Below are 278011 nucleotides of genomic sequence, written 5' to 3' on the forward strand. Positions count from 1 at the left end.
TAGATCAAGTTGAACAGTTCAGAGCGGGAAGAATGTGTGAGTCTGGTTTTGAAAGAAATCTTATAGCTATATATGCCTTTTTCCTTGCCTTTGGGTAAGGGAATTCGTTCCCCTATGCAGAAAGATACCATTCCTATTTTGTATGTGGTTATATTTTTTCTCACAGTATTACTGTTAATTCAGAAACATCTTTTCTCAAAATTCACCTCCAAATACCTTCTACTAGTGCTTCTCTTTGTATAAATTGTGGCTGATTTAGATGTCAGCCCACAGTGATCCTCTCAGTTACAGGAACCCCCTGATGCCAGGAAGTTGTCAAAGCCTTTGGTCAGGTCATTGGAACCTGAAGACTTGTTTTACTTTGTCTCACGATCCACAGACTGAGGGGGGCCCTGCCGTCGGTGCTCAGGTCTCTGAGGACTCATGGGTTAGAATTGTCCCTTGGCTTCAGCTGAGGCCACAGAAGACTGGACCACCCAAGTCCCCGTGAGTGTGACTTTTGTGAAAAACACAGGAGGCTCGTTAGGGATGCGGGTGAGATATTCAGCCAGAGCTACACGTGTCGGATGCCTCCAGGGCCACAGGGAACTGTCCTGTCTCCATTCAGAAGGCGTTGCACCCACCAAATGGGAGAATATAATTGAATTCTAAATGTGCTCATGTGCCAAGCTCATAGCTGCTCATAATCCCTACAAGCCGCTGTTTCTTCTGTAGGGTACATCTCAGCGTGAGGTGTCCCTATTTCTGCGGCTGCACAGCTTGATGTCATCTCGATGGGCAACTATCATATCGAAACAGGGAGGAGGACAGGGAGCCAGATATCAGAGGCCAGGAGGAGCTGGTGCGCCATCCCCTGGAAAGGCAGTGGCCTGGGGCCTGGCCAGCCCAGGAAAGGCCCCTCCGTCTATGCCCAGGACTCCTGGGCCCCAGGCGACCAAGAGCCACCTGGCAAAGGAGCCCGCTTCCTGAGACCGGGTCAGTGCAGGACAGAGGCGTTTTTCAACTAGGACTCACTCCCTGTGGGTTAGAGGACACGCAATCCCAGGGTCTAAGGCCTGTTCTAATAATAAGGTAAAGCTATCCATAATGTTAGCGTTCTCAATGACACCCTAATTGTTTTAGGGAAATAAGCATTTATCAGGACTATTTCACTTTTTATTTATTTTTTAATTGATTATAACCACAAAGTTGATGTTAAAGAAAACATGCACCTCAAGTCAATTCAGTTTTGGGGGGTTTGTTTTTGTTTTTCGCACTTGTATCTCCCCAAACACCTGGGGCAGCACCTGTACATGGTAAGTGGTGAAGGCTGGGTTGGCCATGCAGACAATGAAGGATCATTTCAGGGCTTCTCATCGCACAGGACCTTTCCAAGATTTCTAAACACTTTTTATTCCCGTTTTCAAAAGGCACCCTAACTTTTCATAAGCTTTCGTCCCCACAGAGCCCAGACTACTCTGAACCTGTGTTCAGCTAGTGCTCGTAGAATGACTGACTAGAATGGATGGGTGTCGGAGTCCAGGCTGACTCCTCTTCTGCAAACAGAACCCGGTCTAGTCAGTTCCAAATAGCTTCAGAGCCTGATGGGAGCAGAGACTCATGCGAGTCTGTTGGGAATTTAAATAAACCAAAATGAACTGGGAGAAGATTCATTCATACGTATTTTTATTAGGCTTTTTTATAGGACTCTTTGAATGAATGGATAGCAGAGTGAATGAAATAAAAATGGGGCTCTCTTCCAAATGAAAGGGTCCTTTGAAGGTCACACCCTTCCGTCACTCTAGCAGTTTAAGCTGCCCCTGGGAGCACAGTCTGAGATGGGGACTTAGGAGCAAGCAGTTTAATTGGGAAATGATCTGAGGTGCGGGAGTAAGACAGCAGGGAGGAAAAAATAAGGGAAAGCCGGGATAAGGCCCAGTATTGTGGTTGTGCTGGGACATCAGCGATGGGCTTTGTTGGAACCTGCTGAGGAGCACACAGATGCCTCCTGAACTGTCCCCCTGAATACAGAAGCTGGGGTTTCACCCCCTGGCTCCTGTCCCTCCAGGAGCCTTAGCCCTTCTGCAGCCCTGGCTGCCTGGTGTGCAGGCCCCGGGGGCTCCTGTGCTAGAGAGGAGGCCCCAAGGAGAAAGCAGAGGGGCTCCCCACCTGCAGGTGAGGAGGGTGCTTTGAGTTCCAGGGAAATGCACAGACTTGCACGCAATTGTCCCCTGCAGCTGAGGCTGAAACCAGAGGTGGGCCGGGATGGATGGACAGCACTAGAGGCTCCACTGTGATGGTGCCTGGTCACATGACATGTTCCCTTCTATCGGCTCTTTTGTGTGATCGCCAATCGCTCTGAAGCCACCCCTTTCTGGGTTCTCCACACCTCCCTGCACAGGAGACCTAACATCAAACAGAAAGTGCTGCCCGGAGTCCCACTTTCATTTTCCCTAAACAGGCAACTTTTTGTAGTGAATTTCTCCGAAAAAATTACCAGGCAACAGTATTTGAATTTCAGAAGATTGTGTCTGGAGCATAGTTGACTCAGGCAAAAGTGATCCGTACAGCCTTCGAACCCAGAATTGCACACAGTAAATCACTGTGCTCGACTAGATATTTGTCACACAGTTTATGGGAAACTAAGATTAACTGAATCTGAATTTTTTAGTAAGCAAATTGTTTTATTTGCTTGTGTAATATCTCAGCAAGTCATGCATATTGGCCCCAGTTTACAAATGCAAAAATTCAGACAAATCTTTTTTGAGTCCCCACCCCAAGGCAGGTCAGAATACGAACACACAGGTCCCCAACAGCTGGATGTCCTTCCTGGGCCAAGGTCACCTCCCAGGTGAAAGCAGTTATGCAAATGATTTGTGTCAGAGCCAGCATTTCTGAAAGGGACCTCTGCCTCAATGCTCCCATTCGGAAGACGCCTCGGTCAACCCAATGCACAGGCTGGAAGCATTGAAGCCTGGGTGGAGTCAGTGTGGCCCATGATCGAGTCTAGTTCCCGTATTTCTCAGTTATGCCACTTTTGGCAATTTCTCCAAACTTTCTGAAGATCAGTGTTTCCCCCTGTAAGGTTGGCGACTATAAATAAGGTGACTTAATTAAATGCACAAAATGAGTAGATTTTAAGTCCCCCGTGTTCATCAGTAAACTAGTGCCCAGTCGGTAAATGTCATTTAACAGCTGTGACCCTCAGCTGTTTCCTGCAACTCCTGACCTGGGCACAGTAGCAGTTTCCGATGTTCTGATGGCAAGTGGTGAGTGAGGGACCCTCTCTCTTCAAGCCTTCCAGTGGATTAGAAGCACTCATGCTCTGTACTGACTCCAGGAACCCTGCCTCAAATTCCTAAGGGCCTTCGGTTTTCTAGGCTGAATCCTCTGCTAGACTTGAAATCCCCCGGCCACTTACCTCCTCTATTAGGGGGACATCATGGCCTCCCTCTACCTGAACTAGGACAGGACAGACATACGTTTCCTGGCTTGAAGTTGTATGTCTTAGAAGGTGGCGGGCAGTCAGCTGTGTAACCTCACACATGATGTGTGACCTTCCCATCCCCGCTCAGATGCTCTTGGAACAGGAGAGCCAGGGCTCTGTTACATCCTATGGGCCAGGCCCTGGAGGCACCGTGGGATTTCGGTGGAATGTTCACATCAGAGGCCTGGACATGCAGGGCTGACATGTATGAAATATTTGGGAAGTGCAGGAGCTACAACTTCCTCTCTAGAAAACAGTTTACTGAGCTCTTCCTCCTTTATAAGGTGGACACACTATGTCCAACGTGCACTAAGACACACAGTGTGGCCCCCCCTCCATCACAGAGCAGGAGATCCTGCCATGGCCAGGAGTTGCAAGGGGCTGGCAGAGCTGGGAGAGCACTCAGGGGGCTCTGCCTGAGCTGGGCAGGGAGGGAGGGGGTTAGAAAGAACTAGAAGCCTCCCTGGAGCTTGGCTGAGGCCCCTCCGTCTCCTGGGGCTCTCTCAGCTGGGACAGGAGGTTTGAGTACAGAGAGCCACGGGCCCTGCAGGGCTGTGTCTAAGCTGCTGGCACAGAGGTACACGGCCGAGTCTGCCAGCTGCAGGGCGCTGATGGCCAGCTCAGAGCTGTAGTCACCCGACACTTTGACTGAGAAGTGCTCAGGGAGGTTTTCTCTCTCGCTCTCCCCCTTTTCATAAAAGGAAATGAGGAACTGGGGGCCCTGCCCCTGAGCCTGCTGGTACCAGGACAGACTTTTGTGTCCAGACATGGGGTGACATTCCAGAACCGCCTTCTCCCCAAGGACTTGGATTAAGTGTCTTGGGGACTGGGTGACTCCAGCAGCCGCCGAACCTGTGGAGGAAGGAGACAGAAGCTGGAGACCAGCGCAGGAAGGAGATGGACACTCCAGCCACGGTCAAGAAGGGATGTCCCCCCTGCTCTCAGGACTCACCTGCCCCCAGGAAAGAGAGGGCCATGCAGCAGAGGAGCCAGGTGCCCCTGGGAGATTCAGGTGGGACAAGCCTGGCCATCTCCCTGCTCAGGGCTCTGGACTTCGTGGTGAGAGAGCAGAGATCTTGCCCCTCCCTTTGCTCTCTTTGGAGGGCTTGCCTGTGACGTCACAGCTCTGATGTCACTGTCCTTGTCGGCTCCCGCAGGTGCCCTTCAGCCCCTGGACAGGCTCAGCTGGTCCAGGCGGTCCCCACTCCGTCCAGCTTCCTAGGAGCAGGCGCAGCTGGCGGTGCTGGGCTGGGCCGGGCGGGGTTGGGGGCGAGTGGCCATCACCGCAGACTCTCTGTTCTCCTTCCTGGAGCACGTGCCCCTTCCTCTGCACCTGCCTTGGTTTCCCCGGCTGCCCACTGAAGCCCCGACACACTGTCCGCCAGACACAGGCCCCCAGAGAGGCCTTCACTCCGGGGAGGCCAAGTTCACGCTCCCTGCTGAGGCCAACACACCTGCACAGCAGCTCATGGGAGAAGATCCCATCAGCAAACCTCTGCTCCCCAGATAATCTCCAGGATGCAGGGCCCAGCCAAGACTCTCCCCCTCCCCCTCCCTTCCCTCAGGGCACCAGCTCCCCATCAGAGGCTCACTGGGTGGGTGCACAACGCCCCCAAGGGGCCCCCTGTGCAGTAGCGCTGTTGGCTGGGGCCTGCCTGGCTGCCTTCTGCCTAAATGAGGAGTCAGGTGTCCCCAGGACCCTGCACAGCTCCTGCTGCCATCATGTTTCCCTGTCTCAGCTCACCCTTTGCATGTGGCAGTGAGGGAGGCTGGATGCATTTTCCCAAAATGGAATAAAAATTTAAATCTCACGAGTGCGGAGTTAGTGGGAGTATTTTAGGTGGGAAATGATCTGCGGCGGAGAGTAAGAGAACAGGGAGGGAGACGCAAAGACGGGAAAGCCGGGATAAGGCCCAGTATTGTGGTTGTGCTGGGACATCAGGGATGGACTTTGTTGGAACCTGCTGAGAAGCACACAGATGCCTCCTGAACTGTCCCCCTGAATACAGAAGCTGGGGTTTCATTCCCTGGCTCCTGTTCCTCCAGGAGCCTTAGCCCTTCTGCAGCCCTGGCTGCCTGGTGTGCAGGCCCCGGGGCTCCTATGCTAGAGAGGAGGCCCCAAGGAGAAAGCAGAGGGGCTCCCCGCCTGCAGGTGAGGAGGGTGCTGTTTAGCACTGCACACAGTAAATCACTGTGCTAGACTAGACATTTGTCTCAGAGCTTAGGTGAAACTCAAATTACTTGAGCCTATATTTCTATTAAATAATTTATTTGCTTGTTTTAAATCTCTGCAAGACACCCATATTGGCCCCAGTTTACAAATAGAAAAATTCAGACAAATATTTCTGAGTCCCCAGCCCAAGGCAGGTGAGAGTGTGAGCAGATAGGTCCCTACAGCTGGATGTCCTTCCTCATTAGCAGGTCACCTCCCAGGTGGAAGCTGTTATGCAAATGAGGAGTGTCAGCCAGGAATCCTGACAGGGACCTCGGGGTCAATGCTCCCATTTGGAAGATGCCTCCCTCTACCCAGTGCAGAGGCTGGAGGGACTGAAGCCTGGGTGGAGTCAGTGTGGCCCGGGTTTGAGTCCCTGTTGGGTTGTCTGTTAGCTGTGCCCCGTGTTGGAAATTATCTAACTCTTTAACAATCAGTGTTTTCACCTGTAACGTTGGTGACTCGAGCTACCTCCCGAGAATGTGCAATAAGTAAGGCAACTGAATGAAAAGCACAAAATGAGTAGAATTTAAGTCCCCCGAGATCATCAGCAAAGTAGTGCCCAGTCTGTAATAGTCCACACCCTTCATGTGACCGCTGTGCCGCTCAGCTGTTTCCTGCAGCTCCTGACCTGGGTTCAAGTAGCAGGTTGGGATGTTCTGATGGAAAGTGGTGAGTGAGGGCCACCTGGGCCCCTTCCTCCCCCAACCTTATAGGGCTTAGAAGCACTCATGCCCCGTACTGACTCCCAAGATCCTGCCTGAGACTCCTAGAGGCCTTCTGTTTCCTTGGGGGAATCCTCTGCTAGGCTGGAAATCCCCCAAGTCACTTAACCCCCCTATTAGGGGGACATCTTGACTTCCATCTATGAGTCTCCATGAACTAACACAGGACAGATGCACTTCCTTCGGCTTGAAGTTCTATGTCCTAGAAGGTGGGGGAGAGTCAGCTCTGTAACCTCACATATGATGTGTGACCTTCCCATCCCCGCTCAGATGCTCTTGGAACAGGAGAGCCAGGGCTCTGTTACATCCTATGGACCAGGCCCTGGAAGCACCGTGGGATTGTCGCTGAATGTTTAATTCAGAGGCCTGGACATGCAGGGCTGACATGTATGAAATATTTGGGAAGTGCAGGAGCTACAACTTCCTCTCTAGAAAACAGTTTACTGAGCTCTTCCTCCTTTATAAGGTGGACACACTATGTCGAACGTGCACTAAGACACACAGTGTGGCCGCCCCTCCATCACAGAGCAGGAGGTCCCGCCATGGCCAGGAGTTGCAAGGGGCTGGCAGAGCTGGGAGAGCACTCAGGGGGCTCTGCCTGAGCTGGGCAGGGAGGGAGGGGGTTAGAAAGAACTAGAAGCCTCCCTGGAGCTTGGCTGAGGCCCCTCCCTCTCCTGGGGCTCTCTCAGCTGGGACAGGGAGGTTTGAGTACAGAGAGCCACGGGCCCTGCAGGGCTGTGTCTAAGCTGCTGGCACAGAGGTACACGGCCGAGTCTGCCAGCTGCAGGGCGCTGATGGCCAGCTCAGAGCTGTAGTCACCCGACTGGTTGGCTGAGAAGTGCTCAGGGAAGTTTCCTCTCTGGCTCTCCCCCTTTTCATAAAAGGAAATGAGGAACTGGGGGCCCTGCCCCTGAGCCTGCTGGTACCAGTACAGTGTATCGTTTCCAGGTTTGGGCTGACATTCCAGAACCGCCTTCTCCCCAAGGACTTGGATTAGGTGTCTTGGGGACTGGGTGACTCCAGCAGCCGCCGAACCTGTGGAGGAAGGAGACAGAAGCTGGAGACCAGCGCAGGAAGGAGATGGCAACTCCAGCCACGGTCAAGAAGGGATGTCCCCCCTGATCTCAGGACTCACCTGCCCCCAGGAAAGAGAGGGCCATGCAGCAGAGCAGCCAGGAGCCCCTGGATGATTCCAGAAGGACAAGGCTGGCCATCTCCCTGCTCAGGGCTCTGGACTTCGTGGTGAGAGAGCAGAGATCTTGCCCCTCCCTTTGCTCTGTTTGGAGGGCTTGCCTGTGACGTCACAGCTCTGATGTCACTGTCCTTGTCGGCTCCCGCAGGCGCCCTGCAGCCCCTGGACAGGCTCAGCTGGTCCAGGCGGTCCCCACTCCGTCCAGCTTCCTAGGAGCAGGCGCAGCTGGCGGTGCTGGGCTGGGCCGGGCGGGGTTGGGGGCGAGTGGCCATCACCGCAGACTCTCTGTTCTCCTTCCTGGAGCACGTGCCCCTTCCTCTGCACCTGCCTTGGTTTCCCCGGCTGCCCACTGAAGCCCCGACACACTGTCCGCCAGACACAGGCCCCCAGAGAGGCCTTCACTCCGGGGAGGCCAAGTTCACGCTCCCTGCTGAGGCCAACACACCTGCACAGCAGCTCATGGGAGAAGATCCCATCAGCAAACCTCTGCTCCCCCAGGTAATCTCCAGGATGCAGGGGCCCAGCCAAGGCTCTCCCCCTCCCCCTCCCTTCCCTCAGGGCACCAGCTCCCCATCAGAGGCTCACTGGGTGGGTGCACAGCGCCCCCAGGCGGCCCCTTGTGCAGCAGCGCTGTTGGCTGGGGCCTGCCTGGCTGCCTTCTGCCTAAATGAGGAGTCAGGTGTCCCCAGGACCCTGCACAGCTCCTGTTGCCGTCATGTTTCCCTGTCTCGGCTCACCCTTTGCATGTGGCAGTGAGGGAGGCTGGATGCATTTTCCCAAAATGGAATAAAAATTTAATCTCATCAGTGGGTGATCTGGGAAAAAGTACACCAGGCATCTAGCTGCCCTGGGAAGGGGCGCAGGGACCTTGGGTGAAGCGGTGACTGTTTTAACCAAAGTAATTCCTGGGGAGGGCTGACCATGGGGTTCTAGGAGCCAAAAAGTGCCCTAAACAGCAGGAAATAAGTGTGCCTTCTATGAAGAGAGAAGTTTATATATATATAAATGGGACCACCCTGTTAAACTCTTTTGATTCCTTTAAAAAAGAATTTTATTGCCTATTCTTTTAAATTACTTATTTGTAGGAAATTTTTATATTTTGGATATATGCCCTTTCCCAGATACTTAAATATTATATATTTTCTTTCCTAATATCTTTTGATGAACAGATTTTAAAATTTTGATAAAGAAAAATGTGCATTTTGAAGATGAGAATATTTTGGCCCAAGAATCTTCACTGCTCCAAGGTCATGGAGAGAATCTGCTCTGCTCTTTCAGAGATTTATAGACGCTTGAGAAGGTTGGCCCATCTCATACTCAGATTTGCGAGATCAGCAAACGTTTTCTGTAAAGGGTCAGATGACGAACATTTTGGGGTTTCTGTCCCAGCTCCTCAGCTCTGCCTCTGCCTTGTCAAAGCAGCAGAGACACTGCGGGGCGAGTGAGGGTGGCTCTGGTCCCATGAACTTCATGTATGGACACTGAAATCTGAATTTCATTTCATTTTCATATGTCAGAAAATAGTGTGTGTTTTTCCCCCCACCATGTATATAAAAAGCATTGGTTAGCTTCGGGGCCATGTAAGAACAAGCAGAGGCCAGATTTTGCCCACTTCTGGTTTATGGAGTGAGTTAAGGACTGAGATTCATTTTTTTTTCCTATGGATACAATTTTTTCAGCACCATGGTTGAAATGATTATTTCCCCACTTTTGTGCTACTTTTAGTGTTTGATCCAAGGATTACAATATGCTTAAGATGGAATTATAAAAGCTTAAGATAGAATTAAATAATTTTATTTATTCACACCTGCTACATACGGTGCAGCTTATCCTCTTTAGATGTTATTGTCCTTCACACACTGGAACTCGAAAAGGATTATTAATCTGTGTTCACGAGGGATATTGGTGTGTAGGGTTTCCTGTGTTTGTGTGTTCTTTTGTAATATCTTTGTCTCATTTGGGCATCTTTAGTAATGTTAGCCTCAGGATGAGTAGGGTATATAATTCCTTATTTTTCAGATTTCTCTCTAAATGCTTCTTTAGTGGCATCCTACCAATTTTGATAAGTTACATTCTCATTTTCATTCAGCTAAAAATCCCTTTATAGTTTCCCTTTTGGTTTGTTCTTTGCCCCGTGGGTTATTTAAAAGATTTTTATATCGTTTCCAAATATTTGCGATTTTTCCAGAGCTCTTTCTGTTATTGATCTCTAATTTAGTTCCTCTGTGGCCAGAGAATGTTTTGCGTGACTTGAATTCTTAAAGATGTATTGACACTTCTTTTATGTCCAAAGTCTATAGCTCCCTGGTCCATGGTCCATGTGCACTAGACAAGATCGTCTATTCTGCTGTTGTTGGGTCAACTATTGTTCTGTAATTGTCACTTAGGTAGAGGTGATCAATAATATGGTCTATGTCTCCTATATCCTTGTGGATTTTATTGGAAGGGGTCAAGGTATTCCATCAATTACTGGTGTTGGAATGTCTGGCTATAATTGTGAATTTGTCTGTTTCCTAATTTTTTGTTGGTTCATTAGGATAACTCTTTTTAGTGTTATTTTAGTGGTGGCTCTAGGGTTTGTCATTCACATCTCTGCTTTAACGCATTCTGCCTTCAAGTGTTGTACCAGCTGAGGGAGATTAGAAAAATCTCAAATTGCTAAGATGTTTATCCATTCAACTTCTCCCTAACTTGCTATTGTTGTTCCAAATTTTATCTTTATATAGAGTAATCCCCCCTTATCTACAGTTTCTCTTTCCACGGTGCAAAATTATTAAATGGTAAATTCCAGAAATAAGCAATGGTAAGAGATGAAAACCTGGGAAACACAGGGTGACTGAGAAGCAGCGTTTGAAAGGGGGGTGTAACTGTACCCTGATGCTTAGGTCTTTGCTATTGCCGTCTCTCCAAGCCCGGTGCCCCATGCCCAGCCCTCTCCCTGCTTGGCCAGTCCTCTCACGTCTCGTTCCCTTCACGTTGTCACCTGGATGTTGCCCCCTGGATTCAGCAGCATGTCACAGCTGAGGCCTAAAATACTGACTTTGTCAGCTTCCCTCTGAGCTCCCCTATTTCTAACTTCATCCTGCTTTGCTGGGCCCTTTCCCTGGTTTGGGCGGCGGAGGAGGCGTGATGAATTGTCACGTTTTCGGTCTTTGCCCCCAAAGCAGTTTGAATGCCCAGTTCAGAGCCGCGGGGGATGAACAGATGCAGTGATCTAAGTTGCTGGGGTTCTTCTATTAACTTTGGAAGTAAACAAATAAATCTCCCTGTGTGATTTTATTCACCTCCACCCTGTCTTTTGTCCCCAGGTCCTCATCATGATGGCTCCTGTGTTTCTAAGTCACGTCTAAAATAAATAAATGTCCCCAGCCTACAAGAGAGTGGGGTCTGGCCCCGCTGGCTCGGGCTGTGAATAGGCCTCCCTGTGGAAAGGAAGGGGAACGAGCGCCCTCGATGCCAGCATTTCCACACGCAGGGGACACAAGTTCCACTTCCACAGGCTCCGAACACGCTCAGCTTGTGGTTCTAATTCCAGCAGCAGCAGCATCCGTGTGGATTTGCTGTGGCCCGAGGGTTGGGAGCGGGTCACAGCTCTCTCAGTAAAGGTTTTCACAAACGAACGGGAAGAGATGCTGCCGTCCCTGGGGAAGATGTTGTCACTCCAGACTTTTTAGGGTTCCACTCTTTGAAATAAGGAGCCCTTTTGGGGTCTTTGTTGCCTAAGGAGAGGAAACGACAGTATTTTCTAAAACACTGATGTGACTCATTCAGGGAAAACTGGGGCTTTGGTCTGCTTTGGGCCATCCTAGATGATTCTATTGTTCCTGCCCAGAAAGAGGCTCACAGTTCTTCAAGGACTAATCCATGGCTTCTCTCCATAAACGGAGCCTCTGCCGTCACCAACAGCTTTTCCAAGTGGCCGTGAAATAGAAATTTCATGTTGAATGTGACTGTTCCTCTGCTTTACTCAACCACCAGGCTACTTGAGACCCAGTGAGCAGCACTGAGCTGTGTTTGCACATGTTCACAGGCGCGCAGGCGCATCCCACCGCATGCACCTCGGTTCACCTACAGGCCGCCCTACTGAGGATCACACTGGGGGCCCCCAGACTGGCAGCCTATTGTTGGGGACCAGGTGACCGCTTCAGGAGGGGCAGTTTTTCTCCTGTGAGACAGGGGTCTCGGGAACGACTGTCCCCCACGCTGTGGCTGCCCTTTTTGTGCACAGAAGAGCTGACTACTTGCACAGATGTACAAAGAGGTCTTGTTGGTGCTGGCCAACTCCAGGGTCAAGGGGAAATGCTCATTCCGGTTTCGGGAGATGCTGTACCCTTCTGTGACATCCCCTGTGGCAGTGCTGCCGAAACTACGAGAATAATGGATAGCCTCAGCCCCTGCCCCGGGCCTTGTCTATACCAGTACATTGCAAAGTGGTCATGTCCTGGGAACACTCCAGGGTCATGTCCTGGGAACACTCCAGGGTCATCTCCTTTCCTGTTTGTATAAAGTGGTATCTTGGCGTCTGAGTGACAGCAGCATCCACGGGGCCTGTTGGAGAGGCAGACACAGGGAAAACAAGGCTGAAAGGACAGGGAAAGGCTTGGAGCTGGGACTTTGCAAACCCCTGGCAGAGGTTTCCAGCTGAATGCAGAGCTCACCTGCCACAAGGAGACAGAGCTTCACACAGAAGAGATTGGGGCTCATGGCTGAGTCAGAGAGAGATCGGACTGTCCCAGCTAAACGCTCAAACATGGCTCAGCATGGCCTGCCTGGGAGATGGGGTGTGGCTGTGATGCACTGAGCTGAGGGTGCACCCCACCCCTTGGTTTCCCACCTTCCTCTGAGACAGTCGCCTCTCTCTCTGCACCTGTCCCTGCCATCAAGGCTGCCTTGCCCAGCCTGACCAGCATGGCTCAGTGGCTGAGCATCGACCTAGGATCCAGGAGATTGCGGTTCGATTCCCGGTCAGGGCACAGGCCTGGGTTGTGGGCTCGATCCCCAGCAGGGGGCATGCAGGAGGCAGCCAATCAATGACTCTCTCATCATTGATGTTTCTATCATCTCCCCCCCTCTCTGAAATCAATAAAGATATATAATTGTTTATTTTTTAATTCCTCACCCGAGGATATTTTTTCCATTGCTTTTTAGAGAGAGTGGAAGGGAGAGAGAGAGAGAGAGAGAATCATCAATGTGAGAGAGACACGACTGGTTGCCTCCCTCACATGCCCCAACCAGAGCTGGGGATCGAGCCTGCAACCAAGGTAGGTGCCCTTGGCTGGAATCAAACCCAGGACCCTTCAGTATGCAGGCCGACACACCAACCACTGAGCCAAACCGGCCAGGGCTAAAGATATATTTTTTTTAAAAAAAAAAAGAAAAAAAAAGGGCTGCCTTGCCCAGATCCTTCAACTGTGGTTCCCATTCATGTTTAGAGGGACCTCCCGCTTCTTCCACAGCTGTGGGTAGCCTGCCAGTAACCGACAGTTTCTCCCACATCTGCCCAATGTTGGATCCAGCCCAAGTTTTCTTAACTCTTTGCTGCTCTCCCAGACTCTCCCCAGAGCCCCTTAGATGTCAAAGGTGTCACAGCGTCATCTGGTGGCCAACAATTAAAGTTTCATCATTGTTTCTTCTGCAATGGCTCAAGGGATGCTGGGAAGTGTCTGCATGGTCAGCAGGGAGAATATTCCAGAAGCAGTATTTTCTAAGTTGTATGCTCAACGTCCTCACCCTATTCCCAGCATGAGTTCTCACCCTGACTCCATTCCTTTTACTGACCATGCTTAATGTCTCACCCTCATTCTACTTACCTGTTATCACAGAATCTGGCAGCTGCAGTCTGAGTGAGATCTGCTTCCTTAAAACCATCTTCTGAAAGGGAGAGGGAGAGAAGGGGGCCGGGGAGGAAATCATATTTAGTCTCAAATAGGGAGAAAAAACACACAAGTTGAAGTGTGAGGAGGTTCTTTTATTTACATTACTAAAAATAAACAAAATGCCAAAAAAAAACCCCAAAAGATAATTAATGTTATCTCCAAAGTACAGACCATCTAAGGACTGGGCAGTTCAGATGATTACCTTCAAGATGGGTCAAAAGTGTCTGAATAAAAAATAAAATTGAAATATAAGAGAAATATGGGACATCTTATAATGTTTATTAGCAATCATGGAGGAAATAGAATCTAATGCAAAAAAATAAAGATGGAAGAACTGAAACAGCAAAGGAGGGTCTACACTAATGAATATCTGGTACATTGTGCACCTGCTGATATGAGCAGTAGGGACAGGAAAGATGATTCTGGAAAAAACAGAGGACTCCTGGGAGATAAGCAAACACTGGTGCAAAACAGTATTATAGGGAAGCTGGATCAGCCAGGGTCATGCGCTGGAAGGTGGCAAAATGGGAGAGCAGGCCTGGGAGGGAAGTCCCTGGGATGGCATTCCAAGGACAGGGAATTCCCACCTGTGCCCTGGCCTCCCTCACTCCCAGGAGATGCAGGGAACAGAGCAAGGACTGCTTTGCTGATGCCACAATTAAAACAAGCCCAGGAAACTCCCTTCCAAGGACACTCATTCTTGTGAGGAACAAATGTGGTGTCTTGGGCCACCACAATTTTAAGTGTATTTGGAGGGGCTGTCACTCCCCTCGCGGGCTCTACAAGGCTCAGGGTCCCTCTATCATGGCTGAGTCTGTGACATTCAATCCCAGTCTTGGAGCTCTGGGCTATCCCAGAAACCCATGGGCCATAATGTGATCCTCTCTGAACAAGGCTTTAGATTTCAGAGTTCTCTGCAGCTGTACCCGCAGACAGGTTTTAGCTACTGATATTTATAACAAATAATACATAACAACATATAATATAGCAAATAAAAAGAAATAAGGCATTATTATTAAGAAAATATCTCATCAACTTGAGTTAAACAATTCAAGGAAATTATTTCAAGTAAAAGGCTAGAAAATCAGAGTCTCTAGAAATCAGACTTACTCATGGAGTCAAGATGAAACCAGAGATGTTGGGAAAGGATGTTTTAGTCTGACACTCAGCACGGAGCAGTGGGAAAATGAAAGCAAAGTAAAGAAAGAGGGTTCATTAGGGTGAGTTAATGAAATGTTTGACCAAATACAGCAAGCTAATTTTTAAATTGATAATTTCATATGGCCTGGAAATGATGTTATAAATATCCAAATGGCCCAGTCCTGGCAGAACCTACCCTGCAGGTGCACACTCTGAGGTTCACCCTGCAGGCACCAGCCACTGGGGGCTCCCCGTGTAGGAGTTTGCATAGGGCTCCCCTGAGGCCAGGGTGCAGGGCCTCCCCCTGCCTTTTTGTGCCGAGAGGAGGTGGCCCTGCAGCGCTGTGCATCACTGCTGGCGCAGAAGTACACAGATGTCTGGGAGGGGGTGGCCGCCTCCAGCGTGAGGGGGAAGTCCTCTGTGTTTGATCTATTGACACTGTACCCGTCGGGGATCTCTCCTTTGGCCTTATTCCCAGGGCCGACTGAGTAGTGGAGCAGCCGCAGCCCAAGGCCCAGGTCTTGTCGATACCAGTACATACGATTGTGGTTCATATCCTGCGTACATCTCAAGATCATTTTCTGTCCTGTTTTCAGGACCTGGAATTTTGGGGCCTGAGTGACACTCGCATTCACCAGAGCTGTGGAGAAGAAAATGAAACTGATGTTGCAGCCACCAAGGAAAGGCTTAGTGCTGGGATCTTGACATTGTCACCCATGGAAGGGACCCAACCAGGACTAACCTGCCCGCAGGAGACAAAAGGCCACACAGCACAGGAGGCCAACACGCATGGCAGGGTGGGGCAGACGGAAGGTTCCTCTGGGCCTGCGTGCTGGTGAAAGGGAGCAGAGCTCTCTAGTGGGTCATTCTGAGATGTCACTCACTGCCTGGAGCCCAGAGCTCACTTGTCCCCGGGGCCACGCCCCTTCCCCCAGAGCATCAAATCAAAAATAAATGTACAAGTGAACAGCTTACGATGAGAAGAACGTTTTCGGGCTGACCTGACACGGGTCTTCCATGCTGTTCTTCACCTTTTTACCGACAGTGTGGAAGCTCAGGCCTATTTTATTCCTGTGATTAACTCTTCATTAATACTCTGCTTTTGTGTGTCTACCTACTTCTGTACTTTTGAATCTGTGGGATACTCCTGATGGCTTTCCAATGTCTTTTATGACTCACGAGTCCCCAAAGAGTCCTCCAAGCACCGTTTGCTCCTTTGCTTAACTGGCCACCATCGGTCGACGACCTTTGCGCACAATGGCCCTCCTGCTCTCTGGTTGCCAAGCCTCAGGGGCAGGCCCGTCCGCATGTGAGGGGTCCTTTCGCTCTGTGTCCCACCGAGCCACTGACAGGTGGGCACCTGCCCGATGCAGCCAGAACACCTTCGTGTTCCCAGAGCACTTGCTTCCCGTGCCCCGGGGGCGACAGATGCCGCGCAGCTCGGCAGAGGGCCTGGCCCACGGATTACAGATGTGAGAGGGACGGGGGAGGGGTGGCGGCTCCAGGGCGAGTGAGTGAAAAGTGCTCTTTTAAGAAAAGGTGATGTTTTATTGATTTTTAGAGGGAGAGGAGAGGAGAGAGATAGAGAGAAATATTGATGAGATACAAGCATCACTGACCGGCTCCCTCCCACATGCCCCCGACTGGGGATCAAGCCCGGACCTGGGCATGTGCCCTGACCGGGAATCGAACCAGTGACCTCCTGGTTCCTGGGTCAGTGCTCAACCACTGAGCCACACCAGCCTGGCAAAAATGCTCTTTTTTTATTTGAGACATCCATTCCACAGGGAATATCTCCTTGTGAAGACACTGACATTAATTAAGTAATAAATATAATGGCCCTTAAAAAGCCTGGAGCTGCTCTACCCACAGCCCCACGCTTAGAAGGACCCCACTCACGGTAGCGTCAATGACCCGCTGTCATTATCTTTAAACTCTTACTCTCTGAACCATGGACTCTGCCAGGTATGTAGCAGGTCTCACGGCCATGACTTTTAGTTTCAAATCTGTGGTCGCCTCCCGAGGGGCTGGTTTCCCTTAGGGTCCCCGGGCCTGGGAGAGAAGGGTGCAGAGCCTAAAGCCAGAACCGGAGGACAAGCCTAAAGTTGGAACCATGGTGACAAGGCTTGGATCGGGGCCTGGCCAGCGCAGGGGTGGGCTCCATGTTTGTGCCCAGGTCTTCTCTGGTCCCAGACACAGAAGGACACATAGCACAGGATGCTGGCGCCCAGGCAAGGCCAGAAACAGGGAGATTTTTCACCTCAAGGGTCTTGTTTGGAGGGAGAGACATGGAAGTCAAGGTCAAGAGAACCCTCTTCCCAAAGTAAAATGATCCCTGCAGGAAGCCACACTCAGCCCCATTCATCGTGTGTGGACACAAAGCCCAGCTATGTGTGCACCTGATGGAAACCCAAACTCATCTCCAGGAGATGATGAATTTTTGTCAAAATATCACTACAAAGTAATTGCAATGAAAATGGGTGCATGAGAAAAGACATGAGTGAAAATAAATAAGCGCATTTTATAAAAATAGCTTTACCAGCTGGAAAGACCTTTGCACAGTCATTTTATCAAACCACTGGCTCCAGGTAGAATTGCTGCTGACGTGGATCAGGCGTCAAGCACGTCTTTAACCATAAAGCCCTCCAGGATCACCCCACTCTCTTCAATATTTAGCTATGCACCGATGAGGAACTGTTTTAATGGGTAGAGAGTATAAATTTTCTATTTCAAAGGTGCTTGAGCAAAACGAATCTTTAGAGACAGAAATCATATTATCAGTGATGGGTTGAGGCATTGCAAAGGGGCATGAGGGAACTTTCTGAGTAATGAGAATGTTCCATAGCCACATGGGGCTCATGTTACAAGCATTTATATTTATATATATTGCTCAAAAGTCATTTCTCTGTTCACTTAGTCTGTATTGTTTATTGTATATAATTCACATGTCAGTAATATTTATTTAAAAATGCCTAAGGAGGGATGTATGTTATAGGCTCTAGTTAATTGCATGTAATGAATCATCAGGTGTAAATATTTCTATTTCTGTGACTTCTAAAGTGCTGAACTACGGGGTGTCTAGGCAAAGTATGTCCGCATCTACCTTCACACAGAGGAAATGGTAGAAAAGGCTGTCAGAGATTATCAGAGGACTCAGCTCTCCAGAGTCCTATTGTATCCTGTTTTAACCTTACTGCAACTTTATGTAACCCTGGGAGATGCTGTGGTGGTTCATTACTGTGTCAGCTGGGCTGGGCCGTGGGGTGCACAGATATTTGGCTAAACATTGTTCGGGGTGTTCCTGGGTATTTTTTGGAAGGGATTAATGTTTAAATCAGTAGGCTTTACAACTTAGGCCTTAAAACTCTCAAAGGCAAAAAGCAAACTTATTTTTATTTTCTGTTTTATGTGATCCAATTCCGTGTGCGAAATGTGAAAACAGAAATTACTGAACAAAAGGAACATGAGAAGGTTTTTATGTTCCTGTCCCTCGTGGCAATTGTGTCTGGTGCAGGAAGACTGCCCTTCTCCTGGCAGACACCCCATTCCCTTTGTTCAGCAGCTGGGAAAACACATCTGGAAAGCTTTCTGCTCACACAGCTCCATAAAAGATGTCACGTGGCCTAGGTCTGGACGACGGCGACAGTGCAGAAAATTGTGCCTTTCTTGGTTGTCACAATGAAGGATAAATAGGTATTCGTTGCCTTGAAGCTGTCAGGGGAGAGGTTATGACAATCACAGATGATGCATGATGTTGTCAGACCTGCTAACCTAGACCTGGAAAAGGGAAGCCAGACGTGGGGACAGTGCTGGGGTTTGGGGGACAACCACAGGAGGTGAGGCGCACACTTGAGTTTGAGTTCTTGCTCTGCCAGTTATGAACTATGTGACCCTGGAACATCACTTCCCATCAGACGTAAAATCTTTACGTTGCATTATTTCCATGAGCATTAAAACCCATCACACCTGTCAGCAGCAGCCGGGTGCCTGGGAAAGGCAGTCTGCTGGGGCCTGAGCCTGCCTGGCTGCGCCTGCCACCTTTGCGGTCACTTCCTGAGCTGGGACAGGAGTGTTTCATGTTTTTGTACAGCAGGCTGCCGAGCGTGCAGGGCTGTGTCAGCGCTGCTGGCGCAGAAATACACGGCCGAGTCCGTCAGCTCCAGCAAGCTCATGGTCAGCTCGGAGGTGTGGGCGTCGGCCGGCCGCACTGAGAATCGCCCGGGGATGTTGCCTTTTGCTCTCTCCCGCCCGTCGTAATACTCGATGAGGAACTGGAGACCCTGGCCCTGGGCCTGTTGGTACCAGTAGACAGAGTAGTGTCCCGAGATAAAGGAACATCTCACCGTCACTTGCTGCTTTCTAGCTTTGATCGAGTATGTTGGGGTCTGTGTGACTCCAGATTCCACTGGGTCTGCTGGGAGGAGACAGAGGGAAGGTCAGGGCAGAGCACAGAGAAGCCTCCCGCTGAGCCTTACCGGCAGGCTAGTATTTAAGGGAAGGCAAACGCGTATCGGAGGCTCACACACAGTGGCCAGGGCTCACCTGCGCCCAGGAGACAAAGGACCACACAGCAGAGGAGCCCGAGGCCCATGGCAGCATCTCAAGGTATGTCCTAGCTCAGGGCAGGGCCTCCTCCAGTGAACAGTCCAGGGTATGTATCTCCCAGGTCCCCGATAGGTGCATCTGCCTGTGACATCACTGCCCTGATGTCAGTCCTGCTCTGACGTGACTGCCCAGGCGGGCTGCCTCCGGCCCACCGTCCCTATGCCCCAGCAGGTCCCAGTGTCAGCCATGCTGTGTGCCATGCCCTGTCCTGCACAGCCCCTCTGCAGAGGGTGGCTGCAGGTTTAGCGCTGTCTCCACATGCCCCCAGCTTACCTTATTCCCTCTGCCTGCCCCTGCCTGGCACGAATACCCCTACACCACCCCCACCCCTGGGGCTCAGGGAGATGGCCTCCTTGGTGCACACCGAGGCCCGAGGCGCCTCTGCTCTTCCTGGGCAGCGAGGAGTCTGCACGAGCTCCACGGGCTCCAGGACCCACTCAGTGAGCTCACACTGCTCCCCTCATGCAGGCCTGTAGCCCAGAGTCCCCTTCAACTGCCCTCCCCCGGGCCACTCCCTCAGCCCCTCCCCGGGCAGCTTGCAGAGCTGAAGGTCCGCAGAGCCTCCTCCTGGAGGCTGTCCAGTCTCACGGATTCACGTCTGTCTATGTTAAGAGCAGAGATGCCCCCCACTTCTCTCCCCGACTGTCCCCCCTGACCCTCCCACTCCGATTCCACTGTTTTCCCTGCCTAGCTGATTTAGGGCTGATCTTTAGATCCACCCTTCATTTTGGAGGCAGAGATGGTCTGAACGAATATTTTGATTAAGAAGGAAATAATTGTTGTACGGTTGCAACCATTGCCATGGAAGAGACAGCCAGAATCATACCGGGCGTGAAGATAAACAGCTGCGGGTGCCAGCGGGTCCAGCTGGAAACCCTGTGCTCCATATCTCCTCCTATCAGTCAGGCCCCTATATTTCCATAGGGAACGTTTTCAAAGTATTCGAAGTCATTATTGCCACACTTTAGAGAGCGCATATTTTAAAAAAAGGTTTGTATATTTTACCTATTTATTTCTGAGACTAAAAAATCCTTCAACAAACAGCCATGGGAGCTCTCGGTAAGGTCAACCCAGTAGACCAAGCTGGACTGACACGTGCTGTGTTACCCAGAATCCCCTGCAAGCCCTGCTCAGTGACAGGAGGGCTCTCATAGATGCCCACCAGGGAGAAACCATCTCCATTAGGCATGTCTCCACAGGAGAACACACACACACACACGCACACAAATCCTTTAAGTGACAAGGATGCCAAGGTCCTATTACTGAGCTCAGACATTCTTAAGTCAGTTTTTCAGGCTCATTTAGGAGAAACACCTTTGCTGATGGCAAGAGATGTCTCGCAAGAGGCGGTGGGCTGTGAGGGAAGTTTTTAAGAAGTCACGATGCCGCATAAATATCACTCTAATATGATTTTCTCTGTTCCACACAACAGTGGCCGATTCAGCTGTAGTCAGTCGGGGCTCTTACAGCACGGCCATCGGTCCCAATCCCGGCTGCGGGAACACAGTTGCACAGAGCATCCCACAGGCGTGGGGAAAGCCACGCGTGTCCCGAAAGACTGGCCACGACATTGCAGGCGGGGGGAGGCCCATGGGAAGGAAGATGCTCACTAACAACATTTCACGGCTCTACACAAGTGCGCAGGAATTTCATTTAGAATTCATTTCCAAAGTATCAAAGAGAATTAACTATAACTTAGTTTTTCCTATGAAAGTAAAGGGAAGAGAGAATGGAGCTGTGATTAGTGGAACTGTGCCCCAAATTCATATGATGAGTCCTAACCCCCCGTGTCAGTGTACCTGGGGATAGAGCCTTCAGGGAGGGAGTTAGGGTAAGTGAGGCAATAAGGTTGGGACCCTAATCCCTTAGGACTGGTGGCCTGATCAGGGAGGAGGAGATCCCGGAGAGCTCTTTCTGTCGCTCTGTACAAGCACAGAGGAGAGACCATGTGAGGACACAGGGGGAAGCCGGCTGCCTGCAAACCAGGCCCAGAGCCCTCCCCAGAAGCCAACCCTAGCACATTAATCCTGGATTTCCAGCCTCCAGAACTGTGGGGAAATGAATGTCTGTTGCGGGAGCCACCGCATCTGTGGCATTTTGTTAGAGCGGCTGGAGCAGACTCATCAATAGTAGAGCACCGTGAAAAGTCAGGGTAAGAAGCAAAGAGGGAGGCCCTGCTGAGCCCATCCTCCAAAGATGAGTAGTAAGCGGCAGTGTGTGGAGAAGGGAAGGGGCTTCAAGGCCATGGAAACAGCAAGAGCAGATGCAGAGGATTTAAAAGCCATCCAGGCCTGGCTGGTGTGGCTCAGTTGGCTGGGTGTCGTCACATGCATGGGAGGGTTGCTGGTTCAATTCCCAATCGGAGCACATGCCAGGTTTAGGGCTCAGTCCCTGCCGGGGGACATGCAAGAGGCAGTCAGTCAATGCTCTGCTCTCACATTCATGTTGTTGTTTTCTCTCTCTCTCTCTAAAAAGCAATAAAAAATATTAAAAATAAAAGTAAATAAAAATTTTAAAAAGCCATCCAGCCATCCAGCCATCCATGTTTAGGAAATGTTGTGAAAAGCTGATTGGTCACAGAGGACCCACCCTGAGACTGCCAAGTAGGGATGCTCTGAAGGTCATTTGAATCTAACTGGTGACATATTAGAAAGCTTTTCCAGGGAAGCAGAACTTATTTGGGGGAATTGGGGCCCTTTTGCTTTATAGTCAGGGGAGGCATGGCCTTATCTGTGTTTTAAGGGGAACTTGACTGTACCCCCAGGAGGCAAGATTGGGACAGGAAGTGAAGAAGGAAGACTTGGGGATAAACCCTGGGGGCCTCACAATGTCACCTGTGTGGTGCTGGCCCCTCCTGGGACCAGCCGCTGGGGTGCCAGTTGCTATAGGCATTGCTTTATATATTCTGGGCATTGAAGATTTGAGGAGCAGAGAGAAAAGTGATTATGTTACAAATAACAGTTTTAAAAAACAATTGTTAGCTCTATGTCTATTTTCAACCATCTTTGGCCATATTTTCTCTCCTAGACTTTCCCCAAATCTCAATTTCTTTTCCCTAAATTATGTTAAACAAATTCCTGTGATTCTACCTTCTAGACTACACATTTCATCAACCATTTTTATCCTCAAACTCTCCCTCAAAAAAGAGGGTGTCAGCTATTAAATTACAAACCCTCCTCTACCCTCGTCGCATGGAGTGCCAGGCAGGGAAGGTACTTGGGAGTGAACGTGTTGATGTAGCATCTGAACAGATCTTCTTATCCTCTGTTGAACCGAGACTGCACTTCCCAGGGCCCCAAGTCACTCTGCATTGTCGCTGTACCCTAGATTCCCACAGACCTGTCAGCACTGAGGTTGCTCCAGGCTGGGCCAGGGAGGTTTGTGCACAGGACGCAGGTGACTCTGCAGGGCTCTGCTAAGCTGCTGGCACAGAGCTACAGGGCAGAGTCCTTCAGCTCCAGGGAGTTCATGGTCAGCTCAGAGCGATAGTCACTAAACTGTTGCCCTGAGAATCGATTAGGGATGTTTCCTTTTCCTCTCTCCCCCCCATTGTAATACCCAATGAGGAACTGGGGGCCCTGGGCCTGGGCCTGTTGATACCAAGACACAGCGAGGTGCCCAGACATAGGGGAACATCTCAGTGTCACTGTCTGTCCTCTGGCTTTTATCAGATGTCTTAGAGTTTGGGTGACTCCAGAATCCACTGGACCTGTGAGGGGAGGAGACAGGAGCTGGAGAAAGAACAGGAGAGGGACGCTGATGGTGCCGTGGCTTCAGACGCTGTCGGGCTTAGAACAGATGTCCCACCTGTGCCAAGAACATACCTGCTCCCAGGAGACAAAGGGCCACACAGCAGAGGAGCCTGGAGCCCATGGCAGGGTGGGGCAGGACTGGGCAGGAGTCTCCCTGCTCAGAGTTCTGATCGTCTAAGAGCTGAAGTTCTGGAAAACCTTCTGATTGGAGCTTAGAAAGTGATGTCACTGCTCTGATGTCATTGTCTTTGCCGGTTCCCATGAGACCGGCCTCCCTGCTTAGCTGATCCAGGCACCCTGCTCTTCCTGCAAAGCCTCGTGCATGCCCTGTGGGGCTGCACTGGGCTGGTGGAGGCTGGGCCTGCTTAGGGCAGCATGTCCATGCCACAGCTCCTCTGCTTTCCTTGAGGCAGCTGTTCCCCTCCCTGTCCCCTCTCCCAGGGTGTGCAGGCTGCCCCCTCCCAGCTCTGCACCCTTCACTCTGCCCTGCAAGCTCCGAAAGCCTTCCTAACCACTGCACAGCAGAAATTCTTGGCTCTGGGCTGGGACAGCACCTGCGAATGAATTAGTGTTTATGCTATTAAGCCTCCTAGTGGATAAAAGCACCAAACAAGCCTATTCCTTAACCCTCCTGGTCCCAGGCAGCTGGCTCTGATCCCTCGCTCTGCACCAGAACTTTTTGGAGCTCAGCAGTCCCACAGTGCCCCCGTGTGCCATGTTTCGGCAGAAACCAAGATTTTGCCTTGGCCATAATGCAAGAGGACAAGAGCCCTGGGATGTGTTTAAATTAGGATGACTTTACTATTTGCTTATTGCTCTGTTTTCCTTTTTTTAAATAAAAGGTACAAAAACCCCCAGTTCTAGCTGATTTTGTATTTTGTATTATAGGAGATAAAAAAAAGGTGGCCGTGGCGATGGGCTGCAGATGGGCTCCCAAGGATTTTTTGATGATTAATAATTAACAGAAGTTGCTTTATCTTTGATGACCCCAGCAGATAGCTCAAGGCAGACAACGTAGACTCACCTCTTCGCAAGGAGCCCACTAGTCTGCTTAGCCCAAAATTTAAAAAATAGTAAAACTCACTGTTCGCATACTGCTGGAGAATTTATTTCTTTTCTACCCTCTTTTTAAAAGAATCCTCTCTTGCCTCTGCTCATTGATAACAATATAATGTCCATTTCCCCATAGGTGTATGTGATTAATTTTCTCTAAGTCTTTCTCTGATGCCCACGTAGGAAATAAACTATTCGAACCCTCTACACTTAGTATGCTAGGAGGGAGAGGCCAGTCTGAATGAACAGTGAATTAAACGAAACAGAGGGGCTTGGGAAAACAGAACCTGATACGGGTTCAGTTCCAGAACCAGGACCCACAGTGACTCTGAGGGCCTGGAGTCGGCAATGGGAGGCAGCCTGTGTGTGCACAGGGGTGACTGTCGCCGTGTGTCCCTGCTACTGCATGAAAGTAGAGGGAAAATAACGCAGTCCAAGGTGGGGGGTCAATCTAGGTTGCTTAGGATCTCTTAGAGGGCAGTTTTTACAGTAACTTTGTATTTCTTGAGACGGGTAGCCTTCGAGCACATGTCCTTTGACTATAAATTCATCACTGGCCGACGGGTCAGTCTTCATCCTGGTCCTGGGTTTTGTTGACACCAGCACATTGGCAAATGGTTCATGTTCTAAGAACATTCAAAGACCAGCTTCTTTTTTTTTTCCCTTTACAATAGGGATCTTGGCATGTTTGACTGGTGCCTCCATGGCTTCTGTTTGAGGAGGGTGCAGAAGCCAAAGTAGAGACAAGGAAGCCAACAGTTGTCCAAACGAAGGAAATACTGAGGATCCAGAATTGAAAAACCCTCATCTAAAGTCTCCTTCTGTTTCTTGGACCCACCAGCTCCCAAGACCAAAAAACAGAGAAGCCTGGTACACACGGCATGTCAGGGAGTGGGGGTGTCCCCCCGCTCAATGCTTTGGTGTTCTTAGGTCAGGGCTGGCACCCTGAGCCTCAGTGCCTGCGTAGACACGTGATGCCCATGGCTCAGCCCCATGTCCTGGAGCGTGCAGGCCCACAGGCTCTCAGTGAAATATTGTAGCTGCACAAGGGTCCTTGGAGAATGTGGGCTTCAGGGCAGCTTGGCCGGGTATGAAGGTCTGAACACAGGGGGAAACCACTGTCCTCTCCAATGGCCAGTTCAGAGCCACAGTCCAGAGGCGTGGACTCTGTGACTCTCAGTTCCCATCAAGAGACCAAAGCAGCCCTGGCTGGTGCGGCTCAGTTGGTCGGGCATCATCCTGCGCACCGAAAGGTTGCTGGTCCGACTCCTGGTCAGGGCACATGCTGGGTTTGCAGCTCGGTCCTCCATAGGGGGTGCGCAGGAGGCAGCGGATTGGTGTTTTACTCTCGTGTCGATGTTTCTCTCTCTCGCATCCTTCCCCTCTCTCTAAAACACAACAACAACAAAAACCTTTTAAAATAAGTAACCAAAGGAGAAAATGACCAAAGTGGATTGTCCCCGGGGTTAGAAACTGACAAAGGCACCTGGTGAGGGAAGGAGGTGTTTGGGGAAAGGTCTGAGAGTATTTGGAGCTGGGATCAGGGCTCCAATCCAGGTCTAACTCGGATGGGAAGAGAAGGCAGGGACAGGTGCTTGTTCGAAGGAGGCTCGGTGGGGCTGCTATGGCCCGAGTGTAACGTGTCTCATGGAAGAGTCCCCAGGGGCCCCAGCTGATAGGAAGACATGGGAAGAGCTTGAACGTTTCTGTCCAGGCACAGCCTTGCTCAAGGCGGGGCCAGGCCATCGGGGTTGGTCTGTGCATGGGATTTGGCAGGACCACCGCCAGTGCTGCGCTCTGAGGGGCCTGCCTGGGCTCTCACGGGAAATGCTGAGCGAGCCTTGGTTGCCCACAGCTTCCTGGCTGCACCCAGGTTTCTGCACAGGGAGCAGGTACTTCTGCAGGGCTGTGTCTCTGCTGCTGGCACAGAGGTACACGGCCGAGTCGTCCGGCTCCAGGGCATCCAGGTGAAGGTATGACTTAGAGTTGTCTGGTCTTTCGGGCCTGAAGCGTCTCGAGTCAGTCCTGTTTTCAGTGAGCTTCTGATAGTTGTAGACGAACATGAGCTCTGGTGGCTTCTGAGCGCTCTGTTTATACCAATACATAGCGTTATGTCCCAGGCGCTGTTGGCATTCCAAAAACTTCTTACTTTCCATTCCCATGACTAGGTGTCTTGGTATCTGAGTAATTCCAGGGTCCATGCGGACTGTTGGGGGAAAGGGGAAAAATTCAGACAAAGCCCAGCAGGAAGGGCGTTTGCTGCAGCCACAGGGGAACGGCTTGGAGGCCAAGGGCAGCCTGTGTGAGCCCAAGACTCACCTGCTCCCAGGAGACAGAGGGCCACCCAGTAGAGCATCCTGCAGCCCATAGTGGAGTGAGGCCCAAGTGGCATCGGCTAGCTGGAATGTCCTGGCAGGGGGCCTGGGCTCCGGGCTCCCTGTCCCTGGTTGGTAGTTCTGCCTATGATGTCACTGCCCCTGACAGTTTCCCTGCCCCAGGGGATTGTTCTTCCTCCCCCTTTCATGCTGCATATAGATTCTAATCAAAGGTGGATTTCAAAGGACCAGGGTAGGCTATTCCTCTGACAGTTGCTGTTTTGCTATTAGCTGCCTTCCTCATTATGAAGATTCTCTATCTATCCCACTCCCCCCAGGACCCAGTCTCAGCCACAGACCATCCATCTCCCCTTCAAGGGACCTCCTTCCTTCCTTCCGTGCTCAGCCAGGCAGGACATCACTCAAAACACCGTTTCCCTCAGTGTCTAAGCTCATTGGGGCCCCTTTGCCCAACAGCATGGAGGGAGAAAGATCGGATGGGATAGTGCCCATCATTTTAAATGCACAACTGTGATGCCAGCCCGGAACCTAACACTGGGAAGGGGGCTGAGGGAACCATCCAAGGGACAACCAGCCTCTGCCCCTGTATTGAGGAGGCAGGGCTTGGCTGGGCTTAGAGCAAACAGGTTGCTGACAGAGAACACAAGGCATTGGCGCAAGGCAAAGGGAAATCAATTTGAAATTGGTTTTAGTTGAATATCTTTGAGATGTCTACAGCTGATGCTCCCAACTGACATAAGGATAGCACCCCAAGGCCCTAGCTTCCCCCTCACCCCACCCTTCCACTGAATCCCAGCCCCCTCCTCTCCCTCAGCTCAGGGGTTTCAAAGAGCCACAGCTCCTCCTTGTGGCCAAAGCAGCACATTTCCCAGATCTCAGGCCTCTTACCAGCCTACTGTCCCAGTCCAGGCCTATCCCTCATTCCACAGGCTGGGAGCAGCTGCGATGGGTATGAAAACTTAGGGAAGTGTGAAGAGGAAAGAAGCATCCAAAATAACAAAAATAGTTGGCAACAGTACCGCTCATCCACATGCCTAGGAAGGTTGGCTCTGTCTGGGTTCTTGGCAATGAACAAAACAGCCCTGCAGATGCTATCCCAGCGCACGCGGAGCTTGTAGGCCAGCTGAACTGGTTCAACAAACGCTCGCCGTGCAACAGCTATGGGCAAGCATAAAGCGTCATGCTCACCCCCAGAATTGTATTGTGGGGTCACCAAACACAGTCAAGATGACGACCAGGGAATAAAATGCATCATATAATGTTTGAGAAATGTACTCAGTATTACAGTGATTAAATCACATCATGTATGTGACACTATATTCAACTATTCCACGAGAGGGGGACCAGGCCTATTATTTCTCCAGATGGCTTTCCATTGGGACTAGTTAGGATGACCTACCTTGAGCCACTTCTGCTTCACCATATAAACTACCTGTTTGTGCTTTTTATATGCTTAGTTATTGGAATATCATCTATTTTTCTGAATGTGCCATTTTGCCAGGATTGAATTGTCATTTTAGAAAATTTATATGTATGAACAAATACAAAAATGAAATGATCCATAACTGCTAAATGGTTTTTACTATTTATTTATTATGTTAGGTATTTATTACCAAACTGGAATAATAAGAATTTATATCAATCTATATTGGGGGTAATTACACATGCTCTGAGTCAAGAGTAGATAATAAAATTTCTTTCAGCCCAGGGATGTGATGGGTCAGAAGGAAAATACTAGCATTTTTTATAATGTGATCATTTTTATCAGATTTTTAATGTGGCCCATAAAAATTGTAATGGCATATGGGTTAGAATTTAAGAAAAACAGGTTGGGTATTCTCTGCCTGAACAGGTTACATATATGATGGACCTCCAATCCACTACAGCTGGACATATTTGATTCTCAGATAAGAACCTAAAATTAACCCCCATTAAAAAGCTAGCATTATTACTATTAAAACCATTATGATGGACATCCACTGGAACAAGAAGACACTCTGATCAGCCCTTCTACATGAAACTGCAAAAGTCTGAATAAATAGAATTTTATTGTATTGTTTGGTTCTCAATAAGTAAGAAAAATACCAAGGATTACAAAAAAAACAAATCACAGAGTTTAAACTAAAACCTCAAATGATGAGTAAAAGTGAAAGGCTTGGTTACCCTCAAACAATAGCCAAAATAAGTATTTTCCAAAGCAAAGGCTGGGTGAAAGGGGAGTTTTAAGTTATATGAATTAGGGAATGTGCCTGAAGAAAGAAAATAATCTAAGAATGGTCTAAATTGCAAGAAGGAATTGTGAAGAAGTGAATGATAAATGTGTAAGCAAATTCAAGTAAACATTCTGTATATAAAATAGTAATGGCGTATGTTGCCTGAAGATAAATAGGACAGACATAACTGATTCCAAGACAGCTGGGATTTGGGGTATAGGCTACTGAGAAGGAGCCCCAAGAATACCTGTAAGAAAATATCTTTTCTTGGCCCATTTCTAATGCGTATGCACAGGGTGGGTTCTAGAAAGCTGAGCAGAGATCAAGTGGTGGAAGGCTGGAGAGCTGAGATTTCAGAAAACAATCACATTGGCAAATATTCTGTGATTCCCCCTGAGACACCAAAAAGGCCATGCACTAGTAATAAGGACACATGCTAGGGCTCCCTAATAAAAAGGGGCCAACTGAGATAAATCTTAGCAAATCCTACCTTCAAACCTGCCAGAATAAAACCTAGCACTCTTTAGCAGAACATAACATAATCCAGACTCTCTATTCTATACCATCCACATTACCCCACATAAATCCCTTTATCATCTTTCATGTAGACTGTTTTAATAATCTCCTAATTGTTCATTCCACCCCAAATCTATTCCCCTTTTGATCCACACTGCTACCACTGTTATTGTGCCAAAAATACAAATTTGATCGTGTTATCTCACTTAAGATAGGATCCCAAACTAGCATAGCTGCTGCCCAGAGATGTGTGTCCAAAGTCCTCGCTTTCCATGTCTTGTGACAATATCCTCCATCATTTGGCTACTGCCCTCTCTGGAGGACACCTCTAAGATGACACTCAATCAGAATTGGGAAGAATCATACCGGTTGTCCCCCTGAAAGAGAGTCTGTGGTGCACAAGCCTATCTCTATTGGCTCTCCTACCTCACTCTTTCTTTCTGCTTTATCTATTGCCATGGACTTTCATGATCATCCATATTTCTTTCTGGTCTTAGGAACTTTTACCTTCACCTCTCCTTTTGGTTTTCACTCATCAAATGTTGTTAGCGAATAGTGTGTTTTTAATAATATTGTTATGTATAATATGCATATTATGTGTAATATGTACAGCAGAGAAAGGAAAGGAATGGCTTCTTCCATCAGTTAAGATCTTCAGTGCCTGGGACGGTGTCCTTTCTTGTCTGTGGAGTCCTTAATACTTTGGTGAATTTATTGGAAACCCCTGCTCTAGCTGATGAGTAGAATTCTGGAAGACTTCTGAGCATATAAACTATAGAACGACCCTCTTGGGTACTGTGGTCTGTACTACAGATGAAACTGCAGTTAGGGAGTGAAGTCAGCGGGGTGAAGGAGCCTGAGGGTTGGGTGAACGTGTTCCCACAGCTTCCTGGCTGGGCCAGTGGGTTTGTGCACAGGGAGACAGTGACTTTGCAGGGCTGTGTCTTGGCTGCTAGCACAGAGATATACAGCAGAGTCACCTGGCTCCAAGAAGCTGACATCAAGTTTCAAATGAGCTTTGTCAGAAGATCGAGGTAAGAAACGACTTGGAACTGTCTCATTTAGAAAGAGATTCTTATTATTGTAGGCAAACAAAATCTTCAGCAATTTCTTGGAGTCCTGCTTATACCAGTACATAGCATTATGGCCCAGTTTTTGTTCACAACTTAAGGACAGGTTATTTCCCACCTGTGTGATGAGGTATTTTGGAGTCTGGAAAACTGCTGTGTCCAAGGGACCTGAGAAGAAGAGAGGCAGAATTCAAGCAAGTCCCAAGAGGCAGGCTGTTGCTGGAGATGCGAACAGGCTTAGAGATTCAGAGTGGATCGCGCCACAAGGGCCCCTCACTCACCTGCTCCCAGGAGGCAGAGGGCCACACAGCAAAGAAGCCTGGAGCCCATGGTGGATTCAGGACCAACAGGCAAGGCCCTAGCCCGGGATTCTGGTCTCAGGTGGAAAGAAGACCAGGCTGCCGTGCTCCACAGCCCTGTCATGTGTTCTGCTGTGACATCACAGCCTAGAAAGGTTTCCCCATTCTCAGGCTCTCCTCAAATGAGTTCTTTTCCATTTTCACATCCTACACTTGCTCTTTTCAAAGACGTTTTAACTTCTACTCCTTTCAAAGGAATTTGGGATTTCTAGGGACCGTTGGGGTGGGGTGGGTGTGTTGTCTCAAGGATGTTTCTCTAATGTCATCCTTGTGCCAGCAGCTGCCTCCCTCCCCTGTCCCCCCCACCCCCAGCATCTGGCCACCTCCTCCCTTCCTCCCCATCTCAGGACCCCTCTCAGAGTCAGCCTGGTCTCTTTCACAATAATGCAAGACGATATCACCCACACCTTGGCTCCCTTGAGTGTCTGATTGATGTTCAGACATTGTTTCAGGTGTGATCAAGAGCTTGACTGTGAGGTGTCCCCTGAGAACCAGCTACAGACCATTTTCAATTGCACGAATTGATGCTACTTAGGAGCAAACCCTGCTGATGAGTCCTTGAGGGGAATAAACTGTAGCTCTGCTCCCTGCAATGTCTTTATCTGTCCAGGGGCCAGAGCCATATGGGGAATAGAGGGCTGCTGGGAATTAGAAGTCACATGTGATAGGAATAAGGAGGTTGCAGAGATGAATAACAGCGTGGAAATTAAATTGGGAAAATTTAACTGGGTGATTTGATTGTCCTTGGATTGTCTACAGGCCACCTTCTCTTTTGGTACAGTTTACAACTCAATGCTTAGCTTGTTGACTCAGGCCTCCGCACTACTGACATATTGCACAGGGTTATTATTCCTTGTGGGGGCTGTTCTGTGCAGACAGGATGTTTGGCGGCAGCCCTGGTCTCCACTCACTACACGTCAGTAGCACTGCCCACCCCCAGCTATGACAACTAAAAACGCCTGCAGATACGGCCAAATCACCGTCCTTGAGAACCAGCTTCCCCTTTATTCCTTTTTTCTTTTCTTTTTTTTTTTTTAATTTTATTTTTGTTTAAAATATTACAGATGTCCCTTTTTCTCCCCAATGACCCTTTCCACTAGTCCCATCCCCCTCCCCAGTCCCTCTCCCCACCATTGTCCATGTCCTTGGGTTGTGCATATATGCTTATAAATTCTTTGGTTACTCTCTCCCCCTCCACCCACCCATCCTCCTCCATCCCTCTGACATTCGTCAGTCTGATCCATGCTTCCATGTCATTGACTCTATTCCGTTCATTAGTTTATTAAGTTCTTTAGATTCCACATATAAGTCAGATCATGTGATGTTTGTCTTTCTCTGCCTGGCTTATTTCACTCAGCATAATACTCTCCAGGTCCATCTATACTGTCCCAAAGGGTACAAGAACCTTCTTTACAGCTGCGTAGTATTCCATGGTGTGACTGTCCCACAGCTTTTTATCCACTCATCTCCTGATGGGCACTTGGGCTGTTTCCAGATCTTAGCTATTGTAAACTGTGCTGCTATGAACATAGGGGTGCATATATTCTTCCTGATGAGTGTTTCAGGATTCTTAGGGTATATTCCTAGAAGTGGGATCACTGGGTCAAAAGGCAGCTACATCAAACTAAAAAGTTTCTGCACAGCAAAAGAAAACAGCCTCAGAATACAAAGGAACCCCACAGCCTGGGAAAACATATTTGCCAAGGATACATCTTCTAAGGGGCTAATTTCCAAAGTGTACAAAGAACTCACACTACTCAGCAAGAGGAAGACAAGCAACCCAATTAAGAAATGGGCAAAGGGCCCAAATAGACACTTCTCCAAAGAGGACATGCAGATGGCCAAGAGACATATGAGAAAATGCTCATGTCACTATTCATCAGAGATGCAAATTAAAACCACAATGAGGTGTCACTTCACACCTGTCAGAATGGCTCCATCAACTAATCAACAAACAACACGTGCTGGCGAGGGTGTGGAGAAAGGAGAACCCTTGTGCACTGCTGGTGGGCATGCAGATGGGTGCGGCCACTGTGGAAAGCAGTGGAGGGTCCTCCAAAAATTAAATAAAAAATAGTATTCCTTTCTTCCGTCCCCCACCAACCTCTGGGGTTTTGGTGGGGCCACAGCGCCTCCTAGTGGTCATCAAGGCACAGTTCTCAGATCTCAGTGCCCAGTGGGCCAGGCTCAAGCCCTTACTAAACCCAAGTTATCAAGGACCAGGGGTAAGGCCAGAGAACCAGGACTGCCATGGAGGTGTCTCACATACACACACACCACATAAGCACACACACTGTTTGGCAACACGAACTGTTAATTCCTGGTGAAACCCCTTCAAAGACAGCCCCCAGTGGTTCATTTTTTTAAACTAACCCAGAAAAAGCACTAGATATACAGTAGTGAACACATCAGAAACCACCACCATCCTCCCTGGAACTTCCAGCATGCTGGGTTTGTGGGCAGTCATCGAATGGCTACTTGGTGCAAACCATGCTTAAGACAATAACCCCATTCTCATGATGCTCAGATTCTGAGAGAAACTCAGATTTCCCTAGACTAGAAATATAAATAGATGCTCTGTGGAGGTTAAGAGTATAATCCGTATTAACACAGTTAAATACTGTCCTTCACGTGGTGTCCAGTTTCCTCATCTATAAAACAATGGGCTGACATACATAATGTCCAAGTCTCTGTCCACTTTTTAAAGTTTTATGACCCTAACCGGGGATGCCCTTAGAAGTTTCCTGGGCTAGAAAACTGGGCATCCCGTGTCCCAAGTACCTCAGTGTACCACACAGCTTATTTGTGAAGCTTTTCAAAGAAAAAGAGAAAGGAGAGAAGGAAGGAAGTGAGGGAGGGAACAGGATGAAATAAAGACATAGATGCTCTGCCCCATCTGTGTTGAACTGTGAAGGGGAAGCCTCCACGGAAAGAATGAAGGGCTGGCGCTGGGGAGCCTGGGAAATGCCAGGGTTTGATCACAGCAACAAAGTAAAGGAGGGAAGAAAAATGCAATAAATTTAGCATGAAGATGGCTTCACCCACAAAGAGGTGGGGAGTCCTAGGACCGGTGGGGATGTGGCTCAAGAGCTGGAACAAAGGAAAGTGGGCTGGATGAGAGCAGGAGGCATGTTTTGGACATTGGTCCTATCTGGGGTTGTCCAATATTTAAACTCATGCATATCTTTGGACAACTCCCATGGGTATTCATGGGAAAAGGCATGTGTGATGTTTAAAAGTCAAGCCTTCTTTCTATTCTAGAAACAAGACCTCCATCATTGCCTCTGCTTTTTGTGACTTCAACAAGGACACAACTCTGCCTGGAAGAGCTGTCTCCTTCCACCTGCTCCCCTGGAGACTCGGCCGGGAGAAGGGCACAGAAGGAAAAGCTCTTGTGCCCAATTCTGTCAAATTTAGTGACCTGGGCACAGAGTCCCACGAAGACTTCAGTTTCTTTGGACCCTGTCTCTCTCTGCACTGGTGCTCAAAACTGGTTTCTAGGGTCTACAAGGGGACAAGGGCCATGATCCCCCTTCCATTCTGCTCAGCCTGCTGCTAGATACTGGTAGCGTTGACCTTGAACAAAATCCCTTCTTTCTGATAAAAATACAGAAGTCAACATGCACATCAACTCTTGAGATCACATGCCTGCAGGCAGACGAATGGCATCGGTTTGCCAAATGAAAACCCAGATCAAAACCAGATGGGACAGCCTGCTGCTCCAGGTCACCCATCTGCGTAAATCATCATCAGTTCATGTTATTGGTCTTTGTAGCTATTGACATATCATTTAGCCACTCAAATACGTATGCTATTTCTAGTATATGGATTACAAATGTTTAATCTTTAAGTCAATAGAAAATAATATGAATGACAATTAACAAAAATTAAATGTAATACTGTGATGTGCAGGTATTACTTATAAACTTTCAAATGTGATGATAAGGCACCTTATTTTTGTTATTTGGAAAAAGCTGCAGATGTCTTGGAGAGTGAGGGAGGTCCAGGGGGACCCTGAATTCTCAAGCCTTAAGATAAAGTCACATAAAATATTCAATATTGAGTTTAGAAGGTTGAAGTGTGTGTTCCTGCACTGGCTAATGTTTACAACTTTCAATAGCTTTTGAAAGTGGCTCATAATAAGGAAAGTTAAGAAACCTGGATTCCCAGTAAGGCAAATGAGTTGTCTGTCTTTGGCAGATTCCCGTGGACCATTCTAAGATGAACAGCAGCATTAACCTTCACATAGGGGCTAACAGTTTTCCTGTTAAACAGCTTGGGGAGCTAGGCTTTCACTTCTGGCAGGTGGGTAGAATAGATATTCTGAAGCTTCCTCTTTCTACACACAGCTAGAGTTGACATACGATGGAATTTTGTGGACTTCTGGGGCTTTTAAGAAGCAAGGGAAATACCAAAAGTTTAAAAGCAAACAATACAGGAGCCTTGAGTGGCAACAAGGTGAGCAGCCCTGCCTCGGACCTGGGTTGTGGATGCCTGTCTTCCCTTTCTGCAAGCGTTTCGGTACCAAGCGTTCTCGTGTCTGGCCGATTCTAGCTTCTGCGGGTCATTGCCTTGGAGAAAGTGTCTAGAAGGAAGCCTGTTGCTGGTATTTTGATAGAACTATTTTATCAGACCCCGAAGGGTTTCCTATCATTGCTCAGAACTCTCCTGCTCCAAGAACTCAGAGGACCGTCACCCAGCAGAGGGGCAGGAATAAAACTCTTCCTATACTCTGGAGCGAGGGACATCGGGCTTTAGGTCTCCTTTGGCCTGGCAAGTAGATGTCCCCAGGTTATTGCCATCTCTGCAAGATCCCCAAGAAGCCTATGGCCTGGCAGGCTCACTGCGTGAACACACCTCCCCCAGCCCTCAGCTCCCATCCCAGCGGGGCTCCCCTGGATGGGCTGAGTGGAGGTGGGAGCCCAGGCCCAGGCCCAGGCCCAGCCCCAGCCCCAGCCTTCCTGTTGTCCCAGGAATGTCCTCCACCTGCACCTGCCTGCGGGCTCCACTGTCCCCACCTCAAACTCCCCTTCCTCCGAACGCCACGCAGGCTCCCATGCCACTAGCCTGGCCGTGCGGGCTGTTTGCTGGGACACTGACACCTGCAGATCAACACAGAGCAGAGCACTGTATTTAACCCCTCACATTCCAGCCTTGATTTCCAGCCTCGGCCGGCCCCATACTCCTGTGCTGTAAACAAAACCAGATTCCCCCTTACCCCCTCCCATCTGGGGGGTTCTCTCCACCCTCCCTCAGAGCTCCCCCCATCTCAGAAGAGTCAGCTCCTCCTCGTGGCCAAAGGGAAGCGGGGAGCCAGCCGAGGGCCAGGCCTCAGTGCTGGTGGGGACAGGAAGGCGGGAGGGGTCTCAGAGAGAATAAATGGTCAGAGGGTTGTAATTAGGCCCCAGCCGCCCACCTCAGAGTGAAGTCTCAATCAGGACGGGGCTTATTGTTGAAGCAAAACATGAGCTCCAGCGATTTCTCAGTATTTTGTTCATGCCAATGCACAATATTTTGTCCCAAATGTCTGCGCTTCAATTTTATGACCCTCACACTCGGATACAATTTTCTGCCTGTCGGTCTCTCCGTTTCCCGGCACCATTTCCTGCGACTCCAGTATTCCAGCCCTGAATTCCCCATGGCCCTCTCTTCTTTCCCTTTCTCTAAAACATGATTTGAAGTAAAGGCAACTCTGAGATATTTGTTCGAAGATTGCTAATTTCCTTTCAAGCCAGGCCTGATTATTGAAGCCGACCCACCATTCAATGTCAAGTCCGGATATGGGGCATTTAAATGGTTTCTCTTTGGCCTGGCTGGTTTGGCTCAGTGGTTCGAGTGTTAGCCCACTGACTGAAGGGCCCGGGGTTCGATTCCAGCCAAGGGCAGGTACCTCAGTTGCAGGCTCCATCCCCAGCCCCAGTTGGGGCTCATGCAGGAGGCAACCAATCGATGCGTCTCACATCGATGTTTCTCTCTCTCTCTCTTCCACTCTCTCCGAAATGCAATGGAAAAAATATCTTCAGGGGAGGATAAATAAATAAATGAAATGGTTCCTCCTCTATCTTCTAGAGCAGGGTGACAAAGAGTAGCCCAAAGAGAAGTCTGGTCTGTTTCAGTGAATGAAGTTTCATGGGGACCCAGCTGCACTCACTCATTTACATGGTGTCCTCAGCTGCTTTCATGCCAGGACACCAGAGTAGCTGTGACAGGGACCGTGCTGCCTGCTAAGCCTCAATTATTTACTCTCTGGCCCTCTCCAGAAAGTTTGCTGACCCCTGCAAACAATCTCATGGAGAGGACTGCATGCAGCTAGAGTAGGATCGACCCCCAAACTAATGCCCTCTTGAGCAGGATCCTCAGGGAAACCCAGGCCTGGTTCCAGCGTTCACTTTTCCCAGAAAGAACATTCTAGTTGCTGATTTTTCTATATATGGCAAAGATTACAAATTCACCATCAACGCCCAGGTTGGCCTCAAGGTTATTACACAAGCAGATACTCTGTACCTTGGGTTTTTTGTGGCCTTTTTTTTCCTGCCCTGTTCAGGTTTTTTTAGTAGGTTTCTTAGTACATCTTTTGTCAAGGAGCAGAATTCTTATTTTAAAAATTTCCCTGCTAGCAGGGCCTCAGAGCTAGCAGGGCCTCAGAGAACAGGAATGCATGAACCAGGACCGCGGCTGGAGAAGCTAAGGCGAGAGAAAAACACATTCCCTGGAGGAAAAGAGCATAAAACTTGCCTTTGAGGCTGGTGACTCACTCCTGCCAATACGAAAGTCAATATATTTGCAGGAGCCCAATCAGACCGCAGGTCAGGCAGGAGTTTACATAGTCCTCCAAGGCCACTGAGCAAAGTGCCTGGGAAAGAGAGGTGACAAATACAGATTAATTAAATACAGACACATGGCCCCGGGCCACCATGTGCTTCAAGCTAGGACAAGAAGTGTAGGTACCGATGTATTCTGCATCGGTGGGACAGGGACGTTCCCCACACACAGCCGATGGCCCTGTTTGCCCGCGGGCTAAGGAAGGGGCCCACCTGCAACGCGGTGTGTTCAGCGTCGACTGGACATGAGGATTCCATGATGCATCGAGCATGGAAGTTTCCACATGTCAAGTACAAGCAAGAGTATTTTTTGAGTCTGGGAACTTGCAACCCAATTCTGCAGGGTTCCGTGTCACAGAACGATTCACGGCCTTGCAGAAGGAAAAGGTATCTTGTAGGCCGCCCCAGCTCCTTTACAATCATGCAAGGACATCTTCAGATTTGTTCACCCAGGCGACAGCGATGACAAACCTGCATTTGTATGTACGCAGACTCTCATGCTGACTCAGCATTTGCCCGGCCCCTTCAGCAGGGAGCTTTGTCCTAGTCACTTGCACTTCGAATATTAACCGCTTTCCCCTAATATGCAGACCTACCCTGCCCCAAGCCCCTTCCACGCACAGGCGACCGCCACAGCCACCGCCAGCGATTTTCATTTTCTCCCACTCTCATTCGGTCCAGCCGCCTGCTTAATGCCTGGTGTGCGCACCACTAGTAGCTTCAACATGACTTTAGATGGTGCACAAATGACCAGTTTTATTTAAAGAGCTATTTTATTAAATTGCCTATGTTTATGTTCATGTGCGTTAGATAAAAATCACCAATACACGAAATATCAATGTCTTTGCTTAAAAAGAGACTCGGGGGAAAGAGTCTATTTAAACATCAAAATGTCACTGGCATCCCTGGCACTGTGCTGAGTGGCTTCGGTGCTCCGCGCGTGAGAGCCGTGTGGGGAGAGCTGCTGCCTGGAGCCCACCTCTTGGCATCGCCCCACATCCCCACTGCTGCTTCAGGGGGCTGAGTCACCCCACTGCGGCCCACAGGCCAGGTGTTGACTTGGGAGTTTCTAATCAACCCCAGTAACTCCCCTTACCTGGCAACCCCCATTCTTTCCCTTTCTGGAAGAAGGGGCCCAAGTAAGAAAGCCCGGGACACGCAGGAGAGAACTTTCTAACACACAACAGCACATGCACCAACCACTGTGACAGCTCTGCTCTGACGTGTTTCCACGTGGGCCAAGGCGTCTGATGAGGCTCAGGAGACATTTTTAGGGGTGATGTAGAATCGCACAACTCCCAGTACTGCATCGTGGAGGTGCCAGCAACGGGAGGTAATTGAACAGGACGGGGAGACTCTCTCTTCCTGGCCCTGGCCCTTCTCTTACTCCTTAGTATTCCCTGATTTTGGGGACCGATGGAAAGCAACTGGCTGCCTTGTGAACCATTCATTCATTCAGCAGTTCCTGAGTGCCTACATTGTCCTGAAGCTAAAGGCACTTTCCCATATAGCCTGGAAAGCTACTTTGCCCCTGTTTTCTCCTTAGATCAGTCATTCTCAGCTCCAGGGATGATTTGGAGTCCTAGGGGACATTTAGGAGTCTCTGGAGACATATCTGATTGTCACACTTGGGAGGAGGGGCTAACGCGACTTGTAGCCGGAGGCCAGGGATGCTGATAAATATACTATAGTATGCAGGGCAGTTCCCCACAGCAAAGAATTATCTGGCCCAAAATGTCAATAGAGTTGAGAAACTCTTCTAGTAAATCACCTTCATATTAGCAGAATTTCAAATGTAAGAGAAACAGAAACTACTTCTGGGGGGGTGATTTGCTAACGCAGAAATAGCACCAGTAGGCCATTCGGGTGCATCGCGTGGATGTAGAATCTGGCTGTGTGGGGGTAGAAGCTGGAGGTTAGTTCTCACTGAGATTCATATGTTCTGGATACTTCTTCTGTGCCCCATTATTATGATTCCTGATCCAGGAACCCATTTCTTGGATTTTTTCAGACCTCTTTTTGTTCCCTAGAGTCACCCTTTAATTTGATGGAGTTCAGATTGTTCTCTGTGCTCATGTGTATGGTATTACAGTAGAAGACATGAACCCTAAAATGAGGCTGCTGGAGTTTGAACTTTGTGCTGACCACTTAACAGCTATAAAACTTTCAGCCAAACACAAGACTTCTCTAAGCCTCCCCCTCCTCATCTACAAAATTATAAAAGTTATAGCAATAGTAGTAAAGTTGTTGGTAAGGGTTGGACAAGTTGATGTATGTAGATCCTGTTTACAGTGCTCCCCAAATTTCAATCGTCTTATCTTTGGCCAAGAATTCTGTATTATCTTGGTCTCCAGAGTTTGGTGAACTTATTGGGAAAGTGGTTAAGAGCATAAATTCTGAAAGCAGGTTCCCGGGTTGGAATCTTGACTCTACCATGTACTTGTGGGGTGGTTTTGGTCAAGCTCCCTATACTTTTGTGTGTCTCTGTTTACTCATCTGTAAAGTGGGGATAATAATAGGTATCTTGCAGGGTTCTTATGAGAATTACTAAATTAATATAGGCAAAGTATTTAGAAAAGTCCTAATATAATTTCTAGATAAATATAAGTCATCATTCTTTCACCCTCCTGTTTTGATCTATTGTAATTTAAATAAGAATACTTTATTCTCAGGGGAATAAGCTGTTTCTATTCATAATGAAAAGTTAGCATGGATATACAAGACCAGCGTTACCACAAGAAAAATTATATAATTGAGAAAGAGTCAGCGTTCATTAAACATCAAGTGTGTAGCATTCAAGGTCGTCTTCAAGGTAAAAGTTCCCAGTTGGAACAACCAAGCACCTAAGACTTTTGTTTGGGAATCAGGACACCTGTAGCCCTGTTCTGTGACCTTACTCCAACTTACTTTTCTATTATGGGGAACAGTGCCCACCAGGTGGGGTCATTACTTTCATTCCCATAACCTTCTGGAAAAGTGGTTGATGCTGAGTTATCTTCAGTTTGGCACAGAATTGAATTCTAAATTTGGATTTGTGAGTTTCCAGTGAAATCACTTTTCTGGCACCTGTAGCCATGGGAGTCAATGACAACCTGGAGGTATAAATAGCAGTGGATGGGAACCCTTCACACCATTGTTCACCCAGATCCAGCAAGCAACCATGAAGGCCTTCATCTTCCTTGCTCTCCTCGGAGCTGCTGGTGAGTCTCTTTCTAAACGAATCAGTAGGCGTCTAGCATGTATTTAAACTTGCACCCTGTACTCCAGAAGACAACGATGAATGCTGATTATATCTCTGTACTCAAGAAGTTTAGGACGTTGAGGCAACAGTGCATAGTACCTGTGTCTACAGATAAATAAATCTCACTTGTTGGGAAGAGATCACTGAACAGGAGTAGATTAGGTATAAAGAGGCAGAACCTGCCCTAAAATTCAAGGTAAAATCTATGAAGAAGAGAGAAAAGGAAAGGATAGTCAGCAGTAAGGAGATGTTGTTTTGATCTTTCTAAGGATTTGGGAGTTAATAACTAGGACAGATGACTTGTGCTCCTTGCGGAGACTGTGAGGGTCAGAGCCTGAGTCTCCACTGTACTAAAGGGCATCTCAGCAGGGATCATAGCAGGCAAAGATATTTTATTTCTCATGAATAAAAGCTATGGGCTGGGTTTTACAACATCTTTGCTAATGAAATCTCTCCAGTGTGAAATAAAACATCAGTCAACCATCAAAAGAGAGGGAGAAATGACTACTTTTAGACTACTGAAGCTTACTACTAAATTTCCCTAAATTGGGCAGGTGTAAATTCAGTCCAGCTGTCTGTATACCTGGAAATGTCTTTCCCAAAATTACTTTAAAATACTTGAACAATAGGACACATATAATAAAATGGAAGACTTCTGGAGCCATGAGAAATCTTAGTAGATGTGAATAAATTGAAAAATGTTGGGGAGATAATTGGAATAAGGGGAAAGGTTGGAGGCAGAAACCTCATAATGTTCTATGAAAGCATTTTGTGAAACTTTTAGGTGAGGACCGAGAAGAGAAATAGTGTGTGCATTTGTGGGGGAGAGAGTACAACATTTCTGTTTTCTTCCAAGCCAGAACATTCTCAGGTGGCTTCTAAAAGTTTCCTTTCTGTTACTTCCTGGGCATATCTATCCTATACCAACCACCACAAATAAACATAAGCCTGGGTATTGTAAAGCTCTACTGAACACCTATTCGCATGGCTGCTGAGCACAGTTTTATGTAAAAAATATTCTTTATATTCTTAGGTAGTGGTGTTCAGGACATTTATTATGTAAAGCCTCTTATCTGTGTGTATGTGGGGGGCATCACATATGTAAAAACCAGTATATTTATCAAACGTAAAGCATACATTAAAAATTAGACACTTACCATGGTATAAGTAGGGTATGTGTCAAAGGTATAGAAAAATTATGTTTAAAAAATTACATTTGCCCTAGCTGGTTTGGCTCAGTGGTTAGAGCATTGGCCCACAGAGTGAAGGATCCTGGGTTCGATTCCAGCCAAGGGCACTTACCTCAGTTGCAGGCTCGATCCCCGGCCCCACTAGGGAGGCAACCAATCGATGTGTCTCACTCACATAGATGTTTCTCTCTCTCCCCCTTCCACTCTCTCTGAAAAGCAATGGAAAAAAATATCCTCAGATGAGAATTAAAAAAAAAAAAAAAAATTACATTAAATATCACCATTTTCTGATTATGTGGGACAGGAAACCATTATCTGAGCTTTTCTGGTTAATCTGCAAAAACTTGGTGGTGAGTCAAAATTCCAAGATGGATCTGTTTAACTGACAGTTTCCAACTTTTCTCCATCAGTTGCTTTCCCCGCTGATGACGACGACAAGATCGTCGGGGGCTACACCTGCCGAAAGAATTCCGTCCCCTACCAGGTGTCCCTGAACGCTGGTTACCACTTCTGCGGTGGCTCCCTCATCAATGACCAGTGGGTGGTGTCCGCTGCTCACTGCTACAAGTCGTAAGTAACCAATACTCACACCCCTGTTCTCTAAGATCAACTCATCCCCCAGCCCTGCCAAAGCACGAGCAGGGCAAACTATGGAGCTACGACCGAGGGGTGAGCATTCAGGCCCTAAGAGCCTCACTAGTCCCCAAATACTGAATGATGCCTTGGGGGACTCTCACGTGGAAGTCCTCAGGCTTCCCTGATATCCTTCCCAATAGAGACATGGAGGGGAAATAGTGAGTGATGAAGTATACTTAGAACTAGCTTCAGAGAATTCATCATTAAATAGTCCTAATCATTATAGCTCAACCAGAAAAAAAAAATGCCATATGGAGGTAATAAAATTCATGAAATTTCCAGTACATTGAAAATAAGCACAACTCATTCTGCTCCCTCAATAGCCTGTCATATCTTATTGCTGCCCCATGTCTCTACAATAGTTGGTCATCCAAGCCAGAGGAGAAACGGCAGGTGCTGATTTAATTGCCACCAATTCGCTTTTCATCTCCCACTGTTTCATTGGTGTCATTTGGTTCCCATTTCTGTGCCGTATCTCGCCAAGTTGGCGGGCTGTCGGCCCGTGGCTGTAGCGACACCTACTGGAGGACTCCTGAACTGCACCCTATCTGGTGGCCCGGCCTTGCGTGTACTATTAACTGTGTGCAGATGCCTGAAGGGGATGGTGTCTGCTTACACTCATGACTGGGGAGCTGGTAAGGGGAGAAGCCAAGTTAAACACTTAGAGAACTTTGAATCCTTTAATCCAGCCGAATCCAGGTGCGTCTGGGAGAATACAACATTGAAGTCGTTGAGGGCAACGAGCAATTCATTAACGCCGCCAAGATCATCCGCCACCCCAAGTACAATCCCAACACCATCGACAATGACATCATGCTGATTAAACTGCGCTCACCCGCCACCATCAGCTCTCGAGTGTCCACCGTCTCTCTGCCAAGAACTTGCGCTGATGTTGGTACCCAGTGTCTCATCTCTGGCTGGGGCAACACCCAGAGCGTTGGCAGTAAGTGTCACCTGAAACACAGGCACCAAGTCTGAGAATCCTAGAGGCAAAAGGCATGTGGAGGGTCAGTTAGTTTAGCTGTCACTCAAGACAAGGTTCAGGGAGGGGAGTCTGTGGACATATGGAGTCTTAGATTATATTCATGGAAATGAGGAAGATTCCTTTGTTGGAAAACACAGCAGAAATGAACTATGAGGAAGATGCCAGGTGTTCCACTGAAGTGAGTAGTGATTTGCAGAAAACTAGGAACTAAGAGGTGAAAAGTACCGAGACTAAGGGATGTGGGACTGCCTCAAGTATAAACTGGTTTGGGAAATAAAGTCTCTACATTCGAGATCTGTGGTCACTGGTGCCAGTCCCAGAGAGAACTTGTTGATTGAAACTCTTTGGAAGGCCTTCCAGATGAAAGCTATTCTTCCAAAGTAGAAGTTTCTGGCAATCTGAATGAAAGAGTGGGAGTACAGGGAAGGTGCGGGGAATCGTGAAATAGAAATTTTTAATAATCCTGTGGGTAACCTTCTTCCATTTTCACTCCTGCACCCAACAGCCAACTACCCTGAGCTCCTGCAGTGCCTGGACGCCCCCATCCTCTCCGACAGCGCTTGCCGCAAAGCCTACCCAGGCCAGATCACCAACAACATGATGTGTCTGGGCTTCCTGGAGGGCGGAAAGGACTCTTGCCAGGTTAGTTTCTTTGCATCTCTTTTCTTTCCAGCTCTGCCTCGTGCATCTCCGCCAAATTTCCACCCTTCCTGAAACACAGAGGATGAAAGGGCTTTCTCTGGGACCGATCGATCATGAGGTGTGAGGGACAGACTGGGGACAGATGGTCATTCTTCTTTTTGTCATATGAATGGTTAGAATTAAGGGTAAAAAGATACACAGAAGATGGTGGCAGACAGCACATCTAAGGTGCCCTTCTGAGGAGGTGCCCTGTAGAAGAAGGCTCCTAGAAAGGAGCAGGGCTAGCTGGGCAGCCTCCCCCCCCCCCCAGCCTCACCTCTTCTTGGCCCTACAGGCCTGCAGCTAAGGACAGAGGAGGGGGAGGAAGAGGAGGGATGCAGTCTGGAGAAAGAGGGTTGGATTTCCAGGCGAAGAGAAGGGGCTTCATGGGCGATCAGCAGCGCCTGGGAAGATGGCCTCAGGATAACAGAGGGACACCTTGGAGCCTGTATCCCCTCTGGGTGCCGCTAAGAGTTCTAACTGGCTTTTCCCTCTTGCTCAGGGTGACTCTGGTGGCCCCGTGGTGTGCAACGGACAGCTCCAGGGCATTGTCTCCTGGGGCTATGGCTGTGCTATGAAGGGCAAACCTGGTGTCTACACCAAGGTCTGCAACTACGTGAAATGGATTCAGGAGACCATTGCTGCCAACTAAGCAAGAGATGGGTCACCTCTTCCTGACCCATCCCCGTTAGACGACTTCACCTTCCTCCTCTGCCTCAAAACAGTACCTAAATAAAAACATTGTGTCCTGCACCAACCATGTCCAAAAACTGTCTGTCTTTGGTATTCAGAAACTTTCTCTTGGAACTGGCTGCTGAGGAAGAGGGCGGACGTCCGATTGAACTGTTCTAGGGGGGTGGGATTTGAAAGGTTATTTGGTTATTTATTCACCTAATCAAAATAAATCCACCGATCACCCACTATACACCAGACCGTGTAGGACACTGAGGATACAAAGATGAACAACGTTAGGGGTCACTGTTACCACCACATTTCAAACAGTGACACTAAAATGCAGAAAGCTGAAATCGACTTCCGAAGTCACTCGACTAGCTCACAGGAAAGCTGGGGTGACACCCTGGCGGTCCTTACTCCCCAAGCCCCGCTATTGCTTCTACACTGTGCTCTCCCTTTTCTCTCTGATCTCTCTGAAACTGTGAGGCTAGAAAACCAACATCTCTAGAAGGAGGACGTTTTAAAAGTCAAGGATGTCCTGCACTATTCAAGGTTTCACCTGCCCATGCGCCAGTTGTCCAAGGTCTCACTTATTTTCCAACTGGGATTTTATTGCCAGGGCAGCCGTGAGGCCTACAGACAATCTGCTGGCCCTCTCCCACCACCGGGCCCCCCAAGCCCCAGCCCAAATTATGTACTGTTTTGAACTGTAAGCAAAAAGAACTGCAAATGCAGATACATTTGCAGAAAATAGATCCATTACTTAGAGGTCATGAAGTGTTGGCCACAGAGGAGTGTAGTTCTCTTTGGGCCTGTCTGAAAACGCAGCTCGGCCACCTGCTTTAGCTCTTCAACACCCTCCTCCAGCTCTAGGTTGTTCTGTGGGTCATCAGAGGGTGGTTTGGACTACAAGTCCCCACACGTGATTTCTGTGCACATCTGGTATGGCTCAAGGAAAAAGGCCCAAGTGGGCCTGAGCATGGAAATACTGGAGTAGGACACTGGGGCTTCAAAGAGGAAAATGTCTGTGGTCCAAGCGAGGAGCTGAAGGAGAAGCTCTTAATGGGCCTGGGCTGCTATCACCAAAGAACTAGACACACGGTGGCTCGGACAGCAAACAATTTCTCACCGTTCTGGAGGCTGGGAGGCCCAAGATCTAGTGCCAGCTGGAAATGGTAAGAGCCCGCGTCCTCATAGACAGGTGCCCCCTCATTTACCCTCACATGGCTCGGGGAGCTAGTTCTCGTGTCATCTTATAGGGACACTGTCCTGATTATGGGGATTCCACCCTCATGACCTCATCTAAACCTAATTACCTCCCAAAGGCCCCAGCTCCTAATACCATCCCTTTGGGGTTAGGGCTTGAACATATGAATTTTGGGGGGACACAACATGCAGTCCATAGCAGGAATCTTGGGGGAGGAGAGCATAGGAAGATACATCCCCCAGTTAAAATTTCCTATCCCTCTGTAACTCTGGATGGTGTACTTGCAGGGAGCAGCCCTGAGCCCCTAATGTCACCTATTGCTGCCATTAGGATAAAGTCCAAATTCCTGAGGTTTGCACTCAAGGCTCTTAAAAGCTACCCCACCTCATCCCCAGCATCAACACGCACCTACTCGCCTACCCGCCTCAGGGAGAGGGAAGATTCAGAGCCTTGACCAAATAAGTGAGATATACGAGAGATGGAAGGTCAGAGAGAGAACGAAAAATAGCGAGAAAAGCACGAATCCTTTTTCAGGCCATCCACAAGTCTCTTTTCAGCACTTCTTGTCACTTTCTACCTCTTGTTTAAAAACTATTCACAATTTGTGAATTTCTATTTCAATATAAAGTCTGGCCCTGGCCAGTGCAGCTCAGTTGGTTAGGGCATTGTCTCATACACAAAAAGGTGGCAGATCCGATTCCCGGTCAGGACACACCAGGTTGCAGGTTTGATTCCCAGTTAGGGCATGTGTGGGAGGCAACCAGTCAGTGTTTCTCTCTGTCTGTCTGTCTCTCTGTGTCTCTGTCTGTCTCTTTCTCTCCCTCCCTTCTATTCTCTGTCTCTGTCTCTTTCTCTCCCTCCTATTCTCTAAGACTATATATATGTATATATATATATGTATATGTGTGTGTGTATATATATATATTTTTTTAAAAATATAAAGTCTGTATGCTCTTTACCCTAGCAACTTAACTTCTAGAAATTTATCCAATTAACATACGCATATAAAGACAAAAAGATGTATAAGTATGAGTGTATCTCTCAGGAGGCACAGCTCCCTCATCTCTAAAATGAGGGGGGAAATGATCTATTCAATATGTTCCTTACCCCAAAATGTGATTAGTCTATGAGAATGGCTCTATGGGGGACTCTGGAAAAGGGGAGGTGACAAGTGAGGGCGGGGAGAGAGGTTGGCAGTCACAAAGAGAGGAGGGGCCAACAGAGAAGGGTTATGTCACAGAGGGGTAGGTAAATGTCAGCAGACACCTCAGGACTCCTGAGACTTCTAGGGTCAGAGAAGAGGCTCCAAAGGCCTGACTGGGTTGGATCCTTTCTCTCTTACCTGCAGCAGAGACAGCTCTAGCTTTCCTCCTCTAAAACGGGTTTTGATAAGGAAGAGTTAAGACTACTATCAGATCCTTGCTTTCCCCCCAGCCCCAATTAATGTTCCTCCCCAGCTGTTCCGGACAGGGACACTTGGACTGAAGATCGGGTTACTTCCAGTTCGATCCAACTTGTCTTCTCCCGGGGAGACCGCCGGCCACCATGAGGCACTGGCTCACCGTCACTCTCCTCAGTGCCGCTGGTGAGAGTCTAGGCCCCTGTTGCCCTCGGGAGAGCTGGGGTGGGCCGGGGGAGGGTCCGAAAGGGAAGTGGCTAGCCACGACTGGAGAGATGGGAAGTCGGGGGCATTTCCTTCAATTAATCGTTGAAAGAAACGAAAAGAACCACTCTTTTTTTTTTTTTTTTTTTTTTTTTCTTTTTTTTTTAGGGTTATGTTGAGGGCTAGGGTTAGGAGGATGGTTAGGGTAAGGATTAGACCTAGGGTTAGGGTTATGTTGAGGGCTAGGGTTAGGGGGATGGTTAGGGTTAGGGTTAGACCTAGGGTTAGGGTTATGTTGAGGGCTAGGGTTAGGCGGATGGTGAGGGTTAGGGTTAGACCTAGGGTTAGGGTTATGTTGAGGGCTAGGCTTAGGGAGATGGTGAGGGTTAGGGTTAGACCTAGGGTTAGGGTTATGTTGAGGGCTAGGCTTAGGGAGATGGTGAGGGTTAGGGTTAGACCTAGGGTTAGGGTTATGTTGAGGGCTAGGGTTAGGGGGATGGTGAGGGTTAGGGTTAGACCTAGGGTTAGGGTTATGTTGAGGGCTAGGCTTAGGGAGATGGTGAGGGTTAGGGTTAGACCTAGGGTTAGGGTTATGTTGAGGGCTAGGGTTAGGGGGATGGTGAGGGTTAGGGTTAGACCTAGGGTTAGGGTTATGTTGAGGGCTAGGGTTAGGGGGATGGTGAGGGTTAGGGTTAGACCTAGGGTTAGGGTTATGTTGAGGGCTAGGGTTAGGGGGATGGTGAGGGTTAGGGTTAGACCTAGGGTTAGGGTTATGTTGAGGGCTAGGCTTAGGGAGATGGTTAGGGTTAGGGTTAGACCTAGGGTTAGGAACCACTCTTGATGCACAGCCCAGCCCATCAGCGCTCTCCTCAAGCCCTCTGAGGCCTGGGGGCATGTTAGGGCAGGTCACTAATAAGTGCCCTGCTCCTGAGTGTGGGATTACCTAGACTGCCTGCTTCCTGGACAGCCACAGGAAAAGCATGTCTTCCCTTCATGCGGGCGGATGGACTTCAGAGGCGTGAGCACAGGAAAGGAGGGTGGGCCGGGCAGGGGCTCTGGAAGCCTCATGGCCCTGCCCCAAGCTTTCCCACTCCTTTCACCTGCAAAGTCAGGGAATGTTGATTTTTTTTTTTTACTTCCATGCCTGGCAAGGACATGTGTCAGTTTCTTTAAGGTGTATAGCTTGAGTGACATGCCTGATTCCCCCCCATTTAAAAAAAAAATATTTAACATAATATGAAGACTTTGATATTATCTTTGAAAACCTTAGGCTGGGAAAAACTGCCCTAGCCAACCAGCGCCTCTCAACTTCTTTGTCTCTCTTTCCACCTATGACCCCATCGATTCTTTAGGGGTCATTCTGGCCAAAGATCCCACAGTTACAAAGGTGGACTTACCAGAAGATTTTACTGTTCCCTACCTGGCCTATCTGAAGTCCGATCGAGAACCCTGTGTGGGGTCCCTCATTCACCCTGAGTGGGTCTTGACTGCTGCTCACTGCCCCTTACCGTAAGTATCCCTATGCTCTTGGAAGTAGGGAGGGATATATTTCAACAAAAACAGGTCTGGTGAGGCATCCCAGCCAGTTTTAATGGCATCCTGAGGAAATTAGAGGCACCCAGGAAGAGAGAGGATCATCTTGCCAACGGGCAACATCATACACATTTGTTGGTTTAAGAGGAGGTTGATAGAAAGATGTCAGAAGACTCCTCCCCAAGGAGACTAAATAATATTCTTTTATTTAGTGGATTTATTGGACATTTACTATATGCCAGGGACTGCTTAATGCACTGAGAAAACTGTGAGGGAACAGGATGCAAATAAATTTTCCCTCGCGGAGCTTACATCCTGGTGGAGCAGGTGAGCCAAAAGAAACAAAGGGCCCAAAAGAAAACATAAAAAGAGTGGCAAACTGCGCTACACAAGAGTGTACCGAGAGATCTGCTTTAGTTAGGTGGTCCGGCGAGGCCCCTTTGAAGAGATGAGACCCCAGAATGAGGAGGAGGCGGTCAAGTAAATAAAGCCCTGGGAGTAGAGCCCCTGACGTAGTAAAGATACTGGGGAGACCAGAGTTGGCTCAGTGTGATGAGGAGGGGGGATGTTCACAGGAGGAGGGTCAGGAGCTAGGCAGGCCAGGTGGTGCAGGAGCAGGGCAAGAGGGCACCGCACAAGCATGCCGTCCCCTGTCAATCCCAGAATCTCTGTTGTGATTGGGACCTAGAGTTTCAGGGGTATAGGAGGGTCATTTCAAAGTCAGAGCTCTCAGCCGCCTGCTTAAGACAATTTACTCAAACATATATTAAACCCCTGCTCTGCACATTGAGAAATACAAAGGAAATAAAGACAGTTCATCCCCTCTGAGAATTGGACTTGGCAACTCTGGGATTCTTTTCTCAGCCACCTCTAATGCATGAAGTGTCTTTAGAAGGGATTGGCTCTTGTATATGGTGCATGACTGGATTTCTGGTGATGTGAGTGGGTTTGAGTCTGTCTAGGAAGTAAGATGGGAAAATGGGAAATGGGGGTGCTCACAGACTAAGAGTCTTGTGAACCTATGATCAATGTAGGCAGCACATGGTAAATGCAATGATATGGGCCCAAGAAGAGCTGGGAAGGGCCTAAGAATATCTAGAAATGAAGGGTGCAATATGCTTCTTCAAGAGTTGCTTGAGACAGTGTAGTAGAGGCCAAATGCTGTGCAATCCTGCACTGTGGTGTCGTCTTTATCACCTGATCACTCAGATGGTCCAGATCATCACCATCATCACAACGAGGCTGTACAGGTATGTTCTAGGTGGCAGATACCATGTCAGTTTTTATATATATACAGCTTATATATATATGTATACTTTTATATACATTGACTCTAAAACAATAATCCTGCAAACTATTGTTATTACTACTTTACAGACCAAGGCAGGTCACTTTAGTTCTCAGGTCTAAGAGGTAAAGTTAAGGTTGTAGAAAGTCACCTCTGATGCTCTTTGCAGTCCTGACATTCCGTCACCCTGTTCTTCTCCATCTCCCTGCCCTCTTTCTTCCAAAGCACTGAAATTCGGCTGGGAGTTAATCAACCCACCATCAAAAATAAGAAAGAGCAGACCCGGAATAACTCACTGGCGCTGCCCTACCCTGAATTCAATGCGCACACTCTGGAACATGACCTGATGATGGTGAAACTGTCCAAGGCTGCGGCGCTCCACACCCACGTGGGGACCATAGCCATAGCGATGGAGCCCATAGCGTTTAACGATTCCTGCTTTATCCCAACCTGGATGTGGAGTGACTATAAAAACCGTAAGTGTCCCACTGTGTCTTTCAAGCTGGGAAAAACATGGAGGAATATAGTTGAAGGAAATAGGAGATATGAGGTCATGTTCTTGACCCTAGAGTGATTGCCTTCAGGACCTCATAATACCAGGATTAGAGGCCAAAAGAAAAAATTCAAAGAGATTGATATAGGGCAGCCAATGGGAAACCAACAAATGAAGCAGGCAGTTATTGTTCCATGTCTAGAACCAAGGTCAGAGTACCAGGAACAGAATTTAAATAAAGGTGGGTGATTATCTCACTCTAAAGACAATACCAAGGCACCTCTTGAGAGGGTGGCTTTCTGCCTCATGGACAGCTACAGAAGGTCCACCAAGCAATTAATGGACAGCAGCGGGGAAACCAAAAGAAAATGTGATATAGGGAAGCAAGGGAGGATGCTTCCCACCCCAGACCACAGACACCCAACCTATGCTGATGGTGATTCACTCAAGTGGGACCCCAAGAGATAAGAAGGTGGCTGGGGGAGCCATCTCTCCCGTCACCAGAGCTGTTTCCAGAAAGAGAGGGCTGCTCTTACACCTACTGCTCTATCCAATAGTTCCCACTTAGGGCGGAGACTAGAAGAGGTCATAGGAGCTGATTATCATGACATGCTCTGGGTGTGTCTCTGGCCTGACACGCGTTGAAAACATGGCCACAACCCATGTTGCAGGCACACACCCCTTGACCCTCTGAGCTCTAATTGGGATGAGCAGAGAAGATCTGGTCTCTGCAAGATCACGTCTTACCAAGGGCATTTTATGAAAATAGTTGCTTTCTTACACATTCGTTGGTCTTTGGTGGCCTTCACATCAGGTGGCTGCTAATAACCATTAGGTTCTCTTTGGGTATTGTCAAAGGATGATGGAACCAACATTCGAGATCTAAAATGAAATGATAAAGCTGAATTCATGGCTTATTATAATAAGGAAGAGCGATGCTGAGCAGGGCAGAGTACTGGGCTTTATGGGGTTTGTGGGAAGCTTTGTGAATGGACTGGAGGACTTTCAGAGGCTAAAGAAAGTTGACATCATCTGTAGAGGCGTGGTTACTTGGGTGAGGTTGTTGATTGGTTGGCACTCAGGCATGTTGTTTGGAGGGGAGTCTGATTGGCTGATTTTAAGAAGTGGCATTGAATGATTCACTTGCCAAAGCTGTGTCCACTGAGGCAAGTTGTCATGGATATTAATCAGGTTTAAACCCCAGTGGTGGCTACAGAACAGTCCATCTGTTTTGTAAAAAAAAAAAAAAAAAATGGAAACTTCTATATTTTTTGTATTTGGCAACTTCATTTTCAATTCAGAAGCAACATTCCTGGGAATCTAAGTGCATATAATTTCTGAACAAATCAAAGATTTGTGATTTTTCTCTTTGATCGATAAGTCCTATTCAAAGTAATTGCCTGACAGTTTACAAAACTAATTCATTACATACCATTTGAAAACAAAACAAAACTATACAAGGGTTTTATCACATAGGCTCTGCAGGTCAGGATCTCAGTGACAAACTAATTCTATAAGCTCTCTGGTGCAAAGCTCCCAAGAGCTATTAGGAATTCCTTATTTCAAGCAACAAGATTACTTTAGCTTGTTCTATGTATTGCAATTCAAGTCCCATAAAAAGTTAAAACTGAACACAACTCCTCTTTTCTGACCTGACGCTTTCTGATCTAATCTGCTTTAGGACATTAGATTGGATACACTCCATGAGAAAAATCCTGCTGTATAAGTAATTCTAAGCTTAGCTTGAACAGTCTCTGGTCAGGTTCTTGTTTTCTCCTTGCTTTTCACTACCAAAGATTAAAATTATACAATATCTTGGCTAGAATCCTTATATCCTGAGGGTAACAGGATAGTAACAATTGCTATAATGGAAATGAATATAGCTACTTAGGGGGAAATATGCATGTATATTTATGCATATACACACACACAAATAATCCATTTATAAGTAAACATTAAAAAAACAGTTTTAAACATATTAAAAGTAGTTTTCTTCTTTTATGACTAAATTTAAAGAAGATGAAGTAGGTGCCAAAAAGAAAGAATTCTTGGAGACAAAGGCTTTACATCTGTCTCTTCTCATGGTCATTCGTAATTTTCAAAGGTTTTCAAAGGTTTCTAACTTACACACGGTAGAGAGAGAACCACAGATCTGATGTCTGATGTCTGATGTCTCATGTAAGGAGGGCTTAATGCCCTGAATCCACAGAGCATTAAACAAGGAATACTCTGACACAGACACTGAATGAGGAATCCAGAGAAAGATGGAATGCTCACTGCCGGCAATGAATATTCTCAGGGATTAATGCATTTACAAAATTGGGGCTGATCACAAGAGTATATGTGATAAGGCGAGTAACCCTGGTCTTCATGTCTCTTCTCTTTCCCACAGTGAGTGATGCTGACATCCTGACTTGGACAAATCAACACGCCCTTCCCTCCCTTAAGTGCATGTCTATACTAAACAAAAAAACCAAAGTCAACATCATGTGTATGGGGCAACCTCTGAGCACCCTAACTGAAGTTAAGGTATCTTTCCTTTCCCCAGACAGGAAGATAGCAAGGGGTCCATGACAAGGAGAGGTGATTGTGAGAAGTCAAATGGTACTCATCCAAAAGGCCTGAAGTCCCCCTCCTCTCCCCACTCAGTCTCTGGGTTTGTCATGAGTTCCCCCCTCCCCCCTACTCAGTCTTGGGTTTGCCATGAATTCCCCTTCCCCTCTTTTAGAGTGGAAGAGATTCTGGGTAGAACCATTGGTCTCCCTTCTTCACCTGCTTGCTCTCAGGTTGGGCCAAGCTTGACCCAAGAGAGGTGAGACCTATGTGGATGTTACGAGAGGGTTGCTACCTCTCAAGAAAACTGAGTCTAGTCCCCCTAAATGGCCCTGCTACTATAATGTGCAACTTCTTGGGATTTATTCTTCTTCCATCGGGACAAAGTAACATTGACTTCCCATCTCTCTCCCTGGCAGGAAGTTTCAGCTGCTCCAGCCATCTGTGGTGGGAGGTTGCATGGAATCTTGTCCTGGGCAAAAGGAAGTGTCACCCTGGGCAGTCAAGGATTCTTCACAGAAATTCATCCCTATGCAAGATGGATCCTAAAAACCATGAACAGGCAATGAGGCTCCTCTGTTCCTCCATCCCCTCAGTGCAACATCTTTATGACTTCTACACTAGATCCCCAACTCTCTTGACCTTTCTTGTTCTTGAACAGAATCCAAATTTTTAAAAATTCAATTAAAAATGGCATTAAGAACTCATGCTGTGGTCCCTGACCTCTTGTGAAAACAATGAGAAATTTAGCAACACCCCCATCGTTTGTTCATTCATTCAAAAATTATGGAATCGTCTGCTACTCAGCAGGCACTACATATGCTAGGGGTACCTGAGTGAATATGACAGTCTTTGCCATCAATCGGCCAATTAAAATACTTTGTGACAATTGCCATAATGGAGATAAGCAATAAAGTTTTGTGAGAGCATAGAATAAAAACCATGTCAGGGGAGGTGTCACCAAAGAGACAGATACATTAGGAGACAACATTGGAAAACTGAGGGTGTCGTTAAATAAAAGTCAGCAAAGCATAAAAATGTGGCATGTATTGGAAAATGTATGTGAATAAGGAATACCAGAGACAAAATGGAGAGAGAACGTGATAAAAGATTGTTTTTTGTAGGTGAGAAAATGTTTGTGAAAGGCCGGACCTCTTGGGTAAAATGATTCAGATTTTTATCTTGTAGGTATCAGAGGGGGTGCCATTAATGCCTCCAAATTAGAGAGAATATCATCAAGTTTCTGAATTGGGGGAGACTAAGGAAGCTGCATCTGTACAATACATCTGTAGATGTATTGACTGTGAGTAGAAAAAAGAAGAAAGAAGGGCATGTATGGGTTAACGCCCAAGTTTCTGACTTCGGCAACTGGGTAGGTGGTGGTTCTCAAAGATAATATAAACAGAGCCAATTCTTTCATCTATAAAGGATCAGGAGCATGGTCATGAATTAGAGATGGGGCATGATATTTTTGGCATTCCTGAAGGACATGGATGCCGTCATTTCTAGAGGACATCTCAAGACAAAGCTCTGGATCTCAGATGATGCCAGGGAGGCCTATATTTGTGGGTATCAGCCTCAGGCTTCGGTCGAGTTTAGTTCTATTAGGAAGAGTTCTGATGGGTGCTTAATCTTTCTCTCACACTGGCATATGGTGGGGAGATGGACAGCGTCCCAGACCCATTGACCAACATACCTAAAAACGCAGAATTCTGAGTAACACAAGAGTGATCTATGAGAGGCCATGGAGTTCCATGTAGGGGAGGGCCAGGTGACATGGGCAAGGAGAGACAGAGACCAGTGAGGTGGGGAGGTAGGGAAGAATGCCATTGGAGAAAGACACTGCAAAGAATGAAGAGGTCTGGAGACCCATCCTATGAGGGTGACACACATATATATAAATATAACCATGGGGCTGACATCCCATCATTTCCATCATAGTCTAGTAGTTCGAAGTAAGCCACAGGTTCCACCCAAGGGGAAGCAGCTGAGGATTATGCAGGGCGTAAACATGGGCCTTCAATAGAATTCTGTTAAATAATGAATTTATTGGCTCCTTATTTCCTAAATAGTAAAGACTTCTCAAGTCTAAAATATGCAAGGCCTACATGATAAGGCTTTTCAGGCTTGAATCCCTGCTTGTCTCTCCACCCAGCTCCTAACACATCCCCTATATAATACTCATAGTCCCACAAACACGCCATGTTATTTCACATGTTCGTGCCTTTCAAAAGCCTTTCTTTTTAAATTCTTTTTTCCTTTCTTTTTATGCCAGACAGGCTCCTTCCCTTTCTCTAAGCCCCAGGTAAAGCGTAACTTCTGGGTACTCCTTTCTTAGACACACTGTAGACTAAAGAAGTGTCCTTAGCTCTGTGCACCAAGGTGTCTATTACCTCCATTTAAAATTCTTTTTTCTCCCAAATTTTATTATGAAAAATTTTACACATACGACAAAGCTGAAAGAATTTTACAGTGTTTACCTGTATACCTACCACCTGAATTCTACCATTGAGCAACCTATATTTTTATTAACATCTTGCATTGGTGCAAAACAACTGATAAATCAATATTGATACATTATTATTAGCTGAAGTCCATAGTTTACATTAGGGTTTGCTCTTTATGTTATATATTGCTATGGGTTTTGATAAAAGCATAGTGTCATAATCCACAATTAGAGTATCATACAGAATAACTTTCTCCTCAAACTCTGACAATCATTGATATTTATACTGTCTCTCTATTTGGCCTTTCCAAAATGTCATAAATTGGAATCACACAAGATATATTTTCAGACTGGTTTCTATCACTTAGTAATATGCATTTATGTCTTTCAGCACTTGATAGCTCATTTTCTAAAGAATCACTAAATAAATATTCCATTGTACGAACATACCACACATTGTTCATTCATTTACTTATTTAAGGACCTCTTGGTGGCTTCCAAGGTTTGAAGCTGCCAAGCTGTCACCTAAAGTGTCTGCACCATTTTGCACTCCCCGCAGCAATGAATGAGGGTTCCTCCTGCTCCACATTCTTGCCAACATTTGGCGTTTTCAGTATTTTGAATTTCAGCCCTTCTACTAGGTATGTGGTAGTAACTTGTAATTCCCTAACGACATGTTGAGAATCTTTTCATTGCTGTTTGCCATCTGTATATCTTCTTTTTCATTATGGACTGAACTGTGCCTTCCCAAATTTTGTTAAATAATGAATTTATTGGCTCTTTGTCTCCTAAACAGTAAGACTTCTGCACATTTATTGCTGAAACCCCAAACCCTGTCTGTGACTGTTTTGGGAGATAGGGGCTACAGGAACTAATTAAGGTGAAATGATGTCATAAGGGTGGGGCGCTGATCTGATAGGATTAGTGTCCTTATAAAAAGAAACAACAGAGAGATGATTCTTTCTCCCTCTGAGCTTACATACAGAAGAAAGGTCATGAGAGGACACATCGAAAAGGCTTCTGTCCACAAGCCAGGAAGAGAGCTCTCACCAGACACTGAATTTGCTGGCAACTTAGTCATGTACCTCTAGTCTCCAGAACTGTGAGAAAAGAAATGTCTGTTGTTTAAGTCACCCGGTTGTGGTATTTTGTTATGGCAACCTGAGCAGACATTTGGTTAGGTGTCTGTTCAGGTCTTTGGCCCACTTTTTAACTGGGTTGTTTGTTTCCTTCCTGTTGAGTTCCAAGATTTCCTTGTATGTCTTGAACACAAATGATTTGATGGACATGTGTTTTGCAAATAACCCCACCTAGACAGTGGTATACTAGATTTTTAGCTCTGAATACTTTGTAATTGCCTGTTACTGTCCGTATCACTCCTCTAGGCTATACGCCCTTTGAAAGGAGAAAGTATCTTCACATTTAGGCAAACTCAACAGCAAGCACAGAGCCTAGCACCAGTCAGAAGCATAATATAAATCATGGGCTAGCTGGTTGAATAAATAAATGGGCGAGCAGTGACATGAAGGAAAGTGCTAACACACCTTGAGGAGGTGCTTAGTGTCAGGCAGAGGGGTGGAGGTCAGCACAAGAGCGCTGGGTTGTAGCCACTGGAGATGAACGTCAACGGCACATAAACAGGGGCCAGCATCACATAGATGGGTGGGGCCCTTACCTGCCTGTAGCTCAGGAAGGGACATGATCGCAGAGTTTCACTAACGGGCCCCGGAGAGAAGCATGCTATGAGCTTCAACAGCTCTCAGATCAGGTACTTTTTAATCTGATCGAGAGCAAAACACTGGCCTGGTGCCTACCCGATCCCGTTCCTTGTCCTTGTGACACTTGGTACGGCCACCTGCTCTGGCTGATAAAACACCTCTTCTGGAACGAAATCCTGCCACTGGAAGAATTCAGATGATCATTTTTTCCAAGCCTAGAGCCCCTTCCTGCCTTATCTAATGTAGTCTTTCACTCTCTCTCGCCTCTTCTTCCTCTCCAGAGACTCTGAGCTAAACCTCACTTTGAAAAGGCTTTTGGCATCATTATGAAGTTCATTCTCTCCTGGGTGATCTTGAACCTGCCTTGTGAGTGTCTGCGTGTTTTTATTTATTTGCCAAAGATAAATCCTGGGGGGTGGGGGGAGACGTGAAATGTGGATAAAGACAGGAACAACGTTCCAGACTACAAGCGTAGGCTGGATTCTCTCCCTCAGCGCGGCCACCGTCCCCACCAGGTTCCCTCCTGGGGCACTGTCTGTCTGCCTCGCCTCAGGTTGACCGGGGTATGCTTTTGGGAGGAGGCACGGACATTGGAACCCTAATACCAGACCTGCTCCTGAGGAAGACTGAGAGCTGGCCTTGGGCCTGTATAAAACAGGATTGATTTTGGTCTGAGACAATGGGAAGTGGAGGCAGAGGTTGAAAGCAGGGGTCCAAGAGCATTCAAGGGTTTGGGTCCTGTCTGGGCATGGTTCCAGCTGTTCAGGCAAAAACCTTGAAGGCAATCAGGAATTCCCTTCCTCTCACACACCACATTCAATCGTTTGGAAAATTGTGGTGACTCCGTCTTCTAAACAAATCCCGGATCCAGTCTCATCTCACCACCTCCACTGCTCACCATGGTCCAAGCCACCATCTCTTGCCTGGATTATCAAATGATTCGCCCAACAGGCCTCTCTGCTTTATACTCCTACACTAAATACTTCTCCGTAAGGGAATCATCATCACTCCCTTATCACCCATCACACACCCAGTTTCACTCAGAGGCCCGTCCACACCCTTACGACACCCTACCAAGCTCTGCCTCGCCTCTGCGGCCTCTCTCCCCCTGCTCTCCTCCTCACTCACCATGCCAGCGCATCGGCCTCTCTGATGTTTCTCAGGCAGGCACTAGAACTTTTCCCCAGCTGTTTCCTCTGCCTGAAATCCCCTCCCTCAGCTTCACTTCACTGTTCATCTCTCACACCCAGGAGATCTACCCTGATACTGGTGCAATGCTGCACAGTGCCCCCAACACACACACACACACACACACACACGCCTCTGCTACTTCCTTCCTTCCCCTTTCCCTGTTCTACTTTTTTTTTTTCCCAAAGCACTAATCACCATCTAACTTGCTGTCTCATTTACTTCTGTATTGTGTTTGTTATTATTGACTGTCTCCACTCATCAGAATGTCTGAGAGAAAGGATATTTCTCTGTTTTGTTCACTCTATGACCCAAGCACCTCAAAGAGCCTGGCACTCAATGTTTGCTTGTTGAATGAATGGATGATTTCCCCTCCTTCGACTCTGTTAGCGCTTGGTCTGCTCCTTAAATAGACTTAGATCACTCTGCCTTGCATTGTTGTTAGAAGGATGGGAGGAAGTTGGTCAAAACGTTCTAAAAATGATGAAATAGTTAAGTTCTTCATGAGTTTATTTAACTGAATTGTGGACGGTCTTTGAGAAAGTTTGTGTTTTCACTAGAAGAACATCTGTTGACAACTAAAAAGAAAAAACACCTTTTATCTTTCGAAATAAATATGTTCCTATTATTTTACAACAAAATTCAGCTCATAGTTAAAGGTGCTGGAGAGAAGGGATGGGGAAACTTGGGTCTATTAAATAATTTTCCTTTGTTTTTTCAAGTGAGCCCTGAAAAAAATCTCAGAATTTGCTTTCTATGTTTCTCTTTCCAGGTGTTTTGGCCTATGACCCAGATTACCCACATGGCACTAGTCCCCCATACCTGGTCTACCTGAAATCTGATTACTTCCCCTGCACTGGAGTCCTGATCCACCCCCTGTGGGTGATTACAGCTGCGAGCTGCAACTTACTGTGAGTAATAAGCCCCCAATGCCCAATCTATGTTTGGGGTTCTCAGGTTGGGCACAGACCCAGACTCCCGCCTGGGACCACCGCTCATTAATCACATGGGATTAGGGAGGCCCTCTGGGATGCTCAGTAGTAGAGAAATAAGTCTGTGGGAGGAGCTAACAAAGGCCCAGAAGGATGGATAGGCCATCTCTGTTGAGTCCTCTCAAGAACACCCATATTGTTCCAGGAATGTCAAGGTGATGCTGGGAATTACAAACCCATCAAAAGTCACTGAACAAAATGTAGAAGTTGTTGGCTTGGTGAAGATGATTAATCATCCCGACTTCTTGATCACTTCTATTGAGAACAACCTAATGTTGATCAAGTTGAAAAAATACATTTTTGTCAAAGACTATGTGAAAGTGGTCAGCTTACCCGAAGCACCTGCCACTGAAGACACCATGTGCACCGTCTCCACCTGGGCCTACAACCTGTGTGACATCTGTGAGTGACTCCAATATCATCTCTCAGAATGGGACATGCTTCTATCCCTTCTCTGCTCTTGGCTTCTGCGATCTCCCCAGTTCTTTCTTCTGACGTCTTTATTCACCTCTTTCACCCCCTTTCCCTATAGCTCTCTGAGGGAGTCCTTCAAGCCTTTCCCCCCACTATCTTTCAATTACTTCTCCTTTCACATACGATAGAAGTGGTGTTAGTGGAAAGAAGACGTGTATTCTGCTAATATGCTACATGACAATGGGCCACTTCACCGTGGACCCTCAATTTTCTTAACTCCAAAATGTGGCACAAACTATGTCAGATGTTTTCAGACTATTCCAGGCAATCAAGAAACTTAAAGCCTTGAACTACCGTGAAATAATATTCATGTATTAAACGTAAGGTGTATTCATGATATTGCCCTTACCAGGCAGACTTTCCTTACGCAAGATTGCGATACAGGTAAGTAATGAAACTTTCAGAAAAATGTTTCTGAAACATTTTGAAATGATAACATTCTGAACATTCTCCCATTTATTCAGAAAACTCTCATGATTTTTATGAGTAGAAGTCTCCTATATGTAATTTGAAACCGCCAAACTACATGTTCTAACTAAGCTTTCTTCTATGTCCACATTTTTCAGATTCCATTAAAAAAAAAAAAAATCTTTGAGTAAATTAAGACAGCTTTCTCTTGTCTAAGTTTTGTGCCTGTCTGCCCCCATCCCATTCCAAAATGTCCATGAAAATTCTAATCAATCGTCTGTAGCTATGAATCAAGATAGTTGAATACTGGGGGGGGGGGGGGGGGGGGGGGGCTGATTAACTATAAGGAAAACCAATCTACAATATTGTCCCTTAGGATAAACTATTGATAGAATTTTACTCATGAGTAACTTATTTGAGTATATTTAATATACATTGTACGCTAAATACCCTAGACACCATAGTATGGAAGAAGAGTCATTTTCAACAAACCTGTCAGATTATATCCATCCACCCACTTCTACTCTTTTGTCTTAGAAGCCAAGAGGTGGCTTTACACTTATTCTAATAATGCTTCCATCACAGAAACCTTATTAACTGCTCTTCAGTCAACACCTTCAGGCCCTGGGACACATTTTCTTAAATATATCAAAAAGTAGAAATTCTTATTCCCTCAGCTTTACTGAGATGTAATAGGCAAATAAGCACTGCATATATTTAAGGTGTATAACACGATGTTTTGATATTCTATACATTGTGAAAAGATGCCCCAATCAAGTTAATTATGCATCATCTCATATATTTACTGTGCGTGTGTGTGTGTGTGTGTGTGTGTGTGTGTGGTGAGAGCATTCAAGATCTATGCTCTTTGAAAATTCCAAATACACAATATGATATTATACACTTCAGCCACCATGGTGTGCATGAAACCTCCAGAACTTCCTCGACTTGTTACTGTAAGTTTATACCCTTTTAGATCCTTGGTCTACACACCTCCATATGCCCCCCACAGCCCCAGCAACTGCTGTTCTAGTCTCTGTTCCCATGTTTAGATTCTGCACTTAGGTGAGATCATACAGTATTTGGCTTTCTGGGTCTAACTTATTTCACTTATCATAATGTCCTCTAGATAAGTAGAAATTCTTGCCCTTTGAGAGTCAATTTGAGTTTCAAAAATAGGCAAACATCTCTTTGGTGAGCAGTATGTTGGATTCATTGTGTTTTCCAAAGAGCAATGACTTACTAAAAAAATGCAGTGTTGTTTTTTTTAATCTGGTTCATGAAGTAGCAAAGTAAGTATTTTTTTTTTAAATATGATGGACCCCTGAAACTAGTACAAAATAATATTTATTGTCAACTAATTGAAAATTTTTTTTTAAATTAAAGAAAAATGCATTCTCTGCCCTGGCTGGTGTGGCTCAGTTGGTTGAGCATCGGCCCAGGCACTGAAAGGGCGCTGGTTCGATTCCTGGTCACGGCACATGCCCAGGTTGCAGGCTGGATCCCCAGTCAGGGTGCATGCAGGGGGCAACCAATCAATGTTTCTCTCTCTCTACCTCTCCCTAAAAAATAAATCGATAAAAACATATTTTTAAAAAATGTATTCCCAGAAGAAATGCTGAACTAACAATTATTGCTGGACTGGAAAATAAAACAAAGAATCTCAAACATTTTCTTTTCAAGAACGAATATATCATTTCCAAATAAAGACGCTCAAATAAACACACTCCCACAAAATAAAATAAAAACAAAATCTCAAAGTGAATTACCTATTTCCAACGAGGGATCCTTGGCAAGGACACCTAACAAACATATGTATTAACATTACTTTGTTCTTGTTTTTCTCATTTTGTTGCGTTGAAAACAACTTTGTGATGGCTCTGCGCAGTCCATAGTATTTGTGAACCACTGATATGAAGGGAAGAACTTTACTTAAAAATCAAGAGACCCACTTTTAAATTATCATTTTATGGGTTGAAGGAAATCACTTTTTGAGTAATTTTTTAAATAACAGATAGTAGATTTTTTTATCTGACAAATGAACAAGTAGTCTTAGAGCTCTCTAAATTCCTTTAAACTAAAAGTAGACCTGTAGTTGAAGGGTACGAACTTGCAACTAGTAGATAAATAAGTCTTGGAGCTCCAAAGCACAGAGCAGTGAATATAAACAACTATTGTATTATAATCCAACTTGCTAAGAGACTAGACTTAATTATTCCCTCGCCACACGAAAGAAATGCTAATTATGCGACTATCGATGCCGACTGCTGCAACATGGCCATCCTATTACACTATATAAAGGTATCCATCAAATCAATCAACATGTTGGACACACTGAAGGCATCCAACGTTGCAAGTCAAATATATTTCAATAGATAAATGAAAACGGAGTCGGCGATGACTTTCAAATCCGAGACAAAAAATAAACACGAAAGCTAAATAAAGAAATAAAATTCCATCTCCACGCAGGCCCTTTGCATGTTTCGCTTCCCAGGACACTTCAGCTTGCCCCGTTTCGTTGCAGACTCTCTCGTGCTTACAGGTCACCCCGGCGGGTCTAAGCTGTTTTGGAAGGAGGGAGGCACTTGTGTCGTGTGACATCGCCGACCTGCTCCTTTCCTGTCGCCCTGGCCGCCCAGCTCTGATTCCTCGCAGTGTTTGGCCTCGTTTCCCTTCCGCTGGGAGGGGAAGAAATACGTCGAGGCAGAGGGAAAGGAGAAGAGAGGGGTGCCTGACAGTGTTAAGGGGCTTTTCTTCCCTCTCCTGCAGCCTCGGACCCCGACTCCCCGCAGAGCGTGAACGTCTCTGTCATCTCCGCGGCCGCGTGCAGCAAGGCCTACAGGACCCGCAGCGTCACGGGCCACATGCTCTGCCTGGGCATCGTGCCCGGCCGACGGCAGCCCTGCAAGGTAAGGTGGCTCCTCCCCCCCCGCCCCCTGTCCCTGGGCCTTGCCCAGAGCCATGAGCCGCCCCCCCTCCCCGCAGGAAGTCAGAGCTGCCCCCGCCGTCTGCGACGGGGTGCTCCAGGGCATCGTCACCTTTGCCGACGGGTGCATCCTGAGAGCTGACGTGGGCATCTACACCAAAATCTACGACTACGTGCCCTGGATCCAAGACACAATCCTGCAAAACTGAGCTCCCTCGGGAGGAACTCTGGACCGCTGGACACACCCCGGCCCCGTGTCCGGCCTCGCAATTAAATCTAAATCCACTCCTTGCGCCGCACCCCACACACCTGTGTCACTTCTGCCCGGCAGAGAAGGTGACTTCTCCATACCTGTCCTGGGACTTTATGTGACAACCCTTCTTCTTCCCGTCAGTGAAGGTGGCAAACTCAATACCCCTTAGGCAGTTAAAGTCTATGAAGTGGGGGTGAAGTTCTCTCTCACAAATGGATCATTGACTTATTGGAAAAAAAGGCCACCTGATAACCATTTAGGGTGACAAAAACCCTACCACTTGCATTGACTTAAACATGTGCTACTTACACATGCCCGCTGGAGAAAGGAAGCCTGGCAGGGAGCGAGCTCTGGAAGCATAGGGGAGGGGGCAGGGTTCAAGGGGGAGACCGTGGGAGGGAGGGCCCCTTGTTCCTCCTTGGCCATGCAGCCCGCGACACCAGGCACAGACTCCGGTCGTTCACTTTGCAGGACTCCCTGTAGGGACTTGACCCCATGAGAGGTTAACACAACAGTTCACCGGGGTTTATGATACAAGAAATCGTAGCAGTAAATTTGGTCTCCTCTAGGGTTCTAGAACCCCTAAATCAATGAAGCTAGCTTGTTGAAAAGCTATGTTTTGTATACAGATTTAGGGCAGTTATGAGAGCTTCACCGTAAGGTAAGTTATTAACTGAAATTTAGCTTCAGGGGGAGCAGATGGTTTTTGTAGGTGAGCACCTCAGGCTCCGGAGATGCTTCCAGCCTGAAATGGTGCTAAGATTTCAATATGTTGTACTGATGTCTTCTTTAAGTTCAGATGAGCCTAGGTGATGAAGCATGTGTTTAGGGCACTGAATTCCATGGGCCTCGGCTTGCTGTATGACCACTATCATTGTAAGGTGACTTCCTTGGTTGAAAAATACATTACTCTTTTGTGTATGTGGAATACATAAGGCACTCAGTTAATTCAAGGATGGTGGGGCTTGGAGTGGTAACGGGAAGGCAGAGAAAACCCGAATCTAGAATATGTCATTTCCAGTGTGGACAAAGCTACCCCCTGCATAATTCAAGGGGCCCACCTCCCACCCCCTGGCTGGTGAATACCTGCGGTACCTAACAGGTCAGGGCTGAGGCTGGTCCCTGACGCCGGCAAATGGGGTCTTCGGCAGTGGTGATAGCCAGGTGAGAGTGGCAAGAAGTTCCAGCACATGTTCTTTTTGGTCCCATTGTTTTGTTTATTTAAAAGCCATTGAAAAAAACCAAACACTTGGAAGAATGAAAAAGAACTTTAGAGCTGGCCAGCTTGTCTATCTGATTATTAAAGTCTTCTTAAGTGAGAGCATTTTGGTGAGAATTCTCACCAGATACAATTATTCTCCTTCTCAAGCTGACCCTGAGAATCCATACTACATAATTCTTTCCCAAAGGGCATGCCCTCATTCTCTCCATCACGCTTCCTTCTGAGCACTAGCCACTCCCAAAAAATTCATATACATTTTGACCTCAAGAAAGAGAATAAGTAGATATATTGATTGAATTTCTGTCTCCTGAGAAAATTTCTTTTGTCTTTCCTTCAGGGCATCCCTCGGAGGGGTTTTAATATCACAGAAGTACAATACAGTTGGTACCAATATGTTAAACAGAACCACGCATAAACGGGGTGAAGTCTTTTCTCCCTCAGTGAACTATAAATGGAGAAACCTCTGAGGTCATAAGTGTGGAGTGAGAAAAGATGGGCCCAGAGCAGTTGCTTATGCAACTTATTTGGAGTTTCAGGGCCTAATTTGCCTCTGTTCTAATTTATGCTTCTAGTGGAAGATGGAATACTGCAGAGCATCTCCAAGTTAATGACAGAGTCAGATAGCCGCACCTAGGGCAAGTTTCATGGCCAACTGGTGATGGGGAGTTAGGCATTTAGTCTCCACCAGACCATAGCAGCAAACCAGAGGCTATTTCCCAAAAAGGAGAAGGGAGCATAACTTTGCTACCACGTTTAAGGATTTCTGTTTTGATGTTCTTTCTTTTTTTAATTTTTTAATATGTTTTTTAATTGATTTCAGAGTGAAGGAGAGGGAGAGATAGAAACATCAATCAGCTGCCTCCTGCACGCCCCCTACTGGGATCAAGCCTGCAACTCAGGCATGTGCCCTGACCAGGAACAGAACCGGCGACCTCCTGGTACATGGGATGACACTCAACCAACTGAGCCATACTGGCCAGGCTGGTTTGATTTTCTTATTAGACTTTGCCATAAGCTTCATTTAGTATGCTTCTAGCACCATTGGATCTGCAGAGTTTAAACCCAAGAAACAGCCAATTGCACTTCAACCTGTGCTGGCCAGATAGACTTTTCTGACTTACTCTCATCATAAACTAGCAATTTTCTAGATCATTCATTAAATAGCTCAGAGCACGATATCCTAATAAGATATCTTATAAAATATCTTATAAGATATCTCTATAAAATTTAGAGGCCTTCAGGCATTGTTCTTAATAGCAGAGAGCACAAGGTACAACATGTTCGTTTCAGTGGCAGAACCGACACAAGTTTCACTGTAGAAGCAGGTGACAGTATTTTCACTGGTCACATCGCCTACTGACCAGCACGTATCTGTCTTTCCAAGTCATCCAGGAAACCTGCTACTTCCTGTCACCTAGTCCTATCAACATAATACCATCAGTTTAACAGACCAGTATGGAGCCCTTTGAGGTCGTCAAGTTCAAGGCCAGAGCAATGGTGATTGCCTGAGCATGGAGGTAAAAACCTACGGCTGTCCCTGCCGAATGAAAGCTATTTAATCCTGAGTTTCTCAAAGACAATGTACAAAATACACTTGCTAGATGAGCAGTTGTATACAAGTGTGAATGGTTGCATTTGCTCTAGTAAGGAGGCTACATATGGAACAGGAACTATAATTGTTACTATCTAATTACACTATCATCAACCACTATCATTCCTCATTCCTCTTTTGGCTTGGCCATGCTGAAGAACTGAATGGGATTATAATAGAAATTGTCAGCCAGCATACTTCAAGTCTGTGTCACTAGTTCCGATCTTCTCAATGCGCTAATGTTTCAGATTTATAATGGGAAATCCCACCAATTTTCTCTTAGCCCTTCCTCCGGCAAAACCGCTCACTTCACAGGCCAGGCAGGGCCTGTAATAGTTGTAGAGTTTCTACCAGTTATAGAAAAAATTATACCCCTTCCCCCAGCCAAACACACACACAGCGTACACAAGAAATAGGGGGAAAATTCTAGGAAGACTTAGGTTAAAAATCTATTTATTCCCTAATTTCTATAAACCCCACTCTGATCAAAGTATAGCATGGGTGAGTCTCCCCAAGACCACTACCACCACCACCACCACCACCACCACCACCAATTAGTACTAATTCCAATCCAGGATCTCTCAAAAAAATTAGCTATGTTCTTGTTCCTAAAGCACAAGTCACCAAGTTAAAACCCAGATCACTTTTGTATAGGCCAGAAGGAAGACTCTCAATGTTAGAACATGGTCCATTCTCTAGGGCACCCCAGCAGGCTCCCCTTTGTTCAAGGGGCAAAGAATCAGTTCATATAACAACAGGTTTGTTGACTCACATCAGTCCACTATTTTCAAATATGTCAGGTTATATAAATATGATGGAATCCACTACTCAATATTCTGAATGGTGGGATAAGTCTTTCTAATTTTAACATGTAGCATTGGGAATCTGGATGTTGCCACATATCTAAGTCATATTCTCTACCAGCTCTTTCAGTAACTTTGCTAGAAATTTCCCTCTCCACCTGCCATACTTCTTTATCTCTCTCAATTTATCTGTTCAGAATTTATGTGAGAAAATAGGTGTATCATTCATTAGCCTCCTCAAATCCTAACGACATTAGGTTAGGACTTGGAGAGCATGTTGTCCCATTGGGTAAGGGGATACCCCCTACCTAGAACCACCATTCTCAAGGCCAAAAAGCTAGGATCCTGAAACTTTATCAGTTTGTACTTAACAGGCCCCCATCAGGGCACTGTGGATGTTTACATAAGTTCAAGAGACTTGCGTGGATCCTGAAGCCCTAATAATTATTAACCCATTATGAACTGGCCTTTCCCCGGGTCCACCTGTATCTAAGCCCTTATGTTGACATTAGACCCACTGCTGCTCTCCTGCTCAGGGGCCCAGAAATGATGGTGTGCAGGCCATAAATACAGGCTGCGCTTCTGCTCTGGGCTCAAGAATCTGAATTATAATAAAGATGTTTGTCCACTTTTCTCTGCCTCTCAGAACTGCAAGTGAAAATCTGAGCTTATGCCTTCTGCTCTCCAAGCACCTTCAAAATGAAAGAATAAGAAAGGAAAGAAGAGGGGTAAAATTTGGAGGAAGTAAAGGGGAAGAAGCATGTCTTATATGTCTTGAAAGTCACACCATATCTAGCAAAGTGCTGAAAATTGAGTAGATAGTCTATAATCCAAACTCTGGGATAACTATGGAGCAGAATCGTATTTACACAATCAGATAATATATTACTTTTCCCTCCAAACAATTAGATTCAATTAGCATAATTCTGTCTGTTGCCATCTGGTCCTGTTGAATCCCAGGTATTTGAAAGTATTGAATGAGAAACTAAAGTTGAACATACTTTGTAATGACATGGGCGAATCACTCTTGTCAACCTGAAGACAGGAGCCTCCCTTCACACAGACAGATATTTCCTATCTGAGTATGATGGGATAACATTGTCCACTCATTCATAAAGCATTGTTTGTTAATTATTATATTGAATGCTAACTGTAATTGAAAAAACAAAATAAAATTTAAAAAGCAAAGCATTCTCAGATTGGATCGCAAAGCAAAATCCAACTATAAGCAATGAATTAAAAGATAGGTCGGTCACAACAACAAAAAGCAATGTTTGAACCCTAGCCTTTGTCAGTCTAGGGGGGCTAGTTTAAGTACCATGGAACCAAGGGCCTGGGCAATGGCATTCAGGCACAGTTCATGGCACAAGTGAGCGGAATTGCATCCGGGAAGTCTCCCTGTAGGTCTGAGGGACTGAGGTAAAAGGGACCTCGTCAGAGCAATGGTGTTTTTCCACCATTCCATCCCGAGAGGCTCAGATTTCATTGTTTCGAGAGCTACCAGCAGAGAGCCTCAACTTACCTTTAAAAGCAGTTGCCCAGGGCCTCTCTGGCCTGCCTCTTGGTGGCCAAGGACCTCCCGGTGACTGTGTTCTCAAACAGAGGTCCCTTTCCCGAGGAATGAGAGGACCCAGGTGTCAAAATGTCCCCAGGGCTCTGGCTGGAGTCTAGACGCCCTACCCCCCCCCCCCCCCCCCCCCCCCCCCCCCCCCCGCCGCCTTCCTCTAGAGCTGGGCAGGCAGATGTTCCCCACAGCGCCTGAGACGGGGCTGGGAGAGGACCAGCGCCTGTGGCTGACCGCAGGCCCTGCCTGGGCAGAGAACTGTGGGCAGATGGCGCCCCCTGATGGAGAAAACTCCCCTCTACACAAGCGCTGAGGAAAGAGCCTGCCCGCCCCTGGGCACCACGACCACCCACCCCACCCTCAGAGGCTGAGCTGCCCCTGAAATGCCTGCTCTTCACTCCCACCTGGCACCCCAGTTGCCTGCTCACCTGGGGTGGCGAAGGTCCGAGCTGGAAGCAGGGCTCGGCCACCGCAGCCTGGCTGCCTCCTGTGTGCGGAGCCTGGGAAGCTGGGCCTCTTGGAGGCCGCATTTCTCAGCCGGGGTTCCTGGGTGTTGGCCGGGGTCTGGCCTCCCAGCCCCGCCGGCGCTCTGCTCCACGTGCAGACCGGCTCTGAGCCCTGACTTCTGGAAAGGTGAGTGTTGGGTTAGCCCTCCACGGTGGATGGCAGATCCGGGTCCTTGCCAGGTCAGGCCCTCTCTGAGGATCTCTCTTAAAAAGATCAACCTGAGATGGGCGTGTGAGAAGCCGAGGTGGTGGTGAGCACTGAGAGTGGGGATCTACTGGGAAAAGCTGGTGTTTGCTTACTCCAGGCCTTGGGGGGTGGGGCACAGATGAGACAATTATTCTGAGCGCCCAGAATTCCTCCAGGTTTCTTTCCAGCACCCTTGGGGGCGTGCAGACTGCTATTAAAAGGCAATGTGCCTTTTCTGGATGCAGACTGTGTGCACGGGAGCTAATGCTAATTAAGTGCTTCCTGTGTACCTACGTCTTCCACTAAAGGCTTCACCCGACCTGGGATGTTTAATCCTCGGGGGCCCTCTGAGCTGGGGAGAGTGTCTGCACTTTACAGACACAGAAACTACATTCCAGGCAGATGCAGTCTCCCCGCAGCTCGCAGCTCCCAGGTGGCGGAGTCAAGGTCTGCAGGTGGCCCCAGGCCCCTGGCCCCTCACTGCGCTATGCAGGCAGAGTCCACTAGAAGGGAGGATGTGGGGCGGGGATCTGCAGGCTCGGGGGACTGCCAGGCAGAGGAGGAGCTTGTTCCGTGGGTGGGAACCGGGCGCAGTTTTTATACACTGGGCCAAGGAGGCTTTCTCACTGTGTCTTTGCTGCAGGTGCAGTACAGCGTTCTGCCCTGGGTCACATTGGCCACCTGCAGCTTCAGCTCTGTGTCATTGACCCGCGTGGCCTGGTAATCCGCTCCAGGAAGGGATATGACCTCCTTGTCCCCAGAAAACCGCAGAGTGGCCAGGATCTGGAGCTGCCCTTGGAGATCCTGTTGGTACCAGCTCATCCAGGGGTACTGGGTGTCCCTCAGGAAGCATTGCAGGGTCTCAGCCTGTCCACGACGTATAAGGGCCCACCTGGGACTCTGATCCACTAAGTTCGAAGTGGCACCTGAAACACATGGGCAGGGCAGGCTGGAGGTACTGGCGGTGGAGGTCACCCCAGAAATAACTAGGACAGCCAAATCCTGAAGAGGGGGTCCCACGAGCAGTGCCCATAGGAGACAGCTGGGAACAGAAAGGGTATTTTCTCGGGGCAAGAGGCTACGCCCGGGAGGATCTGGGCAAGGCTGGGATGGGGGAACAAAATTTTCTGTGCCTCCTGGTGCCCCAGTACCCCATCCCTCCTGCCCCCCTTCAACCCACTGAGCGGCTTTCTCTGCCTGGCATCTGACCTGTCCTCACGGCAGCCATGAGCACCCAGCCCCACAGAAGGCAAAGAGGTGCCATTCCCCGGCCCCCCAGCTCCTCTCCAGCAGGGCAGTGGGACGGGCGAGAGAGAAGGGCCCTGGCCTGCAAGGCAGCAATTCGTGGCTGACACTCTCCGGGCCTGACACTCAGAAGGGAGTGAGTGGCTTTTCCGGGGAACACCACCTTGTCTCATCTTCTCACGGAGGCTCAAACCTCACCCCGGAGAGCGTTTCCTGTTTCCTGGGTGCGAACCCCACTCCCACGCATACATGCACAGTCCCCAGTCACGGGGAGCCTTCACCGACTGGCCCCGCACCCTCCCGTGTCCCAGAGTGGCCTAGAACTTGCTTCCCAATTGTGCCTCAACTCTTTCCAAGGGATTAAACTATCTCCATGCAACCAGAGGATCCTTGTAGATGGCACTGGGACCTCTCTCCTCCCCCACGTGCTTCCCATATGGGCAGAAACTGCTGCAAGACCACACTGGGCCGCAGACAAGGGAAGCTCATCTCCAATTCCTTGTTTCCCTCAGTAAGGGCTAATATACACTCAACATCAGAGCTCAATTCTCCTGGTTAGCCCTGGCCAGTTTGGCTCAGCGGCTAGAGTGCCGGCCCTTGGACTGAGGGTCCTGGGTTCTAATCGAGCCAAGGGCATGTACCTCTGTTGCAGGTTCAATCTCCAGCCCCTGTCAGGGTGACTGCAGGAGGTAGCCAACCCTGATGTGTGTCTCTCACATTGATATTTTCTCTCTCTCTCTCTCCCTTCCACTCTCTCTGAAAAGCAATGGAAAAATATCCCAGGGGGGGGAATAAAAAAAAAAAAATTCTCCCAGTTAAAAATAAGGAAAGAAACTTCGCTCCCCTTCATTTTCTGAGAGCATTTACTTTAGAAAAACATATAAATTCTTTCTCTCTCTTTGAAATGTATGTAAATCTTTTGAAAAGTTAAGCAGGTCTTGCCAGGGTTAAGACCTACAGGCATCCCTTTGAAATAGAAACTATCCAGGAAGATGAGCCTAAACTTAATTCAGAGAAGATGCCTCACACCCAGCTGCAAATGACTCCCTGTCAGAGAGATTTGCAAGTTTATTTTTCCTTTGGCTAAAGCCAATTAGCAAACACAGAGGGACACCACAGTTACCATAAACCAGCTGCTTATATTGGGTAGAAGGACAAAGATTACATGGGAAAGTAGGAATTATAGGCATGGGGAAGTAGGCAAGGTGGGCTGGGGGTTGAAAAGGGCTCTACGGGACAGTGACTCCTCAGGGACCAGATTACAGGCAAGGTAGGCTGGGGCTACAACGGGCAGGTGCTCCGGGATTCCATTGTTTCAGTGCTTTTTCTAATTAGAACAGAATAATCACAGTTAACAGAACATGATTAATATTTCTTATAATTATAGCTAACAATCACAGTTAACAGAGCATGATCAGCATCTCTCCCCTAACAATTTCCCAGATCATTGGTTTCCAAACTTTCTGAAAAACATGGCCTCTTAATGTCAAAAAGTTAGGAGAACTTGCGATTTTAATCTCTGTGGATGACTAAGTGACAGATGGTTAGAGAAAGAAAAACTATTATTAATTCTATCTTATTTTAATTGAATTTGAAATTTGCCATTGAATAAAAGTCCGCTTTACAAAGTGCTTACTCTGTACCAAGTTTACTCTAAGAACTTTTCATGTATGAATCCATTTATTCCTAGGAAATAGCTTTCATTATTATCTCCATCTTACAGATGGAGAAACTGAGGCCCAAGCTCACGCCGCTAGGTAATATTGGAATAAATGCTCATATACCATTCAACCCTGTCTCTGCTTAATTGACTCAAGTGGTGACAGGCAGCCCGGACCCATTGCCCAGTTTCAAAATTAGATTTAAAATAAGTCCCCATATCTACCATCTCTCCAACCTCAGCATTTTACAGACAGTGGGATGGCAGAGACACAGGGGTTTAGCTTTGCTATTTCAAGACTTGAAACTGCGCGATATTCAAGTCTGTGTTCCATGGAGTGTGGGTCTGTCCATCACAGACACCCGATAAATGAAGAAGGAAATCAGAGCAGGGCAAGTCTGCAGGCCTACGTCCCTGGAGAGTCCCTGTATCAGGGCCCAGCAGTGGCTGGCATCTGGGATTTGCACCTCCCAGATTGGCTATTTTTTTTTTTTAATCTTCTGGAGTTTTAATCCCAAAGACAACAATAGGGTTTCCCTTGATTTCAACAAAGAATCCATTTGGTGGCAGCATAATACTGTTTATAATTCCCTTGGCTTGCTAACTTCCAAGCTGTGTTTGGTTCTAAAAAAAAAAAAAAATACAGATTTTCATTCTGTACAATTTTCTGTACAAAGCGACTTCACTGATGTTTTTTGTTATCACATTTCAAAATTGCACAATCTGTGCACAAGATGTCACTTGCACTACCCACTAAGTACTAATGCGCTGATTCACATTTGCCTTTTGTTCTGTTACCTGCTCCCACCTCCTTACCCCAGAGAGGGGGAGGGATGAAGCTCCAGGAGCAGGGCCCAAATCACACGTTCTGAATGCCAGGAAAATGCACCCGAGAGAGGTGTCCTCGCTCCAGCAAGCCCTGGGCATTGAGTTCTGAGCTTTGCCTGTGGAGGGAGTCACTCTGGGGATGAGCTGGTAAAAGGACAGGGGGCTGGCAGGAGAGTGTAGCTGGGGACAAAGGAAGAAAGGAAGATAAAGGCCCCCTGGGAAGCCGGCCGGGCCAGGAGCCGGCCCCCTGGGTCACAGCGGCTGACTCCAGCTCCTTCCCTGACCGGCCTCCTCGCTGCCCAGATCGCAGGATAAGGGCCCCTGGGCACGTCTCGGTTTACAGAGCTTCTGTCCTACGTCCCTGCCGCCTCCGCCCTTTGCCTAATCCCAGAGTGTGATAGGGATCGGAGTGTCTCTGACACTCCTGTTATCTCCTCCCTGAATTCCTGCTCCTCAAGGTCGTTACCTCCCCAGGCTCCTCCTCTGGTCTTGGCCTGGCTCCCGTCCTGGGCCAAGGTAAGCCTCTTCCTTCCAGATGGCTGCCTAGCTCCCTACCTTCTCCCACGCTCAGAGTCGGGCATTATGGTTGCCCCCCCAGGAAATGTGTTTTTTCTCCCCCACCACACACCAACTACTACTCAGGTGCTCATTGCAGCTGCAAACAACCTCAGCATCTCTGAAGAACTCAGAAGGCACTGAGGAGAATATGCAGGCTCTGAGCGGAGGCCTAAACAGGTGCTCCGGGTCCTGCCCGCCCCGTCTGGGAAGACATGTGGTCCAGTTTCTGTGCTGGGAGAGGATCTCTGGATCCATGTCTTTGTTAATTTTTATGAGCCTCTCTTTGTCTAATGGAGGAAGGACACGAGGGGAGGGGGGAGTTCATGAAGTAGTTTCCAACTTCAGATTAGCTGTGTCCAACCCTGGGAGGAAAGAGCTTTGGAGTTAGGGTGCGACTTTGGTCCCCTCCCAAGCAGCTGTCAGCGATGACACCAACTCCATCCAGGAATGAGCGATGGTGGAAATACCTGGAGGGGGCTTGTGCCCTGTGGGTGCCTGTGACTTAAGGGGGTGTGGGAGAGAGCACTGGCCTGGAGGCAGGGCCCGCGTCCTGGGTTAGCTCCGCCTGGCAGTGACCAGGCGCAGGCACTACTCTTGCTACCCTTGGTGTTCCTGTATTCTCATCTAAAAATTACATGGATTGGAAATTTTGGAAAGTTTAGTGGACCTAATATCCCTTTTCACTCTTGTATTCTAATATTCTAACATCCCTTCTGGCATTTTACCATTTGCACAGTACCCATGGGGACAGATGCAAGCTTCCAGTGAAAGTCCCCAAAGGTGACTTCTCTGAAAGCAGTTCCTGGGAGGAAAGATAGAGCCAAAACCTCTCAAAGGCGAGTTCCAGTTTATCCCCCCCCCCCCGTGTCCCCCCCCCCCGCGCCCCGCTCCTGCCCAGGAATGCCAGAAACTCAAAGCTGCCCGACTCGCCCACCCGAAAGCTGATTATGGCTCCTCCACATCTCCCTGTCCTTCCTGGGATTAGCGCTAAGACTCCCCCGGAGACGGGAATCACGGCCTCCCCCTGACCCCCCAACAACGTCTGTCTCTCCTTCCTGCTGGACCCAGACCAGAGGCTGACAGGCAGGCTCACAGGCACCCCCACCACACCCTTGCTCGTGCCCAGTTCTAAATGCAGAGAAAATAGAAAATACCCATGAGCCCGGCCGGCGTGGCTCAGCGGTTGAGCGTCAACCTAGCATCCAGGAGACCGGGGTTCGATTCCTGGTCAGGGCACAGGTCCGGGTTGCGGGCTCAGTCCCCAGTCGGGGGCGAGCAGGAGGCAGCCGATCGATGACTCTCATCATTGATGTTTCTCTCTTTCACTCTCTCCTCCTCTCTCTGAAATAAAAAAAAAACGTATATGAGAAATGGGGTTGGGGACACGTGCCAGAGGATGGAGGGCTCAGTAAGGACATCCAAGGGTCCAGGAATGGGGGTGAGGGGGGAATAAGGGAGGGGAAGAGAAGGGAGAGGAGAGGAAAGGAGAGGGAAAAACTAACCCCCCTTGGTTCTGCGAGGCCCCCATTGGCAGGGCACCGGCACGGGGTTGGGGTACTAGAGTCTAAAAGATTTACGCCTGAGAATTTCATGCCAGGTCCCAAGTCCAGGGCAAGAGCATCTTTTCTGCACCCTCTCTGGACACCTCACCCCTCCAGGGTTACGTAAGTGGCACCACTCTGAGCCCAGGGCATGATCAGATTAGAAGAGCCCCGGTCTGTCCCTCCCCTATGGCACGGTGCCTGGCACGGGGAGAGCACATATAAGTCCATCCTTGCTGAGTGCTCCCCTGCAGGAGAGGCACCCCGGCCCCAGGAGCCATGGCCTGTGCCCTTCTCCTCGGGCTCCTTCTATTTACGGTCCTGGCAGCCCCCTCCCAAGGCAACCGCCCCAGCCCCACATCTCGCTTACGTTATTCCAGGTTCCTAGATCCTTCCAATGTCGTTTTCCTGCGCTGGGACTTTGACCTTGAGGCCGAGATGATTACTTTTGAGCTCCAGGTCCGAACAGCTGGCTGGGTGGGCTTGGGGGTCACAAATCGCTACACCGTCGTGGGAAGCGATCTGGTGGTTGGAGGTGTCTTGCCTAATGGCAATGTCTATTTCTCGGTAAGTCGGGGGGTGGCTTTCTTCCACGGATGAGGGTCTCTTGCTGGGGTTCTGGTTGGCTCTGAGTCCAGGAAGGATCCACATTTTCCAAACATAAGCAGGCACGTGCCCCGAACACCAGCTGGCAGAAGTGGTCCATTGGAGGGACTCAGTCCACATCTTCCAGGCTGTATGTCCCTGGGTACTAAGGAAGGGACCCACTGGACTGAGAGGGTCCTGTCCCACATACCTGCTAATAGCCCACTCAGTGCAGGTCACTGAGGGGGGAGTCACAGCTCTTCATCCTGAGACACAGTCTTCACCTTCCATTTCCTTTAAGCTCCGTCAGATAGATCACAGCAGCCAGAGAAGCATCCATAGCTTAAAATTGTTACATGTTTTTTTTATTTTTGTTTTTTAAATATATCTTTATTGATTTCAGAGAGAGGAAAGGAGAGGGAGAGAGAGAGATAGAAACATCAATGATGAGAGAGTCATTGATCGAGCCCGCAACCCGGGCATGTGCCCTGACCGGGAATCGAACCCCGATCGCCTGGATCCTAGGCCGACGCTCAGCCGCTGAGCCCCGCCCGGCCGGGCTACAAGTTTTTGAGTAACCGGGCATTGCTCCAAGTCTCTTGCACGTTAAACCTCACAGCATCACTAGGAGGCGGATGATTATGACCCCAATTTACGGATGAAGAAGCGGCTCACCCGTCTCAGCCTCACCCCTCTGCGCTGCACTGACATAGGGAAGTGCCCGTGTTAAGAGCCGCAGGACAGGATGAGTGGCGTGGGGAGCTCAGAGAGAAAGTGAGCTCCCGAGGGTTAGGGATACAGGAATATTAGGGCTGGTGAAGGTGAGATTTGAAACTGAAGTCAACAAAAGTCAGGTGGTACAATTCCCCTCAGACGCTGGCTGTCCCTCTGCCCCAAGGATCCGCCCTCGGTGCCCTGCTCGGCCCTAAGAACAAAGCACATAATAAAGAAGCCCTGGGTTCTGCTAATCTAGCATCTTAGGGGAGCTAAAGGGACACCGGCTGCTCCTAAGTCATGACCACTTGGGGCTCCTGGGTCTTACTCCTTGACATTCATCGGGCCCCAGGACCAGCACCTGGTGGATGAAGACACCCTGGAGGAGGACGGGAGTCAGGATGCTGAGCTGCTGGGGCTGACAGAAGACGACGTCTATACCACCATGCGCTTCTCCAGGCCCTTCCGCTCCTGTGACCCTCACGACCGAGACATTACGGTAAATTAGGGAGGGGAGGAAAGCATTTGAGCACAAACAGCTTTTTCTTCTGGGGAGATATCGTCACCCCCATCCTGGGGTGTCCATGCATCTCAGGTAGCTGGTCACAGTTCCTAGGACCTCTCTCCACCCCAACTGTGCCCCCTCTTAAAAACCACCAGCCCTCTGCAGGGTGACTTCCCACTAATTCAGCGCCCACCCCACTCTCCCCGCCTTCCCCTCTTGAAGCACCCTGTCCGGTTTCACTGAACTTTATAGAGTGTCGTCTACCAGAGGTGGACACAGGCATAGAGACGGCATTAGAGAGGGGATGTGACTTGCTCAACATTTCCAGCAAGTTGGCCTTGGAGGCAGAACTAGGACCTGACTGGCCCTGAGCCCCTAGTCTGAAGCCCTTCCCATCCCACTGTGTAGATGTGAGCAAGGAGCTTGTGTCGGGTTCTGGGTGTGGGTGTGTGCGAAGTGCTGCTCATGGGCACAGCCCCTCAATGCCTGTGGCTCCCCCAGAGTGACACCATGAGGGTGCTGGCCGCCTACGGCCTGGATGACACCCTGAAGCTGGATCGGGAGCGTACTTTTGTCAAGTCCATCTTCCTGCTACAAATAGTCCACCCAGACGATCTTGACGTCCCTGAGGACACCATCATCCATGACTTGGAGATCACTGACGTAAGACCCCTCTATCCTCACCCCCATACTCCTCCAGCCCCCTTCCCATGGTCCTGCTCAATCTACACCCTCTTCTTGTTCCCAGTGCTCACTATGTTCCTAGAATTGAGGTGTCTGTGATTTCCCTCAGTCCCTAGAGGATGGCCTTGAAGTGAACACCCTTCCCCCGCCTGTCCCTTCCCTTGCTTCTCTGGGAGCCTCACTCCCACCCCAGCCCAGCCTCTGTGTGTCTCTCTCCAGTTCCTCATCCCAGAGGATGACACCACATATGCCTGCACCTTCCTCCCTCTCCCCATCGTCAGTAAGAAGCATCACATATACAAGGTACAGTGGCCCAGACGACAGGACACTGTCAAGGAGGTGGAGCAGCTCAGGGGGCACAGCGGACTCAGAGGGGATGGCGTCAGTCAGACAGTTGCTGGGAGGCAGCAGGAGGGAAGAAGCGGGGCTAACGTGGGGCCAGGCCAGGTTTGGTGGACGCGGTGGTTTCGTGAGTTCCTGAGCCCACAGTTATAGCTCCCGGCACTGTTTTATTTGAGCCTCACAATGCAGCCAAGATTTTGACGAAGGCCGTGAACTAAGAAGTGCAAAGAACAAAGTATTAGCCCCAGAATTGCGTTCTTAGCCCAGGAGGAGGTGCTGGCTGGGAGGGACATGGCCAAGGGCTAGAGGGAACTCAAACTTGGTCACCTGATTTTATATTTGGGTGATTCCAATTTTGATCAAATAAATAAAAGCATGATCTTATAATAAGTGGGAAATGTGCGGGAGCCATATTTTCTTTAGAGAAAGAAGCCAACAAGGAGTGGTTACATGCTCAGATATCACGGACTGGCGAGGTTATTGTTCAGGGAAGGGCTGGAGTCCTGGGATGAGCATGCTGTGCCCTCAGGGAGGGGTTTAAAAGGGTGGCGGGTGAGAGGAGTCAGACAGAGTTGAAGGGGAAATAGCAGGTTGGGGAAGAAAAACAGAAGAAGTGGAAGAGCAGGGAATGGGTGTAGTTTTACTTGGGGGAGGGAAATGGGGGGAATAGGGCTTGACATAGACCATCGTGACTGCGCTCTGCCCTCCCCGCACCAGTTTGAGCCCAAGATGGTCCATCGCAACGAGACGATGGTGCATCACATCCTCGTGTACGCCTGTGGCAATGCCAGTGCCCTGCCCACGGGCATCAGCGACTGCTACGGGGCCGACCCCGCCTTCTCGCTCTGCTCCCAGGTCATCGTGGGCTGGGCTGTCGGGGGCACAGTGAGTCCTGTGATGAGAAGATAGGTGGCTCAGGGGTGCATGCTGCCGGGAGCTGAGGTTGCTGGGCCGATGGGAGGCTGGGACACCGAGGAGGTCTGGGATGGGTCCCTGCACTAGCTCCCCGCCCTCCTTGCTGCCCGGCTCCCTCCATCCAACAGAGCTACCAGTTCCCAGATGACGTGGGCATCTCCATTGGGACGCCCCTGGACCCACAGTGGATCCGACTGGAGGTTCATTACAGCAACTTTCACAACCTTCCTGGTGAGCGCCTAGAGCGCTTGGGGAAGAACAGCTGGGCAGGCTGCCTGATGCCTTTAGGGACTGGGAGGGTGTCGGGGAGGCATGCAGGCTTTCCTGGGCCTCTTCCTCCCCATGTCGTGACCGTCCCCTGCCTCCTGTGACTGTCCCTTTCCGCACCAGGTGTGCACGACTCCACGGGGATGCGAATGTACTACACCGCACGGGTGCGCAAGTACGACATGGGGGTCCTGCAGCTGGGCTTCTTCACCTTCCCCATCCACTTCATCCCCCCGGGCGCCGAGTCCTTCCTGTCCTACGGGCTGTGCAAGACGGAGAAGTTTGAAGAGGTGAGGCTGGGAGGGGGACCCTCCCTGAGGGTCCCGGTTCCCCATCACGGGCCTGGGCTGCTCCACAGCACACACAGCCTGAGCCCCATGCTGGGACAATGGCTACAGCCTGGCGCTCAGGAAAGCCGCTAACCTGAGTTATGGAAGGGATGGCAGGCGTCGGGGGGACGGGGCAGGGATTGGACCCAGGGGGGCCCTGTAAAAACTAACGGGGTTCGGATCAGTTATGAGACAAGGTGTCAGGTATTAAGGGCCGAGAATCTAGGGGCGGGCAGGGCAAGATGCGAGCTCCTCACTGACCACAGGCCTCCCGCCCCTGCCACAGGTGAATGGGGCCCCGGTGCCTGGCATCCAGGTGTATGGCTACCTGCTCCACACCCACCTGGCCGGGCGGGCCCTGCAGGCCGTGCAGTACAGGTAGGGGGGCTGGATTCACGGCTTTCCCTTGTGCGGGTGGGAATAAATCTTAGAAACAGGTACTGATTCTGCAGCAGAAGGTTGGGAGTTGAGGAGGAGCCAGAATTATCCCCAGAGCAGAGATGCCTGGAGGAAGACTGTGGAAAGAGGAGCTTTCTTGTTTTATGGACAATCTGTACCCACAGAGAGGCCCCCACGCATGGCTTCTTTATTGATAGACACCCTCCCCACTTCATCTCTCTCCTTCTCTCTCCTTCTAGAAATGGAACACAACTCCGAACAATCTGTAAAGATGACTCCTACGACTTCAATCTGCAGGAGACGCGAGATTTACCTCATCGCGTGGAGATCAAGCCGGTGGGAGCCTGGGGGAGGCACAGCTGGAGTCGGGGACAGGCAGGCTCATTGCTGTTGGCCAGGAGAGTTCTCAGGCTGGTCTAGTCCCTCTGTGTCTTACTTTTGGCCTTTGTGTTTCACTCTAAATAGGGAGATGAACTGCTGATAGAGTGTCACTACCAGACACTGGACCGAGACTCCTTGACTTTTGTAAGTAGCTCTCTCTGGACCAGAGTCACCATGACAGTAGCCTTGGAATACAGCCCCATCCTTGGCCTTGGTTATTAAGTGACTGATTATTTCAGCTGAATCCCCCACATTCTGCAATGGTATTGCCCATTCACTTGGGGCTCTTCATGTTCTCACACCCCAGTGATTGCAGGATGAGGACAAGGATTCCCTACTTTCTTTGGCAGTGACCCACTAAGACCAACCATGGAGAGTTAGCCTGTTATCACGACTAAGATCATGGACTCCGGGGCCTCATTGCCTGGGTTTGAATGCCAACACAATCATTAGTACCTCTCTAACCTTAGACAAGTTACTCAAGCTTTTCGTGTCTCAGTTTTCTAATTCATAAAAGAATCAATGATACTATCTATTGCATAAGTGTTGTGAGAGTTGATTAATAGATGTAAGACATCTAGGTCATTGTCCGACTTGTAGCAGATGCTCAATTAGAGTCAGCTATTGTTATTGTGGTCACAAGGAACCCCACCCATATTGTGTGTCAGGAATTGTTCCACGCTTGTCAGATTCAAAAGGAGATGCTTGCTAAGGAGGAAGAAAACACAGCCTTTGAAAGGATTCTAATACAAGGTACAAAGTGCTGTGCATCAGTAAAGTAGAATGGAGATAATGCGCTAGGGGGATTCACAGGGAAAACCATGAGGTCTTCCTACAGTGAAGAGGACATGTGACATATTTGTGTGGGTCTTTTAGATGTACAATGGGGAATTCTGGAGAAGCTTCCAAGGAAGTGGCCTCTTTTTTATTAAAAAAAATTAATATCTTGTCTTATCTTCTCAAACCAAGACAATGGCAGTGGAAATATAGAAGATGGGGAAGATATGTGGGATAATTCTTTGGCATCAATAACTGTCCACCAATTGGAAATAGAGGAAGAGGAAGGAAGAGGGGCGATGAGGTGTGGTAAGCAAGGATCAGCAAGCTGGCTGGAGGTTAAGGGGAAAGGAAAACAGCTTCATTGGTAGAATGACCGCCTAAACCAGTTCTGTCTGCCTCGTTCTCTCTGCATGCCTTTTATCTCTGACCCTTCATCTGTCCCCTCTTCTCTAGGGGGGTCCCAGCACCATTAATGAGATGTGCCTCATCTTCCTCTTCTACTATCCCCGGAACAACATCTCCAGCTGCATGGGGTACCCTGACATCATCTATGTGGCCCATGAGCTGGGGGAGGAGGCATCAGAGTGAGTCATCCTGGACCATAAGACCCTCAAGTGTGACCTCTAGAAGCATGGTTACTTGTGCCCAAATTCTCTGTCTGCCCTTTTCTCCTGCACTACCTCATTCAGTCAGACTGTGTTTACTTGCAGGTAGTGGCCCTTCATTAGTTGGGGGTAAGGGTCCCCTCTGAGATTCCTTTCCAAGAATGCACATCTGTGCAGACGCATCCCATTTCACAAACAATTTTAGGGCACTTACAGGTTCCCTGGAGTCACTGCAGCAACATCTTTGGACTTCCTTGCCTCAGATTAAGAATCACTTCTTTACAGAGTACGAACTTTCCCTTTGGCACTCTTAAAAAATTCTCACCTCTGGGTTCTGCTATTTCTCCTGCCATACTCATGATCGTCTCACTGATTTGTAAGACATTCCTTACAGTTTATGTCAACATGTAACTGATGCTCACAAAAGTGAGGGTATTTCAAACATGTTTTGTCAAAGCTTTAAGTCAACCCTGAACTCTTGTCTGCCCCCCAACTTGCCCCCACCTCCTCAGTTCCATGGAGGGCATTATGGCCATGAACAATGTTGAGTGGACCCCAGAGAGCATTAAGAAGGCTGAGAAAGCCTGCAAGGAGGCCCAGCAGACTGTGATCATAAAGACCATTGACGTGAGTGTCCCAGGAGACACCACCCTCTCAGGGTTAAGGATGGAGGGGTATGGGTGGTGTTGGGGGAAGCCAGGAACAGAGAAGAATGAAGGAGGTGAATGACAATGGTAGGAACACTGGGTCAGGGAAAGAGAGGCTGGGGAAGCAGAAAGTTGGGCTGAGGCAGCTCCGGGTTGGGGGCGGGACTGGGGTCTCCCAGTTAGCCTGTGAGGCTGCAAGGGCTGGAGATAAGCAAGTAAGGACTGAAGGAAGGAAAAAAGGTAAAGAGGCTTCCACCTTCCCCCATTTTATTCCCTCTCCTGTAGGAGATAGTGGAAAACACAACAGGCTGGATTCCGGAAATCAACCCTACGCCTCGGCAGCCCTGCTTGGAGTCATGGGGAGGCAAAGTGGAGCCCCAGGACCAGGCCCCTGCAGGCTTCAGGGCCGCACCAATGGCTCTCTCAGCCTCAGGCACTGCTACCCCAAGGTGCTTCTCCCTGGCTGCTTTCTTGCTTGGGCAGGGGGCCATCTGTTGGCTCCTTGCCACCCTGCAGGCTGGAATCTGACATCATCTCCTCACATCAGATACCCAAGCCCCTCTCTGCTCAGTCCCCTGGTCATCAAATGCAGATACTCCCCTCTGCTTTGGGTCCCAGAAAGTCCCCCAGCTGTGTCCCTTCCCATGGCCCAGGCCTGGGCTCTGCAATACTCCATAAAGGCTCTTCCATGACCAGCTATGCAATTCATCCTTGAAAGCTTCAGAATCACCAGTGGGACCACAGGTTTTCTGACAAAATCTGGATCCAAGGTTGGGTGTAAGATAGTGGATCACTGAGAAGTCTGATGGTCCAGCTCACTCAAGGGGATGCCGCGTAGGGAGGAGGGGGCTTGAATGCAGACGGAGAGCCCTGGGAATCCTCCTCCTCCCATGCAGGCCCCGGAGGGGGTTCCTGTTTCTTCTGAGATTTTTGTTCAACCCTCCCCATGGGGGAGAGGCAGAAAGCCACATGTGTGATATATGATAGAGAGGCTGTGTTTATAAGGGACAAAGCTTAAAGCATCAGATTAAATAGAACTAAACCTGCTTCCTAGTAACATCTCTTTCCTTTGAGCCTTGGTCCAGAAGAGGCAGCTGGGAGGTCTCTTGAATTGCTCAGTAAAAGGCATCCAGAGGGCATTAGAGGACCTGGTTGCCCCAAATGCCACATATAATGCGATCCTTGCTCTCCTCACAGTGCTTCTACTGCTGGATAATCTTTATTTATCCCATCAAATGTCACATTCTCAACACTCAAATCACCAGGTGTGAAGAGTCTTAGCTGGCCAAGACTGGGCACTGAGAAAAGGTCAAGCGCAAGGTGGAGAGAGGTAGTCCTTTGCTCTGGAGCCCAGGACATGTCGAGGAGGTTCATAGGGACAGAGCCTGCACTTTGCAACCACAGTTGACAGGCCTGTGGTGGTGGCTGCTCTGAGAGCTTCCTGGGACATTCTGTCTTCTAAGTTTGAGAAGCTCTATGCCGCCCTATGTTCTAGCTTTAACGCTGCTGCGCTACTCTGTGAATTCCTTGCTCACTGTTCATGTCCTCTGGAAGGGACCCCTACTCTGGCTATGCCGAGGTGTTGAGAGGGGTCTTAATTCCTTGGAGACCGCTGCTTGAGGTGCGGAGCCTTGGTCTAGCGTCACAGCCCTGCTTCCTGGCAGAGTAACAGCCCTCCTCTGGGACTGGTGAGGTTCACGGAAGGTACCAAGCCCATGACCTTCCCTGTCATTTATTCTGGAAAATTCTGGATGCTCTCATCTGAGATTCTGCAAAATCTTCAGTGTTCACTTTTAGCTCCTTCCATGCCAGCTGGACAGTTGCAATACTTGGGGTCACTTTGGGGTCTCAAATCTGCCGTCCCCCATCCCCTACACTAGCAGGACTGAAAGCAAAAAAACCATCTCCTCCTTGGCTGGAGGGGGATGAGCTGTTTTAATGGCCTTATGAGAGCGGTTGGTACAGAAGCCGAAACAAGCATTAGTCAATTTATCTTGGGCACCATCTTAAGTTTTCGTTCCCGGAACCGAGGGCAATTGAAAAACATTCCCTTGTGTAAAGGTCAGAGCTGAATCCCAGAGTTTCAGTTGATTTCTTTACCCGAGCTTGTGAGTCCAGGTGGGGCCTTGGGCCATAAGCCCAGATTACTATGAGCTCAGATCAGTATAATGTATTTCTTAGAGCTTCGAATCACTAGATTTTTATAGACAATTATTTAAATAGCAATTTTACTTAAATAGATACATTGCTAGAAGTCAACAGCCCCCACCCCCCTTTTTTTTAAACGAGGGGCCATGAGAGGGATGTTTGAGAAACAGGAAGCTTTAACCAAGATGATTAGTAGGAAAATAGTAGCCACCATGGAAAAGATGGGAGGCTAAGCAGACAGAAGGCTTAAGATGAAAAATCTAAGCTATGAGTAGACTTCTGAGAAGCTCCTTATCAGAAAAAAAGGTTTTTAAGATTAATATTACCCAACGATTCAACGGGCAAACTTCTGGGGAAGCGTGTGGGTATTGGTGAGGATTAGAAAGACATGGTTTCAAGGAAACTTTTTCATGAGTTGGAAATTTTAAGCTACATAAGCTTAAAGTCTGTTGCAATTCTGGTGCACTCTTACCCGGGGGTATATTGGAAAGCAAGCTTGTGCTGCGTCCATAACACAGTCTGTCATCTATATTACCAACGTTGTCTCTGATTAATCATCTATTTAAATAATTCAACACAAGACTGAATTTTCCCCTAGCTGGAATCAGAAATATAAATCTTCATGAAGGTCATAGGAATTGTTATGATCATAAGTTATATCTTGCCAGGAAGAATACTATAACCTCCAGTCTAATTTGAAATTAGCATGCCTTGATTTCCTCTTGTAATTATTATATGATACAACTTCTAGCCTCGGGTAGCTTCCCGAAGATCTTTAGGCATCTTGTGCTCCAATGAGCAATCTTGCCTGGGCTGAGGTCAACTTCTCTGAGGTTTTCTCATCATAGACTGTCATCAAAAAACCTCCAGCCACAAAACACCCGCTTCTTGCTCCTCCCAGCACAGTACCAAGTCATCGCACCTCACACCCCCTTCACCATGATGTGACTGTAACGTGTGTGTGCGTATTTCAATATTCATACCCTGTTTAGACAAAATCAAAGTGAACAGAAGCATAACCATAGGCAGATAAACTGAGGAACAGCTCTCATCCCGTGCACGCCTCAGAGCAGAGTCTGGACACAAGTCACCTTTGGGGGACACCATGAAACTCTATGTCTCACTCTAGGGTGGGGCTAAGCCAAGGCCTCACTGAGCAATGATGCTCACATTCACTCAGCAAGTCGCCATCAGATAATAGTGCTCCTCGAAGAAAGTGATGAAACGCTGATAAGTTTAATTTCATCACACACACCAAAGAAAATTTCACTGGCAGAAAATATGATATTTCAAATATAAAATAATGTATTCTCATGCATGCACGCGCACACACACACGCGTGCACGCAAACACACACAAAGTCCATATGAACTCTATCGGCTATTTCAAAGTTTTTCTTCTCTGTTATGTGTTTATACATTTTGTTCTTGGCCAGAGCTCTCTAGAAGGCAACATGTGACTAGCAGCGAGTATAAAAAGCTTCAAAAATAACATAAAATCCCACTAACTTAATTGTTACGTAAAGTGAGGAAAGACGGGCACTGTTTAATTTAGCGGTGAAACATTTTGTTTCAGCTCAAAACAGAGCCAGAAACCCTTTCCCCAGAAGCACAGTTTGAGACATGCTACTGGAGGACAGGCTTTCTTTCCAAAACTTCAGTTAGAAAAGCAGGGACTCAGAGCAGCCTTCCAATAAAGGACCAGTGCCGGGGACATCTGCCCTGCTGTCAGGAGGGCCGCGGGGAAGGAGGGAAAGGTTCCGATAGACACGCGGACACTCGGGGGACCGCGTGAGAGTCATGACCAACCTCGCGCGGACGGCGGGTGCACGTCTATGAACACTGCAGCCCCCGTTTCCTCCATCCCCAGGCGAGCAAACTGAGGCAGGGAAGGAAAGCGAAGGAGTGTCCAGCTGAAGCGAGGCTCCGAGAACCGGGCCCGGCGTCAGCTGCGAGGGCCGGCCGGCGGCCCAGGCGACACTGGGCTCCACCGCCCCCCGCGCTTGTTTGCTGCCGGCTCCGGGACCGCATCTGGTGCAAGCCTTCAGTTTCGACCCTTCAGTCCAGCTTTTCTTTGTTCTGTTCTGCTGCTCTTTTCGTTTGTTTGTTTTTTCGGGAGTACTCACCTTTCAAAATCCCATGCTTCAGTTACGAGGATTTCTACACACAAAGGATTGAGTTTCGGTAATGACAGAACGGTGGTTGTTCGGACAAGTTCATCCTCAGTTTTCCAAACCCGAGTGTTTTAAGTGAAGCCTTTGGCCGACTAGTCTGCCCTGGCGTGGAGCAGGCTGCCGGATCCCAGGTCAGGGTTTGCGGCGCCAAGACAAGTGAACGGGGGCCCCCTCAGGAAAGGTCCCAGCGAGGGAGTCTGTGGCCAGGTCCACTGGGACAGATGAGTATGAGGAGCTTTGTTTTGTTTCAAGGCGGAAGGTCAAGTTAAGAGGCATATGTACTCCGGTGTAAGGTCTATCAGCGTTGTTCAGAGGACTGTCTTTTGCGGGTAGCTTCCAAAAGGCAAAAGCAACTAACCGGCAATCTGTGGCCCTCACGTGGAACACCACCAAGCCACCCGGACAATAGCACAGGCCTGGAAGCAGGTCAGAAAGTCGTGCAAAGGTGTTCACAGTAGGTGTTAGACATTCGTGTGTCATAAGAACCTTAAGCACAGGTGCTGGAGTCCCCACCTGGTGGGAAAGTTCATGGTGTGTGTGACCAGGCCCTGAGAGTGAAGCTAGGATATTGCTGCCTTAGGGAGGTGGTTCCCAAACCCTCTGGTCTCAGGAGCCCTCTGCATTCGAGTTTAATGAAGACCCCATGCTTTGTTTAGGTGGGTTATATCTACTCATATTTACTGCATAAGAAATGAAAATTTACTCATGTGTACAATATTTTGTAAAATATTTATTTTTCACTTGTTAAAAATAACAACGTACTTATGTTAACATAAATATTTTATGAAAAACAACTATATTCTCCAAAGGAAAAAAAACGATATTTTCCAAAGCAAGAAAAAAAATGAATGAAAAGAATGACATGATTTTATATTTCGTAACTCTGCTTAGTGTCGGGTTTAATAGACGACAGCTAGATTCTCGTATCTGTCTCTGTACTCATGTGTGGTGACAGCACATAGCAAAGAGTCTCTAGAAAATGCCACTGTTTACTAAAGAGAGAACGAGAGTGAAAAAGACAAATAATATTATGAAGACAGATTTGACCTTGTAAACCCCAGGAAGAGTTTTAGGGCCTCCCATGGGTCCCCAAACTACATTTTGGAAATGTTGCACTAGAGTTAAGCTTTCAACCGCGTTCAACCATGAGTCTATTCATGGGAGTCTGGGTGAGAGAAGAAAGTAATAGATCGAAGAAAAATAATAGTGAATGTGAATGTGAATGTGAATGTGAATGTGAATGTGAATGTGAATGTGAATGTGAATGTGAACATGAAAGACCAAAGAACATGCTAGAAGTCCTAACCCCTTGAAGGAGAGTCTGGACAGTCAAATAATGAAAGAAAAACTAGTGAACAAAAGACAAAGCGAATGAGATTATGAATTCTGACCCCAGGGCAGAGGCTGTCTCTCCTGTGCTGTATCTTAATACACTCATCTCTTCCTGGGTGATTTCTGGTCAATAGAAGAGTTAGATCCGTGTCAGTGAATCCAGCCATTAGTGGTAACAGCAAGGCTCTAAGATTATCTCATAAGTAAGATTAATTGTAATTTCCTGGAAGTACTTTTAATGCCTATAAATACAAGTACTTATCAAATCTGTAGTAAGAGTATCGGTAGTACCTATGGAAGTAATGGTTGCAACGTTTGGGAAGTTAAGTTTTTAACATCAATCATCTCATTTTTATTTTTCTATTATAGTAAAAGTGACCTATAATATTTCTAATTTAATTATTTTTGTTCCTGGAGTCAAAGTGTATAGGAGAACTACAATGGTAGCATTTTTCATATTTACAGTGATAGATAGGGTCCCTTTAGAGGCAATAATACCCCAGTTTGTACGATAGCAAATTCCTACATTCATAGCCATGGTATTTGGGAAAGTCTATAGGAAAATAAAGTGTGGTTTTTGCATTACTAATTAAATAATGTGCTATGATATTAATAACTATTGCTATAGCAGTTATTTGAGTGACAGGTATCACCAGCACTCTCAGTTATTGTATTATGTCCTGTACGTAGCCCAATGAACACATGTAAAGCAATAGTATTTATAGAGCCTAATGTGGTGTTATCCAAAGACACCAGAATCACCTGTGAAGTCTGTAGCAAGGTATATAAAATATCTATACTTTAATTGATGGGGCTATACAAGTTATAATTTTAAAAATAGCTGTTATATATTTTAGTTCCAGAACAAGTAGCTACAAAGCTAGTACTGGATACATCTTGAGATATATCTTAAATGTCTACGGTGCTGGGGGCAGCTATATCTATAAAAGCTAATGCTAATATTTGTGAAAATGTATGTAGCATAAGACCATGTATCTGTTCGTTGATTCTCCATATCTGTAATAGTTGTGTTAAAGAGATGCCTGCAGTAGTTATCCTATCTTGAGCAGTAATCAGGGAACTAGAGTAGTGTTTGTGGTATTTGTAGCATAAGTCAATGCAGTAGTAGAAGCATCCGTTGGTGTCGTATCAGGAGTGATAGTATTTGAAGCATATATGGTAACATTTGTTGTAGCTGTGGTAGCATTAGCTGCAATCGGTAGAAAACTGGCTGTAGAATTTGTTGTTACAAGATAGTGAGCTGCTGTATCTGGAAGAGCAGGTGTTAACGTGTCTGAGGCTGCTGTGGTATCTGGAACAGGAACAGGTGCAGCATCACCTGGAACACTCCTGGAGCTCTTTGCGTCAGCGTGATTTACCGAATGCTCTGGACTCTTCACAGCATTGGTGCTGGGAAGAGCTGTCCCCGGAATGTGAGTGTTTGTAAGGACTGGATCAGAAGTAGTCGTTGAATTTGGAGTTTTTGTGCGGAAAATATCTGTAGTGATGGTGGTAGGATATGCCGTGGTGGCATTTCCAGTAGCTTTGGTAGTGGATTCAGTATCTATAGTGTTCATGTGTGAGGGAGTGGTGAAATCTTGAGGAGTAGTGACTATTGTATCCACAGTAGCTGGGCTGTGTGTAGTGGGAGTACTTATAATGTCAGTAACACTGGTTATTATATTGGTAATATGTGCATTGGTGGTGCTCGTGGATGTGGTATTTAAAGTATGAGTAGGGGTATCTGGTGGATAAGTAGTGGTGCTGATTCTGGTCAGTGCATTATCTGTGGTGCTGGTACCAGGGGTGCCTGCAGGAGGTGACGTTAACATGATCTGAGTGGTAGTTTGTTCAGAACTAGCATTTGTAGTCAAAGTAACTGTGGTGATGCCTGTGGTTGCTGTTGTGTTTCCTGCAGTGGTAATATTTAAGATATTTGTAGTAACTGAATCCATGCTAGTATTATCAGCCCCAGTATTTGTCAGAGAAGGAATAGCTGTAATTGGCACAGTAGTGCTAGGGCTAGTAGCATCAGTATCTGTTGGAGAAAGAGCAGTGGTATTAAGACCAGTAGTACCAGTGGTAGTATCAGTAGTACTTGTTGGGAAATAAGTGGTTATATTAGGAAAGGCAGCACTAGTGCTGGCAGTGGTAGTATTTGTAGGAAAATCAATAGTAGTATTAGGAAGAGTAGTACTAGTTGTAACTTCAAGAGTACTTGGTGGGAAATAAGTGGTTGTGCCAGGAAAGGCAATACTAGTGCTAGCAGTGGTAGTATTTGTAGGAAAATCTATAGTAGTATTAGGAACAGTAGTACTAGTTGTAACTTCAAGAGTACTTGTTGGGAAATAAGCGGTGGTATTAGGAAAGGCAATACTAGTGCTAGCAGTGGTAGTATTTGTAGGAAAATCTATAGTAGTATTAGGAACAGTAGTACTAGTTGTAACTTCAAGAGTACTTGGTGGGAAATAAGTGGTTGTGCCAGGAAAGGCAATACTAGTGCTGGCAGTGGTAGTATTTGTAGGAAAATCAGTAGTATTAGGAAGAGTAGTACCAGGTGTAACTTCAAGAGTACTTGTTGGGAAATAAGCGGTGGTATTAGGAAAGGCAATACTAGTGCTAGCAGTGGTAGTATTTGTAGGAAAATCTATAGTAGTATTAGGAACAGTAGTACTAGTTGTAACTTCAAGAGTACTTGGTGGGAAATAAGTGGTTGTGCCAGGAAAGGCAATACTAGTGCTGGCAGTGGTAGTATTTGTAGGAAAATCAGTAGTATTAGGAAGAGTAGTACCAGGTGTAACTTCAAGAGTACTTGTTGGGAAATAAGCGGTTGTATTAGGAAAGGCATTACTAGTGCTAGCAGTGGTAGTACTTGTGGGAAAATCTATAGTAGTATTAGGAACAGTAGTACTAGTTGTAACTTCAAGAGTACTTGGTGGGAAATAAGTGGTTGTGCCAGGAAAGGCAATACTAGTGCTGGCAGTGGTAGTATTTGTAGGAAAATCAGTAGTATTAGGAAGAGTAGTACCAGGTGTAACTTCAAGAGTACTTGTTGGGAAATAAGCGGTTGTATTAGGAAAGGCATTACTAGTGCTGGCAGTGGTAGTACTTGTGGGAAAATCTATAGTAGTATTAGGAACAGTAGTACTAGTTGTAACTTCAAGAGTACTTGGTGGGAAATAAGTGGTTGTGCCAGGAAAGGCAATACTAGTGCTGGCAGTGGTAGTATTCGTAGGAAAATCTATAGTAGTATTAGGAACAGTAGTACTAGTTGTAACTTCAAGAGTACTTGTTGGGAAATAAGCGGTGGTATTAGGAAAGACAATACTAGTGCTGGCAGTGGTAGTATTCGTAGGAAAATCTATAGTAGTATTAGGAACAGTAGTACTAGTTGTAACTTCAAGAGTACTTGGTGGGAAATAAGTGGTTGTGCCAGGAAAGGCAATACTAGTGCTAGCAGTGGTAGTATTCGTAGGAAAATCTATAGTAGTATTAGGAAGAGTAGTACCAGGTGTAACTTCAAGAGTACTTGTTGGGAAATAAGCGGTGGTATTAGGAAAGGCATTACTAGTGCTAGCAGTGGTAGTACTTGTAGGAAAATCTATAGTAGTATTAGGAACAGTAGTACTAGTTGTAAACTCAATAGTACTTGGTGGGAAATAAGTGGTTGTGCCAGGAAAGGCAATACTAGTGCTGGCAGTGGTAGTATTTGTAGGAAAATCTATAGTAGTATTAGGAAGAGTAGTATCAGGTGTCACTTCAAGAGTACTTGTTGGGAAATAAGCGGTGGTATTAGGAAAGGCAGCACTAGTGCTGGCAGTGGTAGTTTCTGTAGTAGCAAAACTAGTGACAACAGACTCAGAAGGAGTAGCCTGGGTCGTAAATGTAGAATAGGAAGTTGACGAGAAGGTACTAGTCATAGGTGTAGTAGAAATGCCGGGACCATCATGACTCCAAGTGACCTCAGTTAAGTTTTTCAGCATGATAGTCTTGTCAGTCAATTGAATAGTTAGTGTCTGCCAGGAAAGAAGAGATAACATTGGTATTTTAGAACTTATTAAACATCACATTTAACTACAACAAAATGATGTATTCGTTCTTTCCCCAGAGAGTCATGGAAGGTTCCTTTTCCGGTCACACTGATTGCAGGCAGACGGATACGAGGTGATGTGCTTTGGGCATAACCCCTGTGCTGGTAAGGTTTCTTTCTACTTCATTTACTCAGAACCACACTGCTCACAAGTATTTGCATCTTTGATTAAAACCAATGTTCATAAAAATCTCTTTGTTTTTCCACTAGATTTTAATCTTCCCGAGGGCAGGCTGGTTTCAGGTTTTCACCGTCCCCAACACTGGTATACTGCCTGGCACATAATAGTGTAGCGTGAGCCCTGATATTCGGGTTTCTTGTCTTTTTTGTAATACAGTCGCCTGTCTTAAGCGTCAATCCCCAGATCTGTCCATCTCCTGGAGGCTTCCACTTCCAGCCCATTGAGGCTCCTTTGTTTTCCAGATCTTGGTTGATTTCAATAACTGACCATTTGGGCTACTTTGTTTTCTCTTCTCATGCTGAAATTCATCATGTTTTAAAGCCACCAATAAAGAGCGAAACCTGGAAGCCCTAGGCCCCACCCTCCACCCCTCAAAAACCTAACCCCTAGACTCTTGCCCATGCTCTCTCTCCCCCCTCTCTCTCTCTTTCTGCTGTGAAGTTTCCAGGTGTGCTGTGACATTTCCAAGACTTGTAAGCTATAAGCCTGTATCTTTTCAAAGTTTCCTGAAGGTTATTGCTGAAGAACGTCTTTTATTCATAATAAGAACTACAAGAGCTGGCCCGGTCACAACCTTGGTTATCGATAGGTTGAGACCAGCACAAAACAAATGGACATCTGATATGCTACAAACCTTCCCAAAAAGAAAGTGTTCAAAGATCTTCTATATCAGTCTTAACGGGAAGTATTTACTTGAAAAGTGTGGTTTTGAACTCAATAGTTCAAGAAAAATGTTTTGAAATAAAGAACTAAATAATGCACAGTACAACATAGGGAATATAGTCAATAATATTCTAATAACTACGTATGTGGTCAGATGAGTGTGAGATTTATTGGAATGATCACTTATTAACTCATATAATGTCCAATCACTAGGGTGTATGTACTAAGATAATATAATAAAGTATGTGCACTGTAATTGAAAATATAAAATTATTTTAAAAATCAGTTCTCAGTACTTAAAAAAATACATAATAAATAAATAAATAAAAGAGACTAGAGAAAGAGGGTCTGTTTGACTGTTTGTTCAGAGGGTCACTGACCAAAATTCAAATACCAGCATGGCAATCTTTCACCTTTTAGAAAACAGAACTATACTTATCCACTTTCACTTCTCTAAACCACCCCCTATGAGTTAGTGAATCCATATTTATGATAGATCCAGTGTTCAAAAGTGGGATACTTTTCCCCCTGCTGTTACTCTTGATAACTCTACTTGTAACTTGTCTTCAATTAGTTGGCTCTGGCTGCTAACCAAATAATTTATTTCACATCACAGGTGGGATATATTCATTTTTATGATTACTACAGTTTACTGCCAATTTTCACCAACCTATAAGATCTATTGATCTGACCAAGGGTGTGAGTAATTTCACGAAGAAGGGGGAAAATCTCCAACAACAATTTTAGAGGCTCACTCTTTCCTTTGTTTGAGACTCTGCCACAGACATAAGTTTTGTTATCCCAGCCTGAGAGACCAACCTTAACACACAGCATAGTTTCTTTGGGAAACACACAGAAACGACTTCATCACACCACTGATAATGTTCCCTTGATTACACTGGGGAGGACCACTAATATTTTATATTTTACAATATAATTCAACACTCACAACTTTTCAGGAATAGATCTATTGCACATATCTATAACCTTTCAAATATAAGTAAATGTAACAATGATAACTTTGCAGAATAAAATTAATTTATAACAACGTTCTTTTGAGACATACCTGATTGTAGGGATCACTCTGGAAATTTATTGTTGTGAATTTCATGTTGTCATAGGTGATATTGACTTGTGTCACATGAGTAGAGTGGATCCCCCAGATTTTAATATATCCAACTCTCAGTGAATTTGACTCACTCAAATCACTATCATGTACGGTCTGGATCTGCAATGTGTTCTGTAAAGAATGTATAAAGGTAAAGAATACATAATACATCTGTTTATTGACTATATTACACATTAAAATGTTAAGAAGCCTCAAATTACTACTGCTGTACTGGTTTGCTGTTTCATTCTTAATTAAACACTTCATGAAGTCATTCTTTCTGAGTACCAGCTACAGTAAATTTGACGATACCAAATATTAATGTAGCTATCACATTGGATAGTGCGGCTCTAAGAAGTTCTATCCTGGGTACCATGTTTTAAGGTAAGTCTATACTAATTATAGTCCAAAACAGAATAATCGTATCTGAAAACTAGTTTAAGCACAAAACAGAGGAAGTTAGCCTGGAGGGTATAATTCCAAGAGGACAGAAAGGATATACGACAGACATCGTCAAATGCTCAAAAAACTATTATGTATAAAAGACAATAAAACACAATAGGTTTGTGTTATACTATTCTTTAGCTCAAATCAATGGGGGAAAAATTAGAGAAGCAGATTCCAGGTTTGACATGAAATGATCTTCCTACTACAATTAGAACTGTGTAGGTTATCCATGGAATCATTCAACATGCATGGTAGATTGATTGAATCACTATGTCCAGTTATTCACCCCTCTTTATCCATACCCTTTTCCATGCAATTTTGCAATGCCCTCCTGCTCTGGTGCTGGATGGGGCATTCTATCCCACCTTTGTGTCTAGGCTTGGCCATGTGACTTCGCCTTACTAATGGGATATGGGTCACCTTGACACAAGTGAAGATTTTAAAAAGTACTTAGGCATTTCCACTTCTGTGTTTCCCCTTTTCTATAATCATGAAAAGGTCATGCCCAGACTTGCCCATAAGGCCATCTTAGATTGCCCAAGAGCCAGATGACCCCCAGATATGTGAGTGCACACAGCCAGGACCATCCAAGCAGCCTAACATTCCCAAGACTGATTGCAAATGTAAATGAGCCAGCCAAGATCAGCCAAGTCCAGCCCAGATCAACTGGACACTGCAAACTCATGAGCTAAATAAGTATTTATTGTTACATGCTGCTTAAGTTTTGGGGTTGTTTGTTGTGCATCATTGTTGTACAATGGAGAGATGATGTAGCATTTATCCTTCACATTTTTATCAGCCAGAAAAAGCTGGCTCAATCCCAGAAAACATGTTATACATTTAAGGACTTATTTCTCCCCCAGCATTATATGAATTACAAGTTTCTTTTTACAGAGCAATGGTATGTTGGGTAATTATCAAAATAAGGACTGTTTCTTCCTTATTTTATTGTCAATAGACCAGATCTCTAAAGGAAGAAAGGTCTTCTGATTAAGACGAGGGATATTATATCTGTACAGTTAATGAGTAATATTTAATCTGCAGCTAACTGGAAGACAGTTTATAAAATTCAATTCAAAATGTCTTACCTGAGCTGCTGTAAAATTTGCCAAAAAATAGTTTCCATTTTCATAGGTACCTGCAAGCAAGAAAAAGGAACACACAACTACTCATTACTTCGGCTGTAGCAGATAATCTTACATAGTCAGAAAATGTCTCAGTGGGATCACAAATACTGATCAGGATAATCCTGACTTCTCTGAGGAGCACTAAAGACAGGCGCTACAGGAGTATTTCACTCCAGGTTAGCGTGGGGATGTGCATATGGAAGAGAGTGTTTTGAGGTAAGGGTCAGGAGGTTGCAAAGACCAGAGAACCTGGGTTGAACTAAGCTCTTCTCTCATAGCTGAAGAAGTGTGAAAGCTGCTGATTGGTTATTTCTGTGCCAACACAGCTAGCACATGGCCATGAGAGCTCACATGGTTATGATGATACAGGCTCAAAGCAGAGGAGCGTATTAGGGATTTAGGCTCTCAAGTCATATCGACATGGGCTCAAATCCCAACTCTTGCACTTCATAGTTGTGCAAACTCCGGCAAGTCACTTAACACTTTATCACCCATAAAATGGAGATAAAAATAGGACTAGCTCATGTCAGTAGAGTACATAACATGCTACTTGTGCACAAGTGCTCAAACTTTGTTGTTCAATATCGTCATTGAAGTCCTCGTCATCCTCATCTTTATTGTTCTGTCTCTGCTCTTAGCTCACCCTTCCACAGCACTCTGCACCCCCAAGCCCTTCTGCCTCTCCAGGACTTACCCCATCAGTTCTTTCCCGTAGCCTCCCTGCTCTTCCACACTCCAATTAAGCTCCAGAGCACTCCGTTCTGACAAATCCTTGACTTGATTCTCTCTGTATCAAGCTACCATGTCTCCTTTCTACTGCCATGTGTCTCAAAAAAGCTAGCCTCTGCTTGTTATGTCTGTGTACTCGCCTCCTACACTTGTCATGATGTCTGTGTACGTCTCCTACACTTCAGCTCTTATTTCCTTTTTTCACTGAATTGGATCCTTTCAAAGTCACCAGTGATGTGGTATATTAAACCTAAGCATCTCTTCACAATATTCAGGATTTTGAGATCTCTTTCTTGCCCACACATCTTGAAATATCCCCAGTTGATGTCTACTCTACTCTCTCAACATGTGGCTTCTAAGCCTCCTGTTTCTTGGAAGTCAGTTTCATTTCATGTTCTTGTCTTGGCCCTTGCCAGCATCCCATTTCTTACCATTATTAGAACATATTCTTTCTGAACCAACAAAGACTCTTCTTTGTTTTGTAAATTACCTCCACTTTTGTAGAAACAATCAATCATAAAACCCTATGTTTAAGTTTAGTCTTGGCTAGAAAATGTAACCTAAGCAAATATTATAGCCTCTTTTAGCAATTTTAAAGAATTTTCAAAGAATGGGGTTATGTTAATATGGGTGATTTAACAGGATCCTTGAACTAGGTATTAAATCTCCTTACGTAAGTAAGGGAAAGTTTAACAAATAGTTACAAACCTGTTAACAGAAAATTTCAATCAAATGTGTACTTACACTGTATCTTGGTACTTTAAATTTATGTTTATAAGTCTGTTTGGTGAAGCAGAGTTTCTCTATAGAAGTCAAAAAGTTTAAAACTTGCAGGGACTATTGATTTTAACCTTGAGACTAAAACATATTTGTTGAAATAACCTAAAATTTTATAGAAAATTGGTTTTTCTCTTAAATGTTTGAAATATATTGCCTCTAGGGGGCTGATTTTACACCCTAACTATGTGTTATTAACCCACTATGACATCAGTCGTCCAGTCCTAATCAGCTCGAGCTGTATAAAAAGACTACAGATTCCCAAAACACACCGGCTTCAACTAGGAGTGTTTTTCCTGGGGGAACATTTGGCGATATTTAGAGATACATTTGGTTGTTACATCTCAGGGTTGAGGGGAGTGCTTTGGCATCTAGTGGGGGTGCTGCTAAACATATAGTAACTAACAGCCCAGCCACCACCACCAACAACTAATTATCTAGCTTAAAATGTCAATACTATTGAGGCTGAGGAAACCTGCTTTTAAAAAAGCATTTCCTTGACAAAGAAGAAGAAGGTTGGAGGACTCTTGCTTCCTGATTTCAAAACTTACTTCAAAGTAACCATCTCAAGACAGAGTGGTACTGGCATAAGAATGAATGAAAAAAGACATATATATATATATATATATATATATATATATAAATGTGAAGGTTTTTTTCTGTGTCCTCAATTATGTATATATACCTTCACATTTAAAGTCAATTGATTTTCAACAAGAGAACTAAAATAAATCAATGGTAAAAGAATAATCTTTTCACAGAAAGACCGGGACAACTGGATATCCATCCACATGCTAAGAATAAAGCTGAATCCCTCTACCTCATACCATATACAAAAATTAATACCATATGGTTCAAAGGCCTAAATATAAGGACTTAGCCTATGAAACTCTCAGAAAAAAAGCAAGGGTAAATTTTTATCACCTTAGATTTAGCAATTGTTTTTTTCGTATAACTCACAAAGCACAAGCAACACCGTTACTTTATTAACAGTAGCAGAAATGAGATTTTCAGCTTATGCCAACTATATCCTGAGCCTCCAGGGTGTGGTGACCCTGAATGCTGTGCGGGGACCTGGAAAGTTCGACTCACCAATGCTGTGTCCATCATCCCAGAACATCTGACCTTCAGCTCTCCCATTGTCATCCAAGGCAACGGTCAATCCCATCAAGTTTTGTCGACTATGGAAAAAAAAATTATTTTTCTCTAAATGAAGGGCAGCTTCTATTTTAAAATATTATTTATCCAGAACAAAAAAGGTAATATATTAAAAATGCACACATAGCTCTAAAAATAGGCAATATGAGACAAAATACAAGATAATTAAAAGCTAATAGGAAAAATATTTAAAACTTAATAAACATTTGGTAAAACAAATACACATCCTTTATTTATATACATATTATAAGTAATATGATAAGAAACTACCTTTAGCTTATCATATTACTTCTTTATAGAAAGAAGACACTCTCCCCCCAAAAAAACAACAACACACGCACCCTTCAGTAGCTTCCAGAATGCTACAGAATAAAATGTGACATGTAGGTTCTCCTTAATGTGACATGGATGTATGTATGCATGTATACATATATGTATATATACTTAATCTCTCCTGGGTCAATCAAAGCTGAATGGGGAATGGGCACTAAATCCCTGGGTAGCCATCACAAGTCAAAGAGCTCATCAATATTTCCCAAATTTTTAATAGTATAGAAAGAGGTACATGCGGCTTCCCCAGGAAAGCTTTTGCCCAGACCTATGACACAGGGCTGTAGATAAATGATGTCTCCAAGCCTGACTTCATGAACTCCCCCCCCCCAGGTCCCATTTGGAAGAAGCAAGGCAGTGAACGGCCTGTGACTCGGCCAGTGTCCCCGCAGAGCCCCCGTTGAGGTGGGCAGCCCCGTGAGGCCGCCTCTCCCCCTGACCTGGAGCGAGTGTTCCCCGCCGCCTCCTGCCAGGGCAAGACGCAGCCTCCTCTGACGTGAACGTTGATGTGGTCAAGGGGGGCCTCCAGGGTTCTCCACTCGCCCGCCGACGTGTTGCCCGATTCCTAGAACGGAGAACGCAGACAGGACGGGTGCAGAGATGAAATGAAGGCATGCTTTACAAGGCCCCCCTTCTCCAGGGGGCGTGCCGGAAAGCCGGCAGGCTGCTGCACATCAAAAGGCAAATCTCCAATTTGCAGCTTTGGTGAAAAGCCTGGAAAGCTAGCCTTTCCTCTCCATTCTCCAGAAAAGGTGGGGGCGGGGAAGGACTCAGTGTGATATGGCATCAGATTTTACCCAGTTATGCTTTCAGGGATGCTTTTTTTAAATTGATTTTTTTTTTAATTTATTTTTTTTTAGAGAGAGAGGAAAGGAGAGGGAGAGAGAAAGAAACATCGATGTGAGAGGGGAGCATTGATCAGCCGCCTCCCACATGCCCCCTCCCAGGGATCAAGCCTGAAACCCAGGCCTGTGCACCGACCAGGAATCGAATTGGCATCCTTTCGGTGCACAGAATGATCCTCAACCAACTAAGCCACACCGGCCAGGGCCTTTTGTGGGTATTTTTATTTTAAAAAACCTTTCAGGACTAAAAGGTTGAAAATGACTGCCTTATAAAATAGGTGCCTGGAAGTCGGGAGAAAACTCCAGCCACCTCTCCAGCCTGCATGGACCAACCTGGTTCTTCACAAAATATGATAGTTCTTACCGTGCTATAGTCATACCAGCGGGCTCTGGGAAAGTAGGCACGGACCTCGAAAGTGTTCTGAAACAGAAAATCAACAGGCCATTAGGAATAGCTCAGCAATGTCATCTTAATTTCTAAAATTCTGTAGAATTGACATAAAAATGGGATTTTCATTAATGATCTTAAGAGTTTGGGTGATTATATTAAGAAAGATCCTGGCAAATTCAAACACACACAAAAATAATTTTTTTTTAAAAAAGGTCAACTTTATAAGGACGTAAGGCGACAAGACATTAAAACAAGAAATCAACTGAGGTTGTTAAGTTTTCATTAACAGAGACCTCAAAAAAAGAAAAAGATTTCCCTGAAATATTCTAGAAGTACCAAGCTGGGCGAGAGGATTTTTCAAATGCCCTTCCTGCTCCACAGGTAACGTGATCGGAGGGTCTGTGACCTGTGATGGGAACTCACACTTGTCAGCACGGGGCTGATTAAGACGGCAGGGCCCAGCATGAACTGATGGTCTATATCCCACGTGGTGTTGTCCTCTCTAAACCTTAAAAAATAGGCATAAAAAAGGTCTTCTCAGACTGTTACGGCCGTCGCCGAGGGTGAGCATGGACACGCCCAGGCCCGCCGGGGAAGCGGGCGTACTCACTCGTGGAGGAGGGGCCGGACCACCGTGCCGCCCTCGACGTGAGCCCGGTGCATGAGGGTGTAGAGGTAGGGCAGCAGGGTGTATCTGGTCCGGAGGACTTTCCTTGCGTACATCTGAAAGGTTGTGTTCCAGGCCACGGGATCCTGTCTCTGGGAAGATAAAGGAGCGCACGGCAGATCACCTCTTTTTGACCCTATCCTAGTGGTATCAGGAAAGTTCCAGAAGGCGCACGTCCCCTAGGTAGGTTACACACCATATCTCCTTTCATTTCCAGCCCACCCTTCCCCCACCCCCACCCACCGCCTTCCTAAGCTTGAGTATCTTGCCTTTTCCACTTTTCCCCCGGCTCCTCAGTCCCCTGCTCAGGCCTAGTCTTGACCCTGCACATGTGTAGAGAAATGGGTCTCTATGAGGCGCTAATCTATCTTGGATGGATTTGAGCAAAACACATACTCTTCTTAAGAGCACAGGAAGCTTCTGTTATTTCAGCCCCATAGGGCACCATCAGCAATCCCACCAACAGATGAGAAGAAACATAGTCTCAGAAATCGTTGGTAATTATGGGTTTTTGAACTCTATGGGTTTTCTTAAGAAATGGAGGGTCTGTTGGTTTTTGATGAGTTTTCTCAACAAATAATTATGACCCCTTTGGGCATTCAAAGAGAGTTGTGATTTGAGGACACAAAACACCTGCGGCATAAACCGCTCCCTCACCCTTGTCCCCATGGTGTTGTGGTTCCTGGAAAATGGATAAAAGGCCCCCAGTTGCGTCCAGCGAAGACACATCTCATATTCAGCATCTCCAAGGAACCCGCAGATATTTGCTCCTGTCTGAGAAGATGTGAAGTCATCGGATGAGGTGGGACTTTGGTGTGTCGCAGACACACTGAATCTGGGTGATTAGTAATGGCCCCGAGATCACTTACATAAGATATTCCAAAGAGACTGAACTCCATCATGCCTGCAATGAGAAGACACAGCTGTGTTGGACTAAGCAGCCCTTTGGGAGAGTAGGTTTGCCCCGTCTCCTCTGTACCCCATTTGAAATCCATGGGCCAGTCATGATGAACAAATAAAAAGATGGGTATAGATTAAAACTCACACCCATAGAGAACTCAGCACCTGTTGGTTACACTGCCCACATGCATGTTGATTAGATACGACCAATACAGACGAAGGGCACCCCCCAGGCCCCTCCCCACCAGCGGAGCCCCTGGGACAAGCCACGCACCAATGATCGACTTCCTCAGCTGGTCCCACGAGGCTGTGTTGTCTCCCAGCCAGTGCCCCCCCCAGCGGCCGGAAGAGGGGAACGTGGAGCGGGTGATGACGATCCCTCGCTCTCCTGTCACCTCCTGCACGGCTCTGGTGGGAGGGGAACAGGGAGATGAAATGAAGGTGAATTTGAGGATGGACATCCATGGAACTTCATTTAGGAGCATAGCTTCAGACTGGAGCAGAAGGTGGCAATTTTAGCCAGAGAGCTTCTTCCCCGAAAGCATCTGCTATTTAGAAGTGATGTTAATCCCCGGCCGGGCATGGCTTAGTGCCTGAGCATGAACCTATGAGCCAGGAGATCAGGGTTCGATTCCCAGTCAGGGCACATGTCCGAGTTGCAGGCTTGATCCCTGGTGACGGGCGTGCAAGAGGCAGCCGATCAATGACTCTCATCACTGATGTTTCTATCTCTCCCTCTCCCTTTCCTCTCTCTGAAATCAATAAAGATATTTTTTCTTAAAAAGTGATGCTAAGAGTCCCAGTGAACTTTAAGCCAGACAGCTGGGGATATGGCATCACCTAAAACATGAATTCCTCTCTTAAAACAAAAATAATTGAACCCTGGCTGGTGTGGCTCAGTTGGTTGGGTGTCATCCCACTGAAAGGTTGCTGCTTCCATTCCCAGTCAGGGCACATGCCCGAGTTGCAGGTTCGATCCCCTAAAGGGGGCATGCAGGGGGAAGCCAATCAATGTTTCTCTCTCTCTCCCTCTCCCTTGCTCTCTCTCTAAAAATCAATTTAAAAAATATTTTTAAAAAATCAAGTTAAGTAGCTGTTCACATGGAGGTAGGAGGAAGGGGTGGGGTAAGGTATAGGACAGACATATTTTTGGAACCATTACTCTATTCCGGGTATCATACTGGTCACTGTCATATGTCCTGTCTCACTACCTCACAAGGAAGGTTTCCTTCACCTCCTTGTACATTTCAGAAACTGAGGCTCAGAGAAGTTGGCTAATTTGTCAAAAGTCACTTAAAGAGCAAAGAGGCAGATCTGGGCTCCAAATAAAAGTATATATGACTATAGCTTTTTTGGTAATATTTCACCCTTTTATGCTGCTCCTCAAAAAGCAGAATCAGTATTGCAGACAGAGGCAAATATACAGAAAAGATGCTTAAATATTTCTTGATTGAAGGTGGGTCTTGTGCATGCAGCCTCGGTCAGAAAATAAAAACAATTGTGTGAGAGAAAAATCAATGGGAAAAAAGAGAAAGTCTATGAACAGGTGCTAGTATATAATGTAATCCAAATATTTGCTAAATGAAGCATCACAAATCAATAGACACAGATGACTTATTCAATAAATGGTGTCAGGACAAGAAGCCAGCACTGTAGTGGAAGCTAACCCATTTAGGATACTTCCAATATTTCACGCCACAATAAATCCAAAAATGGATGGAGATTGTGTGTGTGTGCTCACACATCTGAGAGATAACAGGCCTGACATGAAGTCAGGGATGCAGAGTAAGGATGGATGTGAGCGATGCGAAGGACTCTGACACCGACTCCAGAACTCTAGAAATTCACCAGCCACAGAAAGAAGTGAAAAATCATCTCTGCAGGAGAAACTACTAAATCTTGGCAAGACAGCCCAGCCGGCGTGGCTCAGTGGTGGAGCATCAACCTATGATCCGGGAGATTGAGGTTCGATTCCGGGTCAGGGCACAGGCCCGGGTTGCGGGCTCGATCCCCAGTAGGGAGCGTGCAGGAGGCAGCTGATCAATGACTCATCTCTCCCTCTCCCTTCCTCTCTCTGAAATCAATAAAGAAATATTTTTTAAAAAAATTTACTCCAAGGACTGAGCTCAACATCAGATGCGAGCTAGAAGAAGAAAGAATCAGAAGATGGGTCAACAGATATGATCCAGTCTGAATAGCAAAAAGAAGAAAGAATGAAGGAAAGGGAACAGAATTACAGAGACCACCAACTGTACCAACATATATATAATTGGAGTCTTAGAAAGAGAGAGAGAAGAGGGTAGAAAATTATTTTTAAAATAATGGTCAGAAACTTGTACACTGAAAGCTATAAAACATTGCTGAAAGAAAATTAAATGAGATCTAAAGAAATGGAATGACACCCCATGTTAATGGATCAGAAGACTTAAGATTATTAAGACTGAGGTGATAGTCAGCAAACAGCTCTACAGATTCAATGCAGTCCCCACCAACATTCCTGTTTCTGTTCTGCAGAAATTGACCCACTAATCCTAAAATTCATATTGAGTGCAAGGGACCCAGGATAACCAAACCAGTCTTGAAAAAGAATGTGAAAGGCCACATATTGTATGACTCCGTTTATATGAAGTGTCCAGATTAAGCAATCCATGTGGGCAGAAAGTAGACCAGTGGTTGCTGGGGCTCAGGAGGAGGGGACAAAGGTGGGGAATGGCTGCTAATTGGTATAGAGTTTCCTTTTCAGATGACAAAAATGTTCTAAGATTTTATTGTAGTTATTGCTGTACAACTCTATGGATATACTAAACACAGCTTAACTGCTTACCTTATTTTTTTAATGAAGTATATTTCACATATAACATTGTGTAAATTTAAGGTGCACAACATGTTAATTTGATACATTTATATATCGTAGTAAGATGATTGGCATTGTAGCATAATTAGCACCTGCTCACTTAATTTTTAATTGAATTTATTGGGGTGACATTGGTTAATAAAATTACATAGGTTTCAGGTGTACAATTCTAAAATATATCATCTGTATAGTGAATTGTGTGTTCACCATCCAAAGTCAAGTCTCCTTCCATCACCATTTATCCCCCCTTTACTCTCTTCTACCTCCCCCCACCCCTCTTTCCCTGTGGTAATCACCATCTGTTGTTTGTGTCTATGAGTTTTGGGGGGGGTTTTGCTTAATCTTTTCACCCAGCCCCCAACCACCCTCCCCTCTGACAGCTGTCAGTCTGTTCTCTGTATCTAGGAGTCTGTTGGCTATTTTATTTGCTAGTTTATTTGGTTCATTAGACTCCACATATAAGTGAAATCACATGAATACCAACTTTTTTAGTAGTGAATTTAAATAGGTGAATTTAGCAACCTACTTGGTTAATACAACTCAGGGGTGGTGCCGTTGCCTGGAAAACCACTCCTGATATTTTGACATTCATCTGTTTGACTTGCACCATGTAGATACAAGTCTATAGATAACAGGACTAAAGCAGCAGTGTGGAAATGAGCCTTGCTGCCAGGACTAAGCACACTCACTCGTAGGTGGGTCTGGTCTGGGACCACCCGTACAGGCTGTGCACGTCGTAGTGGCGCACCCGGGAGCCGTCGGGCAGGATCTGCTCACTCTCCATGCACAGGGTCTTGCTGCTCAGGCCCCTGTCCCTGGACTCCAGATCTGAGAGGAAATGCTGAGTTATGTTCTGAACAACTTCATCTGCACATTCACTAGAAAGGCCTATCATCTTGGCATCACGATTTCAATCAACAACTTTGTTACCAGTAACAGCTCCAATTTCAAGAATTTATTTTGTCTACAAAAAACACACACAACACCACCTCAGTGTCCTAAGGCCTTGTAACTAATGAAGGACAAGGACAGGGAATGGAGCTGGTGAAGGCAGGCTTCTTTCTGCTCCAACTCCGGCATTTATAGAGGACGGCCATCGTCCCTTTATCAAGGCCACACACTCCTTTGTTGTTATGACTGTCTCCCACTGGAGGGTAATGTTCTCCAGGGGATAGATCTTCTTTCGATCAACTTTGTAATCACGTTGCTAAATCATTCTGATTTGTCAGTACTTGCCAGATACACAAATATTAAATTAAGGGAGGAAGGAGAAAAGTAGGAAAGAAAGGAGGGAGGGAGGAAACAAGGGAGGGAGGGGGGGGAAGGAAGGAGGGAGGGAAGGACAGAAGGAGGGAAGGAGGGAAGGAATCACTGAACAATAAGAAGCAAAGCAGTGACCTAGAAATTAAAACACATGGATTCCAGATTTCATCCCACAAATTACTGATGAGTTACTTTCTGCCCATATTTCTTGAAGGTGAGAGAGTTCACCTTCCTGAGATGCCTTTAATCCCCAGGTCCTGTGATTCTCTATTTCTGTTTGTATCACAAGACAACCAGGGAGTGTCCCTCGTGAAGTGTCTGTGAACGCAGGCAGAAAGAGTGCAGAGCTAGATGTTCATTCTCTAATCAAGAGAGTGTGTGCATTGCATGAGCATGCGTGTGCATGTGTATGTGCATATGCGCATGTTCGTGTGCATGCACGCGTGTGTGCATGTGCATGTGTGCATGCATGTGTTCATGTGCATGCACGTGCGTGTGCATGCATGTAGGGGGTTATTCAAAGTTTTAGCAATCAGCTCATAGTCACCGACGTTACCAGGTGCCCCACACATCGCTTGGTGTCTTTCATCTCACATCAAGGCACTATTTCTATGCTTGGTCTGTAATTTATCCATTTGCACTTTTCAAGGTTACTCTATGTGGGGTTTTGGCTCATGCTTACGAGCGCTTTCTCTCTCTAAAATGAGGCTTCACTCTGCCAACACGGGGCGAACTTGCAGGGCTTCTGAGTAGGGAAATAAGGTAGCGAGCTCTACGTACACGGCATATAAGGCGGCTTATTGAGAGTGTCATCGCGGCAGCCCTGGACAGATCCATCCACAGAGTTTGATGGCTCATTCTTACTCTGAAACGAATCAGCAAAAAAAAAGCTCCTGTGATGTCAGAGGCTGTGTGGCCTTGGCGTGGGAGAACCCTGACCTCGTGGAGACAGAAGGGTCTTATCTAGACTGGTCGCTTCATGGGCTCTGGCTCACCTCAGGCATCAACCCAAAGGGACTCTTAAGAATTCACGTGGGTTTAAGCAGCGTGTTGAGCGCCCCGTTTAGTTTGCGTTGCTCAGCTTGTGCGGGGTGTTTCATAGCGGCGAGCATACTGAGAGTACACTGGATCTACGGCCTAAGAGCGCCTCCTCTTTTAGTGCAGCAGCTGGACTAATCCAGACATCGGCCTAGTCGCAGCACAAGGGGCAGGGCCTCACTTTCTGTGGTGGATGCAGCTCTGAAAAGCTGCAGGTAACTCAGAAACGAGTCTGGGTCAGTAATACTTGCAGAGGTTTATTGCCCGAATGCAAGAAATGGTGGTTCCTGGGGTGAAGGTCACTACCTGCTCTATCCATGGAAAGTGAAAATCTTGAATGTTGGACTATCTTAAATAGGACACACTCAGAGACAAGGCAAGTATCTTGGAAACTGGTGGCTATTCTGAGTTATTCAGCCACAGCTTTCCCTCCAGGGGAACAAACAGCCCAGAGTTATCCATGTCTCCATTCCTCAGAGCTCCCCACACCCCTTCACTGTGTGCTTTGCCTGTTTGGGTCCATCTGTGCCCCTTTGTGTTCTGCTCTGTGCCTATCTATCCTGCAGGGGAGTGACCAGGGATGTCCTAGCGTTGCCAGTGGGCTTAGAGCTTTGTCTCTGGGGGAATCACAGGCTCCTTGCAACCTGGTCTAGACCCTGGGAGCCCTTCAGAGCCGGCCTAGAATATGCTCAGATTTTAGGCCACTGGGCAGTAGGGAAGGAAACCGGGATGCTGCTGTGCTTCCCATCCCTAGGGAAACACAAATAGAAAAGCCCCTGGATACATGTCCCAGAGACATCTCAGGAGGCCCTGCTCTTACACCCAACTGGTATGTGGAACAAATACCTGAACAGGCCTCTGAAGCCATTCCCTTGGAGGAGTCTCTGCCAGCACTGTAGTGAGCATCTCTCATCTTGGACTCAGCCTTCCTTGCCCCCAGTCCTGCCCTATATCACAGGACAGGCCCCCAGGATCCCTTACTGTTGGCTTCTGGGTAGGTCTGGCCAATGGGAGGCTGTGGCAAGAGGCTGGAGGGTGGGAGATAGGAGAAGCCAGAGTGTTTGCTGCCTTTCTCTCTGGCATCGTCTCCAGCGGGGGCACATCTCCGCCTCAGTCTCCAAATTCCTCCGGATGACACGTCCCTGGGCAGACCTGCAACTCCCTCTGCCTCTCCTGGTGGGCCCAGCACCTCCATTCTGCTCTGGCATCCCTCTCTTTCGCTCCTCCAGCCCTAGCTGCCTGCTTTGCTGGGCTCTGAATTGCCTCCCCACGCTTGTACGGCTAGCATTTCCAAGGAAAACCCACGAGGGATGCACTTACGAGGCACAGTCCGTCGAACTTCAAGCTCTTCGTTGGCTCCCGGGGGTTGGCGTAGAGCTCCTTTATCTCCTTCTTCCACCAGGCGGCCGTGCCATTGCGCAGGAAGTCAGGGTGCGCGACCCGCGCCCCGAACAGCTGCAAGAGTAACGCAGACTCTCAGGCTGCGTCTCAGCCTGGCCGGGGGGGAGGGGGGGGGGGACCACAAAGCAAGGCGAGCACGTGCCTGTGCAAGGTGCTGCCCCCTCAGCGTGAGACCTGACCCGCGCCGGCCACTGCCAATGCTGCCGCATGGACTTTACCGTGGACACAAGAGATCAGGGAAGGCTGGTTTAACCCTTTATTTTCCTAGAAGGTTAGATACTCTTAAGTCCCTTTTAAATAGGGCATTCATTTTATTTTATTTTTTTTTAACATGTTTTTTATTGATTTCTGAGAGAGGGAGAGAGAGAAACATCAATGATGAGAGTCATTGATCGGCTGCCTCCTGCACACCCCCTGCTGGGGATCGAGCCCGCAACCCGGGCCTGTGCCCTGACCAGGAATCAAACCATGACCTCCTGGTTCATAGGCTGACACTCAACCACTGAGCAACACCAGCCGGGCAGGGATTCATTTTATGACTGGACATTTAATCATATGAATTGGTAAATTAACTGTCAGTGTCTGAACTATGAAACTTTAGCGCTACGGGTGCTTTTCCTACACTGGTTGAATGAAGGAGACTAGACATCCAGGGAAAAGTGAGCTACAGAGTGGGTGGGATGCTGGATGCCCAAGCTGATGTGACATCAAGTGCTGAGATGAAAGACATTACTCCTCGTAACTGGTTTACATGTGGACAATTCATTGAAACTCAGTCTGTTCATAACCTCTCCAGTGAAAATATTCTAGCCTTGGTTCGTTCTTTTTCAAGCAACCTTAGATTCAAACAAAGCAACCCATTAAAGGTACACGTGTAAAGGTATTTTACTTATGATTGCCTCCTACACATTTCCAGTTTAGTTGCTTGTTGAAGTTTCCATTTGAGGATCTTTTTTTCTGCTGAGAAACTACCAGGTGGCCCTGCCAAGCATGGCTCAGCAGTTCAGCATCAACCTATGATCCAGGAGATCCAGGCTGATGCCCAGGTTGTGTGTTTGGTCCCCAGTGGGGGGTGTGCAAGGGGCAGCTGATCAGTGACTCTCTCATCATTGACGTTTCTATCTCTCCCTCTCCCTTCCTCTCTCGCAAATCAATAAAGATAAAAATATATATATTTTTTTTAAAAGTAACTACCAGGTGACAAACACACTCAACTTAGAGCTACCTAAACAATTACAATAGACATATGAAAAAACGCTCAACGTCACTAGTCATCAGAGATGCAAATTAAAACCACAATGAGGTATTACTGCACACCTGTGAGAATGGCTCCATCAACAAATCCACTAACAACAAGTGCTGGCGAGGTTGTGGAGAAAGGGGAACCTTAGTGCACTGCTGGTGGGAATGCAGACTAGGGCAGCCACTTTGGAAAACAGTGTGGAGTTTCCTCAAAAAATTAAAAATGGAGCTGCCTGTTGACCCAGTGATCCCACTTCTAGGAATATACCCTAAGAAACCCAAAACACCAATCAGGAAGAATATATGCTCCCCTATGTTCATAGCAGCACAATTTACAATAGCTAAGATTTGGAAACAGCCCAAGTGCCCATCAGTAAGTGAGTACATAAAAAAGCTGTGGGATGTTTACACCATGGAATACTATGCAGCTATAAAGAAGGATCTCTTACCCTTTGGGACAGTGTGGGCAGACCTGGAGAGTATTATGCTAAGTGAAATAAGCCAGGCAGAGAAAGACAAGTACCACATGATCTCACTTATATGTGGAATCTAAGGAACAAAATAAACTGATGAACAAAATAGATCCAGAGGCAGGGAAACATGGAACATAAGACAGATCTCAGAAGGGAGGGGGGTAGAGGAGACAGGAAGAGATTAACCAAAGGACATATATGCATATATACATAGCCTGTGGGCACAGACAATATAGTGTGGGGAAGGCCTGGGGCAGGGGGGGCAGGTTAGGTAAAGGGAGGCAAAGGAGGGGAAAATGGGGGACATCTATAATAGTGTCAACAATAAAAAGAAAAATTAAAACCTTTAAAAAGCACCACATGCAGGCAATGAGATGTTCCACATGTTAGATTCTGATGACATGCATCGCCATAAAAATCTTGGGGATCTTTGCCATTAAATTCTAAGGTCTGAATGTATGAAATTCTGCTGGGTGAAAGCAGGCTGGGTCTCTTGACTCATTCCATAACATATCAAAATTTAATTTTTTAACTTAATGATCAACTAAATCCATTTAAAATATATCCTGAGAACAACCACCTTTCAAATGATGACTCAACTCTCTGATGTGCTTGTTGTGGACCTATAACAGAATTTCCTTTATAAATAACAAATGTGAAGTGTGACCCCAAGGAAAGAAGATCGATTTCCATTTACAACCTATAAATTTAACCTCAATACTTTAAGCAGCATCATAATTTATTGGGAACCCCAAGTGTATGTAGCATTAAAAAATCCATATTATCAACCAATTTCATCCATAATTAGAAGGATATTAACTATATATATTCATTCATTCAGGAAGCATTCTCTGTGCCAGGCACTCTTCTATGGTCTGCATCTACTTGGATTTAAGTAAGAAGCAGTCCTTGTTTTCTAAGCATGGAAAGATGGAACTTAAGGGTTAAGTTGTAACCTGTATCCTCTGCAGGCAACAATGCAGAAAAGGGAGGAACAGCGAGAGCTAAACTAGGCATTGGATGCTTCACAAGACAGAATGTTTGAGTGGCCCCGAGTGCAGATACTATTTGCGTCGGCTGAGAAGGCAACGTGCAAAGGCACAGTGAGCTTCGCGTGTGCCCAGAGCAAAGGAAAGCAGCCGAGTGTGACTGCGGAGCAGAGTCTGAGTCCTGGCCGAGAGCTCCTGGCGCCTGGAGTCAGGACATCTACCTCAAGTCCTGTTGCTATAAAGCAAACAGTGAGGATGAGAACTGGGGCCCCAAATAGGAGTGAGAGGAGGCAAAAAGGGGGGATAATGCATAAGATTTAGGGGCTTGTTTCAATATGAAGGCTGGTTAAGCATCATAGGGCAGAGATGGGTACAAGTCTTGAGTGTGGGTGCCGGAGGGACACAGGCTGCCGAGCCATTCTCGGGGGGATCATTTATGTGCGTTAAAGACCAGCTGGTGCCCTGGCCGGTGTGGCTCAGTGGTTAGAGTGTTAGCCCACACACCAAAGGGCCTCGGACTCGATTCACGGTCAAGGGCACATATCTGGGTTCGATCCCCGGCTCCTGTCTGGGCGCAGTGCAGGAGGCAACCAATCAATGGCTCTCTCACATGGACGTTTCTCTCTCTCTCTCTCTCTCTGCCCCCTGCTTCCACTCTCTCTAAAAGTCAATGGAAAAAATACCCTCAGGCAAGGATTAACTAACTAACTAACTAACTAACTAACTAAATAAATAAATAAATAAATAAATAAATAAATAAATAAAATCAGCAGGCACACATAATGGGTGGGACACCGGAATATTTCCAGGCAATAAAACAAAACTCACTGATATTTTAAAGGATTAGACCTGCGACCTCGGTCTCATTAATGTTCATTAAGCTAATCAGTATCAGACAGAGTCCTACTCGTTCATAATTTATAAATTACCTAGTACATTTTGCCAAGATTCATTAAGAGGCTCATTCAATCAAGACATTGTGATGCTGATGCTGATTTATTACGGGCATCTCCTCCCAATCCTTACCTCTCCCCAGACAATATCACTGTTGTTAGGCCATTTGATGAATACATTGTTTTCCTGCCCTCTGATGAATGGGAGATACTGGGTCTCCTGGCCAGAAATGGCTGGATTCTGCAACAAAAGGGTTTAAAACAGAAAACATGAGAAAAAGATTTCCAAGAAAAAACGATCTCCAAAATTTTAACAATTTACAGTACAGAAAGAAATAGTGAACTTCAAATACAAACAAAAAAACAAACAAACAAAAAGCACAACCATGGATAATTTGCCTTATGTCTACTGGGTAGCTGAGGGGTAAAAGAATATATTGATGTTTCTCTATAAAATTCCTGAGGGGAAAAACAAACAAACATGCAAATGTTTGAAAAGAACTCCTGGAGAGAAACCAGATTAGCAAGACATTACCCTCAAACAGGGAAAGGCAACTTACCGTGTTTCCACAGCGTCATAGCAATACCCTCCAAGAACATGAAACTTTCTCTTCTTTCTGTGGCCAGACTTGTCCATCTAAAGTGGCCTTCCCATTAACTGCATCCCTTACCTGCCCCAATTAGTTTCTATAATGGTATCCTATTTCACGATCGCCATACAAATCATTACTACCCGAAATTATAATAGACTATAGTCCCTATAAGGACATTGTTTTCTTTATGAACTTAGATTACACACACACACACACACACCTTTTATAATGGTAATTTTCAAAGACCCAGTGCTTAATAAATACTTGAATGAATGAATGAATGAATGAATGAATGAATGAACAAACAAAAGTCAGCAAATAATGCTCTAATTTTTGGAAGCTAGCAGGGGAGAGCCTTTGTAGGGAAGTGCTTCTGTGTTTAATCAAGATATAACGTCCAATGTAAAATAATAAATTGGTTTTCTGGATCCTAACTAGGTTGTTTGGGACTTTAATTATGGGGAAATAAGTCCCCTGAGCCTCATCATTGCTGGAAGATGATAAAACTTAGGTTTTTAAAACCCCTATGGTAAAGATGAGACTGATACAGCTATTGGAAGCACAGCCTGAAACAGTGAGACTTTTTTTTCCCACATTCAGTGTTTTAGCCCACAGTTCTTCTAACTCTACCAAGAGAGCAGTAACAATAAATTACACCCAGTCATGAAAAATAAAGATCGTAACGTATCATCTTTCATAAGCCTTTTTAATTTGTCCTTTCCTCCTTTGTATATTTGCGTCACCAAACTCAAAATAATAATTATAGGTCCACAGGAGGCTGCAAAAACGTGCCCCGAATTGCCCTGTACCCTTCATGGTGGCGCTGTTTCTAAACAGAGCCGGGAAACGAGCTCTAACCTTGGCAAGCACCCACCAGAGCAAGGACGAATCTCGTGCCATTGGGCCTCGTGCGCTCCATCAGCAGCCCGAGGTTCTGAAAGCTGGTGCTGAGGGTGAAGTCCAGCTGCCGGTCCATGTAATCCACGTCCACATGCTGAACATCCTGCAGGGGGGCCAAGCAAGGGCTTAGGGGTCCCTCAGGGCACCCACGCTGCTCGCCAGGCCCCAGGGCTGTGGCTTGCTGAGCCCGGCCCAGGCCCCTCCGAGTCTACCTCCCTACCCCCTAGACTGGCTTTCAGTCCTGCTGATTAAAACTGCTGCCTGATTCCTGCGCGAGGATCGCCTGTTCTCATTCCTTTGCTGCCCCCCTCCCCACTGGCACCCTCTCCCCTTTCCTCCCCTCAGTTCTCGTGGTGTCCCCTCTCCAAGCCTCGAAGGCAGCGAGCCTATCCGAAAAAGTGCTAGTTACATGGTCAAGGGTAGGAGGCAGGACTCCGCTGAGAAACAGAAAATGTCATATATCTGATTTCTCTTTTTTCCTGCAGTAAACCTGGCTGAATTTATTCACATTTAAGAACTGCGTCATTTTCCAGCATTCTAAAGTGTGTATACTGTTTCCACCATCCCCATTGGTCTGGGTGGTCTTTGAGATGAGAACTTTGTCTTCCCTTTTCTCAGTACAGCACCAACCGACCTCGGTTTCTGCACCTGAGATGTACCCAGTTCAAGGTTGCTGAGTGACACCTAAGTGCTCACGATTCCGTTGGAAAAAGAGAAGCTTCCTTTTGGCCTGAATGTGATAGTCACCCGTATTAAGACTCTAGGTGAAGCTTGTTTGAGGGAGCAGAGGCCTGTGCATAAGCCAAAGCTTGGAAAAGAAGGAACCAACATATTAGCATCGGTTGCCTTGGCGAGATAGGTCTATGGAATCTTTTCCATCTTTTAATTTTTCTATCTTTTCTAATTTACATTTAGTCAGTGTCTAGTGCAGTAGTATATAAAAAGAAAGAAAAAAAAGAGCCTGGGTGACTGCTTCAAGTGCTCTTTGATGAGAACGTGGTAACGCTTCACTCTCATCTTCTGATCATGAATTGTCCTCCAGACCTCAGGAGGTGGGGGAAAGGCAGAGGCGGAGAATGTGTGATTAGAGCTGATCGTTAGGAGAGAGAAAGAGCAGGCAGTTTGTGGAACTGGGCTTGTGGACAGCGACTGACTGCACTCCCAGGGGCTAGGTTTCCTTGTAGGATATGCACATGTGAGTATTTGTGTTTAAGTCAAAGTGAGGGCTTGAACGTGACTACTTTCTAATTGCCACTTTATAGCCATCCTCTCCAAAAACAGTCACAGTATAATCTCCTAAATCTGTCATAATCTTGACACGATTCTCTCTTAGAAGTCCCCAAAGTCGCGGCTTAAGACCAACCATGGCTACTGTAGGATATTTCTGGCAAGAGGTACTACCTAACAATATCTTCTGCTAACTTCTGAAGGATTTATGCCTTTCAACGTTAAACCCTTGATTTAGAAAGGGTGACATGAAATAAATTTAAAAAGCAATGTTTCCACACAGGACTAGCTCCCCAGCTACATTATCTTTGTACTGAAGTAGTCATCAGTAATTTCTATGAAGATGTTTTTCAAGCTATAATTAGCCACAAATTCCCATAACTAATTAAACCACAGGCAGGGTGAGGGCTTCATACGTAAGGAATCTGGGCCGCCACCATTTCATCATACAAACTGGAAATTTCAGTATCACTCTGGTATCCATAGCGACTCAGCTGGAATCCCAAGGCCCAGTACGGAGTCATTGCTGGCCGACCAATCAACTAAAAGAAAAAAGAAAAGTGGGTCCAAGTAGACTCTTCGGGAAGAAAAGATAGTCGCCTTAGGCTTGAAGCAACGTGAGCGCTTCTGCTGAGTACTGTCTGATCTAAGAGGCCTCATTCAAGAAAAATAAGAAAGTCCAATAAATTTGGAACCACCATGGGGATGCGGAAGGATGGAGGGTCTCCCTCTATTCTAGACCTTCGGCTCTAAGAAACCAGAAAAGTCAGTGGTTGTTACTGACTAGACATTCTTAGGTTTTTTAGCAAATAATTAAGAGATGTATGGGGTATCAATATCCCTTAACAGTAAAACCCTACCCTCAGAAAAGACAGCAGTAACGTAGTAGGGACACTCAAGGGCCATAAAATAAAATTGGCCTTTCTCAGTGCTAAGAATGTCGCAATACCCAGTAAGCATTGGATGGTTTATTAATGAATAGAATGACTTCTGACCTCCGTGTATTGCTGAGTTACAAGCTCGGGAGTTGGCCCCAAAACCACATAAAAGTCGAAAATCCCTCCTGTGGTGCGGTATGTCAGGGCGGGAGTGGGCTGGAGCGTCACATCTATTAAAAAAAAAAAAAAAAAGATGAGGAACATCCTTGGAAGAGTAAATTACCCAGACAGGGGACCTGCCCTGATAACTGCTATTTTCACTCTTTGCCTGTAGTGCCCACCTCCTCTGGAAAGTCTTCTCTTATGCAGTAGAATCAGAGATAGATTTCCAGGTGCCCCAAACATAATCTCAATCTCAGCCTTTCATACCGCTCTGCGAAAGGGAACTCGAGTGGCCCAGTAAAGCAAGGTCACACAAAAGTACGGGCCACGATTCGTCAAAATTTTACTCCCCATGGCTGGCCTAGAGGTCTTAATAAATCATGAATAAGTGAATAAATGAAAGGTGGGGTTCTGCGGCCCGTTTCCCTTGCCCTCGAATTTCCTTATTTCTACTGATATTCCAGATCCTGATAGGGTGGTCCCAGGAAAGGTGTCCGTTACCCATGGCGTTGCTGTTTAGCAGAAGCACCCCGTGGGCGCTGCCGTCTTCCTCCAGGCCCAGGTAGTAGGGGTGGACGCCGTAGGAATTCTTCTGGTACTGGGAGAGTCGTGGGGAGAGGAGATGGGTAACAAAAAGAGGAGAATCCCAGAACTCCTGTCCACCTTGTAGCCTAAACAGCCAACTCCTACTCAACACTGAAGATTTAGCGCAATGTCATGTCCTTGATGAAGACGTCCTTGACCCTCCCTTCCACCCTGAGTAAAAAGCTAAGCGCCACCCTCTCCATGCCTCTTTGCGTATTATTAAATAATTCTGGAATAGCCTTGACAGTGCCGCTATCACTATTTCTGCATCTCTCTCACTAGCACATAAGCCTCTGGAGGAAAAAGACAGTGTTTTATTAAATAAGATAGTGTCTTATTCTATGTGTGCCTGACACATAGAGTATATTCAATAAAAGTTCATGAAATTCATAGTCCACAATATATATATTGTGTGTGTATTATATATATATTATATATATTATATATATTATATATATATTCTAAAAGACTAAAAGACATTTAGGGACAGAAGGATATTACATAATAGGTGGCCTGCTTCATTTTAGAGCAGAATTTATCAACATAAGCTGAAGCGGATGAGTAGGGTACCATATATGGATTAAAATAAATTCGTACAGAGAGAAACGGATCGATAATCTTACGCTTCTGCGCTTACCCCTGGTGGCTCATCTCGAGCAAACATTCCCCACGTGTTCCAGCTCATGTTCCTTCTGAAGGTTGTGTGCTCAGTTTCCCCAAAGCCATAGATGTTCGCAGAGGGGAGGCGCGTCGAAATGGAAAGGAACATGTCGTTGAAGGTGAAGCCGGGGAGCTGAGAGTCCCAACTGCAACACAGAGGGACACCTTCGAGCTGAGCTGGTGACAGGCCAGGACACACAGGGCATGCATTTAGGACGCCTACTTGATTCGGGAGCCTCCTGAGTGACTGCACACCTGGATCCGTGTCCCAACGCTGTGACATGACCAAGGTCATAAGCATGGCCATGGCTCCCTACCAAGGTTCTGTGTTCGCATTTTTATTTCGTGGGTGGCAAGGCTGGCAACTCCTTCTCTAACTGATGGGCCCTTGAGAGCCTCACTCCTCTGTTCATTTCTAGCTCTCATCGCCTGGCCTATCAGTTCGAATCAATGAATTAGCTTGAAGCAAATTTTCCAATAGGAAAGTGTGAAACTCACAACGACTTTTTCAGATTGGCCGATGGACTTCTTACCAAAGAAGTCAACAGGCAGTAAGTCAGACACATCGTCAAAGAGAGCCAAAGGCTGTCCACGCGTGCACGTGCAGGTGACAGTTTCTATTAGGACAGGGAGCTTCAGCCCCAGGTAAAATCCAGACCTTCAGTTCATGCCATGCAGCAGCAGGACAGGGATGAGAGGTGACAATTCCTTTCATGCTTAACACTGTGAAAAGGCTTTAAGTTTACAGTGTCAATAGGAATCAAGACTACAAGGCTCCATTTCTCTCCTCGCTAACACTTGCCCCTCTCTCTTGACTCTTCCGTTACTATTTCTAATGAGGCATATAGAGTTTTCTGTTCTACTTAACAAGAACAATGAATAGAACATTGGTTTTTCTGAAATCAAGCAACACTTAGTATTTTTAAACCTTTGATTGATTGTTCTCATTGCACTAGTGACCGATAGGAAATGAAATCCCCATTGAAGTAGGGGGAACAGATACCCTCTCTGTTTAAAAAGGAAACACACACATGGAGCCTCCAAGGTTAATATTTCACTTGCATTAATTCGAACCACTGTAATTAGATCTAGAACCACTCTAATTAGAAGCAAATAAATAATGCTTACATCACTGTGCCGGAGCTTTTTCGTTGAATCTGAATCCCGAAAGGGTTGTTTTGAATCCTGACTTCATACAGACGGTTTTCAGGGGAGCCAACCGGAGAGCTAGGGGTGTTCAGAGGCACTGGGACCTCATACCTTTTGTTCTTGGGATCATAGATCTGACAAGGAGAGAGAAGGAGACTTTCTGATGGAATCTCAAACCCAAACCCCTCAGGCCAGCTCATAAAATTCAGTTCCCATCAGGAGGCATCAAACATCCCCAAGCAAATAGATGTGAGGCCTGCCCACCCCGTGCGGCCAACACAGATCCTGAACTGCAAGACTGGCTCAGCAATACCCATTCAAAGCCAGGGACGGCACTTCCTCTAAGGAATTTGTCATGGAAAGGTATAGAATCTCATAGAAAGAATATGTGCATGTGTGTTTATGAGAGTGGCATCTGAACACGTATGTGCATTCAACTACGTAAGACTATGAGCGGGCACGTGTACGTATGTTAGAAATTAGAGAACTGAACTCTGAGATCTTCTTACTAGTTGAGCTTCCAGATGTTGCTCAGCTTTTCCTTTCCAAAGATTGCTCCTTTGTACCTCCCACTCATTTCTACCTACCTGACAGGACGGCTGGGTGGGCAAACAGAGACGGGCAAAGTACTTTGCAAGGTCGGGTAGTATTGCCATTACAAGCCATCATCATTTTTCTCATAGTACGAGCCCACATATTACACTTAGGACAAGTTTTGTCAAGAGCCTTGCTTCTCAAAATTCTGTTTCTCAGGCCAAAGCAGCAATATTACCTGGCAGACTGTTAAGAATGCAGAATCTCGGGCCCCACCCCAGACTTTCTAAACCAGAATCTTCATTTCCACAAGATCCCTGGAGAATTCACCCAACATTAAAATGTGAAAAGCAACATCTAGCGCGAGCTGTCCAACGTGGCATCCACTAGCCACGTGTGGGCATTAAGCCTTTGAAATGTGCTAGTGTCTAAACGGAGACTCACTATAAACACAAAAGACACACCAGAGTTTGAAGACTTAGTATGATCATAAGATTTTAAAGTATCACTTTGGATTCCATGATGAAATGGTAACATTTGAGCACCTTGGTTAAATAAAATGCCATTAAAGTCTATTTCACCTGATTTTTTCCAAATACATTTTTAAAAATACTGTTATTAGAAAACATATGTGGCTCACACGGTATTTCTATTTGAGCAGAGTAGTGGTTCTCAAAGTGTGGCCCCTTAATGTGCAGCATCAGCACCACTTGGGAACTTAGAAATGCAGATTTTTGGGCCGGAAACCCTGGGGGCGAGGCCCAGCAATGTGAGTTTTCACAAGATTTGAAGGTGATTCTGACACATGTTAGTGGAAGTATCAGCTGCTAGAGAAATACCTGTAAGGCTGGAAGTGAGTCAATGCCTCTCTTGTGAGTTCACCTAACAACAGACACATTGTTCTCAGGGCTAAGGAGTGATTCACTGAGGATCTTTCTGACTTAGAGTTTCCATCACTATAGGACATGGACAACCTTGGTGGATCAAAGGCCATACCCAGCTCTAGTCTCCTCACTTTCTGACCTTTACCTCTCTGGGTCTCAGCATCTTATCTCTAGAATGAGGGATTTGGGCTAAAAGATGTTTCAGTGACTTCCACCCACAAGAACTCCGTGTTGAGGACCAGGATCTGCAATGCGGGGATTACCTTGAACTGCAGCATGCTCTCCGTGTGGTAGATCACGCCGACCCTAAGGAATCTGATCTTTTCAGAAAGCCGGTCAGAGGCGGTGGCTGCTGCGGATGGAGGTCGAGCGCGCCCTGGTGACGGCGGTGGTGCAGCTGCTCGCGCCGACTTGGGGGCCGCCAGGAGGGTAAGGTCTGTGGTGATGCCATCGGGCAAATACTGAATGTTATTGGCAGCATAATTAGGGATAGTGTCATAGAAACAGGAAGGCACGCTAGAAGGAGCTCTGTCCTGCAATGAGAGGAGGAATTCTCGGTCAGCCTCTCACACCACACTCTGCGGCTCTGATCACTAAAGAAGTTGGTTAACACAGACTAAGTCTCTGACACATGCCCCTGATTATAGGTTCAATTACATCCCCCCCACAAGGTGTTAAGTCCTAACACCTGGCACCCTATTTGGATATAGGGTCTTTGCAGATGACCTAGTTAAATGAGGTCATTAGGGTGGGCTTCATCCATTTATTAACTGGTGTTCTTATTAAATAGGAAAATTTGGACACAGAGACAGACAAGCACTCAGGGAACAAACACCGTGTAAAAATGAAGGCAGAAGTAGGGGTGATGTTTTTATAAGCCAAGGAACACCAGAGATTGCCAGGACACCACCAAAAGCTCAGAGAGAGGCATGGAACAGATCCTTCCTCACAGCCCTTAAAAGGAACCAACTCTGCCAACACTTTGGTTTTGAACTTCAGCTCTCAAGACACTGAGATAATATACAGGGTGTCCCAAAAAAATGTATACACACACTTTAATAGCTGATAGCTCAATTTTGCAAATGAAATGTATGTTAATAAACACTGCCTTTGTAATTATTCAAAGTGTGTGTATACATTTTGGGAGGACACCCTATATTTCTGTAGTTTTTAGTCACCTAGTTTGTGGTACTTCATTATGAATGAATGCATCCATGGAACACACGCACACACACACAGGCCTCGTGTAACAGGTTAGCAGTGAAAGGTCAGCAGGAATCTTGATCTGGAGACTGGATCCTAAGGCAGGGTTCCGCTCTCAGTGTCCCAAAGCTCTACCACTTTGCCATGGGATAGTGGCCCCCATTGTGACAGTAAGGAAATCACTGGTTTTCTCTGGCTTTCAATCTCTCTATTTTTCAAATGGAGGGGAAGACTCATACCTTACCTTCCTACTTGGACTCTAACAGATGGAAAAAAAAATCACCTAAAATACTCAATGCACAGTGCATTGTTGCTATGTTACAGATAAAAGCGGGGTTTAAAATAAGGTGGTTAGAGGAAAGGGAGAGCCAGGGTAGCAATGAGCTTCTCATTCAGGATGTTGAAGGAAAACACTGATTACCTCTCACTCAGAGTTGACCAAACAATGCATCCGTTGTCGCAGTATTGTTTCTCCCTGATGAATGGTTCCCATTCAACCCAGCAACATTTGGGAAGTGTTTTCTGGGTGTCTAATCTCTCCTGCGGCAGTTTTTACAACCTCCTGCTCACTGTGGTAATCTTCTCACTCTTACCTCCCAAAGGCACCCCCGCTGCCTGCAGCTCTCCTCGGAGGGATTGGGCTCCTCAGGGTAGCAGTTGAACTTCTCTAGGTCATTGACAGGAAGACTCCACTTTATGGAGAATTCTTGTCCCAGTTTCACTCCCTTGAGATCATTGATTTTCACCACCTGAAGAAAAAAAAAGGCGGCCATGGTGACAAACACGGAGAGGTAGAGACACCTGGAGAATGTCCTTCCTTTTTGGTTGGGAAGTCAGGCCTGGGGGAGCTAGCCCTTCATCTAATCCCTCTTTGCCATGGGATAGCCTTCACCTAATCCCACTTTGCCATGGGATAGCCTTCACCTAATCCCACTTTGCCTTGGCATAGCCTGTCAGGAAAATGCACTTGGCTCATTCCCAGCCTTTCTCACCTCATGGAGTCACTGTGGAATACTGAGGGGGAAGGGCTTCCATCATCACGGGGTACCAGTCACAGGAAGGGCTGTCATTGTTAGACGATAGCCTTCTGGGAGTGATGCTGGTACATCTTAATAATGATGGCAGTTATAACAATAGCTAAGTTTTATTGAGCATGTATATGGCCCAGGCATTGTGATAACTACTTTATATGCATTCTCTCTATTAATGCTATAAAGCAATCCTATGCTGCAAAAATATGGCTATCTCCATTGCACAAGATAGAAAACTGAAGTTCAAGGGGTTTAATGTTTTGCCCAAGATCTCACAGCTAAGGGAGGGCAGAGCCAGGACCGGAATCCCTTTCGGCCTAACTCTAGAACCCAGGCTCCTAACCTTTGCTCTATGTGTTGTCTAAATGCAAAGGGGCCTCCCTAAGGAATTTTGAATTTCCCAGCACTTGAAATCCTCAACTAACAGTTAGAATCTTTTATCCGAGATTATCATGTAAGAGAATCGTTCAATAAGGGCAAAACCAATTAGCCCTGGTGTTTTAGTTAACCCTCATTTTCTATAATGATACAAAAATTGCTTAAAACATTAAGGGAAAATATCAGCTGTCTCTCAAAGAGTCTTTAACTTAAAGGAGAGGGCAAATGTGTAAAGACCCTCCAGAGCCAGGCCAATGGTTATCAAATAGTACAGTCTGAACAACAATGTATTGAACTACGTCACAGGTGGGGTCAGCCTGTCTAGTTTGATCTGCCCAGAGAAGAGCTCCTTCTCCCAGGGTCTCCCTGAAAGGACTGTCTTCTTCTGAGTTCCACTGAAACCAAGCACAGTGGGCCGTGCTTAGCAGGCACGTTTCTCCTTCTGCATCTTCCCTATGGTGTGGTCGGCTTCCCAGCGTGCGCTGGCCCATCCAAACTCAACAGAGCAAGGGAGAGCTGGCTGTCAGAATGCCAGGCCAGGGCTCCTGGCAAGGGCCCTGCAGGGTGGCACGGTGGATTGATTGCCCACCTTCGTTGACGCATTGTAGTGAACATTTGAAATAGCAACATCATTGAGGACAAAATTAGCAGGTTGCTTGTCCATTCCCAAGATAATGATATCTGTAAACATGAGGTTGTCAGGGTCCGTATAATTATTATTTGTAATCTTTGCTTGTAGACGGTTCTGGGGGGGAAAAAAAAAAGTCTGTTTAGGGACCAAGTATATCACATTTTAACTGTGCCCACACACCACTCAACATCTTTCTTTCTGAGATCTGTTCTATCCTTTAATCTCTGAGGTTCTCAATGGCGTTGGACAATTGTCCCCAGGAAATGTGTTAACCCAGACACTTAACAGTCCTAAATCCTTTAGTAATATTTTATGCTTGTTTTCGTTCACTGGTTATTTGTTGATTCTATTATTCAGAAAATATGTTGCTGACCTCATAGAATTTTCAAGCAGATAAAACAGATACCAACAAACAAACAAAAAGACAGAAGCACACAAGGGCCCGCTGGCACACAAAGGTATAGACCTACACATACACACAAAATAGTGCCCACATAATTTTTCTTTGTATTTTAACGATAATGCTGATATGAGCTAAATTGTATAAATGCTTACTATGTGCCAGGCACTGTACTGGGCCTTTTACATGTATTATCTCTTTCCATTCTCATAGCAAACTATGAGGTTGAAGCTCTAGTGATCTCCATTTTTCAGAAGAGGGGAAATTAGATAACTTCTTCAGGGAACCACAGTTCAAAAGTGGCAAAGTTGAGCTATAACAAAGAAGGTGGAGCTGAAGACTAAGGTAAAAAGGGGAACACTTTGATATTTAGAAAGACTAGGCATCCACTAATATGCCAACTGATTTCTGCAAAAGTGCAAAAGCAACATAGTGGAGAAAGGATAGCATCTCAACAGATGGTGCTGGGGCAACTGGAGGTACACAGGCAAAAAGCTGAACCTCACCCTGAAGGTCACATCTAACATAAAAATTATATATATAATTACACATATAATTATGTAACTCAAAATAGATCACAGGTCAAACTAGAAAGGTCAAACTATAAATTTTTTAGGAGAAAATATTCAAGATCCAGGGCTAGAAAGAGTTCTTATATGGGACATCAAAAAGCAAGGAAAAAAAGATAAATTAGGCCCATCAAAATTGAAAATTTTTCTCAAAGAAAGAATGAAAGGAGGGAGGGAGGGAGGGAGGGAGGGAGGGAGGGAGGGAGGGAGGAAGGAAGGAAGGAAGGAAGGAAGGAAGGAAGGAAGGAAGGAAGGAAGGAAGGAAGGAAGAAGGGAGAAAAGCACATACAATGAATGTTCCTCAGAAACAGTACTTACCGAGGTGACAGAAAACTCATACAGAATGTAGTTCTTTTCAGCTACTGCCCCTGAAAGAGAAGGCCGGGGGTCCCTGTCGCGTAGGAAGCAGAGGCGCCTCTTGGCGGGCATTCCTTCGCCCTCTGATTCTGCCTGGCCGCGTTCTACCCGTTTTTGTCGAATCCCTGCGAAGGTTTCCTGGCACCGCAACCCACAGTGGCAGCTCCACCGCCGCACCCGCGGCATGAAGCGCTGTTTCCTGGCCTTTACAGCACTTTGCCTCACGTTACAGTTACCCGCACGCACAGTGTATCTATCCTGCTGCCCAGGAGTTCAAGTGCAATGTCCATGACTTATTCATCCTTATGTCCCCTGCGTGCAGTGCAGTAAAGAATAGCCAATAAATATTAATAAATGCTAATTCTGTGTGGGGCGGGAGTTTTATATAATATCAGACCATAAGCTTATGGGAGGTACTTAGATGGGAATCCCACAGTGGAAAAACACACTAATTAGACTCTTCCCCTCAACACTAACCAAAGGAGTATTGTGCAAATCTATGAGCAAAATGTATTATTTGGTGTGAATCATGATACCCAGAGGAGGAAATACTTAAACTAGACCCAATAATGTCTGTTGCTTTGGTAGAGTCAATAACATACAAGTTGGTCATCTGAAGTCTATTTTAATTGCACTGTGCTTGGCCAATCAAACCTCAGAATAAATCTATTCTAAGCTACAGAAATCAGCATCAGTGATAACGGGGTGAGCGCCACGCTGGGCGGCCTGCAAGGGCTGACCTAGCGCCGCAGTGGGGGCCATAGGAAGTCTACCTGCAGATGCACCATCGTCCCAGTACAGCTCTCCGTTTGCTTCTCTCTTATAGTCCAAGGCAACAATGAGTCCCAGGGAGTTCTTCCGACTGCAAAAGAGTAACCTCAGTTTCAGAGAATGAAGAAGAGCTAGGACTGCGTTAAGCCAGCCCCCTTCATGCCCCACGGGCAGATCATCTAAGAGTCTGTCCCAGAAACTGAGTAGCTCCTGACCTGGAAGCGGGGCGTGGGCAGACAACAAAGCTTAGCAGTGAACAAGCATGAGAAGAATTGTCACAGGAGATGGCTCCTGCGGAAACTGGGTTTGGGATAAGGCCAACAATTAGCACTAGGAGGTGCTTCCCATGTGCCAGGAACTCTTCTAAGTGTTTTGTGTACATTAAATCACTTGTTACTTCATTAAATCCTTATAAAAACTCTAAAAAGTCAAACTATGATCATCCCCGGTTTATAAATGATGAACAGAAACACAGAGAGTAAGTTGCTATTGTAACACATCTGGTATGTTGTGGAACTGGCGCTTGAACCCAAACTTTCTGGCTCTTGACCTTGAAGCTACCTGGACTTTGATCTCCTGTTTAACTTGCATTCTCTCATGCCTAAGGCAATCTCCTTGAGGACAGCTGTTGACCTTAGAGAAATCCTCCTCAGTAATTCATTTGACTGTTCTCATAATCTGATTCAATCCAGAAGTGAAAGACTGTGGTAAAGTAAAGGAACAGAGGCTACATTTACTCCCTAAAAGAACACTAAGATGCCAATTTGAAGCCAACCTTGAAAGGGGAGGAAGGAGACCACTGACTGGAGGTGTCTCCCTTGGCTTTATCCACTTTTGGTCCCTATATTAGCCTTTCCCATAATGCCCTGCCCCTTGGAGCACGAGAGCAGTCACACCTTAGAAGGGTCAGGAGATTACCTGGTCTCCGTGGTTGTGTTTGGCTGTTGGGTGGGAAATATGCAGCCCCCTCTAAGGTGAAGTCCGATCCTATCAGGAGGCAGTAGCATCTCCACCAGTTGTTTCCTCCACTGGATGGCTACTCCCTAACCAACAAAGGAAAACAGATCAGATCATAGGCTGTTTAGGCTAGAAGGGATCTTGGAGATCTAGTTTAGCTGCCTCATTTCAAATAAGAGAAAACAGAGACCCCCCAAAAGGGAAGTGACTTGTCCAAGGCACATAGGTAGTAAGTAGATAGCAAAGCGGAGGCTCCAAGCCACCTTATTTCTTTGTATTACACCATGCTATAATTCCACAGCTGAACTCTAATTCTCTAGGGTATCACAGCCTAAATCCAGTGACTGGTCCTGACAGCTGCATGGCGGCCAGGTTGACATAATGAAAATTACCATCAACCTACCCCACTTACTCAGATTATTTCATGGTACTTAGGGAAAGGCCTTCCACACGGAAAAGTACCCACAATCAACTAAACGTTAAACTTCATACTATCATCCAGCCCCAGCTCCCAGCACTGCAGCTGCCTTAGAGCTGTTCTCTGCTGGGGGCAGGTCTCTGGGCCAGGGGGCTGCCTCACTTACTGTCTCATAGTCGTACCAGGTGGCATCTGGTATGTATGCCTTCACTCGGTCCGCGCCCTGGGGAAGCGACAGTAATGAGCAACATTAGCACAGCCCCTTACAGTCTGCACAACACCTCCCTGTGTGGCTGCATGTGCTCCTCCCAACAATCCCGAGAGAGAGTTGGGATCCTGCCACTCTACCAATAAAAATACAGATACCCAGAAAGGCCGGGCAGTTTGCCCAAGACAGGGCTGTACCAGAAACTAAGTTTGTTTTGCTTTGAGGCTCCTGAACTTTCTAAGAGAAGCAGAGAAAATCCATTCATTGAGTTACTTGTATAATCAGACAGGTGGGAGGAGACTGAAACAGTCAGGAACCCAGGAGAGCCTTCCAGCAGGACCACTCGCTGGTAGTGGGGCCTGCCAAGAGATGGTGTGGCTAAAACACCAGCTCCCAGGGCCTTTGACATGAGTTTATTGGGGACCTTCCATGTTTACAAACTGATCAGTATAATCCTGATCCCGCCCCTCCCCACTCACCGTGGCCCCAAAGCACACCGCATACATGGCCTCCACAGTAACAACCTCCCCTTGCCCAGCCCTCCTCTCTCCCTCCACGCTCCTCTCCCGTCTTTTCTTTCTTCTTAACCCCAAGAGCGCATCCCCTCTAATCAAAGGGAAACACAGATGGCCAGCCGGAGGCATTTGAAGCCCCTGTAAATGTCCATATGCTTAAGGACACAGGCTTTAATGTAATCTTGCAAAATAAAAATTGTTTTGCTTGAAGTGGCTGTGGGACCAAGAATTACTATTTTTCTAATTTCCAAAACTTTCATAATCTCTCATGTATATTCATATTTATATTCAAATGCAGCCAAAGATACTCAGGCTCCAGCTGATTCAGCGACAGAGCCATGGGGACAAGTGTGATATCCCGCCCCGCTTAGATTAAAAACACACTTCGTATAAAACAGGCGTGATGAGGAGTCCAGGCCCCCACAGGAACTGCTCGTGCACCTCCCATGTAGCGTTGTCCTGGTAGAACCTGGAAAACAGAGAAGGGGGGTGAGGCCTCCAGCATAGGAGAGCAGCTCATTATATGAAAACAAGGTCCTAATGAGCCTTGTTACTACTAACACGGGAAGAGGAACTCACTCGTGGACCAGGGGCCTGGCTACAGTCTTCCCCAGGGTGTGAGCGCGGTAAAAGAGGGTGTAGAGATAGGGCAGCAGGGTGTAGCGGACCGTCAGGTAATGCCTGGAGGAATTCAACAGCAGGGAGTCCTCACCGAAGGCAGCGGGGTCCTGGTCCTGGGAGGAAGCGTGAACGATCACTAAATATTTCCATCAGAGCTTAAAAGTTCCCATTGATAAGGAGCTTCCTGAATGATAGTTGCTGTGGTCTCCAACTTGAATATGTGGAAGCATTTCCAGGATGGAAAGGATCTGGGACCTACCTGCTCCCTCATTTTATAGGTGAGAAAACCATATCAAAAATAGCACGACTTTCCCAGTGTAAAATCACAAGCAAGTGGCAGAATTTAAATGTGACACACGTCTTCCACCTTTTTTTCTACGGCAGCCTCAGGGTGATAAAGAAACCTAGGAAGCCCGGCCGGTGTCGCTCAGCAGTTGAGCATCAACCTAGGATCCAGAAGATCGCGGTTCGATTCCCGGTCATGCCCCGGGTTTCGGGCTCGATCCCCAGTAGGGGGCGTGCAGGAAGCAGCCAATCAATGACTCCCATCATTGATGTTTCTATCTCTCCCTCTCCCTTCCTCTCTCTGAAATCAATAAAGACATATTTAAAAAAATAATAATTGTTCCTGTTTCTTCATACTTTTTCGATTTGCATTTAAAAGTCCATGTGTGGCTCTCATTATCGGCACTAGTTGAGAGGAGAGAAGACAGGCACTGGAGGCCGGGAGCCTGAGCCATCCCAGTGCTCTTACCAGCGTTAAGTCCTCCCGGCCATCTCCTCAGGGAGAAAACCCACCTCCCTGCTCCCAGCCACCTGCTTAGAATTCAGAAACAGTTCATCTCTCTCTAGATCACAAACGGCTAGGACAGCCCAGGGATAACATACTTTGAAGATTTGACTGCAAATCTTTCCCAGGTTAGAGACATGTCGCTGGACAAAGTCAAGGACTAGAACTAAAATGATTATCAGTACGTTACTCTAATGAGCCTATTAAGAGCCAAACCACTCCATTTAAAACAGATGCAGATTTCTTCATTAAAAGAGAGGGCATCCCACCCTATTTGCTCCTGCCATCACCATAAATATCTCCTTACAAGGGACTTTGGGCCAATTTCTGCAGACTTGCCCATCGAAAGCATGATCTTGGTTAGAACAGGAGAAAGGTGGGATGTGTCACGAGCAGTAGTGGGGAATGGTCTCCCAAACCACTCATAGAAACATAGATTGTTGTAACAAGGTGAAAAAAATTCAGATCACTGGCCTGCCCCTCCCGAAATCCTTTTTCCTGCTCCCCCATATCTAGGACTGGTTCCCTTGGAATCAGCTGAAGTAAAGTACCAGTGGACTCCAATTGTCACATCGTATATAAGGCGATGACAGAAGTGATAGCAGCACCTTTGTTGGTGAATTTCCCCGGTATCCTGCCTTTTAGGTCTCTCACCCCAAATGTATCTATTTTGCCCCTGCACTTAGAGTATTTTCTTCAGCTCCTCGTTGAGAACCAGGATATTAGATAACCCAAGAAGTTTCCATCACTTCTCTTGGGGACCTTACCCTGAACCCAGGCCCATTGTGATTCCTCGATAGTGGATAAAAGGCTCCAAGCTGCATCCATCTCCTGCAGAGCTCCTCTGTGACATTATTTGTATAGCCACAGATATTGGCACCTACCTGGACAGTAAGCACACATACAAGCACAGTGGTCAGCAAGAGAGAAGAAAGCACTGACTGCATATACCTATGTGATGCCGAAGGGAAGTGAGAATCACTATTCCCATCGCTCCATGCTTAAGGATGTCCCGGGCTTTCAGGGCAATCGCCCAGCCAAATGGAATAATAAAGCCAGTGTGCCATCAAGGACTGATTGATGCGAGGAAGACTGACTGTCATATGTTGTACCAAGGGCTCATCCTCAATATTCAGTTCCCAATTCCATTCTCTGCTATTCATTGGTGTTCTGTTGATGGAATTTTTCTGTGATCCTAATACATTTTACCTGTGGCGTCTCCTTCCTAACTTCAGAGATTCCACGGGTGACCACCCAATGATAAGATGTTACCATCCTATCTTCAGAAAGCAGCTCACACCACACATAAAAATTGATTTTTCCAATACATATCACAGTGAGACATGTGCTCCGTGGTTTTCAGACACCTCAAAGGCTGGTAATGGAAAGAATGTCAAAAGACAAAGGGTGAAAGCTCCATGGTTGAGAGTGAAACTCACCATGGGGATGCCAAATAGGTTGAACTCAAGGATACTTGGAATGGACCATCGAAGATCATCCCACGCAGCTTCATTGTCCCCCAACCAATGAGCAGCAAACTTGCCAGATCCAGCGAAAGTAGAACGGGATAAGATGAAGTTCCTCTTTTTGGAGAAGATAGTCTTCAAGGCCCTGAAAAGGAATACAGTCAGTTGAATGTGAAGTGAGCTGTGAATGCCAAGGACTTACCTATACCCAAGGCAGCCATGGGCTTTCCAAACTGAGAAAAAACATCAGGGTATCGTGGAGGTGAGCAAACTAAATTAGCATTTTTAAGAGCTTCTTTCTCACTTCTAGGTAAGGTTTCAGACCTCCTGTAAGACAGTACACACCTCTATAGTCCAGCACCTCTAAGGAATTTCTCTAGGCTCTTGCCTCCTGAATATTTTTTCTCCACGTTGGGTCTGGTTGTGCTCTGGCCCCTTAGGTCAGCAATACATTGAAACCATTGTTTGTTGACCCCATCTTCTCTCTCTAGAAAAAATGTTTCCAGTGTTCCTTGGTTCCATGCCTTGCTGGTCATTCGCAATCCTGTTTAGCACAACACCAGCTCAGGGCAGAACCCTGTACCTGCTCTTTGCCTAAGAGGAGATTTTTGTACACGGTCTGGGCGCAGGGCACCTGGGTTCCTCTGAAGCTTCAGAACTTATTGTTAGCAATTCCCAATGCTGGGAAATCTTAATCTATGCAAACTAATATTAATTGAAGTGAGTAAATCTCAAGATGGCATATGATACTCTTAATGAAGTTAAAAGCAACTAAAAATATGAAATATTTTCATTGTATTACATATAAAATATTACATATCAAGTAAAAGTGTATAGAAAGGAAAGCAAAGGAATTAAAGACAAGGAATTCAGAAAGGATGTGGGGGATGTGGGGTGAGATAACAGACAGTAAGATGTAGGCTGTTTTCCTAGCTTTTTTGGGAACACTGTTTTGCTTAGGCCTCTCCCTGCCCTCTCCTCTCCTAAACAGTTCACACCTTCCGTTAGTGTTTTAAAACTGAACTATAATACAACTATAGGATGGTGATACCTGAGCCAGAATTGTTTCTAGCTCTTCGCAGGCAAGCTCTGCTATCTTTCCTTCCAACACATGATCTGAGACGAGTGTACCATCAGGCACTGGGCAGTTCCTCACAGACACTATCACAGCCACCGACGCTTTCCCTCTTTATATTCCTAAGGTTGTTATGGGGAGTCTACACATGCAAAACAACTTATAATGGAAAAAGTTCTGAAATAGAAGACTGGTTTAAGAAAATGAAGTGCCCCATTCTGACAATGTAATGACTCAAAAATCGGGGTAGAATGCAGAGGACTCACTCCAACTCCTGGCCTCGTTTCTCCTGTGATACGGGCTGGCAATACTTTGCCTTTATTACCACTGGCTAGCGGGTTTACTGCACCCTGCGGCCATAAGTCATGAATGAAACACATTCAGGTTAGATAAAGTGAAAGAGAAACAGGAATGAAGTTATCTGACTTCAGGGTTTGTTTAGGGTCAGCCCATTATGGTAACACTGATTAGATAATCATTTTTCCAGCTCAGAGGAAAAATTTACCCAGCAATTCCTAACTCTCTATTTTGTGTCCCTCAAGTTGGGCCTACTTATGGTCAGGTCTTGAAATCTGAGAAGATCTGGTTTCTTCCTACTTTCAGGCTAGAGGAAAGTGAATTTCAGTCTCTCTGTAGACCAGTCACCTCTGTCCCCAAACTATACTTCCAGCAAATATTGAGCCAAATATTCATCAGATCTATGACTTAAAATCTCCTGATGCCCAAATACAACTAAATGAAAATCTTACCTGATTTTTAACCAACTCTGATGCCCAAAGGCCAAGTTGCATTTATCTCCACTGTTCTTTGGGAACTTAGACGTTTAACCATTAACTATTATTGGCATAGCTATTAGAACATATAACCAATCCCACCACGGTTTTATAGCATTTTTATCATATGGAAACTCAAGCAATGAAGCAATTTGAAACTCCCTTTCCTTCCTCCTGCCCTCCCCTCCTTTTTTTTCTCACCCTGGCCATTTATCCACTCTCCCTTCACCTTCCACCCTTAGAAGCATCCATGAGTCCAAATAGATCAGAACAAGAAAGGATGTGGGAAACATCAATCCAAGACTCTCCTTTCAAAGATGAGGGGACTGTCATCTTCATCTAGTTTACTTCCCAGGAAAGGTCGAGAGAAAGAAGTCAGAAAACAGACGATAGCAGGATCAGAAATGTGTGTCTCTCTTCTTGAAGCTTTTTGTTTATTGAAATAAAAACTTTTGCATTTACTGGACTAGGACTCTCTCTCGCTGGCCTATCCAGCATAATATTAAGTCATGAGAACAAAACGGCATGGGAAAACAAAATAGGCCCAGTCTCTGCCTCCAGTTCAGCAGCTCCCATTTGGGCCTATCGGGTCCTTCTTCTGTTTCTCAGGCCAGTTATTTATTCAACAACCATGCCTCTAGCACACACATGATTCCTCAGGCTAAGGACACACAGGGTGACTGTGCCCTCATATTCTCATCTCCAAGGTCTAGGGTGAGGGCCAAGGCACTACATTTCTAATACGCTTCTAGGCGATGCTAATATTGCTGGTCCTTGAATAGCAGAGTAGAGGTTAGATGAATGGGAGATAAAGCTACAGCCAGAGAGGGGAGACTAGTAGTCATGGGACTCATGTAAGCTTTATGTGAGCAATGGTGACGGCCCCCATTAAGAAGTAGGGGGGCGGAAGGAGATGGCTACAGAAATGTTTTAGAATGGAAGGGATTGAAGACTGATTTAAGAGAGGGTGTGATAGAAAGAAATAACTCAAGGGTGATACCAAATTTCTCACTTGGGAGTCTGGGAGATAGGGATGGTGTTGCTACCAACCAAGACAGGGAATTTAACAGTTTCAAAATGATTAGCGAGACTGTGGAGGCTGGGCAGAAACAGGTAACAGAGTGAGGTGAATGGCATTGGAGGTACTATAAGACATTCAAGTAGAGAAGATCAGAAGGTAGTTTTGGATATCTGAGTCTGAAAATTGGGGAGAGATCTAAGCTACAGATTTATGAAATTATAGATTTTTAAATTATCAGAATAAATTACAGTAAAAACTATGAAGGAATAAATCACCTTTGTGTCAGCAGAGAATGCAAAAAGAAGTCTAGGGATTGACCCCTAAGATTTATCAATAGTGAGAGAATAAATGAAAAAGATTCAGAGGTCAAGAAGAAACAGAGGTAGAGAAGGGACAGCTGGGAAAAGAGCAGGTGTGCCAAGATAGAGTGATGTCTCAGAACTGAAGGAACTGAGCTTTAAAGGAGTGGCCAGTGATGTCATGTACCCTAGAGAAGTCAAGTAAAGGGCTAAATTCTTTGTAGGAAGCATCTGTCTCTTTGTTAGACTTTCCTATTGAGTGGTAATGGTGGTGATGATGGTGGTGATGGTGATGGTGGCGGTGATGGTGGTGGTGGTGGTGGCAGTGATGGTGGTGATGGTGGTGGTGATGGTGGTAGTGGTGATGATGATGGTGGTGGTGGTGGCAGTGATGGTGGTGATGGTGGTGGTGATGGTGATGGTGGTGGTGGTGGCAGTGATGGTGGTGATGGTGGTGGTGGTGGTGATGATGGTGGTGGTGGTGATGGTGGTGGTGGTGATGGTGGTGGCGGTGATGTGATGATGGTGGTGGTGGTGGTGGTGGTGGTGGTGATGGTGGTGATGGTGGTGATGGTGGTGATGGTGGTGGTGATGGTGGTGGTGGTGGTGATGGTGGTGATGGTGGTGGTGATGGTGGTGATGGTGGTGATGGTGGTGATGGTGGTGGTGATGGTGGTGGTGGTGGTGATGGTGGTGATGGTGGTGGTGATGGTGATGGTGGTGGTGATGGTGGTGGTGATGGTGGTGGTGGTGATGGTGGTGGTGGTGATGGTGATGGTGGTGGTGATGGTGGTGGTGATGGTGGTGGTGGTGATGGCGGTGGTGGTGGTGGCAGTGATGGTGGTGGCAGTGATGGTGGTGATGGTGGTGGTGGTGATGGTGGTGGTGGTGATGGTGGTGGCGGTGATGTGATGATGGTGGTGGTGGTGGTGGTGGTGGTGGTGGTAGTGATGGTGGTGATGGTGGTGGTGGTGGTGATGGTGATGGTGGTGGTGATGGTGGTGGTGGTGATGGTGGTGGCGGTGATGTGATGATGGTGGTGGTGGTGGTGGTGGTGGTGGTGGTAGTGATGGTGGTGATGGTGGTGGTGGTGGTGATGGTGATGGTGGTGGTGATGGTGGTGGCAGTGATGGTGGTGATGGTGGTGGTGGTGATGGTGGTGGCAGTGATGGTGGTGATGGTGGTGGTGGTGATGGTGGTGGTGGTGATGGTGGTGGTGGTGGTGATGGTGGTGGTGGTGGTGATGGTGATGATGGTGGTGTTGGTGTGTGTTTGTCTTGGGCAGAGGGGAGAATTGAGAGGGTGACTGGGGCAGGCAGTAGGGAGGAAAGCCAGGGGAGTGTGGTATACCACTGCTATATATAAATATAGGACACTCAGGTAAACTTGAATATCGTATAAACTAATGGTTTTTAGTATATGTACGTCCATTGCAAACTTAACTGGGTGTCCTGTATTTTAAATCACTAAATCAGGCAACCTTAGTGTGGCGACCATAGCACATTCAGTAATGGAACCCAAGCAAGGCTGACTTCCAGTTGGGATCCTAAGTTCCTTGCACACTGTTGCTTACTAGTATCAACTCCTTAGTCACAAGCCAATAAAAAATAACCCTGCAAGAAACCAAGGGATTATATGAGAAGACCTCTTAAGTAGCCTGTAAAATCTGAGTTTCTAGATCCCTATAACCACAAAATATATTTGAAAAATATACCTATAGATGACAAGAGAAACCCTCCATCTCCCAGCTCCCCAAATCTGGAATTAGGAGGAGAACCTAGTGCTTACGAGTCTGTGGCTTTTGCCATGGTGTAGCCATACAGGCTGTGGACGTTATAGTGAAGGGCCTGGTGAACTTCGGCATCCATGCAGAGGGTTCTTGCAAAAAGTGAGCGGTTCAGAACTCCTGCGGGGAAATAGCCATCAATGAGCACATCCTTATCAACAGATTCTAACAAAATCACTACTGGATCTTCCCCACCAATCTCCACCTGACAAAACCCTTTCCAGATTTTAAATCCTATCCTAAATGCCACTTCCTATCTGGAGCATATACTCTAAGCCTCTTACTGAGATAAATTATTAAAATGAATTTGCATCCTCTTGAGCTCACAAAGAGTTGTGCTGAGTGGAGGCAACCGAGAAACAAGCTCAGAGCAATGGGAAGTTGATCTGAGATAAAGTATAAATAAAGCTCACACACATAACTACATATATTTAATCAAGGAGAATTGAGTTTGTAAAGAACAGATAGGAGGGAGTGAAAAGAGAAGATATTCACTCTAATATTACAAATATTCACACCTCAGTTACACACTGAAAAAAAAAGAGAGAGAGAGAGATATGACATTTGGGTCGTTTTATGAATAAGAACTTAGATCCTGCCTTTAAAAATCAGCATTGTTACTACATTTTCAATTTCTTGTACCTAAAATGCTCAACATTTTCGGTCTTGTGGCCCGCACTCTCACTCTTCCCCTTCTTGTAGACCAATACCAAGGGCCCATACCTGCCCTCCCTCGCAAAGCCTTGCCTGTTGATAGGACCTCTGTCTGAGGCAGAATTCCAGAAAGTGGTAGAGCCAGGAAAGTCTGAGCTTGAGGTTTCCCCAGCAGCCCAATGGAATCAGGGTTCGAAGGAGGGAATTATGTTTAATTATAAACTGTAAGGACAATTATATTTCTGGCAAGACTCAGTGTGTGGCCTGAGATTCAAAACGGGTTCAATGATAAGAAACCAGAAGAAACACTAAGATCTTCCCATGGGCAAAGGTAATATATCTAAATCTTTTTCATGCTAATGCGTACTTTCTAATCCTGAAAAGATTAAAAGAAGACCAGAGACACAGCAGCTTGTCATATGTAGGCAGACAAAATTCTGGGAAGTAGAGAGTGGGGTGCTTGCCCAAAGAAGACAGAAGGTAATGAGATTTCAGGGTTCTGTAGAAAAATAAACTTAGTTTTGGTTAAGTAGAAGATTAAGAGATAAAAAAGAAAACATGATAAACTGATCCACAGTGAAAAAAACTGGGGGAATACAGAAAGAGCAGGGAAGAATAAAGAATAAGTGGGGAAAATAAACAGTAGATTTTGTAAGACGTCAACTGGTTTGATGTCAAGATTCCTCTTAAAAAGTTTTCCATTCCTTCAGTGACTGAAAGGGGTAAAGAAACAGCTAAACTTTGGTTCAAGGGTACAAGCGAAGTGGAGAAACCAGAAGAAACTGGCAGACACTGGCCAGATGCTCCCCAAGCCTGTGTCTTCTTCCTGGGAGTATAAGATTATATTTCACATTTTTCTCTTGAAAGTTTAGCAGAGACTATGTGATTGGATTCTGGCCAAAGAAATGTGAACAAAATGAACACACCCCACTTCCAGGCCTGTCTATAAAGCTCCCACTACCCTTCTGCTTCTCCTTTACCTGGGAGGCTGGAAACAAAGGGCTCCAAGATAGGAGAACCAGGCAATGGAAGCAACTGGATTCCTGAGTCACTGTGTGGATGAGAGCCACACATCCCACACTAGAGTATTATATGAGCAAAAAATAAACTTTTATTGTGTACTCCACTGAGATGTTGGGGTTCATTTGTTTCCACAAACACTATACTGTTTCTCTCTCTCTCTTTCTCTCTCCCTCTCTCTCTCCTACACACACAGACACAGACATTCTTTCAAAATCAGGGACTAGAAAATTGACCTTGACTGGGAATGGGACTCATAAATAAGAAGGACTAACAGGACCATTGATGCTCTTGGTAATGAGCTAAGCAGGCACACACAGACACACACACAAATTACAGATTCACTCCAATGGGAGGTAGCTTGTACCTCCAGTATTCTGATATCCTCATAAAGCTTAAAACTGAACACGTGTATAAGGTGTTTAGAGGAAGTGAACTGGATGGGAGAATGTAGAACTCGAGAGAGGAGGCACAGCCACGGGATATATGACCTTCACCATGTGCTTGCCCTTGTATTATGGCAGCGAAAAGGTAACTGGAGACCAAACACTACAGTAAGGTCTCCAGGAGAGGTGCAGTCAGGGGCTTGGTGAAGGCCAAGGGAGGGGGTAGTGGGAGGTGGATGGAGGTGGGCAAAGGGTGGGGAAAAGGGGGATACCTGCAATTATGTCAATATTAAAAATTTTTAATAAAAAATAATAAAAACAGCCAAAAACAAAGCAAAGTAAAACAAAAACTGGCAAGTCAAATTGCTCCTGGCCACACTGAATTTCACTGAGGTTGTTTTAAATGCCTCCTGCCTACATACATCATTGCAAACAGTTGAAAACTTACGAGGCGTGAAAGGAGGATAGTTCCAGGTGTTAACTTTACAGACACCAAGAGAACCGTCGAGCAGGTTGGATACTTCCTCCATTTCCTTCAGAGACACAAAGCACACAGGAGGAAAGCGTTACTGATACACAGAGAGTTGTTAAGGAATGCTTACTGAAACGGGAGCTGGGCAGCTGGGGACTCTGGTTAATTGATTTTGGGATCTTGAGTAACCTTCCTAAATTTTCTTGACCTCTGTTTCAGCTTTGGGATTAGATTGTATCCAAGGTACCTTCCAACTCGAAATGCTATCAGGTACATTTAACCTTTTATGCATTGATTTCAATCAGATAATTAAGATATACTATTTCAAAGACTAATTCTTCCCTTATAAGTTATGATTTTATTGTTGCTTCAGTATTGTTTTAAAGAACCTAAGATAGGGTATTATTCTATTTTATAATTTTCCTTCTCTTTTATTCCACTCAGTGTGGGGCATAAGAAGATATTATAATTGAGATCAAATACATTTCTTCAAAAGAGATTAAAAACAGGTGATGCGTAATCTTGCTAACAAACAGATAATTTTCCAAATCTCGAAGAAATTTCCCCATCTGCTATCCTCTAAAAAGTAGGAGGCCCATTAAATTATTCTCTAGTGATTTACTTTGCATTTTAATAAATCATTGCTACAAATAATAGCACCTGTAGTTTCTAATAAAATAGTATTTTTAAGCTAAAAGACAGTTCATGGAGGAAAAAGCTGAGGCCATGAGAAAGCAAAAGGCTTTCTTAAAAAGAAATAACCAGTTGGCAGTCGATTGAGAATTAAAATCCAGGGTTTTGAGGGATCTGATTTATTGCATATTATAAGTTCAACATTAAGTAAAAGAATTTCAAATATCAGTGTGTCAAGTAGACTATTTTATTACAGATTAGAGTCAAAATTCATCTCAAACTTTGAAATATCCATCTCCAAAATAAGTTTGATCTGGAATAACAACTTACCAGCCACACTCCATCAAACTCCAGCATTTTATTAAATTCTTGGAGCTCTTCTGTCCACCACTGAGTACAAACTGGGTTATTAAAGGCAGGAAAGACAGTGCTTCCAGGATATCCCTAAGGAACAAAGAAGGCTGAGACGGTTTGTCTGATGGGCCACCCAGGCATTTATCTCTGGCTACCATCTCTTCTCCCAGAAGCCCCACGTAGCTTATCATTTTAGAATCAAACTTTGTGACTCTCCCCCACAAAACTAAATGTTAAAATACGTACAAGGAACCAAAGGGAGAAAAATGAAAAGGAAAAACAACCTATTATAGAAATGAGAAGCCAAAAAAAAAGGAAAAAAAAGCCAGGCCAGCGTGGCTCAGTGGTTGAGCATCGACCTATGACCCAGGAGATCAAGGTTCGATTCCCCGTCAGGGCACATGCCCAGGTTAGGGGCTCGATCCCCAGCAGGGGGCGCGCAGGAGGCAGCCGATCAATGACTCTCATCAACGACGTTTCTCTCTCTCCCTTTCTCTCTCTCTCATCATTGATGTTTCTCCCTCTCGCTCTCCCTTCCTCTCTTTGAAATCAATAAAGATACACATATTTTTTAAAGTAAAAGTTCATTATGTCAGGCCAATTAAGAGAACTGTTTAAAATACTGAAGAGTCTAAGTAGATAATAGTTTAGAAGAGAATGATGGAACCTATTTAATGTGTTGTTAATTGAAGGTCTTCTAAAACCCGCTTTGAATAATGCTGTGTATGAATAATATGCTGGTTTTGGCAGAGAAACAATCTTGTTTAAGTGGTTAAATAAATTCTGTACTTCTTACTCAGGTCAAATATTTCTTATTCTATCTTTTCTTCCTATGTATTCCTATCAAAGATTAGATTTTAACATTTTCCACAAATAGCACAAAGATATAGTCATAGCCAAATTACTGAAAATTCTGAATTGACAAGACATGAGGTTTTGTACATACATTTGTGCTTATTTTCCCAACAAATTTATAGGTTGTCATTTAGTGGAAACTTTAGGCTCAGGCAGAACAGTATCTATCTATCTCTTGGTTCTTTGTTTTAGGTGATGGGGCACCATACAGTGATCAGAAGTACCTTTGAACCTCAGGAAAAAGGTGGTGTGGCAAAGGAATCAGCTACAGGGACAGTGAACCTAGAGCAGGACCGTCCATTCTCACCGAATTCCTCCATAGCGAACCCACACCGCCTCCAGCACCACTACCTCTGCCAGCACCTTAGATCAAATGATTCCTGTCCTTTATTGGTCAATGGAGGTGACTATCTAATTAATTTTTGCGATTATATGCAAATTCCTAATTATATACCACTCACGTATGAGTACTATTGAAATGACTCACAGCTCTGGATAATCTACTTTTCAGATAAACAAAACAATGTTTACATGCCCATGGCCTCTCATTTTGTCCTTGTGTATGAATATCGGTCTGTCTGATATTTTAGAAATTCACAGCAAACGAAAGAGTAAAAGCAAAGAATTGGTTTGGAGAAGGAAGGAAACTTCTCTGTTTCATGAAGAGTTAGAACCAATGAGAAAGAAAGAAAATACAGAGAAGTATTGCAGACAAAGTCAATGATGGGAATTAAGTGAAAAGTTAGGTAAGGTGTTGTTCATAACCCTATAAAGACAAATTTTGCAAAGTTAACTGCCCAGGAGCAGCAGGAAGTGCAGCACGTGAGCTTCTAGATGAAGTCCCAGTGTTAGTAAGTCTCCCACCATCTGGCCATCTAGGGCTGACCACACACATAACTGGGTGAGAAGGTTGACTACATGATTTGGTGGGGAGAGTGATTGGGGAGGGGGACGGAACAGGGGGAACGGGGGGAGAAAAAGGGACATCTGTAGTACTTTAAACAAAAATAAAAATTATTAAAAATTAATTAATTAAATTAAATAAAATACTCTCAAAATCTCAGCTGCCCTGAAAATAGTTTCCTAAGCAGCCTGTTCCAATACCTGAAATTGCTACTTTAAAATAAAGGCTGGGCTCTATCTATAAGTCTCATGTAAGTTAAAAATCTATTAGCTGAGGTAGGTTTCACATTAGCTTATGAACATCTTGCTCCATTATCATAGTTGGATTTATTGTCTTGGAAAAGAAGTAGAAATTGTGAGGTGGGAAGGGTTTATGAATAAATAAACTTTCTCCTAATGATATATTGCTTCTCAACTATCTGTATTATTAGAGGGCCCAGGCTAGCTTTCTAGAGACTAGATCTTAATTATTTCACCCCAAAAAAGAAAGAAAAATATGTAACATGATAGAGGTGCCGTCACTATAATGGCAATCATATTGCAATTTACAAATGTATTAAATAAACATGTTGTAGACCTTAAATGTATATAATGTTATATGTCAAATATATTTCAACTAAAAAAATAAATTCTTAAGAATTTTAATCATCCTACTATTGTATCTACCAGTCTAAAAATAATAACAGAAACATCTAAAGCCATGAAAACAGTAATAATACTGCAACTTGCCTTCCACCCCATTGTCATACCAAAAGTACAAACTTCCCCAAATGACTGTAATTTACTCTGATTTTTTTTTTTTTTTTTTGAGAAATTACCTGCCCAATGACAAAGCCATTGTCCCCCTCGATCCATATTCTCTTTTTCCTTCCATTCTCATAGGGCCGGTAGTTAGGATCATTTAAGATGCCAGGATTCTAGTAAATAAACAAGATAATAAGTGTTTTTATAAATTTCTTTTGCATTTTTAAAGGGAAAACTAGGCCATAGAATAAGTGTTTGAACATACATACCATAATAATGACATATTTCTGTCCATGTTCGTGTAAGTTCTTGGCAAAGTCCGAGAGACCAGGGAAAGCCTTTTGATCAATAGTGAAGTCCTTCATTCCATCCATGTAGTCTATGTCCGAGTACTGGACATCCTGGAAGACAGTGCTGGCCCGTGAGAACCGAGGCAATACCACCGTGCTGACAGCTCCAGTTCTTCATCGTTAACACTGAAGCCGTATTTCTTTCTTTCTTTTAAATCATTTTCTAACTTTTTTTTTTAAAAAAAAAGTTTCTATTGATTTCAGAGAGAGAGGAAGGGCCAGGGATAGAGAGATCGTCACATCCATGAGAGAGAAACATCCATCAGCTGCCTCCTGCATGCCCCCTACTGGGGATGGAGCCCACAACCCAGGCATGTGCCCTGACTGGGAATCGAACCTGTGACCTCTTGGTTCATGGGTTGAGGCTCAACCACTGAGCCATGCTGGCCAGGCTGAAGCCATATTTCTTAATGATCCTGGAATTTTGAGGACTTGGCTACTTCCTAGGAGTAAATAAGCCCTTTCTGAAAGATTCAGGCGCTCTTGGGTTGCAGTATTAGCTCATTGTCTTGATAGATGCCTGTCGCAAGGTACTGGGAGGAACTCGAAGGTGAGGGTATCTTGTTTATCCCTATAATTTGAGTGCTGAGATGCTTGAAATCAAACAGGTACCCTCTAAATGTTTGTTTGAATGATCCCATGAGTGATGTTATAACCACGTACTAACTTGGACCCTAGACAATAAGCTAGCTAGAACATATCGCAGGAGGCCATAAAACTTATAAAGCTTCTAGAATAGTAATTAACAAAGATAAATAACAAAGGGACAGAGCTTTAATTAACCAAGGTCTCATACACGCATTAGTTTTGTGTTTGCATACCAGCCTGTGAGGGGCAGATGTTATTCTTAGTGAGAAGATTGAAAAGTACAGGGGTTAGGTGACATTTCCCAAGGTCAAATGCTAGAGTGGGTGAGGGGCTCATCTGGGGCTTTGGCGATAGACCCTTTGACTCTACCTGCTCTTTTGTTCCAATCGGCCACATACTTCAAAGACATAGGAAGGTCTTCTAAGTAATTGTTCGTTGTGTGGTCATGCTTTAGAGGCTCCAACTTACAGACCTGAAGGGGAGTGTGGCTTGTGGCCTGTTGCCAAGGCAGCACCATCTCTTCTAATGCTGAGCAGTCATTTAGGACCCAGGTGTCCTCCACAGCCACGTGGTGGGAAAGATCCAATCCATGGAAGAAAAGCTCACTGGTGTCTGAGTCAGCAAGGCCTCAAAGAGGCCCTTCCCTTCAGAGGCATGTGGGGAGATTGACACCAACACCACGTGTAGCCAAAAGAACTACTTTTGAACCCTGGGTCCGCCATTTAGCTGGCTGGTGACCTCAGGAAGGTTATTAACATTGCAATGTCTGCATTGCCTCACTTGCAAAATACCAATAAGTGAGGGTCAACCATGGATGTGAAAGCACTTTGTGAAATAATGAAGTCGTGGCAAGATTTGGTCTGATTGGTGTTTGCAGATAGCAGATATGGGAGAAGTAAAATGAAATACATACCCGTCTCCCCTTCACAACAAAACCACACAGTGAGCAGGTTCTCTCACAAGAAAAATTCATCTCATTGCCTGCCCTCATTGCTACTCTGAGAAGGGACTGCAAACTCCTGAAATCAAAGTCATTTCTACCCATAATATCTTCCTTCAGATATTAACCCAATATATGTATGTATCACAGTCCCAAAGATTGAGCCCGAAATAAATAGTTTTGATAACTTCATTAACCATATGTTATGCATTTCTTGGGGGCAACTTTTCAAATAACATACACTTAATAATTATCTTTTTATTTACATTTCCTAGTGGACATTGGACATCATAACCACAGAGCTTTCAAAATTAGTCTGCTAGATCTGGAAGGAATATACAAGGTCACTATGAGAAACTCACTCACTGTAAGTCATCCTTATAATAATCAGCACATACTAACCATGTCACCCAGGTGTTGCTTTCTCTTATGAAATAGCAACTAACTTTGATGGAGTTCATCTTCTGTGTCACATGCTTTATTTTACATGCATAGTACAGGGGTTCTTCACAACCAGCCCACCAGAGTAAGTCTTAGATTTTCATTCTATAAAGAAGGAAACTAAGACACAGAGGTGGTAATTAACTAGCCCAACATTGCATAGAGTTAGAAAGAGGACAAGCTAAAATTCAATGTCATATCTTTCTGACTCCATAACTATGTTCTTCCCATGATGACATAAGTAATTTAGTTTGCAAATTTATGATAGTAGGTGCGTCTGTCTATATATCCATCCATCCATCCATCTACCAATCTATCTATCTATATTTTTCCTAATAAATTGAATTGGGTAGAAAAAATAAAAGATAAGAAATGGCATCTTATGCATGATAAGAGAAGTTCCAACTTACATATGGGATCCTAGCTTTACGAGTTCGGTTTACAACCTTTTTCAATCCCTCGATGTTACTATAATTCCTGCGACTAAGCTGGAACCCAAGACTCCAGTAGGAAGGCAAGAATGGTCGTCCAACGAGCTAAAAAAGATAAATAAGTGTCTGAGCATTTCAAATAAGCATTATTTGTAGCCCCATGTCTGACACAGACAACTTTGTCTCCGTTTTATTATCTGTTAAGTCCCCAGATCTAAAGTACCAGAGCCAAGAGTAATCGCCTGGGGTAATTAGCAAAATTCTGCAACTCAAATCTCTCTGCTCCCACAGAGCTTAAGGAAATCAATAAACGGCTAATAGAATGTCAGATAATTGTGTGTGCTAAGGATTAAGAAATAAGGACTGGCAGGACTAAGAGTGGGAATGGGTGAAGAAATACTGGACTGTGTTTAACATCCAAGTCTGCAAGTTATTCAAGCTAACATTCCGAGAAGATCCCAGATAGAGTCCTGTCCTACAGTGTTCCCCAAAAGCCCCAGGGCTTTCTATCGTGCCTCTGAATCCCCATACAGTTGAACCTCATTGATGACATTTGTAATAAGATGTTTCCAATTATAATTATTTTAGGCTGCCATTTTCTCCTATTTGGTTATAAATTTGCTGGCACCTGGGACTATATTTCATACATCGTTCTGTGTCATCTTGAACAAATAAATTTGTTTTTCCATACCTGAGATTTTTCATCTGCCAACTAGGTAGTTTGGCCAAATGATGTCCTACATTTTGAGTGAAAAATAAATAGCACAATTCCTTGTACAAAGTTTCTTGTCACTGCATTTTTATTTATTGAACGAATAAATGAACTTTGCTGATTTGTGGCCTCAGGCCTTCAGAATGACTGATCATGTGTGGATGGACTGTGAGTTCCTTGCAAACAGCATAGCATCTGGCTTAGTTTTGCATTTCTCAAGCCTTGCACGGTGTCTCTTTTGCACACAGAAAGCACTCAATAAATGTGCATCAGAACAAACATACAATGAATGAAAGACTCACAATCCTAGCATTTATAATCCGTAGTTTACTCATAAATTTTCTTTTTCTCATGCTAATTTATAGAGAATGTATGAGATAATAGCAATAAAGAATGACTATTTAACTACAAAGACATACCTCCAGGTATTCCTGAACCACTTGCTCTGGAGTGTTTCCCAGGAACACATAAAAGTCAAGAATGCCCCCGATGGTGCGGTAAGTGATGGCTGGAGCAGGCTGAAGGGTGACCTCTGAAAGGATTAAAGCAAGAGCCATTAGCCTGGCCGGTGTGGCTCAGCAGTTGAGCATCAACCTATGATCCAGGAGATCGCAGTTTGATTCCTGGTCAGGGCACATGCCCAGGTTGCAGGCTCGGTCCCTAGTGGGGGGTGTGCAGGAGGCAGCCGATCAATGACTCTCATCATTGATGTTTCTCTCTCCCTCTCCCTTCCTCTCTCTGAAATCAATAAAGACATATTAAAAAAAAAAAGAGAGAGAGAGAGAGAGCCATTAGAATTTCATGGTTAAGAAGATAGTCTTCTGCAGAATTTAAATACCTGAGCTACCCCAAACTGTCTCAGTCTCATTTTGAAAGAGATGAAAATCACACCTGTTCCTTTAAATGATTGCTGAAGCTTCTCAAAATATGAAATGAGTACACTACCAATGAGGACTTAATTGATTTTTTTTTTAAGAGAAAGAAGACCAAGTTCTATTTTAATCTGGCCATATAAAAATACAAATATCTGGGATTTGCTAGTGATTTAATTGAAAGAAAAATGTTTAAAGCCTTATCAGATGATTTTACCTACAATTAAAAGTAAAAATAGCCTGGTAAGGCATGGCTCAGTGGTTGAGCATCGACCTAGGATCCAGGAGATTGTGGTTCGATTCCCGGTCAGGGCACATGCCTGGGTTTCGGGCTCAATCCTCAGCAGGGGGTGTGCAGGGGGCAGCCGATCAATGACTCTCTCATCATTGATGTTTCTATCTCTCTCCCTCTCCCTTCCTCTCTCTGAAATCAATAAAGATATATATATATATATAAATAAATATATATATATATATAAATATATATATATATATTTTTTTTTTTTTTTTTTTTAAAGTAAAAATAAACCCTTATTGGAGTACCATTAGTCCAGAAGCCGAAGGAGGAAGGTTCTGGAATCGGGGAGGGGTGGGCTGTGAGAAACAGCCCACAATCGACAGCATGCTCTACATGTTGAAATCTGCAGGTGTCTGTGGAACGGGTCTATCAGTGAATCCTATAATCTACAAAGTATGGAAAACATGACAAGAAAAGAGACGCCTGAGGCAGTTTTCCATAAAAATAACTTTCAGCATGAACTAGATCTATAGACAGGTTAACCTACTTTCTGTTTCCAGTTTCTGTAGAAGCAAAGTAGGTCCAATATGTCTCCTGTTAAACAGCGATCTCACCATGCAAGTCATTTTTATAAAAGCGGCATCCCCAAACATATCCGTTCCAAGGTGAAAAGATGCTTCCTACCCATAGCATTGCTGTTCATCAGAAAGACCCCAAAAGAGAATCCACTGGTATCCTCAAGGCACAAGAAGAATGTGTGGGCTCCATACAGATTAACCATGCCCTGTCAACAAAAATGAAAAGAAATCATAGTATATGTTTAAAATGTTTTTATTCATCCCAAAATACAAGCAAAAGCCACTCACAACATGTACCTGGGAAGGGAAGGGAGGCAAAATGGCTATCATATAGTCATTAAATTATATATTTTTAAAAGTCAAAATTTTTAAGAATGGATATATTAGTATTGTGAGTTTATAAACCTCAAGAACAAGTACTCTCCAGCACAAACAGATCTAACTTGGGCAAAATAGTAAATGGATATAAGTCTGTAGGTTACTTGACTCTGTAGTTTACCTCACTCTATGGGTTACTCTCGGAAACGGAGAGAAGGCATTGCTTACTGTGGGCAATCAGGAGAGAGGGCCCCTCACCTTGGTGGGGGTGGCGTCCCGGGCGAAGATGGGCCAGGTCTTCCAGGCCATGTCGTGGCGGTACTGCTGGTGCACGTGCTCTCCCAGCCCGTACACGGTGGCGCTGGGCAGTCGGAAGGACAGCTGCAGGAACTGCTCGGCGAACAGGAGGGGCCCGATGTTCGAGTTCAATCTGGGCCACGGAGTAAGAGCGAGAGTCACCACACCACCCTCTCTGCCAGGAACCGGTCTGCTCCTCGCCCTGTACACTCGAGGGCAGTTGTTTCGGGTCTTACCGCCCACTTTCGTGCTTTTGAAGGGGGCCTTTCTAAGGTGTATCTGATTCCTTAATTCTAGAGGAGCACAGCACTGGAGATGCGGTACCAGAAACTCAAACGGGATGACTGCAGGATGAGCAGGCGGGACCTTACATTGTCTGTGCGCCTACTTCATGTATGCACTACGCTGGGTGCTTTAGAAACGTGACCTCACGCATGTAGCAACAGAAGATGTTGCCCGGCCGGGCGTGGCTCAGCGGCTGAGCATCGACCTAGGATCCAGGCGATGGAGGTTCGATTCCCGGTCAGGGCACATGCCCGGGTTGCGGGCTCCCTCCCCAGTTGGGGGCGTGCAGGAGGCAGCCTATCAATGACTCTCTCATCATTGATGTTTCTGTCTCTCTTTCCCTCTCCTTTCCTCTCTCTGAAATCAATAAAGATATATATATTTTAAAAAAAACAGTAGATGTTCTGATTCCCTTTCTATGGACAAGGAACCTGAGACTGAGGAAGTGAGGTCCTGGACCTCACATCACACAGCTGGCTGGTGACCCACTAGTACTGAGATTTCAATATAGATTTTACTGACATTAATTCTTTTTTTTTTTAATATATTTTTAATTGATTTTAGAGAGAGGAAGGGAGAGGGAGAGAGACAGAACAACAGTGATGAGAGAGTCACTGATCGGCTGCCTCCTGCACACCCCCTGCTGGGGATGGAGCCCACAACCCGGGCATGTGCCCTGACCGGGAATCGAATCAGTGACCTACTGGTTTACCGCTCTATGCTCAACAGCTGAGCCACGCTGGCTGGGCTGACATTAACTCTTGTATGTTCTCCAGTACAATTTATGATTTAAGCTCAGGCTGTCATTAGATGCTTGCCGGTAAGTTTGTCAGGAGACCATCATTTGGAATGCTAAACAGTGAAGTTGAGTGCCAATGTGAATGGTAATCCAGAATAATAAAATTCCCTATTTCATAATATCCCTGAACCGCAAGAGTATTTCTATAACTCAGCAAACCAGCACATCACATTTTAGTACTTTTTGGACTGCCATCATATCAGATGAACAGGGTTGATGATTTTTTACTGAAAGCTTTGAGACTTTTCTGAGGTTCAAACATCTTCCCATTTCTACTTAGCTGACCACCCGCCCACGGGGAGTCAGAATGAAAGGCACCGGGGCTGTATATCCAAAGCTACGCAAAGAGCGTTGAAAAGCTCACAGGACTTTCTGGTTGCTTGTCCGCATTATTTTGATGCCAAAGGGATTCTCGGTGACCTCGACGTGATAGCTCAAGTTGGCAGTCCGAGCGGTCCCGTTGAACAGCCTCACATGCTCGTGGGGGACCTCATAGCGTGTGTTGTAGAAATCAGTGATCTGTCAGGAGAATCCGAAGGGACAGCTCTAGACCAGACCCCTTCGGAGAGCTGCAGGATGTTCTCACCCCCGCCCGGCCCCCGACGAGAAGAGCCCTTCATTCTCCACCCTGGGTTCCCTGATTTGTGGAAGAAACCCCCCAATCGCGTGTCCCACATCAAATAAAAATGAGCCTGCCCACCAAATCCCAGACCCCTGCAGAGAGGAACCGAGGCGCATCCCTCCGCCACGCCCGGCGGCGCAGGAAGGACAGTGACCTGAGCCCAGGGCCCGCCCTGCCTTCTTCAGAGGCCTGTTCAGTAGCCACCAGCTGACCTTAAAGCGAAGACGCCCGGGCGTCTGGTACTCGGCTGCGAAGTGGGCTTCAGTGATGTCATTGCCAAACAGACTCGGGGACGGCAACTTCTGCAACTTGGCAGTGAACCCTGAGGGTGGGGGGACAGAGAGAGAGAATGGGGGGAGGGGAGGTTTAGCCTGTGCTTTGCAGTTGACTTATTAACGTATCTGCTCATAAAGAGCTGTGGCTGTCAGAGTGGAAGGGGTTGGGGGCTGGGTGAAAAAGGTGAAGGGACTAAGGAAAGGAAGAAGAGCCCTCAGCGGCCCAGGCACCCGTGTGGTGATGGCCGGAGGGAAAGGGGGTGAGGGGAGCTAGCAGGGGGGGGTGGGGGGTAGATGGTGATGGAAGGAGACTTGACTTGGGGTGGTGAACACACGATACAATAGACAGGTGATGTACTGTAGAACTGTGCACCAGAAACCTGTATAATTTTATTAACCAATGTCACCCCAATAAATTCAATAAAAAAGAAAAGAAATAAAAAAGAAGTGCTTTGCGTATAACCAGCAATCGTATTGAATTACACACTCATAAAGAGTTGGTGCTGGGGAACACTGCTCACCTGTGCTCTTATTTTCCAGGATGCCTTTGTCCACTTCATAGCCCCAGTTCCGGGGGAAGAAGCAGTTGGGGACACGGGTGTCTGGCCCAGGCTTCCAGCAGCACTTGCGCCTCTGCCTGCACTCCTCCTGTAAGAGCGGCGCCGTTAGCACGATAGGAAACGAGGGCAGGAAAGCATCGCATGTCCGTTTGTTTATAACCGTTCCTTCCAAGGAGAATTTAAGAGGGCTCATAATTACTTTCAGTCATTTATTCATTCCTCGTTTGTTGATCCATTTACCCAGCCATCCAGTACGCATTTATTGCCTGGCACACAAGGAACTGAGAGGACAGAGAAACAAGATGCAGTTCTTGCCCTGAGCAAACTTACAGTCCAGCAGCAAATCCAGACAGTTACGGTACCGCGAGCTCAGCGCTCCCGGAGTGCTCCCAGGCCTGCGGGAAGGGCACCAGGCCTTGCACCCAGCCTAGAAGGCTGCCGGGGGCGGGGGGGGCCTCCGGGTAGGCGAGAGGTAAGCTCAGTCCTAACGCACCAGGAGGGGTTAGACGGGCGAACAAGTGGAGCCGCGTTCCTAGCAGGCAGCGAGCCGTGCATGGGAGCCCAGGGACACCCAAGCTCATTGCGCCGCCAGCCGAGGGAGGGAAATGGGCCGGAGGCACCCGGTCCACACCCGGGGCGAGCGGGGTGCAGGCCGAGCAGGTGGACTTTCTCAGGAGGAAGAGGCACGGACACGGCTAAGAGCACGGCATGAAGAGGTGTGTTTCTAAAAGGCAAGGAAAGGAAAGCAAAGGAAAATAGAGAAACTTAAGAGAGAGCTAGGATGGAGGGAGATATGACAAAATTTCCAGTATCGAAATGAATCACACGTGGCTCCTCAGAGTGGCTTGATTATGGATTTTTAAAATTACCCTTATTTGGTGAGATGTATTTTCTAAAGGTCCGACAACTTTCAGACGAACTGACATTAAAAATTGCTTCGTTACAATAAATTTAATAGGTGGCAAACTGAATCAAAGTGTTGAAATAAACACAGGCACCCGCCTCTGCACCCAACTAAATTTACATGAGGTAAATTTGAAATTAAGAAAGTAAATACAAATTCATTATAAAGCAGAAAAATATACAATGTGGCAGACCAGATGTTATGAAATTCCTGAAATATAGAAAATAGATTTTTATCAGCTCTAGAGAAAAATATATTCATAGACTCAAACACAAGAGGAGAAAAAGAAGCGCCCTAAGGCAAGTCTGTGTGGAGACTGAGAATGAAATGAGCGCCTGCTCTGTTCCAGGTCGCGACAGGCGCCACCTTGTTTCCACTACTGACTTGAAATGCCACTTGTATAATAAACATATATATATGAATATGCGCTTTGAGACGTTCTGTTATATTGCAGTGGCGTATGTGTTAATTCCTGCTATAAACCCACACTGATAATTACTGTGGTGTGAGGATAGGTTTGGCTTTTAGTTTGGCGGGTCAGTAAATCTAAAGGAGACTCTTCAAAAAGATCAAGGAAATATGAGTATTTCTTATCAAATCCAATTTTGACAAACATGATTAGAAACAAAAATGGAGAATGCCAACAGATACAAATGACTTTTTAATACAAATAGGAATTATGAGATAAGTATTTGTATATACAGGGTGTCCCAAAATAATGTGTGTACACTTTAGCAGCTGATAGCTCAATTTTGAAAATAGAATGTATTTCAATAAACACTACCTTTATAATTATTCAAAGTGTGTGTATACATTTTTTGGGACACCCTATGTATTTGTCAATGAATGTGAAACTGTAATTTGAATCTTTAAATAGTTAACTAATGAAAATTAGGTGATCCTCCTTGAGAGGATCAGTAGCCATGGGAAATTGTAAGAAGTAGTCAAAGATATTTCCCTTAAAAATTGTATCTCACCCAGATGATTTGGGAATATAATATTCTCATATTATACTTCTATATCTTTTCAGGACACAGGAAAAGGTGGAAACTTTCCTAACTCGTTTTATTAAACTAGAATAATTCTGACAAAAAAACTAGACAAGGAAAGTCCAACTAAACAATTAAGTAAAAATATACAGTTAGCCAGCTTCATTTAAAAAACATGATGTATAAAATTTTAATTAAATGTTAGATGTGAATTCATTAGTGCATTAAGAAGTTACTGTATACTAGCCAAGTAAGAGGTATCAAGAGAAAGCTGGTGTGATTCAAAAGCAAGAAATCCTTTAATGTAACTGACAACATTAACAAAAGAAAATTGTATGACCACTTCAACAGAAGCAAGCTCTTTTAAAAATATAATAATGTGGTAAAATTAAATGCCCTAAATTTAGAAAGCAAGTTATAAAATAATATACATAAATAATCAAATCTGTGTTAAAACAAAACAACAAAACATAAATATATGTGGAAAATATAAATATATGCAAAAGCATAGAAAGACCAAGAGAAGAATGCACACCGAGCCTTTGATTGATTTGGGGAGGGCATTTGGAGGTAGAGAGGAAGCTGAATGAATGCACAGGACTTTCCCATTTTATTCTGTACATGACTATAATATCTGAATCTTTCCTTTTAAAAGAATGTATGTATACAGATTTTGTGATTTAAAAATACCAAAAGACTATGTTACAACACTACTCATTTGGAAAAGGTACAGCACTGACACCTTATTTTAGACGCTAACATCGACATAATTGCTCTGGGAATCCACAACAGGAATATAAGTGAAATCAATGTTCCATGCCTGTTATAAACAGAGCAATTGCATTATAACTATAAAATCCCCTTAAATGTACTCATTTATTCTCCATATAAGTAAATTATATTCCTGCCCCATCCTCTTTAGATAACAAAAGGAAGAAAGTTTGGGGGAGGGGTAACTGGTTTTCCTAAGTCTGAGGCAGACATTAGGTGCTTTTGCTACTTCTGAAACTGAGGCCTGTAAAGTCCAAAGGTTAGTTTCATTGCCATAAATTGTTCCAAAGTCTACAGACCTCTATAAAAATCAGTAAGACAAGAAATCCAGTGCATTTAGGTAAACACAATTCTTTTTGCATGCCCTAACATCCCTATATCAGTTTTAAGCCACTACCAGTAGCCCAGGAACCAAAGGTCAAGCCTTTGACAGATATAGAGGGTGGGGCAGAAGGAGGTTTACAGTCGTGAGGACGTGCAAACACAGCTTATTCTTGTATAGTTATTTATTCATTATTCTGCTATTTTCCATAAGAACAACTGTAAGCTCACTTTTGCCCCCTACTCTGAATATTTTCTTCTTTTTCCATTTTCAATTTCATCACAATAACATACTTGGAAAATATAATGGACTGTATTTATAACAGAAACTGTGCACAGGAAATACCTAGGGAAAAAACTTCATAATGCGTATGTAATAAAATGCTATTAAGAAAAACATCAGAGTTAAAATGGACAGGCTTTCTATGTGTTTAAAATGAGATGATTCAAAATTATTGAGATGTTAATTTTGCCTAATTTTAACCTAAAATTCACTGCAGTGCTTATTAATATCCCAATAGGGTATTATGGAATATAGAATACGAAACAAAGGAATAAAATCTAAGTGTATACAACCTGTATTGTAAAGTTTTTAATCAAAACTAACAGGGTTCAAATAGTTGATATTCTTGTAGAAACTCAAAGAGAGAATCTATGTTCTTTAGCACGCGTGCGTTGGGATCTCTTGCCAGTCACATGATTCCAGAAGGCTCTGGTTGTAACAGGTCACTGGAGCTAACCAAGGGACTCAGTCATCCACAGGTGCTTGATGGGCTCTGTTCTCAAGGGACACACGGCCCAGCCCCAAAGCAACCTTTGCATGGCTACCCTTGCAATAACCCTCCATGGAGGCCCTCCCTCCGCTCTGGGCCTCAGACCCCACCGGCCAGCACTCTTGTCAGTTCCTCCCCCTCTGCCCTGTCCCCTGTCCTACTTCCCTCACTTCCTCAGTGTTGTTTATTTCAATAAGATGAGAAAGAACTCCCAACAAATCCGAGGCCCATAACCCGCTCCACCACCACCCTCTCCCCACCTCACACACTCATTTCTTTTAAATAAAACCCAACAGGTCAACAGCAGGGAGCCCATTTCTCTGACCTCTGCCACCACCTGGCCAGGCGCACAGTCTATCCTTTCTGATTCCGGGATCTCTGGGCACTGTGGGATAAACACACCTGCATAGGAATTCAAGAACAAAGTTAAAAATCAGTAGCATAATCAGTGCCAGGAAGGAAGTGGGCAGGGACAGACTTCCAGCCAGTTCTCGGGCCAATGCACACTAGCAGCTGGATCTACATCTGTATACGTTCCCCAAAGGTTAAACACATTTGCTTTCTGTTGGGTTGTTTTTTATTGAGATGCAATTCACGTACCATAAAATTCAGCCTTTTAAAGTGCACAGTTCAATGTTGCTTTTCGGTATTTTACAAAATTGTGCGACCAGTCGCTACTACCCAATTCCAGACATTTTCCTCACCCCAAAAGAAATCACATACCAGTCATGCCGTTCCTCTCTTCTCCCAGTGCCTGAGGATCTAATTTCTGTCTCTACAGATTTGCCTATTCAGGATATTTCATATAAAGAAAAAATATGTAACCTTTGGTGTCTGGCTTCTTTCTCTTGGCATAATGCTTTCAAGGCTCATCCACGTTACAGCATAAAACTACTCTTTCTTTTTATGGCTGAATCATATTGATGTACATTTGGGTTGTTTCCAGTTTTTTACTATTATGCAGAATTCTGCTGTGAACATTCACATACACGTTTTTGCGTGGACATGTTTTAAATTCTCTTGGTTATACACCTGGAAATGGAATGGCTAAGTGCTATGGTGAACTCTAATGTCATACCTAAGAAACTGTCGCCTAATGCGAGGTCACCAATATTTATACCTACGTTTTCTTCTTAGAGTTTTATATTTTCGGCTCTTAAATTGCAATCTTTGATCCATTTTGAGTTAATTTTCAAATGATGTCAGGTAGGGATCCAACATCATTTTTTTACATGTGACTATCCAGTTGCTCCACGATTTTTTGTTTGTCTATTTTTTGCTTTTTCCCACTCACTTTCAACAGTCTGTGAGGTAAACTGGGAAGACAGTATCATCTGCGTTTGAAATGAAGACCCTCACTCAACACTGGCTTTTCTAGCCCATCCCCGGTCACCTTTGCGCCCCCCCCTCCATATTATAACGTCAAAAGTAGGATGGATTCAGCGAGCTCCATACGCATCCAAAGCCCCAGTTCTATCTGAAGTTTGAGGTGCCCTTTAATACCTTCGGTTTTTATTTTTAAAAGACTTCAAAACACCTCTACTACCTTTATGGCTCTACCACTTGTTTGTGTATATATTTAAATTATAAAAATTGTTTTAAAATTATATTAAAGATGTAAACAAAAGACCCCTGCAACTATAAAACTCCTAGGGGAAAAAAAAAAAAAAATGGAGGAAATGCTTCATGAGATTTGTCTTGGCAATTATTTCATGGATATGACACCAAAAATGCAGGCAACAAAAGCAAAAATAGACGGTGGGACTAAATCAAACTAAAAAGCCTTCTGCATACAAAAACAACAAAAATCCAATCAACCGAATGAAAGGGCAGCCTACGGAATGGAAGAAGATGTTTGCAAACCATGCATCTGAAAAGGGGAAATTTCTAAAATCTATAAGGAGCTCATACAACGCAATAGCAAAAACAAAACCAATAAAAATAAATAACCTGATTTAAAAATGGGTTTAAGACTTGACATTCACCAAAGAAGACATACAAAAGTCCAACAGGTGTGTGAAAAGATGCTTAATGTCACTAATCATCAGGGAAATTCAAATCCAAGCCACTGTGAGAGGGCAGCTTATCTGTTAGGATGGTTATTACAAAGAAACAAGAATTGGTGAGGATGTGAAGGAACTGGCACCCTGTATACCAATAGTGGAAATGATGCAAATTGGTGCAGCCACCATGGAAGACATTATAGAAGTTCCTCAAAAAATTAAAAATAGAACTACCATACAACCCAGCAATCCTACTTTGGGGTATTTATCCAAAAGAATTGAAATCAAGATCTCAAATAAATATTAGCATTCCCATATCATTGCAGCACTATTCCTAAGAGCCACGATATGAACACATCCCAAATGTTCACTGGTGGATGAATGGGTAAAGAAAGTATGGTACATACATGGAATATTATTGCCATATGAAATGGAATACTCTCCAGCCTTCAGAAAGAAAAAGAATCGGGCATTTGCAACAATTTGGATAAAGCTTGCAGACAGTGTGCTAAGTGAAATAAGCCAGGCACAGGGGACCAACACTGTATGATTCTACCTATGTGATGTATCGAAAATAGTCAAAAGTCACTAAAGCAAAGAATAGAATGATAGTTGCTATGGGCTGGGGGAAGGGGAAATGGGATACTGCTAATTAACATGTATAAAATGTGAGTTATGCAAGATGAATACATTCTACAGATCTGATGTACCTATAGATACAATTGTGCCTATAGATAACAATGCTGCATTAGACACTGAAAAACCTACGAAGAGGGCAAATTTCACATTAAGTGTTCTCACCATGATAGAAAAAAAAAATGAAATGAAAAATCCTTTTCAACTCATGGAAACATCTTCAGAAAACACATCAGGGGAAGTCCACTATGTAAAACATTTAAAATCAGAACTAATCTGCATGAATTAGCATGTAGTTTAGAATGAATGAAAGTGCGAAGATCTAATTTTATTTTAAATGAAAAAAACTCCTTACTCATATACACTGGACAGTAATCTAATGGGACTTGCAACGCAAAAAATGTTTTATAGGGGAAAAGCAGGAAGAAGCCAAAAACAGTTTATATCAATGGTTTTCAAATCATTTTTCAAAGTCAAAATTGTTCCTAGCAAGTGTCTTAATTTACTGTGGAGAGCAGTGAAGAGATTGAGTAGGTAAACTTATATCAGTATAATTTCTTTTTACTGAATGTTTAATCTACATTTATAAAGTAAGTTTTGTCAAGCAGAATGAATCTCAAATTCCACTTTAATTGAGAATAGATTTTGTATGACACTTTTTTTTCCCGTATTTAGAGTAAGTATAATGTGTGCTCGGAGAAGAAGACATTCTGTTTGATGTTTCTGTGTGAGAAGGAGAAAACATTTCAAAGGCATCTATAAAGAAATCATAGCTATTCCAATCAGAATAAGGGCTGGAGGCTGATTGTAACTGACATATGTAGGCCAAGTGTATCAGCCCTCAACTTCCCTAATTTCCTTTTCTGTAAAGTAATGGTATTGGGCACTGCTACCTCATCTGTTCTGTCTCTTTGAAGGCTCTATTATTTCATGCCTCTGGGTTGAAAACCAGGCACTTGATGAGTCTAACCTGCATCTTGTTAAAATTGCTTCAAATGGTACCTGTGAGACCCTGAACATCACTAGCACTCAAGGTTCAGTTGCAGAAAAAGAACACATCTTTTGGAGGTTGACTTAAATTAGGTATGGATGTGAATTATAAATAATGCGATGTGGCACTCCAAGGAGGGAAGGAATAAAATTATTTCTTTGGCATCCGGAAGGGACCTTCTTTACCATCCCTCCAACCCAGCAGCCAAGAGTGGCCCCCGTACCTGAAGGTTCCTCAACCAGCAGAAGCAGCAAGAAGATATCTATGAGCAATACGGTTAGGAAGCAGGCAATCAGGAAGATTTCCAACACACTGAGCTTCCTCGCCATCTAGATGGACGCAGACAAAAGGATTAGAGCAAACCACAAAGTCCCATCCACCCAAAAGAATCGCTGGGCATCACCATCAGGAGGGAGCTCCTTTACGGGACAGCCCGATTACTGTCACTTCTCCTTACGTGATCCAGAGAACATTTGTTCCCACTCATCACAGTGTCTTCCATCCAACTCTAGTCTGTGCACACAACACCTCTAGGGCTCTTGCCTTTTTGTGCGCAGAGGGGCTGAGTATTGCCCAAGGGAAAAATACATCACACACGAAGAATTAGAGGGAGAGAGGAAGAAGAGGAATGGAGTACAGGAGGCGGAGAGTTGAGGAACTGGGATGGCTCCGAAAGCCCTTTCCGATGCCACTCTGACCTTCACGCCCACCCTGAGCAGTACAGGGCAGGGCGCGCTCAGGGCTGGAAAAGTAGCAACACCTGAACCCAGTCTCCTTTCCCCAATTCCCACGCCACGATGCTGAGGTGTCTAACTGTTAGAGGCCGCTGATCCTTCATTAAATCCTGGTAACAGAAATGACCCTAATCTTGATGGCCAACCTGCTTCCTTGTATGTTCACAACATGGAAACCCATGTAAATGTGGTGGCCCACAGGAGCCCTGAAGATCATGCGTAGACCCAAGCCCTTACATATTGGCTGTGTCGGAGGGAAATCAAAGGACTTCAGTTCTTGTCCTGGTTTTCGTACTCACAGATGGGTATTTTGGCTGTTTGGATGTGCATTTCTTCATCTACAAGGTGAGGTCAGGTTCAGGAGGTATCCTCACTCATCTACGCTAACCATGGTAAATGGCACATGATATATATGCGTCGCGATTCCATGCCATCTTCAACTTCAGTGGCTCCCATCGCCGCTCCATTCCCATCGCCTCTGGCTGGCTGTGCCCTGGGGTTTACCACCCTCCATTCCCTCTGAACTCTTAGCGCCTGTTGCTATTTTTGGCCAGAAGCCCCTGTTTTCCCCTCTCATTGCTTGGGGCCTTAGTCTTCGATCATACCGAGGTTCTCTCCTCTTTCATTTCCTTTCGTCTCTCAGCCCCTCCTGGTGGCTTTTCCCTAAGTCACACAGGCCTCAAGGCCTATTGCTCTCCCTTCCTTGCTCCCTTGCCCGCTACCTAAACCTGCCCAGTGAAACTCTCCATCCAAACATCCGCCTCCTGGGTCATGCCCTTGGCCCGGCGTAGATGCCACTCGGTTTGTCATCTCCCAAATTCTCCGGGCCTGCGAGCTGACTCACAATCCTGCCAGCGCCTCTCATTCTCCACAGCAGAAATTTCAAACATGATCTTTATTTTCAAGCCCCAACCTCTGTCACCTACTCGCTTACCCTCAGCCAGTATCATCTGCAAAGTCACAAACAAAAGAACTGTTTTGCAGAAACGATTTCATCTTCCTGGTTCTCAACCCATACTTTTCTATAAAAATTTTCCGCATCTAGGTCAATTCTTACCTTTTCCCTCTCAATGGAAGAATTTTCCCTCCTCTTGTCTAAGAATAATCCTTGTTATCTATTCTCTAGTACCCACAGCCTTGGGATTTCTCAAAGCTGTGATCCACTTTGTGGCTTTTTAATCAAAGGTCATCATGACACCTCCATGCTTGTTCAATAATATTGTGATAAAAAATTGACAGTGACAGATGATTACTAGAATTAGTGGGGTGATCACATTGTAAGATTTCAAGATGTCAAATCACTATATTCTACACCTGAAACTAACATAACCCATGCAAGACTGTATGCCAACTATACTTAAATAAAAAATAAATTAAAAAAAAATAAAATTATTAGTATTAAAAAAAAATCTTGTCCCACCAATTACCTTTCCTCTTTCTTGCATTACCAAACTCTCCCTCTGAATCCAGGTACCCTAAGTTCCTTTCTCTTTCCTGGCTAACTTTCCAGAAAGATAATTCCACACTGTCTGCATTAGCTTCCTCATATGTCACTGGCTTGACTTCTGTTTGTTGCATTCCTCTGAAGCTGCTCTCGCCAAGGTCACCAGCGACTTAGCCGCTGAATACAATGGGCTCTGTATTAATAATCTAGCATATCAACCACACCCTCCTCTATCAAGTTCTCCATCTTTCAATTCCTCCATATCGTTCCATCTCGGTGGTTTTCACCTACTTTTCCTGTACCCCTTCAGTTGGCTTTATAGTCCCCTATCTCATTAAATGTTGATATCTCTTGCATTGTTCTCACAGGTCCACTTCACATTCCCCTTGAGCAACCTTCCCCACTCATATGACTTCATATAACTTCACATGTCCAACTGCTTAAAAGATGTCTCATTTGGATATCCTACAGACTTAACCAAATTCAACCTGTTTAAACATGAAATCATCTCTCTTCCAACACCCCGGTCCCAACACCTGCCAATTTTGCCAAATTGGCTGCTCCTCAAATAATTCATACAGAACAGAAAATCACATTTTCATGTATGTATAGCTTCATTTTTAATTAAGGCAGCCTTTAGGTTAATGTGTGATAGGAACAGAAAATCGCAATTTCTTTAAAAACCTAGGTAACTTATATGATTCCTCTCTTTCTGTTCCATCTCACAGCCAGTTGCCAGTGGTCAGACTAATTTCCCAATACCCGTCAGCTCTGTTCCTTCCTCTCCGTCTGTACTGGAAACGCTTCAGCCAGGCCATGCTTTCCGGCCGGATCTGTGACCACTGCTTCCCCACCGCTCCCTGTTTCTACTCTTTCTGTTCCTGGCATCCATTAAACACACTGCAGCTAAATCGATCTTTCAGCAGCACTAACTGGGCCATTTGCTTCTCCTATATTCAAGCCTTTAAAGGTTCTCCAGGTAAAATATAAACTCTGTGGCTTTATAATCAAAGGTCATCATGACACCTCCATGCCCAGCTGTCCAGCCTCTTCTCTCTTCTATGTTCCAGCCAAACCAAACCAACATGTAGAGACAATCTACAAATCAATGTGGACAAAAAGTTTCTCTCTCTTGCTTCATTTTTTAATTTCACCTCTCCTTTACATTTACATTTCCCTGCACCCCTGTTCCTGTTCATCTCAAACCCAGCCCAATGCCCTGACCACTTCTACGAGCATTTTCATGTGTGTGTAGCTTAGCTTCACTTTTTAATTAAGGCAACCTTTAGGTTAATGTGTGATAAGCCAAGAAAAGAAGCACCTTAATTGTAAAAGGTGATTGAGAAGCAAGAATCCATAAATAATTTGCCAAGGGATGGGGGGAGGGGTAAGGGGAGTTGTGTTAGCTTTGGGGTTTGGGATTGAAGTTGGAATATATTAACTATTCCTTCCTATTAGCCTAAATCTATTAAGTGTCTCTCCTCTAGTCTAAATTATTTAAAGGTTTACTCTAATCCCCATAAGATAGGTATTATATTATTATATTTCCATAAAATTCCTACATCAACATTGATCAGAGGGGTGTGAAAGTTGACATTAAGTGGCAACATTTTAAATGGAGCCAGAAAAGCCATCCCAGAGGAACTGCCTTACATATCTTGCCCTTGAACCTTTGAAATGTTTGAACTGGGCAAAATAATCTTTGGGCTGGGTCATAGCCACATTGTTTTACAAACAGCTGTAAGCTAACATGAAGGCAAACGTCTTGACCACAAGGACTGGCTATTACAGACAGTCTGTAGAATTAATAACCTGCCATGTATAGCTAAAAAGTAACTCAGCTGTTAATGACAATAGAAAGTCCTTCCCTCTATTCATGTAATAATTTCCCCTCTTTTCCCATTGCCTTTACCCTGCAATGGGACACTATTTGAGCTTTTGCCTGAATCTGCTTCTCACTTTGGCTTTTATCTTTAGGGTAACACAGGATCAAGATTTCCATTTTATAAATCAATGCTAAGGAATTTTGTCTAACCACAATTATTAATAGAACCGAGGCCAAAAAACCCCCTGAGTGGCCCTTCTTCTTAAGCTAGTACTTGAATGCTCTCTCCCCAAAGTCACCTAGACTGCAGAGCTTAAAGATCCAGAGGCTGAATCACCAATGGAGGAATTTCAGACAGTGAAAGGAGTCTGACACTTTTCTTTGCAGCCCTTACAAACCATAAGCAGGCACCCCTTCCACAGCTCCGTATTCCTCCTGGGGAGCAGGTTCAGCACCTGAAGCTCAGGACACTTTGGGGATAATCCCAGGCATTTTCCTGCCATAGGAGCAATTGTCATCCAGGCAGAAGGTAGGAGTGGAGATTCCTGAAGGTAGAAATTCTTCCATACTTAGAAACCCTCCCTGCCCACATCCATTTTTCTGTATCAAATAAATTTTAGAATAATTTAAATCCAGATTATTACTAAAAACCTTAATAACTGTGTAGCTACTTCCTTCTCTGCCTGGAAAGATGCATTTACCTAACTCTCAATCCGTGCCAGAGTAAGCTACCAGGAGGATCCCATCCAGTTATTCCTTCCTTGGTTTCTCCCAGTGAGAGAGAAACATCACACATTAGACCCTCCCCATCTGTCCCCCAAACACACACACACACCACACCCCTCGTCTCCAGGCAGCCCCCGACTCCACGCACTATCTCATCCCCTCTCCTCACAGTCTATGCGAAGAAAAGAAAATATCAGATGACTCAGCAGAGAAGGAACGGACATTCACAAGAAGGGACAGAACTTATTCAAAGCACCACCTGCAGGGGAAAAGGTACTCACCTCATAGCCGTATCTTCTCACCTGCTGTGTCTGTCCCTCAGTGGTTCTTAAGGGGCACTGAGCAAAGGTGACAGGGCCGACACAGCTAGCTGCTGCCAGGATTGATTTATTGCCCCATAAAGCTGATGGCAATTGGAGGAGAGGAATGGATTTTCCTATAGACCATAAATGGCCCTTGCTTTCCCTGTGATACAGTGGAACCTTCATTTGTTAATGAAAGGGGAAGGTGGAGCTTTAATCTAATAGTTCAGCCTCTTCTGTGTTTCTGTTCATATCCAATAGCTTTGTTTAACCCGCAATATTATTCTTGTTAGCCCATGTAGCCTAAAGAGCTCAGGAGCTGAGGTCTTACCCATCTCCTTCACTGTTGTATCTCCCCTGCGTAGCACTTGGCCCAGCATCCATAGATATGTTTAAATATGTAGCTATTTGTTGAATAAGTAAGCCAAAGAATGAATAGCTCTCGGTTCATCACATTGTTCCTTTCTCCATTTTCCTCTCTCGAAATTCCCTTGGTGTAACCCAGCTCTTCATTGATTTAAACAAGCCTTCCCACCAATTATTCTAAATAAGTGAAGCACCATTAAAATAGAAATTATGTAACCTTGAAGTGGGAAGACACCTCTACTGGAAATTTGTCATGCTCTTCAACTGATCAGCACCTTTAAAAACACCTCTAATACTTAAGGAACTTCCCCCTTTGAGAGTCCTGCCTCCCCAGGGAAGAGGCTAGAAATTCTCTCTCACAGTCTCCCTTTCAGCCAAGGTCGAGGCACGTGGCCGGTGCTCAGTTGATGAGATGTTCGTGCGATCCAGAAGGAAGTAGGGAAATCAAGCAGCTGCCGTGTGGATCAGGATGGTGAAGGGATATGGTTTCAGAGGCAGCACAAGACAGGGGACCTATCGCACCCTACGCTCAGTACTGGGGGGACACCAGCTGCCACACATGTGCTAAGGACAGCGACAGTGGCACCCCCTCAGGGTAATTGGGCTGTTGTCCCTAGCCACACAGTCTACACACCTGACCCTCTACCCCTCCTGGAGTTTCAATGAATCACTAACATCTTTGAAAATTTTCTTTTCTTCTTAAGCTAGCTGAGAAAAACAAAAAGTGGTTTTTAAGAAACTGAAGTATAATTCACATACCATGACATTCGATTTATCCTTTTGTTAAATCTTTATTGTTGGGAGTATTACAGGTGTCCCATTTTCCCCCTCATTGACCCTCTCCACCCCACTCAAACCTCCTTCCCAAGCCAATACCCTTTTAAAGTATACAATTCAGTGGTTTTTAACAGATTCAAAAAGTTGTGCAATCATCACCACCATCTCACTCCAGAATATTATCATTTCCTAAAGAAGACGTATATTCATTCATTAGTGGTCATTCCCATTCCCCTGTTCCCCACTCTGCAACCACTAATCTACTTTCTTTCTTTGTGGATTTTCCTATTCTGAGCACTTCATATAAATGGCATCATATAGTATGTGGCCACTTGTGTCTGGCTTCTTTCACCTGCCATAATGTTTTCAAAGTTCACCCATGCAGTTGCAGGTATCAGACACCTGCAGGTATCAGTACTTTATTTCTTTTTATGGCTGGATGATATTCATATATTAACATATCACATTATGTTTATCCACTCATTAGTTGATGTACGTTTGGGTTGTTTCTACTTTTTGGCTATTACGTGTAATGTTGCATAATGTCTCTGGACCTATTTAGTTCATCAGATTGTTTTGTTCATTAGCTTCTTCTTAAAGAAGACCCTTCAACATTTCCTGCAGTGCTGGCCTGGTGGTGATGAACTCCTTTAGCTCTTTCTTATCTGTGAAGCTCTTTATCTGACCTTCAGTTCTAATTGATAGCTGTGCTGGGTAGAGCAATCTTGGTTGTAGTTCCATGTTTTTCATCACTTTGAATATTTCTTGCCACTCTCTTCTGGCCTGCAAAGTTTCTGTTGAAAAATCAGCTGACAGTCCTATGGGTGCTCCCGTGTAGGTAACTAACTGCTTTTCCTTGCCTCTTTTAAGATTCTCCCTTTGTCTTTAACCTTTGGCATTTTAATGATGATGTGTCTTGCTGTGGGCCTCTTTGGGTTCCTCTTGTTTGGGATCCTCTGTGCTTCCTGGACTTGAAAGTCGATTTCTTTTTCCAGGTAGGAGAAGTCTTCTGTCATTATTTTTCAAATAGGTTTTCAATTTCTTGCTCTTTCCTCTCCTTCTGGACCCCAATAATATGAATGTTGGGCTTCTTGAAGTTGTCCCCGAGGCTCCTTATATTATCTTCATACTTCTGGATTCTTTTTTCTTTTTGCTCTTCTGCTTGGGTGTTTTTTGTTTCTTCATGTTCCAAATTGCTGATTTGATTCTCAGTGTCCTCTACTGTACTGCTGATTCCCTGTAAGTTATTGTTAATGTCAGTTCGTGTAGCCTTCATTTAAAATTGGTGCTTTATTATGTCATCAATAGTCTCACTTGGTTTCATAATAGTCTTACTAATATGGTTGAGCATCCTTATAACCATTATTCTGAACTCTGTATGTTAGCTTGCTTGGATCTATTTCATTTAGTTCCTCTTCTAGAGATTTCTTCTGTTCTTTCCTTTGTGACCTGTTTCTTTGCCTCTGCATTTTGGCTGCTTCCAGGTGTTTGTTTCTATGTATTAGGTAGAGCTGCTATGTCTCCTGGAATTTGTAGAGTGGCTTTGTGTAGTAGGTGTCCTGTAGGGACCAGTTGCTCAGCCTCCCAGTCACCTGAGCTGGGTCTTCCAAGTGCTCCCCTGTGTGGGCTGTGTGCATTGTCCTGTTGTAGTTGAGCCTTGGTTGCTGTTGGCATCACTGGGAGAAATTGACGCCCAGGCCAATCAGCTGTGAGGACCAGCTGCAGCTACAGCCAGAGAGCTGCTGTGCTGGAGACACCCCTGTGGAGCAGGATTTACTTCAGTGGGGCTTTGGTGTTCACCAAGTGCGCCCCTTGAGTGTCACTCGTGGGTGTGGTAGGGTTGTAATCCAGTGTGGTCGAGTCTGACCACCAGGTGCACTGTCTCTGGGGCCTCCCGGGAGGTGCACAGTCAGCCTGTGCCAGTGCCTTGCCCAGGGCCACCCAGCATGAACTACTCAGCAAACCGTAGTTGGCTGCTCCTTGTGCTGGGCTTGGAGGTGCCCAGGAGAGGCCCAGCTATGAGCCAGTGCAGCTGCCGCTAGTGCCAGGCCTGGGGCCACTTATTAAGCGGTATGGGGCCCACTGCTGCTTGTTTGAGAGATTTTAGGAAAGTCCTAAGCATGAGGGTGGAGAGGCCACTGGCACAGAAAAGCCCCTGGGAATGGCCTGGATGAGCTGCAGGTGGGGGGGGGCGGGGCCTCCGGGAATCACGGGGCGGGGCCAAGGGTGTGAGTCAGGTGCTGGCGATTCCAACATGGCGCCCGCCTGCCGGCTGTGTGCGGGGAGGACTCGCCACAGGAGCCGTGGCCTCCGCCAGCCCTTCTGCCCGGGAGGAAGCCGCCCCTCCAGCTCTCGCCCGGATCCCAGGCAGGTTAGTTCCCCCCGAGTGTCCCGGGTCCTTTCTGGCTGCTCCCGGCGCTGCGCTCAGAGGGAGCGTCCGAGTGAGTCCGCGCCGGGCCCTTTAGAGGAGCTGCTGGGGCTCCCGCAGCCTCCGCGACCCTCAGCGACAGTCCCTGCTGGTTTCACAGCCCGAAGGTGTGGGGACGTCTCTTCCCGGCCCTGGAGCCCTGGGCTGGGGGCCTGCTGTGGGGCTGGGACCCCTCTCTCCTCTGGGAAACCCCACCACCGAGGTGCCCTCCCGGGTTTAGCCGCGGCACCGGGTGTGGACCCGCGGCCGAGTCTCCGGGATCCAGCCCCATCCGCCCGCGTCTCCGCCCCTCCGGGTCTCGGTGCTTCCTCAGCCCCCTGGCTGCGGGGCTTCTGTGCAGCCGGGTCTCAGGAGGCTCTGAGCGACGGTGGGTCTGTGGTTTAGTTGTGATTCCGATGTGGCTGCGGGAGGCGGCGGGCGCCCCCGTTCCCTGCGCCGCCATCTTGTTTCCTCCCCTTTCGTGTTCGGTTCTGACCTATCAGCTGTGGAAGTGTGTGCGCATGTTTTGGGGACGCCCTGTATTTTCCGTTCTCTTGGGGATACACCAAGAAGTGGAATTTCTGGGTCATATTGTAACTCTACCTTTGACTTTTTGAAGAACTGGAGCATTGTTTTCCAAAGTTGTGGCAACATTTTACATTCCTACCGACAATATATGAGAGTATATAGCATATATAAGATATTGTATATTTTATATGCGGCATGCCATCTTTTAATGGCATCTAAGATTCATAAGTAATACAGTATCCATAGTGGTCCCTGTTTGCTTCAGATCCTCAGTGTGTGGCAAGTACACACACACACACACACAAACTTGGTTCCTGCTTTCATGAATTCCCCACTTTGTCTTTGCTCCAGTACAAGAGAGTCTTTGTTAGAGGGGAAAATGCACCTGGATCTCATTTCAAATTGGGATGATATCTTGGCAAAAGATCAAGAAAGGAGAGTTATTATTACATAAGATCTTTCTAGTCTTTGAGTAATAGTTTACTCTTAACTCCCACCATCCCGTGCTCATTGGTGACATTGCTCACACTACAATGCTAAGTGACAATCCATCCCGGCTATAACCTGTTTTTTAAGGAAGAGAAAACAGCCAACTTTGCCATCCCTTCTTGCTGACTGGTGGCTGGAAGATATCGGTTCACATGCTTGTGTTGACCAATGAAACAGTAACAGAGAGACTTTGGAGGTAAGATATAATCATGTGACCCAATATCTTCCCGTTGTTTATTAGTCAGAGCATGATGAAGTTAGCTCTTGGCAGAGATCATAACATGGTCAAAGAAAGCAGGTGGCTGGAACCATCAGGTCAGAAGCCAACAATACATGACGCTAAATTCTCAGAGCACCATCCTCCAAGGCCAGATGCAAAACTCTCCATGATGCTGCTGCAATGACAAGAAGAGAAGGTTGGCGACACTCAAACAGTATCTGCCAAGGCCAACACAATTTTGTTTTCGTAGGTACCTATGATAATCAGTGTTATAATGATGCTTTAATGAAAAGGCATAAAATCTTATTTTTTTATTTTGGCATACCTACAAAGAGATCAAGTGAAACTGTGTGATCTGGAAAAGAGAAAATGTCAAAAAGACCCCAACCTTTCCCCTCATAGCTGCCAGAAGTTACAAGTGCAGGTCCCTGTTGCAGAGGCCACAGGTGGATATGGCTCCCTGTGGAGTGGTTCTTAAAGCATGCTCTGGGTGGTCCCTGAGACCTTTTCAGGGGGGGTTGTGAAGTAAAACTGTTTTCATCAAAGCACCAAGAATATTTGCCTTTCTTCCTCACTTTCTCTCGTGAGTGTACAGTGGAGTTTTCTAGAGGCTACACAGCATGTGCTGTCACAAAAGATTGAGTGTGGAAGTAGATAGGAGAATTCAGTGTTTCCTACAAAGCCAGATTTCAGAGAGATGTGCAAAGATGTAAAGTACTACAGCGATGTTGACTAATTACTTTGGCTTTGGAAAACATAGCTATTTAAATTTTTAATAAGATAAATATCAATATATGAAACACCAGAAACAAAAGCTTTTGGAATTCTCAATAATTTTTTTTTAATATAGCTTTATTGATTTCAGAGAGAGGAAGGGAGAGGGGGAGAGAGAGAAACATCAATGACAAGAGAGTCACTGGTCTGCTGCCTCCTGCACGCCCCCAACTGGGAATCGAGCCCACAACCCCGGCATGTGCCCTGACAGGAAATTAAACTGCGATCTCCTGGACCTTAGGTCCATGCTCAACCACTGAGCCATGCCCAGTCAGGCCTCAATAATTTTTAAGAGTAAAAGTGGCCCTGAGACCAAAATGTGTGTGGTCTGCTAATGTGGTGCATTAATTTTCAAAGTCCTTACATATATATCACATATGTAAAGTATATGGGAATGTGTAACACACACAGACACACACACACACACATATATAATTCTTTATTCAAATAGAATTTCAGGATATAAATGGTGAATGACTGAAGCCAGGTGGGTCGCTCAGAACCCTGCAATCCGCCTCCTCCTCAGTCCTAAAGAGCAATGAAGAGCCCTGAGGCTCTGCACAGCCCCATAGTTTGGAAATCACCACTTAGTCAGACACCAGCATTTTACAGATGAGGAAACATAATCCCAGAGAGACAAAGTGACTTAATCAAATCTCCTGACCCTACAGATTGCTTCCGAGTTTTTCTGACTCAAACAAAAGCAGCATAAAATGCCCTGATTAGTGAACCTAACAAGGGCTGAGACAAGATGCAACCTTATACTTAGAGATGGGCAGCTCTGCTCGAGAGAGAGAAAATAAGGGAAACACAAACCCAATTCCTCCACTGATCCTCTTTCCCAGAGCTACTAAAAGAAATTTTTTTTAAAAAAAGAGATATCACCTCACATCTATTAGAATGACTACCATCAAACAGACTAGAATAGCCCTGGCCTAGGATCCAGGAGATCGCGGTTCGATTCCTCATCGGGGCACATGCCCGGTTGTGGGCTCGATCCCCAGTAGAGGGCGTGCAGGAGGCAGCCGGTCAATGACTCTCTCTCATTATTGATGTTTCTATCTCTCTCTCCCTCTCTCTTTCTCTCTCTGAAATCAATAAAGACATATTTTTTAGAAAGACTAGAAATAACATGTGTTGGCGAGGATATAGAGAAAGGGGAACCCTTGTGCACTGTTGGTAGAAATGTAAATTGGTGCAGCCACTATGGAAAACAGTATGGAGATTCCTCAAAAAATTAAAAATAGAACTACTATATGATCCAGCAATTCCACTTTGGGTATTTATTAGAAGAAAACAAGAACACTAATTGAAAAGATATATCACCCCAATGTTCACTGCAGCATTATTTACAATAATATATATATGTGTGTGTATGTATATATATATATACACACACTAGCATATATATAATAGCATATATATAGATAGAGATATAGGTATATGTATAGGTATATAGATATGTAGATTAGATACAGATACATAGATATAGATATATGCATGACAGGGAGAAAACCTCCAAACAGTTATAGAATTCTATCCCAATATGGGAATATGTGTATGTATATATATAATTCTTTATTCAAATAGAATTCCAGTATATAAATAGTGAATGACTGGAGCCAGGCTGGGGCGCTCAGAATTAATACGAATTAAAATGTGAAGATCTCTTACCCTGAAGTAAGCTCCTAATTTTACTGTGCAAGTCAGGTATAAGCAAAAAACACAATCCTCTACGAATGTGTATTTTTTTTATTAAAAAGGGAATTAATGTACAGACTTAACAAGGAGATGATGAGCGGATGGGAAGTCAACCAGGGGACACTGAGGCCATAAGGAGATTAGCAGCAGTGGGAAGCTGCTCCCGCCTCCAGTTGTAGGAACAGAGGAGACGGTGTTGCTTAAACCCAGGAGCAAACACGGGACCTAGCAGGCCTGCCCTGGGATGTGGTAAGGAGATACGGAGGAGTTGCTGGAAATAAAATGCATGACTAGCGAAAACAAACACCTCGTGTGTCGCTACACTGAATTTTTAAATATTTGAATACATGTATTTTGATATAATAGAATTCCTTGAAAATAGTGTGCATTTTACTTTATGCATTTAAGGACATCATTCCTAGCAGCGGTTCCCCGGGTTCACCACGCTGCTGGGGTTCCATGGTCCTGCAAACATTGCCAACCTTCTCCTGCCTCACGCAGGGGCTTGGCTACCAGGATTCTCCAGTCTGAAATCCTGTCCCTGAGCACTCTGTGGCAGCCAGAGCAAACTTCCACTAATATGCGCTTGATGATAACCTAAAATAGCTCTAAATATCAAGTAAATAATGCTTTCCTCCTGGAAGTCTTTCTGGGTTGATTAGAGGAAAGCTAATAGTTTCCCACCTTTCTGACCAAGGGACTCATTCCCATGGTTACTTTTCCACATTTCACACTAGTCACATAGTTAGCTCAATCCCTCATCCACGAGCTCCTCATTTTGACAATTAGAACATTAAGCCACTTGAACAATATTACATTCTGTAGGCTTGTGCAGGCGCTGACACATGAATATACAAGCAGAACATGGCTTCCTGGTGTTAAAAAAAGCATAGGGATATAAACACCTTCATTTCTAACACACTCATTTTCAAGTCACACTAAAAGTAAATATCCCTATCGAACATTAATATATAATTTCTTTATCGTAAATTTTAACCATCTGGAGTTTTAACCAATAGTGTTGCAACTTCTATTTTGCAGAGTTGATATTTTACCACATATAGCATCTGCTACGATTAAAACAACAGTAATCCAAATACACTCTTCCACAAACCTAAATCTTATAAAAAACCAAGCCACGGGTGTAAGGAAAAGGGTGGATTCTCCCAATACTGATCATTTGTTGGGGGATTAGACTGCAGGAACTCTGAACCCAAAGAGAACAAGACCAGTTTACCAGGGTGTGCTGAGCAAGACATAGTCTTAATCGGAACTGGCATTACCAGTGGTCAAATTACCACAAAAGTCCAGGTCTCTTATAAATATGCTTTTTTATTTTATCCGGCGTAGAAGTTGCATGTGGAAACTGTGGTTATATACATTAGGCACAGAGTAGAGAAGTCAGAGTTACACATTTCAAAGCTCACTTCTGCAAAAATAAGTTATTTTTTACATTCACACCCCTTCCTTCGGGTCAGCCTGCTTAAATCCCATCCTCACGCCTACTCCCACCTGTTAAGCGTTTCCCTAACCTTTCCTCTCGCTTTCAAGTGAGTTGGTTCTTCCTTTGTTCCTCGCCTTGAGGCTAGTATTCCTGATATTTTTAACATTGTCTTCTCATTTGTCATGCTCACGTTTATCATGACCTGTTGCCCCTCAGCTTTCCTGCTTACCTTTCCTTGCACTTGCCTTTTCTTCCCCTTCTATTCCGCTCTCAAAGTAACGTTCCCCTCTCCCTATAACCAACCAGCAGATGTTCTTTCTGGGAGGGTTAGCTCCAGGGCCTGACACTGTCCCGGAAAGTTTTTTCTTGGGTGTTTAGGAGGAGAGGGGGACCTATTTCCTCATTACATACACATACACATGCACACACGCACGCACTTCACCATGGACCCCGTTCATCTTCAGTAAGTGTTGTATGGTGAACAACAGATACTGTACTGATCACATAGAGACATTAAGGTAGCCCATCAATTTTCCATACCTCCCTACTGCCCACCCCACAGGGCTGAGACACATGCAAAACACAAAACAAAATTAATCAAAGATTTGAACCCATACTGGGCATGAACCAATTAGCAACACACAATAATTTTACAAGCATGAAGTATAAGTAGTTTCAAAGCCGTTCATAGGATCTTGCTCTTAGAATTCACGGAGTGCTTTTCCATGTCAGCGAAATGAAATTATGTAGGCTGATGTTTTTGCCAGTCACATCAACACTTAGCACCTGTTGGGAACCAAAGGCAAAGTATTGGGCATTAGATGACTGAAATTTCCTGCAGACAAATCAGAGATGAGCCCTTGGTGTACGCAGCACTCTGATGCTTCCGCAATGCATTGCCTAGCTTCCGGGCTGCTCTCACATTTTCAGGTGAGGGAGGGTCTTAAATCCTTACAGGACAAACATCACTCAGCCTCAACAACAAAGACAACAAGCCTCAAAATAATGCACTGTGCAGCCACTGTAGAGACACAACTCCACAAATACATTGGAAAAAGAGTCCTCATTTTCATTCATTTGGGGTGTTGAGTTCCTTCAGCCCCCCTATTATTTCCTCCTCTGTTCGTCCTTCAGAGTGCTCATGTGATCGCCAGTGAGAATCCAATATTTCAGCTTTCTTCTAGGCAAACACTTCCCATAAAGTTTCACTGCATGTGCAGCCCATGAGTCGGTCAGCAACAAAAATAGGTAAAGTCCTTTACGAGCTCTTGGTAAAGTTTGGGAAGTTGGTTAACAAGAAAACCACAAATATGAGAAAACAAAAAATACAAAACTGAAGGCAAACTTTTGTTGCAGGCCTTGTAATCAGGGAGGATTAGGAAAGAAAAATAGTTCAGGAAAAAGCGTAAATAAGCACACAAAAAAAGCTCCCATCTGCCAGGAGGGGAGATGTTAGAACCGCTCCATTAATCCCAAGGTGCAGAGTTTGTGTGTATTTTACATTCATGAAATCAGAACGTGTTTTGCAGTCAACAGCCTAAGAATTACTGAGCCAAGCAGCACTCATGACAATTGTTATTACCTGTGCAAACCTGAACATCTGTGCCACTACTGGTACTACGAATGGATGAACAGCAAACCACTTAGGGGTTATTTTAGGAAGGAATGTGAATCCTTCCATAAGATCGAGAAAGGGCTAGGATGAAAGCTTACATAAACATGCTAGTGACTTGGGAGAAAATCTCACCTAGTGGAAACGTTTTATGAAATTCTGTCCCACCAGCACCTGGATAGTACATAGCAAATGCCTTAACCCATCAGTGCCGCATAGTTTCCTTTTAAATAATCATAAATAAAATAATAATAGATGTAAATGATAAAATAACCTAAATATCTAAATAATAAAAGGCAAATTATGTGACACACATTGGTTAAGGTATTTCTAATATTTCTTCACACTTAGGGTCCACCTCTTCTAAATCACTCTGATGTGGAATCAATACCCACGTATTCCCACCCGACGCTTTTCTCAGTGTTACCACTTAACATATTAAAATGATAAAAATCTATGTCTAAAGGAGTCTTACAAAGCTCTCTATAAGTTCAGAATCGAATTTTCAGTGACAGAAAATCTCTGTATCATACTCTTATACATTTTCCTTTCTTGGTGGCACATGAAATAATGGGCTAACTTTTAACTACCAGTGTCTTACAGTTGATAAAATACAGTCGTTCAAGCTATCAAGTAGATCTCTGAGGCAGAGGTGAGGGAGTAAAAACAAGGTTTTACACAGCTTTGCACACAAGCAGACATGCATGGAAAGTAAGGACCAGACCCTCAATCCCAAGTGATGATAAAGGCTGATTTCCCCTCCGTCAGCATGCTGTCCATTGCTGAAAACAGAGGGATTGGCGAAGGGCTTTGCAGGAAAGGGTGTCACTAGAGAGGAAACAGGCAGGCTTTGCACAATGCATCTCAGGGTTGGGAAATACCACTCAGGCTGGTCACTGGTCACTAACCTGTGATGCTGCATTATAGGTGAAGGTGGGCGTTATAACCGTGCCATTCAGAGAGATGCTGACACTGGAAACGGGGGCACTGCCCACTCCCCAGATCTCAATGTAGCCCAGATTCAGGGGGTTTGTATCCGTGATGTACTTGTTGAAAATTACATGACTCTCCATCGTATTCTGTCAAATTAGAGATAAAAGAAACCAGAAAAGAAAAAGAAAAAAAGAAAAATTTGTTCAAATTTTTCCCCACCTCTTTTTAGGCACAAATGTAGATCATGAAGTCAGACAAAGTCAGAGTTACCACCTGTGCCCTGTCGTGGAGACCATGATTTCAGGACTCTATCCCCTGTTGCAAACTATCGCCCAAATTTCCATTGGCTAAAAAGCACCTGCAAGGTCTCCAGAACTGCCCTGAACTCTAAGGAGACAAAGGGTCTCAGCTATCAGGAACCATACATTCTACACGTGGAGATGTCAAAAAATGTGCAGGCCATTCCAAGGCAACATAGGAACGGGGGCTGGAGAACAGCGAAGTAGCCTGCCCGTCTCTGCCTTGGTGAAAATAAGTTCCTGATGAAACATGAGTGGGGCTAATCCCAGAAAACTTCCTGGGAGCATACTAAATCTATCTGAGGTCTAGGGGGAGGGAGGGATGCAAACTAGCCAGGGGAGGGGGAAGGAATTCTAAGCGGTACCTTATGCCCTTATGACCGCCTGCATCCTACTAAGCCAGTAGGACTCTAGCGCCCCTTCATTGTATTAGTCGCACTCACCTGGCTGGCAGAAAAGTGGGCCAGGTAATAGAGCCCTTTTCCATAGGTATCTGCAAGCAAACAACAAGGTAGACATGACCTAGAGTTATACTTAGAATTCTCATTGCCTGCTTGTCTTGGTTGAGAAAATAGGAACTATTTTTTGTTTTTTATTTCATTTTTTTCTTTACAGATTTCCACTTTGTGATTTAAGATCTAGGCATGGAGATTAGTCAGACTCTGCCCCTCACCCCAGTTTGCACAGGATGTTTGAAATGAGTATGTGTAGACACATCAGTCTGATGGAGGCACCTCACATAATGTGGTTTCCTGACACCACCCTTCAATTCACTTATCTCCTGGTGGTCTACCCCTCCCAACGTCTCCCTAGTCACCTCAGAACGGCCCAGTCCCTTCTGCTAGAAGCACACATATGTGAACATACGTGATGAAGATACAAACACCAAGAATGGTGTCTTGGTGAGTTTGTCTTAAGAGATATCAGGCAATTTCTTAAATGCAGTCTCCAGAGAACAAACATAGCCTTCTTAGTCCTTCCACCCTCATTTATGCCACAGGTCCAGGGAGAATATAACGCTAGGTGTTCCCACCCTCCTCCCTCCCCTGTGGCGTCCTCACTCATCCCCACATGCTCGCCTCTTTCTAACTGGCTTACTGCTCACTCATCAGAGAGCACTGGCTAGCCTCTAGAATTGTGCTGTCCAAGGGAGCCAGTGGCAAAATGTAGCTATTTAAATTTCAATTAATTAAAATTAAATAAAATTTAAAAGTTTAGTTCCTCAGATGGACTTGTCCCATTTCAAGCACTCAGTAGCCGCCTATGTCTAATGGCTACCACCTTTGACAACAGAGAGACAGAACAGTTCCATCGCTGCGGAAAGTTGGATTAGGCAGCACTGGCCTAGAAGCAGCTAAGGATACTTGAGCCCTCCTACCAAGAGTTCACCAATTCCTGTAAACACCTAATTCCCCCCAAACAAATAGCAAAGCTGATAGAGGCATTGTCTCTCTTACTGGGGCAATAAGCCATGCAGTTAGGGAATGTGCCTTTGAACATAAACCATATGGAAGTATATTTCCATTGGTTACCAAAAAATGTTCACTGTGACCCCCACACTGCTGTCTTCTACAGTGGATAAAGGTGAGACATTCAGAGCTAAGCTTCAACTACACTATGTATTACTTCAAAGTAATAGCTATACTTAAAAAATGCAAAATTGCTTTAACATGAAACAGGAAAAACAGGCCCACAAGATATCCAGGAGCCCAGTCAATGGGGCTGACATGAATCTGAGGCAACCCTTACTCACCAATGCTTCTCCCATCATCCCAGAAGAGCCAACCTTCCGCAGCTCCCTTTTCATCCAAGGCGACCTTGAAGCCTATGTGTTTCTGGCGGCTACAGTGAAATGGGAGAGAGGCCTTAGCTGAAAACCAAGCCACAGTCTCAAAGCAAGGGTTTTCAAAAAACATAAAGGAAGTCCTTCCTGCTATAAAGACTGAGTGCTAGGTTTCAAGAGACTCGGCCTACTTCTAGTTCTGTCTTCATTAGCTCTATGACTTCGTACCAGGAATGAATGGATGAATGAATGACGCAGGGGGACAGGCTCTACCAGAAACTACAAGCAAACCCATTGGATTCCTTCTCTTTCCATTGTGAGGAAAGCTCGGATGTTGTGGCCTTTCTTCTTTCGTGACCTAACTTCCTAAATACACGTATAGTGAGTTCTGTTCACAAATGTCCTAAGCTCTTTAGTTTTAACTGAATTTTTGGACTCGAATGAGTAAGGCTCTAAGAATTTTAGTTTGACATCAGACACACATAGATTTTAGTCCCTGTTTAACTGCTTACTAACTGTGTGAGTCTGAGTTCATCATGCTCACTCCACAGATCTCAATGAAGCCTCTTTACTCTTCTGTAACATGGGGATAATAGCAGTACTTATGCCATAGGGTTTATTTATTTTATTTTTTTTAAAGAAAATTCCATACTATTTCAGTTCTAGGCACACAGCAAGCATTCACTTGATCTTAGCTATTATTCTACAGGCATAGGTCTAGAATTTTAAAATCTGTGCATGAGGACTCTCAGCCTCAGGTATCAACTGCATTAGCTTCTTACATTTCAATTATCACTAATTAGACCTAGCATCTCACCCACTTAGACCTAAAAGAGTTGTTGATAACTGTTCAAAGAATGTAGAGTCTAAAAAAACAGTTTAAAAATAAAACAAGCAAATAAACCAACCAAGAAAAATGTTTAGTAAAATTGCTTTTGGGCCCAAGAGTACTGCTTACAGATTGGTGGGCTCCACCAGGATCTGAGCTAACCGATCCCATCACTCACCTTAACTGAGTGTTCTGTGCAGGCTCTTGCCAGGGTAGGATGTAGCCCCCACGGACATGAAGATTAATGTGGTCAAGAGGGGCTGGCAAGGTCTTCCACTCTCCCCTTGCTTGAATGTCCACACCCTGTGGGCCAGAGGAAGGCAAGAGATGAAGGGGAGAGAACACACCTCTGATGAGTGCCTTTACCAGACATCTTGTCCACTCTTCCGAACCTGCTGCCCATTCATGGTTCACGATCCTTCCGCGTATACCTGTTATTACGTTTTCCCACATTCACCCAGCTCCTGTGTGGAATCTTGCATATACGTCTTATCAGGGCCCCTTGCTTTTGGGGTTTCCACAGTATCCACCACATGAGATCATAGCATGGATCCCACTCCACCTTCACTCCACATCCTATTTCTGTGTCCTTGAGCACAGCTAGAGGAGGTTGAACAATCCTTTCATTCATTTCCTGTTGGCTCCTGATACACTCCCCTGCCAATGGCGTTTCTATACCTTCTCTTTCACTGGATCTTCGTCTCCCTTCACTGCCCCACGCCCCACGCCCACCAACTTAACTAACACCTGTGGTACATTTCACAGAGAAGATTAAAGTGAGCTGACTCAGTTCACAAATCCTTATCTTAAACTCACTATATCTTCTTTTATGTTTAAATCTTTATCTTGCCTCATGTGTGACCAGGAGAAGTGCTCTCTGACCTGGAGCCATAAACCTTAGCGTCTAAGAAGCCATCCTTCCAATCAACTACAATAAAAAAAAAATTCAGAAACACTCAAACACATGGAGGCTAAATAGCATCCTACTAAACAATGAATGGGTTACCAAGAAGATCAAGGAAGAAATAAAGAATTACCTGGAAACAAATGAAAATGAATACACAACAACCCCAAATCGATGGGACACAACAAAAGCAGTCCTGAGAGCAACTTGAAAAAGAACAAGAAAAGCCCAGAGTAAACAGAAGGAAAGAAATAATCAAGATCAGAGTGGAAATCAATGACATAGAGTCTAAAAAAAAAAAAAAACAATACAAAAGATCGATGAAACCAATATGACAGAAGGGAGAGGGGAGGGGATAGGAACACTCCACAGTGTGCTCAATCCCATAGGCATGGCTGAGGCAGGCCCGGAACTCTACAAAGAGCTATACACTGCTGATTTTGCAGCTAGTTTAGAGAAACTGAGTCAGAGCCGACAAAGATCCAGCCTTAGTCCAGCAGAGCCATTTGGGTTAAACGAAGCCCTTCACCCTGTCCCTCATCAAGGTGGGACATAAAACAAGTGGACCCTACAGGCCAAGCAGTAAGGGATGGCTTGTCGCTTCTGGTAGTCAAATGAGCACAGGAGGGGCATTGCGGGGATGGGAGTTCACAGCCACCAAGGCAGCTGTGATATGAAGAATCATGATGCCCGAGAAATGGGAACCAGCAAGACAGGAGCCTCACTTAACATTCTTTGTTCAAGTTCCACTGGGCAAGCAGAAGAGAAATTGTGCAAAAGTGGTGGCTATCAAGCTAAGTCCGGCTTTCTTATTTTTTTCTCCTGCTTTTCCATCTGTGCCTTTCTGTTCTACCTTCTGGGTAGTTTCCTAGATTGTATTTTATGATTTCTTTTTAAACAGAATTTTAAATATCTGCATCATGCCTTTAATTCCCAAGGATTGATTTGTGAGGATGCCTGTTTATGGCATGCTTTATTATTTTTCTACTTAAATTTTCAATAGCACAGGTACAGAGAAGGACAGAAATAATAAGTATATGGAGAAATAAAATATTACCAAGTGAACACACTCAGGAAATCACCACCTAGCTCAAGATAGGAGAATTACTGCTTTTCCAGAAGGCTCTCTCATCCCTCTCATAGTAACCACCATACCAAGGTAGCTCCTGATCTGATTTCTGTCACTTTTCCTGATTTTGAACTTATATTTTCTAAATAGAATCACATATTCTTTATTCTCTTATATATGGCTATTTGTGCTCAATATTATGTTTATGATATTTATCATTTTCACTGATGTTGCAATAGTTCATTATTTTTCTTGCCCTATAGCACTGAGTTTGAAAAACAGAACATGATTTATTTGTCCATTTTACTGTTGATGGGCATTGGGTTTATTTCCAGTTTTTTACTAATTCACCAATAATACTGCTATGAAACATTCTTGGACATACCTTTTGGTGAAAATATATACATTCTAAGAAAAAATATATAACATTTATCATTTCTTCCCAGATACATGTATATAATATATTAATATGCTATATAATGTGTAATTATATAACCTGACATATTATATATATTACACACAATTAATAAAAATTCTAGTGCAAGTTTGCTTTATTTTCTGGATTGACAAAATTATTCTATGTCTTCTAGGAGAATATATAAAAATAACAATCAAAAACATTTCTGAAAAGAATGAGGGAACATCAGTCTATCACACATTAAATTGTACTATAAGTATGCAATCATTTAAAATGTTCAATACTGACAGAATAACAATTAATAAAGTAACAAATCAGAAACAGAAAAGAGAATTCTTCCATATGAATTCTAGCATATATAAGAACGGTATATTATAACGAAAGTTTAACAAACAAAAATATTGGGGAATTTGACAATTCGGGAGGGAAAAGAGTTATAGCCTATTCACTAAGTGAATTCTATTCACTAAACAAATTTAGTGACTTTAAACATTAACTTGACTATATAAAAGCTAAAATCTCTAAAATCATAAACAATTGAAAAGCAAATGCCATGAGAAAATAGCAAAAGGATAGAAAGGTCACAGAAGCACAAGTGGCCTGTCAAAGGTCACCACCAATCACCCTGGCCAGGTGGCTCCATTGGTTGGAGCGTCGTCACATACACCGAAAGGCTGTGGGTTTGACCCCTGGTTGGGGCATGTAGGGGAGGCAACTGATCAATGTCCCTCTCACTCTCCTGCTCTCTCTCTCTCCCCTCCTCTCCCTAAAATTAATGGAAAGTATCCACATGTGAGAAAAAACAACAACAAAAAAAGATAATCACAAATAAATCAGGAACTATCTGTGAGCATCAGGAACTATCTTGCCTTTAAGAGTCAAAGATGAGCAAACAAATTTTAAATAGAAAAGCTAATGGTTAAACCTGACACAGAGTTAGAGAGCCGAACACTCTCATCAAGTGCTGCTGGGAATCTAAATTGTTCCTGAAATTTTGCCAACTTATATTAAAAATTCTTGTAGTAAACATCTTCCCTGGCTAGGAATTCAGGCAAGTTCTGGGTGATGGGTGGGGTGCAGCACATGCTGGGATATGCTCTCTTGAATAGACAAGATGGAAATTTAGGCGAATTTCATGTTTGGTTGAATGGAAGAGAGAGAAATTTAGGCAGAGTCTAGAAATAGTAATTATATGAATTACATGTAACCTCCTCCCTCACTTAAGCTCTAATAACCTGTATCACAACAAAGGAACCGATTTAGGAACAAGATCTGCTTGACTCCTTTGCTCCAAGCAGAGAGCCTACGCCTCCATTCTTCCTTACCAAGGCCAAGCATTTTCCATGCTTTTGCCAACATCTCTAAAACATCCTTCCTCTTCCTCTTTAAAAATATTAAATAAGATAGTGTATCTTTTATTGGTACCTCTGTAAATTTTTAGTAGGATTGGGTACAAATTAAGTAATATTAATATTTTCACCTAATCCCACCACAAGTCCCTTGGCTGACAGGGGCCAGAGCAGGCTCTGGCCCTGGTCCCCCAGCTGTCATCTTTGTGCTATATTTGCAGTCCTCTGCTTTGTTCTCCTCAGAAAAGTCACAAGAGGAGGCCTGGGGAGATGGAGAAGAAACACTCCCTGGGACTCTTCCTCAAGATACTGCCCTGATCTTGAGAACATCACACTAAGTGAAATAAGTCAGACAGAAAAAGGCAAGAACCATATGATTTCACTCATGTGTGGGATACAAAACTGAAAGCAACAAATGAACACACAAGACAAACCAAAACTCACAGGCGCAGATGAGAGTACGGTGATTATGAAAGGGGAGGGCCTGGGGGAAGCAAAAAGTAAAGGGGGTCAAATATATGATGATGGAAGAAGATCTGACTTTGGTTGGTGGGCACACAATGCAATATACAATTACAGAATTGTACCCTTGAGCCCTATATAAATTTATTAACCAATGTCACCCCAATAAAATTAATAATAATAAAATATTGCCCTGAAGCTGCTCTGAAGACCCTGCTTTCCTAGATGAGTTTCTGGGGCTCAGACGAGCCTGGGAACATTCTACAGCAGACGATGTATCCAGCCTGCATTTCTAAACGCGCTTGCATTGCTCCCGTGCACGAGGGTGGGGTTCTTACCTCTATGTGCATTTTACACACGGCCTGAGACCTCACTTACCCTAGGGAATCATGTTTCACAACTCCTCTTTGAGCATCTATGCTGTAGAAGGGGGCGTGGAATAAAAAGAGAGGAGCCTGGCCTGTGGGGCTCAGTTGTTAGAGCATCAACCTATGCACCAAAGGGTCAAGGGTTCAATTCCTAGACAAGGGCATGTACAGGTATCTGGGTTACAGGCTCAATCCCCGGGCCCAGTTGGGCATGTGCAGAAGGCAACCAACCAATCGATGTGTCTCTCCCACATGGATGTTTCTTTCTCTCTATTGCCCTTCCTCCTTTCCACGCTCTCTAAAAACCAATGAAAAAAATATCCTCAGGTAAGGATTAACAAACAAAAAAGAGAGAGAGAGAGAGAAGAAAAGGCCCCTGTACTTAAGAACTTACAGTCTAGTAGGGGGGGATTAAACAAAAACTATAGTTTACAGCACAATTTCCAGTGTTTACTAGTGTTGCTGTTATACACCACTGTGAATGGTGCTGGTAAAAGGAAAGATAAAACTAACACATAAAGAACACCCAGGAAGGCCAGGCAGTAGGGAAGGCACTTCATGTGTTATTCCACAATCCTGTGAAGGAAGTGGTCTTCCCAGACTTGGAGGTGAGAAGGCAGAGGCTACGAGGTCCCAGGTGACCTGTCCTAGTTCAACGTCAGGTGGGTTACAGAGCCACACTGGGAGCGGGGGTCTATCAGATTCTAAATCCCAGGCGCATTCCTGTTTTCCCTGGTCGTATAACAATCAGAAAAACTCACCGTGTAGTAATCATACCAGCGGGCTGTGGGGAAATATGCAGAGACAATTCTGTTATTCTGAAATGAAACACAAACAAGTCATGGGCAGGGCTCAGTTATCTAAAGCAGAATAACTGGCTTGGTCAAAACACTAGTGATGGTCCTTGGCCCAGATGCTTCATCTCTCTAGAGGCCGGGACTGTGGGGGAAGACTTTCTTTTCTCTCTGCTTCAAACAGATTTGCCTGCCCCAAACTGGTGGCTTCTATATAGTCTTTTGGGATCCAGGACTTTGGGGGGAAAATTATCATCTGCTTGTACACTTAACCCACATACCCTCTCTAAAGAAACAAAGAAGTTGGGTCTGGGGCAGAAGAAAACTCTGTGGGTTTTATCGTGCCAATACTTCAGAGATTCTGATCGGTGCACTAAGTTTTGGAGAAGATGCAATTAACTAGTGTTTTGATCAGAAGCCTAATCATCAACAGAAAAAGTAAGGAAATGACTTTTGCTGCCTAAAGGCCTCCTACAGAAGGAAGGGAAGGGCTAGCCCTCCTCAGTGAGATTCCACACATTGCCTCAAACGATCCTTAGGAAAAGTTTTGTTTTAAGGTAACAGGGGATTGTAATAAATCTTTACAGTACTGCCCCCACCTGACTAAACTCCTTATTTCAGTTAATGAAGAAATGATTATATCTTCAAATATAAGGTTTTTTCCTTCTCGATTGTCCTATGAATCAGAATCTGTTTTGATGATTTTAAAGATGAGGGAGCTGGGGACCGGAACACCTAAGTGATGGACTTCAGCTCAGAGGGGAGGAAGAGACAGAGGTGGAATACAAAGCCACCTCTCAGGACCCCCACCAGATCAGGCCTCTTCTCCTGGCCCCATTCACCAGGCTTCATAACTGGGACCTCTGTTCACCAGAGGCTTCCATACTCACAGGCGTCAAGACGGGGCTGACCAGGAAGGCTGGGCCCAGCAGGAACTGACTGTCTATTTCCCAGGTCTCCCTGTCTGACACAAACCTGGAAAGGCAAACCCAAAGTACCACAATCAAGATGCCAGCAGGGCCCCAAGCCAAGGCCTTGAGGAAACTCCTCAAATTCTGACCCGAGTCAGAAATCCAGCCTCTCTACTTTAAATTACTTTTTCCACCTTAATCAGATATATATTCACTTCCTACACATCAGGCTCTTCAAACTCCAGACATGTTCTCATTTATAAATATCTCCATGCTTCTTAACTATGGCACATCCTACATGCAAGAATGGCCTTCATCCCTCAAATCTCCCCCTGGAATGCATTGTGACCTGAGCTTCTGTAAAAGATAAGTAGGTCTTCACAAGCCCAAATTAGAAAGAAATTATTCTGTGTTGTATCATTTTGGGAAAACAATTTTAAATTCAATAGCCTTGCTCAGCCAGGCGTGGCTCAGCAGTTAAGTGTAGACCTAGGATCCAGGCGATTGGGGTTTGATTCCTGGTCAGGGCACATGCCCGGGTTGCAAGCTGCAGCCGATCAAGGACTCTCTCATCATTGATGTTTCTATCTCTCTGTCTCCCTCTCCTTTCCTCTCTCTGAAATCAATAAAGATATATTTAAATTCAATAGCCTCTCATTACAGACCCAGGGTATCAATGACACTGCGCTAAAGAACATATTTATGTCCCTAGAGAGCTTATGGCAAAAGGCAATCATGTCTTTAATTTAATTTGGAAGAACTATTTTCTTGACCTGATAATATATAGAATAAAATCATCCCTCAGTCACCAGGCTTCAGCTGGACACTCACTCGTGGAGAAGAGGCCTCACGACAGTGCTGCCCTGCGTGCTGGCCTGGTGCATCAGGGTGTAGAGGTATGGCAGGATGGAGTATCTGGTGTGCAGGACACTTTTGGAGATATTCACAAACGTGTCATTCCAGGATACAGGGTCTTGCCTCTAAAGGAGAGGAAGAGGAGTTTTAGAGCTCACCACTGGGGGACTTGAGGTCACTGAACATTTATTACGAATGAAAATCACACCTAGCTAAATCAAAGATGATCATAGATAGGGCTCAGAGAATATTCTTAACAGACTGAGAGAGGTCGCTGAAGCTTTCCCAGGACAGCTGATAAAATTTCCCCATAAGACATTCTTTTGGGGATATGTTTGATACAAGGCTGCCTAAACAAAAAAAGAATTATCTAAGGAACACTGAAGAAGATGGTTCATTGAAACATAAGGATCTTTTCATGTACCTACTGGCCGTTCATATGTCTTCTTTGGAGCCTAAAAGGGACTCTGAATAAGTAGAACTCATAGAAACAGAGTAGGGCGGTGGGAATCAGGGGCTGGGTGTTGGGGAAAATAGGGAGATGTCAGCAGAAGGATAAAAACCTCCAGTTATAAAATAAATACAGGGTGGGGCAAAAATAGGTTTATAGCTGTTCATATCAAAAATGTAAATACAACAACTAATAAATAATAATAGAAGACTAAACTCTGTGTTTTGCGTACTCACAACTGTAGACTCACTTTTGCCCCACCCTGTACGTTCTGGGATATAACGTGCAGCATGAATACAGTTAGCAATACTGTCCTGTATGTTTGACAGGTGACAAAAGAGCAGATGTTCAATTAAATGTCCTCGTTACCAAAAAGAAATGGTAAGTATCTGAGGTGACGAAGGTGTTAACTAATCCAACGGTGGTCATCATTTCACAATATATAAGTGTGTCAAAAAAGAAAAGAAACATGAGAGTTTAACAGCGTTACGGGCGTCCCTGGGGAATTAGAGCAGCTCAGAATTGGAGGCTGTGTTCCTAGTGACACCTTCATCCTACCCTTGTCCCAATGGTGTTGTGGTTCCTCGAAAAGGGGTAAAAGGCCCCCAGCTGCATCCAGCGAGCACACATCTCGTATTCAGCATCTTGAAAGAATCCACAGATATCGGCTCCTGTCTAAAAAGATGCAATACAACAGGCCTGTTGATGAATTCTGAAAAATGGCACCATGTGCTCGGGGATTAGCCGCGATCCAAAGGGCACTTACGTAGGGTATGCCGAAGAGGCTGAACTCCATCATGCCTGCAGTGAGAACCGGGGCTGTGTCAGATGCGGCCTCCACACCCGCTCCCTCCCGCTCCTCGGGGCACCCGTCAGCAGGGATCCTGCCCCGCGCCCACCAGCGGAGCCCCTGGGACAAGCCACGCACCAATGATCGACTTCCTCAGCTGGTCCCACGAGGCTGTGTTGTCTCCCAGCCAGTGCCCTCCCCAGCGGCCGGAGGAGGGGAACGTGGAGCGGGTGATGACGATCCCTCGCTCTCCTGTCACCTCCTGCACGGCTCTGGTAGGAGGGGAACAGGGAGGTGACAGAGATCAGAACAGGTGAAGAAAGGCCCCAAAGCTTCTCCTCCTAGAGCCTCTAATCCCAGGGCATGGTGCCAACATGTTTCCTGTGTTACTGGGGGGAATATGGAAATCTGAGCTACAGGGAGGTTCCCAATGACCAACCCCGGCGGATGGACAGAGTAATAACAGTTATTCCTTAGAGTGTTTAAGGGTTTTACAAAGAACTTCACCACGTAATAAACTCAGTGGGTCACATAAAAACAATACGGAATCACCAAATCTTACTATTTATTTACTCAGTGCTTAGTTGTATATATTTGGGGAGGAAGAAGGTGAATTCCTTTATAAGGCTTTCCTTAGGATGATTCGCACTGACTGAGCTCACACAGTAGGACAAGGCTAATTCAGCAGAACCCTCGTTGGCTCTCCCAACCAAGGATGACCTCCCAAAAAAGTCCCAAAAGAGAGGAGTGACTTTTGAAATATAGGAGCTCTCCTGTCCTCTTCACTCTCTTTGCCTCCTGTAACTCACGTTGTTACAGCGTCAGCTGCACTGTGTGACAATGGCCCATGGCATCTCCACTAGGATGACTGGTCTCTCCCTGGCAGGACCAGCCCTTGTGTAACTCTGTCCTGTTAACTGTGATCACAGGGCCTGGCTCCATGCTCATGAGTATTTGTCTAATAGGTAAGAATAGCTTCATGGCTGTAATTAAAATCTTTTTAGCCCCTTTGGAAGAGGGAGTAAGAGGAGACGCAGGGGAGCATCATCAGTCACTGGCTGTGCCTGCAGATTGTGCCATTTAGAGAAGGGACATAATGACTCACTCGTAGGTGGGTCTGGTCTGGGACCACCCGTACAGGCTGTGCACGTCGTAGTGGCGCACCCGGGAGCCGTCGGGCAGGATCTGCTCACTCTCCATGCACAGGGTCTTGCTGCTCAGACCCCTGTCCCTGGACTCCAGATCTGAGGAGAAAGAACTAGTGATGGGAAAGCCACCTCTGATCCTGTTCAGTGCTGACCTCTCTTCAAGGGACTGAACTCTACATCTGCATGGGCCCCCTCCTTCCCCGAGGCATGGGAACGCGCTCAGCTCTGTGAGCCGCAATGGCGCCACAGGCGGTTCAACATCAAGTCCTCCGGAGGGTCTCCAGGGGAAAGCCAAGGGCGTGGGGAAGAGCACAGAGTTGTCAAACACTATGGGGCAGGCTCCACCCTCGGCTTTCAACATGCTAATTATTTCATGTCATTCTTATCTTAACTCTACGAAGGACATCCCTTTCTCCCCCTTTTACAGTTTTAAAAACAGCTTTGGAAATATCAAGGAATCTGTTGAAGGTCATACTGTAGCTCATAGAGAGAGAAAAATTTCTGGGGCCAAGATATGAACACAAGTGTAATGCCAAAGTCCATCAACTCCACATAAGGGGAAGCCCCTACTTTCCACCCACTGGTGGCACAACAAATCTTCGTAGAGGAATTAACACGAGCCTGAAGAAGGAATGAATGCAGATGTAGGATCCTTTGGAGACATAACCACTGTTAAGTGTTTTCTGAACAAACTCAAAATATTCAGTCTTTGGGGTCAGTAACTTGTATACATCCAAGTCCTTGAAATTTGTTTGTCATTACCCCCCACACCCCATCCCAAAACCAAAGCACCACTGATAAGCCCCTGCCTGCTGGGCTCTTGCAGGGGTCACTCCTTGTGGCCATGGCTCTGCCAGTAGAGGAGGCCCAGGGTCCTTACGTGGCATATAGGGAGGGTGATTCAGAGCACTATTCTTGCAGCCTGGAGGAACTGCCCCATTCACAAAGCTTGCTGGTTCATTCATATCCTAGAAATGTAAAACACAAATACATCTCACTTTTTAAAATAGTTACATGGCTCAGTTAGTTGAGCATCACCCCATGGACTCAAGGGTCGCTGTTTCGATTCCTGGTCAGGACACACACCCAGGTTGAGGGTTTGATCCCTGGCGGGTGCAAGTAGGAGAGGCAACTGATTGATGTTTTTCTCTCACATCAATGTTTCTCTCTCTCCCTCTCTTTTCCTCTCTCTTTAAAATCAGTAATTTAGCCCGGCCGGGCGTGGCTCAGCGGTTGAGTGTCAATCTAGGATCCAGGCGATCGGGGTTCAATTCCCAGTCAGGGCACATGCCCGGGTTGCGGGCTCGATCAATGACTCTCTCATCATTGATGTTTCTGTCTCTCTCTCCCCCTCTCCTTTCCTCTCTCTGAAATCAATAAAGATATATTTTAAAAAATAAAATAAAATCAATAATTTAAAAAAAATTAAAATAGTTACATGCTGTCAACTCAGAGAAAGAGAAGCAGTGAATAAATCATTCACCATCCAGTAATCATCAAATCCAGCTGAGAACTGACTAGAAAGATCAATTAAGCCCTACAGTATAACTGGCTAGAGGATTTTTTTTTTTTTAATTCTCCCTCAGGGTTTGAAGGAAGTCGCAGTTCCAATAAATTCCTAGTAATGACCTTGGAGTTTTACAGCAGGAACTTGGGGCCAGGTACAAGGTCTGAGGACTATTGGGGTGTCTACTCCCAACTGGAGGAACTGCAGTCTATGTCCAAAGTCTCTCTGGGGTGATCACTATCTTTCTTTATTAAAGGTCAGTGATACATACACTTAGACACACAAAGGTAGACACACATTTACCCACATGTACACGGACACAAACACTCACAATCCACATGCCATCGAACTTCAAACTCTTCTCCGGACTCAGTGGATTGGTGTATAGTTCTCTCAACTCCCTCTTCCACCAGGTGGCAGTTGAATTACGGAAAAAGTCTGGGAAGGCCACAAAAGCTCGGTATTGCTGTAAAAATTAAATATAATTTATTTGTCCCAAATAAATATATAAGACAGCAAACAGGCATTTACTAAGAGCTTAACTCCTGCACAGCCTTGTACTACATGGTGACAGGTAATCTGAACAGAGCTTAAGTAATGTTCTTTTCTTGTTTTAACTACAATAGTGCAGGGGGAAATTAGCACAAATTAGGCCCCTCCTTAGCATTTGGAAAGCATCCACAGACTGATTTCCTCTCCCTATCAACACGAACAGTAGTGATCAACCCCTGAACTCACTATCTCGTGTATTAGATGCCCAACCCTCAACTTCCATCATGCAATTTCCTAAGCACCCCTCAAAGACAAAGCGTAAGCCGGGGAGAGCCTGCAGCCTGAAAGGGAGAGACATCAGATGCCTTGTCAGCAGGCTGGAAAGAAGCAGCCAGTTGACCCTCTCTTGTCTCATTCCTGCTCGGGAAAGGGGGTGAGAGGCAAGTTTGCATTTTAGTCCATGAGACCATCTGACTAGTTTGCATCTGTGTTTTCTCTAGTTTCAGCATCACCTGAAAACAGCACTTGTGTGTCAAGTAAGTTGAAAGGACTTAGGAGGAAGATGTAGCTCCCCCTCCTCTTTCATTTGCTCAAATAATAAAGGTCATGTCTTCGCTGTAACCTAAAAAGTAGACCCAAGGTATAGCTCCTCAACTAGAGCATAAGATTTTTGAGAGCAAAGACTTTATTTTCTTTTCTTCTGATTAATCTTTGTATCCCCTACAGTGCTTAGCTTAGAACCCGACATAAAATAAATGCTCAGTGCCTAACTGTGAATTCACACCACTTAGTGGCAGCAAATATTCATAAATTTCTATGTAGGTCATATTGCTTGTTAAGGAACATTATGGTCCATTGTATGTCTCAGTAGATAGGTTCCTCTCTGTTCATCAGTGCATTTTAAGAGTTTAAAAGCTCAATAATGCTGTTGGTAAGGGTTAGGGGGAGCAATGGAAAGAAGACTTGATTGAGGGAACTTCCAGCTCTTATACACAATAGACAATAGACAAAAGACAAGTAGGCCCTGGCTGGCGTAGGTCAGTTGATTGAGTGTAGTCCCATGCACTGAGAGATCACCAGTTTGATTCTGGATCAGGGCACATGCCTGGGTTGCAGCCTGGGTTGCAGGTTTGATCCCCAGTAGGGGCATGCAGGAGGCAGCCATTCAATGTTCTGTTTTCACACTGATGTTTCTCTTTCTCTCTCTTCCTCTCCCTTCCTCTCTCTCTCTAAAATCAATAAAAAATCATATTAAAAAAAAAAAAAAGAGAGAGAGAGGTAGAAACATGGAATCAGAAGAAGAGACTCTTTCACCAAAAACAGAGAGCTCCAGCTCAGGCAGGTTGGAAAACATGGGGTAGGGCAGGGTGATGGAGGATTAGAATAAAGATTAATACCAGCCACATCTGAGTCATTTTTTAAAAAAATAAACTGATTAAAAGACAGACCTCCCTGGCAACCCTCACTCCACCCAACATCCACAAAGGGCCCTTTACCTCCACTTGGCTCTCCCAGTCTAGAGACCCGTTTATAACAACATTGGGGAAATCAGGCCAGACCTGTGGAAAGAAAAATGTCCAAAGGCAGTGCAGTCGATAATTTCTCTTATGTAGCATTTCCTAAGAAACTATAAACCATGGTCCTAAGGGTGATAGCACTTTGATTTTTCACATAGGATTGATCTAGAGGGAAGTGCATATATATTCCTTCAAAATTCCTCAACTGTGTTGACAGATATTGATTGAGAAAATGAGAACTTCCGACCTTAAACGAAAAAGACCAAACAACAGCCCCAAACGCACTAACAGTGATGCATCCCCAGGCTGGGTCACCACGAAGATCATACCTTTCCCCAGACAATGTCGTCACTGTTTGGATATTTGATGAAGACATCATCTGTTACACCCCGGCTGAATGCAGGATAGGGCTTCGTCTCGTTTCCAGAGATGGCTGGGTCCTACAATCAACACATAGGCCAGGTGAGGAAACCGAAGCCAGAGAATGACGGGACAGGAGAGAGAAACTTCCCCAAAGGGAAGGCACCACCTTCCACCTGAACGGCACAGCGGCTGTGAATCCTGGGGCATATCTTACTCTTTGACCCTCAACTTCTCTACTTGTAACGCGGGAGGGAACCTGGCACATGTAAAGCTCCTCTGCACTCCCAAAAGACTCCTCCCGTTCATGCAGGAACGAACCAGAATAAGGATGACCCGCATCCCGTCGGCCTTCATGCGGTTAATCAGAGCTGGAAACCCAGCAAACTTGGGGTTGAGGGTGAAGTCCAGCTGCCGCTCCATGTAGTCGATGTCCGAGTACTGCACGTCCTGGGGGACACACAAGGGAGCTGAGTGGCTGCAGGCTCCGGACGGGAACAAGCCGCCACTAACCCAACCGGTAGCGAATTTCACACAGCTTCTTTGGGATTCTTTCAAATCCTGGTTCTGGTATTTGTCAGGTGCTAGGTTCTGGGAAATCTACCTAACTTTCTAATTTTCCTTTGCAACATGGAAAAAACACACAACAAAATTAGCAAAATATAAATGATAATGCCTATCCAGCAGGGCTGTTTTGAGGATAAATGAAAACAATGGATGAGGAAGTGCCTTGTCAATGACCAGTATCAGGAGTGATGGTGGCCACCTCCCCCAAGAGGCTGCCCTGGCATCAGCGGTTCAAGTTCAGAGAAAACAACATAATGTCAATTACCTAGTACGAATACAACGTAGGTGGTAAATCTACCCAAAACAAAACAGAACCTGTTATTGCTCTGGAATAGCCAGGCTTAGGGGTTGTTAAACACAGCCTTCTTATTATGAGTGCATGCTACACTTTCCATTAATAGAAACAACTATAAACAACAACAATAAAATAGAATAAAATTAAATACAGGGGTTGGAAAAAGTGGGTTTACAGTTGCTTGTATGAAAAATAATACAATAATTAATAAATAGTAATACAAGAATAAACTCTGAGTTTCACATATGCACAACTGTAAACCTGCTTTTGCCCACCACTGTATGTAATTGGTTTGTGGGATCAATTCTCTGATCATTGGACCCCTCTTGTCCTCGATTGAGTTTCTCCCACATATATTTCCTCTGCAAGCCAATTCCAAGATCCCTACATTCAGCCCTGGATTAGCTCAAAGCTGAGAGAAGACTGTGCTCCAGCCCCAGCAAAGTGTTGGAACTGAGATTCTATCTACACACACAACGGTCTGACTGAATTTGGGTTGAGCTTTTAAAATTAAACAATACTACTGTTTGGGAGGTCCTTTTATTCTTATGGAACCAAGGATGTTTTTGACTAAATTTAATTCATGTAACAGAAATGGGAGCATGATCTAGCAGGAAGAACCCTGGAGCTGGTCCTGTATCCTCCTTGGCAAATCATTGTGACTCTGAGATGCAGACCATGACCCCCACCTGTATTACTGCATTGGGGTGAGGCTCAGTGTGATATTGTATGAGAAAGAACTTTGTAACTTTACAGAACCCCACAAAAATCAGACAAATGAATCCAGATAGAGACAACTGGGGTTGGCCGTGTCTCAAAGCTGGTACACCACAAGTTGAGAACATACATAGGGGATCTTGGCGGCCACCATCTCATCATACAAGCTGGCAATCTCAGAGTCGTTCTGGTATCCATAGCGACATAGCTGAAATCCCAAGGACCAGTAAGGAACCATCACTGGCCGACCGATCAACTAGAAAACAGGCAGAAAATATTAGTTCTTAAAAAGAAGACTCCAAATCGAGGTTGTACACAAAGTGCTTTAAGAATATTTTTCTAGTGCCCCACATTAGACAATCAACAAATTCAAATCCAGAGAGAAACTGAGAAGATGCACAGCCACTGGGATAACTTGGAGAAAGCTTCCTGCTAGACTAGACCCACTCCCCAGGAATTTGGGAAAATCTGGTTTTACTCTGATTCCTAGAGGCAGTCTAGCTTATTGGTTAGGAACACAGAACCTAGAAGTGTCTGGGTTACCATATGGGCTCCAATCTCTGCTGACTATGCAACCTTGGGCTAACATTAAATGCCTCTTGTGCATCAGTTTCCTCACTTGTAAATTGGGGATAACAATAGTATTTGCTTCATGGTGTGTTTTTGAGTGGACTGAATGAGTTAATATGTATATGTAAAGCGTTCTGACATATATCACTTACTGTATGCCAGTAAGTCTTATATATGTGTTTGTTGCTGCTGTCAAAACAACTGTCATGATCACTATGACTACCATGACCATCACATCACTACCACCATCACCACCACCATCACCCACAATCACCATCACCACCATCACCACTACCATCACCACATCACAACCACCACCACCACCACCACCACCACCATCACCAACACCAGTACACTACCATCACCATCACATTACCACCACCACCATATCACCACCATCGTCGCATTACCACCATAATCACTACCACCACCATCATATTATCATCATCATCACCATCACTATTGCTACCATTGCCACCTCCACAACCACCACTGGCACTATTAATTCTGCTGCTCTGCAATGCTTTGAGAGGCTATGAAATTAATGTTTTGGGGGATGTATATATTCTTTATTTTGTAATCTACCTGTCTCCCAATAAGACCACTAATTCCAGTTATTATCTGAGAACTGTACTAATGAATGTGGGTTTTGGAACACAAAATATACTGTTTAAATACTTGGTAACCAATTGAAGTCCCTCCTACCTCAGTGTACTGCTGAGTGACAAGCTCTGGAGTTGGCCCCAAGACCACGTAAAAGTCCAGAATCCCTCCCGTGGTGCGGTATGTCAGGGCAGGCAGGGGTTGGAATGTCACATCTGAAAATGTAGGAAAATACCAATCAATTTGCAAACCCTCAATGTGAGGAACTACCCCAGAAATCCATAACTTCTCCCTCTTTCTACACCTCTGTGTTTCAAGAAAGTATTTTGTACTGTAGCTACACAGAATTGAAGTTAAGTGAAACCCTACAGGGTCCTATCTCTGGATTTTTTTCCCTTTGGTGTTCTTTGATACAAAGGTATAATACTCCTAACTCAGGTATAGGCTTTATTCGGATTTTACCCCTTTTTACATGCATGCTTTCCTCTCTACCTCCTGCCTTTCCAACCCCGTTCCAATACACCATACAAATATTCTTCACATCCTCATACCCCCAGAGAGAGTGCTCCGACCCACAGCTTCATCACTAATTCAGATTACACAGATGGCCCCCACTGGCCAAACTCCAGGATATTTGGGACTTGCTTGGGTTTACTCTCCCTTCTTACACGATTTTTGCCAAGTAAGAGTTTAGTTAATTCTTGTTAACACATATTACTGAACTGAAATCAACAGAAACGCTAAGAAGAAAGAAACTGGTCACACGATAATGCCTTTGACTTCTGGAGGCAGCTAGGTCAAACACATTCTAAAGATCCTCAAGAACGACGGGTTCCCAAAAAAAGGGGAGATACTGGCATCCCCTTACCCATGGCGTTGCTGTTTAACAGAAGCACCCCATGGGCGCTGCCGTCTTCCTCCAGGCCCAGGTAGTAGGGGTGGACGCCGTAGGAATTCATCTTGTACTGGGAGAGTCATGCAAAGAAGTGGTAAGAGGTTAAGAGACAGTGCGGCTGAGAAAGAAACTCAATGAAAATGGATTGGTAAGGTGTGTCTAGTCTTCTCCCTGAGACAGGTAAAATGCATAAGAAACAAAGGAGCCAGAGAGTTGGCCCATTTGTCTAAAAGCAGAACGTGACCCCCTAAGTTGAGTCCCGGAAGATGAAGCAGCAAGTGGCCACGATGTGGGTAAAGAGGGGCACAGAAAGGTCCCAACACTCTGCCCTTACCCCCGGGGGCTGGTCTCGGGAGAACATCCCCCACGTGTGCCAGTTCAAGTCTCTCCGATAGGCTGTGTGTTCATTTTCTCCAAAGCCATAGATATACTGGGAGGGAAGGCGAGTGGAGATGCGGATGAACATGTCGTTGAAGGTGAAGCCAAGGAGCTGCGAGTCCCAACTGCAACACAAAAAGGGTATATTTGGGAAAGAAATGGGCTGTTATATGGGCTTCAAGCAGCTGAGTTTTCAAGGACAACTGAACTTTTGATCCCTCCCTCCCCCCAGAACCCTACTAACCTCCCAAACCAGACGTAAAGTCTGCTTGATTAAAATAATCATGGATGCCTTTGCTAAAAGCCCAGGAGCCAACTTCATTCTTTATTTTCCTCCATCCCTCCCTTTTTCCAGTTCTCCCTCCAGAACGCCCAATCTCATCACATTTTTCCTCTCAGCTGCCACAGCTCCACACCAACCCCAGCTTCCACTCTTGCTCCCCCTACAGTCCATTTGCTACAAAGCATCCAGAGTGAATTTTCCCAAAGTATTTCACATCATATCACTTCCATGTTTACAATTCTTCAGTGATTTCCATTACAACATCTTATAAAGTCTTCAAGGCCATGCCTGATCTGAAACCCACCTAAACCCCAGCTTCATGTCCCATCACTTACCTCCCTACTTACTACACTGTTCTGACCATACTGGACATTTCCACCCTTAATAGGCCAAGTTTGGTCCCGTTTTGTGGCCTGTGCACTTGCCAGTCCATCTGTCTAACATGTTCTTCCCCACCCCTCAGATTTCCACATGGGTGCCTCCTCCTCAGAGAGATCCACTCTGACCACAGTATCCAAAGCAGTAACTTCCCACAACTCTCAATCATCCTGGTCTCCTACATAGCATTTGTCACTATCCAAGCCTCCTTGTTGGTGTTTCAACTTGAATTATTTTGTTATTTACTTATTACTTTTGTCATGAAAAGAGAAACCACATCTTACATAACCGCATAATATAGGGAAGGCACTCCATAAACATCTGCTGAATGAATGCCTAAGTAGGTGCAATGCCTCCGTAATTATTCCCAGGGGCCTAAAACTTTCTCATAAGAACAGACCCAAAGGAAATAATGTATTCATGAATCTGGGAGTGGATAGTGTGGTGCTTTGAGCCAGGATATCTCCAAAGATGATGGACCGAGTAATGAATGTGCAGGTAACCATCAATTCCAAATCAGACTAGGAGCCATTTACATCACAGTGCCTGTGCTCTTCCGGCGAATTTCAATCCCAAATGGATTCTTCTTAATGAGGACATCATAGAGTTGACTCTCAGGGGTGCTGGATGGAACTGTGGGTATGTTGAGAGGGACTGGGACTTCATACCGATTGTTGTTAGGATCGTAAATCTAGGGACAGAAGAAATTGATTTCAGGTAAGTGTAGCACTCTTACCCTTAGCAGAACCTTGCCGGCCTTGACAAAGAGTCTGAATGCTCTATTTCCTTGTCTTCTTTAAACTCATGATACTCTGGGTTTAATTAACATATCAAAGAACAATGTCAGATTTAACGTTTGATTTGAATCTGTCGTATCTCATTTTTAAGGCCTCTATTACAGTAACACATTCACTCTGACATTGGTACTACCCTGGAAATTCAGTCTAGAATCAGTGTGGTATTTGTGAACATATTGTTTATTATTTGATGTGTAGTTGTATGAGTCTATGTGAATACCTGAAAAACTTCTGAATTGAAAAAAAATCTCCCCCCAAACATAAACTCTACTTGATTTAAAAAAAAAAGTCAGATGTCCTTGCTAAAAATGGGATCTAAGTTGAGTCACTGAGTACCTACCTACTATATTCCTGCTTATACTCAGCAACTGGGTATGTGTCTCAGTTGACATTATTGTTTGTAAGAAATTCACATGCTAATGGCTGATGAAAGAGGTTCACCCACACACTTGAGAGGTATATTGCCATGCAGAGCTATGTAGCAGTGCTGTGATATTGTAGGGAAGGAAATACCTAACACTGTTTCAAGGAGACTGAGACAGTTTCATGGGCAAAATACAGGCTGAGTCTTAAAAGCGTTGTAGCCATTAACCAAGCACATAAAGGAGATCAAGTCATTCCTCATAGAGAAATAAATGCAAAGGCACTGAGTATTGAAGCAGAGTCAGAAAAGGCAAATATTTGGAGAGAGTTACTGTGTGACAGAGGTAGAGTGGTAAAGGGTTAAAGCTGGAAACCTAAGGAGGTTCATTTATTTCAAACCCATCAGGTGTCTATCGCATACCACCAGTGCTATAGTGAGGACAGAAATATAAAAGAGCCTCATTCCTGCCCGGCCGGCCGTGGCTCAGTGGTTGAGCATCTACCTATAATCCAGGAGATTGTGGTTCCATTCCCAGTCAGGGCACATGCCCGGGTTGCGGGCTCAATCCCCTGTCAGGGGCGTGCAGGAGGCAGCCGGCCAATGATGACTCTCTCATCATTGATGCTTCTATCTCTCTCCCTCTCCCTCCCTCTCTCTGAAATCAATAAAGATATATTTTTTAAAAATAAAAAATAAAAAAGCTTCATCCTTACATTAGAAGATGTACAAGAACTCATAGTCCAGGTTGATAGTAGATTATGAAGAACCTTTCAGGCAATGCCTGATGTCTTTCATTTATTCTCTCAATGAACATCTGAGTGCTAACTGCCTACCCAGCTCTGTGTTAGATTTCAAAAATATGAAGATGAAAGGACAAATTCTCATCTTTCAGAAACTCACAATTTCATAAAGAAATAGATTCAAAACAGTCCATCACTAGTCCTTAGATGCAATTAATCATAGGAAAGAGAGGTCACTACGTCTTCATGGCTATTTCACAGGTATCCCTAATTCAACGCCCAGAGCTGAGCTCCTCCGACCTTGCCCACGCTCAGACCTTCTCAGTGTTCCCGCTCCAGCTAACAGCACCATGGTCCGTACAGGCAAGCAGGCTAGAGCATGGTCCTCGTTCTTGGTGCTTCCCTCTCATCCTCACCTGCTTGCAGCCATCACCAGAGCCTGCAACGCGGCCTTCTCAGCTCTCGAAGCTGCCACAGTTCCCCGTTCCTGCCTGTACCATGTCTAAACTCCAGCCCTCGTCTGGATTACCTAACTCGTAACTTCCTAACATGTCTCTCTTTTTTGTTCTTGCCCTCCCAACCATTTCCCTTACAGTAGACACAGCAATCTTTTCAAAATGCAAATTAGAACAGTCTCCCCGTTCCAGGTTTCTCATTGCTCTTAGGGTAACGACCCAGGATAATGCAGCATGGTTAATTCAGAAGAGCGACCTTATTTGAGGGTTCTGTAACCTTGACTAGCGAAATGTAATGGACCTGAAAAGTGCTAGTCGGTACTAGGCACACAGGCTGTAAACACGTACCTTAAACTGCAGCATGTCATTCTTGTGGTAGGTCACTTTCAGACGGAGGGAGTTCACAGGTGTTGAGGGCAAAGCATTGGCATAAAGAGAAGACTTTAAGGAGATGACAGCTGTGGCCCCGTGTGAGTCATATTGAATATCACTGACAGAGTATAGATCTTTGGTGACATAGCAAAAAGGGACTCCTGGGGAAGTGGATTCCTGAGAAGTAAAGCCAAAGTCAGCTCAGCATGGGGTCCTGGGATTCTCAAATGCAAAGGGGTGGGAAAAGGCAATTTATAGGAAGATAAAGCCAACCACCACCCATTTCCCTATACACTCTGGTTATGATACAAGTTTAAACTCCTGATCTCCATGCAAAATATTTGTTTAAAAAAAAACCCATCTCACTCCTGTCCCTACCTACCCTTCATATCCAGGTAAAAACTCAGGTTCAGTTAGAAGCCCTTTCTTTCTGTGGATTTTAAGTAATAACATAGGTACTGATGCTATGCTCATGAAATTGTAGGGTACAGGCAGAGAGGTTTAACATATGATAACACCATCAGCATGGTTACCTCCCAGGCACAGCCGCGAACAGAACAGTTGTCTTTGGAAGCAGGACCCTGATCAGGATAACAGTCTATTTTTTCTGTGTCCTTCATCTTCAGCTCCCATTCCACAGTATATGCTTCTCCCAGGACAAGATCAAGTCCTGTGATAAGGGCGACCTATAGGGATGGGGAGGTGACAAGGAAGTTTACCCTCAGGACACAGGCCCTGCAAGATCTGAAACTTCTTTTAGGAAAGGAATAGAAATCCAACCAGACTCAACAATCCAAGTAATGTACCACTAGAGCCTCTACGAAGAGAACTATATTTGGGGGGTGAGGGGGGGAGTTATCCAATGGCAACAGGGCAGATGTCACAACTCTACGAGAATCTTGTATATAACATTTTGAAAAGAATTTGGTCAAATAAAATCTTCTGTAATCACCCCTTTCTTTCCTTCCCTGACTCGGCTTCCTCTATTTTGTCAGGAAGGCTCTCTTTACACTCCCCCTTGTTCCGTAACACACACAAGCACACGTGTCATCCCAGACTGAGTTTGACTTCTTGCCCTCCATTCCCCAGACCAGCGTCGCCCATTGGTCTGGACTGATGGCACGAACAAAGGGATAAGGTCAGTATGGCCTGGCATCTCATCTCCATTCTGCTGTGGAAACTTAGACAAATTATTTCAGTTCACTGGGTCCCAATTTCACCAATTGTAAAACTGGTGAGTTAGCAAAATCACACCATTTCCTTCTGTTTCTAACATCCCAGCCTCTTCATTTCTCCAAACCCAAAGCCTCAAAATTTGAAAACCTCTTTAAATCCCAGTCACTAACTCAAGTATTTAATATTTTTCTATGTATTTTTTATGTTTGTCTCGTCTTTAATTAGCAATTTCCTTAGAGAAAGTTTACATGTATCTAGAGTTATAAAATTACATTCCAACCATTATCATCCTTCTTCCAGTCTCTTCCCAGTCTAAATTCATCGTGCTCCTCTGTGCTACGAATCCTACCCCTCTCCACAACCACGTTCTTACAACAGCACAGCCTTGATTTGAGGATCAACAGGAGACCCTTTGAAATTAGGTCAGATCCCTCTCATTTTGGCGCTAAGACCTTCCAAAATCTGACCATAAGTTACCTGTCCAAACCGATCCCCTTCTAAAAGTGAATCCTACCTACTCTAGTTATACAATATTCACAGACCAATGAAAGGCTCATCTGTTACTAATATAAGGCTGTCCTTAGATTGGCTCATTCTGATATCTCAACCTTGAATGCTTTATCCAGGCAAATGCCCTTTCTAGGGAAATGGTGCCCATCTGTGGAATACACTGCCAGCTGCCTGCCCTGCATAAAAGTTATCTTCTTACTCACTATTTCAGTTTAGAATACTAAAGTTCCCACTTAAGAATTAAATTTTTAATCCACATAACACAGCTGTGGTTATAAATAGGTACATTTCAAGCCAACTGTTTCTTTCTTGATTTAGGGGCCTGCTTGCTTCCTCTTCTTTGGGGGGGTGTACTAAAACAAGGCCACAGTGACTGGGATGAAGCAGGAGGCACTTCCAATCACCAGAGGAGAAAAAACCCTCAACCCTGACAACCTCGAACCACTGAACCAATGCCAATAACTGACCTCTTTCTAAACTTCTTATTGCACAAGGGAAAAAAATCTCAACTTGTTTAAACCACCATTCGGCTGAGTCTCCTGCCGCTTGCAGCCAAACGAATCTCTAGCTGATGCATCGTCTTTCAAAGTTCAGCTCCAGCCCTGCTCTCTGCGAGGGCTTTGCTCAACTACTCCATTAAGCTTTGAACACGAAATTAGCATAATATAAGTTAACACTTCCTATATGATGGTTGGGTTGCCTGTTCCCTTCCCAGTAATTTCACGTGTATAAATTATGTCTCCCCACCATCCACATTGAGTTTGTTTTCATCTGTGCATCTCTTGCACTTTGCTGTACTCACAAACAAAAATATAACATTTTACTTCTAACATGATGATGTATGCATCCTCAATGGATGCTGTCAAGACAAAACGTCAAACATCATTGGTAGATCATTATAGTAGAAGACTAAATTTACTTATTTCCTCCAAATTTGGAAGGTCCCTCAGAAACCATGCTGACCCACAGCTCCCAATCCCCAATCATACCTGTAGGAAGGAGTATTGGAGGAAAGAGTCCCTCATAATATTTGAGAAAAGGGTCCCTCAGTGCTAAAATACCAGAAGAGCTGACTACAAACCTGTTCAGGAGCATTAGGTCTTATCGCAACTGATGAAAAATCATTTTATTGTTATCATCTAACCAGATAAGTAGTCATTAATTAGCTAGGCTTGTCAAATTCTTTGACTTAATATATTTCCTCAAAGTGTATGCGTCAGAGTGGGAACCTATATATCTCAGTATAGTAAAAAAACAAACAAAAAACCTCACCGCAGAATTTTCATTAGCGGGACTCGCCCTCCCATCTTTACCTTTCTAGCATCAACCAGCAGCTTTCAGATCTACTTTTCCTCTAACCCTGCTCCCTGCACTCCTAGCTTTGCTCTTCTTCCTTCCCAGTCAAAGGGAACAGAAGACTGAGGGGCCAACAGGGGAATTAGGATGAAAAGACTCCTTGGCCTCATCCCAGCTTCTCAGCAGCTCCCCATTCATTCTAGTTCTGGCCCACTGCTCATTTCTTTTCCTCTCCAAACCCTCTGGCTTCCCACCCCAGGCTTCAAAGTGTAGATCAGTCGTCTGGGACCCATGCAACCTTGGTAAAAAGGGACGCCATGAGCTGTGAAGAATTCTTGATTAAACCCTCTCGACCAAATGGATTTTTACCTGTAGGTTAGAATCATAAATGACATTAGGAGAAACTTGACTTTGGACACCATTCTGTTTCACTATAACGTTGCTAGGTTCCTGGGTCCCAAGGATTTTAATCTCTTTAAAAACTAAATTATTGGGGTCTTTGTAGGTTGACTGTAAAATCTTCACATCCAAGCGGTTCTGCAAAACAATTAAGCACAAATAACTATAAAACACAGATTCTCAAGTCGCTCAAATATTCCATCCTAGACCAGATACCCCAGGTTGGTCTGAATGCCTCTTAGCTCTCTCTACTACTGTGTGCTTAACTAGTACAAACTTATTTTGATAACTGCCCCCCCCAACCACCAAGCAGAAAGAGAGAAAGAGAGAGAGAGAAGAGATTTTTTAAAAACTGTATTTAAAGAACTGACTGTTTTGATTTATCCATTTAATTGCCACCTTTTTACTAACATGGTTGATTCAATTATTGGGAGAATGTGCTCACCTATACCCACACATGCATATGAAGCTACAAATATAATTACACACATACACAAACACACATGAGCCTCATGGTCAGACAAAAGCCCACACCTAAGATTCACAAAAATGTACTACTCACTTGGGTGATGGAAAACTCACATAAGATATAAGTGTTATTGGCCACAGTATCTGAAAGTGAGAGAAAGATATATCAGACTCACCACAGAAGAACAGATTTTACCCTGGCTGCCTTTGAAGCTACAACATGAGAATGACAAGATTATAGACAGAGTCTTCCAGGTCAGGCCACTGTTTTCCCTCTTTCTTTCTTCTTTAATCTTGAAAATGTTTCCTTCCATGTGCTTCCAAGGCATACGCCTCAAGTGAATCTACTTCCTAAACTTGAGCCACAAGAGTTGTTAGTATACTGGAGACAGAAAAATGCGCTAGGAAGCTAAATATAGACACATAGCTAGATTCTCACTGCCTCACTGGATATGTATTTCATAGCATCGACATCTGTTCATTAGTATTTTGGGGGAAGATGTCTATATTAAATGGCAGGGATGGTCTTGAAAATCTCTCTTTCAGATACTCATTGACAATAAAATGAGAGCCTATGAATATTGCTGGCCGATGGGAGAATTCTAAGAAGTAGAAATATGTTTTTCTTCCATCAGCAGTCCATCTCCACTGCCCATGAACAGTGCTACTAAAAAACAAAACTCTTCTCTGGAGTGATGAACGCTCCTGGGCCTGGTGAGATTTCTCCCCCAGCTAAATGAGCAGCAGGAGTAACTCAAAGATGTAGTTTCAGAAAAGGCAACATTGTCACAACAGTGCTCACCTTTCGTTTCCCCATCATCCCAGAAAAGTTCCCCTTTTGCTTCTTTGTTGTCATCTAGTGCAATGATAAGACCAAGAGGATTCTTTCGACTGTAGAAGAAGAGATTTATGTAAGTGACAGACTTAAAAGTCAAAGAATTTTGTCAAATGAGCTGGGGTTGATTCTATCAGATTTCAGATGAAAAGGGATCCTAGCAGCAGGCGGCTCTGCTTTTCTTTGGGCACAAAGGCAAAATCAACAGGTGCATCTCCCTCTAGAATCAGTAATAGAAATACCCCAAACATTAACAATAGACATCTATGTAGGAGGCAAGAACTGTAGTACCCAAATCACACAGTAGCTACAATAAAAGCCGTTGATGCAACTATTATTTAGAATATAGACTATTAGAAGACAGAGAAACCCTAGACAATAATTGGTTCAGCCTAGTCATTTTAGATATGATACATGCAGAAGATGTATTAACTGTGGCTAGGGGACAATTTTTTTTCCCTTCCAGAAAACCATTTTGACTCAGAAAGCAATAAAATACAATGGCACTTTTCCAAATTTTATTATTTTTTAAAAATATATCTTTATTGATTTCAGAGAGAGAGGAAAGGAGAGGGAGAGAGAGAGATAGAAACATCAATGAAGAGAGAGTCATTGATCGGCTGCCTCCTGTACACCCCCAACTGGGGATCAAGCCCGCAACCCGGGCATGTGCCCTGACTGGGAATCAAACCCCAATTGCCTGGATCCTAGGTCGTAGCTCACCTGTTGAGCCACATCCGCCTGGCTCCAAATTTTATTTTTTATTATTAGTTTGTTTTGAGAGAAAAGTCAAACGTTCTAATAATCTGCTTTATAGTTACAAATAAGAAACACAAAACACTACTCAAAAAGTTGGTGCAATAGATGGGCATAGAGAAAGAGGAGGAAAGAAGAAGCAATTTCCATTGGGATCTTTGCTAGCGTCAACACGCCTTTAGTCTACCTCCCAATTTTCTGCTCATGCTACAACCCTCACTGACCTCACAGTCTCTATTCTATTCTGTCCCAGTAGAGCCTTCTATTCCACCCTATGCAAGTCAGGTTCCATCATCCAAAAAATCACCTGCTTTCATCTAACACATGCATTGAGTAGTTTCCATTTGCTAGAAAGTCTAAGAGATACAAAGATGAATGGATCACACTCCACTGATGACCTTAAATGTTGTAAGATTAAATATACTCACCAAATAATCAGAAAGGGGAAAGTAAAGAGTGACACAAAAGTTAAAATATTTATAGGAGTCCAGAATGACACTTCTAGGAGTATGGTGGACTAGATATTCTGGAAGACATCACACATTCTGAAGGACCCACCCACTAAAATGCTACTTGGTCCTAGATAAAATATAATACATGGTCCCTGCAGGGAGCTAATGTGTTCCCTAGTTGACAGCAGTCCTGGTTTGCCATCAAAGAGAAGGCAAATGATCTCTGTAGGAGTGAGACCCACATTTGGATCTTTAAGATCACACATTTGAAAAACAGAAACTACTGAACACACAAAATGATAAGCCAGTATGAAAGAAAGTTAGCAAAAACAACTATTGATTTAGAGTCCACTAAGGACTTTAAATAATAGAATTTTCAGGTACAAAGAATAAAATGACTATGATTGACATACTTAATAATATTAAGGAGGAAAGAAAAAAAAAAATCAGCTAAACAGCAAAAGAGTATAAAATATGACCAGGAAATTGGAAGTGGCAGCACTCCCTCTGCTAGAAGAGTTGGGATACATTTCCTGCAGATGAAATCTGAAGTTAATTTGAAGGATTATTAAAAACAACACGAAGCAAAGAATGTTGGGATCTTGAGAATATCATGCTAAGCGAAAGAAAAAATCAGAAGACAGAAAAAGACAGAAAAAGTCAAGAACTCATATGTGGGATATAAAACTGAAAGCAACAAATGAACACACAAGACAGACAAACAAAAACTCATAGACACACGCAACAGTATGGTGGTTACCAGAGGGAAGGGGGTGGGGTAGTGAAGGGTAAAGTCAGCCAAATATATGGTGACGGAAGGAGATTTGACTGGGTGGTGGGCACACAATGCAATATACATATGATGTATCATAGAAATGTACGCTTGAAACCTATATAATTTTATTAACCAATGTCACCTCACTAAATTTAATTTTTTTAAAAAGAACATACCAGGCAGAGAATGTTGGAAAGGGAGATAAGTGCTGAAGCCCAAAAGCAGGAAAACAGAAGGAGATGTTTGGGCAATAGCAAGATTTTGGGCATGGTGGTCTACAGGTATGTGTTAATGTGTGTCCAGAGATATAATTATTAAGTAACTTGGAACCAGATTGTCACTGGCCTTGAATGACCTACTAATGAAAGTGTTTGCTCTAAGCAGGGGAGCAACAGGTTGACATCTTCATTTTGGAAAAATAATTTTGGTATCAGTATGCAAAACAGCATGAAGCTGGTCAATTAGAGAAAAAGAAAACAGCTGGTTTTGGATCTAGAAGTATTTTCCATCACTATCATAAAAAGTCTAAATTCAAAAACTTAAGACAAATAAGGGAGGTGCCAAAGAAAAGACAGGATTCTAACCTCCAAAGAACTTCCAGTGTGTTAAAAACAAATAAGCTAATATTTGTAGAGACACAACTATAAATGTGAGCCTCCTTAGTACAGATGGAGTCCCTAACTTTAGAATCAAAGAATCATAAAAGAGAAATCAGTGAGATGAAGGTGATCTAAAGTGCACAAGGAGTAATATTTGAGCCCCGTTTTGCATCACGAGAAAGAAATGCCTCAGTGGGAAGAAAGAAGAGGGAAATTGAGATCATAAGGGAATAGAAAGTGTACCCTTCACCACCCCCTAGAAATGAGAGTGAGTGAGTCAAAAGCACAGCATGACGGATGGATGGCCGGGCTAGGGCAAGGAAGGTCATCAACAGACCCCATTTTGCCTGAATTGAGAGGTTTTCCAAGTCATGAGACTTTTCGGTGCTAAAATGAAATTGGTTCCAGTAAAATCGAGGATGTTGACCACCCTGGAATTAGTGTGTTTTGAGGAGAAATTCAGGGGGGGTTAAGAAGAACAGGTCTTAAAGTCTTTCAAAGTCTATATGAATGCAGCTCTCAATCAAAGCTTCCTCAGAAAAGGCAGAGTTTAATGCCCTATCACACACACATACACCAACAAATACACACACACACACCCCAGAGCGTCTTCCTCCCCGGTCTCTACTCTCCACGTGATGCATCAGCATCTTCTGCAAGGGGAACAGATGGGAACAGAAATGACCAGCTTTGTCAGCCTGCCCCTTAAAGGAACTCTCCAGCCATGCTGTACCTGGCCACAGTGGTTGTGGCTGGCTGTTGGGTGGGGAAGATGTAGCCTCCTCGCAGGTGAAGTCCAATTTTGTCCCCAGGAAGTTGCATTTCCACTTTCTGCTTCCTCCATCTCACTCGGCCCCCCTGAAGCATGAAGACAAATGGATCGCATTGGCCTGGCAGGACATTCACCTCCAGCTCTCATGCCCGCGCTGAGTCATCTGTGACTCTCTTTTACCACCTAGCTGAACCACTGCCTAGTCGGGCAATCAAACAAGAGATGGGAAAGATATCAAGAATAACAGGTTTTGTCACCAGTTGGGGTTGGGAGCACGTGCATGCCACGCTGAGGCTCTTTGATATATATTCTATGAACTGACAGTTCTAAGTCATGGCCAAGCTCACATTGCCCATTGGCCCTTCCAGTACTTGCCCATGAGACATTCTGCTTGAGTCTGTATCTTACTGATGAATAAAGTATATGAAAGTATGTTTTCTGGATTTCCCCCTTACTGATGTTAAGTGACTTGGGCACATGCCATCAACCTGGCTGAACTTACAGAACACACAACAGAAACACTCGGTTTTTCTTGTCTACACAGCAGCAGCTATGGCCCTGAAGAGTTTAAGAAAAGTCAGTGCTACTTACAGTCTCATAATCGTACCAGATGGCATCAGGCATATAGGCCGTCACATTTTCTGCACCCTGAAATTAAAACAAAATATTGCTCTTCATGGCCCAGCCTCTGAAAGGGACCAATTAAATACCCAGCATTCCCTACGGAACTTCTTAACCATATACTGAGAGTGCACCCCAATAACTGCAATAAAAAAAGAAAAAAATCATTTAAAAAATAAATATATATAAGGAGGAGGTATTTCTCTTAAAAAGATAGAGAGAGCATGTAAATGACTTTTCTCGGCCCTGTTATCAAATCATGCCTTTCTTCTAATAGGACTAAAAGGCAATAACTTGGCAACCAAAAAAAAAAAAAAAAGTCCTAAATGGAACCACATTAGGAACAATGACAATACTGAAGCCTGCTGTGGTGAGAATTCCAGCTGGATAGTGACCATCTCTCATTCACACTCCACAACAGTCCCCAGGGATGGGATGACTATTACCTCCCCTGTACAGCGGAGGCACTAGCATGAAGTCTCGTACCCAGATCACACTGGTACTAAGGGGCACAGGCACCAAGCACACCCCGCTCGGCCTGATTTTAGAGTGATGCTGGGTCACGAAGCAAGTAATCATCTGCTCTGAGGATCTGACAACAAATAGGACCATTCTTAAACCCAGAGTCACCAGTAGATGCTTCTACCCTGGCTGGGAACTTGGTCAAGAAAAAAGACTTCTAGAGAAAAAAAAGGTGCCAGTATCTAATATCCACCTTCCCTAACCCCCAGAACATCATCTCGAGACTCACTGAAGATGTTGAAAATGGGTCTGGAATAAAGAGAAATGGTTCCAAGGAGAGGGCGGTAGGAACGGAAGCAGAGACCACCAGTGTGTCTCCATGGTACACTTACCTCTTCCAGAACTGGAGTGATGAGGAGACCCGGCCCCCACAGAAACTGTCGGTGCACATCCCACGTGCTGCTGTCCCCGTAGAACCTGGAGATTGGAGAGACGTTCGCTGAGATGAGGGCCAATGCTTCCTGGAAGGTCCCGCCTCAGAGTGTCCAAAACACACAGGCTCCCTGCCAGGGCCCACCCTCCCCAAATTATTCTATGACACCTATTCAACTCGCATGTCCCCACTCCTGCAGAGAGACCCTCTCTCCCCAGCCCATGTGCTCTCCTGTTCTTCCCTGGCTTGGACAGAAGTTCCTGTTCCAACATCTTTTCTCTTCTGGGTTACCCACCTTATAACAAAGAATTGCAAAAGACGGCAAAAACGTATCCAAAATCCTGAATATATAAATAGAACAGATATGTGCCTGAGGGCCTAAAATGTCAGATACATAAGGACATTAACTGTATTTTGACAGGGAAAGCCTCTTAAGTCCCAGAGCCTGAATATAATGCATTACAAAAGAGACCATCAAGTTTAAGCTACCAAATCCTTTAAATTGATATTAAAGAAACTAAACGGATAAAAGAACTAAAATGATGTGTCTAAGATAGAGTTGGTTTGTCACAGTACAAAGAAAAGACTCCAGTCCCGTGACATTTAGTCTAGTTTCCTTCCCAAAACAGAACAGACCACAAATATTTAAATATACCCCTAGGCAACAATAGCCTTGCAAACACTAACTGGGTTTTCCATTATATAAATAACTCTGAATTGTTTCCATTTTCACTCCTATATTTGATGATTTAGTCAATGTCACCCAGCTGCATTAACAAAAGTCCTCTGGGTGAGGTGGACTCACTCATGCAGAAGGGGCCTGGCCACCGTGTCCCCCCATCTGTGAGCGCGGTAGAGGAGCGTGTAGAGATAGGGCAGTAGAGTGTAGCGGATGGTAAGGTAGTGCCTGGACGAATTCAACAGCAGAGAGTTGGCTCCAAAGGAGGCAGGGTCCTGGGGCTGGAAGGAAAGACGACATTGCACATGTGATCTGGCCGTGAGTAACAGAAGCAGCTGGAGAATTCCAGACCTCATTCGTCACCACCGAGAGTTTCCTGCCCGAATGATCTGCGGCATAGGTTGAAAACTTGGCCTCTGGTCAGTACAGATGGGCAAAGGGAGAATATTGCACCAAGTAAGTGGCCGTTCACCGGGCAGCTCAGCCCCCTTCACCCGCTGCTCAGGAGTGCTCTCTCGGGAGACGGCCAGTTCAGTAATTTTGAAGCACTTCTCATCTGATGCTCATTACAGAATCAGCAATGGAGATCAAGTGTACAGAGGTAGGAGAGAAACCTTCACCGACTCGCCATTTCCTTGGCCACAGTGGCTCACATGAGCCTGACTGAGCACCCGGTGGGAGAACGGCTCAGCATATTCCTTAGATGCCCATAGATGTGGTCCTAATGTATGCCAAATCACCCTATCTCCTAACGTATGCCAAATTTATGTTGGTCCTGAGAGGCTTACCTTGTAGCCTTGGCCATTGTGATTCCTGGCAAATGGGTAAAATGCTCCCAGCTGCTGCCACCGCCTGCAGAGCTCCTCGGGGGCATCCAGCGCAAAGCCACATATGTCAGCACCCACCTGGAAGGACACACAGACTGCTCAGGAGTACACCCCGCTTTGCTTTCTACCAGGGACCTCCCAGCTGAGCTTGGTTAACCTCTTACTGACAAGGCTAATACAGCGTGATGGAATCGGGTTATATCCTGCGTCCATTCTATTGCCAGGTGACTTTGAGTAACTTACTTAACTCTCCTGTGCCTCAGTTTCCCACTTTGTTAAAGTAGGTACTAATTAGCTACAGAGGGTTTTACTAAATGAAGTAATGTAAGTAAAACACTTGACACACAATAGATTTTTGATAAATAGTTACTAGAAATACTTCTGGTACTATTATTTTGACCACACTATTATCAGAATTACTTTTCCAAAGCTTAAATCTGACGCTGTCACTCACCTGTTCAAAGATGTCCAGGATCTCCTTGCAGCTAATTCTATTAGCCCCTCAAAGACGGGCTCCAACCTACCTTTCCAGCATCACTTCCCATTCCAGTCCTGCTCACCAACCCTCACAGATCCATCAAGGTCTCCCGCTTACTGCTATTGCTCACATTTATTTCTCAATATTAAAACCGCCTCCCCCCATGAGTCAGATAAAATATACCTACTTTTCAAGGTTAAACTCAAGCGCTATCTTTTCCATGAAGTTTCTCTTGACCCCCTCCCCTGACCTCCTTTGTCCCTTGTAATCTTGTCACAATTAATAAGTCCCTTTCTCAGGATCTTCCTTAACAGTTGAATGTCCCTGTTGGCACATTTACCCCAGCTTGTTTAACTGTTTGTTTATATATGTCTCTTCTTACTAAATTATAAACTCTTTGGGGAAAGAAAAGGCGTCTATGTTACTATATGGTTTTCTCCACCCTCACCATGCATACCTAACTCAGTACCATGCACATTGTAGGAGCTCAATAAAGACATCTGTTGAATTTAACTAAAAGATGCCAACACCACCTCTAGGGTGCTGGTAATGTTATGTTTCCTCATCTGGGTTCTGTACACATGGATGTATTCAATCTGTGAAATTCATCAACTGTATCCTTAAGGATATGTGCTCTCTTTTGCGTGTATGTTATACTTTAATGAAAAGAAACATTCCAATGATATCACTTCAAGGGTGAATTTTCTGTCTTTATCAGGCGATACAAGGAAGAATGTGGCATCAGAGCCATGCTGATGCAGATGAAGCTCATACTTTCAAGACATGAAACCCCTGGGCCATGGAGGGTAGGAGAGGGGAAACTTACGATTTGAAACTTTCTAGGATGAGACTTTCTGGGAATTGAGGTTTGTAAGAGAGCTGGGAATGTGGACTCACCATTGGGATTCCAAAAAGGTTGAACTCGAGCATGCCAGGGATGGACCATCGAAGGTCATCCCAGGTGGCTGCGTTGTCTCCTAACCAGTGGGCTGCAAACTTGCCAGACCCCGCAAAGGTGGAACGGGTTATAATGAAGCTCCTCTTATTAGGAAACACGGTCTTGACAGCTCTAGAAAGGGGAAAGACCCAGGAAACAATGTGTGGCCTTAGTGTGTCTCAGCCCAGCAACGTACACCAAGGATCTCAGAAGCCAACACCCCACTCGCCCCTTCTAGTTCTCTGCCAGCAGGGTTAGAGTTGCTGATGGGAGCAGACTGCACTATTAAGGGTATTTATGTTTTGTTTTGTTTTGTTTTAAGGATTTTTATGTGCATCAATAATTCCATAATTTCAAAGTGGACTTGAAAAGGCTAGTAACTAGAGATATACAATCTTTAAGAAACAAAGGCAAAATTTAACTTTACATGGCTGTATATATGCAGGTGAGCAAAAGAAGGTTTACAGTTGTGAGTACACAAAACACAGTTTATTCTTGTATTATTATTTATTAATTATTGTATTATTTTTCATATGGACAACTGTAGACCTACTTTTGCCCCATCCTGAACATTGGTCTTTCACATGGTGTGATTTTACACATACACAAAAATGAACTTAGGAACCTCTTCTTGGAACTTAAATTCTTTTAAATAGAAATACTTTGGTCACAATTTTGTAATAAGAAAAGACATTTTAAAATCATGTATCTTTGTGGGTAATTTTATAAGTAAATACAAATATATATCATCTGTATTTTTAAAATAAGAAGTCTATTATATTCTTAAAAACATTTGCTTTATAATTTTTTCAACAACTTTCAAGAACACTAAAATTACACCATTACTGTGCTAATGAACGAATGTGGTTTTGCTCTGGCCTCCTTCTGTCACAGTTGCAGTAAATAGAATAAATTTTCAATGCCTTTTCCTCGCTATAGAATTTGAGTCCACACACAAAGGCAGACACGGCACAGGAGAAGGATGCTGAGCCAGCATCTAAAACCCTAAAGCACATGAAGTCTGAATTACTTAACCATCCATCCTCCAGTCAGTACAGTGTGACAGAGAGGAAAATACATGGGCCTAGGACTCATGCAGAGGAAAATACATGGGCCTAGGACTCATGCAGAAATGGGCTTAAATTTTGCTTTTGCAGTTTATTAGCTGTTTGACCTGGGTCAGGTTACTTCTCTTTCTTTCTTCCGACCTTCCATTTATTCATTTATTTATCCATTCTTCCATTACACACATTCCATAAATATTTATTGGATTCCTTCTTCCCTATGTGCTACGTAGTTTCTTCATTCATTCAGCAATAATAACCATCCTCATCTGGCGAAGTTCTTAAAAATAACACGCTGGCACCTGGCATCTAGCAAGATCGAGTGTGACACGTAGGAAGTCCATGCAACAGTGGCCTTACTCTGCCGTGGCAATCGCCATGGAGTAGCCATACAGGTTGTGGACATCGTACTGCTTGCCCCAGTGCTGCGTGGCATCCATGCAGAGAGTCTTGCAGAACAGGTACCCATCCAGGACTCCTGGGACCAGAGAGGGGTCAGAGAGTGAGCGCCTGCACCTCGACTGTCACAGAAGCTGACATGGCGATCCCTGGACAAGCAGTTATTGTGGCCATCCTGTAAATGACCACACAGCTTCCTCACTCTCAGAAGGCCATACGTGAGGGGTTGTTACCCTGATGTATAAAGCAATTGTGCTGGCCATACCCATCCTCCCACTCGGGGGCTCATGTGACTAGAGGCGGGCATTTGGAAGCAAGGGGATCCAGGAAGACTTGAGATTCAACCTGAATTCTTCGAACTCAGCTAAGTTAAGTGGTTCAAAAATATAAATACTGGATGATAGTATAAATTAATTTCTCAAGCCTTCTCTCTATTGACCTGATATTATAAAGCATGATTTCCCAATTTCTCTTTCATTCATCTACTCTTTTATCTCTAATTGCACCACTCTGGTTCAGATCCAAATGACCTTTGGATCCTAACTATTGCAAAAGTTTCTTAATGGCTTATTGACTTCTGACCGATTGATTTTTCTAATCCACACTGCATATTAATGCCAGATTAATACTTCTAAAACAATTAGGCTATCATATTTCCCTCTTATTAAAACATAAACAGATCCTCTCACACACAAAAATAAAGTGTGACTGTTTAGCCTCCATCCAATTCCTTCAGCGTTTGACTTTGACACATCTGCTCCAATTTCTTATTTTCCCACCAGATTGGAAGTATTTGTAAGATGCTATAATTCTAGTAACTTGTTCCTTTCTTAATCAAGACACAATTTGTCAGGAAGCCTCTCCAATAAATGCTGATTTCAAGGTCACACCCCGAGAGATAGTGCTGTTCAAAGTTCAATCAGAGCTCATTTACAACGTATTCACTGACTTGGACTGTGACCTCCCAAGCCATGGGTTCTGGCTTCCGTTTATCCTATGGTTCAGGTCTGTTCTTCACACTTATGATATCACCAGCCATGACCCTCATCTGAAGACCAAGCCTCATTATCTGGTCTCTCTCTGGTGAGTCCTAACCTGTGGGGTACCCTCTAGAGCAACACAGACCAATGACTAGCCTCTGATTTCTGTACCACATCTTCTCTAGACCTTCCCCTAGAAACAGGTCAGACTATAGGTAGAAGGACTAGATAGCCCCTTTTGAATTGATGCCTCCTTTAGGATAGCATGGAGTGCTCTGATTTTCTTTTAGTTTTCTTTATATTTCCCACATTATTTTTTCTATGTGAGCTCTTACATACAAACTCCCTTGCCAAGTTGTTCATATCTATCCTTATGAAATTAAAGTATCAAATAACCGTTGCCACTTTAATCAGACAAACCACCAAGACTTACTGGGAGTGAATGGGGGATAATTTAGATTGCTTGTCGAACATCCTGAAACTGAACCATCAACAAAGTTGGAGATCTCATTCATATCCTACAAAACATAGAACAAAAGAGATTAACTAAAAAAAATAACACACCAACTTATATTGTACTAATGGTGTCTTTTGTTGAGGAATCAGAAAAATGATACCAGATATATTTTTTAAAGAGGTTCTTATGTACATGGAGAGGAATAGATATTCATATCTTCTCTATACATTGAAGGTTTCTCGGAGACGGTTCTTAAAAATCCCTTCAAAACTATAGATGCCTATAATCACTGACAATGAAAACTTTCCAAGCACATTAGGTGAAAAAATATTTCAATTTATATGATTCCATGTATGTCAGCTTGTACATTCTCTGTATATCCAAATATAGCTATGAATCCACACACACAAAAACAAATATATAAAAACATATACAAAAGCAGAAAGAGTGAGAGAGCAAGCACATGCCAACAGCTGTGCAAATGAGGAGTCCAGAAGATATGTACCAAAATATGTCTTTGGTTGATATCATTTTAGAGTGTTTTGCTTTCATCTTTTTAGCTCTCTGTATTGTTTGAACTCTCTACATTTCTCTTATAAACAGGGAAAAAAAATATTCAACTCTAGAGCTCCCTAAATTTTGCTGAACATCTGTTACTTTGCATTTTTTTTTCATTTGACAATATATGAGACATTGTCCTTACTGCAGTCACATCTTTGCCATGTGCCTGGATACTCTAGCTCAGATCAAATTGTCCAATATCTCCAAATGCAAGGGCCCTGGACTGGCAACTGAAAAATGTATTACTTGTGACAATGTGAGGAGTACATGAACTATTTCTATGTCAGCTCATTCATTTGTAAAAGGAGTGCTGGACTGGGGAAAAAACTGATTACTTATAATTCTAATGACCAGATTTTGATTCTGAGCTACGTGCTTTGGTAAGGTTATTTGATAGAAAGACAGGGATTTTGAACATCAAGAAGCTAAAAATCATGACCACAGAAGAAATACACAACTTTAACACAGACAATGAAGACATTGACTTTGTTAAAGATTTTGTTCACTTTAGTTCAGTCATCAATTCAAACGGAGACTGCAGCCAAGAAATCAAGAGAAAGCTGAGACTCAAAGGGCAGCAATGTAAGACTTAGGAAAGATCATCATGAGCAAGGATACGTCATTAAAGGCCAAAGCTAAGGCCATCCATACCTTTGTATTTCCAATTACCATGTATGGATGAGAAAGTTGGACAGGGGGGAAGGCCGATAAGAAAAACAAAAAAGTGATTCATTTGAAATATGGTGCTGGAGGAAAAATCTATGGATACCGTGGACCATCAGAAAGATCGACAAGAGAAAATTAAGCCTGAAACATCACTGGAGGCAAAAATGACAAAACTGAAGCTGTCGTATTTCTGACACACGATGAGAAGGCAGGGTTTTTTGGAAAACACATTAATGCTGGGGAAAACAGAAGTCTGCAAGAAAAGAGGAAGACCAAAGATGAGATGGATTGACTCCATGAAAGAAGCCATAAGCATGAGTCTGCAGGAACTGAGCAGGGCTGTTGAGGGAGGACATTGTGGACGTCACTCATTCACAGGGTCGCCAGGAGTCAGAGCTGACTCAACACACGTAACACACACAAAATAGGAAATGCTTAGAATTATTGACATACTTGCTTTCCGGTCCTTCTCTCCCCACTATGCTCCAAGACATAGATATGGTCACCTAATGAATATTAGTCACCTAATAATCAAAACATTGAGAACTCACAATCCAGATCCCATCAAACTCCACTTCACTGTGGAAAAGCTTAAATTCATTTGCCCACCAAACAGCACACTTGGGGTTGGTGTAATCCGGAAACACAGTTTTTCCAGGCCAGACCTGCATAAGAAGAAAAAAAAAAATTTAATCAGAGTAAATTAAATGAATATAGAGTAAAGGAGAGTCCTTTGGGGAAAAAATTCCTAATATGATCAAGGCAACAGAGGGGCCTGAGCACAAGTTCTCAGGAATGTGAAGCACCACAAATACCTAGAATAAGTGTCAGGGGGATTCAAACAGTCACTTGAGGAAAAACTCCTTGTAAAAAATTGGTTAAGTCCTTGCTGATCTTCAGCTCCGGTTCACCCTTCCCTCTCACTTTCTCTGCTCCCTCTTCTGGAATGATAAGTGAGGGAGAGTGCTGTGCACATTTCAGCTGGTCCATCACAAATTGCGGGTTCTGGCCATCCACTGCCCTTCTCTATTCCTTTCCTACCCGCCTCCCCTCAGAAGCTAGGTGCTTGGGTCTGCGGAGGTATTAGAAATAAACCAGCAGGTAACACCTTCATGGAAAACAAGAACAAATAAAAAGAAGTCGTAAAACTTGTCAAATACTATAGAGAAATCGAGTAAGAAAAAGGGGTGAAACAGTCCACTGGATTTGCGGTTAGCGGCTAACGGGGGCCATTTGCCCGAGCGGGAGCGGTAGTGATGGGGAAGGAAGCAGACTGCAGTCGGCCGATGCGGGTGAGGGAGCGGGTAGTCACCATGGGGGCTGCTGTGTAAAGGGACTTGGCTGTGAAGGGAATGTCAGAGCTGGGGTGGTTGGTATTTGGGGACAAAAGGACAGGGAAAGTTTAGCCCCAGCATACACAAAGCACCTGAAAATGTGAAACAAAACAATCACAAACACACACACACACACACACACACACAGCCCCTCCACCATCCCCCAGCTCCGGCACTGAGTTACCTCCCCGATAAGTGGAGTCACTCCATCTGAAGCATTGACCCATATCTTCATGTCTGAACCCCTTTCATAGGGGCCATAGGGGTTACTTGAGGAAGAGTTGATGGAGATAGCCGGATCCTAGGAAGGGGGAAAAGGCAATGAAAGACCGAGCTTTAAGTTAGAGGCACTGAAAGGGGGTCGGCAATTGGGGAATGAAGGAAGGGGAGCTGGGTGTGTTGACAAGAAAGAGAAAGTCCCGAATTTGAGGGTAATTGAGGATGGCACATACCACAATGATGATCAGCTTCTGTCCATTGCGGTGCAGCTCCTTAACATACTCAGGAAATCCTTTAAAGTCTACTGGGTTGTAAGTGAAGTCCTTCCTCCCATCCATATAATCAATATCGGCATGCTGAACATCCTGAAAGAGCACACAAGGTCTGCCGCTTAGTGCCTGGGCATTTCCCGGTTAAATGAGTCAGCCCAACTTCCCTTGTTATTATTCAGGGTGCACACTGACTCTGTGCTGGGCTCTAAACAGGGTCCTTAATCAGTCCCTGGCCTCTGAGTGCTTCTTTTTCCAATGGTAACTCCAAGGCAAATGCTCCACTGTTTCCCTAAGGCCTGAGCCCACCCCTGGAATCAGGCTAACCTATCATCCCACCTTGTTGCTTGGCCAGTGGCACTAAGAACCAATCTAACAAAAAAACCACAACAATGCAACAAATCACTAAAAGCTATCAGAAACAGAGTGGCGCCCTAAACTCTGCCCCATCCACAAGATAACGGGGGGGAAGGGGCTGTCTTCTCCCTCATTTCGCCACCCGCATTCTGTGGTGTTGCATCTCTACTTCAAGGCTTCTTTGGTGATTATTTTTCCCCAATTGAACCTGCATGAAAATAGTGGAGCCAGAATGAAATTGACTCTTGCTCTAAGACCTAGGTGTCTGCCTCCAAGGGGCTGAGAAGGGAGAGGAGAGGATTATTCCAGAGACCAGCCGGCTTTCCCTTTGTGTCACTTGTAAAACCTCACTCTGCATTATACAACAGACACACTCAAATTTAGCCATTCGAAACATAACAATATTTTATTACATGTATCCTTTTGCTCACTTAAACCAGGAAAAGCCTTGAGAATGAAATGCAATATGTAAATAAAATGCATTATATGAAATGTAGTTAATACAATAAGCATAGGAAAACTTTACTAATAAAAATGTGATATGAAAAAAAGAGACAACAGATTGCCTCCTAACCCCATAATTGTGGTCTGTAAGTACTAGTTCCTACTATAAAGAACCAGGTCCTTGAAAGAATGGCTGGCCCAACAAAACAGTCTACCACTCTAAGTATATAAAAGTCTTTACATTACATATATATTTAAAAACTCAGGGGAGAAATTATAAACAATTATTCTTATTCCCCAAGGGTACTCTTTTATTTTTGGAGGATTTTTTAAAACCTCGCTTACATAAGGTAGCTGTGCTGCCCGGTTTCTCTCCACAACTTCTTTCATGTTCTCTAGGGAGCCATAGTCATAACGACTGAGTTGGAATCCAAGGGCCCAGTATGGAGGTAGGGCTGGCCGTCCAATGAGCTGAAAGAAATATTTGAAATAAAAATTAGAAAATGCCCTATTTTTAATAAAACCTTTACTAAGCGTTGGTTTAAGGGCACAAAACATACTCCATTTTCCAACACACTTTCTCATTGATGTTGACTGTTGGTCTATTTTCCTGGTCTCCTTATAGATCATTGAGGGTAGAGTGAATTGGCAATAGCAGATTGACGACAGCTACTTATAACAGCAGATTTTCATAAGTCACAATTGCACTTTAAACTTGCTTTGCGCTATTTAGGATTTTCTCAGTCATTGTCATGATATAAGTTTACCTGTAGATACTCTTGGACCACTTGTTCTGGAGTGTTTCCCAAGAACACATAGAAGTCCAGAATGCCCCCGATGGTGCGGTAAGTGATGGCTGGTGTGGGCTGGAGGACAACCTCTGATGGATTAAAAATGAAGAAAATACAAATTAAAATTTATTCTAGAGTAATAATTACAAAGATTTAGACCAGAAACCCTTACTCATGGTGACTGTATGTCAACACAAGGCCTTAAGCTATGGCTCAGCCATTCCTAAAGGGCTCCATTCCTTTTATCACCATGCTGTAAGAAAGGGGCTGGAGATTGCTCTGATGCATTTTTTTTTTTTTATGAATATCCCTTTAGCCCTTTACCCATGGCATTGCTGTTCATCAGAAACACCCCAAAGGACAATCCACTAGCATCTTCAAGGCACAGGAAGAACGTCTGGGTACCATACAAGTTGTTTCCATCCTGCAGAAAGACAATGAAAAACCACAAATTTACAATCTAAGTAGTCTAAACTCCACTTGGCCAGAAATGACTTAGGAAACCGGTGTTAATCGTGGGAGTAAATGACAGGGAACTCATGGTGAAAGACACAACTAAACTTTGCAAATATAAGGTCAATATTTGGTTGATGCTAACCAAGTGAAAAAGTATTCCCTCATTGAATGAGCCACCTGAGAGCTTGTGATACCTGAAGTTCTCAAGAGCTCTCCTCTCAAAGATTCTTGTCTTACCTGACCTAACCCCACCTGCAAAAGCTCCATCGCGCCTTAATATGAGTCAGGCACCTTTCTAATGTGCAACTAGATGGAGGTCTCCTTGAGATATCTGGTCTCCTAGTCTTTACAACAGTAGGCTTTAAAACTTGAGCAGGTCTTTTAGACCTTAGAAGAGTACAGTAGTTCCCAACCCTGGCTGCATCCCAGTCCAATTAAAACAGAATCCCTGTGGATGAAAGCAAGCATTGATGGTTTGTTAACTTTCCCTAGGTGACTCCAATCTGCAGTCATGTTTGAGAATCACTGCTCTAGCACAGAATTTCTCAGAATTTGGTGTGCATACAAATCATATAAGGATTTTAGTTAAATGTGGATCGTAATTCAGTAGATAGAAGAGGGAGCTGAGAGCCCACACTTCTCACATAGTGGTGCCCCTGCTGGACACTTCAAGTAGCAAGGATCCAGGACTGCTTAATCAAGAGCTATCACCAGCCATTTCCCAGTGAGCTGCTCTGACTCAACGTCTTTTCTCTTTTTCTGTCTTTCTGATAGGCATGTGTATAGTAAGGAGCATGGCTTTAAGGTCAAAAGGCTGGGGATGAGATCTTCTCTCTGTTACTTACAAACTTTTTTTTAAATGGGGCTTATTTGGCTTTTCTGAGCCTCAGTTTCCTCATCTGTTAAATGGAGCAAATTATACTTATTTTTTTTCAAAGTTCTTTTGGTAAATAGTAATAATGCATAAAAATAGACAATAAATTATTCCATGATCCCTTTTCATCCAGCCTCTGGTTCCGCTTAGTCAGGAAAGTGGCTGATTGCTGAGCCTAGAAAAGACCTCTGCTTTGTCAAAACCAAGAAGCAAAAGAAAAAAAGAAAAATCAATAGCAACAACAATAAAACTTTACTTTTTCACTGCCCCAAACTTACAAAGAGTGATCACTACCGTATTTTAGTTGATATTTTATCCTGTTTTGCTGACAAGCGTGGTAAATTGGTGATTTATAAAGGTCAGCCTCTCATGTGGAGATCAGAACAAACGTATTGTGCAGAGTCAGTGTCAGTAATGTTTCCTCCAGAACGAGTTCGTTCAAAAGGGAGAGGTAATGAAAAGTAGTTGACTTTAACCGAGCACTTTCTATGTGGCAGACACTCTTCTAGAGACTCTATATGTAGCAATTAATTTAATTCCCATCACAACCCTATGAGATAAGTATATTGCCCCCATTTTATAGATGAAACACTGAAGACGCAAGGAGGTAACTTGCCCAGAACCATGTAACTGGTGCCTGGCAGTGCCAGAGTTCAGACCCAGACAGCTTCACCCCAGCACCCTAGTCTTAACCATTACGCTGCGCTGCTGGGAGTGACCCTCAGGAACGAGGCTCCACTATTCAGTGAAGAGCGGCCATCCTGAAAGCTTACCCCATTGGGGGTTGTGTCCCGGGCGAAGATGGGCCAGGTCTTCCAAGTCATGTCATGGCGGTACTGCTGGTGCACTTGCTCTCCCAGGCCGTACACATTAGCACTGGGCAGTCGGAAGGACAGCTGCAGGAACTGGTCAGAAAACAGGAGGGGCCCGATGCTTGAGTCAAGCCTAGACGCAGATAGAAAACACAGGGACGGGTGGGCAAGTGGGGTGGAGAGAACACAGCTCTGCTTGGAAAAGCGGTCTCTCTGTGTCAAGGACTCAATACCCCCACTTAACTGGCCCCATTTGTCCTCCTGTGACATTTTTCTGTGGATGCCAAGAGATTAGGACTTCTTGAGGGCAGATACCATGTGGCAGGTTTCTTAGATTTGTCCCACAGACACCCTATCACATGGCCTGAGTCCTATTCTTACATTAGAGTAGATGTTCCATAAACAGTTACTGGTGGAAGAATGTGATTAGATAAATGAAAGGGAAAAAGGGGGGAAGGGCATAGCCCAGTAACTGGTCTATAATACATGTTTAGTAACAATAAAAAAAAGGGGGTGGGGGGAAAAGGAAGGCAGGCAGAGAAAAAGCATATTCATTTGGAAGTGGAGAGTCTAGTCTCCAACAGGTGCTCACAGCCTTCAAAAATATTGTTGAAATGCACCTTTCCTCAGGCTGGTGATGCTCCCTCCCCTTCCTACTCAGTTCCCCAGGTAGGTTTTGCAAACTTACAGGACACGATTGTTGCTCCTTCTGATCACTTGGATGCTAAATGGTGAACTGGAGACGCGGACTTCGTAGGCCTGGGAAGAGGCAGCATTTCCCTTGAAGGCTTGGACATGTTCATGGCGCACTTCATACCGCTCATTGTCTTTGTCAGTTAACTGTCCAGAGAGGTGAAGGAAGAGAAAGAAAACGTCTCTGTATTCTCAAAATAGAAGCATCCCTACCAAACACCAGTGCTTCCCAATATCTGTGCTCATGGTCCTGGAACTCGGGCATTAATGCAAATAGCATGTCTATGGTACATGTATACATTATATCATCAAATTCACAAGTTGGCCCTTAGATAGAAATATACACTCCAAGTCTGAAGACATGGACTATCTCTAGAACTTTCAAAGAAGTGATAATATGTTCCCTCCCTACTACATTTCACATGGTATTAAGGGCAAATAAATGACAACCAAAGCTCACCAGGAAACTCTGTAATATCTATTTAGGAAGTTATCACACTGAAGGAGGCCTATGGATGCCTTGGGCATACAGGCGCTAAGTAAGAATAATGACAGTGGAGGAAAACACCTCCATTAGCAAAATTTTCTATTTTCTAGTAACTGTAGTTATCAAGTAGGAAAGCAGAACCTCTCGAAACAGATTTTTTTTAAAAAATAAATAATCCACAACCTTAAAGTGGAGACGGTTAGATGTCTGATATTCCTCTGTGAGAAGGACATTGCTGACATCATTTCCAAACAGGGATGGAGACGGCAACCTTTTCAACTGGGCTGTGAATCCTAATGCAGAGAAGGAGAAAGGTTTACATAGTTGGCTGCGTACATTCACAAAAAATAGACACATAAAAACTGACCTTTATGTCAAAGGGCCTGGTGAAAAGCCTTTGTTTTCCCCAAAGAAGGGAAGATATAGGCATATAGCCCCAACATGCACTTATACAGTGTTGGACCAGAGTCTGAAGCTAGGTACTGTCATCACCTTATCCAAAAATAAGAAATATAGGCTCAAAAAGAAATGTAGCCTCTCTTTCTACAAAATGTGATTGGAAACCACAAGGCCTAACTCTCATTCCACCAGCCCATCTGTGTTAATCACATACCCTTTACACTCTCAGCCCTCCATCTGTATATATACAATATTCCTTCCCGGTTATTTTTATGCTACATTACAGGTGATCATATACATCGATGCCAAGTCCCTAGTTACGTAAGCCAGGTGAGAGGGGAGACCTTAGAAAAGCAGGACAGGCTGAGAGCCTCCGGATGGGGAGTATGACTTTTCCTTTACTCTAAGAGCCTCCCCAAAGTAGTCCCCTCCTGGGGTCCCCTGGGTGATCATTAATATGCTCTGCATTTTAGGGTGGGAGGGAAAAGAGGGGATGTTTATTCCATGCACAGGCATTGGTTAACTTTCCTAAAATGTTGAAAACATTGGAATTGTTTTCACATCGTTAAAATCGCATTATGTTAGAGTTGTAAATAGCCTCAGATTACTGAGTTCAAATCCCTCTCTTTAAAAAGTAGAAACTTGGGGACCAGAAAAGTGATGATGTTTTTGCAAGATTACAAAGGTACCTGAAGGGAGAGCCATGAATGGAGTATGTCCCTAAAGTCCCAGGACAGAGTGATTTTTCCTTGATGCCAAAATAAATTCTAGTCCACCTTCGGTCACATGCATTCGTGTGGCTGTACCCAGCAATCTCCGCATGTCGCTGAGGCTCTCCACTGGGGCCAACAGAGCCCATCCCTGGGGGGTCCAGAGCCTGCCTCTTGGTCGGGCTTACCTGCATTTGTCTTTGTACGGCTGCCTTCCAGTTGGTAGCCATGACTCTTAGAATAGTAGCACCAGGGCACACTGATGGGTCCCTGGGGCTTCCAGCAGCAGCCACGCTGCTCACACGTGGCCTGCAAAAAGAAATGTAGCCAAAGTAACTCCATTTGTTACTAGAACACTGTCATTTACAAATATAATTTGCACTTGTGATACCGTTAACTTCATTTTACAAATAAGGGAACTGATATTTAGAGAAGCCGCGCTATGTCCCCGTCAATGCAGAGCTTGTACTCAAAACCAGTCTTTCTGGCAAATGTCCTTTCCAGTTATTGTTATTATATAACAATTTAGGGACCGCAATGCAGCCCATATGTATCATCACAATAAAACTGATAAATGTATTTAATATTCTAAACTACAATATAGATATATCACCAGTAACTCAAAATTACAGTTGGAGCTTCATAGATATAGGTTTTGGCTTTTAGAAAAGGGGGGGTGGGACACACTCTGCAATCGATTTTATTCAGAAGCTTTAAGATCGATTTTGCTTTGACTTTTAAATGTACATTACATGTGCATATTACATTAAGTTTAGGGATCATTTGCATCACAGCAATAGATAACTAATACATCCTGCTACCCTACTGTACAGATGAAGAACCGGAGGCCCCTGAGGTGAAGATTCACGGAGGTGATGTGACTGGCCAGGGGTCACTCAGAGATTGAGAAGGCTAGGACCAAACCTTCATTCTCTCCCACCCATTTCCTTTGTTCTACAGTCTGGAGTGAGTATCTGTTGAACACATTTTTAGGAGGATATGGCTTACATATATGAACAATTACATTTACTCAAATGCTAATTTTTTATTCCAATAGCCAATATTAAGGATGGGAAAACTATGTCCATCTGCGGCTAATATTGCTGTGGGGTCAGGTGTCCCTGTGAACTCAACTTCAACCAGCAGATTTTGCTTTTTTCTTAAAAAACCCACTCAGATGAAACTTCAGTGTAACAGGAAAAGAGAAGGTGTTGAAAAGGATGTTCAGCGCAATGGCTTCTGTATGCTCCCCAGAGCTGAAGAATTTCTTCATTGAGCTGGAAAGGGCAGAGATCAAAGAGTAGCCAACTTGAACACACAGCCTCAGTAGTGTTGCCGAGCAGCCACGAGCAGAAGCAGAGCACAGCACGTGGAAACGAGAGAGCAAACAGTACGTGAAACCCAGGAAAACACGTGGAGAGAGAAGCTTTAAAACACGACAACCCGAGCTGGACTGAAGGCACACAAGGAGGAGACCCAAGACACAAATACGCCCCTTTAAGTTGGGCATGAGGATTAAAATTTCAGAGACATCTTAAAATTTAAGGCAAGAAAACATGTAGATGAGGGGAGGGGGTAAGGAGCTGTAGATAAAAAACAGAAAAAATGGAAAACGCAAAATGAGACCTTAGAAAAAATATTGTCAGGTCAATCACCATGTTTGAAATACGTAGTTTAAAAGATAAAGATAGTTCGATTGCATTTAAATAAATAAATTCAGCTAAAGTCGCTGAAAGGAGGCACACCCCAAACTGAAGCTCACTGAGAGTAAAAGTGGGTAAATAGACACATGAGAAGAGTGCTAACCAAAGGCTGGTTAACTAAAGAAATATCAGACAAATAGGCTCGAAGTGAAAATTCATTATTAAGGAGACACTGAGTCACTACATGATGATAGAAGGTTTCATTCACCAGGAGACTTGACATACAGCTAATAATAAAGACTCGAAATACAGAAAAAATTTTAAGAATGACAAGGGAAAATCAAAAAGGATGATATACATGATGACATGTTTTTAAAGAGCTCCCTTAGTAACTGATACAGTAGACAAAAAGTGAAGACAGTTCACTTTTTACATAATTATATGGGCTCTGGCACCAACACTGGGAGAGGGGCTGAACTGCACGCACAGGTGGAAGCCAGGCCCTGAAGACAGTTTAAGACGTAATCACGCTCTGCTCTACCCAAGTCCTGTGCTCTTCCAGCCCCAGTGCTTCTTAACACTTAAACAAGGGGAGAAGAAACAGAGAAGTATTTTAGACCAAAGTCAGACGCAAAAGGATCAGGAAAGCTAGAGCCCGGTCTCATCCATGAACATAAATGCAAAGGCCTAAAAGACAAAGGATGTGTGACTTTTTCAGAAATCAGCAGCATGCTCAATAACAACAGAGAAGTATTCTTTGCAGAGATACCAGGATCCTTTAATATTAAAAATCCACTTGTGTGGTTCCTCACAATGACTTATTAAAGGAAGGACACCATATAATCATTTAAATGCATCAGCTATTCATGATAAAATTCTCAGCAAATGAGGAATAACTTATAACTTCCTTATTTGGATAATGGGTGTCTACCAGATGGTGAAACGTTAGAAACATTCCCTTTAAAACCAGGAACAATAAACCCTAGGCAACCCATGTTTATGACTGCCCGTAATTAAAATTATATTGGAGGGCCTAACAATACAATAAGGCAAGAAAAGAAAGAAAATTTATAAGACTGAAAAGATAAAATCAAATTATCATTATTTTCAGACATGATATCTAGGTAGAAATCCAAGAAAAGTTATAGAACTAAGTAGAAAATAAGTTAATTACTATTCTATTAGATCCTTTATTTTCTTCTTAAAATTGTAATATTTTCTGAATGCAAGGGGCAAAAGGTTAACAGTTGCCACTATAGAGATGGGTGGGGCTACAGGAAAAGCAGGTTTCAGTGTGTACACAAGCGTGGGAGATCAAAAGTTCAGTTTTGACATGTTGGTTTTGAGGTATTTCTTAGACATCTGAGTGGAGATGCTCATTTGGCAGTTGCATAGATAAATGTGGAATTCAGAGACGGGACTTAGGCTGGAGGCATCACATCACCTCTAGGCACACAGGGGTTACCATTTAGAGACATGACATTGGATGAAATCATCAAAGGACTGAGTGTGGACAGACAAAAGATTTTGCTATATTTAGAAGTTACAGAGAAAAGAAGGAATCATGAACGGGATCAAAGGGTACAAATTTCCAGTCACAAAATAAATAAATCATAGGGCTGTAACATACAGCACAGTGACTATAGTTAACAATTACGTATTCCATATTTGAAAGTAGATCTTAAAAGTACTCATTTCACTCATATGTGGGATATAAAACTGAAACTCATGGACACAGACAGCAGTCTGGTGGTTGCCAGAGGGAAGGGGGTGGGGAGGGTGGGAGATGAAGGGGACCTAATATATGGTGACAGAAGATGATTTGACTTTGGGTGGTGGGCACACAGTGCTCTATACAGATTTTGTGACATAGAAATCCAGACCTGAAACCTATATGATCCTGTTAGCCAATGCCACCCTAATAAATTTTTAAAATCATTAAAAGAAAAAAGTACTAATCACAGTAAAAAAACAAATTTTGTTAACTATGTATGGTGATGGGTGTTAACTAGACTTATTGTGGTGATTATTTTACAATATATACAAATTTTAAAATAAAACATTACTTTGTACACCTGAACCTAACATAATGTTCTGTGTCAATTATACCTCAGTTGAGACAGAGAGAGAGAAAGAAAGAGGAATCAGCAAAGGGGACTGAGAACAGAAGTGGCTGGTGTCCTATGAAGGAAGGGTGTTCCCCTAGAAATGGGCCTCATGTAAAGACTTGGGCAATATCAGCAGCTATAACTGAGCTGAGAATTTCTTCTCCTGTTCAGGTTTAGGCCGCCCACACTTTGGCTCTTTTTGGACCATCCATCTTGCCTCAAGGTATGGTTCATAAATTATGTTTCTGAGCTGTGACACTTAAGGCTGGTGACTCACTCAGGCCCACTCTCCTGGAACCCATCTTAGACAACACAGTGAAGTGTTTGAACTTGACCCAATATACAGTCATGAATGCTGTAGGTGCTCAAGTTAGGTAGAAATATAATAAAAGTAAGACATCCAAGACAGCAGTTTCAATCAGGCATATAATGGAATAAATGGGGGCTAAATGGAATTCAGAAGAGATGCAGGGAGGCCACTGGAATAATCCCAGAATGAGGTGACAGTGGCTGGTGTGATCACAGTGAGAACAGGAATGAGGTGCTTGTTCTGGAAAATATTGTAAAGGAAAATGTTTTAAAACACATGAAACACTGGTCAAAGGGACAAAGGAGAAAACCAGGCAAAAGTGCTGCTGTTTCTGCCCCAGAGACTAGAAGCACGATAGAACTACTACCGGGAATCTCATAGTTGAGAGGGGAAAGCAGATTTGGTGAGGAGCTGAGGAGTTCACCTCACAGCATTTACTAAAAGCTCTTATAATAAAACACCGAGTAAACAGTACGGAGGCAGTAATGACATCTGAGGTTTACCAGTAGCCAGGAAGGAGAAGGGGTAGGTGTGGTAGGAGGGGGAACAGACTGAGGATGCCCTGGTCCTCTGGGTGGGCTTCTGAGCAACCAGTTTCCTAACACACGATGACAGGGGCAAGTCCAAGGGAATGGATCAGGTTGCCTCACACTGAGTGTGCCAAGCATCCTGTTCTGGCACAACAGGTCTAGACCACAACTTCCCATTCCCACTGACAAAGCAGCCCATTAAAGGTCCTCTAAGGTCCAGCTCCAATCTATGCTACAGTCTCAAACATTCTCCTCTCTGGCACCTACGCTAGATCTGGGCCATAGTGGGCCATTCACTGTCATATATGTGCCCCACAATTTCCTCTTCTGTCACTTAATTTACATCATCTCTTGTATCATGAAATCACTTTCCATCCCTCCCATCTCTGTCAAAATCCTACTTATCTGTAATTCCAGGCTGTTACCTTCTCCTTGATAATAACATCTTCTGTGGGTTCTGATCCCCACAATATCTCTTTCAGATCATATGAGTTTTTGTTTTATATCCCAGTCATTTACTTACTTAGCTTATCTCCTCTACTAGAATGTATGACAAGAAAAAAAACGATATATGTAGCTGAACCAATCCTATAATCCAAAATGCTAAACTTCGTAGCATTTGGTCCCGTACTGAAGTGCTTTTGTTTCCCTTCTCCTCTCATCTTTTTTCCTTTATTCCTAAGCTTTTTAGGCTCTCCTTGTTTCTCATGACATGATTCCGCTCAGCCTCAAACGGCGGCCCCGAGCTGCTGTGTATCAAAACCCAGCCTCTGACACCTGACTCCCAAGGTCTTGCACATTCTAAACCCACCTTTTCTTTTCGGCCTCATTTCTTCCTACCCCAGGCAGGCAAGTCTGTACCCTGACCCAAGGGAAGGTCAGGGAAAGATGCCACATGAAGGAAGGGGCGTGAACACAGCAGGAGTCTTGGTAAGGGAAACCGGTCTAACTGGGATGACACCCACTGTAGCAGGTGTGCAGCCCTGCTGTGCCCCCAGCCGGTCCAGGCACTGCTTTGTCCTGTCCTGGGGAGCTCCTGATCCTTAACTGTCTATCAGACTGGACCTCTCTCTGGCCTTCAACACAGCCTCGGGGCTTCCTAACTAGTGTCGTCCCATCACTCTGCTCCGATCTGCATTTCCTAGGCATTTTCTTTACTCCAATTTATCTGGCTCCGGTTGCCTTCTCAGCCTTAACTTCCAGCTTCCCCACAGGCCCGGCCCATCTAATCCTATGACTTACCTCTCATCTGTGCTCTCTCTGCTGCCTAACTTCTCTCTGGCTCAGCCTATAACCCTTTTCATTCAATACCAAAGGCTCAAGTTATAACAATATCCATGTTCCACAGTTCCCACCTCTGTGACTTTGTCCATGTGATGGGCTGAATTGTGTCCCCATGAAAGATATGTTGACATTCTGATCCTCAGCACCTCAGAATGTGATCTTATTTGGAAATAGGGTTGTTGCAGATGTAATTAGTTAATATGAGGTCATACTAGAGTAGAGTGGGCTCTTAGTCTGATATGACTGGTGGATTGGATGGGAAATTTGGATGTATATACGGGGGGGGGGAGGTGACAATGGAGGCAGAGATTAGAGTGATGCAGCTATAAGCCAAGGAATATCAAGAACTGACGGCTGTTGGCAGAAGTTAGGAGAGAGTCAAGAAACAGAGTCCTTCTCAGAGCTCTCCAAAGGAACCAACCCCGCCCATACCTTGATTTTGGACTTCTAGCCCCCAGAAGTGTGAGAAGGGAAAAAAAGAAAATTTAAAAAAAAAAAAGGCTTTTGGTACTAGGATCTTTTTAGACAAGTCAAAGTATCAACTCTCAAGGACAGCACATGCTGTCCCATTTTGCTGACAACAGGATGGCCACAGAGATAAGCGTGAGTGCCCTGTGCTCGAGCGTCACCTGCAGCAAGCATCCTTGCTGTGCCTGGCGCCGCTCCGCCGGTGAACTTCACTCAGGGGCTGTCTTTTGCTCTCTCTCACTCTCAGCGTGGAAGGTGGCTGATACGGTAGGTGCGGTATATTTTATAACTATCATATTTAGCTGGACTCCTGCTGCTGAGCAAGAAATACGGCCCTGAAGCAAACAGCCAGATGCCTGCACTATCTTAATCTGGCATTTACGAGCATCTTCCCAAGCATGGCACTGGACGCTTTGTCCTGACTTTAAATGTCTTACGCATGGGTTTGGCTTTTTATTGCAGATCCTAGAGAACCTTTGGAGTTGCAAAAAGAGAAAGGGAGAGTGACAGAGAAAGGGAAAGAAATGGACAGTAACAGAATCCAAGAGAACTAGCAACCAAGTGGTGTTGCGGGATAAAAGACAAAACCATTACTGTATAAGTCAGTCCAAAGTCTTGCAGAGGATATACTTACCCTAAAAAAACATTTACTGGTTATCTGAAGTTCAAATTTAACCAGGCAGCCTGCACTTTTATTTGCTGAATCTGTCAACCCAAAAGTACGCTCCAGCTCTTCCTCTCCCAAAGTTGAACTGTCCTATCATACAGGCCTGGACACAGGATTAACCTGCCCGAGCCACCAAGAGCTGCAATGTGGACAGCCTCCGGGAGTGATAAACAGAAAACAAACAAAAAACACGAAAACAAACAAAAAACTCTCCAAAAGCATAAACTTATAGAGGAAAACAAGACCCAGAATTCAAACCTTCGTGGGTGTCTGGTCCGGGATGCAGTTTATTCGCTCCAGTTCACTGACCACGGGGCAGTCGGCAGGAGCAGGGGTGGTACTTGGCGCAGAACCTGGGATTATCCCAAAAGCAAATATAAGTGACCATCAGACAGACCTAAAATCACAGGCCTTCCATAGCCCCATGGTTCTCAGTGGCTCTGGTTATATGCACGCCACTACTGCTTGGGCTTCACTGCGATGTCCTTGAAATGCACTTGCTTTATAAAGCCTCTCTGTTCCTGCCGACTGCATTTGCCTCCATGCACACCTGCGTCACCTCCGTCTGTCACCGAGGCCCTCCCCATGGGGTAGCGCTGTAAGAACAAGGAGTCCAACTCGCATTCAATCAGCAGCTCACCAAGGCACAAACTGACTCTTCCTTCTGTAGGCCAGGGGTTGGTAAACCGCGGCCTGGGGGCCAAATCCAGTCACAGCCTGGTTACTAGATGAAGTCTTGCTGGGACACAGCCGCACTGTTTTTTGTGTATTGCCTGTATCTGCTTTTGTGCTACAATGACAGAATGAAGGCCTATGACACAGACCATATGGCCCACAGAGTCTAGAGGATTCAGCCTCTGGCCCTTTACAGAAAAGTCTGCAGACTCTGCTCCTGTCCTTTGCTTCCGCCCCAGCGGCTGGGTCGCCATAGGTCTGCACATGGAACATGCCTGGTATATGCTGTAGTCTTGAGTGTCACCACTCTAATCCCAGCAACCTCAGCTCTGCTCGCTCAGTCAACAGGCAGTGCCTTCTGAGGGCCATCCCTCAGGGCCAGGGACACTTCTGAGTGATGGCAATCTTCCAGACACATAAAGGCTCATTTGACACAAAATGTCAAGGGAGCCCAAGGGCTTTGATTCAGATTTAAAAATGAATAAAATGTAAAAAGGCATGTTTTATGCATCCTAATATGAGGAGGTGAGATTTCTTTAAGACGCTGCAGTGAAGTAATAACGACATTAAGCTAAAACAATGAGGCTTTTAATTAGTTTTCATTTTTCCAATTCAAAAGTGCTGGATTAAAAGAACCGTATTTGTGCCGGTTTCTGCATATGGGCTTGAGTTCCACCTCCAACCACAGGATTTTAAGGAATGAACAGACTTTGAGGCTACTTAATCTGACTTCCCATGAAAGTAGACATTGCCAGGACTGGGACTGAGATGAAGGGCCAAGAATGTTTCCTCTAGCCACAGGCTGACCCTTCATTGACTTTGGAAGGGTAAGAGATCATGGGTAACTCAGCTTAATCCAGCCTCTCTTTTAGAATAAAACAGTTCAGTAAACTTATTTTTCATTTTTTTCAATCAGAGTCTACATTCAATATTATTCTGTATTGGTTTCAGGCATACAGCAAAGTGGTTATAAATCATGTACTTTACAATTAACTTTTAATAAAATAACTCTGGTAGTTGTTATGTTTGTTAAGGAAACCAAACTTTGGCCTAAAATACTTTAATTGACTCTATGCTTATTTGACTGCCTTTCCTATAAGGGTATTGCTCATTACTATTGTTAATTATTAGTGTTAACAGAACTAGAATTAATTAGTCAATGAAATTTGGCAAATATATTTCACGTCAGTTGTGGAATCCTGCACTGCGCTAATTGGGAAATTAATGTGTCAGAACTTAGGCCTACCATGAATCCCCGCTGAGGTGCCACAGTTTAGTCAGGTGCTCCCCAACACATACAGCACACGCACGCACACGCACCACCATGGCAAAGAACACGAAGCACCCTTCTCTGCCGTTTATGAGGATTTCTCTCTGATAAGAGCGACGTGTGGAAGAACCCCCGAGTTCCTTGTTACCTTTGTGTTTCAAAGACTCTTGGGCGGAAAGCACAAAGAGAGGAATCGTGATGATGAACACGGTAAGCAGGAGCGCAGTGAGCATCAGCTCCAGCGGAGTAAAGCCTTTCAGCCTCCTCCTCGCCATCTATAAAAGGAGAAAACAATTTTAGATTCTAAAGTAATTTTAAATTTCCTACAGATATTTACTATTCAGCTAGCAAGGTTTTTTGTTTGTTCTGGTGTTTTGGTGAATCCTTGCCCTATGCTGTTTTTTCCACTGATTTTTAGGGAGAGTAGAAGAGATGGGGGGGTAGAAAAACATCGATCAGTTGCCTCCCACACTCGCCCAACTAGGACTAGGGATGTGCCCTTGACCAGGAACCAAACCCATGACCCTTTGGTGCACGGGCTTATGCTCTGAACACTGAGCCACACTGGCCAGGGTCAGCTAGTAAGTTTTTTGTTTTTGTTTTTTTGTTTGTTTGTTTTAACTATCTCTTTATTGATTTCAGAGAGAGGAAGGGAGAGAGAGAGAAAGAGAAATGTCAATGATGAGAGAGAGAGATAGATCGGCTGCCTCCTGCATGCCTGCCACTGGGGATCGAGCCCACAACCTGGGCATGTGCCCCAACCAGGAATCAAACCACGATCTCCTGGATCCTGGGTCAATGCTCAGCTGCTGAGCCACGCCGACCGGGCAGTAAGTTTTTAATGAAATAGCCCAAATGCATACCTAAATAGATGAATGGCAAATTCTATGTACCCATCACCTAGAATAAAAAATTATCAGCTCCCAGACAATCTCGTCTTCATTCTTTCTTATATCTCTCCCTATTCTTGCATTATTTTTAAGCAAATCTCAAATTTTATATCTTTTAATCTGAAATGTTGAAGTCTATCTCTTAAATAAGAAATTTCACGGGAGGCAAGCAAAACATCACACCTAAATTATTTTTAAATAATCCCCTAATCATCAAATATCTAGTCAATGTTGAAATTTCCATCGTCATCTGATAAATTTTGTATATTTGTTGTACGCCCATAAGGATGCAAGTAATATTTATATATTATAATTAATATGTATTTAAGTCTTCTGTAATCAATAGGGTTTGGTCTATAGATTTTCCCACAATTTGGATTTTATCAATTATGTCCCCATCATGCTGACATGTTTCTCTATAAATTAATTATTAGATCTAGAGTTTTGACCAGATATAAGTTTGGTTTTTTTAGCAAGAATGGTGCATAGATGATATAGCATCTTCCAGCAGGAGACTCAAAATCTAGCATATTCTCTTTTCCTTATGTTAACAGCCATTGGTGAGCATTTCTTAGATCCATTATTTCATTAGGAGTTGTGAAATAGTGATGCCGTAATTCTACCATTCTTTATTTATTGGATGAACTAGTCCTATACAGAGATATTTCTCCTCAGCTATTATTTGGTTCTTAAAGGTATGGTTCATATAGGGAAGGTAGGATAAATGTTTGACTATTGACTGGTTTTCAAAATTAGGAGCTGTTTCCAGAGCATCCTCCAAAGAGAACCAGTGAGATTATTTGTCCAAGATCTTTAAGAACTCATAAATTAACCACATTTTATCATATTAATCCTGGGATGTTATTATTATTAATGCTCATGTTGTCTCATCTTTACCCAGTGGGAGTCTCTTCAAGTTGGTTCCTCGTAGCCTTTGACAGTTTCTTTGCTTGCTGGGATAACATGATGACCTGGATTCATGATGTACATTTCCTGCCCCCAGTCCCAAGCCAAACAACCCTAAGGAGCCCTTGTTCTTTTTAGTGGGATGAGGGTTATAAAAACTATAATTTGGATGAAAGTTAGTGAAATTTAACCTAGACTTCTAGAACACAAGGAACCTTATGGACGGTCTTGACCTGTGGCTACCTTTGGAGTTCCCAAGGAGTCCTTGAGGGTTTTCTATTTCAAAGACATACAAAAATTACACATTCGCCTATGTTAGACTCATTAGGAATCTTGGCTATGGGTTAGACACTTTGTCAAGAAGTTTATATCAGATGTTCAGCACCTACCCACTGCCCCCACCTACTTAAACAGCATCTCTGGGGTTAGGCCTGGATATGTGACAATTTTTTAAGCTCCACAGATGATTCTGATATGCAACCATGTTTCAGAAACAGTGAACTTACTATAGGTTTACAAGTTGTAGTAAACATGTTTTATTTGGCAAAAATATTAAGACATGGTGTCCACAAATCTAATGAACAAAATAAACTGGCTAACGAAATAGAACCAGAGGCATGGATACATGGAACAGATGGACAGATGTGGGAGCAGAGAGGGTAGAGGGGACTAGATGAAGGAAATGAAGGTATTAGCTAAAGAACGTATATGCATAGCCCAAGGACACTGGCAATAATATTGTAAAGGATAAGGGAGGAGGGTGCAGGGGCTGGAAGGAGGCGGGCTGAGGTGGGGGAAATGGGAGACCTGAAATTCAGGTATTACTCACCCTCATTTTACAAGAGGAAACGGGGGTGGGGAAAGTACAGAACTTGTCAGCAATCACAGAGAAATAGTGGCACTGAAATTCACTCCTAGTCTACACTCCAAACGCGTGCTTCTCCCCAACCACATCAAAGCACACCCCTCCTCCACCCCCACCACCTCCACATACCAGTTCAAACAATATCTCCTCCAGGACTTAGAATTAATAAGCCTCCCTCGCTTTCTCCCAGGCACTCTACCTGCATAACTAACTTTTAAGCTGCTAAAGGGCCATGAGTGAGAGTGTCCTGCCCTCCCAGAATCAGCCCTCTCAGCCCCAGAACCTAAGATACTGGTTCTGTGGGCAGCTGGGCGGTGGAGCTGAGGCAGGAAGTCCAGCACTTTCTTCTGCTGAGAGTTGCCTCCTCTGGACACCCAGACCCCTTTCAATCAGCCCAATGATGCCACTATCATTGTCTTCGTGTTCATGCTGTGAGAAGTGTTGTGAAGAGCTCCACGATGCCTCGCTGACTGCCTCCTGGCTCATGTTCTAAAGAAGTACTTGCTGATTTGGGAGCAAGACTGAGTGGAAACACTTCCACACAATTTTTTTGTCCTAGATGCACGGCTGGGCCCTCATTTCTCTTTCCCAAAAGGTAAAGAAAGGATGACATGGGAAACTCTGCCTTCATCCCAGGACCCTCACCAGTAACCGTGGGAATACAAATGAAAAAGAGAGGAAAGGAACATTAGGATTTAAAAAATAATGTACATTAAAGGGTTGTTATTTATTGTACAAAAGGATCCAAGTCAAGGGTTCTTTCAATCAATCATTTTGAAGTGACAAGGAGAGGTCCACCATTATCTCCAGGAAGGTTTTCTTCAGAATATATAGCCACCTCCCTCTCCATGTGGCCTTTGCAACTATTGCTCATACCAGCGAGTAAGAGCCTTCGTGTGAGTTGCAACATACAAGAATCAGTCAAAAACCATCTCTTTATAACTAGAATATACACTAAATAATGTGTTTTCTGGAAGGCAATACTCTTCACAGCCCCTTTATAAGCCCAGCCACAGCTGCACACACTGGCCCCCTCCCTCTCCGGCTCTCTGTGCTCTCCTGCTCCGAGCTCAGGAGTGGTCTTTCTGGGCAGAACTGCCCCTGGCTCCACTTCCCCGGGCTGATTAGGGCTCAGACGTCCTCTTTTCTGATGCACCCAGCACGACGGCCCTGCCTGCTTTTCTTTTTCCATTGTGTTGCAGACACATCTCTTTTGCTACATCTTCATAAGAATGTCAATTTGGAAAGGAAAAAAGGTAAAATCCTGGGATCACTCTACCATCTTGAACCCTCTATAGAGGTTTCGAAAGGTCTCCAGATGACTCTAATTTCAGTTCCCCTCCACTCCTACCTGAGAATCACTTTTGGAATTATGAGCTCATCAGTTCATTTAATAATATTGTACAACATTGGCCTATGGGGGAGAGTGGCCAGTGTAAATTGCAGACAATGAAATAAGAGAAGAATATGAAGTAGGAGACAATAATAACGAAAAATAAAATATTTGGAGGCAGTAGTGGGGGAATGGGTGCTCTTTTGTGAAAATTTTCCACCCCATCAAAGCGCCCTTCCCAACACCTCCAGTATTTCAATGCACCCTCTCTGCTCTCAGGTCATTTGCAGCCGAGAATAAGCCTTCCTAAGGCTTTTCCCCCATCCGTGTGTTACTTCCTTAGGTTTACACGTCCCTCTTCTCTCAAATTGGGAGTTCCCAGGGTATAAGAGTTATACCCGCTCATTCCTTCTATTTTTCTTCCTAAGTACCTATTAGCCAAATCTCAATACTTATTGACCGATAATATTTTATTCCTCAATTAAACATTTACAAAATGCCTGCATACTTCCTAATTATAGTACACCATGAAAGTATTTTAGAGGGTAAAGTGATGGCACCTGCCTTGAGTGAGCTTAAAGTCCAATGCTGTTATTCCAGTGCACACAATAAAGGCGCCGTACGGCAGACAGAGTACTCTTCTGTGAGAATCAGAAGACTCAAGTCATATTCCTCATTCTGAAGGTAACTAGCCAGGTGACCTTGAGGAACCTACTTAAGGTTCCTGGTTCTCAGTTTCCTCATTTACAAATTAAAGAGATTGAACTGGAAGCTGGAAGATCTATAGAATTCACACCAGCTTTTAATATGTCACTTTTGAGTAAATCACACAAATTGCTTGCTTCTCAACTCCTCCACCCCATACAAGATTCTTGTGCTAAACCTTTCATTAGTATTTTCCTTCTTCATCATATCCCCATGTTTTCCTTCTCAAAATAGCAGACATGCTAAATACAGCATGAGAAGGCTTGAGCCCTCCCGTTTCTTGCTGCAGTAGCCAAAAGAATGTCCTTAAAACTCTAGAGTTTCCATTTTCTTATCCGTGAAAGTGGAATTAATAACATCTATTATCACCTACTGTCATCTTGTGAGAATCATGCCATTGTGTTATTATGTACCATAGAGAAGACAGCAGGCCCTCGGTAGGAAACAGCCTGGCACTGAGAGGCGACGTGAGCCCATGTTCACGAGCGCGCCCCTGCGCCTCACTCGGGGCTTCCCGAAGGGCAGGCGCGTGTTCCTCCTGGCTGCTGTCCTCATGAACCTCTCCTACCCGAGCACTCCTATCTGCTAAGTGCTTTATGACTCCACGTGCCAGGTGACTCACAGGTTATCTGAGACAGTGCAGAAAGCTGGAAAGAAACGGGAGCAGCCTTGAGCAGTCCTGCCCAGTCAAGGTCCACTCTCTCCACCACCCCACCCACCAACCCTCTCCCAGGCTGCCTGTAAGTCACACCATCCTTACTTAAAAAACACATCTTCTCCCTTTTTCCCTTGGGCCTTAATTCAAAGCTCCCCAACTTGGGAATCTTAAGTCCATGGCTCAACCTTATTGCTTGGTATTTCCTCCAAGCCTCTTTCTCCACCCAATGGATGTGCCTCCACAGGACCTCTGCATTCTTCTCAGCCTTCCTCAGCCCTTTGCCCAAGGAGTTACTGACAAGAGGCTTTGTTTCTCATGCAGTGGATGAGAAATTGCTGTTTGTTGATGTAATGCCCTCTTACTGTAAAGGAAATGGGGCTGTGCCTTTCTCAACAACAAGGATTGCCTTCATTTTTCTAAAATGAATTATACAACTCTATTTGTTCTTACCTTCCCTGTCCTCAATATCTCACCTACTTATAAGATATCCTATAATATTAATATTACACATAAGCCCTGGCTGGTATGGCTCAGTTGGTTGAGCACCTTCCCATGCACTGAAAGGTTGCTGGTTCGATTCCCAGTCAGGGCATATGCCCAGGTTGCAGGTTCAGTCCCCAGTTGGGGTGCATGCAGGAGGCAACTGATCAATGTTTCTCACATCAATGTCTCTCTCTCTCTCTCCCCCTCCCTTAATCTCTAAAATCAATAAAAACAAAAAAATAAAAATATATATATTGCATGCAAAATTCCATAAAGATTGATAATCTTCCATGTCTGGTATAATTAAGTAATGAGGTAAAGAGTGATCTGATGTTCACTGTAAAAAGAGGAGTTATCAGAATGCCCACCAAAGTGACCGTGTCTGTTTTTCTTGGGTGGTTGTTAATAGTTGTGAGATAGGAGATTATTTAACTTTCCCTTGTGTTTGTCAACACACTGTGTTAGACACTATGAAGAAGAGGCCCTCACACATTGCTAGTCAAAGGGTAAACACCATATACTCAATGAAGATTTGGCCAAAACTATTTAAACTACTTCCACCTGCCATCTGGAATTCCATTTATGGAAATTTAGCCCATGAACACATCTGCACATGTGGGAAGCAATGTATGTACAGATAAAGGTTTTCATTGTAGCAGGACATGGAACAGCAAAAGATCAAAATCTGTAAATATCCATAGAGAAGATGGAATAAAAGTGCAATAAAGTAAAATTTAACTACTATTCAAAATCATGATATGGTGGGTTAAAAATAAAAGTTTCCCAAATGATTTGATACTCCACCCTTCAAGGGGTGGAGCCAAGCCCCCTCACTCACTCACCGAGAGTAGGCGGGACTTAGCAACTCTCTTCTAACAGACAGAATATGGCAGAGGGGATGGAGTTTGACTCCCAAGACTAGGTTATAAAAGGCACTGCGGCTCCTTCCTTATTCTTTCTCTTGGATCACTTCTTTGCTTCTTGGAGAAGCCAGCTGCCCTGTCAGAATAACACTCAGGCAGACCTATTAGAAGGTCCAACAGCCAGCAAGAGGCCGTCATCCATCAGCCACATGGGTGAGGCATCTCAGAAGCAGATCCACCAGCCCCAGTCAAGCCTTCACATGACTGCAGCCCAGGCAACATCCCAGCTGCAACCTCCTAAGAGACCTGGACCCAGAACCACCTACCAAAGCTGTATTCTCCAGCCATAGAAACTGTGAGATAATAAATGCATATTGTTTCAATCTGCTAAATTTGGTGGTAATTTGTTCTTCAGCAATAGATAATTAATACACATGAGTAAATATGATTTTTGAATAATATATATCAATTGCATTTTAAAAGTATCTGTTTGCCTCTTATCAAAAGTCCTTTTGCTGCATATATTCAAGTGTGGTTGCCTGCTCTATGGTGCAATAATTATTATTTCTAGCTATAGAAGAGAAACATTTCCTTAGCTTTAAAAACAAAAACAAAAAACTCATCAGCATCTTCTGATTGACCTTCCTTCCCAAATTACAGGAATGCAATTTAGGAGAAATCAGGATCAAGAAAAATGTCAAAATGCAAATAGAACAGGAAGTAATTTAAATGGCTAGCCTTAATTGTCATCAAGCTTTGAATATCTATTTCATATGACAGACACAAACTGTGCAAATTTAATGACAAGGATAATAATAGCTGATGATGATTATGTGACTATGCTAAGAGGTTTCGGAACCTGTTGCATGTGATCCTCATAACAACCTCAAGCTAGTCACTGCCCCTTTCAAACAAGGGAATTAAGCTTCGGCACAGTCAGGTCATCTGTCTGATGTCACATAGCTGACAGTGAACAAAACCACGACTTGAGCATCTGCCCTGCTTCATAAATAAGTTAACCGAGCCCGATAGAGGCTAGATTGACTAGGTCCGGACCTCAGAACCAGGCTCCAAACCAAGCAATCTGAACCCAAAGCCAACTTCCATAATGTGATGTAAATGCAGAAAATCTATATATTCATAAGTAATTAAGGCTTCACTCAAGAGGAGATAGACTAGGGAAATGCCAGTGTCCTCCCAAAGACAACCATGAAGTGAGAAGGCTCATGGAAAAATTCTGCAGCATTTCAGTCTCCATCGCACCTGGGGGGTGTAGAAGTGGACTTGTAAGCATCTAGTGCCCTTTAAGGGATGGCCACAGCCCCGTTTTAAACTCTCTGTGAGAGCAAGGAAGAGCTGCTGACTCACCACGTTACTCAACAGGTTCTCGATGCTACGTCTTTGGGGGAACAGGAGATCTCACTGAAGTTTATTTATTCGCTCATCAGTCATTTATTGAGCTCCTACAGTGTGCCAAGCAGTCTTCCAGAAATAAGTTATACAACAACAACAACAAATAGATTAAAAGTCTTGTGTTCTCGTGGGTACACAAAAGAGACAATAAAACCAAATAAATACACAATAGGTTACACCGTGATCACTGCTATGGAAAAAAATTAAGTTGGGGTGGGGAGAGATGAGGAATATGTGGACAGTTGCAATTTTAATTAGACTGTCAGGGAAAATCTCTCTGAAAGGGTGTAAGTTCTTATTGTGCATAAATTGCTCGGATGCCGATTAAAACGGTTACATGAATCGTTGCCAAGGCTCATTTTCCTGGTGCTGTTATCATTATTTAGGCAAAGTGAATAATAACCTGGGGGGGGGGGGTAATTCTTGAAAGGACCATCTAAACTCATTTGGAGAAACTGGATAATCAACTCTTGTCTTTTCCAAATTGTAGCAGGTCTGATTCATGCAAGGTGAGCTACACCTGTCTTTTAAAAACCCTTTGATAACACAAGACAAGAGATCTAATGGAAAAGAGATGGTTCGTTTTACGGAGACTGAGGATAACTCACAAAGATGACCCCGGCCAGTCGTGCCTCGTCCTCAAAACTCCGGGGCAAAATTGACTGGGTCGGGCCATTGTCTCAGCTGCTTAGAGAGTAGGAAGGGAAAGAGCAGCTAAGGGCCTTCTTTTTCCAAGTCTGACCACATCCCAAGTGCAGAGGTCTGAAAGCCAGCTTCGATCCCACTCAGCTGTGCGACCCCAGAAAAACTGCTTAAGCCCCCTGGGCCTCAGTTTCCCCACCTGTGCCACAAAGGGGATCATCTCTAGAAGACAGCTGTGACCTACTGTGACCCCAGCACCAGGTGTGCAAAGGCTTATCTCCCTCATTACAGTCAGTAGTTACCTGCTGAGCCCGTTTTAAATGAAAGTTTTTTCTCTGCCCATCTCCGCATTAGTGGTCCATGCTTATGGAGCAGTTTGTAGTTCCTTTATCAGCTCACTGAAACTCATTTGTGAGAGGATGCCAGTAAAAAAATCACTGGCCTCTTGGGTAAGTGTGATTGAAATAATGGCAAGCTATCTTAAAAGTGGGGTGTGGGACAGAACGTCCTTCCATTTCACTCGGTCCCTGGTGGCATCTTGGCCTGACCCAGCAAACCAACCACAGGCCCTGCCCTCTCCCCCCCTGCCCACCACACATACGCTCACTGAAGCATGACACCGCACAACTTGGAGATGAGGAGACCCCTTTCGTTCAGACCCTATATCAGGAACCCAATGGGAGCCTAGTGAGGCCCATGGCTTTGACCGTGGCCTCCCTCTCTTTCCCAGTAGTAACTCTTCCTTCCCCCCTCAGTGGCCAATTAGAGGTGCCCACATGTATCTACCTAGACTGACAACCGGCGAGGACCCGACCCTTTTCTATTTTAAGTTTTCGTCAGAGATGGCCCAGCTGTAACCCGTTGCCTTCCTCCTTCCGCTCGGCTCCTGTTCTGGCTCACGCAAGCCTGCCAGTCCACAAGCTGCCTCTTCCCTGCACACCCTCCTTCCACGTGAAACCTCCCACGTTCCCCGCTGCACGTGCGCACATCCCAGCACGCCACACGCACACCCTTAGGCTCCTCCCTGTAGGAATCCTTCATTTGATCAATAAAGGCACAAACTCGCAGGGATCATCATAGATTTCTCAATTTCCTGACTGTGATGAATTCTCTAATGACCACCCCTGGATCACAATTCTACATCCTTTTAGAAGGAACGCCCCCAAATGCTCTAATCCAACTCCCCAGTTTTAACGGCTTTCCCTCACTTCCCCCACCTCATCTGCCCAATCAGAAAGAATTTCTCCCAGCTACCTCAACCCAAATATTAAACCATTCATTGCACCACACACACATACACAACCACACAGGTTTAGCTAATAGGGCTTGTAGATCCAGCCTTGGTTCAGAGGAACGCACACATACACACACGTATGTTCCACAGGAACTAAATGAGTTAAATTTTGTTTTAAGTGTGTGTGTGTGTGCGCGCGCGCGCGTGTGTGTCATTTTGTGGCTCGTTGCTGGTGTTTATTTTTGCTTGTGTTTAACAAATTAACAATGGCATTTTGACTAATGGAGATCAACGTGAGTCCACATACACTTGCACACACACATCGGCAGCCGCAGTGAGCAGCTTACACACGTACCTCGCCACCGCCCACCGCACGCCCGCTCTCTCCGAAGGATGACCTGGCAATGACAATGACGGCAGAGGCGCTGGCACAGTCCACAGAGAGCAACCTCAGCCCTGGTAACTAACTGGTCACTGTGCTGGTTAATGGGTTTCAGATGCAAATGACTGCCCAGCTTTCATTCCTGGGATCAGATTACTAGTTAATTAGTAATCGTGGTCCGGCCCTGGGAGAACACCCCTAAAGGCTTGGAGCAAGCTGTGGCCACCTGACTCCCTCAAGTCCTGGGGCACTGAATGTTACTCAGCAGGGAGGACACTCCGTGTGCCCGTAAAAGAATACAGACTGATTCAATGTGCAGATAGATGATAAAGAGGAAAACATAGATGACCCTGGTGTCCCAGAAGAGCCCCCTCTCTCTCAGGGACCCCTAACCTCCCAGGAACCCACTGACACTTAGTCACACAGTCAGCTGATTCGTGTTTGAAGGAAATAGGTTTGAAAATGTTTCAAAATCGTTGCCTTTTTTTCTTGCCTCTGCAGAGGTACCTTTCAGCTTTGTTGCTCGTGGAGACCTTTGGCTGCCTGGTAGAGGCTACTGGAGATGCCTCTCCACAGCAAAGCCCACGTGGGTTGCACCCCAAAGACTCACCAAGTATAGCCCATCATTTTACAGATGAGGAAGCCGGGACCCGGGAATTTTGTGAGGTTTGCATGAGTGTAGTGACTGAAAGCTCCCAATCTCACGTCAGGCAGAGCTGAATTCAAAGGCCAGTTCTGCTGACCAGCTGGGGAGCATGACCAAGTATAAACCCGTTTCCTTAATGCACGAGTATAAAAATGGTTCCTATCCACTTACATTGTAAATATTAAACATAGCAATGCAAGTGAGAGACTTGGTATCACATAGCACATAGTATGTGTCAGTTATAATAATGATTATTGTTATTCATCTGCCACAGCTGTGACTGGAGCCCAGACCCAGGGCTCCCAACCCAAGTCACCTTCAACCGGGCCAATATTTCCCTCTCCCCTAAATCAGAATTGTCCTGGCGGCAGGTGCTCATTAATGTCTCAAAAAGAAAAACTCTCAAGCACCTGCTCTGTGCAACGCCCTGAACTTCCTACTGACACCTGTGACGCTGCTGGGCAGGGTTAAAAGTTTAGCCCCTGGGTTTAAAAAGAGAGAGCTGATGCTCTCGCCGGTGTGGCTCAGCTGACTGAGCGTTGCCGGCTCGATTACTGGTCAGGGCACATGCTTGCACTGATGTTTCTCTCTCTCTCCCTTTCCCTTCCTCTCTCTAAAAATCAATTTTTTAAAATCTTTTTTAAAAAAAAACACACTAGTTAATATTACAAAAGATGTCACTCTTGTACTTGTTGGCAAGATATCTAGATCCCAACAGGATTATGAAAAACAAGGAGAGAGGTGATTCAGGTCAGATGAAAGAAAAAGACGTGGGGTACCTATCGAGGTTTGCTGTCCTGGAAACCCCGCCTTGCCTGAGCAGGAGGATGTCAGGAAAACATGTCTGTTTGGGAGCCATGCAGGCCTGGCAAATGTGAGAATCAGTAATGTGATGACAAAACCTCCCCTCCCCGTTCCTTACTCAGATCTTCACCACCCCGTGTCTGGATCATGCATCAGCTCCTGGGCTGCTTCTCTGCTTCCACCCCCTGAAAATGCACCAACAACCACTTCCAGGCACAAGTTGATTCAATATATAGTCATTACATGTTTAGTATAAATAAGGCACTCTCTCAAAACAGCAATAGCAGCAGCGTTCCTGAGATGCTCACTGCATCTCAAGACATGCACTGTGTTTAGCGATTCGCACACACAATTTCATTTCCTCCTCGCACCTGCACTAGGAGGTAGTGGCTGCTATTATCCCAGGTTTACCTATGAGAAACCCGAAGCACAAAGAGACACTTTCCTAAGGTTATGTAATTAATAGGAGGTGAATCCAGAGTGCAAACCCAGGCAGTCTGGGCAAGCCTGAACTTGGACACAAAAACACAAATGTGAGTAATGCCTCGATAGCCTCACAGCCAACAGAATGTAAGAAGTCAAATGGCTGTGATACAACAGAAAGACAGCACTGACAAGCGCTACTGGAGAAAGAACATGCACAATGGGGAGGGATAAGAAAGGCTTAGGTAGATGGGAATGAAAGAGGAAGGAGGGCAGGAAAGACATTGTGGGCCAAGGGATCAGCATACGCAAAGCCCAGAGGCAAGGAAGGTCAGAACCTGTCTTAGAAACTGCAGCAGAGACACAGACAGGCAATACAGTTGTGGGTGAGTCAGGGTCGCCTTTGGCAAAGTATAGAGTTGCATCAAGGAGATCCGAGATGGTGGTGAGAAGACTTCCACAGCAACGGGGATCCGCTGTGGATAGGAAACTGCCCAGAGTTTCCATCAGCATGAAATAGATTCCTGAGCTCTCTGGCAAGGACTCAGAATGCTAGATTATCTATCTCTTTGAGTGTTTAATCAAAATATGACTTCTCCCTACACCTCCAAATATAACAAGTGCTTATCAGGAGGGGACTGTGGAAGCTGTACCATCTGCCTGTCCATTGGAGTGACACAGAAGTGTGGAATTCAGCACAGCTGGTGTGGCTCAGTGATTGAGCAGCAACCTATGACCCAGGAGGTCACAGTTCGATTTCCGGTCAGGGCACATGCCTCAGCTGCCGTTTTGGGCTCCATCCCCAGTAGGGGACATGCAGGAAGCAATTGATCAAAGACTCTCATCATTGATGTTTCTATCTCTCTCCTCCCTTCCTCTCTCTGAAATCAATAAAAACATATATATATATGTGTGTGTATATATATATATATATATATATATATATATATATATATATATATATATATTTTAAAGTATGGAATTCAGCTACCCTGAGATCCTCCACAGGCATTCCCTGAAGCCCAAAGAACCAGTGAATCCCATCGTCAATACCCAGCGAGGACACCTGTCTCTCCCTATGCCAGCCTTCCCTAAGCAACACTTTATTCAGGCTCCTGCTCTAAAACCTAAAGCAGCCATGGTCTGTTCTTCAGGATGAATTTCAAGCTCTTCTTTCTATCTTTAAGGCCCCCTGCATCACCCTTGTCTCTACTATTCCAATACTTCACTCTCCACCAGCCAACTCGGTTTATTGCTGCTTCTGCCTATTTGCTGAAGTGAAGCCCTCCACCAAGAGTGTCCTTGCCCTCTGTCTTCCTATGCAAACCCCTCTCCTACTATGAAGCCAAGTTTAAGACTCACCCCGTCGTGAAATTTCCCCAAACACTCAATTTGTGTTGACATTTCTCCTTTTCTGAACTACTGGAGTGATAGAATATTCCAGAACACGTTGCCCTATTTTATAGGTGGACATACCCCAAAGTACTCAGAGGAATGCTAGCCACTCATCAAGTCCCTGCTGGCTGAGTGTCCCCAACTCTCCCAAATCCAGACCACTTGAGGAGCCTGTTCTGACCACTGGGCCGAGAAGGGACAGTGTGTGTTCTCACCCTGTGGGCACTGAATAAAATCTTTATAAAAAATAACATACCCGTCTGCCTGGATCCACCAGCAATAGGCTGTGGGTGGGTTCAATGACACTGAAAGTATCCCTGAAAGTCTATTAATCTGAAACATTTGAATATCACATTGAAATCAAAATAAATCATTTCTTGGAGAGCGTTCTCCTGTTAAATCTTCAGGTGGTGACTTAGTAGTCCCTGTATGGTGTCACAAAAAGAGCAGGGGGTCTGAAGTCAAACTCTCCTGAACTGTGCCATCAAAGTCTCTACTTACTTGCTACAGGTCCTGGGCAGTCATTTAAATTTTCTGAAGCTCAGCTGCTTTCTCTGTATATTAGAAATTATAACACACAGGTCCTAGTCGGTTTTCTAGTCATTTCTCAAAATAACATCAAACAAAATCCATTAAGCAATATCATTAGCTTGAGAATTCCTTCTCCAGTCCATCAACTCCCAGAAGCAGCCTCACTAGCTTGGGCCGGAGGAGGTGGTCTCTTCCATCCACAGACCACGGATAGACAAGCAGAGAGTGTCAGCACTTCCTACGCTAAGCTGATTCCACAGGCAATGGAGGAAAGCCAGGCCCAGCCCATCACTTCGCTCTACTTGGCTCTTTAGCGCTCTCTCCCCCCTCCATCTCTCTCCCTCTCTCTCCCTCCATCTCTCTCCCTCTCTCTCTCCCTCCCTCTCTCTCTCTCTCTCTCACACACACACACACACACTACATTATACTCACAGCACACACCATCTATACCCCTTTCTATCACCAATCACCTCTAACAGTCTCCATAGAGCCTACAACCTTCAAATTGTACCTCTTTTTATTGCAGCTGAGTCAGTTTTCCTGCTTGGGTTCCAAATACAAGCCCTTCACATCAGAGGCTACTTGGAAAGGGAGAACTGGAGTTTTTTGGGGCAGGAGTAATTTCTCTGCCCAGAAATGTCCAGAGGAAGGTGAGAGTAGAAGTTGCTCATACTGATCCTTGCAACATTTCCTTGTATTGAGAAATATCTATTATTCAGCTGTTTTACCCTGCCTTCCATTCTTCCCTACTTCTAACACCCCACAGACAAAAACCCATGGACACACAGGTGTGAGTCCAAGAAGAGGGTTATTAGAAATAATACATTACCTGGTGTTCACATGTTGGTGTAAAACTCAGCATTTATAGAACCCCCTGTAGTTTTCAGAGCACTTTAATCTACATTAGCTCTTTACTCACAACCCTATGTGAGAGAGCAGGGGTTTTTTTTTTAATATCTTTATTGATTTCAGAGAGAGGAGGGAGAGAGATAGAAACATCAATGATTAGAGAGTAGTCATTGATCAGCTGCTTCCTACACAGCCTGGACTGGGGATCGTGAGCCCACAAACCGGGCATGTGCCTTGACCGGGAATTGAACCCTGATCTCCTGGATCCTAGGTCAATGCTCAACCACTGAACCACACCCAGCTGAGCCAGAGCAGGTATTTTTAATCCCCATGCATAAACAAGAAAACAGAAACTAAGAAAAATTACTTGCTAAAGGTCACTCAAATAATGAGAGAGTCAAACTTACGCGAATTTAATTTCAACCTAGTGATCCAATGTGCATCAAGTCTGAAGCCAATAAATCCAGAAAATTGTTTTTACAGACTAAATATGTATTTAAAAAATTCAAAGTTCACTCTCCACTGTGTCTCCCAAAGTGGAAACCCTCTGATCCTATCAGTTATCAAATTCTACCATCCTCCCCTCACAGATGGCTACTCCTCTTTAAGCCTAACCCTTGCACTAGAGATTCCCATCATTTCCTCCATGGTTCCCCTCCCCCACGCCCAGAGAACACCTTCCCACTCCTATAAGGGAGCCCTGCATAACCCTGACCCACTGGTCACAGTAGGCTGGACCAGCACTGGAAAGTTGACCCAACCTGGTCCAACTGGATTCTCCCTCCCAGAAATTCAGATTTGGGACAAAGAGTCTGAATCATGTTGCATTGGGCACCAAGTCTGTGGGATCACGTCATGGTACTAAGGGGCAGAAATTAAAGAATTTTACAGAAAATACTTGTTTTACCAAAAGAGAATAGAATAGACATGTAGAAAGTAGCAGAAATAAGAGACCATCCAATCCCAGAGCGGGTCGCTGCCAGTATTTTTCCTATTTCTGGGAAGGCCAATGTACAACTGAATTTCATGTAATTCTTGAAATTCCTGCTTCTTCACCTAAATACTACCTCTGCTACCTCTGCTACCACCACCACCACCATCATCACCATCACCATCATTGTCATCATCCTTTCTATCAGCCAGTTTCTGTGAGTTTCTCTTCCTCGCAACCAAATAGTCCATTCAAGTCCTGCTCTGATAGGCTCTCATTGTCTCCCTTTGTCCAGTGGAAATATCTTCACCGAAAATCTCTAACCACTCCGGTAGAACCTGCAAGCAACACATGTCATCCTCCTGTGGTCTTTGTTTCCCTGCTTTTTATAATCACTGCAATTGTAGGACCTTCCAACCCCTACAAAGTCTCTGAATTGTTTGACATCCCCATAGAATTGTAGGTTGTAGGTCAGGACACATGTAACCTGGGGCTACCTGGTGACATACTGAGAAATACATAACACATCTTCTTAGGAGTTCAATTTAAACCAAAGGTCATTGGAGAAGAGCAAGTGATTGGAATCCATATTTTGAAGGATGAGAAATGTGTGTATAATGTAGCAGCATGCAAATTTACATCGGTTTTCAACAAAAAACACTAAATTATGCAGAAAGTTTCCCCTGTGGTGAGCCCCTGGTAAGTATGCTTCTCCCCAAGCCCCCGTCCCAGGGGAGAACACCCTAGGAAATGTCTTCAAGGCACTGACGCTGTCTCTTTTATTCTTTTTTTATATTTTATTTTATCTTTTGTTGACAGTACTACAGATGTCCTCCCTGACGATGTCTTACAGCCGTGTGCAGGCTCTATCACGGTAGCTCTCTCCTGCGGCTCAGCCTCTCCCCCCACATGCTCTCTGTCTGTTCTGCTCTTTGTGAATCGCCAGGTCGGCACTGTCTCCCCGTCACAGTGCCAGTCCTGCACAATGTTCCCCTGCTTTTCTATGTTAGAGAGAAACAGAGCAGGATGGCTATTGTCCAGTGTCTTACAGCTCTATCAGCTTTTACTTAAAATCTTCTCTTTCTTAAGGGTCCAGAGCTCCCTCTAAAGGAATCTCTACATACAGGTCCCTGCTGAGCAAAGTGATCTTATGGATGTCCCCAATCCCAAGACTCCACATTGGTACCAAAGCTGACTAGCCCAGGGAGGGCACCCAACACAAAGACAGCCCATCCTGAAATTGGCCCACATCTTACAAAGCAGTTTGCTGTGTGGCCACTACATGACTCAGATTCTCTTTCTGAATGTAAGACACAGGAGATCAATTAGTCATTGATAAATTAGCAGGATCGATTGGTAGCAACAGCGAAATCTGAAGATAGACAGAAAGAAGAGCTGTGCGAGACAATCTTTGTCTTCATCTCCCCATGTGAGTACCACTCGGCCGCCTCCTTTTGACTACTATGAGTGGACAAAATATGCTTTAGAACACAGGAAGCAGGGGCAGCCTCCCTGCTGCTTCCTCTGGCGCTTCTGTCCTGCCTCCTCGTGACAAGCCTGCCTGAACAGAGCGGGCTGCCTTCTCCCCATCGCGGGCCGGGCGCCACGTGCCCAGATGGGCAAATAGACTCAGGCCCTTCTTACCAGCAAGTTATCAGCGAGCAACAGCATTCAGCTTCTAATAGTGGCCCAGGCATGTGACTTCAAGACATAAAGAGATTACCTTTCTCACGTAATGAGAAGGCTGGGACTCAAATACTCAAAAACATGTCAGGGCGAGGGCTGTGAGAGTCTCTCAGTCTTCCCTCATGGGTGAAGCTCCAACATAACATCTGAGCTCAGGCACAGAAAGAAGAGAAGGCAAGGAGAGCTTTCTAAGAAATCTAGCCAATGACTTTTGCATCTCATTAGCCACTCTGATCTGAAAGGAAGATAAGAAATGAGTTTCGTTGGAGCTGGGAGTACTGAGCTACTGAACAATGCAGGAGCTCTGTTGGTAATGAAAAGAGAGGCGTGATACTGTGAATAGAATGGCAGGCTGGACGTGTAGGCTCTGCCTAGGTCCACTGAGTGTTCCAACCCAACTTGTTTGGGTGCTGGTGTAGCTTTTATTTTTTAATTTATCTTTATTGTTAAAAGTATTACAGGTGCCCTCTTTTTCTCCTCAATGACCCCTTCTATCCTGCACCCAAATAAAATAATACGCTACGCTCCATTTCACTGCTGCCCTTCTCAGGTAACAGGAGCGATTGACAGAGCTGGATTGGGGAATTCCTGGGACTCTTTTCTCCACATCTTCACCAACACTTGTTTTCTTTTGGTTTTTTGATAACAGCCACTCTATCAGGTGTGAGGCGGTATATCTGAGCAGCTTCCCCTCTGTCCCCCACCTTGAGGTATGGACTACACCTCTGTGCTCCTTCAGTTCCTCTAATACTCTTTGGTTTACCAGTGTGTCTTTAGTGCCCATCACAACCTCTGAAATATATTTTGTTCTTAATAAATGTCACCTAATACATCCATTGGATATATTTAAGCAAGTCACTGGAAACACTTAAGCAAGGCATCCTAAAGGAACAAGGTTGGATATTACTAGTAACGGTGTTTTTGTGTCAAGCTAACCAACAGCAATTCTAAAAAACCAGTCCAAAGAATTCAATTCCAATATCCAAAAAACAAGTGGCAGCAAAAGTCCAAACACATACATTTTAAGCAATTTTTAACTTCCACTTATATGCAAAATTCAAGTAACTACAACTTTTTATCACATCTGGCCGGGTTTTTGTTCCTGCCACTGCTCTTAGCATTGCAATTAACTTAGCTGCTCTGAGCTTCCGGAGTGGACTGGTTTTCAAACTCCAGCCAGATGGCAAAGACCATTCACACAGGTTTTTTATATAATCCCAAACACCGTGTGTACATAAATAAATGGAGGGGGATACCGATGAGGGTTTTTGCTACTCGTCTCTAAATGAGCTATTGAGTGTGGAAAGACCATGGTGAGATTTAATACTCACAAAAAATCACTTAGATCAATGATTTTACTAATTCTTAGACATAAAAGTTTATAATCTTGATATACGTGATTATAACTGTGTTTATATATCTCTGCCTGTGCAATGGAGCAAGTATTTTCCAGCTGGATCCTTTAGGAAAGTAAACACCTTTCTAAACACCTTTGGTGCGATACTGCCCCCTGGCGTGGTGAACAGAAGGGGAGACAAGCTTCAGTTGCAAGTACAGAACTCTGCCTTGGTATTTGGAGTTCTTTTTGGGTGGTGAACACAATACAATATACAGATGTGTTATAGAATTGTACACCTGAAAGCAATACAATTTTACTAACCAATGTCACCCCAATGAACTTAATTTAAAAATTTTTAAATAAAGAAAACTAATAATAGAAAAAGAGAAAGACAAAAAGAACGAATGACTGAAATGAGGTGGCCACAAATGGGACGAACAAAATGCAGCTGCAGTGCTATGTGATTATGTACAATGAAGGACTGTGTGAATATCTCTATATAAATAGTTCATCATAAAACAGGAGCAAACATTTTTAGTAACTACTGATTTATGTCGCATTTCTTATAAATGAAAGTAAGGAGCTTTAGTTACAAGTAAATGCGAAAAACAGAAAGAGACTCATAAGTACAGAGAACAGCCTGATGGTTGCCAGAGGGAAGGGGGTTGGGGAACTGGGTGAAGGGGGTGGAGGGACTGAGAAGTATGGATTGGTGGTTACAGAAGAGTCCTGGGGATGGAAAGTACGGCCTAGGGAATAGAGTCAACGATTTGTAATAACTCATGGTGCCAGGCGGGTACTGAAAATATCAGGGGAACACTTTGTAAAGTATGATTTTCTACCCGCTGTGCTGTACACTTGAAACTAATACATGATAATATTGAATGTCAACTGCAATAAAAATTGTTTTTCAATTTTTAAAAAAAGTAGATATAACAAAACAAAGTATTTACAGAAACAAATGGGGCAACACACATAACTCTGATTAAGGAAAATCTTAAAGAAATATTCAGGGAAAAGAACAGGGTGAAGGACATCAAGGACAAACACATTATAACAATGCTATTAATAGCTAACATTTATTATTTTTTCATCCACAAACATAATATATTTATTTAGGCTTCTTTAATATCTACTAATAAACTATCATTTTCTCAATAATTTCTTGCATGTTTTCTGTTAGATTTATCCTTCAATGTCATATGTTTTTGTTGTGTTATAGATTGTAACTTTTGGGGGTTTTCTTAATAAAGTGGGCATATATTTAACCTGTACAACATAATGCTTTGATGTACATAGTAAAATTATTACTACAGCCAAGCAATTGAACATACCCATTTCTCAGTTACTTGTGTGTGTGTGTCGGGGGGGGGGGCGGGGGGTGCACGCATGTGTGTGGTGAGAGCCCCTGAGATCTGTTTTCTTAGAAAATTTTCAGTATTTGATACAGTATTAACTATAGTCATCATGTTATACATTAATTAGATCTCCAGAACTTATTAATCCGACAAAACTACAACTTTTTACCTTTGACCAACATCTCCCCGTTTCCCCAACCTCCCCACCCGTGGTAACCACTGTTTTACTCTCTCCTTCCATGAATTCTACTTTTTTAGGTTCCACATGTGAGTGAAATGATGCAGTATTTTCCCTGCTGGGTCTAACTTATTTCACTTAGCATACTGTCCTCCAGGTTTACCCATGTTATTGCAAATGACAGGATCTCCTCTTTCGAAGCTGAATAATATTCCATTGTATGTATACAACACAATTTCTTTATCCATCCACACATCCACAGGCATTTAGTTTGTTTCCATACCTCATCTATTGTGAATGCTGCAATGAACGTGGGAGCACCGATCTCTCTCTGAGGTACTGATGTCATTTCCTTTGGATATAAACCCAGAAGAGGGACTGCTGGACCATATGGTAGCTCTATAACTAACATTTATTGATTGGCTGTCACAGGCCAAGCACAGTTCCAAGCCTGCTACATGTGTCAGTTCAGGTAACCCTCCCAGCCCTCTGAGCAGGTGTTGCTTTGACGGTCATGTCCATTTCATCTGAGATGAATGAAGAGGGCTCAGTCACTTGTCAAGGTCACACAGAGGAAGCGCACAGCCAGGCCTTACCTCTCGAGAGCCTGGTTCCAGGCCCCACGCTCTCAAGGCCGAGCGCCCTTGCTCTCGGGAGCTCCATGGGACTGTGAGCACGCTCGGAGGGAGCAGGCTTCCAGAGACACACTGTGAAATGAGCCAAAGGGGCCAGGGAAGCAGGAGGCTGCGCAAGCGGGTGACACAAGGAAGAAAGCTGCGCCCTTAGAGGAAATGTTACCGGACAACAGAGAACAGACCACCACCCAGCTTCTCCTTTCATCTTCATTCATTCCACAAAATAAAGGAGTGCATGAAGCGCGAAGGACAATAATAAAAGAACTGGGAAAATCACAATATTTGTAAAAGTAAAAAAGAAACACCAGATCAGGGAGAAATGTTACAAAACAACATTCAGTCTCAATGATCAGTTCTCTGATCTCTGTTGAGAAACTAGCCAGGTTTTGTTTCCAGAGCTCACAGAAGTGAATGTGAAATCAGTCCACATTCCTTAAGAAACTGAGGAGAATTAAAGATGCTAGAAATACAGAGCCCACCGAATATTTGGAAATGTTTCACAGGGGAAAAAGCTAGACCGCAGAAATGGCAGCCAAGTATCTTAGAATATAACCCTTAGGAATGTTGAAATGTACTAGATGTGATCCTTGAGGATGTTATAGACTACAAATGCTTTGTTTGTGAAAATTTCACTTATTTAAAAAATATATTTACTGAGTGCTTTCTCTGTGCTTTCACGAAGCTTATGTGTGTGTGTGTTTTAGTGGGGGTAGGTTTAGGCAATAAATAATTGAATATATGCAGAAATATATAGCAGGTGAAGTATGACAGAAGGCACCCAAGATTTTGGTAAGGAATATCATTCATAGAATGCTCAAGGAAGATCTCTCTGATAAGGTGATTTTTGGAGAGACCTTTTGAGAAGAAGATGGGACACTGGAGTATATAGAGGAAAAACATTCAGTGAAAATAAATGGTCCTGAGGTGGGAGGGTACCTGGTGAGTTCCCAGAGCATGGAAGAGGCCCACTGGACTGGGGTGGAATGAGGGATAAAGCAAGGACCTCAGATGACATCTAAGAAGGGACAGAAGCCCTGATTATGTACATGGGACCTATGGGCCACTGTGAGGACTTAGTTTTTATGATGAGAAAGAGGCTCTGAATGGTTTAGACAGTCAGTGGCATGATCCTAGTCATATTTTCGCAGGATCACTATTGCCACTTTGTGGGAATGGGGCCAGGAAAGCCGAGGAAGCAGTAAAAGGCTTCTGCAATAATCTGAGCCAGATGTCCCCCCCACCTTCTCCCTTTACGGAAAGGCACTGGTCTTGTCCATGTTAATAGTCCTCTTGCCAAGCACAGTGCCTGGTGTAATGATGATGACTGGATGAAATCTGGTGCCCAGGAAGGAAACATGCACTTGTCCATATGAAAAACAAAGCCTATAATTAGAGTCATGGCTCAGAGGTGACAGGAGGCATGCAAATGGAAAGAGACACCATTTCAAACCATAGTTCAAGATATATGCTTTGCCTGCTGCCAGTTCCCTTGAAACCCATAAGCAAGTCCTCCTCTCTTCTCCACCCAGGCAGGTCCAGGTGGGCATGCAAAACTGGGCTTGGGAAATTGAGACCATCTTGTTTGCATCCATGGTGCTGTGTTGTGGCTCCCTGGGGACGTTGTTGCACAGAAACACCAGGGTTTCTTAAAAGCTTCTGCATCATCGGAGAGATACAACCATCATTCTTCTCTAGTATCCAAGAGATGGTCTAAAGCAACAATATCCTTCTAAGTTCCTGCCAGGACTTGCTATGCGCTCACTTTGTCATAGATCTAGGCAAGAGCCGAATGCCTTGTGAAGGGAAGGTCCTGGCTCAGAATGAACACTTACTCTTCTCTACTGGGCAGTGTGTGAGTCTTAGGTTGGCCAAGCAAGAAGAGACATCATGTTGGCTCTGATTCCCACCAAAACTGTGTTCTATGAAGTCAAGTGTGTGTTTCTGTTCCTTTCAGTCCTGGAGTTTACAGTGGGAATTCTGGCCAATGTCTTCATTTTGTTGGTGTATTTTCGGGACATGGTGAGGAGGCAGCCCCTGAGCACCTGTGACCTTGTCCTGCTGAGTCTCAGCTTCACCCGGCTTTTCTTGCATGGGGTGCTGCTTCTGGATGTCATCCAGCTTACCCATTTCCAGAGCATGAAAGAGCCACTGAGCCTCAGCTTCCAAATCACCGTCATGCTCTGGATGATGACAGAACAAGCTGACCTCTGGCTCTCCACCTGCCTCAGCTTCCTCTACTGCTCTAAGATCGTCCGTTCCTCGCACTCCTTTCTGCTCAGCTTGTTCAGCTGGATCTCCAGGAAGATCTCCCGGATGCTCCTGGGGGCTGTTTTTTTCACCAGTGTCTGCATGGTCATCTGTTCTACGCACATTTGTAGGAGACCTCACTTGACAGTCACAACTGTGCTATTCATAAAGAATGATACAGAACACAATTTGCAAACTGCAAAACTCCAGTTCTTTCATTCCTTCCTCTTATGCAGCCTGGGCTCCATCCCGCCTTTCCTGTGTTTTCTGGTTTCTTCTGGGGTGCTGATTGTCTCCCTGTGGCGCCACATGAGGACAATGAGGGCCAAGACCACGGACTCTCGTGACCCCAGCCTGGAGGCCCACCTCAAAGCACTCAGATTCCTCATCTCCTTTCTCTGCCTCTTTGTGCTATCATTCTGCGCTGCCCTCCTCTCGGTGCCTTTACTGGTGCTGTGGTACAACAAGTTCGGGGTCATGGTCTGCCTGGTGGTCATGGCAGCCTGTCCCTTGGGACATTCAGCCATCCTGATCTCGGGCAATGCAAAGCTGAGGAGAACCGTGGACGGAATTCTACAGTGGCTTCAGAGCAGACCACAGCAGGCCACAGCAGGCCACAAGGCAGATCCCAGGCCGCCAGATCTGTGTTGAGAATGGACATGAAATGGGTTCTTCATGAAGACACCTCTGATTTCTCAGAAGCCTATTTCTTCTGCAAATCATAACTGAGGAGTCTGTCTGCTCTACCATGGACTCCCCCATAGAAGAATAAAACAGTAAAGCTCTACCTATATGGCCTAGGCAAGTAGAATGACGTTGGTTCCCTAGGCTTGTTTTGATAAATGAACAAATATAAAGGTGAGATACTCAGTGTAAATGCTTTGTATACTGTAGCTTATCAGCGCTTGGTAGGAGCCAAACCATGAGAAATCAGGTCTTGTGAAATAATATTGAAACCCCAAGATGACATGGTTAACTTTTCACATGACCGTTAAACCTGCTTCTTAAAACAGGTGCTAGCGTAATGTTTGGAAATACCCACACTGTGGCAATTAAGAATCCTCCCCAGCCCGGCCGGGCGTGGCTCAGTGGTTAAGCGTCGACCTAGGATCCAGGCCATCAGGGTTCGGTTCTCGGTCAGGGCACATGCCCGGGTTGTGGGCTGCAGCCGATCAATGACTCTCTCATCATTGATGTTTCTAGCTCTCTCTCCCTCTCCCTTCCTCTCTCTGAAATCAATAAAGATATATTTAAAAAAAAAAAATCCTCCCCAAACTCCACCGTTTTCATGGAAATGCGAGACACAAAAGGACTCACTTGGAAGAATTACGTCACCACTTCTGCTTCAAGAGGTACTTCATTAAAACTTCTACAGGAACCAAAGGGTAGGGGTCATTTTGTCTGAAAATAGGCTGACTCAGAAATGTGCTTTCGGCCTGCTGTCCAGCACGGGGAGGGGCAGACACTTACTCAGAAGGCGCCCCAGCCTGTTTCTGGGACCTCCGCTCAGCACAGTGTTGTTGAGATTCATCCTTAATAGCACGTGAGTTACGACTTGCATAACCACTCATTAATGGCGAACAATTGTACTGCTTACGGTTTGGGGCTATTATGAATGAAGCTTTAGAAACATTCTTGAATCCATCTTTTTGTGGCCACAGTTTTGATTTCTGTTAGATAAATACCTAGGAGCAGAATTGCTGTGTCATAAAGTTGATGTACGTGTAACTGTTCGAATAACTGCCAGAAGTTTTCTGAAGTGGCTCTAGCATTTCATGCGGCCATCAGCAAAGCAAAGGCGTTGTTCTGCGTTCTTGGTAACATTCGGTGTTGCCTGTATTTTGACATTTCGGCCCTTCCCATTGTGGCGGGGGTGAATGCTATCTCACTGTGGTTTTAGTTTGCATCTCCCTGATGCCCAATGATATGGAGCACCTTTCCATGTGCTTCCTGGTTATGTGTATATCTTCTATTATAAAGTAACTCTTTGATGGTTGCCCCTTTTTCATACTGAGTTGTCTTTTATTATTTATCTTTAGGAGCTTATTGATTCACAGCATTTGTGCACGTATGTGTGTGTGTTCATTCTGGATACAAGTATTTTATCTGATAGATCCCATATTGTGAATAGTTTAACCCAGACTATGATTTGCCTTTTCATTTCCTTAATGGCATCTTTTGATGAACAGAAATTTTGAGTTTTGACAAAATCCAATTTATCATATTTTTTCCTTTAATGCTTAGCACTTTTTGTGTTCTGAGAAATATTTGCCTGCCTCTAAAATGCAAAAATAAACTACTATGATTTCCTCTAGAATTTTAGTAGTTTTCACTTTTACATTTAGGACTATAATTCATTTTTTATTAATTTTGTACCTAAGGTTACGTAGGATTGAACTGTATTTTTTTCACACGTCTTTCCAGTTATTCCAGTGCCATTTTTGAAGATTTCTCTTCCTCATTGAATTGATTTGACTTTTTTCAAAAATCATATGTCTATATATTATGAATCTCTTTCTGGTCTCAATATTGTGTTCCATTGACATATTTGTCTCTCATTTCACCAAAATCTCACTTTCTTGGTTACCGTAGATTAATGGTAAATATTGAAACCAAATAGTGTCAGTCTTCCAAATTTACTTTTTTTCTCAAAAATTATTTTGCTTTATCTGAACTCACAAATGTGGGATCATTTTGTTTATTTTTTTTAAGCCTGTTAAAATTCTAATCATGTTGAATCTTGATGTCACCCTGGGGAGAAATGACTTCTTAAAAACATTCGATGTGACAATCTATAAATATATCTCTTCATTTATTTACATCTCTAATTTCTCTCAACAATGCTTTGTAGCTTTTAGTGTAGCTCTTACATGTTTCTTAATAAAATTATCCTATGTATTTAATACTTTATAATGCTATTGTCTATTAATTTTAATTTTATTTTTTAATTATTTGTTGTTAGTATATAAAAATATAGTTGATTTTTATGTATTAACCATGTGTCCTGTTACTGTCCTAAATTAATTTATTAGTTTTAATAGTTGTTTGTAGGTGCTTCAAAATGTTATACTTAAACCACTGTGTCATCAACAAATAAAGACAATTTTACTTCTTCCAACCCAATCTGTATGCCCTTTATTTATTTTATTTAACTTATTTTATTGGCTGTGATCTTCAGTACAATATTGATTGGAAGTAGGTGAGTATACATCCTTGCCTCAGTCCTGATTCTAGGGTAAGGACATCCACTATTTAATCATTAAATATAATGTTAGCTGTGTTGATATATTATACTTACATACCTAATATAAGGCTGATCTCTTGTAGATCTCCTTTGTCAGACTAAGAAAGGCTATTTTTATTCCTAGTGTACTGAGAATTTTTACCATTAATGGGGGTTTAATTTTATTAAAACCTTCTTCTGTATTTATTGAGATGATTGTATGTCTTCTCTAGTTTGTAAACATAGCGATTTACATTGAATAATTCTTGAATGTTAAATAAATCTTGCTTTCCTAGGATAAATCTCTACTTGGTCATAATGTATTATTATTTTTATATGTTGGTCTATTTGACTTGCTAATGCAAAAAATTTTTGCATCTATGTTCAGAAGGACTACTAACTCTATTTTTTTAAAAAATCTTTGTCAAGTTTGGTCTCAGGATTATTCTAGCCTCATAACACAAGTGGGAAGTGAGTCCATCTTCTTAATTTTCTTTTAGACTTTGTATAAAATTGGTATTAGTTCCTCCCTAAATATTTGATAGAATTAATTAGAGAAATCATTTGGGCCTGAAATTTCTTATTTAGGAAGGTTTTTTAAGTTATTATAATTATAACTTGTTTAATAGATATAGTATTATTAATATTTTCTATTTGCCCTTGTATTTATTTTGGTAAGTTAGCGTAAATTTAATCATAATATCCCTTTTTTTAATCATTTTAATATTTGTAGTATTTATTTTGCTAGACCCTCTTTCATTCCCAATTTTGATAACTTTTGCTCTCTTTTTAATTCATCACTCTCCCTAGAGATTTCTCAATTTATTGATATTTCCAAACGTCTTTTATTTTCTCCTGCTTACTTCCTATTGTTTATTACTTCCTTCCTTCTATTTTACTAGGTTTAATTTCTCTCCCTTATTTAGCCTCTTACGGCAGAAAATTAGATCATTAGTTTCCTTTCTTCTGTTCTACTATACACATTTTAAGTTTTAAGTTTCTCACTAAACATTTTTGCCATATCCCATAAATTTCAATATCCTACATTCCCCTACCTTTTTTGAGATATAATTGGCATACAACATTTGCAAGTGAAGGCGCACAGTGCGATGATTTGATATGCATATATATCGTGAAGTGTTGACCGCAATGTAGTTAACACATTCTTAGCCTTACATAGTTACCATTTTGTCGCAGGCAGTGGTTATGGTAAGGATATTAAACCTCTATTCTCATGGCAACTTTCAAATATACAATACCGTATTCTTAATTATAGTCACCATGCTGTACGTTAGATCCCCAGGATGTATTCACCTCAGAACTGAGAGCTTGTACCCTTTGACCAACATCTCTATTTCCCCCACCTCCCAGCACCATTCTACTCTCTGTGAGTCCAATGATTTTAGATTTTTAATATAAGTGAGATCGTACAGTATTTTTCTTTATCTGACTTATTTCACTTAGCATAACGCCCTCAGGCTCCATCCATGTTGTCCCAAATGGCAGGCTTTCCTTCTTTTTTTTATGGCTGACGAATATAGATCCGGTTATCTGTTGATGGACACTTAGGTTGTTTCCAGTTCTCGACTTTTGTGAATAATGCTGCAGTGAACACAGAGGAAGTGCAGGTAGCTCTTCGAGGTAATGATTTCATTTTATTCTGACTTACCTAGAAGTGAGGCTGCTGGGTCAGATGACAGTTCTCTTTTTAACTTTTTGAAGATCCTCCAGACTCTTTTCCATAGTATACCAATTTACATTCCCACCAATAGTGCACAGAAGTCCCCCATCTTCACCAGCATTTGCGATCTCTTGTCTTTTTTATAGTAGCCATTCTAACAGGTGTGAGATGATAGCTCATTATGGTTTCCATTTGCATTTCCTAGATAATTAATAATGTGGAGAACTTCTCCATGTACCTGTTGGCCATTTGTATGTCTTCTTTGGAAAAAATGTCTTTTCAAGTCCTCTGCCAATTTTTAATCAGGTTGTGTTGTGTTTTTATTGTTGTTGTTTTGGTTTGTTTTGTTTTTGCTATAAAGTTGTAAGAATTACATAGTTTGGATATTAACCCCTCATCAGATACATGGCTTACAAATATTTTCTCCTAAACTCAAGAGTTGGGGCTTTTTATTGCTAATGGTTATAACAGAACTTTAAATAGGGAAGTGACATGATCATAGCAATGATTTTATAAAGATTTGTCTGATGGTGTCATCTAATACTGATTTGCAGGGGAGGAGGCAAAGGGTTTACGCCATTTCCACTCCAACTGTGACGAAAGATTTAGACTTGGATGGGGTAGTGAGAATGGCAGAGGAATAAAAGAGCCTTTGTAAAACATCGGGTAGTGTCTTGATGTGGTGGTTGACAGAAAAGGAAAATTCAAGGACCTTTTCAGTGTGTGAGAGTGTTGTAATATAATACAATCATTAACAAAAATAAAGAAGTTCAGGAAGGAAGTTGGATTGAGTTTGGGTAAAATGGTAAGTAAATGTGGTTACAAACGTAACGCAACTGGGTTGACATCATGTCACCTAGTTGGAAAACATCAGCTGATTCTTGAAAATGAAGAACTAAAATTCAGATTAGAGGATAGAACTAAAATAAACTTGTGTCCTCAAAAGAGAATCTAACCTGAAAGTGAAGAATGAAAAAAAAAATTCCATGCAAATAGAAACAAACAAACAAAAAAAGTCTGGGGTAGCAATACTTATATCTGGCAAAATAGACTTCAAAACAAAGGCCATAACAAGAGACAAAAAAGGTCACTGCATAATACTAGAAGGATCTGTCCAACAAGAGGACAGAAATAAAGGCATCCAAAATGGAATGGAGGAAGTAAAACTGTTATTATTCACAGATGACATGATATTGTACATAGGAAACCCTAAAGACTCCACCAAAAAACTGCTAGATCTAATAAGTAAAGTCAGCAAAATAGCAGGATACAAAATTAATATCCAGAAGTTGGTGGCATTTTTAAAAATATATATCTTTATTGATTTCAGAGAGAGGAAAGGAGAAGGAGAGAGATAGAAACATCAATGATGAGAGTCATTGATCGGCTGCCTCCTGCACGCCCCCGACTGGGGATCGAGCCCGCAACCCGGGCATGTGCCCTGACCGGGAATTGAGCCCTGATCATCTGGATCCTAGGTCAACACTCAACTGCTTAGTCACGGCCGGCTGGGCTGGTGGCATTTTTATACACCAATAATAAACTATCAGGAAGAGAAACTAAGCAAACAATCCCATTTACTATTGCAACAGCAACAACAACAAAAAAATACCTAGGAATAAACTTAACCAAGGAGGTAAAAGACCTGTACTCAGAAAACTATAGGACACTAAAGAAAGAAATAGAGGGAGATACAAGAAGTGGAAGCAGCCCGGCCGTGCATAGATTAGAAGAATTAACATCATTAAAATGCCCATACTACCCAAAGCAATCTATAGATTCAATGCAATTCCTATTAAAATACCAATGGCATATTTCACAGATCTAGAACAAATATTCCAAAAATTTATATGAAACCAAAAAAGACCCCAAATAGCTGCAGCAACCTTGAGAAAGAAGAACAGAATTGGAGGGATCATAATACTGGATATCAAACTATACTACAAAGCCATTGTAATCAAAACAGCCTGGTACTAGCACAAGAACAGGCATATAGATCAATGGAATGGAACAGTGAGCCCAGAAATCAACCCAAGACTTTATGGTCAATTAATATTTGACAGAGGAGGCAACAGCATACAATGGAGTAAAGACGGTCTCTTCAATAAAGGGTGTTGAGAAAATTGGACAGGTACATGCAAAAAAATTAATCTAGACCTTCAACTTACACCATACACAAGAATAAACATGAAATGGATAAAAGACTTAAAAGTCATGAAACCATAAAAATTCTAGAGGAAAACATAGGCAATAAAGTCTCAGAAATCTTGTGTAGCAATATTTTCTACCGATATATGTCCTAGGGCAAGGGAAACAAAGGGAAAAAAGCTTCTGCACAGCAAAGGAAACCATCAACAAAATGCAAAGGGAACCCACTGTATGGAAGAACATATTTGCCAAGGATACATCTGATAAGGGGTTATTTTCCAAAATATATAAGGAACTCATACAACTCAACAGCAGGAAGACAAACAATCCAATTTTTAAAATGGGCAAAGGGCCTGAATAGACACTTCTCTAAAGAAGACATACAGATGGCCAAGAGACATATGAGAAAATGCCCAACATCACTAATCATCAGAGAGATGCAAATTAAAACCACAATGAGGTATCACCTCACACCTGTCAGAATGGCCACCAATAAATCCACAAACAACAAGTGCTGGCATGGAAGTGGAGAAAAGGGAACCCTAGGGCACTGCTGGTGGGAATGTAAATAGGTGTAGCCACTGTGAAAAGCAGTATGGAGTTTCCTCAAAAAATTAAAAAAGGAACTGTTTTTTGACCAATGTTCCCACTGCTGGGAATATAGCCTAAGCAACCCAAAACACCTATCAGAAAGAATATATGCACCCCACTGTTCATAGCAGCATTGTTTACAATAGCTAAGACCTGGAAACAGCCCAAGTGCCCATTAGTAGAAGAGTGGATAAAAAAGCTGTGGGACATCTACATAATGGAATACTACGAGGCTATAAAAAATGAACTCTTACCCTTTGAGACAACATGGGTGGACCTGGAGAATATTATGCTAAGTGAAATAAGCCAATCAGAGAAATACAAATATTACCTGAGCTCACTTATATGTAGGATCGAATGAACAAAATAAACTAACAAAAAAATAGGTCCATAGGCATGGATGCTTAGAACAGACTGACAGATCTCCGGGGGGGGGGAGGGGGAGGAGTCTGGGAAGAGGTTAACAAAAGAGATTAACAAACTTTTATGCATAGCCCACGGACACCGACAATAGTGTGGTGAAGACCTGGGGTGGGGGTGGGGGTGGAGGGGAGCAAAGGGAAGGAAATGAGGGGCATCTGTTATAGTGTTAATAAAAAATAAATTTTTAAAAAATAATACTGAAGAGTCACCATCCTCATATGGCAAAGGGTCTAGAAGGTGAGTGGCTGGGGAAGAGAGGAGACTGAGCAGAGCTGTATGACAGTGAATGGAGCAATTGTGACACATGAGGACCTGCTCACTAATATCAGTGACTTCAGATGGATTTCTTTACCTAAAATTTTTATTTTGACATAATTTCAGATTTTGAAACAATGTGGCAAGGGGAAGTACAAATAATTTCCAGATACCGTTCACCCAGAATCCCTATTTGTTAAGATTTTACTGCATTTTCTTTCCACTGTATTTCAAGGAGATTCAGATGCAGAGAAGAGATTAATCTGGGTTGAGGTGTTCTGTTTTCCAAATTCTCATAAGAACGTTCCCCTCTATTAGAATCCCTCTGGCAGGAGCCTTCCTCTCACAAAGGTTATAGACTTCCTTCCCCTCCTTGCCCCACCCTCTCCCTTTGCCAAGAACACAGAAGGGGAAGAAGTTTTCACTTGGGATGCTGCCAAGACGGAGGCACTGTGTGAAGGAGGAAGGAAGCTGTCTGAGCAGAACAAGTGTATTCTCAGGAGAAGGGGCCTCTGCCCACCACACCAAGCACACGACCACCGGGAAGATCCCCACCGCAAACCAGCCCAGCCTTTCAAGGGGAGAGCAGGTAAATCTATGTGTCTGTCCTCTCTGCACAGATTATTGGCTCTTCCCCAGTGCTGAGACCTTCAGGGACACCTGTCCTATCTGTCAGCTCCTGGCACAGTCTTCTAAAGACTGAGGTTTCTGATAGCCGGAGTCAGCATGACCAAGATGACTGACTAAGGTGCTGGGGAGCAAGAATCATTTCAAGGCTAAGGGTTTTCAAGGTCTAGGAAAGTAATTAGTTCATGGGACAGAAGTTAGGAGGCCACAATGGAAGCAGGACTGAGGCCCAGCGCTGAGGGATGGGTGAAGGGGAGGCAGCATGCCAAGATCAGCATGCCAACCAGCACAAGATCCCATCTGTCTTCTGGGCCTATGCTGGGTCTCCTCCTTGTACCTGTCAATGGAATGCCTGCCTTCCAAGCCCCGCTCCCAAGGGCTCTCTGAGAGAGACGTTGGCATCATCCTAGTGGAAAGAAGCTCCCAGACACTGATGGGGGTACTGTGCTCTAATCCCCACAGGCCTCCCCATCTCATCATCATGAACTGGTGCATGATCATCTCTGGGCTAATCGTAGTGGTGCTTAAAGTTGTCGGGATGACCTTATTTCTGCTTCACTGTGAGTATCTGAGCAACCTCTTACCCCAGCTCCATGTTGACTTGTTCTTGGACTCTTTTCTCAGAAGGCGGGGTTAAATGTATAGGTGAACTGCCCAAGTCTTTCCACCTGAGAGCAACTGACTCTCACACCCTTCTCACATCCCAAAACACACCATGGGCCAGGTTACTTGGTCTACCTTGGAGATGTAGAATTGACTTAGATCCCCACACAAAGCTTCTGCCCTAGAGTATTGGTTGGGTAATCTGAGCTGAAATACTCAGTAGTGCTTGTTATTGTTGCTAAAATGCCAAAATTCAGCTGCAGTTCATCCTAATACTAGGCTGTATTAGAGCTGCAAAGTAAGATAAGGGGATTTTATGGAGGGAGGAATTTCCTTCTGTGTCCATAGAAACTTATTCATCCAAATGCTTAGAAAGAAAAGCCTCCTATCAAGGGATTTTACTGCCATTGCAGCAAGTAGAATCATCTCCAGCCCCAGAGCCAGTAGGGAAAGTGAGGAAGGACACATGATTAGGAGGCAGGAGTTGAGTAAAAGGTGTCTTCATGACCCAACCTGAAGGTGCAATTCCTATCACATCAAAGAGCAGGAGGACAATACGAATGCAAATAAGTGAACAGAGTCACGAAAGACTTATCCACGTCTTTGCTGGCCTGAGTCAGAGAGTTCTATATTTCCCTGCAATAGTCACGGTGCCCTAGCAGCCCCCATGGGGATGTTTGTTTGTTGCATTCATCCCGCAATTGGGGCTGAGCCAATAGCTGATTTTCTTTGCAGTTCCGCAGATTTTTGGCAAAAGTAATAACAGCTTCAGTCCTGAGGAGAGCTATGGAACAGGTAACGTGCGTGACAATAATCCCCTCCCCACCTGGTTCTGATGTGCTGAATTCTCCTTAAAGACCCTTCTCAAGGACTCTTCCCATGAAATTCTTTCACAGGAAGTGTCCATAAAGATCTGCTCATTTATAAGATATACAAGTTCGAGGGATCTAATGGTGACTACAGTGAACAATACTGTATTCTATACTTGCAAGTTGTTGAAAGAGTAGATCTTAAATGTTCTTACTGCAAAAAAGAAAAGTAATTCTGTGAAGTGATGGAAGTGTGAGCTAACCTTATTGTGGTGATAAATTTTGCAGTATCTATGTGCATCTAATCACCACACTGTACACCTTAAACTTACACAGTGTTATATGTCATTTTATCTCAGTAACGCTGAAAAATAATATAAAATAAATGCAGCACAGCCAGAAAAAAAAAATCTTCTAATTAGTTCCCTTCCCTTTATAGTTGGGAAACCAAGACTAGACTTGGTGAGATGTCTGGTCCTCGGTTTCCCTCCTGGGTCTGAGGAGGATTAGTATGGAATCACTGTGATGAAATGTGAAAGTACTTGATAAACTCTGACATGTTGTACACCTAAAGGAATTGTTACAGAAAAGTTCGTTCCCACAAAAATATTTTACTCAGCGTATTTTTGTGTGTCAAGCACAATACCAGACAAACCACAGAAAGAAAATAAAAACAGGAGACATTAGTCAACTATAGAGCTATGGGGGTTAAGAGATGGGTGAGGCACAGCTCTCCCTACTAAACCCACCTCCACTTAAAGCTGTTCCGAGGCTCCCTCTCACTTCCTCTTAAGACACTTACTACTATGTATGCCTTTAGGACAATTACAATTTCCTGTTTGTCTTTGTACCAACCGACACACTCAGTACACTGAGCTACATGGAGGAAATGCTCATGAAATATTTATGGAGTTCTGTTCAGTTATGATCCCCAACAGTTTCTCTTGAAAACCAGGTGATTATATCTCACAAAGAGCCTTTGAACTGGAGACTTAAATAAAAAGTGAATGCTAACTTGCATGTTGTATTAACATAATTGCAAGTAGCTAACGTGATGTCTGGGTCATCTAAAGTGGTCTTCAACCACAATGGACAGATAATTGGGCCATTGAGGATAAGTTTTACCACCTCTGAAGCCACTGCACCTGCCTGCTCAGAGAGTCAGTGTTCCCAGGCAACAGGAGGCCTCATGGAGACCTATCAATTCCCCTATCTATATTTAAAGAAATATTTGACTCTTTTCTGTCCATAGGAAGTTTCTGGAATGTTCATGTGCCTTCTTGTCTGCCAGTAGGCCCTGGTCCTGAAACATGCTCCATTTAGCCAGTCTTTAGAGGTGATAGGTGCTGATCAGGGAAGGGTCCAAAAGTTACTAGTCATGAGATTTCATAGAGGGTTTGAGGCACCAAAATTGGGTAGAGCAGCAGAGATACTGTGTGAAGCCTGGAGGGGGAAGTGGTCCAAATAGCTCTTCAGGGATAACAGCATCAAAGATAAATGTGAGAAGGGAGTGAGAGGTTTCCTTCTGATACTAAATTCATCCATTCCTCTTCCTTTCTCCTGCTCTTTCAGCATTTCAAACTTACTGCCACACACACACACACAAAGGCATGAACTAGAACTTTGGGGTGTTGGGCATGACAAATAATGTTCCTAGTTAGATAGAAGGTTCCAAGAAAGAAAATATCTGAAAAATTCTAGCACAGAGTGACCAGGAACCCCATGTCACCTCCACTGTCCAGAGACAAATAGTCACAGAGACTGGGAGCTGCTCCGATGTTTGTGTGTTACATTCATCACATGCTTACCCTAAGGTTTTCTTTTCCTTTCAGTCCCACAGATTTTCGGGAACAATAATGAGAGCTTCATGCCCACAGAGAGCTCTGGAACAGGTAAAGAGCATGGGTACACCCTCCTCTCCACCCTCAGGTTCTTATGTACTGATTTCTTAAAGACTTTTTACATTGCTCCCTTTCTTATGAAGCTTTTTTGCTCAAAGGGACCCATAAAGACCTTCTCATTCATTCCCTTCGTGTTATAGACAGGGAAATGGAGACTAGCTGGGTGAAATTTCTTCCTGGATTGAGGATGACTTGTATAAATGAAACTGTTATAAAGAAACCCACGTCCCACTGTCATGACTCAGTTCCAGGGCTCACACCCACCACCACTAATCTCATATCCTCTTTTCTCGGATTTCCTTAGTCTGCCCCACCAGGTGGGATTTTCATCAAGGAAGATGTTTTTTCCTGTCCTCCTCTGAAATGTCTTGGAACAAAAGCAGGGAGAGCTGCGAAGCAGAAGGATCGACTTTGGCCATCGTCAACATGCCAGAGAAACTGGTGAGGGCATGAGGAGGGCACAAGAACCCAGCCCCCCTGACACCAGCCTCAGTGGGAGCAGGGGGTGGGGCAACCTGGCTGGTGCATCCGGGGCGAGGTGGGTGGTGGAGAGGTGGCTGGCTGGGAGCTCATGCTCCTTGTTCTGAACCTGGAGATGGGAGGCTCTTCGGAGCAGCAACGAGGTGTGCTCCTCAGGTCCATGTGAGCCAGTGAAATCCACTCTGTGGTTTCTCCCATGAGGCACAGCAGCAGACTGCTATCCTGGGGATGGGCCAGGACACTTAAAGTCCAGGGAATTACCGAGTGACCTGATGTGAATAAAAGTTGTGAAGAACTACAGAATACTTCAAAGATGTGAGCTGTTAATATATCATCCAGCCTGCCTCATTAATAAGGAAGATGCTAATTAACAAAATGAGTAAAATAAACACAAAGAATTAGGTCATAGAATTGGGATTGCAGTATACAATTATGACACTAAAAATAGCTAACACTATGCAAAAAGCTTTGTTTTCTTATCTCCTTCTATACTCATAACAATTCTGAGGAGGTGTTATTATCTGTAATTTATACATGAGGAAACTAGGGCACAGAAAAGTAATTTGGCCAAGGTCACACACCTACCAAGGGACAGCACATGGAATTGAGATCTAACTCCGAAGTCCCACTCTATAGAATTTTAGACGCTAATATATTTTAGTTTATAGTTGTCTCTCCTTCAAATCCTAAGCATTTACTGAGTTCTAGACATTGTGCTACATACAGTAATCTTGCCTCCCTCCTCTATTCCTTCACTCTTCTTCTAAAAAGTCCTCCTGTGATTGAGAAGAATTTGTAAGAGGGTCTCCTGTGAATCTTGGAGGTAGATGTCCAACAAAGAGCTAAGAGCCCCAGTGGGAAGGAAAGATACTTTATGAGCAAGAGAGTGGGGAGAAAAGAAAAAAAAAGAGAAGAGTGGAATGGGACAGAAAGTCAATAGCCTCTTTTTCACTAACCAACCCTTAAGTTTTGGTGCATCTCAAGTGGCATTCTTGGCATTCTCTACCACTGTACTCCATGCTAACCCCAGAAGTTTATCACACCAGTGGTTTGCTGATGACCCTCAAGTCTGTATCTCCAGCTCTGCCTCCTCCAGCTCAGCCTTCCCCAGCTCAGCCTTCTCCAGCTCAGCCTTCTTCAGCTCAACCTTCTCCAGCTCAGCCTTCCCCAGCTAGCCTTCTGCAGACCAGGCAGTATATCAAATCCCCCTTTGATGTTTCAAAACCATCGCAAACTCACCACATTCAAACCGAGTCCATTATACTTTACCCCATCTTCTCCTCCTCTTGGCTTCCAAATCCTTGAGGGGAATCATGTCACCCAAGATCAAATGCTGACAGTTTTCTGGGACTTGACCTTCTCTCTTCTCTCCTAAGTTAGTTTCTAACCAAATCCTTTCCTACCTATCCCTATAGCAAATAATTCACCTCCCATCTGGATTTCTTCAAAATTCTAACTCCTCTCTTTGCCGCTCGTTTGGACCCGTCTTACCTATCCTCCACCGAACTGATATAATAAAATCTCTAAGGCTCTAAGCTGTCCATGCCATGTGCCCAATTAAATAGGATAAAGTCCAGTTTCCCCAGCATGACATACAGCTCAGCTTCTACTTCTGTCAATCCACCTCCCTTCTACCTCTGCACCAACCACACTGAACACCTTCTAATTCCTCAAATGCTCCAGGCTGCTTTGCAGTTTGCTACGATCTCATGCTCCTTCTTCCAGAAAGTTGAATCCTGACCCATGCCCTTGCCTGACAAGCAGCTATCTCCCCAAATTCATCTCAAGTATCACCTCATCTACAGTCTTTCTGGAAAACCCCAAATCCATATGGAATGATCACTTCCCCTTTCTGCCCGTGCCAGAGCTAGTGCATATTTCCTGGGACACCTCACTATGCTGGCGGACTCATCTATCTTGTCTTATTAGAACTGTGGACCTTCAACTGTGGCATGACTGAGGTTTTAGAAATGGTGCTGAATCTATGCATCTCTTACTAGAAACATGACATAAGTACAATATTTTGAATAAAATTCAGACAGCTTCATAGATCCCCTTGGAAACTATCCATGGCTTCCAGCAAAGGGGTTAAGGGTTAAGAACCCCTGTTTTAGACCAGGAGTCAGCAAATTTTTCTTAAAGAGCCAGGTAGTATATATTTTACACTTTTCAGGTCATAAGGTCTCTGTCACACTACTTAATGCTGCCATTGTATCCTGAAAGCAGCCATAGACAATACGTTAAGAAAAAAGAGCCTGGGTGTGTTCCAATAAAACCTTATTTACAAAAATGGGTTACAGCCTGGATTTTGTGCACTGGCTATAGCTTGCCAACCCCTTCTTAAGATAATAATTTCTTCAGGGGAAACAAATTTGTTCTCATATCCCCAGCATTGTACAACACCTGGCATGTAATAAGCACTCAGACATTTGTTAAATGAGTAAATTGGATAATTAATTTTTTAAAATAATGAAATTAGATATTTCCAGGAAGGATGTCATTGAGAAAAGATGAATAAGGGCAACGGCCATGGGGATGGAGAGAATAGCCAAGTGGACTCGGATATCCACTGATGGTGGGAAGTATGTGAAGGGTACAGAAGAGGCCAGGAGTTCCCAGACTTCTGGCTGGGGTGATTTGTTGTTCATTAATTTAAAGCAGAAACTACAATGTCTTGGATTAGTGTCAAGCTAGGAAATACTCAGTAAGCACTGATTATTTCTCATGAACTATCTGCTTTAGCCATACATTTTAAATATCCCTGTTCTCTCTTGCCAAGCACTCAAGGAATTCTCTTGACCAAAACTCATTCAGAATGTAAAATTTCTGACAATGAAAACAATCTTATGCAGAGAGAATCAAATAAAGGTGTATGTGAAATTATCCTTTTTGAGATGGTATAGTATCCAACCTCTTCATTTTCAATCACCTGGGAATGTATTAGAAATCAAAATCCTTGGTGCCCTACAGCAGAGCTACTGAATCAGAGCCCAACAGCCTGTGTTAGAACAAGATCTCCTGGTGGTCCTGATGCTCTGTGGAAACTGAAAATTACTTCTTTAGGGTTTATGTCAAGTGCCAGCAACAGCCAGTCCCAGAGCCCCCTACCAGAAACTCCTTGTTCCCAGAATCAGATACGGTATAAGCATGGGCCCACTGGCACAAGGGAAGCAAGAGCAAAGAACTTTCTGTTTAACTGTTTATTTTCTGTAATTTCTAGAAGTTTCTCCAGGACATAACTGGAGCTGAGAAGTATTTTATTGGCTTACTATACCAACCAGCAGAGAAAAGGTGGCGTTGGATCAACAACTCTGTTTTCAATGGCAAGTAGGTGAACATCGCACATTTTCCTAGGGATCTTTGTTTGCCTCAAACATCCAGACCTGAGATTCAGTGGGTTTGTCCTGGGATAGCACAAAAGCTGAGACCTAGCTCTCTGTTCTTCCAACCCATCTATTCCCAGATAGACGTTTATTTTCTTTTATTTTTATTTTTTACTATGGGACATATCAAACATTTCTAAGTAGAGAGAAGAGTATTCATGCAACAAATTATTTTGTTCAAATTAGGATCCAAACAAACCCACATGCATACCATTTGTTTGATATATCTCATAAGTCCCTTTTAACCCATAGATCACATTTTATTACTAAGTTCTTACAAGTTCCCAAGATGTGGCTTCTTCATCTAAAGAAAGATAAAGCTGTGAACTTGAACTTCCAAGAGCTATCTCCTACCTGTCATTCCATGGACATAGCACTGGTGGAGAACATGACATTGCTAGTGTAGGTCTGAAGAGGCTGAGTCAGACAGAAAGCCAGGCAGCTCCCCAGCCTGTAGCTGGGCTTCCCACAGGGGAGAGGAAATTAATATTCACTGTTGACTAAGCACCAGGCCCTTTACACACATCATTCCTGCAGTATTCTCAATGATGCTATAGCAAAAGCTTTTAATCCCCACTGAACGGACAGTTGGATGGAAGATGAGAGACCTAGAATTATGTTGAATGTAACCAAGCTCTGAATTGATGGAGCCACAGTTTGATCCCATGTCCACTTGACTTCAAAGCTCTTGGTCTTTCCATGAAACCAGACTCTCCAGTCAGACTGAAAGGGCCTGGATGACAGGAAAAGAGGTGGGAGAAGGCCAACGAAGTATCTCTTTCCTAAAGCCACCAGCTATCAGGAAGAGAAAACAAGTCTCTCCCTCCTCTCAGGTCTCCTGCTGTGCTCACAGTACCTTCAGTACTAAAACATTATTTCTGGGAGGAAATGGAACAGATGACCCATGAGATGTTTCTGACCAAGCGCAGAGTGAGTCAACCCAAGACTATGAATCCATAAAGGTTCACATGAGAGTTGACAGGAAAGGGTCAGTTTAGAGATGGATTTGGGGGTACGAGGGGGACTGGAATCAGAAAAAGGCAGGGCTGAAATGCTGGGCCTTAACCATACTATCTTTTCCCATCCAGTGTTACCAATCAGCGCCAGAATTTCAACTGTGTCACCATAGGCCTAACAAAGACATTCGACGCTGCATCATGTGACACAGCGTACCGCTGGATCTGTGAAAAGAGTGCCAAATGATCGAGTTCTCTGTGGTCTCCGTCAAGAACAAGCATATTTATGAAGACAGCAAAAGAGAATATTGACAATTGGGAACGATCCTGGAAACACAGAACATCAGATTACTGCGCCAGTCTTCCTCAGGTTACTGGCATAGCTCCCTAACCAATCCTCCAGGCCAGGCTTGGGGAAGAGCTTCTGGAGCCGAGCTTGGAGCAGAGAGAGCATTGTTCCAGGAAATGAGGAAGATGTCTGATCAGGCCAGCAATCTGCTAGGAAACCCCCTTTAAGACAACCCAATAGCCAAGATGACCAAGCTGACTGAGTCTCTGTCCTTCAACAAAGCTCTAACTCTTAGACTTAAGCTAAAAATTTTCTTGCTCTTGGCCTGAATCTCCATTTTAACAGGTTCTGATTATCTGATCATATTTGTTGAGTATATTTTAACAAACTGGGATAGTCTCTTGGTCCCCAGTGGTCAAAACATAGTCCTCTTTGCAGTTCTGGAGAGAACCTGCTGCCAGACACAGCCTACTGATCCAAAGATGCCACAGCCTTACACTGGTTGGCATCACACTGACCCTGGACTGCTCCAGCTGGTCAAGGAATAGAAAAGGGGGAGGGATGTTCAATGACACACTGAGTAGAGGCAAGGAGTGGGCATATAAGACAAAGGGAACACTGGCAACAAATAGGAATCAGGCAGGAGGAAACAAAGAGTTCATTTGGCCAGGCGGGAAAGAAGGCAAGGAGGTAGAAAAGTTATGGGGTATCCTGTCTGTTCTTTGTTCTCGCAAAATGACATCGGCTACAGACCCTCCTCAGAGCATGGAAAAGAGCAAAGAGATGCATGTGGGTTGTCAGTAGCGAGAATTAAACTATAGGAGAGACTTACAAAATTAATGGAAATTCTAGTCACCTGAGTAAAACGCTTACCACTTATGTCTAATAACCAAGTGCCGCAATGATTGTGTCTGTCATTAGATGGATGTCTAATTAAATTGTCAGTTTTATTTTTATTACACCACTGAGCTCCATCCCAGTATTCCTAGGCTTCGTAATTTTTGGTTAATTAGTACGCCACTTGTTCATGATTTTTAAAAATGAGATAATACATTAGGTGTTAGAATTTGCTTGAAGGAGACTGGCAGATGCAATTTGTGTTTGGGGCAGAGTGGATGCTGGAATTGAGCGAGTCTGGTGGTGTTAGCAAAGAGCAGTGCCGCAGCTGAGGAGGAGAGGGGATGGGTTTGCGGTAAAGAAAAGAACAAGCAGAACCCTAACCTAAGGTAAGCCCCAGAATTCAGACATCGGAGAAAACCGCAACCATCTGTTTTGAGAAGGGAGAGCTGCGGTTGCCACATTTCCTGTGCTACGGCAGGAGAGATTGCGAACTTTTAGAGGCCGGAAGTGTAGACATCTAGCGATTTCCCTAGAAGACAGACAGCTCGAATTTCCCCCAAGATAAGGAGGGGCTCCGAGTCAGTTCTAAAAGAGGCTGGCTGGGCTGGGGTGTGGGTGGGGAGTATATAGGAAATATATGGACTATGGTTTAAGTTTATTACTGGGGGTCTGGGGTGGTCAGATCCTTAGAAGGATAGAAAAATGTAACCTTATAAGGGTAGCAGTGATGTCATTTTAATTTTTTTATTATATATATTTTTAATCCTCAACTGAAGATATGTTTGTTGACTTTAGAGGTGGGGGAGAGAGAGAGAAAGACAGAGAGGGAAACACTGATGTGAGAGAAAAACATTGATCGGTTGCCTCCCACATGAACTCCAACTGGGGATCGAACCCACCCACAATCTAGGTATGTGCCCTGACAAGGAATCGAACCCACAACCTTTCTGGTGTACAGGACAATGCTCCAACCAACTAAGCCACCCAGCCAGGGCTGTGGTTTGGTTTTTAAAAAAGCAGTGGAAATCTATTAAACCATTGGATTAGAGTTTTTACTTTGTTTCCAGTATGCTATGTGAATCTGTATAGATCTCTTACGCTTTCTGTGCCATAATTTACTTACCTATATAATGGGGCAGTAATACCCCTCTCACAAAATTCTTGCATATAATAAATAAGACCCCCACTATGTATCTCAATGGCAATAAACAAGAGGGGAAGCCCTTAGTGGAAGATTCGAAGTTGAGACTTTTATCTTAGCATTGGCTCTTCAATTTGCCTGTTCATTCTCCTGATAGTGTTTTTTGATGCACAAAAGATTTTAACCTTGATAAAGTCCAATTTATCTATTTTTCCTTTTGTTGCCTGTGCTTTCGGTGTTATATCCATTAAATCACTGCCCAAGCCAGTTCCCCTATGTTCTCTTCTAAGAGGTTTATAGTTTCAGCTCTTATATCTAGATCTTTTTATATGGTATAAGGTAAGAATCCAAATTCATTCTTTAGCATGTGGATATCCAGTTTCTCCAGGTGCTGGATTTATAAACTCTTAGGCTCGAAAATAAACGTTCTATCCAATTTTTTCCTTCTTGAACCTAATTATAAGCACGCGTCTAGATTATAGAAGCAACAGACTATAACAATCAAAGAAAATTACAACATGTCACGTTACCCATTTTTAGACATATATGATCTTACACTTCTGGATTGAAGTGAGGCATTGTAATAGATTGTGTCATTGTTCACAAATTCACTGTCCCTCCCTGCAGGAGGGGAATCCTTTCCTATCCTACCCACAGCAGGCTTGGCCTTGTCGCTTGCTTTGGCCAATGAAACTTGACCACAATTTATCACAGTCTATCCCCTCCCCCCATCAGAGGCTGCCCGGTTAGCCTGGATAATATTGAAGACTGTAAGGAGCAGAGGGACAACTGACCCATAGCAGACAAGACTGAGAACAGAATAAACATTCGCTGTTGTGAGCTACAAAGATCTTTGAGGTTGTTGGTTATCATAACATAACCGAGACATTCCTGCCATGAAGATACGCAGTTAGCACTGCGCAAGTTAGCAGTGCAGGCTAGTTAGCACAGTGGTTAAGAAGATGAACCCTAAAGCCAGACTGCCTAGATTTGGATCCTGGGCCCCCACCTACTAACAATGTGACCTCAGGCAAGTCTCTTCCTGTCTCTGTGCCACAGTAATGTTCTTTAGCTCCCAGCTGTTCTGTTAAGCACTAAAAATATTTCCCAAAATATTTTGATGAACAGGAGGCTCCACTTACCAAACGTCTTCCAGTTAGAGAACTATCTGTATGTCAATAAGCAGGTATTCCTGTGTAGCAGAAGAAATAAATACATAGATTCATAAATTTTAAAAGGGTGAGAGGCTGAATTACTACAGCCTTAAGACACAAAAGAAATGCAATTATTTTATTTTTATAGGCAATACACACATGATTACACCAATAATAAGGACATATTAAAAGGCATGCAGTGAACAGTCTGGCTCCCTTCCCCTTCTCTCTGCCCATCCCCCCACCAGAATCCTACAGGCAACCAACTATTAATTTCCTATCATGCTGTTAACAAGCAAATATAAATATGAATATGCGGCGGGTCCTCATCATTTTGTTATAACGTTGCCATAGAAATTTAACTCTCACACCTGGGAATAGGTCACTGGCCAGAAGAGGCATGGCCACTGCAAGGGTGCGAAATTTGGGATATTTAATCCCCTAAACAAAGGAATTCCTTCTCTTGGTTTCTCTTGGCTGCCCTTGGGATTCTTGTCGCAGGGGGTACATTTTCTTGGCTCCACTGCATTCGCCCACATGGTGCACAGCCATGCCGATCCCCACACACAATGGACCGATGAACTGGAACCAGCCTGATGCTGAACTGGACCTGCTCCAACATGAAATGAAAACTCTGGACACTGGCTTTGCTTTTAGCTCTACTGAAGGGATGTAATTCCACACAAATAAAGCTTCTACCATGTCGCATCTTCCCGTGGGGCCTCCAGAAATGCTTATTCCAGTGGTACCCCAGGAGCCCACTCCCACTAGCAACGGAGAAAGACCACCCACGCTTTTCTCCGATATCAACTTCAGCCCCGAGCAGCAGCTCCATTGCCCCTCCTTCTTTTATGGCTGAATAATAATCCATATTCGTTAGTGCCCTGATGGACTGGATTCATTTTCTGACTGACCTCCAGAGGAGGAATGCCTTCTGTCGGCCCTGCCAGCAACTCTGAGTGATTCTAGTGACTCCAAGGACTTCTCAGACCTTCTGTGGACACACCTGCTTCACGCTTCTTGCGCCCTCCCTAGGCCAGACCCTTGCGTCTGGATCCTGCCACACACCAGGCCTGGTTCTGACAGCCTCCCTCTTGCTTTTTCAAGGACAGAGCTAAGACTCCAGTTTATGGCCTCTCCCTGTCCTGCAGATTCGAGCCGGCTTTCTGTACACACCCACTAGCCTCTGCCAAAGTTATTTCAACCCACCATCGGCAATGCACACAGGAAGCCATCCACAGGGGAGGGGGTTGTAGGTGGGGCATACTCAGTGCTGGGGTGCCCCTGGGACAGTTGGGGGGATCCGCAGGCAGGGCATCCCCAGAGGCTGGTGTGCAGGTGTTTTTATCTGGCCAAAATGACAATACAGTATGATACTGTAATAAAAACATCCAAACATCAAAAAACTTACCTCTGGTGAGTTGTCTCTTAGGAGGATGCTGGCAACTCTGCTCCACAAAAACTTGAAATCAAACCAGGAAAGAAAACCCAGAGAGCATGAGACACAAGGGGTTAAAAATCATTGTTAGGTTTACAACATCTGTAGGGGCATATGATGGGGGGAAAAGAGAGGGTGAACGTTCAAGGGAAATTTGAAAACAGGCAACTATTAACAAAAGGGAAAACAAGCTGGGAATCAGAGCAATAGCTGTATATTGTTTACAAATATATGGCAGTGGAACTCTTTGAACATGGATGCCTCTGCTTATGGGTTAGAAGGGAGGAGGGCAACCGGCTAACGATTCACTACATAAGTCACTTAGAATTATTTGATAGGTTCTTTTTGTTTGTTTGTTTGTTTATTTGTTTTAAAACATATCTTTATTGATTTCAGAGAGAGGAAAGGGGAGGGAGAGAGAGAGATAGAAACATCAATGATGAGAAAGTCATTGATCAGCTGCCTCCTGCACGCCCCCGACTGGGGATCGAGCCCGCAACCCGGGCATGTGCCCTGACCGGGAATCGAACCCGGATCGCCTGGATCCTAGGAGGCTGCAGGTCAAATGGGTGGGAGCTCTAATCTACTGGAATGACCTGACAAAGGCACACAACTTCTCAGGAGTTGTAAAGACCACTAAACAGCTTGGTGCAGTGGTATCATAACAATAGAAAGATAGAAGATGGGAAAGTAAAGCCACTGGTACATGCTGATGAGAGAGGCCGGAGGAAGCCTAACGTCACAGAGGAAAGACAGACAAGCCTACGATTCAAGTGAGATGTAGAGAGAAACAAGATGGCGGCGCAGGTAACCGCGGTCCCCGCCGCCTCCGCAACCACATCAGAATCACAACTAAACCACAGACCCACCATCGCTCAGAGCCCCTGAGACCCGGCTGCACAGAAGCCCCGCAGCAGGGAGCTGAGGAAGCACCGAGACCAGGAGGGGCGGAGACGCAGCCCCGGGCCCACAACTGGTGCCGCGGAGTAAACCCGGGAAGGTGGTGGGGTTTCCCAGAGGAGCGAGGGGTCCCAGCCCCACACAGGCCCCCAGCCCAGGCTCCAGGGCTGGGAAGAGACGTCCCCACAACTCCGGGCTGTGAAACCAGCGGGGACTGTCCCTGAGGGTCGCGGAGGCTGCGGGAGCCCCAGCAGCTCCTCTAAAGGGCCCGGCGCGGACTCACTCGGACGCTCCCTCTGAGCCCGGCGCCGGGAGCAGCCGGAAAGGACCCGGGACACTCGGGGGGAACTAACCTGCCTGAAGTCGGGGCGAGAGCTGGAGGGCGGCTTCCTCCCGGGCAGAAGGGCTGGCGGAGGCCATGGCTCCTGTGGCGAGTCCTCCCCGCACACAGCCGGCAGGCAGGCGCCATGTTTGAGTCGCCAGCACCTGACTGTACCTTTGGCCCCGCCCCGTGACTCCCGGAGGCCCCACCCCTCCCCACCTGCAGCTCATCCGGGCCATTTCCAGGGGCTTTTCTGTGCAAGGGGCCTCTCGAGCCTCATGCTTAGGACTTTCCTAAAATCTCTCAAACAAGCAGCAGCTGCCCCATACGGCTTGATAAGCGGCCCCAGGCCTGGCACTAGCGGCAGCTGCATTGGCTCATAGCTGGGCCTCTCCTGGGCACCTCCAAGCCCAGCACAAAGAGCAGCCAACTACGGTTTGCTGTGTAGCTCATGCTGGGTGGCCCTGGGCAGGGCACTGGGACAGGCTGACTGTGCACCTCCCGGGAGGCCCCAGAGACAGTGCACCTGGTGGTCAGACTCGACCACGCTGGATTACAACCCTACCACATCCACAAGTGACACTCAAGGGGCGCACTTGGTGAACACCAAAGCCCCACTGAAGTAAATCCTGCTCCACAGGGGTGTCTCCAGCACAGCAGCTCTCTGGCTGTAGCTGCAGCTGGTCCTCACAGCAGATTGGCCTGGGGGTCAATTCCTCCCAGTGATGCCAACAGCAACCAAGGCTCAACTACAACAGGATGGTGCACACAGCCCACACAGGGGAGCACCTAGAAGGCCCAGCTCAGGGGACTGGGGAGGCTGAGCCACTGGGCCCTACAGGACACCTACTACACAAAGCCACTCTACAAATTCCAGGAGACACAGCAGCTCTACCTAATACATAGAAACGAACACCTAGAAGCAGCCAAAATGCAGAGGCAAAGAAACATGTCACAAAGGAAAGATCAGAAGAAATCTCTAGAAAAGGAACTAAATGAAATAGATCCAAGCAAGCTAACAGATACAGAGTTCAGAATAATGGTCATAAGGATGCTCAAGGATATTAGTAAGAGTATGACGAAAATAATTGAGAAAATCAATGACATAATAAAGTACCAATTTGAAATGAAGGCCACACGAACTGAAATGAATAATAATTTACAGGGAATCAACAGTAGAGTAGAGGACGCTGAGAATCAAATCAGCAATTTGGAACATGAGGAAACAGAAAGCACCCAACCAGAAGAGCAAAAAGAAAAAAGAATCCAGAAATATGAAGATAGTATAAGGAGCCTCTGGGACAACTTCAAGTGACCCAACATTTGTATTATTGGGGTGCCAGAAGGAAAAGAGAGCAAGAAATTGAAAACCTATTTGAAAAAATAATGACAGAAAACTTCCCCTACCTGGAAAAAGAAATGGAATTACAAGTCCAGTAATCACAGAGGGTCCCAAACAAGAGGAACCCAAAGAGGCCCACAGCAAGACACATCATAATTAAAGTGCCAAAGGTTAAAGACAAAGAGAGAATCTTAAAAGCAGCAAGAGAAAAGCAGTTAGTTACCTACAAGGAAGCACCCATACGAC

The 278011-nt window shown here is 44.6% G+C and overlaps 8 protein-coding genes across 10 annotated transcripts; 6 read left to right on the plus strand and 2 right to left on the minus strand.

Moving 5' to 3' along the window:
- The first annotated feature begins 40496 nt into the window (after positions 1-40496).
- LOC107531084 (cationic trypsin-3) lies at positions 40497-44721 on the plus strand. The gene is made up of 5 exons (XM_016205063.2): positions 40497-40536; positions 42178-42337; positions 43093-43346; positions 43894-44030; positions 44572-44721. The coding sequence occupies exons 1-5, from the start codon at positions 40497-40499 to the stop codon at positions 44719-44721; spliced, it is 741 nt and encodes a 246-aa protein (XP_016060549.2).
- Positions 44722-47496: 2775 nt separating this feature from the next.
- On the plus strand, positions 47497-53990 carry LOC148092172 (putative inactive serine protease 58). The gene is made up of 5 exons (XM_087821323.1): positions 47497-47536; positions 48907-49063; positions 50601-50851; positions 53261-53397; positions 53841-53990. The coding sequence occupies exons 1-5, from the start codon at positions 47497-47499 to the stop codon at positions 53988-53990; spliced, it is 735 nt and encodes a 244-aa protein (XP_087677449.1).
- Positions 53991-57911: 3921 nt separating this feature from the next.
- On the plus strand, positions 57912-63782 carry LOC107531076 (serine protease 58). The gene is made up of 5 exons (XM_016205054.1): positions 57912-57951; positions 59546-59684; positions 59911-60167; positions 63417-63556; positions 63633-63782. Exons 1-5 carry the CDS (start codon positions 57912-57914, stop codon positions 63780-63782), a joined length of 726 nt encoding a protein of 241 aa, XP_016060540.1.
- Positions 63783-75810: 12028 nt separating this feature from the next.
- On the plus strand, positions 75811-83212 carry LOC107531077 (putative DBH-like monooxygenase protein 2). The gene is made up of 13 exons (XM_016205055.2): positions 75811-76098; positions 77183-77329; positions 77837-77998; positions 78239-78322; positions 79079-79246; positions 79405-79507; positions 79667-79833; positions 80159-80250; positions 80511-80607; positions 80737-80796; positions 81886-82016; positions 82550-82664; positions 82970-83212. The coding sequence occupies exons 1-13, from the start codon at positions 75811-75813 to the stop codon at positions 83210-83212; spliced, it is 1857 nt and encodes a 618-aa protein (XP_016060541.2).
- Positions 83213-89622: 6410 nt separating this feature from the next.
- On the minus strand, positions 89623-156788 carry MGAM2 (maltase-glucoamylase 2 (putative)). Its single transcript, XM_087821324.1, has 50 exons — positions 156683-156788; positions 154131-154133; positions 153155-153231; positions 149033-149159; positions 148449-148558; positions 147979-148133; positions 146492-146663; positions 146022-146121; positions 144647-144759; positions 143495-143620; positions 141035-141166; positions 140840-140938; positions 138240-138353; positions 137253-137337; positions 134747-134864; positions 129764-129935; positions 129092-129208; positions 127493-127647; positions 127298-127382; positions 126357-126413; positions 125734-125858; positions 124818-124906; positions 124006-124055; positions 122677-122832; positions 121272-121427; positions 119739-120008; positions 118037-118191; positions 116886-117054; positions 116165-116261; positions 115619-115731; positions 115040-115165; positions 113371-113499; positions 112037-112144; positions 108226-108360; positions 106648-106732; positions 105294-105432; positions 102025-102158; positions 101720-101754; positions 101508-101624; positions 100794-100942; positions 100607-100691; positions 100157-100213; positions 99388-99512; positions 98552-98640; positions 95915-95964; positions 94338-94511; positions 92182-92353; positions 91411-91938; positions 90284-90825; positions 89623-89649 (listed from the first exon to the last, which is right to left on the minus strand). Exons 1-50 carry the CDS (start codon positions 156786-156788, stop codon positions 89623-89625), a joined length of 6609 nt encoding a protein of 2202 aa, XP_087677450.1.
- Positions 156789-170581: 13793 nt separating this feature from the next.
- On the minus strand, positions 170582-230138 carry MGAM (maltase-glucoamylase). The gene is made up of 47 exons (XM_016205064.2): positions 230012-230138; positions 228177-228271; positions 221097-221217; positions 219983-220092; positions 219308-219459; positions 218581-218752; positions 216802-216901; positions 216454-216566; positions 216032-216157; positions 214850-214981; positions 214582-214698; positions 213615-213728; positions 211813-211897; positions 210361-210478; positions 208897-209068; positions 207483-207599; positions 206821-206975; positions 205975-206059; positions 205091-205147; positions 204461-204585; positions 201113-201201; positions 200405-200454; positions 199813-199980; positions 196995-197147; positions 196438-196638; positions 194270-194424; positions 193029-193197; positions 192668-192764; positions 191902-192014; positions 190757-190882; positions 189369-189497; positions 189017-189127; positions 188667-188729; positions 187010-187144; positions 186052-186139; positions 185129-185267; positions 184162-184295; positions 184000-184034; positions 183792-183908; positions 182759-182907; positions 181907-181991; positions 180984-181040; positions 175831-175955; positions 174794-174882; positions 173484-173533; positions 172717-172887; positions 170582-170982 (listed from the first exon to the last, which is right to left on the minus strand). Exons 1-47 carry the CDS (start codon positions 230136-230138, stop codon positions 170905-170907), a joined length of 5469 nt encoding a protein of 1822 aa, XP_016060550.2. The 3' UTR covers positions 170582-170904.
- A 22761-nt stretch (positions 230139-252899) lies between these two features.
- TAS2R38 (taste 2 receptor member 38) lies at positions 252900-253910 on the plus strand. The gene has a single exon (XM_016205066.2). The coding sequence runs from the start codon at positions 252900-252902 to the stop codon at positions 253908-253910; it is 1011 nt and encodes a 336-aa protein (XP_016060552.2).
- An 8778-nt stretch (positions 253911-262688) lies between these two features.
- Positions 262689-270586, plus strand: CLEC5A (C-type lectin domain containing 5A). Of its 3 annotated transcripts, XM_016205067.2 has the most exons (6): positions 262689-262767; positions 263546-263605; positions 265452-265511; positions 265825-265961; positions 269221-269327; positions 270472-270586. In XM_016205067.2, exons 1-6 carry the CDS (start codon positions 262689-262691, stop codon positions 270584-270586), a joined length of 558 nt encoding a protein of 185 aa, XP_016060553.1. The 3 variants fall into 3 exon arrangements, with proteins under 3 accessions (XP_016060553.1, XP_016060554.1, XP_087677497.1); XM_016205068.2 differs by lacking the exon at positions 265452-265511; XM_087821371.1 differs by lacking the exon at positions 263546-263605 and having other exon boundaries at positions 265452-265556.
- Positions 270587-278011: the final 7425 nt, after the last annotated feature.

This window comes from Miniopterus natalensis, chromosome 10, assembly GCF_054644295.1.
Source record: "Miniopterus natalensis isolate mMinNat1 chromosome 10, mMinNat1.hap1, whole genome shotgun sequence".
NCBI classification, from domain to species: domain Eukaryota; kingdom Metazoa; phylum Chordata; class Mammalia; order Chiroptera; family Miniopteridae; genus Miniopterus; species Miniopterus natalensis.

Coding starts and splice junctions, on each gene's coding strand:
- LOC107531084 (XM_016205063.2), top strand. CDS start 40,497: ATGAAGGCCTTCATCTTCCTTGCTCTCCTCGGAGCTGCTG. Junction 42,338..43,092: donor GCTGCTCACTGCTACAAGTC/GTAAGTAACCAA, acceptor CCTTTAATCCAG/CCGAATCCAGGTGCGTCTGG. Junction 43,347..43,893: donor CAACACCCAGAGCGTTGGCA/GTAAGTGTCACC, acceptor TGCACCCAACAG/CCAACTACCCTGAGCTCCTG.
- LOC148092172 (XM_087821323.1), top strand. CDS start 47,497: ATGAGGCACTGGCTCACCGTCACTCTCCTCAGTGCCGCTG. Junction 47,537..48,906: donor CACTCTCCTCAGTGCCGCTG/GTGAGAGTCTAG, acceptor TCGATTCTTTAG/GGGTCATTCTGGCCAAAGAT. Junction 49,064..50,600: donor GCTGCTCACTGCCCCTTACC/GTAAGTATCCCT, acceptor TTTCTTCCAAAG/CACTGAAATTCGGCTGGGAG.
- LOC107531076 (XM_016205054.1), top strand. CDS start 57,912: ATGAAGTTCATTCTCTCCTGGGTGATCTTGAACCTGCCTT. Junction 60,168..63,416: donor CTACAACCTGTGTGACATCT/GTGAGTGACTCC, acceptor CCTCTCCTGCAG/CCTCGGACCCCGACTCCCCG. Junction 63,557..63,632: donor GCCGACGGCAGCCCTGCAAG/GTAAGGTGGCTC, acceptor CCCTCCCCGCAG/GAAGTCAGAGCTGCCCCCGC.
- LOC107531077 (XM_016205055.2), top strand. CDS start 75,811: ATGGCCTGTGCCCTTCTCCTCGGGCTCCTTCTATTTACGGTCCTGGCA. Junction 80,608..80,736: donor ATCGCGTGGAGATCAAGCCG/GTGGGAGCCTGG, acceptor CACTCTAAATAG/GGAGATGAACTGCTGATAGA. Junction 80,797..81,885: donor ACCGAGACTCCTTGACTTTT/GTAAGTAGCTCT, acceptor CCTCTTCTCTAG/GGGGGTCCCAGCACCATTAA.
- MGAM2 (XM_087821324.1), bottom strand. CDS start 156,788: ATGGCGAGGAAGCTCAGTGTGTTGGAAATCTTCCTGATTGCCTGCTTC. Junction 124,907..125,733: donor AACACAACCACGGAGACCAG/GTAATCTCCTGA, acceptor ACTCTTTTGCAG/TCGGAAGAACTCCCTGGGAC. Junction 108,361..112,036: donor GTGATATTGTCTGGGGAGAG/GTAAGGATTGGG, acceptor TTACTCTTGCAG/CTGTTCGGGGCGCGGGTCGC.
- MGAM (XM_016205064.2), bottom strand. CDS start 230,138: ATGGCGAGGAGGAGGCTGAAAGGCTTTACTCCGCTGGAGCTGATGCTC. Junction 210,479..211,812: donor TTATCCCCCATTCACTCCCA/GTAAGTCTTGGT, acceptor CTCTGGTCCCAG/GAGTCCTGGATGGGTACCTG. Junction 175,956..180,983: donor GCTGGTATGATTACTACACG/GTGAGTTTTTCT, acceptor TCTGGCCCACAG/GGTGTGGACATTCAAGCAAG.
- TAS2R38 (XM_016205066.2), top strand. CDS start 252,900: ATGTTGGCTCTGATTCCCACCAAAACTGTGTTCTATGAAGTCAAGTGT.
- CLEC5A (XM_016205067.2), top strand. CDS start 262,689: ATGAACTGGTGCATGATCATCTCTGGGCTAATCGTAGTGGTGCTTAAA. Junction 263,606..265,451: donor TGAGGAGAGCTATGGAACAG/GTAACGTGCGTG, acceptor TTTTCCTTTCAG/TCCCACAGATTTTCGGGAAC. Junction 265,512..265,824: donor CACAGAGAGCTCTGGAACAG/GTAAAGAGCATG, acceptor GGATTTCCTTAG/TCTGCCCCACCAGGTGGGAT.